The sequence below is a fragment of the Dendrobates tinctorius genome, unplaced genomic scaffold, assembly GCF_039654945.1.
Source record: "Dendrobates tinctorius isolate UK_male_01 unplaced genomic scaffold, ASM3965494v1 ptg000103l, whole genome shotgun sequence".
Taxonomy (NCBI): Eukaryota; Metazoa; Chordata; class Amphibia; order Anura; family Dendrobatidae; genus Dendrobates; species Dendrobates tinctorius.
The window spans coordinates 37,938,708-38,173,066 of NW_027361771.1; the positions used below are offsets into that span (position 1 = coordinate 37,938,708).

General features: G+C 44.9%; 3 protein-coding genes across 13 annotated transcripts; 1 reads left to right on the plus strand and 2 right to left on the minus strand.

Moving 5' to 3' along the window:
• Positions 1–17,371: 17,371 nt before the first annotated feature.
• On the minus strand, positions 17,372–96,027 carry LOC141100051 (glutathione S-transferase P 1-like). Its single transcript, XM_073588236.1, has 9 exons — positions 95,939–96,027; positions 23,476–23,603; positions 23,171–23,380; positions 22,163–22,198; positions 19,668–19,780; positions 18,908–18,995; positions 18,692–18,795; positions 18,130–18,237; positions 17,372–17,664 (listed from the first exon to the last, which is right to left on the minus strand). Coding segments are annotated over exons 3-9 (636 nt in total). The 5' UTR covers positions 23,172–23,380; positions 23,476–23,603; positions 95,939–96,027; the 3' UTR covers positions 17,372–17,478.
• On the plus strand, positions 82,374–227,182 carry LOC141100048 (calcium-binding protein 2-like). 11 transcript variants are annotated; one of them, XM_073588226.1, is made up of 8 exons: positions 82,376–82,458; positions 89,209–89,446; positions 161,809–161,967; positions 206,390–206,420; positions 208,175–208,309; positions 213,804–213,913; positions 220,958–221,105; positions 227,067–227,182. In XM_073588226.1, the coding sequence occupies exons 2-8, from the start codon at positions 89,288–89,290 to the stop codon at positions 227,090–227,092; spliced, it is 768 nt and encodes a 255-aa protein (XP_073444327.1). In that variant the 5' UTR covers positions 82,376–82,458; positions 89,209–89,287; the 3' UTR covers positions 227,093–227,182. The 11 variants fall into 11 exon arrangements, with proteins under 11 accessions (XP_073444331.1, XP_073444327.1, XP_073444326.1 ...); XM_073588225.1 differs by having other exon boundaries at positions 82,445–82,575; XM_073588227.1 differs by lacking the exon at positions 82,376–82,458 and adding an exon at positions 82,816–82,871.
• LOC141100047 (uncharacterized) lies at positions 190,903–193,071 on the minus strand. The gene is made up of 2 exons (XM_073588224.1): positions 192,532–193,071; positions 190,903–192,038 (listed from the first exon to the last, which is right to left on the minus strand). Exon 2 carries the CDS (start codon positions 192,024–192,026, stop codon positions 190,953–190,955), a length of 1,074 nt encoding a protein of 357 aa, XP_073444325.1. The 5' UTR covers positions 192,027–192,038; positions 192,532–193,071; the 3' UTR covers positions 190,903–190,952.
• Positions 227,183–234,359: the final 7,177 nt, after the last annotated feature.

Sequence of the window (234,359 nt, forward strand, 5' to 3'; positions counted from 1 at the left end):
CATACATACCACATACATACTACATACTACATATATACTACATGCATGCTACATACTACATGCTACATACATACCACATACATACTACATACATACTACATACTACATATATACTACATGCATGCTACATACATACTACATGCTACATACATACCACATACATACTACATACATACTACATGCTACATACATACTACATATATACTACATGCATGCTACATACATACTACATGCTACATACATACCACATACATACTACATACATGCTACATATATACTACATGCATGCTACATACATACTACATATATACTACATGCATGCTACATACATACTACATGCTACATGCATGCTACATACATACTACATACATACTACATGCTACATACATACCACATATATACTACATACATACAATACATTCATACAATACATACATAGACATACAGTACATATAACATAGAGTAACATACTTACCAATACTTGTCACATTGTTCCCCGAAGCCATTGTCTTTCCGGAATAAATATTAACATAACAAACCACAAAAATACTCACCCACGATCCGAAGCAGTCCACGAGTGTGTCCCACGACGATCTTGGGTAGAGAACTGCAGCATCAGATGATGCTGCCGTTCTCTACGGGCTGCAGGAATCCAATGACGGAAGGTAGGTATCCTTCCGCACTGTATTCCTCCGCCACTTAAAAAAAAAAAAGTCCCTAGTCTCACTTTATGCCATTGCTGCGTGGGAATTTCCCACACAGCAATGGCATAAAGTGAGACTAGGGACTTTTTTTTTTTTTAAGTGGCGGAGGAATACAGTGCGGAAGGATACCTACCTTCCGTCATTGGATTCCTGCAGCCCGTAGAGAACGGCAGCATCATCTGATGCTGCCGTTCTCTACCCAAGATCGTCGTGGGACACACTCGTGGACTGCTTCGGATCGTGGGTGAGTATTTTTGTGGTTTGTTATGTTAATATTTATTCCGGAAAGACAATGGCTTCGGGGAACAATGTGACAAGTATTGGTAAGTATGTTACTCTATGTTATATGTACTGTATGTCTATGTATGTATTGTATGAATGTATTGTATGTATGTAGTATATATGTGGTATGTATGTAGCATGTAGTATGTATGTAGTATGTATGTAGCATGCATGTAGCATGCAGTATGTATGTAGCATGCATGTAGTATATATGTAGTATGTATGTAGCATGTAGTATGTATGTAGCATGCATGTAGTATATATGTAGTATGTATGTAGCATGTAGTATGTATGTAGCATGCATGTAGTATATATGTAGTATGTATGTAGCATGTAGTATGTATGTAGCATGCATGTAGTATGTATGTAGCATGCATGTAGTATGTATATGGTATGTATGTAGCATGTAGTATGTATGTAGCATGCATGTAGTATATATGTGTTATGTATGTGGTATGTATGTAGCATGCATGTAGCATGCATGTAGTATGTATGTAGTATATATGTAGTATGTATGTAGCATGTAGTATGTATGTAGTATGTATGTAGCATGCATGTAGCATGCAGTATGTATGTAGCATGCATGTAGTATATATGTAGTATGTATGTAGCATGTAGTATGTAGCATGCATGTAGTATATATGTAGTATGTAGCATGTAGTATGTATGTAGCATGCATGTAGTATATATGTGTTATGTATGTAGCATGCATGTCACATGCATGTAGTATGTATGTAGTATATATGTGGTATGTATGTAGCATGCAGTATGTATGTAGCATGCATGTAGTATATATGTAGTATGTATGTTGCATGTATGTAGTATGTAGTATGAATGTAGCATGTATGTAGTATGTAGTATGAATGTAGCATGTATGTAGCATGCATGTTGTATGTATGTAGCATGTAATTTTTTTTTTATTTTTTTTTTTTACATTTAACACATTAGCCGGATGATGGGACTACTACTGTCCCATCATTGGCTAATGTGTCAATCACTGTCATGGTAGCAGGCATCGCCCGATGGGACTTGTAGTCCCATCGGACGATGCCTGCACAGACCCCCGGAGCCTGCACAGACCACCGGCAGGCCGGCACAGCCCCCCGGCAGGCCGGCACAGCCCCCCGGCAGGCCGGCACAGCCCCCCGGAGCCTGCACAGCCCCCCGGCAGGCCGGCACAGACCACCGGAGCCTGCACAGACCCCCTGGCAGGCCGGCACAGCCCCCCGAAAGGCCCGTACAGACCCCAGAGAGGCTGTACAAGGGCAGGAAAGGGTTTTTCTTATTCCGATACCGGAAGTCCCATAGACTTGAATGGGACTTCCGGTATCGGAATCGGCGATACCGATACTTTTTTTAAAGATCGGCCGATACCATCCGATACGATACTTTGAAGTATCGGACGGTATCGCTCAACTCTATTCACCACATCAGTGCCCTTTTTGGTCAGATCAGTCAGTGGTTTGACAATACCAGAAAAATTACCTATAAATTTAAGATAGAAATTAGCAAAACCCAAAAACTTCTGGAGAGCCTTCAAAGAAGTGGGCTGAACCCAATCATAAATGGCCTATACCTTGGCCGGGTCCATTTCAATAGCCGACGGGGACAAAATAAATCCCAAAAATGAAATCCTCTGTACACCAAAGAGGCATTTCTATCCCTTAACATACAGGGATTTTTCCCTCAAAATCCGGAACACAGTCCGGACATGTTCCACATGAGAATCCCAATCCCTGGAAAAGATCAAAATATCATCCAGATAAATGATCAAAAACTTATCCACAAAGTCCCGGAAAATATCGTTCATAAAAGATTGGAAGACAGAAGGGGCATTAGTGAGCCCAAAAGGCATCACCAGGTGCTCAAAATGTCCCTCCGGAGTATTAAACGCTGTCTTCCATTCATTCCCATGCTTGATGCGAATAAGATTATACGCCCCCCTGAGGTCAAGCTTGGTAAACCAGCAGGCACTTTTATCTCTGGAAAATAAATCAGAAATCAGGGGTAATGGGTACTGATATTTAACCGTGATTTTGTTAAGGGAACGATAGTCAATACAAGGCCTTAATGAACAATCTTTCTTGGCCACAAAAAAAAACAGCACCTAAGGGTGAAGAGGTTGGTCTAATATGACCCTTCTCCAATGACTCCTTGATATAAGATCACATAGCATCATGTTCGGGGACCGATAAGTTGAAAAGCCGACCCTTGGGAAATTTACACCTGGGCAGGGCCGCCATCAGGGCATGACAGCCCTTACTGCTGTATGGGGCCCGATGAACATCAGTACAGAAGGGGGCCCGCAGATCAGGGGCCCCGCTCCTGTGCTTCCAGTCATCGGGCCCCAAGTGCTGTGCATCATAGGGGCGCCGGGCAGGCCCCAAGTGTGCGCTGCGATCGGGCCTGCAGCGCACACATCAGCAGAGCCGCCACAGCGCCCGACATCCAAAAGATAGAGAAGAGCTGAAGGACCTGTGGTGACGTCATCATTATCACAGGCCTTCAGCATTGATCAGATCCACCCCCTGATCACATGACGATGACGTCACCACAGGTCCTTTCAGCTCACACAGCAGCAGCTCCATCTTCAGCGCAGGAGCGAGGTCAGGTAAGAAGAAAGTTTTTATTTTTGAAAGGGGCAATACGTATCCCTGGCAGAATGGAGACACGGGGTCAGGATTGGAGTCACACAGGGGCAAATATGGAGACAGGGGGCAGGATTGGAGTCACACAGGGGCAAATATGGAGACAGGGGCAGGATTGGAGACACAGGGGCAAATATGGAGACGGGGCAGGATTGGAGTCACACAGGGGCAAATATGGAGACAGGGGGCAGGGTTGGAGACACGGGCAAATATGGAGACGGGGCAGGATTGGAGTCACAGGGGCAAATATGGAGACAGGGGGCAGGATTGGAGACACAGGGGTAAATATGGAGACAAGGGGCAGGAATGGAGACACAGGGGTAAATATGGAGACAGGGGGTAGGATTGGAGACACACGGGGCAAATATGGAGACAGGGGCAGGATTGGAGACACAGGGGCAAATATGGAGACGGGGGCAAGATTGGAGTCACAGGGGCAAATATGGAGACAGGGGGCAGGATTAGAGTCACAGGGGCAAATATGGCGTCAGGGGGCAGGATTTGAAAACACAGGGGCAAACATGGAGACAGGGGGCAGGATTGGAGACACAGGGGCAAATATGGAGACAGGGGGCAGGATTGGAGTCACAGGGGAAAATATGGAGACAGGGGGCAGGATTGGAGTCACACAGGGGCAAATATGGAGACAGGGGGCAGGATTGGAGTCACACAGGGGCAAATATGGAGACGGGGCAGGATTGGAGACACAGGGGTAAATATGGAGACAGGGGGCAGGATTGGAGTCACAGGGGTAAATATGGAGACAGGGGGCAGGATTGGAGTCACAGGGGTAAATATGGAGACGGGGCAGGATTGGAGTCACACAGGGGCAAATATGGAGACAGGGGGCAGGATTGGAGACACAGGGGCAAATATGGAGACAGGGGGCAGGATTGGAGACACAGGGGTAAATATGGAGATAGGGGGCAGGATTGGAGACACAGGGGCAAATATGGAGACAGGGGGCAGGATTGGAGTCACACAGGGGCAAATATGGAGACAGCGGGCAGGATTGTAGTCACACAGGGGCAAATGTGGAGACAGGGGGCAGGATTGGAGTCACACAGGGGCAAATGTGGAGACGGGGCAGGATTGAAGTCACACAGGGGCCTGGAGACAGGGGGCAGGATTGGAGACACAGGGGCAAATATGGAGACGGGGCAGGATTGGAGTCACACAGGGGCAAATATGGAGACAGGGGGCAGGATTAGAGTCACACAGGGGCAAATATGGAGACAGGGGGCAGGATTGGAGACACAGGGGCAAATATGGAGACGGGGCAGGATTGGAGTCACACAGGGGCAAATATGGAGACAGGGGGCAGGATTGGAGACACGGGCAAATATGGAGACGGGGCAGGATTGGAGTCACAGGGGCAAATATGGAGACAGGGGGCAGGATTGGAGACACAGGGGTAAATATGGAGACAGGGGGCAGGATTGGAGACACAGGGGTAAATATGGAGACAGGGGGTAGGATTGGAGACACACGGGGCAAATATGGAGACAGGGGGCAGGATTGGAGACACAGGGGCAAATATGGAGACGGGGGCAAGATTGGAGTCACAGGGGCAAATATGGAGACAGGGGGCAGGATTGGAGTCACAGGGGCAAATATGGCGGCAGGGGGCAGGATTTGAAAACACAGGGGCAAACATGGAGACAGGGGGCAGGATTGGAGACACAGGGGCAAATATGGAGACAGGGGGCAGGATTGGAGTCACAGGGGCAAATATGGAGACAGGGGGCAGGATTGGAGACACAGGGGTAAATATGGAGACAGGGGGCAGGATTGGAGACACAGGGGCAAATATGGAGACAGGGGGCAGGATTGGAGTCACACAGGGGCAAATATGGAGACAGGGGGCAGGATTGGTGACACAGGGGTAAATATGGAGACAGGGGGCAGGATTGGAGTCACACAGGGGCAAATATGGAGACGGGGCAGGATTGGTGACACAGGGGTAAATATGGAGACAGGGGGCAGGATTGGAGTCACACAGGGGCAAATATGGAGACGGGGCAGGATTGGAGACACAGGGGTAAATATGGAGACAGGGGGCAGGATTGGAGTCACAGGGGTAAATATGGAGACAGGGGGCAGGATTGGAGTCACAGGGGTAAATATGGAGACGGGGCAGGATTGGAGTCACACAGGGGCAAATATGGAGACAGGGGGCAGGATTGGAGACACAGGGGCAAATATGGAGACAGGGGGCAGGATTGGAGACACAGGGGTAAATATGGAGATAGGGGGCAGGATTGGAGACACAGGGGCAAATATGGAGACAGGGGGCAGGATTGGAGTCACACAGGGGCAAATATGGAGACGGGGCAGGATTGGAGACACACAGGGGCAAATATGGAGACAGCGGGCAGGATTGTAGTCACACAGGGGCAAATGTGGAGACAGGGGGCAGGATTGGAGTCACACAGGGGCAAATGTGGAGACGGGGCAGGATTGAAGTCACACAGGGGCCTGGAGACAGGGGGCAGGATTGGAGACACAGGGGCAAATATGGAGACGGGGCAGGATTGGAGTCACACAGGGGCAAATATGGAGACGGGGCAGGATTGGAGACACACAGGGGCAAATATGGAGACAGCGGGCAGGATTGTAGTCACACAGGGGCAAATGTGGAGACAGGGGGCAGGATTGGAGACACGGGGCAAATATGGAGACAGGGGGCAGGATTGGAGTCACACAGGGGCAAATATGGAAACAGCGGGCAGGATTGTAGTCACACAGGGGCAAATGTGGAGACAGGGGGCAGGATTTGAGTCACACAGGGGCAAATGTGGAGACGGGGCAGGATTGAAGTCACACAGGGGCCTGGAGACAGGGGGCAGGATTGGAGTCACACAGGGGCAAATATGGAGACGGGGCAGGATTGGAGTCACACAGGGGCAAATATGGAGACGGGGCAGGATTGGAGACACACAGGGGTAAATATGGAGACAGCGGGCAGGATTGTAGTCACACAGGGGCAAATGTGGAGACAGGGGGCAGGATTGGAGACACAGGGGCAAATATGGAGACAGGGGGCAGGATTGGAGTCACACGGGCAAATGTGGAGACAGGGGGCAGGATTGGAGACACAGGGGCAAATATGGAGACAGGGGGCAGGATTGGAGTCACACGGGCAAATATGGAGACAGCGGGCAGGATTGGAGTCACACAGGGGCAAATATGGAGACAGGGGGCAGGATTGGAGACACAGGGGCAAATATGGAGACAGGGGGCAGGATAGGAGACACAGGGGCAAATATGGAGACAGGGGGCAGGATTAGAGACACACAGGGCCAAATCTGTAGACACGGGGCAAAATGCAATACATGGGGGTAGAATGCAAGACATGGAGGCAGAATGCAGACATGGGGGCAAAATGCAAGACATGAGGGCAGAATGCAGACATGGGGACAGAATGCAAGACATGGGGACAGAATGCAAGACATGGGGGCAGAATGCAGACATGGGGGCAGAATGCAGACATGGGGACAGAATGCAAGACATGGGGGCAGAATGCAAGACATGGCAGAATGCAGACATGGGTGCAGAATGCACACATGATGGGGGCAGAATGCAAGACATGGGGGCAGGCAGAATATGACAGTGAGACACAGGAGGGGGCTGAATGTGACAGTGAGACATGGGGCAGAAAGGACATGGGGCAGAATGTGAGACATGAGGGCAGAATGCAGAACGTGAGGGCAGAATGCAAGATATGGGGGCAGAATGCAGACATGGGGGCAGAATGTGACAGTAAGACACAGGGGGGGCAGAATGGGACATTGACATACAGGAGGGGGCAGAATGTGAGACATGGGGGCAGAATGTGACAGTGAGACACAGGAGGGGGCAGAATGTGAGACATGGGGCAGAATGTTACAGTGAGACACAGGAGGGGGCAGAATGTGACAGTGAGACACAGAAGGGGGCAGAATGCCCATGGGGGCAGAATGTGAGACACGGGGTCAGAATGGACATGGGGGCATAATGTGACAGTAAGACACAAGAGGGGGCAGAATGTGACAGTGAGACACAGGAGGGTGCAGAATGTGACAGTGAAACAGGAGGGGACAGAATGTGAGGCACGGGGGCAGAATGTGACAGAGAGACACAGGAGGGGGCAGAATGTGACAGTGAGACACAGGAGGGGGCAGAATGTGAGACACAGGGTACAGGATGGGAGACATATGGTGCAGGATCATGGGGCAGGATGGATACGATGTAGACAGATGGGGCAGGATCTGGAGATCATGTGGGGGCAGAATGGATACTCATGAGGGCAGGATGAGAGAAAATATGGCTGGAGCCAGGATGGGGGATATTATTACCATAGGGGCTAATTAAGGGATATTATTACTGCAGTGATGTATTTATTTTATTTTTTTGAGGATACTGGTTTAAATGGGGGGAGGTTCTGTTACTGTGCAGAGCGACACTATGTCGCCATTTTTTCTTCTTCATCTGGTGTAGTGTAGAAGTTGGGAAAAAAATTAAGTAATGTGTTCTGCAAGTGGAGCTCTAGATAACTGTGTTATTTCCTCCAGAGACCAGCCCTGGCTGGAAGACGTGATGGCGATCTGTGCTGGATGAAAGATGAAAAGCAAAGATGAAGGACTTCACCTAGAGACATCACTGGTGAGTTTGTGTTACCTGTACAATGACACTATACACTATATACAGAGTGCCTTTGTACAATGTCACCAGTGATCACTGTATTACCTGTACACTGACACTATATACAGAGGTCCTGTGCATAATGTCACCAGTGATCACTGTATTACCTGTACACTGACACTATATACAGAGTTCCTGTGTATAATGTCACTGGTGATCACTGTATTACCTGTACACACACTACATACTAAGTACAGATCTCCTGTGTATAATGGCACTTATGGTGATAGTAATATGTTTTTATTAATGATCAGTATTGTAGTATTCAGTCACAATGTGCTGGTAATATGTGGTCTGGTCATGGTGCGGTGGTATTTGTCCCTTGTATGTGCTATTATTCTGTCACTGGTGGTAATATGTGGCCTGGACATGGTATGGCTGTATTTGTTCCCTGTATGTGGTATTATTGGTCACCATGTGGTGGTAATATGGTGTCTGGGCATGGTGTGGTGGTATTTGTCCCTTTGGATGTGATATTATTGGTCATTTTAAAAATTGAAAAATAAATAAAAAAATATACCTAAATTGTATTGGATATTTTAGCAAATGTTTAATAGGTTAGAGTAGAATAGGGCTCAGCCAAAAGAGTCTACCTAGTGGTGGCAGATTTAAAAAATCTTTTGGTCATAACAAGAGCTGCTGGCTATGTGTGTGATCTGGAGATGGGAACTGTTAATGTGTGATTGGTGAGAAGTGGAATTTTTCTAAGAGAGAGCGGTGGGGCTGTGGACAGTTTGAGGGGTGGAGCCTGGGTGGAGTCTCAAGGGGGCCCAAAAAATTTTGCCAGTATGGGGCCCCAAAATTCCTAGTGGCAGCCCTGCACCCGGGCATTAACTCAATTGCACAGTCATAACTCCTGAGGAGGCAAAGATGCAGACTTACTCTCACTAAATGCATCAGAAAAATCAGCCAAATAATCAGGAATATCATGAGACTGCGGAGAGGTGGAGAAAACAGGAGTGTCACTAAGAACACTCTGACAACCCCAACTCACCACAGACACAGATTTCCAATCCAAAACAGGATTATGAGTTTGCAACCAGGGAAAACCCAGAACAATAGTATCATGCAAATTGTGCAGCACCAAAAATTTACAATTTTCTTGGTGGTCCGGGGCGACCCGCATTATCACTGGGGTTTATTCTCCGCCAAAGGAGTAGCATCAATACCCCTCAAAGGGATAGGAGTCCACAGGGGTATCATAGGAAAACCATAACGATTAGCAAAGTCTAAATCCATCAGATTCAAAGCTGCTCCTGAATCTACAAAAGCCTTAGCGGAAAATGTAGACAAGGAGCAGATCAGAGTAATTGCCAAAAGGAACTTAGGTTGTACACTGCCCACAGCAAATGTGTGCGCAAAACTTTTTTCTCGTTTAGGGCAGACAGAAATAGTATGAGAGGCGATTCCACAGAAAAAACACAGCTTATTACGCCTTCTAAACTCCTGACGTTGTGCCCTAGACAAAACCCTACCACATTGCATGGGTTCAGACGTTTGCTCAAAAGGTGGCAACGCCTCTCATGTAGTTTTACGTTCACGTAAATGCAGATCAACTTGAATGGCTAATGACATAGAATCATCAAGACCAGAGGGAACAGGAAATCCCACCATAACATCTTTTACGGTTTCTGCCAAACCCTTCCGAAAGAGCGCTGCTAAAGGGCCCGTCACACTAAGCGATATCGCTAGCAATATCTCTATAACGTCACTGGTTTTGTGACGCAGCAGCGATATTGCTAGCGATATCGCTATGTGTGATACTTACCTCCGACCGGCTCCCCCGCTGGCTATCGCTGATTGCGCGAGAACGGCCTGGGCCGTTTCTCATTGTCAGCTTCCTGCTGGGCTTCCTGCTGTGGCGACGAGCGACGCGTGGACGCGGGCGGGAGGACGTCTTCATCGCCTCGTCTGACAGGTAAGTAGCGACCACCGACCGCTGCTATGTCGCTGGTGAGATCTGCCTGTTTGGCAGCTCACTAGCGACCACTTAGCGATGCACCAGCGATCCTGACTGAGTCATATCGTTGTCAGGATCGCTGGTGCATCGCTAAGTGTGACAGTACCTTAAGGGACAGTCATTCCATGTAGTAAGGACCGCCCACTTTTGGAATTTTTGACAGTATAACTCTGCAGAATCCCGACCCTGGTTCAATGCCAATAGGGTTTTCTCAGCTTGATCAATAGCATTAGGTTCATCATACAACAACCCTAAGGCTTGAAAAAATGCATCCACATTAGTCAGAATAGGATCTCCAGGTGTCAGAGAAAATGCCCAATCCTGGGGATCGCCGCGCAGCAAGGAGATGACAATTTTAACCTGCTGCACAGAGCTCCCCGATGAGTTAGGCTTCAAGGCAAGAAATAGTTTACAATTATTCTTAAAATTCAAAAATTTAGACCGATCCCCAGAAAACACATCAGGAGTAGGGATTTTTGGTTCAACAGCAGATGATTGAGCGAGATAGGCGGAAAGTCCACGCACTTCAGCAGCGAGCTGCTCAACACGATCTGACAATTGCTTAATCTCCATTAAAGAAAAAATCCCCATACGGCCCCAGAAAAAAAGAGGAAAAAATATATATATAAAAAAAAAATTTTTTTTTTTACAATTCTCTCCTGCTTTTGAGTACCCTAGAATCTGCGGTTTAGGCTGGTGATTCTGTTATGATTGGGTCACAGAGGAGGAAAGCAAGACCAAGCTAAGCCACAGAAAACCAGAGAGGTTGGTAACTAAGCGGATTGCAGACCGCTGATCCTATCCACACAACTAGCAGTAGCCGTGGAGGGTACCTACGATGATCCTAGACGCCTCAACACAGCTAGAGAACTAAATAAGCCTAAAGCACGAAAGGGGAAATCTAAACTGCCCCAGAGCAGACCCCAAAGGAATAGATAGCCCCCAAACATATATTGTCGGAGAGACAAGATGAAAACACAAACGCAGGTAGGAAAATAGACTGAGCAAATGATGGGGCCCACACTAACTAGACAGGACAGGAAAGGAAAGACTGTGTCTGCAATCACACAAAAAACTCTGCAAAAAATGCCTAACACGTCTGATAGAAAAATACTGAAGTCACTAGACTTCGCCCACTATATCAGCACTCTGGTATATTCTGAAAGCAGAACAAAAAGAGGCCAATCTAATAAGGGACAAAAACAATCTGGCACAAACAGTAACATAAGGATGGAAATTCAGCACAGCCCCAGCCGCGGCTGGCTGACCACACAAAACTGAAATAGACAAAACCAAATCAAATGTGAACAATAGCAAAAAAAAAAACACTTAGCTTGAGCATGCAGGGACTGAGCTGGAAACTAAGACCTCAGGAGGCAGGAAAAAATCACCAGCAGGGATAGAGGGAGTTGACTGTCTTAAATCCAGTCAGAAACTCCAGATCTCCAGTCATCCTTCTCATTATCAGGTGGCAGGCCTCTGTTAATTAGATCAGCTCCATTACCTCCAGTAACCACCAGAGGGAGCCCGGGAAGAGAACTCACGACCCCTCTATCAATATAACCAGCTCCACTACCTTCACTAGTAACCCGAGGTAGGCCAGAAAGCTAATTCACAACACTCTCCCCCAGGAGCGGACATACCGCCGGTTCAGCTCCACCTCAGCCTGGAGGTGCAGGGGGGCACTTGCAGGGCGGCTAATAATGAGGGCAATCTGGCCTGTTTCTCGAAACATGAGGCTCCTGGGGGGTCCATAGGCAGATTGCTCTCATATGTGATGGCTCTGCGGCCTACAGAAGAAAATGGCAGTGGAGATGTAGGAATCTTTCCTTTGCTTCCTGCCCGGCGCTTTCTCTCTGACACAGGCTGGCGCAGCTGGATTACTTCAGCAAGCAGCGCTCGCCTGTGTCAGAAAATTGCCAGTGACAACGATGTTGCAGGAGAATGGACGGAGAGGTGAGTGGTGTTGGTGAGAGGTGAGTGGGGAAAACAATGATGAGGTGAGGGAGAACAATGATGGAGAATTGGGAGGACAATGATGAGAAGTGGGTGAGAGGACAATGATGAAATGTGGGGAGAGGACATTGATAGGATGTGGGGGACATAACATCAAATTGTCTTATTTTTTATGTTGTTAATATAAAAGGGAGTTTGTATCACTATGCAGCCACCACAAGATAAAGCATATACGCCAATGGTTCTCAATCTTCCTAATGCCGCAACCCTTTAAAGGGAATCTGTCACCCTTTTTTTGGCCTATGAGCTGCCGGCATCGACATCAGGGGCTTATCTACAGCATTCTGTAATGCTGTAGATAAGCCCCCGATGTAACCTGAAAGATAAGAAAAAAGAGTTAGATTGTACTCACCCCGACGTTCGGTCCGGTCCGATGGGTGTCGCCGTCCAGTCCGGCGCCTCCCATCTTCAAACGATGCCGTCCTCTTCTTCCCTTCCTGTCGTGGCTCCGGCGCAGGCGCACTGCTCTGCCCTGTTGAGGGCAGAGCAGAGTCCTGCAGTGCGCAGGTGCCGGGAGAGGTCCGGCGCCTGCGCACTGCAGTATTTTGCTCTGCCCTCAACAGAGCAGAGCAGTGCGCATGCGCTGAGCCACGACAGGAAGGGAAGAAGAGGACGACATCGTATGAAGATGGGAGGCGCCGGACCGCAACACCCATCGGACCAAGACCGGACCGCCCCCCCTGGTGAGTATAATCTAACTCGTTTTTCTTATCTTTCAGGTTACATCGGGGGCTTATCTACATCATTATAGAATGCTGTAGATAAGCCCCTGATGTCGATGTCGGCAGCTCATAGGCCAAAAAAAGGGTGACAGATTCCCTTTAATACAGTTCCTCATGTTGTGGTGACCCCAAACCATAAAATTATTTTCGTTTCTACTTCATAACTGTAATTTTGCTACTGTTATGAATCGTAATGTAAATATCTCATACGCAGGATGTATTTTTATTGTTACAAATTGAACATAATTAAAGCATAGCAGGGCCGGACTGGGACACAAGCTAAAGCAGCCCACATTCAAATCTATTAAATAGGAGTGTATCTTCTATGCAGCCTTTTCTGTACAGTTTATGGGTGAGAACACTAAGGGAGTTAAATAGGTGAAAAATTACGATATACATCCCTCCTTGTCTTTAAGAGTTGGGAGACACGGCATTGTGTGACTGCGCCTGTGCCCCAGGACCTTGCAGACATTTTTGGTTTTGAAAAGGGAAAAAAATTGCAGCACGCTGCGAGTGGCTCCCAAATTCAGATCACGCGCCCCCGTACAAGTCTATAGGTGCGTATAACACATTGGACTACAGTCTGATGTATGTGAGGGGACACAGAGAATGGAGAAGATGGAAAAATGTAGATTCTCAGTCTCCTCCGCACCTGTGATACCATTATCTCATGCAGGAGAATCAGATCACAGTAAACTAACACTCATTAAACAGAGTGTGATCAGTGTCATTACCATAATCTATCCGATTCTCTGGCAATAACCAATCGTGTGAACGAGCTCTTAATGTTATCACCACATAAAGAAAAAATTAAAGGGGTTGTCTCTCTACTAAAAATGGCCAGCCATCCAGCCAGTCATGCACCAGGAGCTTATTTGGCCAAGAAGATCTGATTTACAGTGGGTTCGGAAAGTATTCTGACCCCTTTAAATTTTTCACTCTTTGTTTCATTGCTGCCATTTGGTAAGTTCATTTTTTTCTCATTAATGTACACTCTACACTCCATCTTGACTGAAAAAAAACAGAAATGTAGAAATTTTTGAAAATCTCTTACCTACTTACCTACAAACCCATCTCATAACAGGGCTGATTAACTTCTTCAGCACATAGCATGCTGGAGAGAAACATGGGTTTCTAGATTGTGGAAGAAAGCAATCTCCATGACACATATCTCCCCTTGTATACTGTGCCAGTTATGTTGTCACACTGTATTTAGACTTAATAATGTCAGGAACACCGCACTGCACTTGCTCACTGAGCCAGTGCGTGTGTCCTGAGTACAAAAACAATGCTCAAAGATACCTGTGGAGCGGGACAGCAGCGGTGACGATGCGTGCTTCAGACTATCTGGACCTGAAGCACGTGACTGCTGGGAGCGTGACCTAAGCTCCACAGAGCTAGGAGCTGCAGGGAAACTCCTAGAAAGGTAACTACGTGACATGTTACCAAGGGGCATAGACAGGGAAGTAAATCAGATCAAGCCGAGGTCAAAGCACAAGATAGCAGGACAGTACCAAAGGGTTAACCAGAGCGGATAGTCAGGACGTAGCAATAGATCAGAAAACCAGAACGGGCAATAGACGGTACAAAAGGGGCAAACGGTAACGGAGTAACGATAGCCAAGCCAGGAGGTAAGAACCGGAGAAGACAATAGTACCAAAACGTGAGACAGAGTACAGAGTGAGGGGACAGACCGGGTCATACACGGGAAGCAAACAAGCAATGCAGTTTACAAGCACACCAGGGGTCAGACACACAGCCAGAATAACAGTATAGCTGACAGGGAATCCTAGTCTGGAGTGAGTATAAATACTCCTCCCAGATCCAAAGGGAGGCCAGCAAAATTAACCCTGAGAAACCACGACATTAACCATGTCCTTACCATGACAAATAACCAACAAACTGGGAAACCCTGTTTTACAAAGATATGTTGTTAGAAATGGAAGAAAAAGGTGCAGAACAGACAGAACAGGATATGGCTGCGAACACTTGATCCAGAATTTTGTAACTGCCGTTGTAGAGAAATCAGTTCTCGCTGCATCGCTGTTAATAAATTCAATGAACTCCTCTTGTGCATTCTCAGGAACATCTTCAGCTTTGACTGTGACTCTTTCAAGATGGTAAAGATGTCAGCCAAGTAAGCTATTTTCACATTTATCACCGAAAAGTCCTTCGAACTGCGGCTTTGCTTTTTGATTGAAAAAAGTTTTGAGTTCATTACGACGCTCAAAAACATTTTTGAAAATGTTTCCTCTTGACAACTATCTCACCTCAGTGTGAAATAGCAGAGCTTTGTCGGGTGCATCCAACTTGTTGCACAGTTGCGAAAACAACTGTTTAAAGTGCTCGCCTTTACAAAATTGACAGAACTTAAACGCTTTTCATGACTTCTTGTAACTCTTGTAGCAGCATCTTCGTTACTAATATTTGCCAATGAATCATACACGTTGGACATCCTAGCATAGCTTGAGCACCATTTGTGCCAACACCACAAATCTTTTCCGAAGACATCTTATGCTGTTTCAAAATGAACCCACTGTGTCAAATACATCACGTGCAGTAGTTTTCGTTTCAAAGTCACCATCACTAAGATACCTCATGTAAACCAGTAACTGGGAACAGTTTGCAACGTCTGTAGATTCATCAAGCTGGATACAAAATATTGGAAGTGGAGCAGATTTAATTTCCTGGATTACGTGATCTAGAATATCAGCAGACGTGCCATCTATTCTTCTGAGGACAGTGTCATTAGATAAGGAGATTGCACTCAATTTCATAACAAATTAGTCTCCGACCATAACTCGAACAATGTCTTTGGCATTACTGGCAACAGTAAATCCTCAGCAATGGTATGAGGTTTCATAGCTCTGGTGATCCTGAGTGCCACCAAATATGAAGCTTCAACGGCTGCTACGTTTTGTTTGTGGTACTTGCCACGAGTGTCAGATCTGGCTTTCTTGAGTCCACCAGCTTTGCTTCTAAAATAGTTGGTATCCTTGCCAGCAAAGCTCGGATGCTTGCTATCAAAATGGCGTTTCAGTTTGTTCGGCTTCATAGATTCAGCTGATAGAACTTCACAACAAATAACACATTGAAGTTTCTCAATGCCCGCTGTAATTATTGAGGTAAAACCATACTGTAAAAAATCCTCACTATATTTTCTTAACGTTCTTCTCTACACGATCCCTTGTCATGCGATGGTATGCTAATGAAAATAATATATAACAATAGCTTCAATAATACAAATGATGATACATGGCATAGTTCAGTCAATACAGTCAATCCTATAATATACCATTCTGTTGTTTTATTTTACATACATGTTTCTACCACAATGGGGCAGTGTTCACATCAACCACAGCTGAATATAAAAAGACTGATCAGCATCCAGATTAGGTTCCCGTGGTACAGATTTTTTTTTTTTTTGCAATAGTTGATAATTTTACAGTGCATGATTTTACATTTACCCAGTAATTATAATTTATGAAGTGTCGTTTCACCTTTAATACTGCTGCTTTCAACACAGCAGCTGCTCTCTACATGTGTGACTGGTCCGCATTAGTACATTTTGGCGCCAACCCTGTCACATACACCTTTATTTGTATGGGGTGTATGTGATAGGGTTGGCGCAATGATGCCATCACGACGGGTTCTCGTATGTGGGCATATCTGCATGTGGGACGGATAGAGGAGCGGTGTCTCAGTTCCTAAGACCATCAGAAATATGTGTTTTCCAATGGTCTTAGGCGACCCTTGTGAAAGGTTGTTCAACCCCCAAAGGGGTCGCTACCCACAGGTTGAGAACCACTGATATATGCGAAACATGTGAGGTTTTGGTGGCATCTGGGACTCACATTGCTATTCTGTAATATCCATTATTGTCTTATTTACATTTCTAGGTATATACATCTCTGTGCATAGAAGATTGAGTGGAACCAGCTCACTTGTTCGACTCATAAGCATGCAGGGGCACGGAAACGTGTTGCCAAATTCAAAGTTTATTCCAAGATCATAAAAACAATGGATCAAATCATGATCAGAGCAACACGCAGGTATTCTTTATTTGAGCTACCTCTCTGTATTTAATGTATATCACTACTTTCTGACTTTACTATTTATTACATTGTAATTGAATCATGGTCCAAGTAGCCTCCCTTTTTCCTGGTTACCCAGTTTTACCCCTTTTCTACAATTGTGTCTTTTTTTTAGTTTATTTATATACAATAATGCAGTTCATTATCATTACTTTTTGTCCTGCACCACTTCTGAATTGTACATAATAGGTGCCTGCATATGTTTAATCAATGCCGGATGATTAGCTGATTTCTCATTATAAAAAAAAAAAAAAGGCGACACTTTTTTCAACTTGAACACATAAAACATTTTAATTGAGTTTTATTAATACAAAAACATTACAGAGACGGTTACAGGAATGTGTATTCTACAGTTCTAAGAAGTGAGGCCTATTTGTGTTTCGGGGTGATGGGTCGCTTATTGCGCTCCTCAGATTTCAAGTATTGGCTGAGTTTTGGCCGGGAAGCAACTCGTTCTACATAGGCGGAGAGAAGAGGAAATGAGGCTAAACATTTTGGGTCAAGGTCAAGATGATTCTGAAGGATATCCAGGAGGTTGTAGTCAGCGTAGGAGATCTGTAATAAAAATGAGTGGTAACATTAATTCTGGTCGTTACAAGCTGAGACCTTCAGCTTCTTAGTCACCTTAGCCTTCACATCTTGACTGCTAAGCTATAAAAACATTACAAGGTAAGCTTAGTAATCATACCCAGCTGCCCCGCCTGTCTTTGCTATGATTATTAGGCAGGATCACTTTACATGCGCTATCAAGAAAACAGTGGGTAGGTAGGAATCTTGTTTCACACTGACAATAACATTAGCTCTACTGAGACCCTTCAATCACTGAGCCTAATTATGCTACCAGTATCCTACTATTGCTCCTCAACTAATCCCCGCTCTGTCCAGCGTCGCTATCCTTATGACTGTCACCATTTTACTCCTTATCTGCATAATTTTCCTTTCCATAAATCCTTGATCCCCAGTAAATACATAGGCTTATTGGAACAAGCTCAGTTCATTACCTCCTTTTAACATATTTACCTTATCGCCAACCACAAATTTGGTTCCATTGGAATTGTTAGAAAGTATCCTTTCGAATGCTGACAGGTGATTGGGCAGATCAGCTATGTATTTCTCCTTACACGTCTCCTGTAAAGTAAAGATCATTGGTTTTTGTATTTATGAAACACATGTTCAGCAGGATATGAGTACTTTATAGCAGCTGTCAAAAGCACTATTGGGAGTCCCATAGCTGTATCCAGCCCCAAGGGAAATACCAGAACATGACAACGGTAGCGATATGCAGCATTGAGCGTGTATGTAATCTCCCTTGTGATTTTGTCAACGTGGCAATCCTGAGTATAAAGTGCAACTAAACAGTTATCAGCCTGTTATGGCGACTCTAGTAGCAAATGAGATAATATTTTAGTTTTCTACTTATTTCAGATGTTGTCTTTGGATAGACATTGATGGCATATTGCTAGGGTAGTAAGCAATATTAGATGGGAGAAGGCTTGGCTGCTGGAAACCCTACCGATTACTCAAAGTGGCAGTAGTCCTAGGACAGACATTTCATTTTAAATAAATCCTATATTGCACGTACATATTCATAGAAAATCAGACGGCCGTATTTCAGTCTCAAGTCCTCCACGCCATCATTCACCATGTCGATAAGCGCACTCTCCTGATTGCTGCTGCCGCTGATCCCTTTGTGAATAATAAGAGCATGTTAGAAAGTTCACATGCAGCAACATATAACAGATATAATGCTCTGAAATACAATGTGTAAAGAACCCATAGTAAGGCACTGAAGTCTCACCATATACGCGGCCCAGGTATCTCAGGATGGAGTTGCTCTGATACAGAACAAAGTCTCCATGTTGAAATTGAGGTAGTTGTCCAAAAACCTGAAGGGCACAATGAGCATTTATAAATAAAATAAACAGGGTAAGTAACCACCACTACAACAGAAATAACAACCCTTTATACTACTAGTACAACAACTCATCATTATTTCCTTAAAGTGGACATTCTACTGATTCTTAAACAGTTTGTCTTTTTCTTCTGTGCCGTTCTGTTACAAGGTTATCCCCTAAAGTAATTCAGGGACAAATGTTTCCTTCAAAACAGTTAGGCTTAAGACACAGTACTTTGTGGGCGGGTCTGTGTTTTGGTTGGTTAGCATCACAGAACAAAAAACAAACGCCCACAGAGAAGTTCGGTGGTATACACCCAGTTGGACGAATGGAAAATGTACATCTTAATTTCGAGGATGTATATATTTGGAATGGAGGGGCACAGAAGAAAAAGAGAAACTGTTCCAGAATCAGTGGAGCAGCACCAATTGGAGGAGGTCATACTCTTGTAAATAAAAAATCCAGTAAAAGGTCCTCTTTAAATGCGACTGAAACTCAGTTCTATACACACCATCTGGACAGAATAAAATGTGCTAATCTGTATACACATATTAAACCCAATTAGAATAGTCTTATAACCAATTAAAAATGTTGACGCAGTCCCAAGAATTAAGTTACCACATAGGAAAGAAACAGTTTGGCAGACGATAGGAAACATCTCACCGCTTTCTTCTTTATGTCACTTTTTCCAGAAAACCAGTCTGCCATCTGGATTGCATTTTCAGTCCATGAAGCCCCCTGATCAGCTAGCAAGAGTCTGATAGATTCAGCCCTTCCTGGAAAAAAAGAAAAGCATAAAAAGATAACTTTTCAGTCCTACTTAGTGCAGTCATTAATGAAGTATTATCTGAGCAAAGACATGTTCTCTACTCTTTACAATCCCATGTTATTAAAAGAGACCAACTAAATAGGGGTCTTGCTGCTGAGATCTCAGATCAGTCGTGATTTCTGAATAAGTGCAAGATTCCAACAGTGCCAGAGGGCAAATGAAGCATTACATGGAGCTTACTGAAACCCAACAGGCTGGCCATCTAAAGCCATGTCCTCCACTGAACCAAAGTAAAGTCAACACAGAGTACATCCTATTTTTTCATATGCCACTAATTTCATATCGAGACATGGGACATAAATAAAAACAAATTGCACAGTTTTGATAGTATTCTTCCTTAGAACCACTTCCTCCATAATACAACGCCATACAAACCATAACACAATGTGGTATAGCATTTAATGTTCATGCCTCAGATATCAAGAGAGTAGTGGCTTGACTACCCTAACTCCACAAATAATGGAACTTTAGGGAGGTACTTTGTTGTTGTGTATCAATTTGACCAGTGACGGTCTAACTCCCCACCTCCCTGACAAGAAACTCAACGAGACCAAGCTGCATTATGAGACAGTCACAATCGCCTGTGGCTGAGTTAATAATGAAGGCCAACACTACTGCCTTGTTCCTATAGTTCATCATATGGGGTGCCAGGAGTCTCCCTCTTTATGATCAAACATTTGTGGTCTATTCAGATCACTATCACTAAGAGACTATGTTATCAGGTTTTACTGCCTCATCTGAGCGCAACGTAAAGAAAGGACATCTGATAATAGGGCTGGGTCACTGATTAAGCTTTGTGCTTTAGTTTTTTCTGCTGCAACTCTATTTTTCTCAATTATGAGATCCTGCTTTATAGTCCTTCATTTCTATGACCTCAGTCTATTAAAGCCCCCAACCACGAGTTGGCAGCTTACTGTCTTGTCTATTTATAATGCAGAAAAAAGTTTGTCAATCAATGGTGCTGTCAGAGATAGTGAGAGCCCAACCCTGGGAAGACTAGCACTTCATATAGAACTACTATGGAATCCCTCTTGTCCATGGTCTGGTTCTAGCACTTTAGTTGTAACTTAAATAAGGCTGATCTGCAATACTACGCACAGGCCATGGATATAGAGCAGTGATACCGTATATACTCATGTATAAGCCGACCCCCCTAATTTTGCCACAAAAAACTGGGAAAACCTATTGACTCATGTATAAGCCTAGGGTGGAAAATGCAGCAGCTACTGGTAAATTTCAAAAATAAAAAAGGATACGAATAAAAGTAAAATTAATTGAGACATCAGTAGGTTAAATGTTTTTGAATATCCATATTGAAACAGGAGCCCCATATAATGCTCCATACAAAATACACCCCATATAATGCTGCACAAAGGTTAATAATGGCCCCATAAGATGTTCCATAGAATAATATGCCCCATATAATGCTCCATAAAGGTTATGGCCCCATAAGATGCTCCATAGATTATGCCTCCATAAGATGCTCCATAGATTATGCCCCCATAAAATGCCCCATGGAATATGCCCCCATATGCTGCCCCATGGAATATGCCCCCATATGCTGCTCCATGGAATATGCCCCCATATGCTGCTCCATAGAATATGCCCCCATATGCTGCTTCATAGATTATGCCCCATATATTATGAACCCGGCACCTGTGATATTCACCTGTCCAGGGTCCATCGTTGCTCACCACAGTCTGCGTGTCCTCTGTCAGTGACTGTTCAGCCAGCAGAGGGCGCGGTGCGCACTAATCACGCCACCGCCCCCCTGCTGGCTAAACATCACGGACACAGAAGCAGCAGACGGCGGTGAGCAGCGTGGGAACGAGGACAGATGAATATCGCTATACTCACCCGTCCTGGAACGTGTCTGCAGCCTCGCTTCTCCACTGTCTCCCTTCCTGCCTTCAGCAGTCACGTGATACCGCTCATAACCACTCTGAACATGTGCATATTCATGCGTTTAATGAGCGGTACCACATGACTGCTGAAGACAGGAAGGGAGACAGTGGAGAAGCGAGGGGGCTGCAGAGAGTGCCAGGACGGGTGAGTATGATCTGTGACACCCCCGCCCTCCCCCGCTGACCCCCAGGTATATGACTCGTGTATAAGCCAAGAGGGGGACTTTCAGCCCAAAAAAATGGGCTCAAAATCTCGGCTTATACACGCGTATATACGGTATTTTGATTTCCTACAATTTCTATAACTTTCTATGGCAGAAAAAGCCCTTGTTGGCCAGATGAAAAGGATTTAATGTAATGATAGAATATTTTCCTATTAGAAGTTAGTAAAAAAAATTCATAAAATCAATTAAAGTGGTACTCACCTCTAACAGGGAAATAGGTCAGCGTGTATTCAGCCACTACAAAGAAAGAAAGATAAGAAATTAAGTTATCAAAGTATGACAGTTAATGTGCAGGATTTGTGCACAACCATGAGCAGCAATACCAAACACTGCCTATGCGGAGATTCCGTTATATCTTAGATTATCAGACTTTATAGATATTAATCTTACATCTAGGGATGGGCGGACCGGTGGAAGTTTGAATTCTGGCACCAGCCCAGTACAGTACCCAAACTTCCACCTGAACCCGAACCCCATTGAAAATAATGTATACCTGAACTGCTAAGAAAATAAATCTCTCTCCCTCTTCTCTGTCCCTCTTCTCTCTCACTGAGGACTTACCCCGAACACTGCATCAGACCTCAGCAGAAAGTCAGTGTTCGGGGTTCAGTCCTAATCAAAGACTGTCCTGTACGAATGCCGAACACTTCTCTTCGGGTTCGCCTATCTCTACTTACATCAAATAAATACAAAAAAAAATAACAAATATAAAATACCATTAAAAAAAAAAAAATATATATATATATATATATATATATATATACAGAAACCGAAGAGCTTCTAGTTATCAGTGTGAACTGTTTCAACTTCCTAGCACCATTTAATTGATGTCAGGACCAATTTATTGACTAGGATCCCAGCTGCAAACTGGTCATGGAGGAAAATATTAAAAACCTGTCTGCAATGGAAACATGTATGTAAAAGAAGCTATGTAGACGATGACCACAGCTCTAAAAATTCATTTTTCCAAAGACAGTCCATGCTCTGTAAATTGCATTGCAGCTACAATGAATAGGACTGATCTGCAATACCAGACACAGCCTTTAAAGGTAAGTGGCACTGTTTCTGGGAAAATTCAGATCCTGGATTCCCATCTGCAACTATAGAAAATTGCATGCCAATGTGCACTTAGCTGTTCTGTGTTTCTTCTGGACCTGTAAGCAGAAATGCTAGGAAACAAAAAGTCATTGACAACATTTCTTTTCTTACTTGTTATGTTGAGTGAATCTTCTTCTCACAGAGCTCGTCTGCCTTGTGCCCTTGAGCTTCTGGTTTATATAGGATGGGATGTGTGCTGAGTCACCATGATAGCTACACAGCATATAGGGGAGGGGGCATTCCAGCTGTAGGTATGAGAGACAGGTAACAGGTCCTATTGTCCTAGGTAATCGTCTGCTATAGTCCACAAAGCTCGTGTACCTAGAAAGAAAATGAGGTTATACGATATCACCATAGGGGAAAGAGCAGGAGAACAATAAGCAACCACTAACAGTACGTTAAGCTTTTTGCCACACCATAAAACATGTCGTCTACTGTATTTCTCCCTCCGTCATCCATATGGAAGGTGTCTTAGCAGGAGGCATCAATGATAGACGTCCACCTTTCGGCCTATGACCATGATGGCACCATTCCAGAAGTACAACTGCATAGAAAAAGAAAAGGGCATTAGATAGAACCTCGCCACTTCAAATTCCCAAGTGAGGTATACTTATAATGGGAGAGTACCCAAGAGGAAATTATTTGATCCTTTTGTGAAAAATTGCAGAAAAGCTCTCTCACATTTCAGAAAAATGTTTTTCCATTTGTTCATTGCCTATCTTTTTTTTTTGTAATTTGTGATGCCTTAAAAATAATCGTTATCTGTTTCACAATTGATAAATGTAATGCCACTTAGTGAAATTTATACTATTTACAAAGCAATGTACAGTAGGTGCACATTCACGCTCTGGCCATTTAGCAGAGATTTTTTCATTAGAAAAACTGGTTATGGCAGCATATTTTAAGTTTTGAAAGATGAAGTATCCATACAAACCACCAGCGTGTAGTCCAATATGGGGGCCTGTGAGTCTCCATTTTTCAGGCCGACACAGTGGACTGCACACTGGTGGTTTGTATGGATACTTCATCTTTCAAAACTATCTATATTCTTTAATAAATCACTATTTGTAGTGACAAGCTGGAGTCATACACAAGCTATAAAAAATCGGTCCGTTTTTCACGGACCACAATCGCACAAATGTTTCATGAACAGTGATCCGTATGTCATCCTATTAGAATGCAAGGATGCGATTTTCTCGCATCTAAGCATCCGTGTGACATCCGTATGGCATCCAATTTTCTCGCCGGCTTGCAGAATGGACATATAATGGAGCCCAATGACAGGTTAAAACACAAACAAAAGAATAGATATAGACACATAGAATGCATTATATATATATATATATATATACACATGTCACTGAGACACATATATATACATATATATATATTTCATAGAGTTCTACATAGCAGAATAGCCGCTAAATCAATTGCCGGCTTCTGTAAAATCAATACAAAACCCAACATGAAATGACACATGGTTTACATACAGTAAACCATTTCATTTCATTTAGTTTTTCATTTGTCTTTGACTAATAATTAAATTAGGATATGTGTGTAACATTAGGGACATGTAGGTGTTAAATTAAGGGGTTAATTCGTTGAAAAAAATTGCGTGGGCTCCCGCGGTAATTTTTCTCCACCAGAGAGGGAAAGCCAGTGAGTGAGGGCAGATTTTCATAGCCTAGAGAGGGACCATTGCTTTTTCCCCCCCCCCCAGCTAAAAAAATCTGCCCCCAGCCACCCCAGAAAAGGCGCATCTATAAGATGCGCCTTTTCTGGCACTTAGCCTCTCTATTCCCATTGCCTTTAGTTGTGGCTAATGTGTTAATAATAATGGATTAATGTCACCTTGCTACTGAAAGGTGACATTAAGCCGGGTTAATAACGGAGAGGTGTCAATAAGACACCTCTCCATTATTATCCCTAGAATAGTAAAGGGTTAAAAAAAGACACACACACATTAATTAAAAATTCTTTGAATGAAATAATTACACCAAGTTTTTGACCACATTTATTAATCTGCTAATCCAAAAGAATCCCTTGGCCTGTAAAAAAAACAAAATAAAAAAACAACACTATACATACCTCTCCACTGTTCAGTCAGGTCCCCCGCTGCAATCCATCACAAGGGGTTAACTAGTTTACAACGGGGACTGGTGCTAATGCAACTGGCCCCGCTGTAAATCACTGCTGAATGAATTCATTCATCTCTGCGCAGCCTCCCCGACTGACTGGAGATGAACCAATAAGCGGGGGACTCCTCGCAGCCTCAGTGACGTCAGCGGTAGTCAGTGAGGCTGTGCGGAGTCCCTGGCTGGCCTGAGGAGAACTGATGAGCGTGGGAAAAATCTCAGAAACTTTCCAACGCTTATTAGTTCATCTACAGTCAGCCAGGGAGGCTGCGCAAAGATGAATTCATTCATTCAGCAGTGGTTTACAGTGGCATTAGCACCTACATGTCCCTCATTTTACACACATACCCTAATCTATTTATTAGTCAAAGACATATAAAAACTACCATAAATGAAATGAAATGGTTTACTGTATGTAAACCATGTGTCATTCAATGTCAGGTTTTGTATTGATTTTACAGAAGCTGGCAATTGAATTAGCGGCTATTCTGCTATTGGTAAGCACAATACCCAAGCCCATTATCCTTTGAAGGAGCGGGCTACACAATGAGTACACAGATATATCACAAAGGTCATGTCACTATCAGGTGACCCAATAACCAAGAGCGTCACTCATTTCATAAAACAAACATTTTTTATTCAACATTAATAGACATACAACCATAAAACCATTGCCTCAAACCAACACATATAGGTAGGAGAAGCAACGAAAGGATACAATTCTTGTGTACATAATGTATCAAAAATTGGAAAAAATTACTACAGTATCCAAAAATAATATAAAATGCCCAACAGTATGCTTGGCATCTTTTGTTAACTACAAAAGGGCTGAATGGCTATAGGAAATACTTGCAAAAACTGCAATGATGTAACTAAAATTTGCTGCCTTAATTTGGATAAATAAGATCTTGCACATAATTCCCACCATGGAGGTTTATTGACTATTTCACCAATTGTAAATCAAATAGCATGCAGCTATTGCTGCTGCTACACCGCCATAGCCTTACATACACATGGATTCAAATCACCCACAGCATACGATATATGCAGCCATTGCTGCTACAGCGCTACCACAGCCTCTCATATATGCAGGTTATAATGACCCAAAAACATATATATAAATGTGAATAAATGAACCGCCAAATACGTATTACCTGAGCCGTGTGCACCATAAAGTTAGGCATGAAAGACACGCTGCTTCCCCGCATGACGTAAGACGGGTATATGGGCACGGGACTATGGTATGGCGGATATGTATATGGGCACGGGACTATGGGATGGAGGATGTGTATGATGGGTATATGGGCACGGGACTATGGGATGGAGGATGTGTGATGGGTATATGGGCACTCGACTATGGGATGGAGGATATGTATGACGGGTATATGGGCACGGGACTATGGGATGGAGGATATGTATATGGGCACGGGACTATGGTATGGCGGATATGTATATGGGCACGGGACTATGGGATGGAGGATGTGTGATGGGTATATGGGCACTCGACTATGGGATGGAGGATATGTATGATGGGTATATGGGCGCGGGACTATGGGATGGCGGATATGTATGATGGGTATATGGGGACGGGACTATGGGATGGCGGATATGTATGATGGGTATATGGGCACGGGACTATGGGATGGAGGATGTGTGATGGGTATATGGGCATGGGACTATGGGATGGAGGATATGTATGATGGGTATATGGGCACGGGACTATGGGATGGAGGATATGTATGATGGGTATATGGGCACGGGACTATGCGCATGGGACTATGAGATGAAGGATGTTTGATGGGTATATGGGCATGGGACTATGAGATGAAGGATGTGTGATGGGTATATGGGCACTCGACTATGGGATGGCGAATATGTATGATGGGTATATGGGCACGGGACTATGGGATGGAAGATATGTTTGATGGGTATATGGGCATGGGACTATGAGATGAAGGATGTGTGATGGGTATATGGGCACTCGACTATGGGATGTAGAATATGTATGATGGGTATATGGACACGGGACTATGGGATGAAGAATATGTATGATGGGTATATGGGCACGGGACTATGGGATGGAGGATAATTATAATTTGTTATAACTAACCACAGTTAGTTACTATGCCCGGGCAGCACCGGGCTCTTCAGCTAGTATGTATATATATACTGTATATATGTATTCTATGTGTCTATATCTATTCTTTCTATTCTTTATTAAACATGTCGGTGTGATTTTATTGTATCGCAAAATGAATTGCCGGCTTTTGTTAATGGACACCGGTGCGTATTTCTCGCAAGTCACACTTGTGGTCCGTGTGTAATCCTATTTTATTCTCGCACCCATACCGTAGACTTGAATTGACGAGTCTCGGACGATAATCTATGACAATCGTAGCATCCTGCGATTTTCTCAGCCCGATTAAAACGGCCGAGAAAAAAAAATCGGATAATGGGAGTTGCCCCATAGATTAACATTGGGACAAGTGCAATGCGATTTTTTATCGCATTGCACTCGTCCGTTTTTCTCGCTAGTGTGACTCCGGCCATAGATGGATCATCTGTACATATAAATTGATCTACAGGCCCTTATATTAATTTGATTCATCTCCATACTACACAGTTCATATTACCTATTGGGTGAGCTAGTCTGATGTCTTATACCCTGTGTATTATGGCATGATGATAAGGTCTTATTGTAAGGGGATAATCTTTCATATCTTGCTTGTTTTCTGTTTTTCTATATGCATACTAGTGTTTTTGTGCGGTATCAATAAAAGTATTTTTGCATACAATTTCTTTAGTTTATATTGGTATTTATTTTGTTATTGAGGATGTCTGGTGTTTATTATACACTGTTTCTTTCTTTTTCTTCATTTATTACCTTCTTAGTGTAACTGTTTAGATAAATTTTGAAGTGCCGGTTCAACCACAAAGCAGCTTTAGTTCAAACATGACAGACCAACAAAAGATAAAACCGTAGTGTTAAAAAAATAATAAAAACATTAAAAAAATGCTTGTTACTTAATAGATGTAGAAAACCTCAACATCAAAACATCATGAAATACTCATCGTGGGAACGTAGCCATAATCATTGAACTAGGCCATACACATTCAGTGACGAGGCGACAAACAAACAATATTTCTGGGATTATTCTTTCACCGAACAAACGATCATCTTAGTTAATCATTAATTTTTATAAACTTCAACCAGTTCAGGACTGGCCATTTTTCCTCGTTCCTGGCCAGGCACATTTAAGGGGTTTTATCACACATGCGCATTTAAGGGCTCTAAAATATTTTCTTGTTCAGATATTCAAATAATCTTTGCCTCCTTTTTTTCACGATACTTGGTGCTTACGGTAATTTTTATGTTATTCTTATATTCCTTTTTCTTACTGATATGAGGGGAAAATGTAAAAAAAAGTAAACTATGTATATTTTTTACATTTTTGTGTTTTTCTTTTTTTTACTACCACAAAGGACTGCTATAAATTATTTCAAATTGCATGCGTCTTTCTGCACAAATAATTTTTACATATTGGACACAAATCTTTTTCGATGAGGGCAGGGATAGAAACTACCATTTGGATTGGCGGTGTCTTAGGCTACTTTCACACTTCAGGTTTTCGGCGTCAGGCGCGATCCGGCGTCGTGCCGGAACGCCGGATCCGGCAAATGTTTAGTAAAACCGGATGTGACGGATCCGGTTTTCTGCCGGATCCGTCTTTTTCTTGACAGACAAAACCGGATCCGTCTCATCCGGTTCATCCGTTTTTCTATCCGTTTTTCGACGGATTACGCCGGATCCGGTTTTTAAAATTGACCCTTGTGGCCTTCCGAACGGGATTGGCTACTGGAAAACTATATATAGCATGTTCCTACAGCCCTTCTTTGACAGGTTGTAGAGGAGAAAGTGCAGGTTGGAGAGAAGAGCAAGTTACTGGCGAAGATGGATGTTGTCATTGGAAATATTTTGAAGAATTTGGCGGATTTTACAGCGGAGGCAAATCGTTTGAGGGTGATTGTTCTGGAGAAGGAGAGAGCGAGACAGCAGCGTATCAGGCATCGTAGACGACGTTTGTGGATCCACCCCATCACAGCCAAGAGAATGACGCGTGGGGTCTATTCTACACTCTGCATGGACCTTCGACGAAACCCGGATACATTTTTTGGATATGTTAGGATGAAAATGGAGAATTTTGATTACTTGGTGGAGCGCATTGCACACCTCATAAGAAAAGCGGACACCTATTGCCGCTTCTCTGTTTCACCCACAGAGCGTCTGATGGTGACTTTAAGGTAAGCCACATTTATTGGATGTGATCGCATCAGAGCACACTTTCACTGCAATCTTGTTGGTGGTAGTTTGTATCTCCAAGTGTTATAGCTCAGTTTTGGTATGTAATGCTGTGATTTAAAACTAATTTATTGTTTTTTAATTCCCCACAGATTTCTTGCAACTGGAGAATCCCTTTCGTCACTGCATTTCCAGTACAGACTCGGGATTTATCTGGAATAGTGAAGTACACATGCCGTGCACTGTGGGACTCCTTAGCTGAAGAGTTTTTACCAGAGCCCACAACAGAGAGGTGGATTGAAATTGCTGACAAGTTTCAACAGATATGTCAGTTTCCCAACTGCTTGGGCGCTGTGGACGGGAAACATATCCGCATTGTAAAGCCAGCTGGATCGGGATCGGAATATTTAAATTACAAGAAATATTTTTCAATTGTCCTCATGGCCATCGCTGACGCGGAATACAAATTTATTGCGGTTGATATTGGGGCCTATGGCCGCTCCAATGACTCTCAAGTTTTCAAACTGTCTGCCATGGGGCGTAAACTGTATGGAAACACCTTCCAGTTCCCACCACCTAGACCGCTGCCGCAAACATCTGGTCCACCTATGCCATTTGTCTGTGTAGGGGATGAAGCCTTCCAGCTGTCAGAACACCTTTTGAAACCGTACTCTAGCAGAGGATTGACAAGACCAAAACGCATTTTTAATTACCGCCTCACAAGAGCAAGAAGAATGGTTGAATGTACCTTTGGTATTCTGACAGCCAAATGGCGGGTCCTATTGACTGCGATCAACCTCAAGACAGAAACTGTGGACGAGGTGATCAAAGCGTGCGTGGTACTCCACAATTTTGTTATCTGCAAGGAACCCATTTCCATTGAGGACACCTCTGAAGAAACCACCTTGCAAGATTACCATGACATTACCACTAGAAGCTCTGTGACGGTTTCAGTAATGAGGGACAATTTTGCACTATACTTTATGTCACCTCAAGGCAGAGTACACTGGCAGGATGACAGAGTGTGAAAGATTTGTGCCCAACCAAACTTGTGTACCTTCTGTACCAACAGTATATACCTTTGCCAACCAAAGTTGGCTATCTTGTCATGGTCTCTATTTTTAGCTTTAGGCCACAGGTGTGTACCTGGTTGTGTTTTATGCAAAGTATTTCACCTTTTAACAAAAGTTGTGTACATTGTTATGAAATCACCAACAATAAACACAACTTTTTAGGTGAAATACTTTGCTTCAAACACAACCAGGAACACAACTGTGGCAAAAAGCTAAAATTTACCCACAGTTATATACCTAGTTTTGAATACCATTTCACCTTTTAAATACCCTGTATTTAACCTTTTTCGCCGCAGAAAGAAATGACAGACAACCAGTGTAAAATAATTTAACTTTTATTGAAAAATGTTTTTTTTAGTAAACTTTTTTAAAATTTTAATAAACTTGTTTAATAAAGCTTTGAAACCATAAAACTGGTCATTTTTATTTAAATACACACATTATAAATCTGTGTAGTGTGTGGTGGAAATACTGCTGTAGGGGCTGCGGGACACTTCGACACTGGGAGTGTGGAGAGAGGACTGGGATCGTGGTGGGGAAGGAACAGTTAGAGGTGAAGGTGTGGAAAAAACTACAGAATGGGTGGACATGTGGGAAGCAGAAGAGGTGGTGGGTGGTGGAGTGGAGGGTTGGGCAGGGACTGTAGGAGCAGATGATGTTGATGGCAAGTTGTATGGGGAAGGAGTTTGGTACGGGGCAGGTTGCTGGAAGTGGGGAGATGTCTGGTACGGGGCAGGTTGCTGGAAGTGGGGAGATGTCTGGTACGGGGCAGGTTGCTGGAAGTGGGGAGATGTCTGGTATGGGGCAGGTTGCTGGAAGTGGGGAGATGTCTGGTACTGGGGAGGTTGCTGGTACTGGGGAGTTTGCAGGTACTGGGGAGGTTGCTGGTACTGGGGAGGTTGCTGGTACTGGGGAGGTTGCTGGTACTGGGGAGGTTGCTGGTGCTGGGGAGGTTGCTGGTGCTGGGGAGGTTGCTGGTGCTGGGGAGGTTGATGGTGCTGGGGAGGTGGATGGTATGTAATAGGAGGGGGAGGATGGAAAGTGGCTGGAGGGGGTGTAGATGTAATAAGAGGGGGAGGATGGAAAGTGGCTGGAGGGGGTGTAGATGTAATAGGAGGGGGAGGATGGAAAGTGGCTGGAGGGGGTGTAGATGTAATAGGAGGGGGAGGATGGAAAGTGGCTGGAGGGGGTGCAGGTGGAGGAACTACTGTGGTGGGAGGAGGAGGTTGGGAGGTAACTTGCTGGAGAGCAGCGTGGCATGAATGCATTACATGCATCTGCTGGGCAGGAGAGAGCGTTTCCATGCGCTCCACAACAGACCTGAAAAAGGTGTGGTTTGGCGAAGATCTTGCTTCTGAATGCATGGTTTGCAGAAGTGTCTTCACCTCCAGAATGCTGGAGTTGATCTGCTGATAGCCTGCGGAGATTTGCTCTGACAAGACTTTTAGACAGTTCTGGAAAGATGCATTCAGATGCAAGAACTCTGGCGCATAAGTCTTTTCCTGACCCCTCTGCCGCTGCCGCCCAGTACCCGCAGGTGTACTAGAGGTGGCAGGGGCAGAAGGGTGGGGTAAAGGGAAAGCGATCTCCTCACCAGCAGCTTCATGTAATGTAGGCGGCCACGATGCTCCTGTGCTGGTGGATGGGACAGATGGGTCGAATGTGTGGGAAGGCTGGGAAGATGCAGATGTACCGGGGCGGTCGAAGTGTCCCTCGGTGCCGGTCTCCTCAGGGATCGCCTCAGAAGGGTCCAATCGTGCAGGCTCCCGAGTGCTGCTCACCGTGCTGTGGAATAAAGAGAAAAAAAAACAATTAAAATAGTGACATGGTATGGCCCTGGCTGAAAAAAAAAAGTTACATGTAAACATTTTTTTGTCACATGTGGTGTGTAATATTTACCTTCTGGTGAGCATTGTCTCCCGGAGGAACGACAGGGCTCGTGCGTACTTGTACTTGCTCCTGCGTCCTCCAGATCCACTCGGGGCCCGCATCTCTTTATTGAACTCCTTCTTGAAACGATCCCTCACAGACCGCCACCGCTTCACAATTCTCTCCCCTGAAACGAGAAAGGACAAAGTGGTTAGTATACAACATCAGTGTTTCCCAAACTCCAGTCCTCATGGTCCCCAGGGGTCATGTTTTCAGGATTTCCAAAGTAAATAGAAATCCTGAACACATGATCCGTGGGGACCACGAGGACTGGAGTTCGGGAAACACTGGTTTAAATCAAGCAACCGGTACTGTATATACTTACGCTCTTTAATCTGGGCCCGAGCTTCGAGGTCCTCCCAGCGGTCCACAAGGAGCGAACAGATTTCCTCCCAGAGTCGTCGGGTAACGATCAGGTCAGCGTGGCGGCGGTCAGCCATATTCCAGAGCGGCTCCCTTTCTCTGACGAGATCGATGAGGCGGTCCACATCAATCCCTCCATCCTCACCGTCAGAGTCGGGAGCACGCTGTGAAGGCTGTTAAAGAAAAAGACAAAAATAACATAATTAGCCTCCACAAAAGAAATGAAATAAAAAGTGCAAAAAAAACAAAGCAAAAATATTTATACTTACACGCTGGTGACCGCCGCGTTGCTGTCGCCGACGACCCTGGGAGGCACTGCGAGGACCTCTTGGCCGAGCACCAGATTGGGAAGACTAGAGAAGAAAACAAAAAATGTTATGTCTTTGGATGTAGGCATTTGTTTGCTGTGTGTGGTCTGCAGAACATTGTTTTCTATGTGTTGTGTGTAGTGTGATGTTGTGTTTCTGCGTTTGATGCAAAAAACTTACCAATTGTGAGCCCACTCCAAGTGTCTGTCCACCCCTTCCTTCTTCTTCTGTGAGCTCCTCTTCATCTTGTGATTCCTGTTTTGAAATAAAAGGCAATGAATACACATATATTACAGAGATGATGGATTTTGGAAATAAAAACTTACCGTCAAACGCTGACGATGCGAGGGAGGGCTCCCAGAAGATGATGTGCTGTCTTCCTGGTGGCCACACTCCATGCCTGTGGGTGGTGTTTCTGCTGCTGCCATTGCTGCTGCTGCTGCATCTATTGGGCGGCTGTTGAATAAAGAGAAACAAAGGGCCAATGAATATCTTGATATTCCATAGCCCTAGTTTGGAGGAATGGGGGATTTGATAATTACCGTCTCTCATCTGCTGCTGGACTCCCCTCCCGTTGTTCAGCATGCTGCTCCATTTGGGTTGGTGCTGATGGTGCTGCTGCTGCAGATGTCTGCTGCCTTCTCCTGCTCCTGGTTCTTGGCTTGGGTGGCATGTTGGGTGTGGCTGAGGGTCCCATTGTCTTGCTTTTATATATGTCCTGTGGGCAGAGCTACTGAGCATGCTCAGACCAAAGAAACCGGATCCGGCCGCCGGATCCGGCTGTCGCCGGATCCGGCGCATTGCGGCGCTCATAGGCTTTCATTGTATGAAAAAGCCGGACACGCCGGATCCGGCGTGTCCGGCTTTTTCGACGGATACAAAAAACGTTACAGTCACCGTTTTTTCCAGACGCCGGATCGCGTCACATTGCCGGATCCGGCGAAAATCGGATGAAACGCATGGCCATCCGGCTCGATCCGGCTCTAATGCAAGTCAATGGGGGGGAAACCAGATCCGGCATTGCATTTCGACGGATCCGGTTTTAGTCAAAAGCGCCGGATCGCGCCTGAAGCAGAAAACCTGATGTGTGAAAGAGGCCTTATCTGTTTTCCAGTTTGTTTGTTTTTTTATCTTTTCTTAATTTATTTTTTTATTTTTTTTTTCACACACTGTGCTCCCATAAGGTCCCTGGTGAGGAGATGGGCATTTTTACATATTAATATATTCTTTTTATTGATGATTTCTCTTCTGTAACTGGAGCTGATATATTAACCCCAGTTACAGGGAAAATTGAGCCTCCTGACTGCACAGCAGTGCTGTCTAGTTCTCCCAGGATTTAGTGGTTCATGCGCTCTACTTACACCAAGCTATCACGTGACCACAAGGTCCAGAGGAGACAGCACTGATGGTATTTCATTTCATGTCTACACAGTTCTTGTTCAGCACTGTGTATACAGTGACCAGGATGGCAGAGATGGTAATAAACCATCTCTTCCTTTGTCTATGGGAAGTCTGGCTATGTCTGACATGTCTGACAGCCAGCTCCATCCTACGGTAGGTGCACAATCTTGTGCAAGTAGTTTACTCTTATACTGTAAGATGTCAGCACAAAATAAATTGCGGACTGCCATGATGTTTAAAGTCTATGGGCGTTCCAGAATTTAGTGAATGTAATGTACCGTATATCTGGCCTTAAGATGTTGCTGCATAATTCAGTGTCTGACTTTGGAGTTCAGCGGTGTGGCCTGTGCTCCCCATGACTCATATGTTCTCATGGAAAATAAAAGGCACACTATACAGTATCAGAATCTGCATACATACTGTAGGTTAAGCATACCCTCAAATAATAACAAATATGCTGCCTACAAAACAGCATCATACAGATGGTAAGTAACACCCCCATAAAATTACTGGAAAACACCATCAAACAATAATTGAAAAATGCTGCAACAGTTAATAATACCACAATACCGTGACTGAATAATACCAGTTACTGATACTGGATCATACCACTATACCATAACAGAATAATATGACTATAACATGACTGTTAAACACCACAACACTGTGACCTGGTAACACCGCCATCATGTTTCATGCAATCCATGTGTGTGGAGTTCAGTCCTTAAGTTCAGTCCTTATACAATGCCACCAGACTGGTACTTTGAGAGTAATTATTGGTTGCAATTTGTGCCCCCTAGTTTAGTGTAATGATTTGGTGACACTTTTTGTCCCAATTTGAGGGGCCAGTCCCGGAAGATCATAGCGTGACCCGCCTTCTACTCACTCCATATAATATAACACAATAACCCCCTACTTACTGATTAGAGTACAAAGGCAAATAAGAGTATTTTATACCAAACAAGTAGATTTTATTAGACAGAATACATTAAATTAATATGCAAACAGGATAATGCTGCCAAAACAGGAAAAATTGGAGAGCCATAATAAAATTGTGCACACAGCAGTACTCATGAAAATGTCAAAATGAGAAAGAATGCATACTCCATGACTATATACACGTTATTGGAAAATAATTTGCTAGAAGTATACTAAACCACAGATAAAGTGCTATTTAAAACCTACACATTGCTCCATTGAGACTAAGGCAAGGCAATACTCTCATGTGAGGGAGCTAGTAGCAGCGCATAGCTGTATGTATGTGGCTGTGTACGAATAAAGAGCTCTAGGTGCAAAATAACAAGTTGGATAAAGTGTGTATAGTGAAAAAGTACTTACTGATTAATGTAGCCAAAAGGACCCCAGCCTGCCGCCCCTACGCGCGTTTCACCGTGTCTTCATCAGGAGATGTCTTTGCGGAGTATCGAATTTGAGTCGAACTTTCACACAAATTCTTACATTTGATTCACAGTACACAGAAAAATTGCCTGGTACCATTTTCCATATTTCTGATGCATCAGAGAGAGGGCTTACATAATTTTGTATGAAATATTAGCTTCCCCTAAAGAGTCTGCCTTGTTGTGGTTGATGCCTATGTGTGTGATATGGTGTTCGATGGGAACTGTTAATGTGTGATTAGTGAGGAAGTGGTGCAGAAGTGGATTTTTTCCAAGAGTGGGCGATGATATTGTGGAAGGTTCAAAGGGGGAGGCGGAGCTGGAGTAGAGCCTGGGCAGAGTCTTAAGGGGGCCCAAAAATTTTGCCAGTAAGAGGCCCTGAAATTCCTAGTGGCAGCCCTGGCTACAAATGACCAGATGCAACAGAGCATCACCTCTTTTCATTCAGGTCTTCCATAAACTGCCCTATAAAATTATTTAGCAAGTGAAAAATGTTTTTCCTTTTGCAGCTGAAGCAGAACCGTGACCTTGTAATATATCTGGGTAGTTAAAATCTCCCATTATCGTTACTGTGTCCTCAAATGCTGAGAAACACAGGTATAAAGTTACCCACCATGCAATACCATCAGGGAGGAGTCTGATTGGCCCCAAATTCATTATGCAACAGGGCAACAACCCCAAACATACAGCCAATGTCATTAAGAAATATCTTCAATGTAAAGAAGAACAAGGAGTACTGGAAGCGATGATATGGCCCCGCAGACTCTTGATCTCTAACATCATCCTGTCTGTGTGGGATTCCATGAAGAGACAGAACGACTTGCACAAATTTACATCCACAGTTCTGTGGTTAGTTCTCCAAGATGTTTGGAACAACATCCCTCCATAGTCCTTTCAAAAACTGTGCGCAAATGACTTCAAAACAAAGTCAAAGCATCAATTTTCACCAAATATTGATGTGATTTCAAATTCCCTTTGGTTCATTCACTTTGCATTTTGTCAATGATTTTTTTTGCCTAAAACTTTTGTACAGTACTGTATATAGATTTTATTTCTCATATTTATCTCTAAAGCAATTTGGTAGCCAGCGTTCAATTTGCAATTACTTTGATAGCCAGTGTTCAGTGTTCTTATGCTGACACATGAAGCAATAATGTGCCCATTGAAAAAAGTAATGTAGTGTGCTTGAATAGTCCATTATGGATAACATTATGAGGTGTATAATGTTTATCACTAGCCTTGTGATAAAGAAATGATTTGGTTTTGCAGATCAGGTTTCTGACCATGTCTATTGACAGTTGCTATACCAGCATTTCTATAAAAGGATTTTACACCCCTCGCTGTTAGTTTTTCTTCTGAGACGACGGAAACTGACGTTTAGCTCATTCTTCTGAATTTAGCTAACTCATCATGAGTTCAACAGACACTGAGCTACAGAGCAAAGGTATGAGGAGGAATGACAGAGCGTTAATATCCAGTGTAACCAGTTCAGGTTGTTGTGGTGTCATCCGCCATCAGCAGTACATTATTAAAGACTGTGAGAAACTCCAGTTAATAGTCCAAATCAAATTTAGGAGTACTTGCACAATGAAAGCTGCTTTTAAGGCCCCTATGAAGCTACAGGTTCCAGGTTAGATACATTCTGTCTTTTATTGCAGCAGTCCTATAGACAATGAATAGAATGGCAATGCATACGTGCAAATATGTCATTCTTGGCACGCTTTCATCTGCTTCACTAAGTTTCCCTGACTGAACACTGTGTCTACTTTACTCAATGCTGACGAATTCTTGGTCTCTTCACTGCTGAGAAATACAAGTACGGTAGATACTTAGACATCATGAAATACCATTTCGGAAACATCTGATTGGTTCCATATTTGTTCTTTAGCAGGATAATGACCTCAAACATACAGCCAATGTCATTAATTATCTTCAACGTAAAGAAAAACAAGTTCTCCTGGAAGAGATGAAATGGCCCCCACAGAGCACCAGAGCACTGAACTCAACATAATCGAGTCTGTCTGGGATTATGTGAAGAAACAGGAAGATTTGCATAAGCCTCCGTAAACAGTTTTTTGGTTACTTCTCTCATACTCCCTGCCAAGTTCCTTCAAAACCTGCGTTCAAGTGTACATAGAAGAATTGATGCGCCTTTTTCAGCTGGTTTGTGCGTTTGAGGACACACATTCAGCTGAGGTGTATTGCGGCACAGAGACCTGATGGCTCCCTGCACTGCAGTACACGCTGGTTGCCAATCAGAGGCCATCAGCTGACGTCGGCGTTTCCGTCGCAAACAGTGCATGGCACCCCTCAATCCCACCTCTAGCACTCATGGCCATGTTCCTATTGGCTTCTTTCTTGTAGAGACAAAATTACGGGTGTGCTATCATGAGTTATGACCTTTATACTGGAACAGTGTTGCGTTTTATGGTAACCATGTATGGGACAATTTCTATTTGTGGGGCTGTCATTAACTAGCTGGGCTTTAACTGTTTTTTTCTTAAATTTTAACCCCTTAATGGCAGGAGCTTTTTTCGATTTTTCGTTATTCGATCCCCTTTTTTCCAGAGCCATAACTTTTTTTATTTTTCCGTCAATATGGCCTTGTGAGGGCTTATTTTTTTGTGGGATGAGTTGTATTTTGGAAAGACACCATTGGTTTTACCATGTCGTGTACTCGCAAACAGGAAAAAAATTCCAAGAGCGGTGAAATTGCAAAAAAAGTACAGTCCCACGCTTGTTTTTTGTTTGGCTTTTTTGCTAGGTTCACTAGATCCTGAAACGGCCCTGTCAATAGGATTCCCCAGGTCATTACGAGTTCATAGACACCAAACATGTCTAGGTTCTCTTTTATCTATGTGGTGAAAAAAAATTCCAAAGTTTGCTAAAAAAAAAAGTGCAATTTTCCGAGAAACATAGCGTCTCCATTTTTCGTGATCTGGGGACGGGTGTGAGGCTATTTTTTGCGTGCCGGGCTGACGTTTTTAATGATACCATTTTTGTCCAGATATGTTCTTTTGATCTGGGGTTTTGATCTTTTTTCTCACTACGCCGTTTAGCGATCGGGTTAATCCTTTTTTTTATTGATAGATCGGGCGATTCTGAACGCGGCGTTACCAAATATATGTAGGTTTGATTTTTTTATTGTTTTATTTTGATTGGGGCGAAAGGGGGATGATTTAAACTTTTATTTTTTTTTATTTTTGAACACTTTTTTTTTTTTACTTTTGGCATTCTTCAACATGCCATACTTGATCGTCTCTGCTACATATAGGCAATGCTCAGATCGCCTATATGTAGCAGATTTACAGCATTGCTATGAGCGCCGACCACCAATCTGTCGGCAACAACCATAGAGGTCTCTATGACAGGGGTCAGTGATGCGCTCATTTCCAGCCGGGCATCAGAAGTGCTAGTTAAATGCTCGCTGTCAGCGTTTGACAGGTGGATTTAACTAGTTAATAGGCGTGGGCGGATCGCATGTTTATAACAGCTGACACGAAGCGGTTTTAAGGTGAGCTCACCGCCGGAGCCCACCCCAAAGCAAGCGACACCGACCGCTGACATACTATCCCGTCAGCGGTCGGAAAGGGGTTAAGGATTGATTAATCACAGATTTATTCCCAGCCCCATAGCTGATAGTGTCTCTGCTGAAGCAGAGTCAAGAGTGACTCTGCACGAAAAGTTCTATATACCCTATATATGTTTCAACACCCCTGAAGACTTCATAAAGGATAGAAACGCCTTAGGACACACACAGGAAGCGTGTAGGGCCTCCTTAGTAGGGCTAGTTGTGGACTGCCCTTATCAGGGTGAGAGCAATTGGGGACTATAGGATATTGTAGGCATTCTTAGGGATCTCCTTGTCACAGGAGTATATGTTTATTTTGTTTATTATGTTATTGATATGCTCGTGCTCCGGGGCGGGCCTGGGAGGGTATTTATGTGGTGCTCTGCTTAGCTATTCATACTGATGGTTTATGACAGGTCACTGATCCCTCCACCAAGAAGGCGCCGGCAGCGCCTGTGAAGTAGTATCTATCGGCTCGCCGATAGATGCTACTGCGCAGGCACCATTTTAGTGGAGACAATTTTTTTTCTCTAGCAAGATGGCACCGACGGAACCTGCACAGTAGCATCTATCGGATTGCTGATTGATGCTACTGTGCAGGTGCGGCCAGCGCCATTTTAAGACAGAATTTTTTTCTTAATTAATTTATATCAGCAAATAAAACACTTTAATGCATATTATACATGTGGTCATGCTGCAGAGCAGGCACCGCAACCTGCCTGCTGAATGTGATTTTTTTTTCAATACATATAATATTCAGTATGTAACATAGGGGGCAGGTCAGTGAGGTATCAGTCCAAGCATGAAAAGAGAGAAGCTAGACGCACGTTCTCAGTAAAAGGAACCCACTTGGAGAAGCACAGCAATCAAAAAAAGATGGGAACAGCATCCAGTCCAGGTGAAAAAAGAAAAAACTGATTTATTACGCCATGATACAACGTTTCAACCAGTTAACGTCTTTATCAAATATATCATACTTGATAAAGACCTTAACTGGTCAAACCATTGTATCATGGTGGAATAAAGCAGTTTTATCTTTTTTCATCTGGACCTTTTTTTGATTAGTGAGGGATCAGTGACCTGTCATAAGCCATCAGTATGAATATGTAAGCAGAGCACCTCATAAAGACCCTCCACAGGCCGCCCTGGAGAAAAAGCATATCATTAGCTTAAAAAAAGATTAAACACTAAGATATCATCAACGCAGGTATCATTTTAATCAGTATAGCGTCACCAACCTGACACTGTCTGTAGGTTACTGTGCACAATTCTGGTGACAGGTTCCCTTTGAGGTCATTATATCAGGAAAGGGACCAGGTTGGGGATCAATATACCAGGAATGGGACCAGGATGGGAGACATTATACCAGGGGGCCAGGATTTGAGGACATTGTTATAGAATGGGGACATTATACCAGGAAGGGGCCCATGATATGAGACATTTTACCAGGATGGGGGACATTATACAAAGAATGTGACCTGTACCAAGGACATTGTACCAGGAAGGAGCAAGGATGGAGGACATTGTTATAGAATGAGGGACATTATACAAGGAAGGGGCCCATGATGGGAAATATTATACTATGATGTGGATCATTATATCAGGAAGGTGGTCAATAAAACCAAGATGGGGGACATTATACCAGGAAGGATTCCAGGATGGGGGACATTATACAAGGAAGGGGACCAGGATGGAGGACATTGTTATAGGATTGGGGATGTTATACCAGTAAGGATCCCATGATGGGAAATATTATATCAGGATGAAAGGCATCATATTAGTATTGGAGTCATTATATCAGGAAGAGGACCAGGACGGGGGATATTATAACAGGAAAGGGGCCTGGATGGAGGACATTGTTATAGAATGATGGACATTTGTCATGATTCAGGATGGGATTTCCTCCCCCCCTCCTAGATCTGTTGGGGTTAACTTTGTAAGGCCTCTCTTTGGTTTGGGGAGGGCTATTTAAACCTACTTTGAGCAAAGCTCTTTGTCAGTGATACTTCCGTTGTTCGGCTGAGCAGATGACCCAAGTTATACTCTTGTATACCATTTGTTCCTGTGTGTGCTTGTACCGAGTATGATTCGGCTTGTCCCTCATTCTGTGTCTGTATCGTTATTCTGTACTACTGATATCTCTCCGGTCTCGACCTTTGGCTTGTTTCCTGACTTCCCCCTCGTCTGTGTCCCTGTTTACTGCGTCCCCATTCGACTTCTGACTTTGACTCATCTTGCACTATTCTCCTGTTTGATCCTTAGGCTCTTGTATTACCCTCCCGTTACTGACCTCGGCTTTCCTGACTATTCTCACTCTCCCTCTCGGACGGGGGTTGGCTCCACCTCCGGCCAATCCCTCGGTGGTCACGTGTCCCGCCAGTTCCTGCTTTGGTGTGGCTTCGCGCATAGCGGCGGCTGCATGCTCCTGTGCGAGGCTGTTGCCCCCTCTACAACTCTCCCTCTGGTGCGTACACTTAAAGACACGCAGTCAGTGTGGCTTTACACATTATACCAGGACTAGGGCCCATGATAGAGAATCATTATGCCAGGCATGGGTTTAGAAAGAAGGTCATTAAACTCATGTGAGGGACATTATACCTGGAATGGGCCCAGGATGGGGGACATTGTTATAGAATAGAGGCTATAATACTAGGAAGGGGCCCATGATGGGGGATCATTATACCAGGAAGGGGTTTAGAAAGAGGGTCATTAATCCTGTATTGGGGACATTATACCAGAAAGGGGCCCAGGATGGGTGACATTGTTATAGGATGGAGGTCATTATACCAAGAAGGCGAAAAGGATGGAGGACATTATACCAAGAAAGGGGTCCAGGATAGAGGAAATTGTTATAGAATGGAGAACATTATGCCAGGAAGGTGGAAATTATACCAGTATGATCTGTGTTCTGTTGTGAATAAAATATGGCTAGATGAGATTTCCAAATCATTACATTCTTGTTTTCATTACATTTTGCAAAGTAACCAAACTTGTCTGTTATTGAGGTTTAAGAAAAAAGACTATAATTCATAAGGCATATGACAAATAAAAGGCTCATTGTAAAATTCAAAGACAAGCATGTGCTATCCTGTCTGGAAAGCATGTGATAGCCATTACCAAAGAGGCTAAGCATTTGTATCTTCTCAACACAATAAAGAGCCAAGAGCCATAACCTTTTTATTTTTCCAGCCATATAGTCATATGAGGGCTTTTTTTTGTGGGATGAGTTGTACTTTTAAAGGACATCTTTCATTCTGCCATATAGTGTACTGGAACACTGGAAAGAGATTCAAAGTGTTGTTAAATTGCAAAATAAGTGCAATTCCAGAATGTTTTTTTTTTATTTACCATGTTCAATATATGGTAAAACTGACCTGCCAATATGATTCCCTAGGTCAGTACGAGTCCGTAGATACCAAACATATATTTTTTTCATTTGAGTAGTGAAAAAAATTCAGGAATTTGTAAAAAAATTTTTTAGCTTTTGTCACAATTTTTCTAGACCCATAATGTTCTCATTTTTCAGGATTTTTCTGTGTGAGGGATTTTTTTGCACCCTAAGCTGACGTTTTTACTGATACAATTTTGGGAAAGATATGATGTTTTGATCACCCCTTGTTGCAATGTTGCAGACCATTTCAGACTAATACCGACACTTAATATAGTTGAAAAAATAATAGTATAATTTAGCAATTTAAACAATAATCTTTATTACCTAAATCACACAGTGAAAGACAACAGTACAAAAAATAGCCCCTAAAAAACCCTAAAAACAGTTAGGGCAGCGTGGTTCATACACATGAAAAAGACAGGCATGTATAACATATTGTAAGACAGCAATGCCTCATATAATTGAACTATAGATGTTTGCCAATACGTTGATTACCCATTGTAAAAGTCAAGCTAATTTATTGAACTGCAAAACAGAGAAGAACGAAATATGCAGATTGATTAAATACTCAAACAATGCAAGGTAATCGCATCACACCTCCTCTTGACCACTGGATGATGACTTGAAGGACAACAGTTGTAAGCTATAGAAATTAAAATCAGAGACTCTTTTCAAAACCATAGCCAGGAACACTCTATAGGACAGCAGCCAGGACATCATGGCTTCATCACCAGAGACACAGATTTGACATTCAACAAGATGCCAGCTTAGGGAAAGTCAGGATTTGGACCCACCAATCACCTGAGCCCCATGGATACATTTGCACCATCTTGGGTATTTTGCTGGAATTGATCTATATGTTACTATCTGTTTGGCGGTAAAGTATTGCCATGCTGTTTTACCCTCACCCTGTGTTGTCTGAGTAGTATTATGCCCACGGGAAAGGACAGCGGGCGTTCAGTGGGATAAGCCCTGGTCCATGCGGTCTCAGGCCAGTGGACAAAACCACCCACTGACTCCTCCCCCCAATGTGTCCACAGTGGAGAAGCTGGTTTTGGAGGAGGAGGGCTAAGTAGTTAGGAGAAGAGGCCGTGGGAACTGTAGGCAAAGTCTTCAGCTAAGAGGAGAGGGTGGAGGTGCTGGGGATGGAGGAGAGAATTGAAAGTGTTGAATAGTTGCTTAGGGTTATGTGTCAGGGAGTATATGACAATGAAAAATAGTTTTTTTGCTGCAGTGACTGTGAATTTGAAAGTGGTGAAGAACTATTTTAATGTGATGAAGTGCTCGCTGGATTGGGATCTTTTCCATCTCCAATCAGCAACCCTGGAAGTCTGCCTCAGTTCTTTAGTCAGGCAGGTGTGCCAGGATTACCTGTTGATTGTGCGAGCTTTGGTATGTGTGAGTGGGGAGACAGATTCGAGATCTGTAGCTATTGTGGTGTTATATAAAGTGACAGCATCTGCGTCATGTAAAGAACCTATGTCTGCAAAAGGGATAAGGGCCTCAAAAAGTGAGTGTACATCAAGGAATTTGAGAATTCTGTGAGGGTGTGCAGGTTTGTGGAGTGGGGATTGTGCACCTGGAGAGGAGAGGGAAGAGAATGTAAGTAGATTGTACTCAGATAGAGGGAGAGGTGAGTTAGAGAGGCTATATAGGAACAGAGGTGGGTGAAGATGAGGTCCAGTGTGAGGCCATCATTGCGAGTGGCTGCAGAAAACCATTGAGCAAGGCCTAAGGAGGAAGTGAGAGTTAGAAGCTTAGAAACAGATGAGTGGGAAGTGTCAATGCGGATGTTGAAGTCTCCCATGATGATAGTGGGGATGTCAGTGGAAAGGACATGAAGTAGCCCGGTGGTGAAGTGGTAAAAAAGGTGGTGGTAGCTGGCCCTAGGGGGTGGTAAATGACAGCCAATTGGAGGGTGGAGGGGGAATCGATGCACACCTCAAAAGAAGAGAGCGTAAAGGAGGGTTTCAGTTCAAGGAGCAGCTATCTGACTGGAGAAAAACAACTCCTCCACCATGCTTGCTGCTGGGGGTGTGTGAGAAAAGTAGAACCCATCATTAGAAAGTGCAGCTGGAGAAGCTGTGCAGAGGGGGTGAACCAGGTTTTGGTGATTCAGAGGAAGGAAAGTTTGTTAGCAATGAAAAGATCATGGATGTGTGAAAGTTTGCTGCAGACAGAGCGAGTGTTCTATAGAGCTCCTGTTAGAGGAACTGGGGAAGCAGGGGTGGGAGGAATGGGTATAAGGTTAGAAAGGTTGTGTAAATTTGTGATAGATCGTGGGTGGGAGGTAGAAGTGACTGTGGGGATGTAGTGAGGAGGACCAGGATTTGGAGAGATATTACTGGCAGTGAGGAGGAGCAGAGAGAGTGTTAGTAGATGGGAGCAGGAGAGAGCTTGAGGTGGCAGTCTGTGTTTGGAGACACAGGATTTTATGCTGAGGAACAGTTCTGAGGAGGAGGTGAGATGGATGGGCAGAATAGAGAGAAAAATCAATAGTTCATTACTATATGTAGGGATTACTGGGGTTAGTAGGAAGTGAAGGACTATGGGAGTAAGAGTGGAAACAGACAGAAACATTGTTTACTGTGACTATGTATCTAGTACTATCCTACACCTTGAAGTTTGAGGGACTCCAGAGGCACCAGCAGCTTCAAATACCGGTTTGCTGAATTCTAATGGCATTTAAGTAGCTGTTCTCTTAATCCTATGAATTTGTATGGCAGAAACCTTCTTCATTATGCCTTTATCTGCACGAACATGCTCTGTATCAGCTACAAATCTCTTCATAGTACATTGATCACTCATACGTTTTTGTGAAATACCCAGTGTTTTCATACATTGTCCAAGGCATTGCGCTACTTACCTCTTTTCAGGAGCAGGGAGATCCGTTTTCTCTATGGCCTGCTTAAAAATGTGGAACATCCTTATTAAATAATTTTCCTTTAATTGGGCCCACCTGACAAACTATACATGTGCTTGAGATTGATTTCAGTGATCTAAAGAGCCCTGATACACAATATCATCCATGAGTTTATTTTGGAAACAAAAAATTACGGTACATCATTAAGACAAATCAAATTTGGAGAATAGTTTAGTGTATTGCATACAAATATATATGACATGAGGCATCTGACGTTCATTTTTTTTTCTCTCTTTTTCTTACACATACTTGTGTGCAGTCATCACAGATGCATGAAAGACCGTGCAGAGTCCTATGGCAAGATAAATAAAACAAAAAGGATTGACAACGACGGTGACTATTTTCCTATAACTACTTCACATATTCTGTTTTATCCTACAATAATTACTTAATGAAGACATTTCAATAAAGCACCTATTTTTATTGCGAATTGTGACTTTTATCATGAGACATCTTGATATACCTGATGGGAAATACAATGTATTATATTATATTTAACAGTGTACAAAGATGGTAAACCTAAATCCATTAGATGCTACAATCAATAGCAACTACAGCAAAGGGTCTCTGATTTTGGCGAATGAAGAAAGATGTTAGCTACACCTGCTATTGGTACATGTACAACAGGGATGGGGTTCAAGGTGATTGTCAAGGATGCCATTAGCTAGAATAATAGTTGAAAAATTCCATTCCCTGTGGACTGTTTACATTCCTCAGAGACTCCCTCAATAGCAGCTTTGAATACCCTATTCAGGAGTTTAACAATCGTGCCATCTGTCAGCACGTACATCCATCATCATTGATGCCCTGGAATTAAATATACTGCCATCAGATAAATATGGCTAGCAGTTGAAGCCATGCAAATAGTCCTATCACTTTCCCTTTTAGGCTTAAAGGGGTTGTCCGGGCTTTTCACATAATCTCAGTACATATCTGGGCTGCAGAATTAGGACAATAAGTAATTTACTTTCTGTCGCTAGTTTGCACGGTTTTCTAGATATTCTAAACAGAACGTCCAAGGGGGGTGTTATGGCATTGAAATGAGAACTGGTCGTAACCTCCTACTCTACTCCAAACATGCCCTCTATAGCAACAACCCCACCCTCCATAGCTACAGGCCCTCCCCATCCTCATGAAGAAGCCCTCATCACACAGTAGCAAATCCTTGTCCTAATTCTGCAGCCTAGATATGTACTGAGATTATGTGAAAAGCCCAGACAACCCCTTTAAGGATCCATGTTACACAGACCTACCGGCATCACAAAGAGGCCACCGATTGGTAAAAATTTACTGATCTTTTGACAACCTGTTTACACAGGCAGGCCGCAGGAAGCATTGCACACTGAGCAATCTTTAATAGATTGTTCAGTGCGAACAGGCTGCCACGGTTCTCAACAGTGCCGAGTCCCTGTTTACACAGGATGATGTGTGGTCGAGAACAATATTCTTCTGTGCTACACAAAAGATCATTTCAACAGATGAATGAGAAATTTTCTCACTCATTAAGTGATTGCCAATCTGATTACCTACTGATCTCCAATTAAACAGAAAAAACCTACTGATAGATTACCTTTAACCCCTTCATGACCCAGCCTATTTTGACCTTAATGACATGGCCATTTTTTGCAATTCTGACCAATGTCCCTTTATGAGGTAATAACTCTGGAATGCTTCAACGGATCCTAGCGATTCTGAGAACATTTTTTCATGACATATTGGGCTTTATGTTAGTGGTAAATTTAGGTTGATAATTTTTGTGTTTATTTGTGAAAAAAATGGAAATTTGGTGAAAATTTTGAAAATTTTGCAATTTTCAAAATTTAAGTTTTTATTCTGTTAAACCAGAGAGTAATATGACAAAAAATAGTTAATAAATAACATTTCCCACATGTCTACTTTACGTCAGCACAATTTTGGAAACAAAATTTTTTTTGTTAGGAAGTTATAAGGGTTAAAAGATGACCAGCGATTTCTCATTTTTACAATAAAATTTACAAAACCATTTTTTTAGGGACCACCTCACATTTGAAGTCACTTTGAGGGGTCTATATGGCAGAAAATACCCAAAAGTGACACCATTCTGAAAACTGCACCCCTCAAGCTACTCAAAACTACATTCAAGAAGATTATTAACCCTTGAGGTGCTTCACAGGAACTAAATCAAAGTGTAAGGAAAAAATGGACATTTTAATTTTTCCAACAAAAATTTTCTTTCAGTATGAATTTTTTTCATTTTCACATGGGCAACAGGATAAAATGGATCCTAAAATTTGTTGAGCAATGTCTGCTGAGTACACCTATACCTCATATGTGGTTATAAGCTACTGTTTGGGTGCACGGCAGGGCTCAGAAGGGAAGGAGCACCATTTGACTTTTTGAATGGAAAATATGCTGGAATATTTAGCGGTTGCCATGTCGTGTTTGGAGAGCCCCTGTGTGCCTAAACATTGGATCTCCCCCACAAGTGACCCCGTTTTGGAAACTAGACCCCCCCAAGGAACTTATCTAGATGAATAGGGAGCACTTTGAACCCCCAGGTGCTTCACAAATTGATCTGTAAGAAAAAAGTTCTTTTTTTTCACAAAAATTTTCTTTTAGCCTCAGTTTTTTCATTTTGACATGGGCAACAGAATAAAATGGATCCTAAAATTTTGTTGTGCAATTTCTCCTGAGTACACCGATACCTCATATGTGGTCATAAGCCACTGTTTGGGTGCACGGCAGGGCCCGAAAGGGAAGGAGCGCCATTTGACTTTTTAAATGGAAAATTAGCAGAGCGCCCCGCGCGCAGCGGCGAGAGAGCGCGCGGTGCAGGGCTGTGGGGTACTCGATACCAGGCTACAGGGCACTCTGTAGACGGGCCTGTTTTTCTGCCACGCCGGCGGCTTATTTTCAAGGCCTTTTTGGAGTAACTATTTACAAATACAGTTCTGACCACACATAGTCCTGTGGCTCAATTGTCCTTTAACTAGTTATTACGAATACTTTAAAACAGTTCATACAGTAAGTCTCTGTAGGCTCTCATGCTTAACGGTTAAAACTATACATTCTTCTTACTTTATTTACATTATGTAATCTCTGTAACGGGCAGGGATCTGACCTCTTGTACTACGAGTGGATCTACGCAGTATAGGTATTTCTGATGACCTGACCTGTTCTCTGATGTCTACTGTTGGTGTATTAGTCACTACGCTATAAGTAGACTTGTGTAAGATAGGTATTTGTTGTGAGTTCATTTTCCCCTTCACCATTGAGGTCTGATGAACTCCCTCTTCTGGTGAAGGAAGGTAGTGAGACTGATTACCAAGCACCTGAGCAGGATGATGATGACTGGGTGACGGGAATTGCTGACTGGATATAAGGAAGCCGACGCCCTTCTGCCTTGCTGGTGATTTCTCAGAGGGATTCTAGGAGACCAGTCTGATTCCTGCTCCTCAAAAGCTAAGTTTTCTGCTCTGCTTTTTGCATTTGTATGTTTTGGTTTTGTTTTGCCTTGTTTTTCTGGATTTCTGCCATTCCCTGCTGGGGTGAGCTGAATTCCTTTTTGCTCTGTCTTCAGAAAATACCTGAGTACTGATATAGTCTTTTTGAAGCCTACCGTCTTCAGGGCTTTTTTCCCTATCAGTCTGTTGGCTCTTGTTTTCAAAGGGTTTTGGAGGATTGCAGACAGCAGCTTTTCTATCCTGTCCTATTTAGTTAGCTTGGGCCTCATCATTTGCTCAGCCTATCTTTCTGTCTGTGTGAGTGTTTTTTCATCTTGCTTCACCGTCATTATATGTTGGGGGCTGCCTATTGCTTTGGGGTCTGCTCTGGGGCAGTTTAGATTTCCCTTTCTGTCTTTAGGCTATTTAGTTCTCCGGCTGTGATCGAGGGGTCTAGGGCACCGTAGGAACCCCCCACGGCTACTGCTAGTTGTTGTTGATAGGTTCAGGGGTCTGCAATCCGATAGCTGCCAACTTCTCTGGTTTTCTGGACTTAGCTAGTATTTCTGTTTTTGCCTCCTACGGTGACTCATTCATAAAAGAATCACCAGCCATACCGCAGATCCTAGGGTACTCAATAGCAGGAAAGAATTGTAAAAAAAAAAAAGTGTTTATATTTTTTCCTCTATATCTCTGAGGCCGTAGGGGGAATTTTTTTCTCTCAATGGAGATAAAGCAATTGTCTGATCGTGTGGAGAAGCTCGCTGCGGAAGTGCGGGGAATTTCCGCCTACCTTGCTCATTCACATGCTGCTGAACCAAAGATTCCTACACCTGATGTATTTTTTGGGGATCGGTCTAAATTTTTGAATTTCAAAAATAATTGTAAATTATTTTTTGCCTTGAAGCCTAACTCGTCAGGGAGCTCCGCGCAGCAGGTTAAAATTGTCATCTCTTTGCTGCGTGGCGATCCCCAGGATTGGGCGTTTTCTTTGAAACCAGATGATCCTATTCTGACTAATGTGAACGCATTCTTTCAAGCTTTGGGGTTGTTGTATGACGAACCTAATGCCATTGATCAGGCTGAAAAGACCCTGTTGGCATTAAGCCAGGGTCGAGATTCTGCAGAATTGTACTGTCAAAACTTCCGAAAGTGGGCGGTCCTTACTACCTGGAATGATAATGCCTCGGCAGCTCTCTTTCGGAAGGGTTTGTGAGAAGCCGTAAAAGATACTATGGTGGGATTTCCTGTTCCCTCTGGTCTTGACAATTCTATGTCATTAGCCATTCATGTTGATCGGCGTTTACGTGAACGCAGGACTGCACGAGAGGTGTTGCCACCTGTTGAACAAGTGTCTGAACCTATGCAATGTGATAGAGTTTTGTCCAGGGAGCAACGTCAGGAGTTCAGAAGGCGTAATAAGCTGTGTTTTTTTTGTGGAGATGCCTTGCATATTATTTCTGTCTGTCCTAAACGAGAGAAATGTTTTGCACACACGTTTTTTGTGGGTGGTGTTCAACCTAAGTTTCTTCTGGCAATTACTCTGATCTGCTCCCTGTCCACATTCTCCGCCAAGGCTTTTGTGGATTCGGGAGCAGCCCTGAACCTAATGGACTTGGATTTTGCTAAACGTTGTGGATTTCCGATGACACCTCTGCGGACGCCTATCCCTTTGAGGGGGATTGATGCTACTCCTTTGGCGAAATAAACCTCAGTTTTGGACCCAGGTGGTAATGCGGGTCGCCCCAGACCATCAAGAAAATTGCAGATTTTTGGTGTTGTATAATTTGCATAATGCCATTGTTCTTGGGCTTCCCTGGTTGCAAATTCATAATCCAGTTTTGGATTGGAAATCTGTGTCTGTGGTGAGTTGGGGTTGTCGGTGTGCCCTTAGTGAGGCTCCGGTTTTTTCCACCTCTCCTCAGTCGCATGATGTTCCTGACTATTTGGCGGACTTTTATGATGTATTTAGTGAGAATGAGTCTGCGTCTTTGCCTCCTCATAGGAGTTATGACTGTGCAATTGAACTGAGCCCGGGGTGTAAATTTCCCAAGGGTTGGCTCTTCAATATATCTGTACCCGAGCACGAGGCTATGTGATCCTATATTAAGGAGGCATTGGAGAAGGGTCATATTAGACCATCCTCTTCAACCTTAGGTGCCGTTTTTTTTTTCGTGGCCAAAAAGGATGGTTCATTAAGGCCTTGTATTGATTATCGTGCTCTCAACAAAATTACTATTAAATATCAGTATCCGTTACCCCTGATTTCGTATCTATTCTCCAGAGTTAAAGGTGCTTGCTGGTTTACCAAGCTTGACCTCAGGGGGGCGCATAATCTTATCCGCATTAAGCATGGGGATGAATGGAAGACGGCATTTAATACTCCGGAGGGACATTTTGAGTACCTGGTGATGCCTTTTGGGCTCACTAATGCCCCTTCTGTCTTCCAGTGCTTCATGAATGACATTTTCCGGGACTTTGTGAATAAATTTTTGATTATCTATCTGGATGATATTTTGATTTCTCCAAGGATTGGGATTCTCATGTGGAACATGTTCGGACTGTGTTCCGGATCTTGAGGGAGAATTCCCTGTATGTCAAAGGATCGAAATGCCTTTTTGGAGTACAGAGGATTTCATTTTTGGGATTTATTTTGTCTCCGGCAACTATTGAAATGGACCCGGCCAAGGTACAGGCCATTTATGATTGGGTTCAGCCCACTTCTTTGAAGGCCCTCCAGAAGTTTTTGGGTTTTGCTAATTTTTATCGGAAATTTATAGCAAAATTTTCTAGTATTGCCAAGTCATTGACTGATCTGACTAAGAAGGGTGCTGATGTGTTGAATTGGTCTCCGGAGGCTGTTTCTTCCTTTCAGTAGCTGAAGCGAAGATTCACTTCTGCCGTGCGCGCCAAAATCAAACTTTTCGGATTTTGGCGCGCACGGCGCACCGTCAAAAGTGCGCAGCGCAGGTCAAAGCGCAACTAGCGCACGGCCTGCGCACGATCTGCGCACCCTATGCTAAAGATAGGGTGCGCCGATCGCAGGCGCCGCTGTGCGCTAGGAGGCGGCGCTACAAGCAAGGGGCGGGCACGCCGGGCAGAGAGCCGGCTCGGGGGCGGAGCTACCCCCGGCCGTGCGTGCGCTTAAAAAGCGCTAATGTGAAACCACCCTAACATCTAAAATGAATCCCTGTGCTTTCTTTTCCCGAAAGTTCTCTCCATCTGAACGTAACTATGATGTGGGGAATCGGGAACTGTTAGCCATGAAATGGGCATTTGAGGAGTGGAGACATTGGTTGAAGGGAGCTAAACATCAAGTCGTGGTCCTCACTGACCACAAGAATTTGATTTACCTGGAGTTGGCCAAACGCTTGAACCCTAGACAGGCTAGGTGGGCCTTGTTTTTTACACGTTTTGATTTTGTGGTCTCTTTTCTTCCTGGCACTAAGAATGTCAAGGCTGACGCTCTCTCTAGGAGCTTCTTTGCTGATTCTCCTGTGGTGACCAAGCCTGCTACCATCTTAGGCAAAGGGGTAGTTCTTTCTGCCATCTCGCCCGATTTGAGACGTGCTCTGGAAGAGTTCCAGGAGGACAAACCTGAGCGTTGTCCCAGTGGAAAGTTGTATGTTCCTGACCAGTGGAAGAAGAGAGTGATGTCTGAAGTTCATTGCTCTGCATTGGCTGGTCATCCAGGTATTTTTGGTACTAGAGATCTGGTGAGTCGGTCTTTTTGGTGTCCCGCCTTGTCTTGTGATGTCAGGAATTTTGTGCAGTCCTGTGGGATTTGCTCCCGGTCTAAACCTTGTTCTCGCTCTAGTGGGTTGTTGATGCCTTTGCCGGTCCCCAGGAGGCCATGGACCCATATTTCAATGGATTTTATCTCTGATATGCCTGTCTCTCAGAGAATGACTGTTATTTGGGTGATTTGTGATAGATTCTCTAAGATGGTCCATCTTGTACCACTCCCTAAGTTGCCATCTTCCTCTGAGTTGGTGCCCTTGTTTTTGCAACAGGTGGTTCGCTTGCACGGGATTCCTGAGAATATTGTATCTGACAGAGGAGTTTAGTTTGAGTCTAGATTTTGGAGGACTTTCTGTTCCAAGCTGGGAATTCAGTTGTCCTTCTCCTCTGCGTTTCACCCTCAGACCAATGGGCAGACGGAGAGAACAAACCAGACCTTGGAGTCGTACTTGAGATGTTTTATTTCCGCTGATCAGGATGATTGGGTTTCATTTTTGCCCTTGGCCGAATTTGCTTTAAATAATAGAGCTAGTTTTGCCACTTTGATGTCACCTTTTTTTTGTAACTTTGGTTTTCACCCTCGATTTTCTTCAGGGCAGGTGGAGCCTTCTGCCTGCCCAGGTGTTGACACTGTGGTGGAGAGAATGCACCAGATCTGGGACCAAGTAGTGGATAAGTTGTCAACGTCACTTTGCCACCGATACGTTGTCCTGTCGTGTTGCGGTCGGGCTTGCCGAGTCTATGGTGCCTGCAGTTTTGGTGCTTCCTATGTGGGCTGCGGGTTCTGGTAATAAAGGCTGGTTCTGTAGTGCCAATAGGACAAGCACCCCCTGTTGGACTGTGGGTTTCGGAAACTGCGTCCTGCTCGCAGCCTTGCAACTTTGTTGATCATGGGTACCTTCTGCTACCCATCCGGGTTCCAGCACCGTCTGCTGGTTCCCGGCAGAGCCTTTGGCATTGTTGCCTCCTTGTCGATATCCGAGTTCCAGCAACGTCTGCTGGTTCTTGGTAGTGCTTTTTAGCACAGGTAACTCCTGCTTAGAAACCGTGTTCCAGCAACGTCAGCTGGTCCACGGTTGTGCCATTGGCTCTTGTTCCTTCTGCTGCCCCTCTGGGTTCCAGCACCGTCAGCTGGTTCTCGGTAGTTCCATTGACTCTTGTAGCTTCTGCTACCCATCCGGGTTCCAGCACCGTCAGCTGGTTCTCGGCAGTGTCTTTGGCACGGGTACTCCCTCCTGCCCAGCCTGGTTCCAGCACGCCTGCTGTTTCCGGGTAGTGTCAACGTCACTTTGCCACCGATACGTTGTCCTGTCGTGTTGCGGTCGGGTTTGCTGAGTCTATGGTGCCTGCAGTTTTGGTGCTTCCTATGTGGGCTGCGGGTTCTGGTAATAAAGGCTGGTTCTGTAGTGCCAATAGGACAAGCACCCCCTGTTGGACTGTGGGTTTCGGAAACTGCGTCCTGCTCGCAGCCTTGCAACTTTGTTGATCATGGGTACCTTCTGCTACCCATCCGGGTTCCAGCACCGTCTGCTGGTTCCCGGCAGAGCCTTTGGCATTGTTGCCTCCTTGTCGGTATCCGAGTTCCAGCAAAGTCTGCTGGTTCTTGGTAGTGCTTCTTAGCACAGGTAACTCCTGCTTAGAAACCGTGTTCCAGCACCGTCAGCTGGTCCACGGTTGTGCCATTGGCTCTTGTTCCTTCTGCTGCCCCTCCGGGTTCCAGCACCGTGAGCTGGTTCTCGGTAGTTCCATTGAGTATTGTAGCTTCTGCTACCCATCCGGGTTCCAGCACTGTCAGCTGGTTCTCGGCAGTGTCTTTGGCACGGGTACTCCCTCCTGCCCAGCCTTGTTACAGCACGCCTGCTGTTTCCGGGTAGTGTCAACGTCACTTTGCCACCGATACGTTGTCCTGTCATGTTGCGGTAGGGTTAGCCGAGTCTATGGTGCCTGCAGTTTCCGTGCTTCCTATGTGGGCTGCGGGTTCTGGTAAAAAAGGCTGGTTCCATAGTGCCAATAGGACAAGCACCCCCTGTAGGACTGTGGGTTTCGGTAACTGCGGCCTGCTCGCGGACGCAAAACTTTGTTAATCATGGGTACCTTCTGCTACCCATCCGGGTTCCAGCAACGTCAGCTGGTTCCCGGCAGAGCCTTTGGCCTAGGTGTCTTCTTGTCGGTATCCGAGTTCCAGCAATGTCTGCTGGTCCTTGGTAGTGCTTTGGAGCACAGGTACCTCCTGCTTAGTAACCGTGTTTCAGCACCGTCAGCTGTTCCACGGTTGTCCCATTGGCTCTTGTTCCTTCTGCTGCCCCTCCGGGTTTCAGCACCGTCAGCTGGTTCTCGGTAGTTCCATTGAGTATTGTAGCTTCTGCTACCCATCCGGGTTCCAGCACCGTCAGCTGGTTCTCGGCAGTGCCTTTGGCCTAGGTGCCTCCTTCTTGGTATCCAAGTTCCAGCAACGTCTGCTGGTCCTTGGTAGTGCTTTGGAGCACAGGTACCTCCTGCTTAGTAACCGTGTTCCAGCACCGTCAGCTGGTCCACGGTTGTGCCATTGGCTCTTGTTCATTCTGCTGCCACTCCGGGTTCCAGTACCGTCAGCTGGTTCTCGCCAGTTCCTCAGCCTTCTTGTAACTTCTGCTACTTTTCTAAGTGCAAGCTTGTGGAAATGGTTTTTGATTCTCACTCTGGATCTCCATGACAATGACCCTGAAGACGACGACCCTGAAGACCACACAGAAGAATACCTAAAAGGTGACCCTGAAGAAGATGACCAAGAGGACAAAGAACAGGAAGACAACCACCAAGATGCAGAACAACAAGAGACAGAAGACCAAGAAGCATAAAAAACAAAAGCAGAAGAACATTAAGCATAAGACTAAAAATCTGAGCAAATGATATTATCAAATTTATTAGCAGAAGAAGACTAAGCAGTGTATGGGGGTGAGTCCGTTCCTCCTCGTGGTGCCCCTGGAAAAGGCCTGCTGCTGCAGGCCAAACTGAACGTGGACAAATCCTGTTGTAAATCTTTTGTGACAGGCTGAACAGAAGGTGTAATCTTCAAACTTTTATAGATAACAACTACAGGAATGCCTGACACAAATAAGAATATGATGAAGAAGAATAGGAAGAAGATGAAGAAGTAGAATATGAAGAAGAATAATAGTTGAATAAGAAGAATATGAAGAATGTAAAAAAAAAAAAAAGAAGAAGAAGAAGAAGTTGATGAAAAAGATGCTGCTGAGGATCATGAAGGAGAAAGTGTGGGAGAAGTAAAAAAGAAGGTGAAGAGCATGGAAGTAGTGAAACACACATATCTGACAAAAAATTAAAGACTTTAACATAGTCAATAGCTTTGTAACTACGAACGTCTTTAAAAAAAAAAAATCCTGCTATTCCATTTGATTGGGCTAAACCTCTATGGCTTTAATGTCTCCTACACCTCCCACAATACATTCTACATTATTATTAGTTGTTTTTCTTCATGTAGAATTAACCTACAGGGAAAGAAAGGGGTTTTTTTTAATTCCGATATTTCTGTTCCATTGACTTGAATGGGACTTCCGGGATCGGAATCGGCGATACCCGATACTTTTTTTTAGATCAGCCGATCCATTCCTATACGATATTTTTCAGTATCGGGTGGTATCGCTCAACACTACTGTTTGGTCTTTAACAGGCACGAGAACCTTGAGTAATGGTCCACAATGGTCAAAGCATAGGTGTAGCCATTCCTACCCGGAGTTAACTTCACGTAATCCAAGGCTACCAGTTCAAGCGGCTGTTTTGTGATGATCGGCTGTAATGGGGCAGGGATCAGAAGGGAAGGAGCGCCATTTGACTTTTTTTGAATGGAAAATTAGCTCCAATCATGTCGCATATGGAGAGCCCCTGTGTGCCTAAACATTGGAGCTCCCACACAACTGACCCCATTTTGGAAACTAGACCCCCCCAAGGAACTTATCTAGATGTGTGGTGAGCACTTCGAACCCCCAAGTGCTTCACAGAAGATTATAACGCAGAGCCGTGAAAATAAAAAATCATTTTTTTCCACAAAAATAATTTTTTAGCCCCCAATTTTTCATTTTCTTAAGAGTAACAGGAGACATTAGACCCCCAAAGTTGTTGTGCAATTTTTCCTGAGTACGCTGATACCCCATATGTTGGGGTAAACCACTGTTTGGGCGCACATCGGGGCTCGGAAGGGAGAGAGCACTGTTTGACTTTTTGACCGCAAAATTGGCTAGAATCAATGGTGGCGCCATGTCGTGTTTGGAGACCCCTGATGTGCCTAAATAGTTCAAACCCCTCAATTCTAACTCAACCTTAACCCTAACACACCCCTAACCACAACCCTAACCCTAACACACCCCTATCCCTAATCCCAACTCTAACCACAAGCCTAACCCTGATCCCAACCCTAACCCCAACACACGCTAACCCTAATCTTAACCCTAATTCCAACCCTAACCCTAATTCCAACCTTAACCCTAATTCCAACCCTTAGGGTCTGTGCACTTGTTGTTCATCTGGTTGTGGATCCGCAGAGGATTTGGCCCTGCGGATCCACAGCAGATTCTCCTGCGGTGTACAGTACCATTCTAATCAATGTAAAACCAAAAACGCTGTGCACATGCTGTGGATTTTTCCACGCAGATTTGCTGAGGATTTGAATCCGCAGCATGTCAATTCTTTGTACGAAATCCACAGCGTTTTTACACCTGCTCCATTATAGGAATCTGCAGGGGAAATCTGCACAAAAGCTGCAGAAAATCCATAGGAAATCTGCACTAAATCCGCAGGTAAAACACAGGTCATTTTACCTGTGGATTTAGGAAAATCCACAGCAGAATCCGCAACGTGTGCACATACCCTAATTCCAACCCTAACCCTAATTCCAACCTTAACCCTAATTCTTATGCTAACCCCAATTCCAACTCTAACCCTAATTCCAACCCTAACCCTAATTCCAACCCTAACCCTAATTCTAACCGCAATTCCAACCCTAACCCTAATTCCAATCCTAGCCCTAATTGTAACCCTAATTCTAACCCTAACCCTAATTCTAACCCGAACCCTAATGGAAAAATAAAAATAAATATATTTTATTTATTTTATTATTTCTCCCTACCTATGGGGATGTTAAAGGGGGGGGGTTAATTCACTTATTTTTATTTTGATCACTGTGATAGGGTTTATCACAGTGATCAAAATGTACCTGGAGGGAATGAATGAATCTGCCAGGCAGCAGATTCGGCGGGCGCACTGCGCATGGATGAAGAATGGAGGGACACCGGGAGGTATCGGGACTCAGGAGGTACTGGGGGGGAGGGGGGGTGATCGGAAAGCAGGGAGAATCAGTCACAATCTGTCGAAATTTGAAAAAAAGGATCCGGCAAATGATGCCGCTGGATCTATTTTTTTCTCATCGACTTGTATTAGCGACGGATGGCCTCACGCTTCATCCGTCGTTCGCTGGATCCGTCAAAAATTGTTTGTCCGTCGGCCAGAGACGACGGACAAAGTAATGTTTTTTGTCTATGTCGAAAAATCGGACAGTGACGGATCCGTTGCCATCTGTCGTTTGCTAGAATGGAAGCCTGTGGGCACAGGATCCATCGTAATCCGTCAAATGACGGCATTCGGCGACGGATTCCGTTTTTTTTAACTGAGCATGCTCCAGTTTATTATTACCTGTACTCCCTGCCCAACCTGTACTCCCTGCCCATTACCACCAGTCTCCTTCCACACCCATCATGCCCCAAATACAACCCTCTTCTTCACCCACCACCTCTTCCGTCTCCCAATCCCTCCACTCCACACCTCAAACATTACCAAATCCCATCCCTACTCCCGTTTTCTTTTCCACCCATCCTCTTGGTTTCTCCACCCCTTCACCTTTACCTTCCAATCCGTCACCACCACAATCTGCTCTCCATACTCACACTGTCGAAGTGGTCCCATCTGTCAGCCCCTCCAGTACTATCTAAACCCCAAACTATCTTAATTTATAATTCTTTCATAAATAAAATTTGTTTTTGATAAAAAGCTTTATTGTCTTTCATTTATTTAATGCTAAGGTACAATAATTTGGGTAAAGTCCAATACTTTGGGTAACAAGGTCCAACACTTTGGGTAACAAGGTCCAATACTTTGGGTAACAAGGTACAATACTTGAGGTAACAAGGTCCAATACTTGGGGTAACAAGGTACAAAACTTTGGTTAAAATAGAAAAAATTAATGGTTTAAAAAAAGGATCAGTCGAAAAACGGACGAAACGGATGAAAAAACTGATGCGACGGATCCGTTTTTTCACAGGATCCGCTAGTTGGATTCGTTGAAAAAACGGATCCGTCGCATCAGTTTTTCACAATCTGCGATGGATCCGCTGAGCCAACGTATTGTGACAGACGGCAAAATACTGATGTGTAAAAGGGGCCTAAGACGACTCCTGTTCTGTCCAATTTGACTTTGATATGATGTCTCCTCCACACCTGTGACATGATTCTCTCATGTCAGAGAATAGGATCACACTCAGATGACACTTAACTCAAACTCTGATAGAGTTTGATCTGAGTAATGTGTATCATTAGCATAATCATCCCACTTCTCTTGCATGAGAGAATATACGGCAGTGTGAGCAAGCCCTAAAAATACAGTACAACCCAGGGCCGGACTGGGACTAAAATTCAGTCCTGGCATTTGAAGTTACACAGGGCCACTAGTCACATGGTGACTATATAATATCTTTGTACACTTGTAGGTTACAAGAAGTGAGAGGAGATTAACACGACTATATAACATGTAGTCACAGCTGTGCCCAGGATTTCAGCTCAGTCCTATTTACTGCTTTTAGGTACAGTACTCCTCTCAAAGCTCTGTCCCCTTTTGTACGCATGGTGACAGAATTCCTGGCAGAACTGCTATCCATTGGGCAACCAGACCCCCTGGTCATAGCTGCCCCTATCATACCTCCCAACTTTTGAAGAGGGGAAAGAGGGACAAGGACTGCGGCACGCGCAGCGCGCCGCTGCAAATTTCAGGCCACGCCCGGCCACACCCATTTCACAACTAGTCACACCCATGTCCACGCCTAATCGCACCCATTTAGCACAGCTGATCACACTGACTGGTACTGAGGGCACAGTGGCTGGCATTATGGGCACACTGACTGGCACTAAGGAAGAGAGAAAACAGAGAGAGAGAGAAAAAAGAAAAAAGAGAGAGAAAGAAAGGAGAGCAAGAAAGAAAGAACAGAGAGAGAAAGAAGAAAGGACAGAGAGAGAAAGAAAGAGGGGAAAGAAAGAAATAACAGAGAGAGACAGAGAAAGAACAGAGAGAGAAAGAAAGAAGTAAAGAAAAGAAAGAAAGAACAGAGAGAAAGAAAGAGGAAAGAAAAAGAAAGAGGGGAAAGAAAGAACAGAGAGAGAGAGGGAGAAAGAAAAAAGAAAGATTAGAGAGAGAGAAAGAAAGAACAGAGAGTGAAAGAAAATGAGGGAAAGACAGAACAGACAGAACAGAGAATGAGAAAGAAAGAACAGAGAAACAAAGAAAAAGAGAGAAAGAAATAAAGAAAGATTCTATAAAGATACTATAGCAGCCCGGCTCCCATTGTAGTGCCCACCTGAGCCTCCCCGTACAGGACATATCATGATCCGCTCACATGGCTGGCATCCCCGATTCCAAGGCGATCCTGCTGTCTGCGCTGTCAGATGGATCTGAAGCATTCCTGGTTCCGTCACAATCTCCTCAAGAAATTATTTCATTTCTGGTCAGCTTCCAGCACATCACTTCAGGTGGAATGTAATGTGTGTGTTTTAAAATGCTCCCTGGGGCTTGGCCATGTACTCTTGTGTCCGTGGGAAAAGCCCGCTTTGTATGCTTCGTACACACTTGGCTCCGCTCCGTACACATATGGCTCCACTCCGTACACACACGGCTCTGCTCCGTATACCCCATACACACGCAGCTCCACTCTGTACACCTCGTACACGCGCGGCCCGCTCCGTACACCTTGTACTCGCGCAGCTCCGCTCCGTACACCTTGTACTCGCGCAGCTCCGCTCCGTACACCTCGTACTCGCGCAGCTCCGCTCAGTACACCTCGTACATGCGCGGCTCCGCTCAGTACACCTCGTACATGCGCGGCTCCGCTCCGTACACCTCGTAGACGCGGCTCTGTTCCGTACACCTCACACACGCGTGGCTCCGCTCCGTACTCCTCATACACACGCGGCTCCTCTCCATACACCTCGTACACACACGGCTCCGCTCCGTACACGCGGCTCTGTTCCATACACCTCGTACAGGCGCGGCTCCGCTCCGTACACCTCGTGCACGCAGCTCTGTTCTGTACACCTCATACACACACGGCTCCTCTCCATACACCTCGGACACACACGGCTCCGCTCCGTACACCTCGTATACGGGGCTCTGTTCCGTACACCTCGTACAGACGTGGCTCCGCTCCGTACACCTCGTACACATGGCTCTGTTCCATACACCTCATACACACACGGCTCCTCTCCATACACCTCGTACACACACAGCTCCGCTCCGTACACCTCGTACACGCGGCTCTGTTCCGTACACCTCGTACACACGGCTCTGTTCCGTACACTTCATACACACACGGCTCCTCTCCATACACCTCGTACACACACGGCTCCGCTTCGTACACCTCGTACACGCGGCTCTGTTCCGTACACCTCGTACAGGCGTGTCTCCGCTCCGTACACCTTGTACAGGCGCGGCTCCGCTCCGTACACCACGTACACACGGCTCTGTTCTGTACACCTCATACACACACGGCTCCGCTCCGTACACCTCGTACACGCGGCTCTATTCCGTACACCTCGTACAGGCGCGACTCCGCTCCGTACACCTCGTACACGCGGCTCTGTTCCGTACACCTCGTGCACACACGGCTCCGCTCCGTACATCTCGTACACACATGGCTCCACTCCGTACACCTCATACACACACAGCTCTGCTACATCTACCCTGTAAACCCCTCCTGACCCCACACATACTTACCTCATCCAGCACCATGACAACAGCACAGCAGAGTCTTGCAGACACCAAGAGGCAAGGCTGAGGGCACAGGACCTGTGATGAGGTCACAGGAGGGGCGGAGTCAGGGGTGACATGATCAGGGGTCTGGACAAAGGCTCCTGATCATGTGACCCCTGACTCCTCCCCTCCTTTGACCTCATCACCGGTCCTGTGAACAGAGAAGAGAGCAGGCAAGCGATGCTGTGAGTGGCTGCGGGGGGAGGTCTCATGCTAAGGCGAGGATGGGGTGCGTGGGAGGGGGTGTGGCGGCTTATCTCCCTGCAGTACTGGAGGGTTGGAAACTATAATGGCGGCAGGAGCAACAGCCAGGCCAGTGGCCGCATCAGCTGGCAAGCGGCCAGATGATCAGGTGCTGCTGCCCGAGGCCCACATCACAGTGGCCCAGCGGGAAAATGCCCGGTTGGTTATATTACCAATCCGGGCCATCCCCTCTAAGGGCTCATGCAGACGTGCATCAAACCCAAAATGAATATGGACCACAAAGCACGGGCTGTCCAGGGGTCCCCTGATCTGAGCTTGACAGCTTCATAGGCATATATAGAGGCTGTTAATTTTGGACAGTCCGTGCATTGTGGTCTGTGCTCAGACTATTAGTACATCATTGGGCAGGAGCAGTTATAGGGTTATTCCCAACAATGCAAGTAATCACCTTGCTATCCCATGGACAGGTGATAACCTGCTAATCGATTGGGTCCCAGTGGTCAGAAACTGAAAATAGCACTTGAAAAAGCTCCTCCATTCATATAGGGCATTTTAGAATCTGTTTTTGGGATTGGTAGAGGAGTTCAGTGGTTGGAACCCTGGTAATCAGCAAGTTGTCACCTGTCCTTTGAATAGGTGATAATTTGTAACGCTGGGAAAAAACCTGTTGTGGGGAAAAAGGGTGAAATCAGTCTGAGTTGCTGCTGTCTGGGGGTGATGAGAGGTAGGCACATCTTTACAGTACAGTGCTCAGCTGCTCCTGACCCCACTGGTGGTTTCTCCCTGGTGTCCTCTCTGATTCAGCTTCTGACAGTAGGACTTCACTTTGTAGCTCATTCTCCCTTCTTCTCCTTGCACTTGTCCAACGGAATTCTTTCTTTTTTCCCAGCTGCTCTGAATAGGCTCTGCCTGTCTCTCTCTCTCTCGCTCTCTCTGTCTCGCTCTTTCTCTCTCTCTCTCTCTCCATTATCAGCGGCAACCTGAAATGCTAATTTATGTAGCCCACAAGTATTTCAAAAGTGGTAAAAGTCCCCAAAGCTCTTGACTATAAAGCTATTGGATAACTAAGCATCATGTAATTTTCATGAGTACAGAGTGTGTTCATGTGAATGTCCCATGATCTGCTATATGTGTAAGGCCTCTTTCACACATCCGTATATTTCCAGTACCGGAAAAACCGTTACCAGAGATATCTGTGTCCGTGTGTGTGCTAGGTGTCGCACACGTGTGGCAACCTTGTGCCGCATCAATACCACACCGACAGCCGCCGGGGAAGAAGGTCTACTGTAAGCGCTGTTCCCCGATGGCAGGTGCTGAAGCCGGCTGTCTTCATTCTCCCTTGCTCTGCCAGCGAACAGGGGAGAATGATGAGCATTATATTAAAGTCAGCAAGTGGGGGCTGTGGAATACTCTGATCATCTGCACCTTCTGTCACTTCTGGGCTCTCCAGGAAAGTTGGAGTTCTGGGATATGACGAAACTGGAGGATAATGGATTCCTGATTGCTTTGCATTTGATTCTTCCCAAATCTTTGGTAGTTATTGTGCAGACCTTTTTGCAACTGAGGATTTGTTACAATTAGTGATGAGCGAGTCTGCTTGTTGTGTAAAGAAACTGGAAGTGAAGTTCGTTGTATGCAGTGAAGAGCAGGAGGCAGAGAAGGAGTTAACAGAGTTTACTTTAAAGTAAACAGGTTAATAATATACAAGAAATACTCCGCACAAGGCGATGAAATCAACAATGAAATGAATGGCACAGGAACACTGAGTGCAATAACAGAAACTGCACAAAAACACAATATTTGGGAGAGAAGGAGGTGTAAGAAAAAGGTAACTTATTGCTTAAAGTTCTGGTTGGGGAGAGGCTGGAATATCTCCCGCCGGGGTCGCAGTCTATGGACAATGTCTCTGGCTCTGTTGCGGATGAACAAAATGCACTGTCTCCCGACCATGCCAATGTATCCGGGCTTGCTTGGCTTGAGTACATTGGTATGTGAGAACCGTCTCTTTTGTGGATTCCTCTGGAATATCGCAGAACACGAACAACGTGCAGGCCCGCAGGCCGTGGTAGTGTGCGAACCTCTGACGGGCTCGCTACGATCATAGCGAGTAGAATTATCTTTCACTCTAGCGATAAGGACCAGACCGGTACGGGAACATAAGGGGGTGGCTCAGTCAGGATGCTCTCTGCTGGTAAGTCAATCAGCAGGGAACTCGAGTATGTGGCATTCACAGTCGGAGCAGAGGGGTGGGAGTCAACCTTCACCTTGTTCTCGTGTTGCCTTTCCACCAAATCTCTCCTGTTCCCGCGCTCAGTCCCTTTTATCTCCCCTAAGCCTCCTACTGTCCAGTGCAAAGGTCCTCTCCACTCAGATAAATCATCCCCCAGCAACAGTGGTGACAGTCCTGATAGTTCCAGCTCTAAAGTGCACAGAGAACCGCTGACTCTGCTCTGGCTCATCTTCTTACACTCTCCCCTTCTTTTCATTCATCATTCCACAGGCAAGGAATCTTGAGAAATGCTAGACCATTGCTTGTCTCTCTTAGCGAACTGTTGCCAAATGAACTGATCCTGATTGTAACGATTGGGGGGTTGTCCAGCCATTGTATGTTCGGAGCGACGAAGATCGGAAGGAATAGTGGAGTCTTCTAGTGTGATCACACCGGGTTGTCCTAGTGAAGGCAAAGTTGGTTCTGTACCCGCCGTAGCATTTTCTCCCGGGATCTCAGGGCCCCGACTAACGGGCGCATCCTCAAGCTGCTGCTCGGGACTTTTTTCCTCTTCATCTTCCTCTGTCATGTGAGGCACCGACTCAGTTATCTCAGGTGTTTCTTCCTCCTGTATGGGGTCTTCTGAGAGACATGGCAGGAGCATACTTCGGTGTACTACCTGAGTGGGAGCATTCTCTTCTCCTTCTGGTTGAATCTCATATATGGGTCCTTCTGTACCAACCCGACGCTTCACTCTGTATGGCCTACTTTCCCAAGGGTTCTACAGCTTGTCTCGTGGATGTTTTTCCCGCACCAACACTCAATCACCAACCTGAAGATCTGTCCCCCGCAGAGGGAGCATCTCAGGGTGCTCCAACTTCCTGAGCCGAGTCTGTACTAGACGATGTAAGGTCTGCAAACGATGTCGATATTGTCAGGCCCAGGTAGAATCCCTCGTTCATGGGTAGTCCTCCCCTGGGTCCAACTCCAGTTCCGTGACTTCTTTCCCTGTTCAGCCGAACAACAAGGCGTAGGGCGTGTGACCGGTGGTTTGGTGGACTCGATTATTGTAGATCCACACGAGCTCAGACACTTACTCATGCCATCGAGCCTTCCGATCCTCTTCCAAGGTCCTCAACATTTGGATCAGAGTACGGTTACATTGCTTGCAGGCCCTGTTTCCCTGAGGGTGGTACGGTGTGGTATGAGACCTGTAAAACTGATATATCTGTTGTAGTCATTGGACAGTTTTTTCAATACCGAAGTGAGCTCCTCTTTCATGAGCCTCAATGGCTACTGTAGATAGCACCGCTTCTGGAATCAGCACCTGTCAGGAGGCTCCCAACTCTTTTTGTAGTTGGACCTTCTGATATAACAGTTCGTTTCTCATCTGGAAGCGCTCCCACTGCCGTATCTTCAGCGCCTCTGGAGTCAGAGTACTCCTCTGTTCTTGACTGGGCAGTTTCTTCAGGGTCACCCACTGTCTAAATCTCCTCCTCCAGCATCTCATCTTTAATCTTTCCCAGTGTCGCATGTCTTGCTTTGGACAAGGCGTTGGCATGGGTATTCTCAGTCCCCCTCCTGTAGGTGATTCTTTATAGAAACTTCACCATCCAGGCCACCCAGTGCTGTTCCAGGTCCCCTAATTTAGCGTTCTCCAGATGTGCTAACGGATTGTTATCGGTGCATACCAATACTTCCGAGCCAGACAGGTATTCTGTGAATCTCTCCGTCATAGCCCACACCAACGCCAGCAATTCCAGCTTGAAGGAACTGTAGTTGTCTGGGTTGCGCTCGGAATCATGAAGGGACCGACTAGCATAAGCAATCACCCTCTCCTTCCTGTCCTGCACCCGAGACAACACGGCCCCAAGTCTGTGCAAGCTTCCGTCAATGTGGAAAATAAATGGTACAGAGAAGTCTGCATAGGCCAGCAGCGGGGCTTCTGTCAACGCCTTTGTAGTAATCGCAGGTTTGCGGGATGCAGTGACGAGGCGGGAGATGGGAGGAACTTTAAGATGTATCTCGCGGGGTGGAGTCGGGCGGTGTCTCTCCGTTGGACGGCTCGGTGCCGTCTCCCTTCTGTTAGCGGTGAGTCTCCCTTCAGTCTCTCCCGTTGCGGCTCTACTCTCCTTGCTATGGTTCTGGCTCTCCCTCTGGCTCTCAGGCACCCTCTAGCTTCCTCTCTTCTCCTCTCCTGCTGCGTGGACTGACTCCTCCTGGTGTCCTCAGCCCCTTTTATTGTAGCTCCTCCCCCAATCTTTCTAGAAGTCTCTGCGGTCCGTCCCCCAATTTTGTCCCCCGGAAACAGTCTCCCTAGGAACCTTGGTGAGGGCCCCCTTGGTTCCGGCCTGGATACACAGCAGGGACTCCTCCCACACTCCCCCATCCTGTATGCTTGCCAGTCCTCGGGCGAGGGCTTGGGGAGGCCTGGGTCGGTGTCTTGTGATGAAAGTTTCCTTTGCCATACGAACTGATCCTGTTCGTAGCGTTCGGGGGGTTTGCCAGCTGTTGACTGCTCGGAGCATCTTGGTTCGACTGTGGTGGAGTCTTCTAGGGTGGTGGAAGGTGGTGGGTCGGTCAGGCCTGTTGGGTCGACTGGGTCCACTGGGATATTATTCCTTGAACTGTCCGTTTGTGCTGCTGGGAGGTCTTCCTCGTCGTCCTCATCTCATACTGCTGGCAGAGGTTCTGAGACCTGAGGCATGGTCTTGGGTCGTGTGGGGTCGGTGGAAGTACAGGGCCGTAACATATTACGGTGCACAGTACGGGTAGGGAGATCCCTGTCTTTCTCAGGTTGTATTTTGTACACTGGCCCGTCTGGGCTTACTCGGCGCAACATTCAATATGGACTCTCTTCCCAGCGGGGTTCCAGCTTGTTCTGAGGGCACTGATCTCGTATGAGTACCCGATTCCCGGCCCGGAGGTCGATGGGTTGAGGCAACGTCCCCCTGGATGTTCCAGGTCCTGGAGTTTTGTGTTGACAATTCGGTGCAGGGTTTTTAGCTGATGTCGGTGGTTCCGGACCCACGACGAGACCCCTGTCCACAGTTGTTGCTCTTCCGGATTTAATTACACCTCCGTGATCCCCTTGCCTTCCCGGCCAAATAGCAGCGAGTAAGGGGTGTAACCGGTGACTCGGTGTACCTGGTTGTTATAAACCCACACCAGTTCAGGGATGTACTCAGGCCAGCGGGCATTCCAGTTGCTCTCCAGAGTGCGTAACATTTGAATTAGAGTTCGATTAAATCGTTTGCAGGCCCCATTCCCCTGCGGGTGGTACGGAGTGGTCCGGGACTTATCGATACCATATAGACGGTGTAGCTCTTCCATGACCTTTCCCAGGAAACACGCCCCCTGATCTGAATGTATTCGTTGGGGGCAGCCGTATACTTGGATAAAGTTTTTGCAAATCACGTAGGCGGCTTGACTGTGCAGTTTGATCTTGGGTAGGGGTTACCACGGCGAATTTGGTGAAATGGTCCACCATGACGTGACAATGTTCATACCCCTGGTGCACGGGGCCAATGGTCAAATAGTCAATCATCAAGAGTTCGAGGGGTGCTGATGTTACTATTGATTGTACTGGGGCCCGCTGTGCGGGTGGTTTAGCTAGCTCGCATAGGTCGGTATGCCCGGCAAGCCTCTTCCACTGCAGTTTGTAAGCAAGGATGGTACGCCATTTGCTGTAACCACTGAAAAGTCTTTTGAGCCCCGAAATGAGCCCCTTTTTCATGTGCCTCTTGAGCTAGTTCACCAAGTTGGGCTCCCGGCACGACTACCTGCCAAGCTGTTGCTGATGTCGTCCGCGATACTGCCTTGCGGTACAATATTCCCTTTCTGATCACTAATTTCTCCCATTGGCACAGCATTAACAAAGTGACCTGAGTCAAGGTCTGCCTCTGGGAGTCGTTTGGTATTTTGCCGGTGGCCACCCATTGACGCAGGGGTCCAATTTCTCCATCTTCTTGCTTTTGCTGGATCCACTTACCACGGGGTTGTTCTAGCATGCCTCTTGGGGGCTCCATATGGGATTGTCCTCGCGTGGTGGCCGTGAGTCCAGTGGGGAACGGCGTTTCCTCTCCTTCCAGTTCGTCATCTCGACTTTGCCCTGGGGTTGTACGCCGGATCCTGGAGAGGGTGACGGCATGCACATTCTCCGCTCCCCTTTTATAGATGATTTTGTACTTGAATTTGGCCATCCGGGCCACCCATCGCTGCTCCAGAGACCCTAATTTGGCATTTTTGAGGTGGGCCAGTGGGTTATTGTCAGTTCGTACCACCACCTCGGTGCCCGCCAGGTACTCTGCGAACTACTCCATCATAGACCACACTACTGCGAGGAGATAGAGCTTAAAGGAGCTGTAATTGTCAGGATTACGTTCGGAGTTGTGGAGTGATCGACTGCCGTAAGCGATCACTCTTTCCCAGCTGTCTTGGACTTGGGACAATACAGCTCCTAGCCCATGTAGGCTCCCGTCAGTGTGCAGTATGAACGGCTGCGAGAAATCGCATACGCTAACACCAGGGAGTCTGAGAAGGCGGCTTTGAGATCTCGGAAGGCCTCTTCTTGCGGTTTGCGCCACTGAATCTTCCATCCATTCGCTCCGGCAGGGGCCCCTTTCAGCAGGTCTTGCAGGGCTCGAGCGCGTTGTGCAAAGTTCTTTACGAAGCGATTGTAATATCCGGTCAGCCCCAGGAAGGCTCGTACATCTTTTACCGTCTCGGGAGTAAGCCACCCTTGGATCGCGGCGACCTTTTCCATGGATGGTCGAATGCCTTCGGCGGAGACGGTATGCCCCAGGTATTCGATCTGTGTACAAAACAAGTGGCATTTCTGGGGCTTTACCTTCAGCCCGTACTTCTGCAGCCGCCCGAGCATCTGCCCCAACCGCCGCAGGTGGTCCTCAAATGTGGCGGCATAGATGATGATGTCGTCCAGGTATATCAATGTGGTCTCGAAGTTGAGATCTCCCAGACACCGCTCCATCAGCCGTTGGAAGGTTCCGGGGGCGTTGGCCAGCCCGAATGGCATACGATTAAATTCGAACAGTCCCAAGGGGAGAATGAACGCGGTCTTAGCACGGTCTTCCTCTGACATTGGCACCTGCCAGTACCCGCTGGCCAGATCTAAAGTCGAGAAGTATGTCGCCTTCCCCAGGTTGGATAGGGACTCCTCTATCCGACACAGCGGGTATGAGTCTTTGATGGTACAAGCGTTCAATTTCCGATAGTCCACACAGAACCGCAAGGTGCCATCCTTCTTGCGGACTAACACGATGGGGGCCGCCCAGGGACTCTGGCTTTCTCGGATAACTCCTTTCCGCAGCATTTGGCCCAGTAAAGTTTTCACCTCCTGATATAGTTGCGGGGGGAATCTGCCGATACCGCTCTCTGATGGGAGCCGTTCCTGCCATGGGAATGCCGTGCGTAATGGCTGTAGTACATCCAAAATCATCCTCATGGTTGGCGAATACCTCCTGGTACTGGCCCAAAAGCGTTTCTACCTGGAAAATTTGGGCCGGGGTAAGGCCAGAGAGTTCTGCTCGCATTCTCTCCAGGATGGCTCGGCCCTTTTCTTTGGTCGAGGTCCCGGTGGTCTGAAGAGACCGGATAGACACCGCCCAAGGATCCCCGGCCTGCACTTTTAGTTGGAACGCAGGGGTTGGAAGCACCTCTTCCAAAGGTCTCACCAGCTTCGCCATTTTGGCTTGTGGCTTCAGGACGATGTCTTGGTCTTCTAGGTTGATGCAGCGCACCAGCACGGTCCCTTTCTGCACAGTGGCTATGGTGCGGGCCACCAGGACTCCAGAGGGTAGGCGTTCCGAGAAGCACGGATCCACCTGCATCTCTACTCCCTCCAGGGGCACAGGGGCCTGGATAGGCAAGGACACTACTGTCTGGCCAGGTGGCAGCACGAGTGGAGGCGCCGCCAGCGCAATCACCTTCTCCAGTACCTCGCCCTCCTGGCAGTCCTGGAGGACTCGCGCTCCACGCACCAACTGCTGGAAGACCAGCCCTTGGGGCATGCGGGAGCCCCACTGGCTCAGAGTCTCTTGCGTGGGCTGATTGAGGAGGAGGTTGCCGAACTCCCGCAGTATGTTCATACCAAGGGTAACCGGATGTTTGTTGTTTGCGTCTCCCTGGGTCAGGACCACTCCCCGGCGGCCGAGTGATTTGCCGCTTAACGAAATCTGCATCCAGATTACTCCGACAACAGGAACCGGTAGCTTGTTGGCGGCTACCAACTTTATCACGGAACCCCACTGAGGTCTCACTGCTTTGGGAAAATGCTGCCGAAAATAAGTCTCTGGCATGGTCATTACTTGCGACCCCGTATCTACTAGACATCGTACGGCACGGCCTTCGACTTCTGCCCATACCACTGGACACTGCGCGACCAGGTCTTCGTGACTACCACCACCCCATGTGGTGTGCTCTGGCCCCAAGCGGAGTTCCCCCAGCTCAGGGTCCTCTGATTTTATTGGCCAGTGGGGCAGGATCTTCCTGCAACATGGGCACTCTCGGGCGGAGTGTCCCAATCCTCCACAACCGTAACAGGTGAGTGGTTGTGGGAACCGACTCTGGTAAGGGCCGCGATGGTTCATGCCTTCTCTGCCCGGCCCTAGCTGACTTCTTGTGGCCTCTTTTTTCGCTTCGGCCAATTCACCTTTAATACATTGTATCTCTTGTTTCATCTCTTGTACCCAGTGGGGTTCACCCAGGGCGCTTACGGATGCTTCGATACTCTGAGCCATCCCCACAGGGACCGTCACCACTTGCTCCTGTTCCCGAACACGTGCCTCCTTTCCTATCTCTGAAAAGGTCAGATGCGGGTCCACTCGCACCCGCTCTCGCAGAGCCTGTTTTGTCAGGGTGTCTCTTAGCCCGGTCACTAAAAGGTCACGTAATGTTACGTCCACGGTCCCCATCCTTCCTTTCAATGGCTACAATAATTCCTGCAAAACATTCATATATTGTGTCACTGTTTCCCCCTCTTTCTGCATGCGACTAAACATCCGGGTTCTCAGTTCTCCCACATCAGTCAGGTCCCCATGGGTCTCCTCTAAGATCTGTAACACCCTGAAGAAGGTGTTTCGCTTCCCCGGGGGCCTCAACATTATGGAATCCAGGGCCTCCCCATCCAACGCCGTAAGGGCCACTTCTGCCTCTAGGTCAGGGGTCAGCGGATGCATCCTAAATAGCCCACGCATTCGCTCCGTCCAGTTCCACAGCATAGTATTGCTGCTCGAGAACCTGGGTAGATTGCTCAGCATAGACCCCAAGGATAGGCTGGGCCGGTGCCCACTGTTGCCCCCCTGGCCCACACCATCTCCGCTCGGAGACTGCATCCTGCCGACTACGCCAAATGTAGTAATCGCAGGTACGCGGGATGTAGTGACGAGGCAGGAGACGGGAGGAACTTTAAGATGTATCTTTTATATATATATATGCCTATAGGGGCTATCTCGAGCAACCAAACAAGTTAACAGCAGTTATCCTCACAGGGATCAACACAAGAATACACTGGTAACACAAACACGTCTAACTCGGCAAAGACTGGTCACTATAGGACCGTGGTATGGCCGACTACGGGTCCAGAATGTTAACTACAATGTGTCACTTATCCTCTCTGACGTCCGGCAGAGTGATGGTCGATCATGCTTCAGCGTATCAGCCGCTGGGCCCAGCCGACGAGGATTTGGCAGAGACTTCGGGCGTTCCTACACCCCGGCGAAGTGGGGGCACAGCAGGCCCCTGAAGAGTTCCTCTGTGTCGCACCTCCCGGCGGAGGTGGGACGGCGTTGCCCGGGGTCTGGACGGCATAGGCCACAGCCACAGGCCGGAGCCGAGCTGCAGGGGCTGCAGGCGGCAGCAGACAGGCCGCAACTGCGGGCTGGAGTGGAGTGGCGGCGGCCGTGGGCGGCAGCAGATGGGCCGCACCCACGATGTGGAGTCGGGCGTTGGCTGCCGCGGGCGGGAGAGGTCGGGCCGCACACGCGGGGTGGAGTCGGGCGGTGTCTCTCCGTTGGACGGCTCAGTGCTGTGTCCCTTCTGTTAGCGGTGAGTCTCCCTTCAGTCTCTCCCATTGCTGCTCTGCTCTCCTTGCTCTGGTTCTGGCTCTCGCTCTGGCTCTCAGGCGCCCTCTAGCTTCCTCTCTTCTCCTCTCCTGCTGCGTGGACTGACTCCTGCTGGTGTCCTCAGCCCCTTTTATAGTAGCTCCTCCCCCAACCTTTCTAGAAGTCTCTGCGGTCCGTCTCCCAATTGTGTTCCCCAGAAACAGTCTCCCTAGGAACCTTGGTGACGGCCCCCTTGGTTCCGACCCGGATACACAGCGGGGACTCCTCCTCCCACACCTTCATCAAGTCACAGAAAGCTTTCTCCTGCCTTTCCTCCCAATGGATGGACTGGCCCTTTGCATTCGGGGGTACCCCTTTCAGGAGCTTGAGCAGAGGTTTCACCACACAGACAAAGTTCTTCACAAAACGACGATAGTACACCGTCTGTCCCAGGAACGCTCAGACATCTTTTACAGTCTCAGGGGTCGGCCAATCCTGAATCACTGTGATTTTCTCCCGTGACAGTTTCCCTCCTTCAGCTGAAACAACTTGGCCTAGATGCTCGATCTGGGTCCTGAACAAGTGGCACTTCTCTGGGTTCACCTTCAGCTCATATTTCTGTTGACGGCTCAGCACTTGCTCTAATCTCTGCAGGTGATCTTCAAGCGAGGCAGCATATACTATGATGTCATCCAAGTAAATGAGTGTGGCCTCAAAGTTCAAATCACCTAAGCACCTCTCCATCAATCGTTGGAACGCACCGGGGGCATTGGCCAGCCTAAATGGCATCCTATTGAATTTGAAGAGGCTCATAGGTAATATAAATGCCATCTTTGCCCTGTCCTTCTCCGACATGGGCACTTGCCAGTAGCCACTGGCAAGATCCAGCGTCGAGAAAAATTTTTTTTTCCCAATGCAAACAAGGACTCCTCAATCCGGGGAAGAAGGTATGGGTCCCTCACGGTGCAGGCGTTGAGTTTGCGGTAATCTACACAGAACCTCAGTGTTCCGTCTTTCTTTCGTCCAGCACAATGGGGGCTGCCCATGGACTTTGGCTCTCCCTGATGATGCCCGCCTATAGCATCTGTCCAAGAATCTCTCTTACTTCCTGATATAAGTGAGGTGCCATATACCCCGTTGGTATTTTGTGAGTAATAGCCATAGTACAGCCAAAGTCATCCTCATGATTCGTAAACACGGACTTGTATCGCCCCAGTAACGCTTCCACTTGTTGTACTTGGGCAGGCATGAGTTCAGATAGTTCGGCGTACATCTGATCTAGTATGCATCGCCCCTCCTGGATGTATTGAGGTTCTGTTCAAGTCGGAGAAGTGGTGACCTTCACCTATCACGGGTCTTCTGGATTAACTGACAACTGTATGGCCTGGTGCGATATGATTTCCTTGGGGATGCCCATAATCCGTGCCACTTCTCTCCTGGGTGGACCACAACTTCCTGATCTGTCAAATTAACGCAACGTACAAGCCCCGTCCCTTCACGTATAATAGCCAGTGTCCATGCCACTAAGAGTCCTGCAGGCAACTGTTCAGTCAAGGAGGATTCCAGCTGTACTTCTACTCCCTCCAATGGGGCATGTGCTCGGACTGGACGAGTCAGTACGGTCTGTCCCGGTGGTAGGGTGAGCTTAGTGGAGGCGGCACAATCACTTTTCCCAACATTTCTCCATGACTAGATGCCTCCTGGGATCGAGCTGTACGTATTAGCCGTTAAAACACTTGTCGCTGGGGGGTATGCGGACTCCACTGTTTCAGGGACAAATGAGAAGGTTCAACAATGAGTAGTTTTCTGAACTCTTTCAGGATGTTCATCCCCAGGGTGACAGTATGATTGTGACCGGCTTCCCACAGGGTTAGCACTACACCCTTCCATCTAAGGTCTTTCCCGCACAGGGAGACCTGCATCCACACCACCCCTGCGACCAGGATGGGCAAGTGATTCAACGCCATCAGCTTTACTACCGGGCCCCATTTAGGCATTCAGCTTCGGGCATCGTGGTCACTTGAGACCCAGTATCCACCAGGCAACGCACGGCCCATCCAGCAAACTCAGCCCAGACCAGCGGGCACATAGACACCAGATTTACGGGACTTTCACTACTCCTTCCATTCCATTCTGGCTCCGGGTGACTTCCCCCAGGCTCGGAGCTTTGTAGATTAATGGACAATGCGGCTGAGGCCTGTTCCGGCGTGGACATTCCCTAGCCATATGTCCTATTTCCTCGCAGTTATAGCAAGCGAAGGGCCTCTGTCGGCGGAACCTTCTGGCATCTTTACAGGCATCTGCATCACTTTGGCCCCCTGCTGCGTTCTGGCCGGTTTCAACTTTCTCCTTCACCCGAGCAAATTCCCCTTGAATATTCATCAGCTCCTTTCTCATCTCTTCAACCCATTGGGGTTCAGCAACTGTATTCACTGCTGCTTCACCACTCTGGACCTTCCCTACCGGGATCATCACCCTCTGATACTGTTCACGTAATCGGGCCTCCCTTCATATGTCAGCAAAAGTGATGCGAGGGTCTGCCCGCTCCCGCTCTGTCAGGGTCTGCTTGGTCAGGGCGAAAATATTAAATTGGCGCACTGCTAATCATACAGAGTAATTACGTGGGTGCAATTCAATGGTCAAACGTAGTAACAAACAGAACAAGGAAAAAGAAGACCACTATAATGAATGCACACCACAATTGTAATTTGTGATAGAAAAAGCTTTATTGACAACACTGCATAAAAACATCTAAAAACAGTGGTAAGGAACAAACCGCATGTGCCCTGCTCCTACATACAATAGATAATATACCAAGTATGCAGCAGCCCTATATTGACCAGCAAGATGCAAGAAAACAACATGTGCTAGAAGTTAATATATATACCCACAATAGGAATAGGGTCTAAACCAGAGAAACCATGTGATAACCTGAATATACAAAAAATTGTATATGTAAGTACAATAGTTAAGCAAAATTAATTACATTGCAGCAGACCCAAGAATACAATATACCGCACATGCTGTCTGCAGTAATTGAGCGCTCCTGAAAGAACCAACACAGCCTCATAGTGTGGCAAGAAGTGCCATGTATACAGAAAATATGTGCACTAAATAGGGCCAATAATACCCATGTAGTACCATGTCAAGAGTATACTAACATGGTGACAACAGCACAAGGGGAAAAAAAAAAAGTGCTGAACATATAAGACATGATACAGCCCGCATGCATCAAGGGTAATATGGTAGACAAAGCTGGAAAGTAAAAGCACAGCAGTGCTTATGGAGATGATGCAAGGTAGTCTGTGGGGCTCATGAGGAATGCACCTCACATGTAAAGGAGCGAGTCACCAAGGTTCCATGCTGGAGTGCCCAGATGAAGGAGTCAGAGCACAGAGGCGGAAGGACCCAACGCGTGTCGCCGTAACACGGAAGGCTTCGTCAGGGGAAGTGTGCAAAGGCAATCTCACTAGTTTCAGATTCTGTGGAATTGAAAGGGTTTATAAACCTCCTAGAGGTGGGGATTTACAACAAAAATTACTTAACCATGAAACATACTGGATGTTTATGCTTGACACCCGTATTCCTCATGGTCTTAATGCCAGACAGGATTTAATAAAACAATACTGAATATTATTTAGGCAATATTATACAAGAGAATTTATTATGTTGTTCCACTATTTTTATGATAGTTTTCCAATAGTGTTTTGTAAGGTCTTTTTCTGAATATATATATGCTTTTTTGCATTTTTAATTGTCTGTCCAATGAGTGTAATATGCCTCTTTTCCATTTTTATATCTCCAATGTATTGTGAGGTAGATCATGAGTAAGACTGTTTAGTTGAAACGCGTAGATCGTTCCTACTGGTGTGCTCTGTGTTTGCTAGGCACATATTTTTTTAAAGCACTTATATATTTTCAAGTTGTCCAATAAAATTTTGTAAGTTGTAGCCGCCTTTGTCCTGAGCTGGATCAGTTTTTTTTTTTTGTTTTTTTTCCCTTGTCCCATAAACTGGATCCAAATCTGCACAAGACGATGTTATTTTACGGCAATTATGGACAGGACTGGAAGAAGTTTAAAAGGGTACCAGCCAATTTAAAAAATGGCAACTGATCAGTTTGATAGACATTTTTGTGTAAAAATTGTCCATAAAACATGTATTTTAATTATTAAAATCTCTAGTGACTATAAGTCCAGTGGGCCGTCCTATTCAGTGATCAACAGTCTTCCCTGTATGACTGTGCATTCAGAGATAACTGTCATTCACTTGTAGGACCGCCCACTTATCTCATATAACATAGAACATAGAACATGACACAAAGCTAGGAAGGATAGCTAATACTAGAGAAGAGAGATAGAGGATTCAAAAAGATATAAATAAACTGGAGAAGTGGGCAGCAACTAGCAGAATGGTTTTTAACAGGGAAAAATGCAAAGTACTACATCTGGGCAATAAAAATGAAAAAAGCATATACAGAATGGGAGGAATAGGCCTAAGCAACAGCACATGTGAAAAAGATTTGGGTATATTAATAGATCACAGACTGAATATGAGTCCACAGTGTGATGCAGCAGCAAAAAAGGCAAATGCAATTCTAGGATGTATTAACAGAAGCATACAGTCTAGATCACGTGAAGTCATTATTTCCCTCTACTCCTCTTTTGTCAGACCTCATCTGGAATATTGTGTCCAGTTTTGGGCACCACATTTTAAAAAAGACATCAACAAACTGGAGCAAGTTCAGAAAAGAGCAACCAGAATGGTGACCGGTCTGCAAACCCTGTCTTATGAGGAAAGGTTGCAGGATTTGGGATTGTTTAGTTTGCAAAAGAGAAGACTGAGAGGAGACTTAATAGCTGTCTACAAATATCTAAAGGGCTGTCACATTGTAGAAGGATCAACTTTATTCTCATTTGCACAAGGAAAGACTAGAAGCAATGGGATGAAACTGAATGGGAGGAGACACAGATTAGATATTAGAAAAAACTTTTTGACAGTTAGAGTGATCAATGAGTGGAACAAGCTGCCACGAGAAGTGGTGAGTTCTCCTTCAATGGAAGTCTTCAAACAGAGGCTGGACAGACATCTGACTGGGATGATTTAGCAAATCCTGCTTTGAGCAGCGGGTTGGACCAGATGGCCCAGGAGGTCCCTTCCAACTCTACGATTCTATGATTGATCTATGATTGATCTATGATTGATATACTGTATATATAAAAACAGGGTTTTCAATTTATAAAATACAAGTCAAATCCCACCAAGGACAAAATCTGCAAGGAGTTTATATATTCTCCTCGTGTTTGTGTGGGTTTCCTCCAGGTTCTCCAGTTTCCTCCCACACTCCAAAAGACATATTGATAGGGAACCTAGATTGTGAGTCCCAATGGGGACAGTGATGATGAGGTCTGTACAGTGCTGTACAATTAATGGTGCTATATAAGTGAATAAAATGAATTAATAAAGTTATACTGAATTCTTTCTAACAAACCTATATAACTGCTGTAACATGAAAGTGTTGAGACCAGTATATTACTTCAATATTGGAAGCTAGCAAGTCCAAAAACACAGAAGAGGCGCAAATCTCGTTTATACTGTGTCTCTGACCAATTTACAGTGTGAACGTGGCCATAGTCTAAGTTCACATCTTGTCGAATCAGTCACACAGTGGACACCAATGGGGCACAACAGACCCTCCCATGGATTTGGCCATAGTGTCTGCTGATTTGAATAGCAGGAGAGTGATATGATAATTGTTAATGAGTTGATAATGGGTTGCGTGTTAAGGGCCCGCTACACTAAACGATATCGCTAGCAATATCGCTATAACGTCACTGGTTTTGTGACGCAGCAGCGATATCACTAGCGATATCGCTATGTATGACACTCACCTCCGACCGCTCCCCCGCAGTCCATCGCTGATCGCGCGAGAACGTCCTGGGCCGCTTTTCATCGTCAGCTTCCTGCTGGGCTTTCTGCTGTGGAGACGAGCGACGCGTGGACACGGGCGGGAGGACGTCTTCATCGCCTCGTCTGACAGGTAAGTAGCGACCCCCGACCCCTGCGATGTCACTGGTGAGATCTGCCTGTGTGGCAGCTCACTAGCGACCACTTAGCGATGCACCAGCGATCTTGACCGCGTCATATCGTTGTCGGGATCGCTGGTGCATCGCTAAATGTAACGGTACCCTTAGTTGTAATGTCGGGCTCAACACACTTGACTTCACTGCATAATTGTCAGAGAAAACAGAACTTAAGTCCGCAAGGACAGGGTCCTCTCCCCTCTGTACCAGTCTGTCCTTGTAAATCTGTTTACTGTTAACGATCTCTATAACTTTGTATGTAACCCATTCTCATGTACAGTACCATGGAATTACGGTAATGGTGCTATATAAATAAATAATAATAATAACATGATCACTACTACAGTTTTCCATTGGACGGACAGGAATGAGGGGTGGTCTTCCAGCAGTTTGGGCTCACTTGGCTAATGGAGGTGGACCTCAAAGCAGACCGGCCCAACTGCAGATGATGGGGCAGGAAGAGAGGGAGTAAATTTGATACATTGCAAAAAAAGACATTATAAAAAGAGATACCCAGGCGTGCCAAGGCATACAACATGTTAACACTGCATAATGAAGTCTCAAGAGTATTTATTCCGTTGGGTAATGATTACAGTCTACTAAAAGATCAGGAAAACTAAGCAATGAGGCAACAGTAACGTCTTGTTTCATCATCTAAGCTAAACTGATCCACATCTGTCTATAACAACGCTACAATCCTTGCTGGGTCACAGTTCTCAGCTCGTGAAGGTGTAGATGGACACTTCCAGACAATAATAATTGATTATGATTTCCACAATAGTTTCTCTATTATCATAGTCATAACTTGTCAAAAGGGTCCTTGCTCATGGGCGTACTGTCCACAGTGGCACCGGACCCCCTACTCATCATTACATTTTCAACAGTATTTGCGTTGGCTTCCTGCTGTGCCATTCAGGTGGAGCATCTGTGACTCCGCGGCAGCAGGGATGATGACGTCACTAGATCGTGCCTGCTGAGCATAACTTTATCAACACGCTGCACACACCGGAAAGGTCTAAATGTGGTTAAAGGGCAAGTATGTATGTACTTCTGGGGGCTGTGGAGGACATGATACTATGTGAGAGTGCTTTGATGGCTTCATACTGTGTAAGGACATCACACTGTGGTGGACATCATACTGCATGATGGAAGGGGTTGTGTGGCATCAAATTGTGTGGTGGGGGCTATCATGCTGTGTGTGAGGGGTGGGGGCTGTAAAAGGGAATCCTGTCGCCAGGTTTTTACTACCCCTTCTGATAGCATAATTTAGGGGCAGTGACCCTGACCCCAGTGATGTGTCTGTTGCTGTTATTTTGATAAAATCAGTTTTCTCTGCTTTAGATCTACCAGTTCTATGAATGCTGAGCTCTGTATAGCCCCGCCCACACCACTGATTGGCGGCTATCTGCCCTTGTATAGTGTACACAGAAAGCTGCCAATCAGTGGTGGAGTGGGGTTATACAGAGTTCATGAATACGTTTGACTACCTGGCAGCAGGGTTACTAGTACTCTAGTGATAATCTGCTGCTGATAAAACTGTGATGGTATCAAAACTACATAAAACAGCCCAGTAAGTGACACATCACTGCATACCTCCCAACTTTTGAAGGGAAAGAGGGGCAAATTTTAGGCCATGCCCCTGACCACACCCATTTCACAACTGGACACCCCCATGGCCACGCCCAACCACACCATTTAGCACTGCTGATCACACTGACTGGTACTGAGGGCACAGTGGCTGGCATTATGGGCACAGTGGCTGGTACTGTGGGCATACTGACAGGTACTGAGGAAAAGAAAGAAAGAAAACAGAGAGCGCGAGAAAGAAAGAACAGAGAGAGGAAGAACAGAGAGTGAAGAATGGACAGAGAGAGAAAGAAGAAAGAACAGAGAGAAAGAAAGAGGGGAAAGAAAGAACAGAGAAAGAAAGAGGGGACTGAAAAAACAGAGAGAGACAAAGAACAAAGAGAGAGTAAGAAAGAAAGAAGTAAAGAAAGAATGTAAAAGAACAGAGAGAGGAAAGAAAAAGAAAGAGGGGAAAGAAAGAACAGAGAGAAAGAACAGAGAGAGAGGAAAAAAAAGGATTAGAGAGAGAAAGAACAGAGAAAGAAAGAAACAGAGAGAGAGAAAGAGAGAACAGAGAGAGAAAGAAAGAAATAAAGAAAGATTCTATAAAGATACTATAGTAGCCCAGCTCCAATTGTAATGCCCACCTGAGCCTCCCGCTGCAGGACATATCATGGTCCGCTTACATAGCCGGCATCCCCGATTCAAAGGCGATCCTGCTGTCCGCGCTGTCGGAGGAGGACATGGTGATGGATCTGAAGCAATCCCTGAAGTCCCTCCATGGTTCCGTCACAATCTCCTCATGAAATTGTCTCATTTTCCAGTCAGCTTCCAGCACATCACTTCCGGTGGAACGTCATGTGCGAGTTTTAAAGTGCTCCTCAGGGCTCCGACGTGTACTCTTGTGTACGTGGGAAAAGCCTGCTTTGTATGTCTCATACACACTTGGCTCCGCTCCGTACATCCCGTACACACATGGCTCCACTCCGTACACACACGGCTCCGCTCCACACATGCCATACACACATAGCTCCGCTCCGCATACCCCATACACATGCAGCTCCGCTCCGTACACCAAATACACACACGACTCTGCTCCACACACCTCGTACACACACGGCTCCGCTCCGTACACCTCATACACACATGGCTCTGTACACATCGTACACACGCGGCTCCACTCTGTACACCTCGTACACGTGCGGTTCCACTGCGTACACCTCGTTTACATGCGGCTCCGTTCTGTACACCTCGTACACACGCGGATCCGCTTCGTACACCAAGTACACACGCGGCTCCGCTCTGTACACCTCGTACACGCGTGGCTCCGCTCCGCACACATCGTACACGCGTGGCTCCGCACACCTCGTACACACGTGACTCCGTACACCTCGTACACATGTGGCGCCGTACACCTCATACACACACAGCTCCGCTCCGTACACCTCGTGCACACACAACTCCGCTCCGTACACCTCGTACACACTTGGCTCCGTACACCTTGTAGACACGTGGCTCCGTACACCTTGTACACATGCGACTCCGCTCCGCACACCTCGTACACGCGCGGCTCTGCACCATACACCTCAAACACATTTGGCTCCGTACACCTCATACACACACAGCTCCGCTCCGTACACCTCGTGCATACACAACTCTGCTCCGTACACCTCGTACACACTTGGCTCCGTACACCTTGTAGACACGTGGCTCCGTACACCTTGTACACAAGGACTCCGCTCCGTACACCTCGTACACACGCGGCTCTGCTCCGTACACCTCGTACACACGTGGCTCCACTCCGTACACCTCGTACACACGGGCTCCGCTCCGTACACCTCGTACAGATGCAGCTCCGCTCTGTACACCTCGTACACACGTGGCTCCGCTCTGTACACCTCGTACACAAACAGCTTCACTCCGTACACCTCGTACACACGTGGCTCCGCTCCGTACACACGCGGCTCCGCTCCGTACACCTCGTACACACGCCGCTCCGCTCCGTACACCTCGTACACACGCAGCTCCACTCCGTACACCTCATACACATGCGGCTCCACTCCGTACACCTCGTACACACGCCGCTCCGCTCCACACACCTCGTACACACGCGGCTCCGCTCCTCACTCCTCGTATACGCACAGCTCCGCTCCGTACACCTCGTACACATGGCTCCGCTCATTTCCTGCCAGGCTTTAACTTCCTGACTGATGTCTTGAGATGTTGCTTCAGTATTACCACATAGTCTTCTTTTCTGATGGTATGTTGGGAAGGGGGAAGCTCCATCTTTTTGTGTGTACTTCCTGGGACACTCATGTTTATTTGCCCTCCTGCAACTGCTCCAACTTGTGTTTGCTTACCTGGTAATGCATATCTGGTACGATTAATATATCTGTTCTTGCAATACAGTATTGTACAGAAATGTGATTAAGTGTATAGCAGCCAGTACATAGGAGATGTGATTATTAGATATCTGTGCATTTCCATGTTCAAGTTTGAATCACACTGTATACTTTCCTGTTAATTGTAAAGTACCAGCTGTGTGATTATTTGCCCAGTACTTACCTATGTTGTTTGTATTGCTATGCAGTGACCCATGTGACAGCTAGGGGGCGCTGTATGGGCTTTCCAGTACATGCATGCAGGCGTTTCCTTTATTGTGATGGGGAAATGGTGAGCGGCAGGATTGTAAATGGCCAATATGTATCACAAGGGTGGGTGCCTTGTGATGGAAGCTGGAACGTGTATTGATCAGCAGAGGTACTGCTGAGGGTTTGTTACTGTGTATAAGAGAAGCTTCCAGGTGACTTGGTGAGATGGGTGTTGGACGGTCTCAGGAGGGACGTACATCTTGAATAGCACCCGCTGAGGCCCTGGACCTGGTGTGTTAGGAGACCGTGGGAGGAGGGTTGGATCCCTGAATAGCACACGGTGAGGCCTGTGTGTTGGATGGTTCCAAAGTGGGGACGGACATCCTGAATAGCACACTGACAGGCCAGGTGTGTTTGCAGAGTCATTGACAGCACTGCATTGGGGGAGCTACTGTCCGTCTGTGGATCTGGACTGTCAGGTGGCCTGGTGAGCAAGGCATTGTCTGGGATGGTGATCCCAGTTCGGCAGCTTCCCTGAGAGAGAGGACTACCAAAGAGTCGGCATCTGGAGCAGGAGTTCCTGCGAGGTAACCCCCGACATGGGGATATAACTGTTGGTGCTTGTGAGGTTCTATGAACGTTAATGAACTGTTTGGCGTGCGGTCGCCCACAGTCACTGGACAGAGAGGACCAGCGTGTTTAGGGACTGCAAGGAAAAGCCATAACCTGTAAATGTCCAGCACAATGTGTTAAGCCTGTGAAGTGTAACATGGCCTACAGCGGTTTATGATGTTTGAAAAAACCAAAATGTATTTTTTATGTGAAAAAACCTGTGCCTGACCCTGTTAATCTGCTGCCAAGTGAGTGTCCCCCAACACTAACAATAAGCGCTACCTTACAGTATTCTTATAGTTTTATGTTCTATACCTGATGTAGACAAGTTAGTCTACAGAGAACGGTCTGCTTATTTGGAAGACAGAAGTGGTTTATGCTTTATGTCAGATTGCACACTGTATTGTGTATGAAGACAGAACAGTAAAACAGATGCTAGACACCAGCGATAGAAAATATGACTTATGGAGCCGCTTGTACCCACACCGCATTGCCTGAGGGTACTGCAGCGGCTGCCATACAGTCACAATTACCGAGAGCGCAGCCCTCCAACAAGTCTGACATATCTCAGACCATGCTGAAGTTTGTTTATACCCACTCTGAGACTCCCTGCACTCTACAAACAGACACACTATGTCCACAAGCCTGTCACCTTCACTCAGAACGAGGTCCTAAACAAGCCACTCTAGCAAGTCTTCATCAAAAAATTCTGCTGTTCTCGCCCATGCAGAAGCTGAGGCGGCAAAAGTAAGATCCTCCTTCGCTGTGCAAGAGATGCAGTTAAAGGGAACCTGTCAGCAGGATTGTGCATAGTAACCTACACACAGTGTCAGGTCGGCACCGTTATACTGAATAAAGTGATACCTTGGTTGATGAAATCCATCTGGTGGTTGTTTCTTAATCTTTATTTTCAGTTTTGTGTTAATGAGATTCTCCTGTCCTAAGGTGGGGCTGGGGTATATGGTATTCATAATGACGACCCAGATAACCGTGTGGCCACTGGACTTGGGTAGGCCCACCACAAAGTCCATGCCGACCATTTCCCAGGGCCTGTCTGCCACCGGCAGAGGGTAAAGCAACCCAGCGGGTCTTTGCCGAGAGGGTCTGTTCTGGGCGCAGGAGATGCATGCCCGAATGTAGTCTCCAACGTCCCGGGCCATATGCGGCCACCAATATGTCCTCGCCAGTAGCTCAGAGGTCCACTTCACCCCAAAGTATCCACCCACCCTGGATGCGTGAACCCAAGAGAGGACCTCCGGTCACAAACGGGCAGGGACAAATGTCTTCCCCGGAGGCACCGACTCAAGGGCGAATGGACCACCAGTCCTCAGACTCTCAGAAGGGACAATTAGCCGAGGCTCCTCATCCTCCTCCTCCGCTGACACCACGGTGCGAGAGAGAGCATCGGCCCAGACGTTCTCACCGAAAAGGAAATGAAGGGTGAAGTGGAACCAGGAGAAGAAAAGGGACCATCTGGCCTGGCGAGAATTCAGCCGCTGGGCTGTCTGTAGGTAGAACAAGTTCTTATGGTTGGTGAACACCTGGAAAGGGAACCGAGCCCCTTCCAGGAGGTGTCTCCCCTCCGAGAATGCCAATTTCATTGCTAGCAACTCCCTGTCCCCGATGGAATAGTTCCTCTCCGCCGGTGAAAAGGTCTTGGAATAGAAGTGGTTCCGACCCTAAGCGTCCTTCTGAAAGAGGAATGCTCCAGCACCGACGGAAGAGGCATCCACCTCCAAGATGAATGGCCTAGCTACATCGGGACGATGTAGAATAGGAGCGCTAGCAAAGTGGGACTTGATTGAGAAAAAGGCCTTGGATACCTGTTCTGACCATAACTTGGGGTTTGCTCCCTTCTTGGTGAGGGCAACCAAGGGCGCTACCAAGGTGGAGAAGTGGGGAATGAAGTGGCGGTAGTAGTTCACGAACCCTAGAAAGCACTGCACCACTTTGAGGGACTGGGGTTCCAGCCAGTCCATTACCGCCTGCAGTTTGGCAGGATCCATAACCAAACCCTGGGCAGAGATAATATAGCCCAGGAAAGGCAAGGACTCCTGCTCAAACAGGCACTTTTCCAACTTGGCGTAGAGGGAGTTAGCTCGCAAGCGAGCGAAGACTTTGCCAACCTCTCTCCGGTGGGAGTCCATATCTGGAGAGAAGATGAGGATGTCATCCAGATAGACAACCACCGAAGTGGAGAGCATATCCCGAAAGATATCATTGACAAAGTCCTGGAAGACAGCCAATGCATTACAAAGACCAAAAGGCATAACCAGATACTCATAATGGCCATCTCTGGTGTTAAGCGCTGTCTTCCATTCGTCCCCCTCACGGATGCGTATCAGGTTATAGGCCCCCCGCAGATATAATTTGGTGAAAACTCTCTCTCCTCGTAATCTATTGAACAGTTCCTATATCAAGGGCAGAGGATACTTGTTCTTAACGGTAATAGCGTTAAGACCCCTGTAATCGATGCATTGTCGCAGTTCTCCATTCTTCTTCTGGACGAAGAAGAATCCCGCTCCCGCTGGTGACACTGATTTCCTAATGAATCCTTTTGACAGATTTTCCCTGATGTATTGAGACATGGCCTCTGTCTCCGGGAGAGATAATGGGTAGCCTTGACCCCGGGGAGGCTCAGCACCCGGCAAGAGGTCAATAGAACAGTCATAGGGGCGATGCAGTGGAAGGGTTTCCGCCGCCTTTTTGGAGAACACATCTGCATACTGACGATAGTGTTTGGGGAGTGAGGAAAGATCTGCGGGGACCTCGGTAGAGGCAACCTGAAGGACTTCACATAGAGACGTCACTGGTAAGTCAGTATGTTTCCTGTACACTGATACTATACACCAGTGATCCCCAACTATTCTTACCTAGAGAGCCACATTCAGCTCTGAGAGAAAGTCGTGAGATACATCCAGCTCCACTCACAGTAATCGCAACCAAAGTCACCATTACGGGTATAACGATAACCAAAGCTTTTCCACAGAAATCACCCCAAAGCAGTATACCAAGATCCAGAGGTCGCTACAGTATTTTCCCATCCAGCACTCCCAACGCACTGTATCATCCAGCTTCAAGCACCTCCTCTGACATGTAGTATTATCCTGTCTGCAGCGTATCATACTTAAATTGTCTCTAAACCCCCAAGACCAGTATATGTGCTTCCAGATCTGCTCTTCTGTGCAGGGCAACTCACAAAATTCACCATTTTGAGATGTGCTCCTCATACCTGTTTGCTAGACCTGGAGCTAATGCACCAAGCTGGCAGACACCCACGAGCCACAATTCATGTGGCTCCCGAGCTACAGGTTAAGGACCCCTGCTATACACTATATACAGATCTTCTGTGTATAATGTCACTGGTGATCACTGTATTACCTGTACTCTGACACTACATACTGAGCTCCTGTGAATAATGTCACTGGTGATCACTGTATTACCTGTGCACTGACACTATATACAGAGCTCCTGTGTATAATGTCTCTAGTGATCACTGTATTACCTATACACTGACACTATATACAGAGCTCCTGTGTATAATATCACTGCTGATCACTGTATTACCTGTACACTTACACTATATACAGAGCTCCTGTGTATAGTGTCACTGATGATCCATGTATTACCTGTTCACTGACACTATATACAGAGCTCCTGTGTATAATGTCACCGATAATCACTGTATTACCTGTACACAGACAACAGACACTGCATACTAAGTACAGATCTCCTCTGTATAATGGCACTTATGGTAATAGTATTGCTTTTGTTTTTTTTATTAATGATCACATTGCAGTATTCAGTCACCATGTGGTGGTAATATGTGGTCTGGTCATGGTGTGGTAGTATTTGTCCCTTGTATGTGATATTATTCTGTCACTGTGGTGGTAATATGTGGTCTGGTCATGGTGTGGCTGTATTTGTTCCTTGTATGTGGTATTATTTGTCACCATGTGGTGGTAATATGTGGTTTGGACATGGTGCGGTGGTATTTGTCCCTTGTATGTGATATTATTTGGTCACTGTGGTGGCAATATGTTGTCTGGACATGGTGCAGTGGTATTTGTTCCTTGTATGTGGTATTATAGGGCACTGTGTGGTGGTAATATGTGTTCTGGACATGGTTCGGTGGTATTTGTCCCTTTGGATGTGATATTATTGGTCATTTTAAAAATTGAAAAATAAATAAAAATATATGTAAAAAAAAAGTACTGGATATTTTAACAAATGTTTAATAGGTTAGAGTAGAGTAGGGCCTGGCCAAAAGAGTCTACTTATCATGGTGGCAGATTTAAAAAATCTTTTGGCCAGAACAAGAGCTGCTGTGATCTGGAGATGGGAACTGTTAATGTGTGATTGGTGAGAAGTGGAGTTTTTCCAAGAGAGAGCGGCGTGATTGTGGACAGTTTGAGGGGTGGAGGCGGGGCAGGGGTGGAGCCTGGGTAGAGTCTCAAGGGGGCCCCGAAAATTTTGCCAGTATGGGGCCCAGAAATTCCTAGTGGCAGCCCTGGCTCCAAATGCCACAAATGTGAATATCTCAGCAATTGAACAACACAGAGCATAATGGAAAAGAAGGGCAGAATCAGGGGAGCTCAGGGATTTTTACAAGTCATTTAATAAAGAAAATTTTTTGAGCAAGTGACATGTCTTCTCTAAAACTACATGCCCATAAAGAAAAAAGTTTTAGATGTTATTTGTGGCTAGCCTGTTTTTGCTTTTTATAGGGAATCAAACTGTGTCCATCTGATTATGCTATTTTCACATTTCTATAATAGTTTGTGTTTTTCAGCAATTTATGCTACAGTAGCTCATCTGCGGGATGGGACCTGAAAGTTAGCCCCTTGGATGGCATGATCCTGGCACTGGTTGTTCTTTCTTAGATCACTTTCACCAGGAACAGTAGACAGGCCCAGTCATTTTAAAACTACTCTTACCCAGTGCCTAGCTATCACAGTTTGGCCCCTATTAACCTCTTGAAGACCTATATTTACGTCTTGTGTTGTATCCCTGACTTTGAGGCGGGCTCATATGCTGAGCTCACATCTATATTGACATATGATTGTTCACTTGCTGCCTAATATATTGCAGAAATTGACCAATGTAATCAATGTTGTTCACGTTGTGGTTTTAATGTTAAGACTGATCTGTCTACATACCGAATCAGTTCCACATAGTTGACCTCAATAGTGTATTTCACTTCTTTGTGTATACATGAACAGATGATGTTTGGAATAATAATTGGTTGATTAATATTTTATTACAATAGCTGGCACTTTACCATACAACGCTGTGAGCATATTGTGCCCCACAAAAACATTTTGAGGATCAGATGTCAGTTGACTCTTTGACGAAGCCCGGTAATGATTTCTCATCTACCCTTCTTATCTGTTCCTTGTCAGAAGCTGAGGCTTGTGACTTGTTCATAATTAAAGATACACCTGATCCTTTAACTACAATGGTTACGCTATAATTAAAGAAACCATGGCTAAAGGGTTTTTACCATACAGACTTGGTTACAGATTAGGATTAACAATTTCAATTTCATGTCAATAGTTGATTTTGGTGTGTACCACTGCTTGAAAGCAGGCCACTAAACTGATGTAGAGTCTAATATTGGGACAATTGATCGTTGATGACTTGGTAATTACTATGTGATATACATAATAGATGTGGAGGTTTCATGTTCTGAAATGTAATACTATTGGAAGGGAATATGAAGTGTGGACAGGTCTTCCAGTGAATGTGTAGAACAAGGACAACTAGTACAAGGAGTGAGACAGCAAAGTAATGTTCTTCTTCCTAAGAGAAACCCAGCGTTCTCTAAATGAGAACAATGAGAGCGGAGCTGGAAGATCAAATTCAACAGTTTCACGAAAGAAATTCATGAAATCAAGGGCTAAAATCAAATCTGGAGAAGATGTATCAGAGACTCCAACAGAAAAAGAAGACACGGTCCCAGCAAGAGAGCAGAGGATTCCTATTGCTGAAACCCCTGTGCTACGGTCCCTACGAGAGCGACTAAAGTGCGGCAATGGATTACAGGTAGGAGAATTACAATGTACCCCCAAGCTATTTATAAGTCCATGCATGTAGCTCCTTCAATGACAAGTCCTCAAATCTTTTGCATGGCCAGTCCGTTCTTCCATTACTGAGAAATCAACATTTTTTATTAATATGCAAATTAGGCCAAATACCCGAATATACCCGTGTATAAGCCGACCCCCCCTAATTTTGCCACAAAAAACTGGGAAAACTTATTGACTCGCGTCTAAGCCTAGGGTTAATGGTGGTCTAAGAAGATGCTCCATAGATAAACCCCCATATGCTGCTGCACAAGGGTTAATGCTGGCCCAAGAATATGCTCCATAAATACCCCCATATGCTGCTGCACAATGGTTAATGCTGCCCCATAAGATGCTCCATAAATACCCCCATATGCTGCTGCACAAGGGTTAATGCTGCCCCATAAGATGCTCCACAAATAGCCCCCATATGCTGCTGTACAAGGGTCAATGCTGCCTCATAAGATGCTCTATAAATACCCCCCATATGCTGCTGCACAAGGGTTAATGCTGCCCCATAAGGTGCTCCATAAATAGCCCCCATATGCTGCTGTACAAGGGTCAATGCTGCCTCATAAGATGCTGCATAAATACCCCCCATATATTGCTGCACAAGGGTTAATGCTGCCCCATAAGATGCTCCACAAATAGCCCCCATATGCTGCTGTACAAGGGTCAATGCTGCCTCATAAGATGCTCTATAAATACCCCCATATGCTGCTGCACAAGGGTTAATGCTGCCCCATAAGATGCTCCACAAATAGCCCCCATATGCTGCTGTACAAGGGTCAATGCTGCCTCATAAGATGCTCTATAAATACCCCCCATATGCTGCTGCACAAGGGTTAATGCTGCCCCATAAGATGCTGCATAAATACCCCCCATATATTGCTGCACAAGGGTTAATGCTGCCCCATAAGATGCTGCATAAATACCCCCCATATATTGCTGCACAAGGGTTAATGCTGCCCCATAAGATGCTGCATAAATACCCCCCATATATTGCTGCACAAGGGTTAATGCTGCCCCATAAGATGCATAAATACCCCTTATTAACTGCTGCTGCAATTAAAAAAAAATGACATTCACCTCTCCGTCGCTGGGGGCCTGGTGCCGGTGTACTGAGCCCCCGACACCGGCGATATTTACCGGTCCCTGTTCCATCACCATCCACCGCTGTGTCTCCCTGGTCTCTGCAGTGATGTTCAGCAGAGGGCGCGCACTGACTACGTCATCCTGCCCTCTGACCTGAAAGTCACAGCAGGAGGACCCGGAGACACAGCGGTGCACGGCGATGGAACGGGGACAGGTGAATATTGCTCTGCCCCATCATACTCACCCCTTCCTGGCGCACAGTCTTCTCTGCAGCCCCTGCTTCTCCATCGGTCATCTGCTTCCTGCATTCAGCGGTCACGTGGTACCGCTCATTAAACTCATAAATATGCACATATTCATTAGTTTAATGAGCGGTACCACGTGACCGCTGAACTCAGGAAGCAGACGACCGAGGGAGAAGCAGGGGCTGCAGAGAATTGCCAGGAGGGGGTAAGTATGGTCTCTGACACCCCCGCTCCCCCTCCCCAGCCCCCCCTATATATGACTCGTGTATAAGCCGAGAGGGGGACATTCAGCCCAAAAAAATGAGCTGAAAATCTCGGCTTATACACGAGTATATACGGTAAGTATTTGTATATCTGAAAAGGGAAGTGAGGAGTTTGACAAAGGAAAATCGTTCCCTTTGTAATCCTATTGACACCCCCACAGAATGATAAAGGGGTGTCGACAACTTGCTCTTGCAACGGGAGGCCTGACAATGGTTATATCACTAACCCAACTAGATCCTGCCAGGGGCAAGACCTGATAGGCTAGCTGTCAGTCAAACACTAAGAGGTTAGATAATACAATGTGCAACATAAGTAGCACACTGTATGATCAATACAATCTAAGGATTACATGATCAAGTGCCTTTGTGAGACTAGTGGGTCAAAATTTAGAAAGAAAAACATGTTTTAAAGATTTAAAAATAAACATGTAAAGATCCCTCGGACGTAGCATGTTTATCAAGCTACAGACGGCACCAACAGTCCTTAGGATATTTCCTCAAATCCAGACAACATACGATCGTAGCACTTGTATCCAGGCCATCCATATGTGGGCACAAGGATCTCGGCGACATATCCTCAGCCCTCGATGTCACTATATCAACCATTCAGTAAACATGTGGCTTTTTGTTCTCCCTCTCCCGGGATCAGCCCTCTGGATGGGCAGAAGTGTTCTTAAGCCCCCGTTACACACTGCGATATCGCTAGCAATATCGCTGTAATGTCACTGGTTTTGTGACGTAGCAGCGATACTGCTAGCGATATCGCTACATGTGATACTTACCTCCGACCGGCTCCCCCGCTGGTTATCGCTGGTCGCGCGAGAAGGTCCTGGATCATTTCTCGTCGGGCGCTTCCTGCTGGGCTTCCTATGGCGCCGACGAGCGACGCGTGGACGCGGGCGGGAGAACGTCAGGATCGCCACGTCTGACAAGTAAGTAGCGACCCCCGACCCCAGCGATGTCGCTGGTGAGATCTGCCTGTGTGGCAGCTCACTAGCGACCACTTAGCAATGCACCAGCGATCCATATCGTTGTCGGGATCGCTGGTGCATCGCTAAGTGTAACGGTACCTTTACCTTCCCTCTTAAATATTTGCTGAAGAAAGTTCCAGAAGCCCAGTCTCCACCCTATCTGCAGCTTGTGTATTAGGGATTCCCCCTGCAGAGAGGAACAAAAACACACATGTCTTCACCAGATGAAGGACAGAAATGCTAAAGTAGGCCTTATGTATATATGAGATCCTGCCCACACTTCTTCTTCTGCTTTCTGTCACTGAATAGAAACATTGATTTGTGAGGCTGAACACTTTCCAGGAGAGATTTGTGCACCTTAAATTGACAAGCTAGCAAATCTCTAATAAAATGAAACAAAAAGATCAATGTACTGGTGCTCCATGCTGGAAAAGTCTGTATCCATTAGAGCCATAAACTCCACTCTACATCCTTTGGTCCAATAGTCTTTAGTCTGTGGCCAGCTCCTCACACTAGGTATCAGAATACAGTGTTCCAAAAATATATGTTTTTTTCCAGTCAGTTCTTGTAAAAAGAGGCAAAACATAAAACATCCCATACAAATTTGGTATTGGCATGATCATATCAAGCCGTAGAATACTAAAGATAGCATGACAATTATAAATATATGTGAATAATGTATGTAAAAAATAAACAAAATATAAAATTGGTGTTTTTCTTACCTTTTTACCTACAAAAAGTTAATAAAAGTGACCAAAAAGTCACACACAGCATAAAATGCCACTAATGAAAACTACATCTTGTCACACAAAAAAAAAGTTCTTGTACAGTTCCACTGATGGAAAATTTTAAAAAGAATGGTGACCCCTACAAAACAAATTATATTTTTTCAGAGTGTATTAATTATACAAAAATAATGAAAAAAATTATATAAATTTGACATCGCCATATTCTTGCTGACCTACAAAATAGTCAAAACTTTCCTTATGCTTCAATGGACTGCTGAAGGCTCCCGTCGCCGCCATCTTGGTCCTCTTATGAAGCCCAGCCTGTGGGTGAGCGTCATAGGAGAACATCTTTTACAATAAATACTGCAATACTATGGTTATACAGTATATAGCATAAATGATGACAAGTGCAAGTCTCCAAAAGGGGATTTAGAAAAATAGAGAAAAAACTAACCACTTTACAACCATGGACATATCTATACGTCCAACGTCCAGGTTAGCTGGTACTTACTGACCTTGAACGTACGGATACATCATGGCTATTTTGCTCGTACAGAGCCTGAGCGTGCGATTGGTGCCAGGTGTTAGCTTATTCTGACAGCCAACACCTGACACTCCAATCAGTGCCGTCATTGCGAGGGACCGTTCGTTGCCATTGTGACCAGATGTCATCATGACGACATCCAGGTCACCAGAGCTACAAGACTTGCTACACCATGCTCAGAGCATACTGTAGCAAGTTTCTCTGTCACTGCAGTGCTGATTTTTTCATTTTCACATCTCTATATTATAAAAATTCTGTGAAGCACCTGGGGGTTCAAGGTTCTCACCACACATTTAGATAAGTTCCCTGAGTGGTCTAGTCAAAATGGTGTCACATATGGGCGGTTTCCACTGTTTACGCATATCAGGGGCTCTCCAAACGTGACATGGCGTCCGCTAATACTTCCAGCAAATTTTACCTTCAAAAAGTCAAATGGTGCTTCATCTCTTTTGAGCGCTGCCGTGCGCCCAAACAGTGGTTTTCCTCAACATATTGGATATCGGCATGCTCAGAAGAAATTGTACAATAAATTTTAGATTCATTTTTTCATGTTACCCTTGTAAAAATAAAAAGATTTGGGTGTAAAGTAAAATTTTTGTGAAAAAAATGTTAAATGTTCATTTTTTTTCCACATTCAAAAGATTCCCGTGAAGCATATGAAGGGTTAATAAAACTTCTTGAATGTGGTTTTGAGTACATTGTAGGGTGCAGTTTTTAGAACAGTGTCACTTTTGGGTATATTCTGTCATATAGACCCCTCAAAGTCACTTCAAATTTTCCTTTCAAAGGAAAACTGAGAAATCTCTGGTTAATTTATCACCCATATAACTTCCTAACAAAAAAAATTGTTTCAAAAATTGTGCTAATGCAAAGTAGACATGTGGGAAATTAACTATTTTGTGTGACATAGCTTTCTGTTTTAAGGGCATAAAAATTAAAAGTTTGAAGATTTCAACGCAAGTCGTATTGAAGAAATGTTACCACTATCATAAAGTACAATATGTCACAAAAACTCCTCTCAAAATCAGTGGGATGCAATGAAGCGTTCTAGAGTTATTACCTCTTAAAATTACACTAGTCAGAAATGTAAAATTTGGCGTGGTCATGAAAGTGAAAACAGGCTTGGGGCTAAAGGGGTTAAAAGCTGTGAAATAACTGTGGGCAAAGCATAAAATCATTATTGCGCATACGCCATTACGTTCTATGGCCCAGAAGTATTGCGATACTTCCGAGCCATAGAACATAATGGCGTATGCCGGCACATGCGCAATAATGATTTTATGCTTTGCCCACAGTTGGGCAAAGCATACTGCGCAAGCGCGGGAGGACATTTCAATGTGCACGCGCTGCAAGTCTATGGGATCTGTGATATTCACAGAACACAATATGTACAGCAAGCCGAGGAGGGGGGGAGAATAAGCACCGTCCATCGGACTGGACCGCAGTGATTTACATACACCGCAGGAGAGCTAAAATTGGCATTTATGCATCAAAGGTGGGGAGTCAGGGGATATCAAAAGTACTGCTATAATGCTTATGTGACACTAAATTGAATGATATCTTTACATCATATCACAAAAAATGGGTGACAGATTCCCTTTAATGAATAATTAGACTATACCTTTTTCTGCAAATTGTAAATCAAGTGCAATAGCACTACTCATAAGTACTACTTCCTAGGGGCCTACGAGAGGATTCGCCTGTGCTCTAGCAGGCCAGTCCGAGTCTGCGGCCACCAGTCATTGATTGACAACATTCTCCCTATTACTGTGGAGTAGCAGCAGGGGGACAAGGGAGCCTGCACATCATGTTCATATGGGACTCATTGGCGACAGCGCTGGCAGCTCACTGCAAGCATTAACCCCATATTCATAAATATTGCACTTCTGAATGCTACTTTCATAGCAGAGATGAAGCAGTAGACAGGCTTCCCTTTAGAAAAGAATTGTAATGATGCTCTGTGCCGCCAACGCTTTAATGTTAGAATCATTTATAATTAGCCAGGCTTTGTTCCCGCTTGTGTAAACTGACCTGATTTTGCAGGCTCAGCAATTGTGGGGTTAATCCAAGTATTAAAGTCATACATACACAAATTTATCTTCTAAAGGAATACGGAGTGACACAGAACAAAAGAAGAAAGCGGACTCCAAAGTTCATAAATCAAGTAAATAAAATATGAATAACCTTCATTACATATCAAAATGCATAACATCACGGGAATGCAGTGAAAAATGGGGGCACAAAACCCAAAGGAGGAGAAAAATACACCACAATGTCATATGTGCAACAAGATATATAGTGATGGTGTTACAATCTTGTGACGGTACAGATGTATCATTGCAGTCACAAAAGAATCATGTCATTAACTACCGTATATGCCATAGGGACAGACCATAAGAGGGTTAAAACAATGTACATGTCAATAATAATCTTTATTTATATAGCGCCAACATATTCCGCAGCGCTTTACAGCGCTGTCACAATATAATCATAGGTAGCTGTGCACCCATATGGTCAATTATAGATCCTAATGTGAAATGGACATAAGTGAACCTATGAGGCATAGTGCACAAAATGTGTGGCATACATACTGGTAGCGTGGTTACCCTGTCTGGATGGCACTCACCCCGATGCGCGTTCAGCTCTAGCCTTCGTTTTAGCCTTATCACGGCAATGTTTTATCCACACATCTCCGTTCCTCTCTCCTGCATCCATTTTTTGAATGTGTATGAAGAAGGTGGATAAATTTTTTTCTCTCGCCACTTCCGAGAAAATCATATCCCACTCTGATTACTGTCTAATTAACATAACTGCACCTGCCCTTAGCATCATTTTTTTTATTTGTAAAAGACGGCAGTTCAGCATTGAAACACGTAGTTGAATAAATAACTTGTATGCTACTACTAAAGGAGCAAGAACTGTTTTTCCATCTATACAGCCTATCTTTAGAGTGATTTTTTTCCTACTGGTGAGCTCTTTGGTTAGAGTCAAAGGGCAGTATAGCATTTATTAGGCTCTTTGGTTAGGGTCACAGAGCAGTATAGCATGTATTAGGCTCTGGTTAGGGTTACAGGGCAGTATAGCATGTATTAGGCTCTGGTTAGGGTTACAGGGCAGTATAGCATGTATTAGGCTTTTGGTTAGGGTCACAAGGCAGTATAGTATGTATTAGGCTCTTTGGTTAGGGTCACAGGGCAGTATAGCTTGTATTAGGCTCTTGGTTAGAGTCACAGGGCAGTAAAGTATGTATTAGGCTCTTGGTTAGGGTCACAGGGCAGTATAGCATGTATAAGGCTCTTTGGTTAGAGTCACAGGGCAGTATAGCATTTATTAGGCTCTTTGGTTAGGGTCACAGAGCAGTATAGCATGTATTAGGCTCTGGTTAGGGTTACAGGGCAGTATAGCATGTATTAGGCTCTTTGGTTAGGGTCAGAGGGCTGTATAGCATGTATTAGGCTCTTTGGTTAGGGTCACAGGGCTGTATAGCATGTATTAGGCTCTTTGGTTAAGGTCACAGGGTAGTGTAGTATGCATTAGGCTTAGTTTGGGGTTAGGGCAGTATAGTATGTATTAGGCTCTTGGTTAGGGTCACAGGGCAGAATAGCACGTATTAGGCTCTTAGTTTGGGGTTAGGGCAGTATAGTTGGGTATTAGGCTCTTGATTCGGGTCACAGGGCAGTATAGCATGTATTAGGCTCTTTGATTAGGGTCAAAGGGCAGTATAGCATGTATTAGGTTATTGGTTACAGTCACAGGGCAGTATAGCATGTATTAGGCTCCTTGGTTAAGGTCACAGGGCAGTATAGCTTGTATTAGGCTCTTTGGTTAAGTTCACAGGGCAGTATAGCATGTATTCGGCTCTTGGTTAGGGTTCACAGGGCAGTATAGCATGTATTAGGCTCTTGGTTAGGGTCACAGGGCAGTATAGCATGTATTAGGCTCTTTGGTTATGGTCACAGGGCAGTATAGTATGTAATAGGCTCTTTGGTTAGGGTCACAGAGCAGTATAGCATGTATTAGGCTCTGGTTAGGGTTACAGGGCAGTATAGCATGTATTAGGCTCTGGTTAGGGTTACACGGCAGTATAGCATGTATTAGGCTTTTGGTTAGGGTCACAAGGCAGTATAGTATGTATAGGCTCTTTGGTTAGGGTCACAGGGCAGTATAGCATGTATTAGGTTATTGGTTACAGTCACAGGGCGATATAGCATGTATTAGGCTCTTTGGTTGAGGTCACAGGGTAGTATAGCATGAATTAGGCTCTTTGGTTAGGGTCACAGGGCAGTATAGCATGTATTAGGCTCTTGGTTAGGGTTCACAGGGCAGTATAGCATGTATTAGGCTCTTGGTTAGGGTCACAGGGCAGTATAGCATGTATTAGGCTCTTTGGTTATGGTCACAGGGCAGTATAGTATGTAATAGGCTCTTTGGTTAGGGTCACAGAGCAGTATAGCATGTATTAGGCTCTGGTTAGGGTTACAGGGCAGTATAGCATGTATTAGGCTCTGGTTAGGGTTACACGGCAGTATAGCATGTATTAGGCTTTTGGTTAGGGTCACAAGGCAGTATAGTATGTATAGGCTCTTTGGTTAGGGTCACAGGGCAGTATAGCATGTATTAGGTTATTGGTTACAGTCACAGGACAGTATAGCATGTATTAGGCTCCTTGGTTAAGGTCACAGGGCAGTATAGCTTGTATTAGGCTCTTTGGTTAAGTTCACAGGGAAGTATAGCATGTATTCGGCTCTTTGGTTGAGGTCACAGGGCGATATAGCATGTATTAGGCTCTTTGGTTGAGGTCACAGGGTAGTATAGCATGAATTAGGCTCTTTGGTTAGGGTCACAGGGCAGTATAGCATGTATTAGGCTCTTGGTTAGGGTTCACAGGGCAGTATAGCATGTATTAGGCTCTTGGTTAGGGTCACAGGGCAGTATAGCATGTATTAGGCTCTTTGGTTATGGTCACAGGGCAGTATAGTATGTAATAGGCTCTTTGGTTGAGGTCACAGGGTAGTATAGCATGAATTAGGCTCTTTGGTTAGGGTCACAGGGCAGTATAGCATGTATTAGGCTCTTGGTTAGGGTTCACAGGGCAGTATAGCATGTATTAGGCTCTTGGTTAGGGTCACAGGGCAGTATAGCATGTATTAGGCTCTTTGATTATGGTCACAGGGCAGTATAGTATGTAATAGGCTCTTTGGTTAGGGTCACAGAGCAGTATAGCATGTATTAGGCTCTGGTTAGGGTTACAGGGCAGTATAGCATGTATTAGGCTCTGGTTAGGGTTACAGGGCAGTATAGCATGTATTAGGCTTTTGGTTAGGGTCACAAGGCAGTATAGTATGTATTAGGCTCTTTGGTTAGGGTCACAGGGCAGTATAGCATGTATTAGGCTCTTGGTTAGGGTCACAGGGCAGTATAGCTTGTATTAGGCTCTTGGTTAGAGTCACAGGGCAGTAAAGTATGTATTAGGCTCTTGTTAGGGTCACAGGGCAGTATAGCATGTATTAGGCTCTTTGGTTAGAGTCACAGGGCAGTATAGCATTTATTAGGCTCTTTGGTTAGGGTCACAGAGCAGTATAGCATGTATTAGGCTCTGGTTAGGGTTACAGGGCAGTATAGCATGTATTAGGCTCTTTGGTTAGGGTCACAGGGCTGTATAGCATGCATTAGGCTCTTTGGTTAAGGTCACAGGGTAGTGTAGTATGCATTAGGCTTAGTTTGGGGTTAGGGCAGTATAGTATGTATTAGGCTCTTGGTTAGGGTCACAGGGCAGAATAGCACGTATTAGGCTCTTAGTTTGGGGTTAGGGCAGTATAGTTGGGTATTAGGCTCTTGATTCGGGTCACAGGGCAGTATAGCATGTATTAGGCTCTTTGATTAGGGTCAAAGGGCAGTATAGCATGTATTAGGTTATTGGTTACAGTCACAGGGCAGTATAGCATGTATTAGGCTCCTTGGTTAAGGTCACAGGGCAGTATAGCTTGTATTAGGCTCTTTGGTTAAGTTCACAGGGCAGTATAGCATGTATTAGGCTCTTGGTTAGGGTTCACAGGGCAGTATAGCATGTATTAGGCTCTTGGTTAGGGTCACAGGGCAGTATAGCATGTATTAGGCTCTTTGGTTATGGTCACAGGGCAGTATAGTATGTAATAGGCTCTTTGGTTAGGGTCACAGAGCAGTATAGCATGTATTAGGCTCTGGTTAGGGTTACAGGGCAGTATAGCATGTATTAGGCTCTGGTTAGGGTTACACGGCAGTATAGCATGTATTAGGCTTTTGGTTAGGGTCACAAGGCAGTATAGTATGTATAGGCTCTTTGGTTAGGGTCACAGGGCAGTATAGCATGTATTAGGTTATTGGTTACAGTCACAGGGCGATATAGCATGTATTAGGCTCTTTGGTTGAGGTCACAGGGTAGTATAGCATGAATTAGGCTCTTTGGTTAGGGTCACAGGGCAGTATAGCATGTATTAGGCTCTTGGTTAGGGTTCACAGGGCAGTATAGCATGTATTAGGCTCTTGGTTAGGGTCACAGGGCAGTATAGCATGTATTAGGCTCTTTGGTTATGGTCACAGGGCAGTATAGTATGTAATAGGCTCTTTGGTTAGGGTCACAGAGCAGTATAGCATGTATTAGGCTCTGGTTAGGGTTACAGGGCAGTATAGCATGTATTAGGCTCTGGTTAGGGTTACACGGCAGTATAGCATGTATTAGGCTTTTGGTTAGGGTCACAAGGCAGTATAGTATGTATAGGCTCTTTGGTTAGGGTCACAGGGCAGTATAGCATGTATTAGGTTATTGGTTACAGTCACAGGGCAGTATAGCATGTATTAGGCTCCTTGGTTAAGGTCACAGGGCAGTATAGCTTGTATTAGGCTCTTTGGTTAAGTTCACAGGGCAGTATAGCATGTATTCGGCTCTTTGGTTGAGGTCACAGGGCGATATAGCATGTATTAGGCTCTTTGGTTGAGGTCACAGGGTAGTATAGCATGAATTAGGCTCTTTGGTTAGGGTCACAGGGCAGTATAGCATGTATTAGGCTCTTGGTTAGGGTTCACAGGGCAGTATAGCATGTATTAGGCTCTTGGTTAGGGTCACAGGGCAGTATAGCATGTATTAGGCTCTTTGGTTATGGTCACAGGGCAGTATAGTATGTAATAGGCTCTTTGGTTGAGGTCACAGGGTAGTATAGCATGAATTAGGCTCTTTGGTTAGGGTCACAGGGCAGTATAGCATGTATTAGGCTCTTGGTTAGGGTTCACAGGGCAGTATAGCATGTATTAGGCTCTTGGTTAGGGTCACAGGGCAGTATAGCATGTATTAGGCTCTTTGATTATGGTCACAGGGCAGTATAGTATGTAATAGGCTCTTTGGTTAGGGTCACAGAGCAGTATAGCATGTATTAGGCTCTGGTTAGGGTTACAGGGCAGTATAGCATGTATTAGGCTCTGGTTAGGGTTACAGGGCAGTATAGCATGTATTAGGCTTTTGGTTAGGGTCACAAGGCAGTATAGTATGTATTAGGCTCTTTGGTTAGGGTCACAGGGCAGTATAGCATGTATTAGGCTCTTGGTTAGGGTCACAGGGCAGTATAGCTTGTATTAGGCTCTTGGTTAGAGTCACAGGGCAGTAAAGTATGTATTAGGCTCTTGTTAGGGTCACAGGGCAGTATAGCATGTATTAGGCTCTTTGGTTAGAGTCACAGGGCAGTATAGCATTTATTAGGCTCTTTGGTTAGGGTCACAGAGCAGTATAGCATGTATTAGGCTCTGGTTAGGGTTACAGGGCAGTATAGCATGTATTAGGCTTTTGGTTAGGGTCACAAGGCAGTATAGTATGTATTAGGCTCTTTGGTTAGGGTCACAGGGCAGTATAGCATGTATTAGGCTCTTGGTTAGGGTCACAGGGCAGTATAGCTTGTATTAGGCTCTTGGTTAGAGTCACAGGGCAGTAAAGTATGTATTAGGCTCTTGGTTAGGGTCACAGGGCAGTATAGCATGTATTAGGCTCTTTGGTTAGGGTCACAGGGCTGTATAGCATGTATTATGCTCTTTGGTTTAGGGTCACAGGGCTGTATAGCATGTATTAGGCTCTTTGGTTAAGGTCACAGGGCAGTGTAGTATGTATTAGGCTCTTAGTTTGGGGTTAGGGCAGTATAGTATGTATTAGGCTCTTGGTTAGGGTCACAGGGCAGAATAGCATGTATTAGGCTCTTAGTTTGGGGTTAGGGCAGTATAGTATGTATTAGGCTCTTGGTTAGGGTCACAGGGCAGAATAGCACGTATTAGGCTCTTAGTTTGGGGTTAGGGCAGTATAGTATGTATTAGGCTCTTGATTAGGGTCAAAGGGCAGTATAGCATGTATTAGGTTCTTGGTTACAGTCACAGGGCAGTATAGCATGTATTAGGCTTTTTGGTTAAGGTCACAGGGCAGTATAGCATGTATTAGGCTCTTTGGTTGAGGTCACAGGGTAGTATAGCATGAATTAGGCTCTTTGGTTAGGGTCACAGGGCAGTATAGCATGTATTAGGTTATTGGTTACAGTCACAGGGCGATATAGCATGTATTAGGCTCTTTGGTTGAGGTCACAGGGTAGTATAGCATGAATTAGGCTCTTTGGTTAGGGTCACAGGGCAGTATAGCATGTATTAGGCTCTTGGTTAGGGTTCACAGGGCAGTATAGCATGTATTAGGCTCTTGGTTAGGGTCACAGGGCAGTATAGTATGTATTAGGCTCTTTGGTTATGGTCACAGGGCAGTATAGTATGTAATAGGCTCTTTGGTTAGGGTCACAGAGCAGTATAGCATGTATTAGGCTCTGGTTAGGGTTACAGGGCAGTATAGCATGTATTAGGCTCTGGTTAGGGTTACACGGCAGTATAGCATGTATTAGGCTTTTGGTTAGGGTCACAAGGCAGTATAGTATGTATAGGCTCTTTGGTTAGGGTCACAGGGCAGTATAGCATGTATTAGGTTATTGGTTACAGTCACAGGGCAGTATAGCATGTATTAGGCTCCTTGGTTAAGGTCACAGGGCAGTATAGCTTGTATTAGGCTCTTTGGTTAAGTTCACAGGGCAGTATAGCATGTATTCGGCTCTTTGGTTGAGGTCACAGGGCGATATAGCATGTATTAGGCTCTTTGGTTGAGGTCACAGGGTAGTATAGCATGAATTAGGCTCTTTGGTTAGGGTCACAGGGCAGTATAGCATGTATTAGGCTCTTGGTTAGGGTTCACAGGGCAGTATAGCATGTATTAGGCTCTTGGTTAGGGTCACAGGGCAGTATAGCATGTATTAGGCTCTTTGGTTATGGTCACAGGGCAGTATAGTATGTAATAGGCTCTTTGGTTGAGGTCACAGGGTAGTATAGCATGAATTAGGCTCTTTGGTTAGGGTCACAGGGCAGTATAGCATGTATTAGGCTCTTGGTTAGGGTTCACAGGGCAGTATAGCATGTATTAGGGTCTTGGTTAGGGTCACAGGGCAGTATAGCATGTATTAGGCTCTTTGATTATGGTCACAGGGCAGTATAGTATGTAATAGGCTCTTTGGTTAGGGTCACAGAGCAGTATAGCATGTATTAGGCTCTGGTTAGGGTTACAGGGCAGTATAGCATGTATTAGGCTCTGGTTAGGGTTACAGGGCAGTATAGCATGTATTAGGCTTTTGGTTAGGGTCACAAGGCAGTATAGTATGTATTAGGCTCTTTGGTTAGGGTCACAGGGCAGTATAGCATGTATTAGGCTCTTGGTTAGGGTCACAGGGCAGTATAGCTTGTATTAGGCTCTTGGTTAGAGTCACAGGGCAGTAAAGTATGTATTAGGCTCTTGTTAGGGTCACAGGGCAGTATAGCATGTATTAGGCTCTTTGGTTAGAGTCACAGGGCAGTATAGCATTTATTAGGCTCTTTGGTTAGGGTCACAGAGCAGTATAGCATGTATTAGGCTCTGGTTAGGGTTACAGGGCAGTATAGCATGTATTAGGCTTTTGGTTAGGGTCACAAGGCAGTATAGTATGTATTAGGCTCTTTGGTTAGGGTCACAGGGCAGTATAGCATGTATTAGGCTCTTGGTTAGGGTCACAGGGCAGTATAGCTTGTATTAGGCTCTTGGTTAGAGTCACAGGGCAGTAAAGTATGTATTAGGCTCTTGGTTAGGGTCACAGGGCAGTATAGCATGTATTAGGCTCTTTGGTTAGGGTCACAGGGCTGTATAGCATGTATTATGCTCTTTGGTTTAGGGTCACAGGGCTGTATAGCATGTATTAGGCTCTTTGGTTAAGGTCACAGGGCAGTGTAGTATGTATTAGGCTCTTGGTTAGGGTCACAGGGCAGAATAGCACGTATTAGGCTCTTAGTTTGCGGTTAGGGCAGTATAGTATGTATTAGGCTCTTGATTAGGGTCAAAGGGCAGTATAGCATGTATTAGGTTCTTGGTTACAGTCACAGGGCAGTATAGCATGTATTAGGCTCTTTGGTTAAGGTCACAGGGCAGTATAGCATGTATTAGGCTCTTTGGTTGAGGTCACAGGGTAGTATAGCATGAATTAGGCTCTTTGGTTAGGGTCACAGGGCAGTATAGCATGTATTAGGCTCTTGGTTAGGGTCACAGGGCTGTATAGCATGTATTAGGCTCTTTGGTTAAGGTCACAGGGCAGTGTAGTATGCATTAGGCTTAGTTTGGGGTTAGGGCAGTATAGTATGTATTAGGCTCTTGGTTAGGGTCACAGGGCAGAATAGCACGTATTAGGCTCTTAGTTTGGGGTTAGGGCAGTATAGTATGTATTAGGCTCTTGATTCGGGTCACAGGGCAGTATAGCATGTATTAGGCTCTTTGATTAGGGTCAAAGGGCAGTATAGCATGTATTAGGTTATTGGTTACAGTCACAGGGCAGTATAGCATGTATTAGGCTCCTTGGTTAAGGTCACAGGGCAGTATAGCTTGTATTAGGCTCTTTGGTTGAGGTCACAGGGCAGTATAGTATGTAATAGGCTCTTTGGTTGAGGTCACAGGGCAGTATAGCATGAATTAGGCTCTTTGGTTAGGGTCACAGGGCAGTATAGCATGTATTAGGCTCTTGGTTAGGGTTCACAGGGCAGTATAGCATGTATTAGGCTCTTGGTTAGGGTCACCGGGCAGTATAGCATGTATTAGGCTCTTTGGTTATGGTCACAGGGCAGTATAGTATGTAATAGGCTCTTTGGTTAGGGTCACAGAGCAGTATAGCATGTATTAGGCTCTGGTTAGGGTTACAGGGCAGTATAGCATGTATTAGGCTCTGGTTAGGGTTAAAGGGCAGTATAGCATGTATTAGGCTTTTGGTTAGGGTCACAAGGCAGTATAGTATGTATTAGGCTCTTTGGTTAGGGTCACAGGGCAGTATAGCATGTATTAGGCTCTTGGTTAGGGTCACAGGGCAGTATAGCTTGTATTAGGCTCTTGGTTAGAGTCACAGGGCAGTAAAGTATGTATTAGGCTCTTGGTTAGGGTCACAGGGCAGTATAGCATGTATTAGGCTCTTTGGTTAGAGTCACAGGGCAGTATTGCATTTATTAGGCTCTTTGGTTAGGGTCACAGAGCAGTATAGCATGTATTAGGCTCTGGTTAGGGTTACAGGGCAGTATAGCTTGTATTAGGCTTTTGGTTAGGGTCACAAGGCAGTATAGTATGTATTAGGCTTTTGGTTAGGGTCACAAGGCAGTATAGTATGTATTAGGCTCTTTGGTTAGGGTCACAGGGCAGTATAGCATGTATTAGGCTCTTGGTTAGGGTCACAGGGCAGTATAGCATGTATTAGGCTCTTGGTTAGGGTCACAGGGCAGTATAGCTTGTATTAGGCTCTTTGGTTAAGGTCACAGGGCAGTAAAGTATGTATTAGGCTCTTGGTTAGGGTCACAGGGCAGTATAGCTTGTATTAGGCTCTTGGTTAGGGTCACAGGGCAGTATAGCATGTATTAGGCTCTTTGGTTAAGGTCACAGGGCAGTAAAGTATGTATTAGGCTCTTGGTTAGGGTCACAGGGCAGTATAGCTTGTATTAGGCTCTTGGTTAGGGTCACAGGGCAGTATAGCATGTATTAGGCTCTTTGGTTAAGGTCACAGGGCAGTAAAGTATGTATTAGGCTCTTGGTTAGGGTCACAGGGCAGTATAGCATGTATTAGGCTCTTTGGTTAGGGTCACAGGGCTGTATAGCATGTATTATGCTCTTTGGTTTAGGGTCACAGGGCTGTATAGCATGTATTAGGCTCTTTGGTTAAGGTCACAGGGCAGTGTAGTATGTATTAGGCTCTTAGTTTGGGGTTAGGGCAGTATAGTATGTATTAGGCTCTTGGTTAGGGTCACAGGGCAGAATAGCACGTATTAGGCTCTTAGTTTGGGGTTAGGGCAGTATAGTATGTATTAGGCTCTTGGTTAGGGTCACAGGGCAGAATAGCACGTATTAGGCTCTTAGTTTGGGGTTAGGGCAGTATAGTATGTATTAGGCTCTTGGTTAGGGTCACAGGGCAGTATAGCATGTATTAGGCTCTTTGGTTAAGGTCACAGGGCAGTAAAGTATGTATTAGGCTCTTGGTTAGGGTCACAGGGCAGTATAGCATGTATTAGGCTCTTTGGTTAGGGTCACAGGGCTGTATAGCATGTATTATGCTCTTTGGTTTAGGGTCACAGGGCTGTATAGCATGTATTAGGCTCTTTGGTTAAGGTCACAGGGCAGTGTAGTATGTATTAGGCTCTTAGTTTGGGGTTAGGGCAGTATAGTATGTATTAGGCTCTTGGTTAGGGTCACAGGGCAGAATAGCACGTATTAGGCTCTTAGTTTGGGGTTAGGGCAGTATAGTATGTATTAGGCTCTTGGTTAGGGTCACAGGGCAGAATAGCACGTATTAGGCTCTTAGTTTGGGGTTAGGGCAGTATAGTATGTATTAGGCTCTTGATTAGGGTCAAAGGGCAGTATAGCATGTATTAGGTTCTTGGTTACAGTCACAGGGCAGTATAGCATGTATTAGGCTCTTTGGTTAAGTTCACAGGGCAGTATAGCATGTATTAGGCTCTTTGGTTGAGGTCACAGGGTAGTATAGCATGAATTAGGCTCTTTGGTTAGGGTCACAGGGCAGTATAGCATGTATTAGGCTCTTGGTTAGGGTTCACAGGGCAGTATAGCATGTTTTAGGCTCTTGGTTAGGGTCACAGGGCAGTATAGCATGTATTAGGCTCTTTGGTTATGGTCACAGGGCAGTATAGTATGTAATAGGCTCTTTGGTTAGGGTGACAGAGCGGTATAACATGTATTAGCCTCTTGGTTAGGGTCACAGGGCAGTATAGTATGTAATAGGCTCTTAGGCTCTTTGGTTAGGGTGACAGAGCAGTATAACAAGTATTAGCCTCTTGGTTAGGGTTTACAGGGCAGTATAGCATGTATTAGGCTCTTGTTTAGGGTCACAGGGCAGTATAGCATGTATTAGGCTCTTGGTTAGGGTCACAGGGCAGTATAGCATGTATTAGGCTCTTTGGTTAGGGTTCACAGGGCAGTATAGCATGTTTTAGGCTCTTGGTTAGGGTCACAGGGCAGTATAGCATGTATTAGGCTCTTTGGTTATGGTCACAGGGCAGTATAGTATGTAATAGGCTCTTTGGTTAGGGTGACAGAGCGGTATAACATGTATTAGCCTCTTGGTTAGGGTCACAGGGCAGTATAGTATGTAATAGGCTCTTAGGCTCTTTGGTTAGGGTGACAGAGCAGTATAACAAGTATTAGCCTCTTGGTTAGGGTTCACAGGGCAGTATAGCATGTATTAGGCTCTTGTTTAGGGTCACAGGGCAGTATAGCATGTATTAGGCTCTTGTTTAGGGTCACAGGGCAGTATAGCATGTATTAGGCTCTTTGGTTAAGGTCACAGGGCAGTATAGCATGTATTAGGCTCTTGTTTAGGGTCACAGGGCAGTATAGCATGTATTAGGCTCTTGTTTAGGGTCACAGGGCAGTATAGCATGTATTAGGCTCTTGTTTAGGGTCACAGGGCAGTATAGCATGTATTAGGCTCTTTGGTTAAGGTGACAGGGCAGTATAGCATGTATTAGGGTATGTTCCCACGTTCAGTATTTGCTTCTGATTGGACGCTGCTTACAGCTGCAGTGTCAAATCCACAGCGTCCAGATGTCACAGCATAGTGGAGGGGATTTTATGAAATCCCATCTCCACTATACGTGCAGGGACGCCTTTGGCTTCCCTGCGTATACGCACATGTGGCACATCTTTATAGACCGCAGCATGTCTATTTATCTTGCGGAGACGCTCAGTCTCCGTAAGATAAATATCACAGTCATATGTACAGGATGCTGTGATTCCGCATGAGCTCAGTGAACACATACGGAATCACTGTGTGTACAAAAGCCGGTAGCGCTTTGGACGGAGCCGTGTCCAAAGCGCTGCCTATACGCCCCGTGGAGACCTACCCTTACTGGTCTGGACTTTAGACTAGCACTGCTTGACTACCCATTTTTTGTTACACGGTCATTTTGTGTTTGGTTATTTTATTTGTATTCATTTGTAAATGTAGCTAAAAAGCAATGGAGACCTCTGAACTAGGGATCTGTAGTCACTTTCGGCTTGCAAATGGTGAATTCACTGATGGGTACCATAATCCTAGCAGCCAGCTGCTACTTTAAAAACACTGAGTTAATCCGTTCATTCTTTCAAGCTATAATGATGCATTACACTGAGTACTCCGAAATAATGGGTTTGTGGGCAATGGTATTTCTTATACACAGATACACTTTGCAGGGGAAATGCAGCATTAAAGAGAATCTTTACAAAGTTTTCAACTAAGAGTGGCATCATGTAGGGGCAGAGATCCTAATTGCAGTGCTCGGTCAGTTACGAGCCTGTGCTTCTTGCTGTATTTTTTGTATATTCTGATATATAGTCCTCCAGATACAAGAGCTCTGCCTTGCCCAGCTGCACCATTAATTGACATTTTCCCGCATAGACAGAAATCTGTTATTGTAATTATCGAGGACTACATTGTAGGAGTTTATGACTGCGAGGACTAGCAGAGCTGCAGCAGATAAATGTTTTTTTAACTGCTTTAACTTTGCTGGTCCTTTTAGTTATACACTGCTGCCATATAGTTGTTGATAATCATGAGTTCTGGCTAACCAGTGCTCATGATGAGTTGAATGGCAGCTTTCTGTCTATTCGCAGTTTAGGCAGGAAGATGTCAATCAGTGGTGCAGACAGGTTAGTCGGAACTCATATATAAGGTTCGGCCAGGACCGTAGTCATAGCCGAGGACACCTGAGCTTTAGTGTCCTGACCTCCCCTCACAGAAAACAATGTCCACTGGTCAGCATACCTGTGCCTCCTGGTCCGGCTCCTTCTGGATATTCCCTACGTCGAGGAGAACCCTCTCCAGGCTGATTTACATTAACTGAGACACAGTCCGTTTCAAATTTAACAAGAACGTCTTTACTGGGTTCGTTACACAGTACATCCAGAGTCTCCACTGCTTTTACAACAGGCTTCACAAAACAATTTTCCTTTTCTTCCCCTGCGCCACTGTCACAAGGTGCGAGCCCGGGTTGGACCGTCCCTGACGATTCCTCAGCATCCTCTCTACACAACTCTGCTACGGATATGCTTCCCTTGGTCTGTTTCGCCCGAGACGCAAGATAATTATTTCTCGCAGTCAGTAGCCACTGGGAGAGCACCTGCCCTTCTGTGCTGTTCCCTGCACTTGCACCACATCCTTTCTGTCCAAACTCACTGCATCTGTAGGTTCCACTGGCAATTTGGCCCTGGCCTTGATGGTGTCTGCCCATGCGATGAGTGGCACATACTGGAACCACTATTGGCTCCCCAACTGTATCTGCCCGCTGCTGAGATGTCCTGAGATGTACTGAAACTGTGGATGACTGGGCTTTACTCCTTCAAAGTTGTGTGGCTGTTATGGTGTCCGGGGCCTATAGCCCATGTGGACGGTTCGGGCGTCCCTTGCCCTCTGGCTCAATCTAACTCTTAGGCTGTGTTCACACACAGAGTTTTTTTAGCGGGTTTTTTAGCGGTTTCCCCAATAAAACCGCTAAAAATAAGCTTCCCATTCATTTCTATGCATTTTGCAATTTTTGTGCATATTGATGCGTTTTTTACCGCGAAAAAACGCTTCGCGGTAAAAAAAACGCAGCATGCGCCATTAATTTCGCGGATTTTTCCGCATTTCTGGCTATGTCTATGCGTCTTGAAAACGCGCAAAAAAAGCGCATAAAAACCGCGCATTTTTTGCGCAAAAAACACGCTGGAAAACGTGCAGAAAAAAACGCTCGGTTTCTGGGAAAGGAGTCAGGTTTTCCAGCAGAAATTTTCTGCTACGAGTGCTCTTAGCCTAACACTGGCTTATTACACAGCAGCCCCTCCTATGTTTAACTGTTTCTTATACTAGTTCCTAAGTTACCACTGTACCCACTAGAATGCCCCTCATCTAGTGGCCAAAAGCGAGCACTAAACTCTCCCTTATATGAATACAATACAGTATAAAGAAACATAATATGATATGTACATTTTACAGGGAATGGTAATACACGTAATCGTGTAGCAGTACTATTACTTATAGGCGGTAATACATTTACTCATGTAGCAATGCCACAATATATCAACAAACATGAGTCCACTTTATATTACACTAAAACATGCGGTACTGGGGCCACCTGAGAAGGAAATTGAAAGCAGTAACATTCTTCAATCCCCTTACACATATATATGGAGGGCTGTGTAGCCCTCTATATGCCAGTGCCACTTCCCAAGGTCTAGAAACTGCTACCATTCTCAATTCTTTCTTTTTTGGTGGACTTTGATGCAGGGAAGGCTGCCATTGTTACAAGATGCACATCTGAATAACCGTCTCCTGGATTTATCAACCTATGCCAACCTGCAGCTTTGGTTATTGTGTGTTAGGACACACCTAGTGAGGTGGATTCACAAAGCCGCAGCTTAGTCTGAACACACGAACCAAAGATAATGACACAACAGGCAGAAGTTGCCATATGGTACATGGTAAAGCAACGACCAGAGCCAGGGTAAACCAGACAGCAGGCAGGTAAGCAGAGCACGACATACCAGAAGAATAAAGGGGGTTTCACACAAAGCGAGATCGCTAGCGATATCGCTCGAGCGTCACCGATATTGTGACGCAACAGCGATATCGCTAGCGATCTCGCTAAGTGTGAAATGTAGTGGCGACCGGACCCCCCGCTGGCTATCGCTGATCGAGCTAGAATGAGCAGGTCCATTTTTCCATCATTGGCGTCCCGCTGGCCAGCACTCATCGCTGAGTTTGAAGCTTAAAAACGACGAGCGACGTCGTTAGCGACGCAGAGCTCAGCGATACAGGTCTGAATCGGTTACAATTAAGTTGTGTGAAAGGTACTCAACGACCAACGAAGTCGTTATGCAGATTGCTGATCTGTCTTGCGTCGTTGATGAGATTGGACTGTTTGAAAGCTATCTAGCGATCATGTGACAACGCACCAGCTATCTTTGCCAGGTTGGATCGTTATCGTTATCGCTGGTGCATCGCTATGTGTGAAGGGGCCTTAAGAACCAGAGGTGTAGACAAACATATGTACTAAAAAAGTATTGCAAGTTCAGGAACTTCCGCTGAGTAATGTGAAAAATTTCAGAGAAGTACGGTATTTATGCTTACTGCAAACAGAGGGTATATCAGCAACCAAATGGATAGCCACTGGCCGAAGAAATGAAGAGGCATAACTTGTCTAAAGAAAGATACATTCAGATGCAGCAGAGTTTGAAGTATGAATGAGTCCATAGAGAAGTTTGTTATGGTTACATCAAACAAAGGGTTGATCAACAGGTTTGAGGCAGGAAGCAGACACCGGCTATGGAAACCACAAGCATTTGCAGGGATCTTCTGGGAGAACTGATGAGGCAACATAGTAACATAGTTTTGAAGGCTGAAGGAAGACCTTATGTCCATCTAGTTCAGCCTATTTTTAGTGCAGCTGTTCTGCATTGTTGATCCTGGGGAAGGCAAAAAACCCACAGAGTAGAAGCCAATTTTCTCCATAGGGAAAAAAATTCCTTCCCCTAAGTTGGGTCAACCATCTACCTATAATATTCTGTTATTCGTAACCTTCTATACTGTTACTCACAAGAAAAGCATCCATTCCTTTCTTAAATTCATTCAGTGAGTTGGCCATCACCACTTCCTCAGGAAGAGAATTCCAGAGCCTCACTGCTCTTACCGTGAAGAACCCTCTTCTATGCTGGTGCAGAAATTGTCTTTCCTCCAAACGAAGAGAATGCCCCCTTGTTCTTGTCACAGTCCTTGGTACAAACAGTTCATTGGAGAGATCTCTGTATTGCCCTCTGATATACTTGTACATATATATTAGGTCTCCCTAAAGCACTTGGGTAATCGAATACTAACTTATGTAATACTCCGACACACGTGAGTGAAAAAGTCAGCCTTAAAGGGCCTTAAGTGATGACATCACTAGAGTTTGACATGCAACCTGTAAACTCCAGAGAGGACTATAGCAACGGAAGACAGCCATGCCATGTGTTTATCTGCTGCTTTCTTATACCTTTCGTGAGCCAATTCCAGATTTTCCTTTAGAAGATCAATATTCTTTTGTAAAGACGTGATTCTTTCAGCCACTGCCGGAAAGGGCGTATCTATGGGAAATCGAGGAAGAATCTTAGGATGATAACCTAGATTGGCGTTAAAAGGAGACTGCTTAGTGGAGGCGCTCTGAGAGTTATTATAGGAGAACTCAGCCAGTGGAAGTAGATCCACCCAGTCATCCTGTAGGTGGCAGATAAAGCAGTGGAGATGCTGCTCCAGGGTCTGATTGGTCCGTTCTGTCTGTCCATTTGTCTGGTGATGAAAAGCAGAAGAAAAGTTTACTTTAATGTCCAATGCAGCACAGAAATTCTGCCAAAACCTTGAAGTGAATTGCACCCCTTGATCCGAAATGACCTCATCCGGTACTCCATGCAAGCGAAACACATTCTGAATCATCAAATCTGATGTCTGTTTTGCAGTGGGTAAGCTGACACAGGGAATAAAATGAGCTGCCTTTGTTAACCGATCCACCACCACTAGAATGGTTGGTAACTCCACAATGAAATCCATAGAAATGGATCCCCCCGGGTGGGATGGTGTGGGAAGGGGTTGTAATAGACCCGTTGGCGAGGAGCGTGGTGTTTTTCATCTTGCACAGACTTCACATGAAGTGACATAGTTTAAAACATCCTTTCTGTAAGTTGGCCACCAAAAGAAACGAGAAAGAAATTCTTGTGTCTTTAGAACTCATCTATGCCCAGCTATCTTAGAATCGTGGATGAGTTGCAATAGTCTCAATCTGACCGTTTCGGGTATATTCAAGCGTTGTCCCTGTATCCACACACCATTCTTAAAGACAAGACTTACGTCCCTTGGAGGTTGTGCCAACAAAGAATCCAAATGGTATGCTTCCTTGATGTCCTTAAATAGGTCTTGATTATGAATCACTCCCAGGAATCTAGAGTCAGGAAGAATAGTCTTAGGAGGAGTTAGTGGACGAGTCTCTGTTGAATGAATCCTAGAGAGTGCATCAGCCTTTCCATTGCGCGATCCTGGCCTATAAGAAATTACAAAATTAAATTGGTTTAGGAAAAGATTCCAACAAGCCTGGCGAGGAGTCAGGCACTTAGCCGACCTGATAAATGCAAGGTAGCGATGGTCGGTAAAGACGACTGTTTGCTGTGCAGCTCCCTGAAGAAGATGTCTCCATTCCTTGAAGGCGGCAATAATGGCCAACAATTCTCTATTGCCCACATCGTAGTTCCTCTCAACCGAAGACAACCGCTGGGAAAAGAAAGCACAAGGGTGCAAGACATTCTTCTCACCTGTTCTCTGAGACAGTATAGCTCCGATGGCACAGTCTGAAGTATCCACCTCTATTATGAAGGCAAGTTCGGGGTTGGAATGCACTGCGGTGCGGTGGTAAATTTATCCTTAAGACGGGAAAATGCTTCTTGGGCTTGAGGGGTCCAGGAGAACCTAGACTCTTTCCAGGTAAGTTGTGTGATAGGTGACACTACCTCAGAGAAATTAAATAAAACGTCTAAAGAAATTGGCAAACCCGATGAAGCGCTGCACCTCCTTCACATTCCTAGGAACTCGCCAATCTTTTATGGCTTGGGTCTTGCTTCCATCCATACTAATTCCTTGTGTAGACATTACATACCCCAGAAATTGAATTTTGGTCCTATGGAATTTACACTTTTGAAGTTTGATGTAAAGATGGTTCTGTCTTAGGCGTTCTAAGACCATTCTCACATGTCCATGATGTTCCTCTGTGGAGTTAGAAAAAAATTAAAATATCATCCAGATAAATCACCACAAATGTGTCTAGGAGATCGCTGAAGATGTCATTCACCAAGTGTTGGAAAGTGACTGGGGCGTTACACAGACCAAATGGTATGACTAGATATTCAAAGTGTCCGTTGCGTGACCTGAACGCAGTTTTCCATTCAGGTCTAGTACGGACCAAGTTATAGGCCCCACAGAGATCTAGTTTAGAGAAAATTTTGGCATGCCTCACTCTCTCCGATAACTCCGGGATCAAAGGCAATGGATAACGGTTTCTAACAGTAACCTTATTGAGTTCCTGATAGTCTATGCAGGGGCTCAGAGAACCATCCTTGTTCACAAAGAAGATGGGTGCACCTGCAAGAGATTAAGAGTGGCATATGAAGCCCTTGGCTAGATTTTCATCTATGTATATAGTCCTTCAAAGCTTTTAGCTTGGGCCCCGCCAGGGGGTAGATCTTACCAAATGGTATCTCTGCTCCAGGCAATAATTGGACAACCATATGGATGGTGAGGGGGAAGCAGGTCAGCGTTCTTCTTGTCACACACATCCGCATAGTCCTGGTATACAGCTGGTAGTTCCGGGACTGACATGGTTCCTTTAGGAACAGAGCAAGCTGAAACTTCTGGACTCATCTGTTTCTCTGGAAAGTGTAATTCCTTGGTCTCCCAGTTAATTGTAGGGTTCTGAGCCTGCAGCCATGGTAGCCCTAGAATAATGGGAAAGTGGGGAGAAGAGATAAGCATAAAAGACAGTTTTTCCTGATGATCTTTACCCATAAGGACCTTCAAAGGCTCCGTTTCCTGATCCACTGGTCCAGAGGTCAGCAGGGAACCATCCACGATCTCCATCTGTACTGGAGTAGCCTTCTTCACTGAACGTATCCCATGTTATAGAGCAAAGGAGATATCCATAAAATTGCCGCTTGCCCCTGAGTCGATCATAGCAGAGCTAGACACCCAAACAGCGTCAACCCAGAGTTTGATGGAAAGGAAGCAATGAGAATTGTTCTTCCTACAACTCAGCTGGGACACCGCTGAGGAAACTTGAAAAATGTCATGCTCCATATATCAATAGCATGTCCCGTGTGGTGGATACACGTCCGCTCCAACCGTGTCCCGTGTGGTGGCTACACGTCGCCCCCAGCATGTTCCGTGTGGTGGATACACATCGGCCCCAGCGTATCTCGTATAGTGGATACATGACAACTCCAGCACATCTGGTGTGGTGGCTACACATCAGCCCCAGCGTGTCCCTTGTGTTAGATCACATCGGCCCCAGCGTGTTCCATGTGGTGGATACACGTTGCCCCCAGCGTGTTCCATGTGGTGGATACACATCAGCCCCAGTGCTTCTCGTATGGTGGATACACGTCAGTCACAGCGTGTCTTGTGTGGTAGATAAACGTTCGTCCTAACATGTCCCGTGTGGTGGATACAAGTCGGCCCCAGCGTGTCCTGTGTGGTAGATTAACGTCCATCCTAACATGTCCCGTGTGGTGGATAGTGATACAGACAAGGCGTGCACTCTGTGGATATGAGGTAGGTGCAAGCTGAACCTGGAACTTAGTCCAGACAGTCATCCAGTGAAGAGAAAACAGCTGCACTCTGGGAAATTTTGATTTTCAATGCAAAAAATTTTTTTTATTATTGAAGACACCACAGGGGAATAGTAGTCTACACCACAGACGGCGCTAGCTGCCCCACGCTTCCAGCTCATCTTAGGACCTCTTCCTGGTCCCTGCCAGATCGGACTTCAACATATGGCACTTTAGCCCCTCCTGCAAATGTATACTGCCGCGATTGCTTCTTTTTCTCTTGTGCTTTAAGTGAGGTTTGAAAAAGACCCGACATAGGGTCGAAACGTTACCTCAACACACTATTCCCCTGTGGTGTCTTCAATAATAAAAATGTTTTTGCATTGAAAATCAAAATTTGTCAGAGTGCAGCTGTTTTCTCTTCACCGTGTGGTGGATACACGTCGGCCTCATCGGGTCCTGTTTGGTGACCTGCTCGCAGCTCTAGTGTTAAAGGAGCGGCGCGGAGGTCATTTCTCAATACAAGTCTATGAGAGGCTCGTTTTGGCCTTGTCCTGGCCTCGTTCTGGCTCTCATAACCTTGTATTGAGAGCTTGTGATGTAACTTCTGGCTTACAGCTGTTAGGACGGCGGAACGCACCAAATATAAAATAACAGGAGGTGCGTTCGCCGCCCGGAGTCCACCGTGCGGTAGGTGACAAGACCGCTGCTGAACAATGGCAGATGCACCTAAACAATGAGGTACTGTGCTCGGGTTAACGTCACCCGAATGCTAAGGACGGCTCTGTTCTGGCACAGAGTCGCAAGAGGCAATGTGATGCCGAGACGCGGCTCTGTTAATGTCACAGGGCCTGCGTGTGGCGTTGCAACAGCGACCAAGAGTAGCTGCGGTTAGTGCAGCGCAGCGGCAGGTAAAGCCGCAGACGTCGGTGCTGAGACACGGCGCCGACGGACGCTAGTGTAGGCGAGGATCACGTGGCGTGTAGCTTGCCACAAGCTGAGACTGACTATCCAACTCTGTCACCATTCGTAATATCCAAGGGAAGGGGTTTCATAATGCGTCAGTCACCAGTCCACACATCCATCACCATACACACACAGCATAATATGCTACGCTAGCGCATCGCCGAGCCGCCATGCGGGCTTTTTATAGCGATGCGCTTTCGGGACCTTCCATTAGCTTGGGAAGGACCAATCAGATCCGACGTAAGACCTGAGCATGTGACCCCTGCTCTCCAGTGAGAGGTCAAGTTGCGGGCATGCCCAGTAGCACGGCATGAGGACTTAGCCTCAGGAGCAGTTCCCTGCAGAGCAGGTTGCGCTGCTATTGCAGCACCAGAGGTGACAGCAACATCCAGGCTGTCAGAGCGAGTCTGAGCAGCAAGCCTGGATTGCCGTGTTTGCTGAGCAACACCTGGAGCGGTCGAGGAAGAATGGGAGACCGCAGGATGTCTGGCTCTGGACTCCCACTGAGCAGTGCCAGGAATCCGACGCCTAACATTACCCGCCACTAGGGTCCCCGCCTCACTGCGCTCAAAAGCTGCGACCAGGAGCGGTGCATGAATATTCTCCACCGGCTCCCAGGTCCGAGCCTCGGGACCATGACCCTTCCAGTCCACCAAATAGAACATTTTGCCACGGACAAACCTGCGCCCCACGATGGCGTTAACCTCATACTCGTCAGACGATAAGTCTGATGACCCGGTGGATGGCTCAGAAAACCGGACCATGTGAACTGGTTTGAGGAGGGACACATGAAACACGTCCGATATGGCCAAATGTGGAGGAACAGCCAGGCGGTAGACCACCGAGCTAAGTCGCTCGAGGACCTTGAACGGTCCAATGTATCGTGGTGCGAACTTGGGAGACTCGACCCGCAATTTAATGTTCCGGGTGGAGAGCCACACCATGTCGCCAGGGGAGAAGCTTGGCTCGGGTCGCCGGTGCGTGTTGGAGGACGCCCTCATCCTTTCTTTAGATGCCCGGATAGCATCCTGAGTGTGATCCCAAATGTCCCAGGCCTCCACTGCCCAGTCTGCCACCCTGGAGTCAGTGGAGGACACCGGCATTGGGACAGGGACGCGTGGGTGTTGACCATAATTTAGGAGAAAAGGCGTCTGACCAGTGGAATCGGCCACCGCATTGTTTAGGGCAAATTCAGCCCAAGGCAGCAAGGATGCCCAGTCATCCTGCCTGGCAGAGACAAAATGTCGTAGATAGGTGACCAAGGTCTGATTGGCCCTTTCGACCAAGCCATTCGTCTCGGGATAGTAGGCGGAAGACAGATTTAGCTCGATGCTGAGTAAGCTGCAGAGCTCCCTCCAAAAACGAGACGCAAACTGGGGACCTCGGTCGCTTACGATTTTGTCCAGCATACCATGTAAACAGAATACATGCTTAATGAACAGGACAGCCAGACCTCGGGCGGAAGGTAGGCGTGCGAGTGGCACCAGATGTACCATTTTGGACTGCCACTGGACTTGGGCAGACCAACTATAAAGTCCATGCCCACCATTTCCCATGGTCTATCCGCTACTGGCAGGGGAAACAAGAGCCCCGCCGGCCTCTGTCTAGAGGGCCTGTTCCGGGCACACGAGACGCATGCTTTCACGTATGCCTTGACGTCTCGAGCCATATGTGGCCACCAATATGACCTTGCCAGGAGTTCGGTGGTCCGTTTATTACCAAAATGGCCACCTAGCCTGGAGGCATGTGCCCAGGCAAGAACCTCCGGCCGTAGCCGAGGGGGCACCAAGGTCTTGCCTGGCGCTACCGACTCGAGAGCGATAGGAGCCACGGTCGTAAAACTCTCCGGAGGGAGAATTAACCGGGGCTCAGCCTCTCCTTCTTTCGCTGAGACCACCGAGCGCGAGAGGGCATCTGCTCGGATGTTCTTCTCCCCGGAGAGGTAGTGCAGGGTGAAGCGGAAGCGAGAGAAGAGCGACCTCCTGGCCTGACGGGAATTCAGGCGTTGGGCCGTCTGAAGATAGACCAGGTTTTTGTGGTCCGTAAACACCTGAAAGGGGAACCGGGCTCCCTCCAGGAGATGTCTACACTCGGAGAAAGCCAATTTCATGGCCAGCAGCTCCCTGTCGCCGATGGAGTAATTTTTCTCCGCCGGTGAAAAGGTTTTGCAATAGAAGAAGCAGGGATGCTTTTTGTAAAGGACTGCTCCTGCACCCACGGAAGAAGCGTCTACCTCAAGGATAAACGGCTTATCCACATCGGGACGGTGTAGGATGGGAGCGCCTGCAAAGTGGGACTTTATGGAGGAAAAAGCCTTAGAAACCTGTTCGGTCCACGCCTTAGGATTAGCTCCTTTTTTCATGAGAGCAACCAAAAGAGCTACCAGAGTGGAGAAGTGAAGTATAAACTGACGGTAATAATTAACGAACCCCAAAAAGCGCTGCACCGCTTTAAGGAAATGGGGTTCCTGCCAGTCCATAACCGCTTGCAGTTTGGCCGGATCCATAGCCAACCCCTGGGCCGAGATGACGTAGCCCAGAAATGGCAAGGACTCCTGCTCAAACTGACACTTCTCCAGCTTGGCGAACAGGGAATTCGCCCGCAGGCGGTCGAATACCCTGCAGACATCTTTCCGGTGGGTGGGCAAATCTGGCGAAAAGATGAGGCTGTCATCCAGATAGACCACCACCGAGGTAGAAAGGATGTCACGGAAGACGTCATTGACAAAGTCCTGGAAGACAGTGGGTGCATTACAAAGGCCGAAGGGCATGACCAGATAGTCATAATGGCCATCCCGAGTATTAAAAGCTGTCTTCCATTCGTCTCCCTCGCGAATACGGATCAGGTTATATGCCCCTCGTAGGTCTAGCTTTGTGAAGAGCCGCGCCCCACGCAACCTGTCGAATAACTCGGAGATCAACGGGAGAGGATACTTATTCTTTACCGTGATGGCATTGAGACCCCGGTAGTCGATGCAGGGGCGTAACTCTCCGCTCTTCTTCTGAACGAAGAAGAAGCCTGCCCCAGCCGGTGACACCGACTTCCTGATAAAGCCCCGCGCCAGGTTCTCACGGATATATTGGGACATTGCCTCTGTGTCCGGGAGAGACAATGGGTAGACACAACCTCGAGGAGGTTCTGTGCCCGGCAGGAGGTCAATCGGGCAATCATAGGGACGGTGCGGCGGGAGTGTCTCCGCAGACTTCTTAGAGAAGACGTCCGCATACTGATGGTAATGTTCAGGAAGCATGGAGAGATCTGTAGGCAGCTCTGTAGACGCTACCTGAAGACTGTCCCTTAGACACCTTCCCTCGCAGTCCTTGCTCCAGCCCAGTATTCTCCCCGACGCCCAATCAATGTGAGGGGAGTGACAACGAAGCCAAGGAACCCCGAGGAGTACCTTATCGATGCCATGAGGCATAATAAGCAAGGACAGGGTCTCCCGATGTGAGGGGGACATGGCGAGACCGAGTAGGACCGTCTGATGGGTCACTTGAGACGGCAATGGTGCCCCATCCACCACCCTGATGGTCAGAGGTTGTGGGAGTAATACCAGGGGGATAGAGTGACTCTGGGCAAAACTCGAGGACATAAAGTTCCCCTCGGCCCCGGAGTCCAGAGTAACCTCTGCCTCCCAGGTGGAGGAACCATTATCCAGAGTACCCCGGAATACCGGCTTAGGCGAAAAGGGCTCCATCTGGGACTGGCCACCACCTACAGCCATGGAATGGGGTCGTCCCTTTGGTTGCTGAGGACATGTGCCAGCCGAGTGGCCATAGTGTCGGCAGTAATAACAGCGCACAGAGCCCCGCACCTGACGTGGCTTAGTACCGGTGCGAGATACCTCCATGGGCTCGATGGAGGGAGGCTCCTGTGCGGAATGACTCAGCGGTTCGGTAAAGGTGGGAGCCAGGTTAATCTTACGTCTGGATTTAGTCCTCTCCAGCCCGCGCTCCGTGAACCGGAGATCAATACGAGTGGAGACGGAGATCAATTCCTCCAGAGTTGTGGGAATATCTCGGGTGGCTAGAGCATCCTTGACGTGCTCAACTAGGCTTCTCCAGAACACTGGGATTAACACTTTGTCCGGCCACTCCAGTTCGGAAGCCAATGTCCGAAACCGGACAGCATAATGGCTAACCGAGAGTGACCCTTGTGTTAACGCTAACAGTTGGAGAGCCGTATCGTGCGTGACCCGTGGTCCCAAGAAGACCTGCTTCAGAGCCGCGAGGAACTGAGCAGGCCCCTGAACCACGGGATCATCACGTTCCCACAATGGTGTGGCCCACTGCAATGCCCGGCCAGCTAACAAGGAGACAATAAAGCCCACCTTAGCCCGCTCTGTAGGAAACCATGCAGCCAGCAACTCCAGGTGAATGGAGCACTGACTGACGAATCCCCTACAGGTGGCGCTAGTGTAATGTTAGGATGGTGGAACGCACCAAATATAAAATAACAGGAGGTGTGTTCGCCGCCCGGAGTCCACCGTGCGGTAGGTGACAAGACCGCTGCTGAACAATGGCAGATGCACCTAAACAATGAGGTACTGCGCTCGGGTTAACGTCACCCGAACGCTAAGGACGGCTCTGTTCTGGCACAGAGTCGCAAGAGGCAATGTGATGCCGAGACGCGGCTCTGTTAATGTCACAGGGCCTGCGTGTGGCGTCGCAACAGCGACCAAGAGTAGCTGCGGTTAGTGCAGCGCAGCGGCGGGTAAAGTCGCAGACGTCGGCGCTGAGACACGGGTGCTGACGGACGCTAGTGTAGGCGAGGATCACGTGGCGTGTAGCTTGCCACAAGCTGAGACTGACTATCCAACTCTCTGTCACCATTCGTAATATCCGAGGGAAGGGGTTTCATAATGAGTCAGTCACCAGTCCATGCATCCATCACCACACACACACAGCATAATATGCTACGCTAGCGCATCGCCGAGCCGCCATGCGGGCTTTTTATAGCGATGCACTTCCGGGACCTTCCATTAGCTTGGGAAGGACCAATCAGATCCGATGTAGGAACTGAGCATGTGACCCCTGCTCTCCAGTGAGAGGTCAAGTTGCGGGCATGCCCAGTAGCACGGCATGAGGACTTAGCCTCAGGAGCAGTTCCCTGCAGAGCAGGTTGCGCTGCTATTGCTGCACCAGAGGTGACAGCAACATCCAGGCTGTCAGAGTGAGTCTGAGCAGCAAGCCTGGCTCGCTGTGTTTGCTGAGCAACACCTGGAGCGGTTGAGGAAGCATGGGAGACCGCAGGATGTCTGGCTCTGGACTCCTGCTGTGCAGTGCCAGGAATCTGACGCCTAACAACAGCTGTCAGAAGCTGAGTTTACAAAATGGTGCTATGGGCTGGAGTGGTGCAGGGAAGATGCTGGAGAGTGAGTACATCACTGGGGCTAGGGGGTTTACACTTAAAATCATCACTCTAGTGCTGAAAAAAATCAAACCACTGGAGTGAATAAATAAAAAAATCACTCATCTGGGTGAGATCTGTTATAGCATGTGGGCTGGTGCAATTTAAGTGGCAGGGCTGCTTTTTTGTCTCAGTCTGGCCCTGATCACTATAAATCTTATCAAAAATCCTCTCCATTCTGAAGAACAGAGGGATTTTTAATTGTATAGTTCACTGCTTGTTACCTAGGTTACCGACCAACTCTGCATCTTTCAGATATGGCCGATGAGCTGACCAGCTTCAATGTCCCTGCACTGCTACCATACTGCAGGGTGTCTCTGCTAGGAGCATGGGAGAACGCACAGTTCAGACCACTGGGGGGAACATGTCGTTGGTCCAAACTATCAATCTTCAGGACTGCAGTGACCCTAGAAAAAAAAGAAAACTCCTTTAAAGGAGTCAGTACATAACTGAAAGTATGAAAATTACATATGAGAATTCACATGGGCAACAGCCTGGAATCCTGACAGTGCGCATATTGCTGTGAGATAGAGGCGATGCGCAATATGAATGCTTAGCCCAGAACACCCTTTTAATGGAGTTGTTTAATTGCAAGCATATGGTTTCCTACTACCCTGTTCAGATTAATAAGACAGATGAATCTGGCCACATTGGTACACTTTGGTGCCAATTACAGGAGATCCTGTATGTTTAAATGAAAGTGTGAACTTAAAGGGAAACTCCAGGCAAACAATTGCGTTTTTGGCCTGTCCCATTTAGCTGTAAGGCTATGTGAACACACGTCCAGAATTCCAGCATATTTCCCACGTTTTAACTAGCAATTTGCAAGCGTAATTAGCTTGCAGAATGCTAGTGTTTTCCAAGCGATCTGTAGCATCGCTTGGAAAGTGATTGACAGGTTTTTCACACTCGTCAATCATAGTGTTTGACAAGTGTGACCACATTTTTACTATGAGGCTGCCTCTGCAGCATCAGTAGTAAAAAGATCTAATGTTAAAAATAATTAAAAAAATTTAAAGTGTTATTCTCACCTTCCGGCGTCCCGTGCAGCCTTCCCGGGCCTCAGCGATGCTCCCAGCAAGTCCCGTTCCCAGCAATGCCTTGCGACAATGACCTCTGATGTAGCGGTCTCGCGAGACCACTACAGTATCGTGAGACCGCTACGTCATCACAGGTCATTGTCGCAAGGCATCACTGGGAAGGGGAGTTAGCGGGAGCATCGCTGAGGCCTGGGGACACTGCGTGGGACGCCGGAAGGAGAGAAAAACACGATTTTTTATTTTAATTTAATTTTTTACAGGGATATGGTACCCAGGGCCTGGAGGACAGTCTCCTCTCCTCCAGACCTTGGGTACCATCTGCACATTTTCCGCTTACTTTTCGCATGGTGGCCATAGCCACATGCGGAAAGTAAGCGGAACAATACATTCCTAGGTGGGTGGAATTCCCGCGATTCCGCAAAAAGAATGAGCATGCTGCGTATTTTTCCGCGATGCAATTTTGCCGCGGAAAAATATGCAGCATTAGCACAGCATGTGCGGCATGCTATTGAATACAATGGGCTGCTTATTTTATGCGTTTTTGCAGCGTTTATGAAAAAACGCGGCAAAAACACATAAAATCCGCCGGAATTCCGGACGTGTGCACACAGCCTAAAAGTGAACTGCAGGATGAGGGTGAAGTTGTAGATTCTGCTCCGCACACTGGAGATTGCGTGTCTGCAGACATCAATTTGTCAGGTTTCGGTGACCTCTAGTGGTCGATCCACGTCTTACCTTCCAGCCTTACATCCCTTTACATTGGCATACATACCATTTCATGCCAGCTTTTTTTTAAATAATGTGCAATGACAACTTTGGCAATGGATCCCATGATTTTCTATGTGACTGATTCTACATTTCCTCAATATGCTTTTGATGTCATCAGATCAGTGATGTTCAGTTTTTTGCAGGCTCTATTGTGATATGGTGAATGGGGTAAAAAAGGTGATGAAATGTGATGAACGCTTGGTATTAGGCTTCGTTCACATCTGTGCAAATTATTTCCTTATTTCTGCTCCATTACCAGAACAAGACAGAAACCGACAGAGCCCAATAGACGCTACTGACTATAATGGGATCCATCATTTTGCGAATAGAGGGCGGGCGCTGAGAAAAAACAGCAATTTTGCACTAATTATGCAGAATACTTAGCATGTCAAGTTTATTCTGCAGTTTAATCCGATTATGTTGATATTAAGTTTACTCTCTTTTTACGTTTTACTAATTGGGTAAAGTCCATGCAATACTCCTGGGACCTTTGAACATGAAAAATCCCATGAAAGGTGTTGTAGAAACGGTAAAGAGAGGGGCGCAATTATCAAACTAACAATTAGTTTACTGTAAGGTAACATTCTCGCCTTTACACGTTGTGAGTATGCACAACTCATATAGTAAGTATGATAGGGGGGCTGCAGATGGCACCAGACCCACGAAGGATCTATGTAACCGAGGAAGTGGACAGGACGTCCACGAAATGCGTAGTTTTATAGCCTTGAATAAAGTATGCAACTTCTCTGAACTCTGTTATTCCCTTGCCTGATTTTGGAGGAGCACGGAATTGTGAATATCCTGTCCAGAATTTCATGAAAGGGGTTGTGGAATTTGGGAGACTTATGGATTATCAACTGGATATGGCATGAATGTCCAATGGAAGCACGTTCCACAGAAGCATGGTCGGCAATTTTTAGAGCTTCTGCAGAAATGAGTGAAGCGAGCCATGCATGCACGGCCAACTCTCTATTTCTGACAAGGCATTTCTGAACCCTGCTCTCTAGATCATTGTCCAGGATAGGAGCACCACTTTAAGGGAAAAGGTGCAAATCGAAATATTAGCAAAATTAGGAAAATTTTGCTCAGAAGGTAGAGAAGTTTGATTGTTTTCTCTTCCTAAATTCTTGGGGTCTAAATTAATTTTGGGGTGTGAGGGGCTTATAAAGGGGTGAGGAGTCAGGTTAGTGGGTGTTTTGGTGAATAAACTACACAAAGAGGAGGTGTAAATGCAGGGCTGGCATTAGGGGCAAGCAGAATATGCTGCTGCCTAGGGCCCCCTCTCCCCAGGGGGCCCCAGTCAGTGGCGTGCCACTATGGTGCACCCCCCCCTCCAAAAATGCATTCAAATGTTTGAAAGCAATAATGAAGGGGAGGTCCTCAGATGACTCCCACTTCTTTCCCCCTCTGCCTTTGACAGTGGGTGCGCAATGATGTCACTTCATCGCACAACATGCTGTGTACCAGGCAATGGAGCTGCTGAGACACTTTTCAGAGTCTGGAGCAGTAGGGGAACGAGAGTATTGTATTTTTTTATATACAGTATATCAGTGAGTGAGTGGGTACGTGGTGGCCATAATGCTGTAGGGCTGCATTATATTCTATCGGGGGGCTACATTATATTCTAAGAGGGGGGCAGTATTATATTCTATGGGGTGGCTGCATTATATTCTATGGGGGGACTGCATTATACTATATGGAGGTTTCATAATATTCTATGGGGGGAAGCATTATATTCTATGGGGTGACTGCATTATATTCTTTTGGGGGACTGCATTATACTATACAGAGGCTGCATTATACTATATGCAGGCTGCATTATATTCTTTAGGGGGCTGCATTATACTATATGGAGGCTGCATTATATTCTGTGGGGGGCTGCATTAAACTATATGGAGGCTGCATAATATTCTATGGGGGGCTGCATTATATTCTATGGGGTGGCTGCATTATATTCTATGGGGAACTGCATTATACTATATGGAGGCTACATTATACTATATGGAGGCTGCATTCTATTGTATGGGGGCTGCATTATACTATATGGAGGTTTCATAATATTCTATGGGGGAAGCATTATATTCTATTAGGTGGCTGCATTATATTCTATGGGGGACTGCATTATACTATACAGAGGCTGCATTATACTATATGGAGGTTGCATTATATTCCTTAGGGGGCTGCATTATACTATATGGGGGCTGCATAATATTCTATGGGGCTGCATTATATTCTATAGGGGGCTCCGTTATACTGTATGGAGGCTGCATTATATTCTATGGGGGACTGCATTATACTATATGGAGGTTGCATTATATTCTATGGGGGGCTGCATTATACTCTGTGAGGGGGGTGGCATTATATTGTATGAGGGGGCAGCATTATATTCCAAGGGGGTCTGAATTGTATTCTATGGAGTAGCTGCATTATACTCTGAGGAGTTCTGTATTATAATCTATGGAGTGGCTGCATTATACTCTGAGTGAGGCTACATTACAGTCTATTGAGGACTATGGGGTGCATTTTACTATATGGGGGCTGCATTCTACTTTATCAGACTATGGGCAGTGCATTATACTATATGTACTATATGGGACCTGCATTATACTGTATCGAGCACTATGGGTAATACATTATACTATATGAAGAACCATGAGAAGTGTATTATACTATATGGAGGACTGAGGAGTGTATTATACTATATGGAGGACTGAGGAGTGTATTTTAATATACAGAGGACTATGAATTGCATTATACTATGGGGAGTGCATTGTACTACATGGAGGACTATGGGGGTTCATTATACTGTATGGAGGACTATGGGGGTGCATTATACTATATGGAGGACTATGTGAAGTGTACTGTACTATATGGAGGATTTTGGGGAGTGTACTATACAATATGGAGGACTATGGGGAGTGTATTATACTATATGGAGGACTATTGGGTGTGCATTATACTGTATAGAAGACTGTGGTGCACATTATACTATATGGAGGCCTATGGGGTGCATTATACTATGTGGAGGACTACAGGGTGCATTATACTATGTGGAGGACTATGGGATGTATTATACCAAACAAGCAAAATGCTGCCTATTCATCGATTGATTGAATTGGTTATGCCAGAACAAAGATCATTGTTCTCAGGAGCACATCACCCGGTGAAAACTGCAGATAACATGGTACTGGATGGGGACAGTTTGATCTATTAATGATCGCTGTTTCCCCATCATTGTTCATCAGCCGGTGTAAAGAGGCTAGGAAACAAGTGTCGAACAACTTGGGGCCGCATTTTAAACTTTTGCACAGGGCCCCACTTTGCCTGAAATCAGCCCTGTGTATATGCCAGTAAAAAGTTTTCAGGATGGAGATGTTATTGAATGCGCTGCTGATGAAAGCTCGGTAACAGAAAAAAAAAATCGAGGGAATTCTATTGTACAGGTTTATGGGTCAATACGTTTCAAGGTCCCAAAAGCCCTCTTCATCAGGACAAAAACTTGAACCTCAACTTCTATGGAGCTTTTTTTGGACTTCGTGCGCTGCTTGACACAATACACGATTACCAGTGCATTAAAAGATCAATATTTTATTCTTTTTCCCAATGCGTTTCGAAGTATAGACTACTTCATTCTCAGGGGATGACATACATGAAAAAGTAGAGTTGGTTCCAGATTAAATACAATTCACATTTGAAAATTGGCGCCAATAGTCAAGTTTTTTGAAAGAAAGTCAAAGTTCACACTGTGACGTGCGAATCTATCACATGATAAAACTCGATCATTGATTTCTATATAAAATAACAGTATTTCTTTATTAAATTCACAGATAAAATGTATAAGAAAAAGAAGAAACGAAAAAAAGAAAAAAATAGAAAAAATCATATCAGAAAAAATCACGAACCAGTCTGAGAAAGTTCAAAAAAGGGGGAATACTGTTATTTTATATAGAAATCAATGATCGAGTTTTATCATGTGATAGATTCGCACGTCACAGTGTGAACTTTGACTTTCTTTCAAAAAACATGTGACTATTGGCGCCAATTTTCAAATGTGAAATGTATTTAATCTGGAAGCAACGCTACTTTTTCATGTATGTCATCCTCTGAGGAAGAAGTAGTCTAAACTTCGAAACGCGTTGGGAAAAAAAGAATAAAATATCGATCTTTTAATGCACTAGTAATCGTGTATTGTGTCAAGCAGCGCACGAAGTCCAAAAAAAGCCCCATAGAAGTTGATGTTTCGACGGTCACTTGTCTGACCATTGGACGTGCAGCAGCTGATTAATAACTCTATGCGCTATACCTCTCCTATAGCAGGTGAGTAGATCCTTAATATGGTTTTATTGTTATCAACGGATAAGACCCTATTTGCGCTTTTCCGTTCCTACAGTGCAATATATATAAAAACTTGAACCTGTAATACGTGCCTACCAAATGTTGCTATATAGCAACTTCGTCATGCGAGTTGTTTCACTTTTCTTATTTTCTGTCATCATTGGATAAGACCCTATTGTGCTCTTCTGTCTCCTAGTTTTCTCACCGGCAGTAAAAAGTTTTCGTCTCACTCGATACGTCTGAGCTGACAACATTGTGACCAGCAGAGATGACGTATCCATAGCTGAATGTCACAGTTTGATGACCTGCTGATCAGAGGGGGAACGGCTGAGGGTACTGCAGTAGGGTCCCTAGTTGGTGGGGGTTCACTGGCCGGAAACACTGAAGAGACCACTGACCGAGCACACTAGCAATGTCATCTCTGGGATAAAACCTGTGAATTGTATCCCTGTCTTATAGCAGTGGTGCGGCACATTGAGTACATTACATGGCTCGTCTGAGTATTGCTCTAATCTGTTATGGTTGGAACCAGAAATCAGACTATTTCCACATACTGTACTCTCCCCGTCAGTGATCTCTGCCCGCACTGTCCCCTCCCCAGTCCCCTCACACACAGTGCTTTAGATCGGATTAGATTGCAAAGGATTAGTAGATTAGAAAATAGAAATATTTCTTTAATTCCCTCAGAAATCACTTAGTTTTTTTGCTGTCTTTCCAACTGCATGTTGTCATTCATGTGATACCATCTTCTCATGCAATACAGTGATTTACACTTCTATCTATCTACTTGTCTGTCTGTCTATCTAAATCAACTATCGAAAATAGAGCATGAGCACGACCCCAACAATTTATTAACTATGTGCAATGTAAAAAAGGCCTACGCCCAAACAGCCGGTGTCCAACCTCATTTAGAAATTGGGTTTCAGCAGAAATACATCTTGCATGTCCCTTATCTCAGATGTTGCCTGACCACTTGCCTGACTATCTCAGAGGTTGGCACTCTAGGTAACGCAAACAGTGCCCCAGTTCAGCTCATATCTATCTACAGCATATTGAGCAGAATATCTGTCATGTTTGTTTTATCAAATATCTATCTGTTTATTATCTATGTATCTATCAAACTATCTATCATCTGTCTATGTATCTATCTAATTGTGATATTTTACATCTATCTAATAAATACCTGTTCCATCTTTTCTACATCTTTCTGTTTTATATCTACCAACTGATTTCATAGCTCTCCAGCAGTCTCATAGCTATCTAATATGTGCATACATACATTACACAAAAGAACACAGCACTCCAATATTATGTGAAGCAAAAAGCGAGCTATTTGCAGCAACGTTTCTACTTCATACAATGAGCTTTTCTGAACCATGTAAATGTTCAGTATGTATTGAGCCGAAACATCTCTGCAAATGGGAAAATAAATAGTCTGTTTTTTAGCTTCACACAGTTTGGAGTGCTGCTGTCACGATTCCTCTGCTTAGTGAGTGACTATTTTGCTGCCCTATGGAATCTGGGTCAGGCTGAGTTGTTGGTGTTTTGATTGACAGCTCAGCGGTCAAGTCTTGTGATTGGCTGAGCTGTCGGTACTTTGAGAGACAGCTCAGCCATCCAACCTGTGACTGGGAGGTGCTGCGTTTTTTCCAGGTGTTCTCTGTTCTGGAGATTGCCCAGCTACTTAACTGAGCTTTCTCTCTGATCTCTGCCAGACGTAGTTTGTGCTTCCTAGTGAGTGTGCCTGAATCTGTTGTGCCGAGTTCTGATCTTCTGCTGCCTGACCCTTTGGACCGTGTTCTGACTTTCCCTTTGTCTTATCCTTTTGCTTTGATCCACTATCTCAGCGTAATTTGACCCCAGACCATGATCTGACTTACGCCTTTGTCTTTCCTGTTAGTTTTCTTGGTACTGACCCAGGAAACATCTGACTCCTCTGCCTCATTGTCTATCCATGAGTAGTGACTAGCATCAAATTAATATAGGTGTGCCAGTCAGTTTTTTTTTATTTCTAGCGTCAAATTAAGTCTGGCCCTCACAACGTCTAGTTAACACTTTTGTTTTGAAGGGTAGCCTCCCCAGAGTTTACAGAGCAATTATTTACCGACACCACCTAAAAGGAGGTCTGGGAGTCCCTAACCTTTCCAAATATTACCAGGCAGCCCAGTTAGCCCAGTTAACTTAATACCATGCTTATTCAGAACCCCAACAATGGGTTTCCGAGGAAGCCACCAAGTGTCATCCAGTGTCCCTTGACGCTTTATTATGGATCCTCCCAGCACAACGCAAATAAATTATAAATCCAATTCTATCACATTCACTCAAAATATGGTATTCTCTAAAATATTCCTCAATCTTAATTTCCTCTTTCCAGCCTCTCGCGTCACTATGGGGCAATTCGCAGTTCCCCCCAGGAAATGAGTCTTTCTGGAGCTTTAGTCTTTGTATTGCTGCAGGGATTACGAGAGTCCACCATCTATTTAACGTTGATGGTATTATTCCATTCTCAGCCCTCCAAGAAAAGTACAAACTCCCTCCTAGAGAAATATTCCGCTATTTAAAAACAGAAGAACTTTATTACTACACGTCTGAGAAACTCCACCCCACCTTACACGTTCATTCCTTTCGAACAAAGGTGTCGCCAGAATCCACACGCCCCAGGTATCATCTCACTCCTCTACTCACATATCAACTACACCACACACACACAGGTGTAATTTAACCTCTTTCTGACATCGGACGTAATGATCCGTCCATGTGACCTGGGCCAGTTTGACTATGGACGGATCATTATGTCATCGCCATTGCCCCACGCACATGGGTAGAGTGCGGGCGATCACACTAGACCTTGGAAATGAAGGTCCCAGAGTCTGGAGGAAGAGTGGAGAGGCACACAATCCAAGCTGCTTGAGGTCTAGTGTGAAGTTTCCACAATCAGTGATGGTTTGGGGAGCCATGTCATCTGCTGGTATAGGTACACTTTTTGTTTTATCATGACCAAAGTCAGCACAGCCGTCTACCAGGAAATTTTAGAGCACTTCATGCTTCCATCTGCCGACAAGCTTTTTGGAGATGGAAATTTCATTCCCCATCAGGACTTGGCACCTGTCCACACTGCCAAAAGTACCAATACCTGGTTTAAACACAACAGTATCACTGTGCTTGATTGGTCAGTAAATTCGCCTGACCTTAACCACATAGAGAATCTATGGGGTACTGTATAGAGGAAGATGAGAGACACCAGACCCCACAATGTAGACAAGCTGAAGGCTGCTATCAAAGCAACCTGGGCTTCCATAACACCTCAGCAGTGCCACAGGCTGATTGTCTCCATGCCACGCTGCATTGATTCAGTAATTGATGCAAAAGGAGCCCCGACCAAGTATTGAGTGCATTTACTGAACATACATTTCAGTAGGCCAACATTTTGGATTTTAAAATCATTTTTTCAAGCTAGTGTTATAAAGTAAGTTTTCTAATTTACTGAGATAATGACTTTTGGGTTTTCATTGACTGTAAGCCATAATCATCAACATTAACAGAAATAAACACTTGAAATACATTACTATGTTTGTAATGACTCTATATAATATGAGTTTCACTTTTTGTATTGAAGAACTGAAATAAATGAACTTTTTGATGATATTCTAATTTTGTGAGATGCACCTGTAAGTGACAGCAGGAACGGCTGATGGGGGTAGTCATCAGCTGCCGCCTGTGCTGTAAAAAAAAAAAAAAAATAAAATGTTGTGTGTTCACCTGTATTTTCTATAACCAGCCAGGCAAAACTCACAGCTGGGGGCTGCAACCCTCAGCTGTCATCTTCAGCAAGGTTGGTTATCAAGAATAGAGGGGTCCCCACTCTGTTTTTTTTAGCGGGGTCTCACCAAAGTCACTGTAGTTCAGCAGAGCTGGGAACGGAGCCTCAGTGACCGGAGGTTACCCCTGTGACGTCATACCCGGTCACTGACGCTGCGTTCTCAGCAGCTCAATCACTAGTGGTTCTCACCCTGGACGGTCCCATCTTGGCACCGTCCAGGATGAAAACTAATTATCCCCCAGACATGGATTACGAAGTGGGACAGAACAACAGACAGGTATGGTATATTGTTGTTTTTTTATTTTAGTTTTATTACAGGAGAACGAGAGCTTCGGTGGAATAGGCGTTTGGTGAGTATAACTGTGTTTGTTATTTTTAAATAAAAAAATTAAACTGTTTTGTTTTATTTCTAATAAAATACTTTTTTCTGGCTGTGTCTTTATTTACCATGTAACTATAGGATTAGTAATGGATAGGTGCCTTGTAGACTCCGCTCCATTTCTAAGCCATGGGCTTGATGTCACATGACATTACAAAGGTGACATCAACCCCACAAATATGAACCCCACTTGACACCGCTACAGGGCAAGTGGGAAGAGCCAGGCAAAGCACCAGAATTGGCGCATCTAATACATGTGCCTTTTCTGAGCATGTGCGGGCGGCTATTTTTAGGTTGGGGGGGTCAATATCCATGGCCCTTACCAGCCTGAGAATACCAGGAACCAGCTGTGAGCTTTAGCAAGGCTGGTTGTCAAAAATGGGGGGACTCCACGCCATTTTTTTAAATACATAATTTTAAAAGAAAACAGCATGGGGGCCCATTTTTGATAACCAACCTTGCTGAAGATGACAGCTGAGGGTTGCTGTCCCCAGCTGTGAGTTTTGCCTGGCTGGTTATAGAAAATACAGGGGAGACCACACCGTTTTTTTCATTTATTTATAGCACAGGCGGTGGCCAATGAATATCCCCATCAGCTGCTCCTGCTGTCACTGTTATTACCAGCAGCAGGGGTAGGCCAATGGGAGTAATAGTCCAATCAGTCACCACCTGCTGTCTCTTTTATAACTTAAATGTAAGGGCCTGTGGTGTAGTAACCACTATGTCCACTAGGGGGCGCTGTGTGGAGGTTCCAAGAGAGAGGATGAGTGGCAGAATCCTGAAGGATGGTTATGTATCTCAAAGTGGGTGGCTTTGAGATGGAGACTTAGTTATGTGTATTGATCAGTAATGATATTGCTGAAGTGTTATTTCAAGATATAAAGGAAAAGTCTCCAGGTAACTCGGGAGTTGGGTGGGCCAGTTACCTACAAACCCACCCAGGGGTGTGTCTGAAAACGCCTGTAGTAAAAGACTATATGAGTGTGTGAAGGACCTTTGATGAGGTCATAGTCTCGTCGTGACCCGATGGGTGTGGCTATAGACCATATAATGTGGCCAGGGTAGGTCACATGGGGTGAATGCTGGGAACTGGTTGATCCAGTGTGGAAGGTCCTGCAGAGATGGAACTTCCTGCCTGACAGCACGTGTGAAGTCGCTGTGAGCAATGGCGATGTGTGCCTGAGAGTTCCCTGGAGGGAATGAACGTGTGTGGAATGCTGAAGCCGTATGAGGAGCCCTGACATGGGTGAGATAATTGTGAGGCTAAGAGAGCCTGCGTACTGGATATTGGTAACCAGAGTGAAGCATTATAATGGACGCTATGCTGGTAATGCTGTTAAGTGAACTTTCTGTTGCTGCTGTGGTTTATGAGGCGTGAATAAACCGCAAGGACTGTATAATTTGTTGGAAAATCCTGTGCCGGAACTGTTTTTTGCTCGCTGCAAGCGAGAACCCCCTAAGTAAATGACAGCGCTACCTCACAGGCCCCATTACATTTAGCGATGCACCAGCGATCCCGACCACGATACGACCTAGTAAGGATCGCTGGTGCATCGCTAAATGGTCGCTAGTGAGCTGCCAAACAGGCAGATCTTAGCAGCGACGCAGCAGCGGTCGTTACTTACCTGTCAGACGCGGCGATGGTGATGTCCTCTGCCCGCGTCCACGCGTCACTCGTCGGCGCCAGCAGGAAGCCGCCGATGAGAAACGGCCCAGGACGTTCTTGCGCGATCAGCGATAGCCAGCGGGGGAGCCGGTCGGAGGTAAGTGTCACATGTAGTGATATCGCTAGCAATATCGCTGCTGTGTCACAAAATCGGTGACGCTTTAGCGATATTGCTAGCGATATCGCCATGTGTATAGCCCCCTTAACTCTCAGCATTCTACCCTGCTCTTGCCGATTGCCGGAGGAGCAGGGGAGAATGATGAGAGCCGTGTTCAGCACCTGGCGCCTGCTTCTTCCCTCGTGCCGATGCGTGTCACTTGGATGACATCCATGTGTGTTATGCGTATGCACATGTGCGGGTCGTATTGTGGACTGTGCTGACATTTAAAAGCGGACATGTCAACGTGTTTTGCCCACGGACACATGGTCTGTGGAAACACACTGACATGTGCACAGACCCATTTACTTGGATAGGCAAATAGTGCTCCATTCCTCCCGAGTCTCTCTGTATGGCTTAGTAGTACTGTACAGCCACATATGAGGCATTGCCACATTCAGTATATATTATGGGACAAATTTTGGTGCCATTTTTACGCACTTCTTGTGTGAAAATAGAAAATCTGGCGCTAAAACAAAATTTTGGTGGTAAAAATGTAGTTATTTTGTCTTCACTGCCCAATGGTATAAAATTTTGCAACAAACCCATGTGTCAATATGATCACTGAATTCATTGAGAGGTGTAGTTCGTAAAATGGGGTCACTTATGAGGGGTTCTGCTGTTCTGGCACCTCATGGGCTCTCCCTGTGGGTCATGGCACCTGCAAATCATAACAGTAAAATCTGGCGCACTTTGCCTTCTGAGCTCTGCACTGTGCCTAAAAAATATTTCCCGATAACATGCAGGGTATTGGCACACTCAAGAAAAAATGAAACTCAGTTTGTTGTAAAAAAAATTCCTATTAGCCCTTAGGCCAGGTTCATATTGCGTTAACCCAGCCCGTTCAACGCATACTGGGTTAACAGTATAGCATAACGTGATCGCGTTATGCTATACCCGCTAGCGCAGATGATTCATCTGCGCTAGCGGTGACGGAGTCTCAGGCGCTGCAGTCCGAGTCCGAGGCTCCGTCACTGAATGATGGCACGTCGCGAACACATGCCATTTTACGGCATGCGTCGCGATGCGCCCGAGAATGGAGGTCAATGGCAGCGTTAACGGACTGCGTTACACTGCGTTATGCCGCGTTGTAACGTAGTCCGTCTAACGGACTGCCAAAACGCAGTGTGACCCCGGCCTTAGAAGAATTAAGAATTTGGGGATAAAACAACATTTTAGTGATAAAAATGTAATTTATTCTTTCTTTACTGCTCAGTGGTGTAAAATTCTGTGAGGCACATGTAGTGTTAATATGATCACTGCACCCCTAGATGAATTCATTGGACAGTGTAGTTTGTAAAATGAGTTCACATATAGGGGGATTCTGTTGTTCTGGCACCTCAGGGGCTCTGCCAATGTGACATGGCACCCTCAAACCATTCCAGCAAAATCTGAACTCCAATACGGCGCCTCTTCCCTTCGGAGCTTTGCACTGTGCATCAAAAGTAGTATTCCCCTAAATATGGGGTATCACCGTACTCAAGATAAATTGCACAACAAATTTGGGGGTCCAATTTCTCCTGTTACCCTTGGTAAAATAAAAAATTGGGGGGGCGGAGAGATCATTTTTGTGGAAAAAATATGATTTTTATGGCTCTATGTTTTAAACTTCTGTGAAGCACTTGGGGGTTCAAAGTGCTCACCACGCATCTAGTTAAGTTCCTTGGGGAGTCTAGTTTCCAAAATGGTGTCACTTTTGGGGGTTTCCACTGTTTAGGCACGTCAGGGGCTCTCCAAACGCGACATGGCATCTGATCTCAATTCCAGCCAATTTTGCGCTGAAAAAGTCAAACAGCACTCCTTCCCTTCCGAGCTCGGCCATGCGCCCAAACAGTGGTTTACTTGCACATATGGAGTATCAGCATACTCAGGACAAATTGCAGAACTTTTTGGGTCCAATTTCTGCCTTTACCTTTGGTAAAATAAAAAAATTGGATCTGAAGTGAATTTTGGGGGAAAAAAGTTAAATGTTAATTTTTTTTTTAAACATTCCAAAAATTCCTGTGAAGAACCTGAAGGGTTAATAAACTTCTTTTTAGAATGGTGTCACTTTTGGGTATATTCTATCATATACACCCCTCAAAGTGACTTCAAATGTGATGTGGTCCCTAAAGAAAAAATGGTGTTGTAAAAATGAGAAATCGCTGGTCAACTTTTAACCTTTATAACTTCCTAACAAAAAAAATTTGGTTCCAAAATTGTGCTGATGTAAAGTAGACATGTGAGAAATGTTACTTATTAAGTTTTTTGTGTGACATATCATATCCCTGTGATTTACTGGCATGAAAATTCAAACTTAGAAAATTGCTAAATTTTAAAAATTTTCGCCAAATTTCCATTTTTTTTCACAAATAAATGTAAGTCATATCAAGGAAATTTTACCACTAACATGAAGTACAATATGTCACAAGAACATTCTCAGAATCACCGGGATCCATTGAAGCATTCCAGAGTTATTACCGCATAAAGGGACAGTGGTCACAATTGTAAAAATTGGCCCAGTCATTAACATGCAAACCACCCTCGGGGGTAAAGGGGTTAACTTATACCTTTCGCAGGGAGTCTGATATTGGCCCTGCCCTTACTGACTCAGAATGGTTTCAGATTTGGTCCCCTTCAACCAGCGGAGTTCTAAATACCTTAATGATATAGACAAACTATAAGGTGTTAACTAGATGGTACTTAACCCCAGCTACAGCTGCCAACACGTTCCCGGCTACTCTCCCAAGTATTTTAGAAGTTGTGATTCTGACGGAGATATGTACCATATTTGGTGGCTGTGCCCCATGGTACGGAGATTTTGGACTAGGGTATATCACCTTATTCTCACAGTCACAAACACTAACCTTAAAAACAAACCTTGGGAAGCCTTATTTAGCAAACGTATCCCTACCATCCCTAAACACACCCAAATTCTAATCTAATTTATATTCCTTGCAGCCAAGCAAACTATAGCATTGGCGTGGAAAAAAAATCAGACTTAGATTTATCAAAGGTCAAGAGACGCCTTTTTTGGTATATGATCAATGAAAATTATCTGCCATACTTATGGATAAATTTGAGAAAAATTGGCTTCCCTCGGCAGAATACGCCAACTACACTCCCTTCACCACACCGTTGCTTCGCTTACATGTTCCTGACTCCCCAGATTCGTCCTAATAATTAATATTAAATTTAGACTCGAATACCCACCCCGGGCTCCTTTTCCCCCTCCATTATCCTGTACTCCTTCCCGTCAGTTACGTTAGCCCTCCCCTTGTACTCCACCCAACTAAATGTTCACTTTCTTTTTGGTCACTGCAATGTATCTGTTTGTTATTTGAATAATTCTTTAATAAAAATCTAGTGTTGAAATTATGTCTGGTTCTATACTTTTTCTCTCACCAATGGATCCAATTCGCACACTCTGCTAGAATCATAACAGTCCCAGCCACAGGCTCAGTTAAGTACTCTGGCTGCTTCCCAAAGTTCTCTGCTATCGACAGTACTTATGACTTCTGGATCCTCTGACATGCAGTTAAACACCCCCGAGCCAGTTGTGGCACTTCCTGAGAGATTTTCCTGGGAGAGGGATCAGTTTAGAGTATCCAGGGAGAGCTGGAAACTATTTTTTACTTTACGACCACAGTTTTCTGGGGATGAGTCCCAGCAGGTGGGAATAATCATGTCCCTATTGTGTGGGAGTCCTCAGAATTGGGTATTTTCTTTGTCCCCACTAGCACAGAACAGTCTTCTGTTGACAACTTTTTTTTTATACGCCTTAAGGATGATTTGTGACAAACCTGACAAGGTCCAGGTAGCGGAGGCTAAGATCATGAACCTGACACAGGAGGGCCACACTGCTAAGAAGTTCGGAGTTTCGGCAATTGTCCTCTGAGGTTCCGTGGAATGATGCTGCTCTCAGGTGTAAGTTTCGCCATGGCCTTATTGATACTCTTAAGGACGCTCTGGCTTTTCATACTCGACCCTGTTCTTTGGGGGAGGCCATGATTCAGCCCATTAGTATGGATCGTAGAGTTCGGTAAAGATGTGATGAGTGACAGGGGGATTTCCTGTCTGTTTCCTTACCTGAGATGGAACCAATGGAGGTTGGAACAGCTCTCGGACGATGGAGAGGAAACGGCGCAATATCGGACTCTGCCTCTACTGTCATTCTGGGTATTATCTCAAGGACTCCTCGATATACCCTCAAGCAAACAAGCGGCCGGGAAATGCCTAAGTCTCTGAGTGATTATCGAGGAGGTTTTCAGAACCTGTGGTTACATGCACTTGCTTTCATTAACTTTGCTGTGAACTTTGTTTCTGGGTGGGTTCATAAATTAGGATAAGATACATTTTGATTGGAAAGAACCATTCAAGTTGTCACCATTGACAAGACACTGTTACTCCAGAACGTTGTCCAGCTGGTAATGTTGGAATTCACACTAAGAATGGGAACACTTCACTCTAAGTCCATCTCCTGTTATGTCTTGGATAATTTACCTGCTGGGATGGTGTTGGGGTTTCTATGGCTGCATAGTCACAATCCTATTATTGATTGGTGTCAAAAGTATATTGAGTGAAGATCCAACTACCATAAGAAAAGTTTTCATTCTGTACAAATTTGCTCTGCTAGTCTGGAGGATTTGCTGGGGTACCTGATGGACTTCGGACATCTGTTCTTGGGAAAAAAAGGCAGAAATATTACCTCCCCATAGTCCTTATGATTGTGCGATTAATTTTATTTCTAATGCCATATTGCCTAAAGCTCACCTGTACAATTTGTCAGGACCTGAATAGACCGCTATGAAAGAATATGTAAACAAAAGTTTATGGAAAGGTCATATCCGTCATTCCTTCTCTCCTGTGGCTGCTAGTTTCTTCTTTGTGAAAAATAAAGATTGGAGCTCTCTGCCCTTGCCTCAATTTCCCTGAAATAATCAAAATTATGGTTAAGAATATTTACCGACTTTTACTCGTCCCTGATCTTAGAGGGGGCTTATAATCTGATATGCATCCAGACGGGTGATGAGTGGAAGACAGTGTTTTTAACACCGAGGGTCTATTTGAGAATCCGGTCAAGCATTTTGGTTTAACCAATGCACCTGCTGTCTTTCATACATTTATGCATGACATTTTTTATTATATTATCGGATTTTTTTTGTGGTATACCTCGATGACATTCTAATTTTTTCATCTGATCTGGATTCGCACTATGAGCATTTTCATTGTGTTTTACAAAAACTTAGGGAAAATTCGTTAAACCTCTTACTTATCTCACACATAAGAAGGTGGATCTTAAAGTTTGGTTGTCAGAAGCCATTGGGGCCTTTAATAAATTAAGAGTCCTTCATGTCTGCTCCAGTTTTGTTTCAAGATCCGATCTTCAGAAACCTTTCATTGTGGAGGTGTATACCTCACAGGTTGGGGTGGGCGCTGTTTCGTCTCAAGGTCCTAAAACTCTGACTAATTTACAGCCATGCACATTTTTTTCTAGGAAATTTTTGTCTGCTGGGAGAAATTATGATGTTGCAAATTGCGAGCTGTCAAGTTAGCTTTTGAAGAATGGAGGCATTTTTTTGAAGGAGTTATTTATCAGGTCACGGTTATGATGGATCATAAAAATTTAGCTTATATTGAATCTGCGAAACATTATACTCCAAAACAAGCCCGATGGTCCTTTTTACTAGATTTAATTTTTATATTGGGTTCTGGCTGGGGTCTAAGAATGTTAGGGCTGCCGCTTTGTAATGCAGCCTTGATTCAGTTTCTCCTCCAGAACATCCATCTTCCATTCTTCCTTAGGGTATAGTAATTTATATGGTATCCTCAGAATTGGAGGCCGAAACTCATGAAGTCCATTCGTTGGCTCCTTGTTCTACTTCTGGATTTAAATTATTTGTGCCCATGTATCTAAGATTACGTCTGTTGCAAGAATTTCATTTCCGTCCTCCATTGCCTGTTCCAGAAAGACGTCTTGCATTTGTCCATGGATTTCATTGCCGATTTTCCTTTGTCTAGTGGGAAAACTGTTTAAGTAAACAAGATCACTTTTTTCCGTTATTGGGGTTACCTAATGCGGAGACGCTTTCCATGTTATTTATCAATCATGTAGTGAGATTGCATGACATTCCTTTGGTCATTCCAATGGTCAAACAGAGAGGACAAATCAGTTGTTGGAACAAATTCTAAGGTGTTTTGTTGTGGTTCAGCAAGAGGACTGGTCCTCATTCTTAACTCTTGCTGAGTTCGCCTTTAACAGTTGAGGTAACCAGTCTACTGGAAATTTGCATTATTTTGTCATATTTTTTATAATTAAGGTTTTCATCCTTATTTTGGTGAATTATAGAGGAGAATTTCTGGTTGTCCTGGAGAAAAGGTTGCTCTACTGTACCTTGGGGATGTCAGGAGGGAGGTTCCGGAGGAGAGATCCCGGGTCCCTGCTCGAGCCATAACCACGATCGTCTGATCAGGTCCTTCCATCGCAGGTTTTCTGGGAAACCTGGGGGTCCAGTGGACCCTCCTAGAAGAATGGTTACTGTCCGATTCCTTTTCTCATTAAGTGACTGTTTTTCTGCCCTATGGAATCTGGGTCAGGCTGAGATGTCAGCATTCTTGTGATGGGTATGCAAAGGTTTCAGTGCTATGACAGATCTGCCGTTCAATTTGTGACTAGGAGGTGCTGGGTTTTCTCCAGGTGTTCTCGTTTTGGAGTTTGCACAGCTACTTAAGTGAGCTGTCTGCTTTTGGTCTGAGCCAGATGTAGTTTGTACTTCCTGTTGAGTGTTTGCTAGATTCTGTTGTGCTGAGTTCTGATCGCCTGACCCTTTGGACCGTGTTCTATCCTTTCATCTTGTTCTTTAGCTTTGATCCACTATCTCCTGGTATTTTGACTCCAGAATATGACCTGACTTATGCCTTTGTCTTCCCCCTTGGTATTCTACGTGCTCTCTTGGTACTGACCCCAGAAACCTCTGACTTCTCTGCCTCATGGTCTATCCATGAGTAGTTACTAGCATCACTGCTGCCTTCCCTTTTTGGATATATTATCTGTCCTATTTATTTCCTATCTATTTTCTATCTGTTTCCTTTCATATATCTTTTACCATCTAACCAGTTTTTTACTTTTCTCTTTTTACAGTATATATTTCGCCCTTTTCACATTGCCTGACTAGAATGTATCAAAACCACCATGTTACCTTCTCCTTTGCCTTTTCAATCTTTTATTTTTTGTCAAACTGCCTACACATATTAGAAAGCTATCTCCTTCAACATTTGCAGGTGCCTTTCTTCTGGAGGAACATGCTGGAAGAAAACAGGGGAAAGTCATATTAGGCATGTGCACACACTGCGGATTCACCTGCAGGTTTTTTCGTGCGCAACTGCAGGTAAAGTGACCTGCTGTTTTCCCCTGCGGTTTCACACCTCTACTATGTTAAAGGTGTGAAACTGCAGCGGAATCCGCAGAAACAATTGACATGCTGCAATTTATAAACCGCAGCAAAACCGCGCTGAAAAAACCGCAGCGTGAGCACAGCGGTTTTTAAAACCCATAGGCCGGGGTCACACTGGCGAGGAATACGGCCGAGTGAGAGGTGCTAAAAGCACACATTAGACACGGACCAATGATTCTCTATGGGGTCCCTCGCACCAGCCGTATATTTCTCATCCGTATTCTACGGTCCGTGCCAATCGCAGCATGCTGCGAATGTCAGCGTACTACAGCCGTAGTACGCCAATGCAAGTCTATGGGTGCGCACAAAATACGGATTACACACGGACCACACATGTGACTTGCGAGAAATACGCACCAGGTGTCTTTTAGCAAAGCCGGCAATTCAGTGCGCGATACAGTAATCTCACACTGACAGGTTTAATAAAGAAATGAAAGATATAGACACATAGAATACATATATATATACACTCACTGGCCACTTTATTAGGTACACCTGTCCAACTGTGTGTTAAGACTTAATTTCTAATCAGCCAATCACATGGCGGCAACTCAGTGCATTTAGGCATGTAGACATGGTCAAGACAATCTCCTGCAGTTCAAACCGAGCATCAGTATGGGGAAGAAAGGTGATTTGAGTGCCTTTGAACGTGGCATGATTGTTGGTGCCAGAAGGGCTGGTCTGAGAATTTCAGAAACTGCTGATCTACTGGGATTTTCACACACAACCATCTCTAGGGTTTACAGAGAATGGTCCGAAAAAGAAAAAAAATCCAGTGAGCGGCAGTTCTGTGGCCGGAAATGCCATGTTGATGCCAGAGGTAAGAGGAGAATGGGCAGACTGGTTCGAGCTGATAGAAAGGCAACAGTGACTCAAATTGCCACCCGTTACAACCAAGGTAGGCAGAAGAGCATCTCTGAACGCACAGTGCGTCGAACTTTGAGGCAGATGGGCTACAGCAGCAGAAGACCACACTGGGTACCACTCCTCTCAGCTAAGAACAGGAAACTGAGGCTACAATTTGCACAAGCTCATCGAAATTGGACAGTAGAAGATTGGAAAAACGTTGCCTGGTCTGATGAGTCTCGATTTCTGCTGTGACATTCGGATGGTAGGGTCAGAATTTGGCGTAAACAACATGAAAGCATGGATCCATCCTGCCTTGTATCAACGGTTCAGGCTGGTGGTGGTGGTGTCATGGTGTGGGGAATTTTTTCTGGGCACTCTTTGGGCCCCTTGGTACCAATTGAGCATCGTTGCAACGCCACAGCCTACCTGAGTATTGTTGCTGACCATGTCCATCCCTTTATGACCACAATGTACCCAACATCTGATGGCTACTTTCAGCAGGATAATGCGCCATGTCATAAAGCTCGAATCATCTCAGATTGGTTTCTTGAACATGACAATGAGTTTACTGTACTCAAATGGCCTCCTCAGTCACCAGATCTCAATCCAATAGAGCATCTTTGGGATGTGGTGGAACGGGAGATTCGCATCAGGGATGTGCAGCCGACAAATCTGCGCCAACTGTGTGATGCCATCATGTCAATATGGTCCAAAATCTCTGAGGAATGCTTCCAGCACCTTGTTGAATCTCTGCCACGAAGAATTGAGGCAGTTCTGAAGGCAAAAGGGGGTCCAACCCCTTACTAGCATGGTGTACCTAATAAAGTGGCCAGTGAGTGTATATATATACAGTGTGTGTGTGTGTATGTATATATATATATATATATATATATATATATATATATATATATATATATATATATATATATATATATATGCATTCTATGTGTCTATATCTATTCTTTGGTTTCTGTTAGAAACCCTGTCATAGGGCTCCATTATATGTCCATTTTGCAAGCCTGCGAGAAAATCTCGCTATACGGATGCCATACGTATTACATACGGATGCTTACATGCGCAAAATACGCGACCACACCTTGATTACGGATGACATACGGAGCACTGTTTAGAGGCCAATCATCTGTATTACGCATGTAAAATACTGACCGTATTTTGCGTCGGTTAGTGTGACCCCGGCCATAGGGTTACATGGTACTGTACCATGTCTGCGTAACTGCTGCAGTTCCGCAGGGCCAAAAACGCTGCGGAACCGCAGCAGAATCCGCAGCGTGTGCACATAGCTTAATTGACTATGGATTTGCCAATTAACATTTGGGTCTTATATGTACATGTATTTGGACTTATAAAGCAAAGATGGGTGCATCATTAACAATCAATATTTTCTTGACAGTTTGAGATAAAACTATGAATATCTGCACTGAAATATGCCAGCTGTTCTCTATCATAGTTAGTGTTGAGCTTTCCGATACCGCAAGTATCGGGTATCGGCCAATATTAGCTGTATCGGAATTCCGATACTGACTTCCGATACTTTTTTCATATCGGATACCGGAATCGGAAGTTCCCATAATGCTATCAGCCCGCTCGCTTTGATTCAGCCAATGGGAATCCTCAGAAGTGTGGGCACATCCTGTTAGGTATGTAGGCATGTTAACTATTGGGATGGCTGTGATTGGCTGCTGAAATGATGTCATGATGCACTATAAAAGCCACTGCCGCCGCCATTTCTGGTCACTCTGCTGTGAATTCAGTTAGGGACAGGCTGCTGTTGAAGACTGTGAGGGACAGTTAGAAATAGCGATTCTCAAAACAATATTGTGCTTTACCCAGGCTACATAAACCACCACTGTAGCTTTCTTTTCCCTAGCAGCAGTGTTCACAGCTGTCTGCAAGGGCTGTGTGAGTGCAGCTCACGCTGTGGAGTGGGTCCTGCAGCCACGTCTGGTTGTAGGCCGCCCAGCGTGCCTCACTGCTGCCTCGTACATATTTTTCTTTTTGAGCTGCTTATTTTTTAAAAATTCTATCTACTGTGCTTCCATCCGTATCCATATACGTTGGTTGCAAACACTAGTAGTAGACAGTGGAGCCTTTCTGCAGCCTGTCAGTGCTAGTGCCCACTTAGCTGCACTGGTCACGGCTGTCTGAGAGGTCTCTGTGTGTGAGTGCAGCTCACGCTGAGTAGTGTGTCCTGCAGCTATGTCTGGTTGTAGGCCGCCCAGCGTGTCACTGCCTCACACATATTTTTCTTTAATTGCAGCTCATTTTTTCTTCTCCTATTAGTGTGCATCCATCCATATCCATCTACATTGGTTGGTTGCAAACACTATATAGGAGTAGATAGAGGAGCCTTTTTTCTGGCTTGTGCCCTTCAGCTGCAGCCAGATTAGTATTACTCAATTTTTTTGGAGCCTCATATTTTGCATTGTAGGTTACCTGCCTGCATTGTAATAGCTCCAGAAAGTTGGTGATACTCTCACTTTCAAATCTTTGGTCACATCATTTTAGTTTTTTAGTCCCAAAAAAAAAAACAACAAAGTTCACCAAACACTACATTTGAAAGTTGTGTAGGCCACATTAGCTCCCATTAAAGTGTAGTCGACACACACACTTCATAAAATTAGTGTTTCTTATATCTGTAACCAGTTGTTCAGGAATAAGCACACTAAGGCCCCCCTTTGTACTTTTCTGCCTATCTTTCTCAGTCTAGCAAGATGAAGAAGGCAGGGAGTAAGGCACGTGGGCGTGGGTGTGGAGTTTCTGCAGGGAGAGGACGTGAGGATTCTGCAGGGAGAGGACGTGGGGATTCTGCAGGGAGAGTACGTGGGGATTCTGTGCCTGCTGTTGGCACCAGTGAGTCAGCATCCCCCAGTTTTAGCAGGCAACAGTCCTTTATGCGCAGCTTTGTAGGACCTCACCATACCCCACTGCTGCGGGAGGAACAAATTGAAGCCGTTGTGGGATGGATGGCAGCTAATGCATCGACTTCAATTACTTCCACATCCTCTCAGGGCCAGAGCACCGAAGAGCAAACATCTGTCTCTTCACCACCTGCCAAAGTGCCCAGGCAGTCAGAGAGCACTGGACAGGAGCCATCACAGTCTCTACTTCTGTTCTCGGAATCTGTTGGTTTGGAAAGAGGGGGCCAGCCAAGCAGCATTCCAGAATGTGAAGAAGAGGGAGTATGCAGCGATGCACAACTTCTTTCTCCCTCTGAATCTGAAGAGGCGGGTGGGCCAGTGCCTATGGTCAGCACACCTCAGTACGCATCAGATGATGACGAGACACAGTTGCCACTTTCTGTTGGGTACGGTGCTGGCGAGACAACCCAGGAGAAGCAGGTGTTTGAAGAGGGGAGTGTAGATGATGAGGTCCTTGACCCATCATGGCGTGAGGAACAGGAAGGTGGTGGGAGCAGCTCTGAGGAAGAGATTCCCCGAACGGCCAAAACCGGAGGGAGAGGGAGGGGGCAGACTTGGTTGCCTGTAGCCTCCACTTCGGCACCAGTTAGGAGCATTCCACTTTCAAAAGGCAAAACGGGCGCTCCCAAGACTTGCAGTGCGTGGTCCTTTTTTGACACAGTTGCAGATGACATTTGCTTTGTCAAATGCAAGCTGTGTCATCAGAGAGTCAAAAGAGGGAAAAATATCAGCAACCTCAATACCACTAATATGTGCAAACATGTGCGAACCAAGCACGAGGTGGAGTTACACAGACACACTGAAGATGTAGGCCAACGTATAGCACCACCTACCACCTCTTCAGCTTGTGTTGGGGCCTCTTCCTCCAGCTCACACACAGCTGGTTCGGCTTCCTCACAGGATTGCCAAGGAAGAACCTCTGGCACTGTTGTCCGGAGCACCACGTTCCAAGTCATCCTCACACTCCCAGGCCACTCGACAGCAATCGGTAGCACAGGCATGGGAGAAAAGGCGGCCATACTCGGCAAACCATCCCCGAGCACAGGCTCTGAATGCTGGCATTGCCAAACTACTGGCAGTTGAAATGCTGTCATTCAGGCTGGTGGAGACTGACACCTTCCGGGACTTCATGGCATTGGCAGTCCCACAATACACCGTGCCCAGCCGCTTTTATTTCAGCAGGCAAGCCGTCCCTGCCCTGCAGAAACATGTGGAGACAAACATAAAACATGCGCTACTAAACGCCGTCAGTAGCAAGGTCCACCTGACCACCGATGCGTGGACCAGTAACCATGGACAGGGACGATACCTTTCCCTCACTGCCCATTGGGTCAATGTTGTGGAGCCGGGTACAGATCTGGAGTGGCGCTCTGCGTGTTCTGCCAACTCCAAGGATTGCAGGAATCCAGTCTGTACACATTGACTCCTCCTCCTACTCAAGTTCCTCTGAAACAGCGCAGCAGAAGCCTGTTATGACCGATATGAGCACAGCCGTGGCCAAACGTCAACAGGCCAAACTGAAATTAATTGATTTGGGGAATCGAAGCCACACAGCGCAGGAGCTCTGGAATGCCATCAAGCAGGAGAGCGACGTGTGGTTTCTGCCAGCGAATCTCCAGCCGGGCTTGGTAGTGTGTGACAATGGCCGAAATCTGGTGGCAGCTCTTGGCCTTGGCAACCTCACTCACATCCCATGTCTGGCACATGTGCTCAACTTGGTCGTGCAGAGCTTTCTGAGGGACTATCCGGATCTTGATGCACTGCTGCACAAGGTCCGCATAGAATAAATAGGCAGAAGACATAATAATGTGGAGGCCGGGTAATCAATGATTACACGGCCATAGAAAATGATCACTAATATATATATTATATCATGATCCACATATTAAGACTGACCAATAGAGGAAAAACTGCACATTTAATAGAAGCTACCCAAAGAAAAAGCAGTCAAAATTCCATAAAATGTAAATTTTATTAGAAGATATTAAAAAAATTATATAAGGACATACAGTGCATGGTGGGGAAGAGCAGGAAATATAACGTCATCATGGTCAGAAAGGAATAACCACACTGCACACATCACACCAGGATATAGAGTAGTATTAGATGTACGTAGACTACTAGTAATTTGACCAGGGAAGAAATGGCAAGGAGCGTATAGAACATCACCATATGGCCAGTTAGGAAAATATCCTTAAATTGAAAAACTTCCCTGTCATAAAGAACACACTACATACAACCAAATGCTATGTAAGGTATCAAAATAAAAATAAAAGCTGATAGCTATGTTACAGTACCTGGAAACAGTGGTTGCAGTGGGGTCAACCCGGTCCCCGATGCGCATTTCGGAGCCAAAAGGACTCCTTCCTCAGGGGGCACATGGCACATGTGCTCAACTTGGTCGTGCAGAGCTTTCTGAGGGACTATCCGGATCTTGATGCACTGCTGCACAAGGTCCGCATAGAGTGCGCTCACTTGCGGCGTTCCAGCACGGCAAGGTCGCGACTTGCTGCTCTGCAGCGCCGATTACGCCTTCCGGAACATCGCATCAAATGTGACCTACCCACCAGGTGGAATTCTACGTTACATATGTTGGAGCGGTTGTGTGAGCAGCAGGCAGCAGTCATGGAGTACCAGCTGCATCAGGCGCAAACAAGTCGCACTGTGCGCCGGTCACACTTCAGCACCACTGAGTGGGCCTATATGAAGGACATCTGCCTCGTTTTGCGTGCCTTCGATGATTCCACGCGGATGGCGAGTGCAGATGATGCACTAGTCAGCATGACTGTCCCCCTTATCTGCCTGCTTCAAAAAACATTGCAAGCGCTAAGGGATGAGGTTTTGGAAGAGGTGGAGGATGAGGAGTCCCAAATGCCATCTGCTTCTGGACAGTCTGCGCTACGTGCTTCCTCACAAAGGCCTAGGCAGTGGACACTTTGTGAGGAGGATGAGGAGGAGTTGATGGAGGAGGAAGACATCTCTCCAGAGGAGGGAGGTACACAAAGCTCTAGTCAGTATGTACAGCGAGGGTGGGGTGATGCAGAGCAGGCAGAGATCACGCCTCAAGCAGGGGACAGCGGTTCTTTGGCAGTTGGGAGTCTGCAGCACATGGTTGCCTGAGAAACGACTGCCGCATCGCCCACATTCTCTATACAGCTGATTATTGGGTGAACACCCTCCTAGATCCTCGCTACCGGGACAACTTGCAAACCCTCATACCAACGTTGAACCGAGAGCGTAAACTGCGGGAGTCCCAAGACACACTGGTGCAGTCCATCATGTTTTCCATTCCACCCGACAGCAGTGGTGCTAGTGCTTTACAAAGCACCTCTGTGCGTCGAGCCAGTGGAGGAAACTAGGCACAAAGAGGGAGCAGAGGCAGCGCCTCAGCACAAGGCAAGACCACTATGGCCCAAATGTGGCAACGTTTTGTGTGTCCGCCACAATTGTCTACACCATCACTGACGGCTCCAGTCAGCAGGAGGCAACGTTTCCGTCAGATGGTGACAGACTACATGTCTTGCCCTGTGACTGTACTCCCAGATGGCTCTTCCCCCTTCAAGTTTAGGGTCTCTATGCTGGATACATGGCCAGAGCTTAGCCAGTATGCATTGGAGGTGCTGGCTTGCCCTGCTGCCAGTGTATTATCGGAACGCATCTTTAGTGCCGCAGGTGGTGTACTAACAGACCGTCGCACGCGACTTTCTTCCGATAACGTTGACCGGCTTACTTTTCTGAAAATGAACAAGGCCTGGATCTCCCCATAATTTGCCAGTCCTCTTCCCGACTAAATAATTGGTTGACAACTGTATCCAGGTCTCCTGTTGTGTTCATGTTTCTACCACCTGAACTATAATCCCTGGGCTTCAACACAGCCAGTTGTCGCTCAGATGTGTCGTCTGCACAGAGAAAAACACTAGCTCCTGTGTTATTGGGGTTCAGTAATGCCAGCTGCTCCCCTGCTGTGTGGACTGCAAAGTCTCCTGCTCCATCTACATTCAAACTACTACTGATTTTTAACCGTGCTCCACTTAGGCCTCTGGCTCCACTGTCTCTAGTATTTCCCCTGGCCTCCAACCCCGCCAGTTGCTGCTCTGAAGTGGCGTCTGCACAATCCACACTTGTTCCTGAGTTACTGGGGCTCAGTCACGTCAGTTGATCCCCTGATGTGTGTCCGGCAAGGTCTCCTGGTCTGCTCACATTCCCATTACTAGTAGTGTGAATGAGGACAGAGCAGGAGACCTTGCCGGACACACATCAGGGGATCAACTGACGGGACTGAGCCCAAGTAACACAGGAACAAGTGTGGATTGTGCTGACACCACTTCAGAGCTGTCACTGGCGGGGTTGGAGGCTAGGGGAAATACTAGAGACAGTGGAGCCTGAGGCCTAAATGGAGCACGGTTACAATCAGTAGTAGTCTACAACCTCTATAAAATGTGCTGTAAGTTGGCCTCAGCCTGCTCCATGCTTCATCCTGGGCTCCAACAACGCCAGTTGGTGTTCAGAAGTGCCGTCTTCACAGAGCAAAACACACTAGCTCCTGTGTTAGTGGGGTTCAGTAATGCCAGCTGTTCCCCTGCTGTGTAGACGGCAAAGTCTCCTGCTCCATCCACATGCCAACAACATCAGACCTCAGCCTGCTCCATGCCTCAACCTGGGCTCCAAAGACGCTAGTTGGTGTTCAGATGTGCCGTCTTCACAGAGCAAAACACACTAGCTTCTGTGTTAGTGGGGCTCAGTAATGCCAGCTGTTCCCCTGCTGTGTAGACGGCAAAGTCTAGTGCTGCCTCCACATGCCAACAACATCAGACCTCAGCCTGCTCCATGCCTCAACCTGGGCTCCAAAGACGCTAGTTGGTGTTCAGAAGTGCCGTCTTCGCAGAGACAAACACACACTAGCTCCTGTGTTAGTGGGGTTCAGTAATGCCAGCTGTTCCCCTGCTGTGTAGATGGCAATGTCTCCTGCTGCCTCCACATGCCAAAACAATCAGGCCTCAGCCTGCTCCATGCTTCATCCTGGGCTCCAACAACGTCAGTTGGTGTTTAGAAGTGCTGTCTTCGCAGAGACCAACACACACTAGCTCCTGTGTTAGTGGGGTTCAGTAATGCCAGCTGTTCCCCTGCTGTGTAGATGGCAATGTCTCCTGCTGCCTCCACATGCCAAAACAATCAGGCCTCAGCCTGCTCCATGCTTGATCCTGGGCTCCAACAACACCAGTTGGTGTTCAGAAGTGCCGTCTTCACAGAGCAAAACACACAAGCTCCTGTGTTAGTGGGGTTGATTAATGCCAGCTGTTCCCCTGCTGTGTAGACGGCAATGTATCCTGCTCCATCCACATGCCAACACCATCAGGCCTCAGCCTGCTCCATGCTTCATCCTGGGCTCCAACAACGCCAGTTGGTGTTCAGAAGTGCCGTCTTCGCAGAGACAAACACACACTAGCTCCTGTTTTAGTGGGGTTCAGTAATGCCAGCTGTTCCCCTGCTGTGTAGATGGCAATGTCTCCTGCTGCCTACACATGCCAAAACAATCAGGCCTCAGCCTGCTCCATGCTTCATCCTGGGCTCCAACAACGCCAGTTGGTGTTCAGAAGTGCCATCTTCGCAGAGACAAACACACACTAGCTCCTGTGTTAGTGGGGTACAGTAATGCCAGCTGTTCCCCTGCTGTGTAGACGGCAAAGTCTAGTGCTGCCTCCACATGCCAACAACATCAGGCCTCAGCCTGCTCCATGCTTGATCCTGGGCTCCAACAATGCCAGTTGGTGTTCAGAAGTGCCGTCTTCACAGAGCAAAACACACTAGCTCCTGTGTTAGTGGGGTTCAGTAATGCCAGCTGTTCTCCTGCTGTGTAGACGGCAGTCTCCTGCTCCATCCACATACCAACAACATCAGACCTCTGCCTGCTCCATGCCTCAACCTGGGCTCCAACAACGCCAGTTGGTGTTCAGAAGTGCCGTCTTCACAGAGCAAAACACACTAGCTCCTGTGTTAGTGGGGTTCAGTAATGCCAGCTGTTCCCCTGCTGTGTAGACGGCAAAGTCTAGTGCCGCCTCCACATGCCAACATCAGGCCTGAGCCTGCTCCATGCCTCATCCTGGGCTCCAGCAACGCCAGTTGGTGTTCAGAAGTGCCGTCTTCACAGAGCAAAACACACTAGCTCCTGTGTTAGTGGGGTTCAGTAATGCCAGCTGTTCCCCTGCTGTGTAGACAGCAATGTCTCCTGATGCCTCCACATGCAAACTACTACTGATTTTTAACCGTGCTCCACTTAGGCCTCCGGCTCCACTGTCTCTAGTTTTTCCCCTGGCCTCCAACCCCGCCAGTTGCTGCTCTGTAGTGGCGTCTGCACAATCCACACTTGTTCCTGAGTTACTGGGGCTCAGTGACGTCAGTTGATCCCCTGATGTGTGTCCGGCAAGGTCTCCTGCTCTGTCCACATTCCCATTACTAGTAGTGTGAATGAGGACAGAGCAGGAGACCTTGCCAGACACGCATCAGGGGATCAACTGACGTGACTGAGCCACAGTTACACAGGAACAAGTGTGGATTGTGCAGACGCCACTTCAGAGCAGCAACTGGCGGCGTTGGAGGCCAGGGGAAATACTAGAGACAGTGGAGCCGGAGGCCATAGTGGAGCACAGTTACAATCAGTAGTAGTCTACAACCTCTATAAAACCAGCTGCAAGTTGGCCTCCGCCTGCTGCATGCTTCATCCTGGGCAACAACACAGCCAGTTGTAGCCTGGAAGTGCCGTCCGCACAGATTGAAACACTCGCTCCGGTGTCTGTGGGGTTCAGTAACGCCAGCTGTTCCCCTGCTGTGTGGATGGCAAAGTCTCCTGCTGCCTCCAAACTCGCACTACTACTGATATTTAACCGTGCTCCACTTAGGCCTCTGACTCCACTGTCTCTAGTTTTTCCCCTGGCCTCCAACCCCGCCAGTCGCTGCTCTGAAGTGGCGTCTGCACAATCCACACTTGTTCCTGAGTTACTGTGGCTCAGTCACGTCAGTTGATTCCCTGATGTGCGTCCGGCAAGGTCTCCCGCTCTGCCCCATTCCCATTACTAGTAGTGGGAATGTGGACAGAGTAGGAGACCTTGCCGGACACACATCAGTGGATCAAATGACGTAAATGAGCCCCAGTCACACAGGAACAAGTGTGGATTGTGCACACGCCACTTCAGAGCAGCGACTGGCGGGGTTGGAGGCCAGGGGAAATACTAGAGACAGTAGAGCAAGAGGCCTAAGTGGAGCCCGGTTAAAATCAGTAGTTGTGTACAACCAATATAAAACTCGCTCCAAGTAGGCCTCAGCCTGCTGCATGATTGACCCCTGAGCTCCAACATCGCCAGTTGCAGCTCAGAAGTGTCTTTGGCACGGGCACTCCCTCCTGCCCAGCCTGGTTCCAGCATGCCTGCTGTTTCCGGGTAGTGTCAACGTCACTTTGCCACCGATACGTTGTCCTGTCGTGTTGCGGTCGGGTTAGTCAAGTCTATGGTGCCTGCAGTTTTGGTGCTTCCTATGTGGGCTGCGGGTTCTGGTAATAAAGGCTGGTTCCGTAGTGCCAATAGGACAAGCACCCCCTGTAGGACTGTGGGTTTCGGTAACTGCGGCCGGCTCACGGCCTTGCAACTTTGTTTTTTCCTGGGTACATTGTGCTACCCATCCGGGTTCCAGCACCTTCAGCTGGCTCTCGGCAGAGCCTTTGGCATAGGTGCCTCCTTCTCGGTATCCGAGTTCCAGCAGCGTCTGCTGGTCCTTGGTAGTGCTTTTTTGCACAGGTACCTCCTGCTTAGAAACCGTGTTCCAGCACCGTCAGCTGGTCCATGGTTGTGCCATTGGCTGTTGTTCCTTCTGCTGCCACTCTGGGTTCCAGCACTGTCAGCTGGTCCTCGCTAGGAGCACAGGTACCTCCTGCTTAGAAACCTTGTTCTAGCACCGTCAGCTGGTCCACAGTTGTCCCATTGGCTCTTGTTCCTTCTGCTGCCCCTCGGGGTACCAGCACCGTCAGCTGGCTCTCGGCAGAGCCTTTGGCCTAGGTGTCTCCTTCTCGGTATCCGAGTTCCAGCAACATCTGCTGGTCCTTGGTAGTGCTTTTTTGCACAGGTACCTCCTGCTTAGAAACCGTGTTCCAGCACCGTCAGCTGGTCCATGGTTGTGCCATTGGCTGTTGTTCCTTCTGCTGCCACTCTGGGTTCCAGCACTGTCAGCTGGTCCTCGCTAGTGTCATTTGCTCTTGCAGCTTCTGCTACCCGTCCGGGCTCCAGCACCGTCAGCTGGTTCTCGGCAGTGCCTTTGGCCTAGGTGCCTCCTTATTGGTATCCGAGTTCCAGCAACGTCTGCTGGTCCTTGGTAGTGCTTTGGAGCACAGGTACCTCCTGCTTTGTAACCGTGTTCCAGCAATGTAAGATGGTCCACGGTTGTGCCATTGGCTCTTGTTCCTTCTGCTGCCCCTCCGGGTTCCAGTACCGTCAGCTGGTTCTCGGCAGTTCCTCAGCCTTCTTGTACCTTCTGCTACTTTTCCAAGTTCAAGCTTGTGGAAATGGTTTTTGATTCTCACTCTGGATCTCCCTGGCAATGACCCTGAAGACGACAACCCTGAAGATCACACAGAAGAATACCTAAAAGATGACCCTGAAGAAGATGACCAAGAGGACAAAGAACAGGAAGACAACCACCAAGATGCAGAACAACAAGAGACAGAAGACCAAGAAGCATAAAAATCAAAAGAAGAACATTAAGCATAAGACTAAAAATCAGAGCAAATGATATTATCTAATTTATAAGCAGAAGAAGACTAAGCAGTGTATGGGGGTGAGTCCGTTCCTCCTCGTGGTGCCCCTGGAAAAGGCCTGCTGCTGCAGGCCAAACTGAACGCGGACAAATCCTGTTGTAAATCTGTTGTCACAGGCTGAACGGAAGGTGTAATCTTCAAACTTTTATAGATTACAACTACAGGAATGCCTGACACAAATAAGAATATGATGAAGAAGAATAGGAAGAAGATGAAGAAGTAGAATATGAAGAAGAATAATAGTTGAATAAGAAGAATATATGAAGAATGTAAAAAAAAAAAAAAAAAAAAAAAAAAAAGAAGGTGAAGAAGAAAAAGAAGAAGAGGAAGAATATGAATAAGGTGAAGAAGAAGTTGATGAAAAAGATGCTGCTGAGGATGATGAAGGAGAAAGTGTGGGAGAAGTAAAAAAGAAAGTGAAGAGCATGGAAGTAGTGAAACATACATATCTGACAAAATATAAAAGAGGTTAACATAGTAAATATCTTTGTAACTCCAAACGTCTTTAAAAAAAAAAAAAAATGTAATTCATGCTATTCCATTTGATTGGGCTAAACCTCTCTGGCTTTAATGTCTCCTACACCTCCCACAATACATTCTACATTATTATTAGTTGTGTTTCTTCATGTAGAATTAACCTACAGGGAAAGAAAGGGGTTTTTTTAATTCCGATATTTCAGTTCCATTGACTTGAATGGGACTTCCGGGATCGGAATCGGCGATACCCGATACTTTTTCTAGATCGGCCGATCCATTCCGATACGATATTTTTCAGTATCGGGTGGTACCGCTCAACACTAAACATAGTCATTCTCTTATACATGGTCATCTAGTTTACCACTTTTGCCATCTTCTCCTGTGCATTTTAATATAACCTGTTCTCTTTCAAGCAGATATTCTTTTAAGGATTGGACTGGCCTTGCCAGAATGGCTGATGGTCAACAGGTGGGCCTAGGCGCTAAAGGGGGTTTTACACATAGCGATATCGCTAGCAATATCGCTATAACGTCACCGATTTTGTGACGTTATAGCGATATCACTAGCGATATCGCGATGTGTGATACTTACCTCCGACCAGCTCCCCCACTGTCTGTCACTGATCGCGCAAGATCGGCCGGCTCCATTTCTCGTCGGGCGCTTCCTGCTCGACTTCCTGCTGGCGCCGACGAGCGACGTGTGAAGGCGGGCGGGAGGACGTCAGGATCGCCGCGTCTGAAAGGTAAGTATCGTCCGCTGTATCGCTGCTGCATCGCTGTGAGATCTGCCTGTGTGGCAGCTCACTAGCGATCATTTAGCGATGCACCAGCGATCCTGACCGGGTCATATCATGGTCGGGATCGCTGGTGCATCGCTAAATGTAAAAGGGCCTTTACATTTAGCGATGCACCAGCGATCCCGACCACGATATGACCCGGTTAGGATCACTGGTGCATCGCTAAATGATCGCTAGTGAGCTGCCACACAGGCAGATCTCACAGCGATGCAGCAGCGATACAGCGGACGATACTTACCTTTCAGACGCGGCGATCCTGACGTCCTCCCGCCCGCCTCCACACGTCGCTCGTCGGCGCCAGCCGAGCAGGAAGCGCCTGACGAGAAATAGAGCCAGCCTATCTCACGCGATCAGCGACAGACAGCGGGGGAGCCGGTCGGAGGTAAGTATCACACATAGCGATATCGCTAGCGATATCGCTATAATGTCACAAAATCGGTGACGTTATAGCGATATTGCTAGCGATATCGCTATGTGTAAAACCCCCTTAAAATGGCCTTAACACAATAATGGCCCCTAATACAACAGAGCCCCAATAATCCTATAGAAGACAATTCCATTTGCAACTATCTGTGATATATTCTGTATAGATGGATAGAAGCAACTCAGAGCCATTATTTCTGACAAATCAAAAGGGCCTTTAGTCCTACCATAATTTTTCTACTGTTTGGCTCAAACTTGCATTTTTTTTGCCATTTCTCAAATTCTGCCTAAATATTTTGCTCTCTCCATTTCTATCCTACCCTCCTCTCACATGGATTTCTCTCTCATTGAAATCTTTAATCCCCTGGCAGCAGGTTTATCCTCCTCATAACTCATCAGAGACAGAAACACAGCCTGATATATCCACATACATATATTTTCTCTGGGATGTTTTCACTTTGCTATTGATTATATATATGCATCCATGGCTTGAGGCACAGTGAAAACAACTAATGCAGAGAATGAAACCAAGGAAATCACAGACGAGAGATGGGAAACTGCACTAAAAGTCAACGGAAGAAAACAAGCAAGGTATGAGAGGACATGCGAGGAGAAGAATGGAGAGGGGTTTGAGAGAGACCAAGTGTAGACCACGAGGTTAATGTAGTTGATGAGGCACTTTACTGTAAATGTAGGACTGTATATTTGTTATGCACAGGTACTACAGATAGAATTGTCTGCACCACTGTAAGGTGACAGAGAAGCAGTAGTGAAATGTTATCACTCCTGAAAGGTTTTCACACCATGGACATTAATAGAGGAACTCATGTAGATACAAAGCTTCCTCATCATTCAATCTCCATCTGGAATGGTGGCCACCTCACCTGGTAATGACCATGTAACCTCAGCTATGCCAAGAGGTTGGGTATCAGAGTAGGGCCCAATATATAGGACATTTATGACAAATCCTGTGAGAAAGCCATACATGTTAGTGGTCAGAAAATACCTTTAACACTAAGGCTGTGTGCCCATGTAAACGTTTTTTTTGCATTTTTTGAAGTGTTTTAACCGGCAAAAACACTTTAAAATCGCTTAAAAGAAGCATCCCATTCATTTTAATGCATTTTGCACTTTCTGTGCCTATTGATGCGTTTTTTTCTGGAAAAAAAACGCTTTGCAGTAAAAAACGCAGCATGCTCATTAATTTTGCAGAAAAGTCGCGTTTTTAGCTATTTTCTATGTGTCTGGGGACGCGCGGAAAAAAACGCATCAAAAACGCACTTTTTTGCACAGAAAACGCGCAAAAAACGCTAGGGGAAAAAAACTCACGTTTTCTGGGAAGGAGTCCAGTTTTCATGCAGAAATTTTCTGCATACGTGGGCACGTAGCCTAAATCTACATTGTTGCTACTTTAGTAATTTGCATGATAAAGTAAGAATAGAACAAAGAAACTCCTTTTAGAATGTGAGATTTGTGAATAATTCTGTTTGGCACCGCGGAGGCTCGGTTCACACCATGTTTGGGGTCAACATGAGGACAACTGGAAATTCTGCAGATTTCAATTGCACTTTTTGTGGCAGATTATCTGCAGATCTCCAGCAAAATGCACAAGTCCAGAAGAAATGAAATTTAGATAGAATTAAAAGAGAATCTGTATACGTCCCTCCTATGGCACTCCCATGATAACACTAAGGTGATCTTTCACTGGCCTCTGTATCCATGGCTTCTAGCGGTGACGTCTTATGTCATCTGCATTAAATCACAGACTGCAGCAAGATGTCATTGCAGGAGGCCAGGATAAAGTGGGGATTTGATGTCAGAACATGGACATCAATATGGTGGGATTTGGCCCGTCTAGGCACAGCTGATTTCAAAACATAACAATGGGGTACATGGGAGTCAAGGTGAACCGGACTGGAAGTCTCTTTACAGAGGCACTGGCTTCTTTAACGGTTTCTTAATTAAGAATGGAGCAGTGGCTAGATGACAGAAAATTTGGGCAGAAGTCATTATTTGGAGGTTATATGGAAAAGTCTGCTTTTGGGAACAGGTGATTTCCATCAACCAATACCAACCGCAAAATAAAAAGGGAGACTCACTCTCCTCACATGTGGATGTGACTGGAGAGACACCATGCACACAGCTGACTTTGGCTTCTTCCATATTCTCCTCTACAGTTGTGTCCTGTAACACACTTTGACAGCATTAATTTCTATGTGCTGCCTATTGTGGGAACCCTGCCCTTTTATATAGTAGTGTGCAAAATGTTTCACCCTATTGGCATTTTTGGGGTTTTGCTACCTTACAACCTGGAATTTCACTGTATTTTAAGGTTTGCATCAGTTCATATAAAAAACATGCCTACAACTATGAACATTTGGTTTTCTTTTTTTTGTGAAGCAAACAACAAATAGGACAAAATAGCTGAAGACAGACAGAAACAAGATTTTCTCAAGAATATTCCTGTATTTCCCACCATCCATCTTCCCCTCAACTTGGAACATTTTCTCTATCCCTGCTGCCAAAAATATCACCACAGCAAGATGCTGCCATCACCATGTTTCACTGTAAGGATGGTGTTCTTGAGGTGATGTGTTGGTTAGGCACCAGACATAGCGTTCACCTTGGTGGTGAAAAAGTTTAATTTTGATCTTATCTGACCACAGCACCTTCCTACATTTGGAAAGTCTCCAACATGTCTTTTGGCAAACTCAAAACAACCCTTATAATTACTGTGTGAAAGTAAAGGCTTTTTCTGCCCACTTTCATAAAGGCCACCTCTATGAAGTGTACGGATTATTATGGTCATATGGACAGATATTCCAGTCTCTGCTTGGGAACTCGGCAGCTCCTTCAGGGTTCACTTTGGTCTCTATGCTGCCTCTCTGATTAATGCCCTCCTTGCCTGGGCTGAGAGATTTGGTGGACGGTCCTCTCTTGGCAGGTTTGTTGCGGTGCCATGTTCTTTCCATTTGATGATAATGGATTTGATGGTGTTCCAGAAGATCATGAGAGATTGGGATATTTTTTATAACCCAACCATGACTTGTACTTCTCAACAACTTTTTCACTGAATTGTTTGGAGATCTCCTTGGTCTTCATGGTGTTGTATGGTTAGTTTTACCTCTTGCTTAATGGTGTCATGGCCTTTCAGAAAAGGTGTGTATATACTGACAGACCATATGACACTTAGATTGCACACAGGTCGACTGCCTTTCACTAACCATGTGACTTTTGAATGTAATTGCTTGCCCCAGAAATTTTTAGGGGCTTCATTGCAAAAGGGGTGAATACATATGCACATGTCAATTTTTAGTTATTCGATCCATAAATTTCATTTATGTCTACATTTTTCTCACTTCACCAACTTAGACTATTTAGTGCTGATGCATCACACACAAATTGATTACAAAAATATTTAAACACAGATTGTGTAGTACATGCTACACAGGAATATAAAGGGACACATGATATGCAGACATTCTTCCCCATCATGGTGCAGTAGAAGCTATCCTTTTATTATGGGGCCATACCAACAAATATATAGTATAAGGCGAACTATAATGTCATGTGGCCAAGTTGGCCATGTCATGTGGTCAAGTTCACCATAATATGTAACATAATTGTACTTACTTAGGAAACATGTAAAACAGTTTTATGCATAGGAATTCTCATTTACTATATTTTTTAATTAATTTAATATACGGTAATTAACTATAATAGAATTTTGCAAAGAGCATCAACCTTTGCATCGCAAATTATATAAATCATATTGAAGAAGTTATTTAATATTCCAACTGAATAAAATGTTAACAAATTTCATTTCTTGAAAATTAACATTTTTGCCTATGTGTCCAGACTTTAGAGACACCCTGTATAGTGATAGTGGTCCCCAGAACAATTTTGGTGGACCAATCACAAATGCATGCTCAAAAGTCCTCCACTACTTGCAACTTTTCACCAGGTTTTTGAATGCCATCCTAGTTATGCCAATACTGAAACTAGATCACCATTATAATAAAAATGAAGAAAAACATAAAAGAATCAACAGCAATAACATCACAATACAATCTCTTAAACAAAAGTACTGTCAGCATCACACTATGCACAAATCTTTTTCCATGTTAATATTTGGATCAAGGGGTGTGCATTCTTTGAAGGGCTAGAAAGCCGCATCCGCAAATTATGCTGATGATAGGTTTGTAGCATATGTTGCTGTTGGATGCTAGAAATATAATCATCCCTCCACTCCTTAGAGCAGTGTTCCCCAACTCCAGTCCTCAGGAGCCTCCAACAGGACGTGTATTCTGGATTTCCTTAGTATTGCCCAGGTGATGCAATTCTTGCCCATGAAGAATGTAATTATCACCTGGCAATGCTAAGGAAATCCTGAAAACATGACCTGTTGGTGGATCTTGAGGACCGGAGTTGGGGAACACTGCCTTAGAGGATTGAGGAGGGGTAACCCACCCATGTCTAATAGAATTAGCAGGGTACTAAGTTTTTTCGATCACTTCAAGGTCACTGTTATTGCTTCTTCCTCCAACACTATAAGTATCTTTAATCCTGCTATTTAGGACGTGGCTTATTTTGCTGCAGCCTCCACGTTCCAAGGCTAGGAAAACTCCACCAGCACCACTCCATCACATGTGCTGAAGAGGTATCCTACTTCTTAATGTCCAAAAGGTTGGTTTTGCTCCTCAAAATCCTGTGGTGACAACTCTTCCCAGTTTCTTGACTTAACCAACATTGCAGATTTTATGATGGCATCAAACCATCATATACAAGACCCTACATCCATAACATAATGAATCTCTTGACCATCCAGAAGGTTGTTTCTCAATCCAGCCTCCTTGCTGACTCTCACCAAGAGTCAGTGGAATTGGGTAAAGTATTTTGTAGTCTCTGACTAGATTGATACCTTTTCTATTTTAAAGATTAACACAATCAATGCCTTTTTTGAAGCAACTCAACCCTACTCCACATCGAGCGATTTCTAATACTTTCTCCCCCACTCTTCTGTGTCATTGCACAAATCCAATGTCTGCTGTTTGGCTGATGTTTTGGCCAATGCCAGCTGTAGTTATTACATGAGCCTTCACATTTATGGCTTGTTACCCCCAAAACACTGATAACACTCCTGCTATGGTGACCCATATCTTACTTATTGACAAGCATCTCCCCCAACTCCATACAGGTCCATCCTGCAAACTATGCCAAGTGTAAGAACATGGACCGGCACTAATGATGTTATGTGGCACTTGCGAGAGCCAGCTGAATTCAAAGCGTAACAGGGTGTAGGTTGATGTATTTCAAGTGTTGAAGTTTATTCCGCCATCACGTAACACAACACTTCGACCTGTCATAGGTCTTTATCAAGTATACAAAGAAACATGCAGCGCAGATTTATAAAGTGTGGCTGGCACACATGCACCTATCACCACAAAAACCAAACCCACTCATTTAAGACCCAATATACAGTATACAAAAAAATCAATGAAGGGTATATAGCCCATCACAGCAATACGCATTAACATTATATTATACAATAAGATGGAAAATAATCCCCATATCCAGTGTTTTATCCAGTGACCAACCCATCCAGGTCCTAGTGCAGGCAAGTGATATATATGCATTGTGTTATAACCCATGGCAACCCAATCAATATCTAAAGGGATTTGCACACAAAACATGAAACGAGAAAAGGTAAGGGGAGGAGCCAGAATCTAGACATAGGAACAATCATCAAATTTGCATTTGTATTTTTTTCCTGCAGCAAATCCACTATATGTAAACATACCCTAAGTCAGTAGGGTCTGTCTCGATTTACTAATATTAATTTGCAACTAATTATTCATATCTGTCATGTCCTGAAGAAATTTCATGGTGCGAGCCTTTGAGGTCAGATTTCAACATTTTGGAAATACACAGTACCAATAAATAGTGAAAGACCATACATTGTGTTTATAGCTTTAGCGTTGTATTAACTAGATTAAAGGGAACCTGACAGCTGTTACATGCTGCCCGATCCATGGGCAGTATGTATGAGGCAATGACTGTATGATATCAGCCAGGTATGTTTGACTCTGAAATGCCGCAATGTAGATTAGTTGGACAAGCAGGACACCGATGGCTTCTCCCCCCCCACTGCCCTTGATTAACAGGTCGAGAATTGTCAGCCATGGGTAGCGGGCGGGGAGCATCGGGCAGCGGGCGGGGAGGATCAGGCAGCGGGCGAGGAGGATCAGGCAGCATGTGTTAGCTGTCAGGTTCTCTTTAAGGTGCTTCAAGTAAGTGATATAGTGAATGTCATTTGCTTTCTCTCCCATCAGGATGGGAAACATTCCCACTTGCAGCTTCCTTCTCCCTGTGAGATGGGTTCAGGGATTGTCGACAGCTGGCAACGGCCCCTGCAGAGCTTTGCGGCACTGCAGAGCCTCGCTGGAACAGCCTGCATCTTTCTGCGGCACAGCATCGCCATCACCCAGATCGTATGTATGAATAAGCAGTAGAGTTGTGTTTCTTTTGCAAATCGAGATAGAAATTCCCATCCTACAGACATAAAGTTTAATGATACAATGATGTCTTCCTAGGGGGCATCAGTGCATGAGGACTTACGCAGCTAGTTTTGGACTCAAGCTGTAATAATATGTATGCAGTGACCACCACTTAAACTGTGCAGTGAGAAGACATGTGTCTACAGAAGATGTAAAAATAAAGGGTACTCCATAAAGCACAATCGTTGGATAAGGTTTAGATAGCAGTTAGGCACAAACAGTTGCGAAGGGGTGTTCAACTGTTATATAGATGACCTATCCTAATAACTATCAGATTGTGGGGGGCCGACACAAGGAACCCCCAACAATCACCTACTCTGCCTTATGGTAGGTGCGCTACTCAACACTTTACAAAATAAAAGACTAAATTGTCTTCATGGACTAAGACATTGGTAAATCTTCAAATTTAGCAAATAAGGAGTCATCATTATCTTCAAATTTCTCTCCATGAGACGTCTGCAAAGTCATGAAGTAATATAATACAAAGAAGAGGTTCTGATACATGGGGTTCACCAATGAGTACCAGTGTCCCAATCTGAATATGTTCCAAATCTATCCACTCTCTGTTTTCTATTACTACGACAGATACCCAATTACATACAGATTCCCCCCCAATCTAACCATTTCTTTATGAACCAACTTCCTAAGTGGAACAGTATCAAATGATTTAGTAAAATCAGGATTTATGACATACATTGACTTTCCATGGTTCACGCTAGAAGATATTTACTTATAGAAGCAGAACAGATTAGTTCGACAGGACCGATCCCTTAGAAATCCATGCTAATATTGAGTGATAACGGTATACCCACTGACAACAAATTTATCACAGACATTTCTGTGACTAAAATACTCTAAATGTGGCTTTCAAAAATCCACTTGCTTGCCAACAAAATAACCATTCGGATTAGGCGACGTATATTGATGGAAATTTCGGCAAGAAATCCGCCATGTGTAAATATACCCTAAGATTAATTTCATTGATATACTACGGCATAGTATCTTTGTAACTTTCAAACTACTTTCCAAAATGGAGGTTAGATTTCAGGTCCAATTCTAGATGCAGAAAAGAGTGTCCATAACAATACTAACCCAATCGGCCATGCAGTCGATCAGCAAATATCTCATTTCTCTGCTGATTGGGCTATTTACGTATGTAAGCCATTAAACTATCGTTGTCAGCAGCACAATATGACAACATATTAACGATTACTCTGCCACCAGTTTTGTTGGCCACAGTGAACAGGGCCATAACCTTATAGATCTTCAATCGGTGCTTCTTTATGGGCAGAAATTGGCCTGTGTAAATCAGACTTTAAGGCTGCGTTCACACGTTCAGGTTTTTTGCGTTTTCGCGGCGTTTTTTACCACGCAATTTTGCAGCGAAAACGCAAAAAAAAAGCATCCCATGCAATCCTATGGGATTCCGCAATGCTGTGCTAATGCTGCGGATTTTCCCGCTGCAGAATCCGCAGCATGCTCATTAATTTGCGGAATCGCGGCAATTCCGCCCACATAGGAATGCATTGTTCTGCTTACTTTCCGCATGTGGCTGTGCACACCATGCGAAAAGTAAGCAGAACATTTGCGGATGGTACTCACTGTCCGGTGGAGAGGAGACTGTCCTCCGGGCTTTGGGTACAATATCCCTGTAAAAAATAGAATTAAAATAAAAAGATCGGGTTATATTCACCTTCCGACGTCCCGCAGCGTTCCCAGGCTTCAGTGATACACGCGGCAGGTCCCGTTCCCAGTAATGCATTGTGGTGACCTTTGCTGACGTCGTGTCTCGCGATGCTGTAGCGGTCTCGCGAGACCGCGACCTCATCAAAGGTCATTGCCGCAATGCATCACTGGGAATGGGACCTGCCGGAGCATTGCGGAAGCCAGGGTACGATGCGCGGGACGTCGGAAGGTGAATAGAACACGATTTTTAATTTTATTATTTTTAACATTAGATCTTTTTACTACTGATGCCGCATAGGCAGCCTCAATAGTAAAAAGTTGGTCACACTAGTCAAACACTATGTATGACGAGTATGACCAACCTGTCAATCAGTTCTCCAAGCGATGCTACAGATTGCTTGGAAAACGCTAGCATTCTGCAAGCTAATTACGCTTGCAAATCGCTAGTTTTTCTGTGGGAAAATCATGGGAATTTAAAATGTGATTTTCCCGCGGAATGGAATTCCGGAATTCTCGCGGTAACTTCCGCAGGAATTCCGCTACGTGTGAACCCAGCCACTATAAAGGTAGGTTTCTGACCTTTTTAAATATTGGTACCACATTTTGACACACAGTATTACCCAGACCATGAAACTGACTTTGTCATTATAGAAGGTTAACGATTAAAAAAATGATGTTCTATGTATCACATTACTAAGCTCTCTCAGAACACAGGGGTGTATGCTAACCAGACTAGACAGAAGTAATATTTTCTTTTTGCTATAAGTAATTATACTGAATGAATAGATTTGTGCTTTGATACAAAATGTATAGAACAATATGTGTCATAGTTTTTATTATCTCCTCGCCCCTGTGCTCAAATTCAACCATTGGAAGAAATTGCCTTTCATACGAAGCCATGTATCATCTTATATTCATTCAGCGCAAACATTTATTCCACTAGTAGAGAGCAGCTCTGTTTACATCCCCTATTTTGTCTACTCTGAATTGTTCCATAAGGGTTAGTTTCTAATACTTGCAAACAGCTGATAATTATTGCTTTATCTTCCATTTTATTTTCCTTTGTAAATACAGTAGAAAAGAAGAGGTTTTTCCTCCTAGTTTTTTTGTAAGCAGTCACATATTTACAGTTTTTGTACAATTGTGCACTAATTTTGAGCCTAACACAAATTTTGGTTTTCACAAAGTGTGGTACTTCAGTAACTTTAGATCTCTAAGGCTGGTTTCACACTTGCATTGGGCAGAGCTGCGGAGGGCTGCGTAGTTCCTCCGTGAAGCTCCGCCCACTGCTGCACCTCTTCCATTCAGCTCCACCTACGTCGGCATGAGTCCAGCGTACCTACCTACCTTTAACATCGGGTACGCAGGCCATGCGAATGTATGCGGATGCCTTCACATGCGTTGTTTTGACGCTGCACCAAACTGCGTTGAATGCAACAAGTTGTGTTTTGTTGCGGTCGGCACAGCGTCAAAACGACGCATGCGGAGGCATTCGCATACATTCGCATGGCCTGCGTACCTGATGTTAAAGGTAGGTACGCAGGCCGACATAAGTGGAGCTGAATGGAAGAGGTGCGTCAGTGGGCGGGGCTTAACGGAGGAACTACGCAGCCCTCCGCAGCTCTGCCCAACGCTAGTGTGAAACCAGCATTAGACAGATATTTTTATGGTTACTGAAGTACAGTTATCAGCATTTCATATGTTTTTAAACTTTTATTGATAAATACATCATGCTTATGCAAAAAGTCGATATTGATAATGCTGACCCTTATTTTTATAGACTTCCTGGCATGCTGGATATCATCTTCTGAAACAACTCCAGACTGATGGCAAACCATTCTTGTCTAATCAGTACTTGGAGTTTATCACAATTTCTGTGTTTTTGTTTATGTCTACTTTTTGAGGACTGTCCACAAGTTCTCAATGGGAATCAGATCTGAGGAGTTTCTTGGCCATGGACACAAAATATCAATGTTGTGATCACTGAGCCACCTAGTTATTACTTTTACCTTGTAACATGGTCCTCCATCATGCTAGAATAGCATTGATCATAATTAAATTTTTCTCAGAACAATCATTCTGTCCAGATGTCCCAAACAGTGGGAAGGAGGCTTTATCTGGGGAAATAACTTGACCCCTGTCCTCTGCAGTACAATCTCTGTAATTACTGCAGAATGTCAGTCTGTAAAAAGTATGGGGATTGGACTGCAGAGGACTGGAAGAATGATTGTCCAGAGAAGAAAAGGTGAGCACTTCCATGAGTCTGGACAGACATCTGTCTGGGATGGTTTAGTGAATCCTGCTTTGAGCAGGGGGTTGGACCAGATGACCCAGGAGGTCCCTTCCAACTCTACCATTCTATGATTCTATGAGTCCTGCCAACAGTAAAGCATCTTGAGACCATTCATGTGTGGGGTTGCCTTTCATCCAAGTGAGTGGGCTCCCTCATTTTGCCTAAGACACTGCCATAAATAAAGAATGGAAACTTGGAACTCCTAAGATTTCAATCCCATTGAGAAACTCAAAAAGTGAAAATAAACAAAAACACAGAAAGTGTGATAAACCCAAAGCAATGATTAGACAAGAATTGGTTGTCTTCAGTCCAATTTGGCCCAAAAGATGATATCCAGAATGCCAGGGCGAATTATAGAAGTCTTGAAAAATAAGGATCAACACTGTGAATATTGAGTATTTGTATAAACTTCATGTATATGTCAATGAAAGTGTAAAAACGTATGAAATTCTTACAAACGTACTTCAGTCAATACAGAAACATCTGACTAAACTATCTAAAGACACTGAAACATCAAACGTTGGGAAAAACAAAGTTTGTAACAGTCTCAAAACTTTTGGCCATAAGTGTATGTTTTGTTGTATGATGCAATAATTTAGGAACACTATTGTGTAATTATGAGATATGCATATTTGGCAATCCCTATAGTTTTATTATGAATGTGTTTCCTGACCTGACCTTCAAATGTCTACTTGCTCTGCATATATATAGATTTTACAGGGACATTGTGCAGATAACTAAATATGTTTTGTGTTCAATATAATACCAAGGAAAATTACTTTATATTCCATGTTATTCCTACTGAAAGAGATGGAGGATACCTCTAGTATATGTATTAGGTGCTCATTATGTCCAACAGCAGGAATTTTTCAGTTGCGATATTCTTTAAAGCCAGTGGAGTCAAAATGAAAATATTACATTTTTGCCACAAAAATGTTGCTTTAGCCCCATATTTTTTAATTTCACAAGGGTAAGAGGAGAAAATGGACACCAAAATTTGTTATGTAATTTCTCCTGAGTATGTTGATACCCCAGATGAGGTGAAAAACTTCTGTTTGGGCACACAGCAGGGCTCGTAAGGGAAGGAGCACTATTTGACGTTTGAAGAGTATAATTGGCAGAAACAGAAAGCCATGTTGCGTTTACAGTGCCCCTGATGTGTCTAAACAGTTAAAACCCCAACAAATGACCCCATTTTGGAAACTAAATGTCTCAAGGAATTTGTGCTTCACAGAATATGATAACATTCAGTCGTGAAAATTAAAAAAATACATTTTTCCCAAAAAATGTTGCTTTAACCCCAAATTTTTATTTTTTACAAGAGGAAACGTGAGACAATGAATGGTACAGCATGTTACACATTTTTTTCTGTGTACGCTAATACCCCATATGAGGTCAATAATTACTTTTGAAGCACAGAAGAAAATGGACAGTACAATTTGTTGTACAATTTCTCCTAAGTACACCGATACCCCATATGTGGTGGAAAACTACTGTTTGGGCACACGACAGGGCTCGGAAGCTTACAAAGTGGAATCCTCCAAGTGACACCATTTTGGAAACAACCCCCCTCATAGGCGTATCACAAAATTTTATAACACTGAGTAGTGAAAATAAAAAAAATACATTTTTACCACAAAATGTTGCTTTAGCCCTAAATTTTTTAATTTTTACAAGAGGAAACGTGAGAAAATGAATGGTTCACTTTGGTGCGCAATTTCTTCTGTGTACACTGATACCCCATATGAGGTCAAAAACTACTTTTGAAGCACAGTGCAAAACTCAGAAGAGAAGGAACACCATCTTATACTGCAGATTTTGCCGTTATGGTTTGTGGGTGCCATGTCACATTGGCAGAGCTCCATCTTTTCATAGGACAAAACTGAAGATCTGACTCTTTGATACAATGTAAAGTAGTCAGTGTACAGTGTAAATTTGGTGTGCCCTCTAAATAACTCAACACAGCCATTAATGTATGAACCGCTGGCAATAAATATGAGTACGCCTCTAAGTGAAGATGGCCAAATTGTGCCCAAAGTATCAATATTTTGTGTGACCACCATTATTTTCAAGCACTGCCTTAATTCTCTTGGGCATGGAGTTGACTAGAGCTTCACAGGTTGCCACTGGAATTCTCTTCCACAACTTCATGACGACAGCTGGTGGATGTTAGAGATCTTGTGCTCTTCCAGCTTCCATTTGAGGATGCCCAACGGGGTTTAGGTCTGGATCCATGCTTAGCCTATCCAGAACCTTCACCCTCAGTTTCTTTAGCAAGACAGTCATCGTGGAGGTGTGTTTGATCGTTATCATGATGGAATGAATACTGCACTGTGTCGCTGTTTCCGAAGGCAGAGGATCTGCTTCAGTATGTCACAGTACATGTTGGCATTTATGGTTCCCTCAATTAACTGTTGATCTGTTGATCCCAACAGTACTTATGCAGCCCCAAACTATGACACTCCCATCACTATGCTTCACTGTAGGCAAGACACACTTGTCTTTGTACTCTTCCCCTGGTTGCCACCATACAGGCTTGACATCATCTGAACTACCGTATATACTAGTGTATAAGCAAACACAAGTCATATACCTGGGGGTCGGCGGGGGAGCTTGGGTGTCAGAGATCATACTTACCCCCCGGCACGGTCTCTGCTGCCCCCCCCCCGCTTCTCCACGGTCTTCCTTCCTGCCTTCAGTGGTCACGTGGTACCGCTCATTAAACTCAAGAATATGCGCATATTCATGAGTGTAATCAGCGGTATCACGTGACCGCTGAAGGCAGGAAAGGACACCGTGGAGAAGCGGGGCTGCAGAGACCGCGCCAGGAGGGTTAAGTATAGCGATATTCACCTGTCCAGGGTCCATCGCTGCTCATCGCTGTCTGCTGCTTCATGTATCAGTGATGTTTAGGTAGCAGAGGGCGCTGTGACGTGGTTAGTGCGTGCTGCGCCCTCTGCTGGCCGAACAGTCACTGACATAGGAAGGGCAGACAGCGGTGAGCAGCAATGGACCCCGGACAGGTGAATATCTCAGGGGCCGGGTCCTGAGCAGGAGAGGTGAGTATGGCATTTTTTTGCAGCATATGGGGGTATAATATATGGGGCATCTTATGAGGGCAGCATATGGGGGCATATTCTATGGAGCAGCATTTGGGGGCATATTCTATGGGGCAGGATATGGGGGCATAATCTATGGGGCAGCATATGGGGGCATAATCTATGGGGCAGCATATGGGGGCATATTCTATGGGGCAGCATATGGGGGCATAGTCTATGGGGCAGCATATGGGGGCATAGTCTATGGGGCAGCATATGGGGGCATAGTCTATGGAGCAGCATATGGGGGCATAGTCTATGGAGCAGCATATGGGGGCATAGTCTATGGAGCAGCATATGGGGCATATTCTATGGGGCAGCATATGGGGGCATAGTCTATGGAGCAGCATATGGGGCATAGTCTATGGGGCAGCATATGGGGGCATATTCTATGGGGCAGCATATGGGGGCATAGTCTATGGAGCAGCATACGGGGCATATTCTATGGGGCAGCATATGGGGGCATAGTCTATGGAGCAGCACATGGGGCATAATATTCTATGGGGCAGCATATGGGGGCATAGTCTATGGGGCAGCATATGGGGGCATAGTCTATGGGGCAGCATATGGGGGCATAGTCTATGGGGCAGCATATGGGGGCATAGTCTATGAGGCAGCATATGGGGCATAGTCTATGGAGCAGCATATGGGGCATAGTCTATGGGGCAGCATATGGGGGCATATTCTATGGAGCAGCATATGGGGGCATATACTATGGGGCAGCATATAGGGGCATAATCTATGGAGCAGCATATGGGTGCATATTCTATGGAGCATTTTATGAGGGCATAATCCATGGAGCATCTTATGGGGGAATAATCTATGGAGCATCTTATGGGGGCATAATCTAGGGAGCATCTTATGGGTTGAACCTATCTTGTTAAACCACTGTATGGTCTTGGCCACCATGCTGCAGCTCAGTTTCATGGTGTTGGCAATCATCTTATAGCCTAGGCCATCTTTATCTAGAGCAAAAATTCTTTTTTTCAGAACCTCAGAGAGATCTTTTCCATGAGGTGCCATGTTGAACTTCCAGTGACCAGTGTGAAAGAGTGTTAAAGCGAAAACACCAAATATAACACACCTGCTCACCATTCACACCTGAGACCTTGTAACACTAATGAGTCACATGACAGTGGGGAAGGAAAATGGCTAATTTGTTGCCAGCGGTTTAGACATTAATGGTTGTGTTGAGTTATTTAGAAGGCACACCAAATTTACACTGTTATATAATCTGTACACTGACTTTACATTGTATGAAACCTGGATCCAGCAGTCAGACACTACCGCTGCTGCTGCTCTTTCATATGGGGGATTACACTACTCTCATACCCCAAGATCAGACAAAAGAGCAGGTGGAGGCGTTGGTCTGCTTCTATCACCAAAATGTACCTTTCAGGTTATCCCTCAAGTATCCTCACTAGTCTTCCCTTCTTTTGAGGTCCATGCTGTCAGACTCTACACCCCCTTCTCCATGCAAGTGGCGGTAGTGTATCGTCCTCCCAGCCCCTCCCATCAGTTCCTGGCTCATTTTGCCACTTGGCTTCCACATTTTCTCTGTGACATCCCTACCCTCATCATGGGCGATTTCAAAATCCCCATTGCTCTTCCCCTCTCCCCATCTGCTACTCACCTTTTATCTCTAACCTCCTCGTTTGGCCTTTCGCAGCTTACTAATTCTCCAACACATGAAGATGGAAACTCCCTTGACTTGGTCTTCTCTCAGCTTTGTGCAGTGGATGATTTCACAAACTCCCCTCTCCCGCTCTCTGATCACAACCTTCTTTCATTCTCTATCAAGAACTGCCAGGCCGCTCAGGTCACCCCCACTGTCCATACTTATAGAAACATACAGGCCATTAACACCCAGAAACTTACGATGAACTTGCGGTCTTCATTGGCCCCTATCTCCTCTCTCTGATGCACTGAAGCATTACAATGAAACACTTCAAACTTCCCTGGATGATTTTGCACCTCCTATACATAGAACAATACGACAAAGACAGCGACAACCCTGGCACACCCTGCAAACATGTTTCCTGCAGCGGTGCTCCAGGTGTGCTGAACGTCTATGGAGAAAATCCAATTTATACGAAGATTTCATCCATTATAAGTTCATGCTTAGAACATACAACACTGCCCTTCACCTCTCCAAACAAACCTATTTCAACACCCTCATCACCTCACTGTCCAATAACCCAAAACGTCTCTTTGACACTTTTCATTCCCTGCTCAACCCAAGAGTGCAGGCCCCAACCACAGAGCTTCGAGCTGACGATCTGGCCAATTACTTCAAAGAAAAAATTGATCATATCCGACAGGAAATTATCTCCCAATCATCTCATACCATGCACTGTCCTCCCTCCCCCACTGCATTTAGCTCACTCTCTGAGTTTGAACCAGTCACAGAAGAAGAAGTAAGCAGGCTCCTTGCATCTTCTCGCCCAACCACTTGCATCAGTGACCCATTTCCATCACATCTGCTCCAGTCCCTTTCCCCTGCTGTCACCCCTCACCTAAATAAAATATTTAACCTCTCTCTCTCTTCTGGTATCTTTCCCTCCTTATTTAAGCATGCCATCATACATCCACTACTTAAAAAACCATCCCTCGACCAAGACTGTGCCGCTAACTATAGACCTGTCTCTAATCTTCCCTTCATCTCTAAACTCGTGAAACGCATGGTCCACTCCCGTCTTATCCGCTATCTCTCTGATAACTCTCTTCCCGACCCTCTCCACTCTACTGAAACTGCCCTCACTAAAGTCTCTAATGATCAACTAACAGCTAAATCTAACGGTCACTACTCCATGCTAATTCTCTTGGATCTCTCTGCAGCATTCGACACGGTGGATCATCAGCTCCTCCTCACTATGCTGCGCTCTATCGGCATCAAGGACACCGTTCTCTCCTGGTTTTCCTCCTATCTCTCTGACCGCTCCTTTACTGTATCTTTTGCCGGCTCCTCCTCCTCTCATCTTCCCCTTACTGTTCGGGTTCCTCAAGGATCGGTTCTAGGCCCCCTCCTCTTCTCCTTGTACACTGCCCCTATTGGTAAAACAATCAGTAGATTTGGTTTCCAGTACCATCTCTATGCTGATGACACCCAATTATACGCTTCTTCTCCTGACATCACGCCAACCTTTCTAGAAAACACCGGTGATTGTCTAAATGCTGTGTCTTACATCATGTCCTCACTATATCTGAAACTGAACCTGTCAAAGACTGAACTTCTTGTGTTTCCTCCCTCTACTAATGCACCTATACCCGACACTGCCATTTCCGTGTGTGGTTCCACTATTACTCCCCAGCAACATGCCCACTGTCTTGGGGTCATACTTGACTCCGAGATTTCATTCACCCCCCACATCCAATCACTGGCTCGCTCTTGTTATCTGCATCTCAAAAACATTTCTAGAATTCGACCTTTTCTTACCTTTGACTCAGGCAGCCAGGATCATATTCCTCGCCAATCGTTACACCGATGCCTCTACCTTGTGCCAGTCCTTACACTGGCTACCCATCCACTCCAGAATCCAGTACAAACTTATTGCCCTCACCCACAAAGCACTCCATGGCTCAGCATCACCCTACATTTCCTCCCTTGTTTCAGTCTACCACCCTACCGTGCCCTCCATTCTGCTGATGACCTGAGGTTAGCATCCTCGATAATCAGAACCTCCCAATCCTGTCTCCAAGACTATACACATGCTGCGCCAATTCTTTGGAATGCACTTCCCAGGTCAATACGAGTAGTCCCCAATCCCTACAATTTTAAGTATGCCTTGAAAACTCATTTATTCAGACTGGCCTACCGCCTCAACACATTAACCTAACTATCCTTGTGTGGCACAGTCAAAAGTTTTACCATAACCAGGTTCCCTGTATCATGTTCCCACATGCTTTATGCATCTATTAGCCCTCTGTGTCCGTACTGTTACATACTTAACATTATGGCTGGTCCAAACAATCAGGGCAATTGTTACTACCCACCTTTCGTGTCTCCCCTTTTTCCCTCATAGACTGTAAACTTGCGAGCAGGGCCCTCATTCCTCTTGGTATCTGTTATGATCTATGTGATTATTGTTATGCTGTAATGTCTATCGTCTGTACAAGTCCCCTCTGAAATGTAAAGTGCTGCGGAATATGTCGGCGCTATAGAAATAAAATTTATTATTATTATTATATCAAAGTGTCATAGCTTAATTTTTTTCCAATGAAAAGCTATAATAGAATATTTCCAAAAACGTGAGGGGTGTACTCACTTTTGTGATATACTACATGTGTACTTTATGTTTTGTGGCTTTTACACAATAAAAACAATTTTTTAGAAAAAAATAATTGTTTTGCTTCACTATATTTTGAGATTTACACCTTTCTTTAATTTTTTTAGCTTTTGGAACTCTATGGTAGTTTGTTTTTTGCGGGCCAAGATGACGTTTTCAGAGATACCATTTTTAGTTACATTCGTCTTTTTGATCGTGTTTTATTCCACTTTTTGTTCAGCGGTATGATGAAAAAGCATCATTTTTGGACACTTTTTAATTTTTTTTACGATGTTCACTAAAGGGGTTAATTAGTGTGACAATTTTAAACGTCAGGTCATTCAGAACGCGGCAATATTAAATGTGTACTTTGTTTCTGTTTTTACATTAAATATATATATTTATTGGTATAATATTTTATAATAATAATATTTTAATTTTTTGTTCTTTATCTTGTAATTAAAAAAAAAAAAAAAAATTTGCAATTTTTTTTTAAACTTTATTTTTCCTTTTTTCCTTGTTCCTGGATGGGACATTAACTTTCTTGCCCTGATCACTAATCTAATGTTTTTCATCGCAGGGCATTAAATCTAGGCAGGAGGCATATCGGCTCTTACTCTCAGCAGCAACTTAGGCCTCTTTCACACATCAGGCTTTCGCCGTCAGGCGCGATCCGGCTCTTTTGACAAAAACCGGATCTGGCGAAATGCAATGCCGGATCCGGTTTCCCCCCCATTGACTTGCATTAGCGCCGGATGGCTATGCGTTTCGTCCGGTTTTCGCCGGATCCAGCAATGTGTCGCAATCCGGCGTCTAGAAAAAACGGCTACTGTAACGTTTTTTGCCTCCGGCGAAAAAGCCAGACCCTCCGGATCCGGCGCGTCCGGCTTTTTCACACAATGAAAGTCTATGAGCGCCGCAATGTGCCGGATCCGTTTTTTGGGTCTGAGCATGCTCAGTAGCTCTGTCCACAGCACACATATATAAAACCATGACAGTGGGACCCTCAGCCACACCCAACATGCCACCCAAGACAGGAACCAGCCGCAGGAGAAGGCAGGAGACAACTGCACCACCACCAGCACCACCACCCCAAATGGAGCAAAGCGACCATGCAGAACAACCAGAGGGGAGTCCACCAGCAGATGACAGACGGTAATTATCAAATCCCCCATTCCTCAAAACTAGGGCCATGGAATATCAAGATATTCATTGACTCTTTGTTTCTCTTTATTCAACAGCCACCCAAGAGATGCAGCAGCAGCGCTGGCAGCAGCAGCAGCACCACCCACAGGAGTGGAGTCTGGCCAGCAGGAGGACACCACATCTTCTTCTGGGAGCCCTCCCTCGCATCGTCAGCGTTTGACGGTAAGTTTTTATTTCCAAAATCCATCATCTCTGTAATATATGTCTATTCATTGGCTTTTATTTCAAAACAGGAATCACAAGATGAAGAGGAGCTCCCAAAGAAGGAAGGGGTGGACAGACACCTGGAGTGGACTCACAATTGGTAAGTTTTTTTCAGCAAACGCAGAAACACAACATCACACTACACACAACACATAGAAAACAATGTACCGCAGACATCACACAGCAAACAAACATGCCAACATCCAAACACATAAATTTTTTTCTTTTCTTCTCTAGTCTTCCCAATCTGGTGCTCGGCCAAGAGGTCCTCGCAGTGCCTCCCAGGGTTGCCGGCGACAGCAACGCGTCGGTCACCAGCGTGTAAGTATAATATTTAAGTTAAATTTTGGTACACTTTTTATTTCATGTCTTAATGTGTGGTGCCTAATTTTGCTATTTTTCTCTTTTACTTTAACAGCCTTCACAGCGTGCTCCCAACTCTGACGGTGAGGATGGAGGAATAGATGTGGACCACCTCATCGATCTCGTCAGAGAAAGGGAGCCGCTATGGAATATGGCTGACCGCCGCCATGCTGACCTGATCGTTACCCGACGACTCTGGGAGGAAATCTGTTCGCTCCTTGTGGACCGCTGGGAGGACCTCGAAGCTCGGGCCCAGATTAAAGAGCGTAAGTATATACAGTACCGGTTGCTTGATGTAAACCAGTGTTTCCCGAACTCCAGTCCTCGTGGTCCCCACGGATCATGTGTTCAGGATTTCTATTTACTATGGAAATCATGAAAACATGACCCCTGGGGACCACGAGGACTGGAGTTTGGGAAACACTGATGTTGTATACTAACCACTTTGTCCTTTCTCGTTTCAGGGGAGAGAATTGTGAAGCGGTGGCGGTCTGTGAGGGATCGTTTCAAGAAGGAGTTCAATAAAGAGATGCGGGCCCCGAGTGGATCTGGAGGACGCAGGAGCAAGTACAAGTACGCATGAGCCCTGTCGTTCCTCCGGGATACAATGGTCACCAGAAGGTAAATATTACACACCACATGTAAAAAAAAAAATGTTTAGATGTAAATTTTTTTCTTTCAGCCAGGGCCATGCCATGTCACTATTTTAACGTTTTTTTTTTCTCTTTATTCCACAGCACGGTGAGCAGCACTAGGGAGCCTGCATGGTTGGACCCTTCTGAGATGATCCCTGAGGAGACCGGCACCGAGGGACACTTCGACCTCCCCGGTACATCTGCACCTTCCCAGCCTTCCCACACATTAGACCCATCTGTCCCATCCACCAGCGCAGGAGCATCGTGGCCGACAACATTACATGGAGCTGCTGGTGAGGAGATCGCTTTCCCTTTACCCCACCCTTCTGCCCCTGCCACCTCTAGTACACCTGCGGGTACTGGGCGGCAGCGGCAGACGGGTCAGGAAAAGACTTATGCGCCAGAGTTCTTGCATCTGAATGCATCTTTCCAGAACTGTCTAAAAGTCTTGTCAGAGCAAATCTCCGCAGGCTTTCAGCAGATCAACTCCAGCATTCTGGAGGTGAAGACACTTCTGCAAACCATGCATTCAGAAGCAAGATCTTCGCCAAACCACACCTTTTTCAGGTCTGTTGAGGAGCGTATGGAAACGCTCTCTCCTAGCCAGCAGATGCATGTAATGCATTCGTGCCACGGTGCTCTCCAGCACGTTACCTCCCAACCTCCTCCTCCCACCCCAGTAGTTCCTCCACCTGCACCCCCTCCAGCCACTTTCCCTCCTCCCCCTCCTATTACATACCAGCAACCTCCCCATTACCAGACATCTCCCCACTTCCAGCAACCTGCCCTGTACCAAACTCCTTCCCCGTACCAAACTCATTCCCCATACCACTTTCCATCCACATCATCTGCTCCTACAGTCCCTGCCCAACCCTCCACTCCACCACCCACCACCTCTTCTGCCTCCCGCTTGTCCACCCATTCTCTAGCTTTTTCCACACCTTCACCTCTAACTGTTCCTTCCCCACCACGATCCCAGTCCTCTCTCCACACTCCCAGTGTCGAAGTGTTCCGCAGCCCCGCCGGCAGTATTTCCACCCCACACTACACAAATTTATAAAAATGTGTGTATTTAAATAAATGACCAATTTTATGGCTTCAAAGCTTTATTAAAAAAGTTTATTTAAATTTCAAAAAAGTTTTATAAAAAAAAATTTTTCAATAAAAGTTTAATTATTGTTTTACACTGGTTGTCTGTCATTTCTAACTGCGGCGAAATATGGTAAAAAAAGGTTAAATACAGGGAATTTAAAAGGTAAAAAGGTTTTCAAAACCAGGTATATAACTGTGGGTAAAAGGTAAATAAATTTTACCTTTTTGCCACAGTTGTGTTCCTGGTTGTGTTTGAAGCAAAGTATTTCACCTAAAAAGTTGTGTATCTTGTTGGTGATTTCCTAACAATGTACACAACTTTTGTTAAAATGTGAAATACTTTGCATAAAACACAACCAGGTACACACCTGTGGCCTAAAGGTAAAAATAGTAAGACCATGACAAGATAGCCAACTTTGGTTGGCAAAGGTATATACTGTTGGTACAGAAGGTACACAAGTTTGGTTAGGGCACAAATCTTTCACACTCTGTCATCCTGCCAGTGTATTCTGCCTTGAGGTGACATAAAGTATTGTGCAAAATTGTCCCTCATTACTGAAACCGTCACAGAACTTCTAGTGGTAATGTTCTGGTAATCTTGCAAGGTGGTTTCTTCAGAGGTGTCCTCAATGGAAATGGGTTCCTTGCAGATAACAAAATTGTGGAGTACCACGCAAGCTTTGATCACCTCGTCAACAGTTTCTAACTTGAGGTTGATCGCAGTCAATAGGACCCGCCATTTGGCTGTCAGAATACCAAAGGTACATTCAACCATTCTTCTTGCTCTTGTGAGGCGGTAATTAAAAATGTGTTTTGTTCTTGACAATCCTCTGCTACCGTACGGTTTCAAAAGGTGTTCTGACAGCTGGAAGGCTTCATCCCCTACACAGACAAATGGCATAGGTGGACCAGATGTTTGCGGCAGTGGTCTAGGGGATGGGAACTGGAAGGTGTTTCCATACAGTTTACGCCCCATGGCAGACAGTTTGAAAACTTGAGAGTCATTTGAGCGGCCATATGCCCCAATATCAACAGCAATAAATTTGTATTCCGCGTCAGCGATGGCCATGAGGACAATTGAAAAATATTTCTTGTAATTGAAATATTCCGATCCCGATCCGGCTGGCTTTACAATGCGGATATGTTTCCCGTCCACAGCGCCCAAGCAGTTCGGAAACTGACATATCTGTAGAAACTTTTCAGAAATTTCAATCCACCTCTCTGTTGTGGGCTCTGGTAAAAACTCTTCAGCTAAGGAGTCCCACAGTGCACGGCATGTGTGCTTCACTATTCCAGATATGGTGGAAATCCCGAGTCTGTACTGGAAATGCAGTGACGAAAGGGATTCTCCAGTTGCAAGAAATCTGTGGGGAATTAAAGAACAATCAATTAGTTTAAAATAACAGCATTACATACCAAAACTCAGCTATAACACTTGGAGATACAAACTACCACCAACAAGATTGCAGTGAAAGTGTGCTCTGATGCGATCACATCCAATAAATGTGGCTTACCTTAAAGTCACCATCAGACGCTCTGCGGGTGAAACAGAGAAGCGGCAATAGGTGTCCGATTTTCTTATGAGGTGTGCAATGCGCTCCACCAAGTAATCAAAATTCTCCATTTTATCCGAACATATCCAAAAAATGTCTCAGGGTTTCGTCTAAGGTCCATGCAGAGTGTAGAATAGACCCCACGCGTCATTCTCTTGGCTGTGATGGGGTGGATCCACAAACGTCGTCTACGATGCCTGATGCGCTGCTGTCTCGCTCTCTCCTTCTCCAGAACAATCACCCTCAAACGATTCGCCTGTGCTGTAAAATCCGCCAAATTCTTCAAAATATTTCCAATCACAACATCCATCTTCGCCAGTCACTTGCTCTTCTCTCCAACCTGCACTTTCTCCTCTACAACCTGTCAAAGAAGGGCTGTAGGAACACGGTATATATAGTTTTTCAGTAGCCAATCCCGTTCGGAAGGCCACAAGGGGCGTTTTGAAAAACGGATCAAAAAACGGATGAACAGGATGAGACAGATCCGGTTTTGACTGTCATGCGCAAGACGGATCCGGCAGAAAACCGGATCCGTCACATCCGGCTTTACAAAACATTTGCCGAATCCGGCGCTCCGGCACGACGCTGGAACGCGACTGATGGTGAAAACCTGATGTGTGAAAGTAGCCTTACAGGCCACTATACCTGGGTAACCCCCGCAGCCATCCTTCGGCCCGGGGTCACCATGGAGACCATCGTCACAATGCGATCGCAATTGTGTTGTGCTGATCGGAGCAGAGAGGGAGCGTCATCCCTCTGCTATACCGATCAATGTCGCTATCACTATTGACAGCATCATCAGGGGTGTTAAACACCCGTGATCAGCTCTAGCACCAATCGTAGACATCTCTGCTGGCTGTCAACTATAATATACAGTCATGGCTAGAGTTGAGCATTCCGATACCGCAAGTATCGGGTATCGGCCGATACTTGCTGTATCGGAATTCCGATACCGACATCCGATATTTTTTCAATATCGGGCACGGGCATCGGAATCGGAAGTTCAAAGTTGATTGACAGCCGAAATGACGTCATCATGATGCGCGGTGTGTGCGCATCATGATGCGCCGTCATTTCGGGCCTTCCGGGGGTCTCTGCCGGCCTGCCGGGGGGCTGTGCCGGCCTGCCGGGGGGCTGTGTGGACTGCCCGGGGTCTGTACCGGCCTGCCGGGGGTCTGTGCCGGCCTGCCGGTGGTCTGTGCACCCTGTGGGGGTCTGTACCGGCCTGCTGGGGGGCTGTGCCGGCCTGCCGGGGGGCTGTGCACCCTGTGGGGGTCTGTACCGGCCTGCCGGTGGGCTGTGCAGGCTCCGGGGGGGCTGTGCCGGCCTGCCGGGGGGTTTGTGCAGGCTCCGGTAGTCTGTGCAGGCATCGTCCGATGGGACTACAAGTCCCATCGGGCGATGCCTGCTACCATGACAGTGATTGACACATTAGCCAATGATGGGACAGTAGTAGTCCCATCATCCGGCTAATGTGTTAAATGTTAAAAAAAAAAAAAAAACTACATACATACATACTACATGCATGCTACATACATACTACATATATACTACATGCATGCTACATGCATGCTACATACATACCACATATATACTACATGCATGCTACATACATACTACATGCTACATACATACCACATATATACTACATGCATGCTACATACATACTACATGCTACATACATACTACATACATACTACATGCATGCTACATACTACATGCTACATGCATGCCACATACATACTACATGCTACATGCATGCTACATACATACTACATACATACGACATGCATGCTACATACTACATGCATGCCACATACATACTACATGCTACATACATACTACATACATACTACATATATACTACATGCATGCTACATACATACTACATGCTACATGCATACTACATGCTACATACATACTACATACATACTACATGCATGCTACATACTACATGCTACATGCATGCCACATACATACTACATGCTACATACATACTACATACATACTACATACATATAAATATTAACATAACAAACCACAAAAATACTCACCCATGATCCGAAGCAGTCCACGAGTGTGTCCCACGACGATCTTGGGTAGAGAACTGCAGCATCAGCTGATGCTGCCGCTCTCTACGGGCTGCAGGAATCCAATGACGGAAGGTAGGTATCCTTCCGCACTGTATTCCTCCGCCACTTAAAAAAAAAAAAAGTCCCTAGTCTCACTTAATATTTATTCCGTAAAAGACAATGGCTTCGGGGAACAATGTGACAAGTATTGGTAAGTATGTTACTCTATGTTATATGTACTGTATGTCTATGTATGTATTGTATGAATGTATTGTATGTAGCATGTATGTAGCATGTATGTAGCATGTATGTAGTATGTATGTAGTATGTATGTAGCATGCATGTAGTACATATGTAGTATGTATGTAGTATGTAGCATGCATGTAGTATATATGTAGTATGTATGTAGCATGCATGTAGTATGTATGTAGCATGCATGTAGTATGTATGTAGTATGTATATAGTATGTAGCATGTATGTAGTATATATGTAGCATGCATGTAGTATGTATGTAGTATGTATGTAGCATGTATGTATGTATGTAGCATGCATGCAGTATGTATGTAGCATGCATGTAGTATGCATATAGTATGTATGTAGTATGTATGTAGCATGTAGTATGTATGTAGCATGCATGTAGTATATATAGTATGTATGTAGTATGTATGATGCATATATGTAGTATGTATGATGCATATATGTAGTATGTATGTAGCATGCATGTAGTATATATGTAGTATGTATGTAGCATGTATGTAGCATGCATGTAGTATATATGTAGCATGTAGTATGTATGTAGCATGCATGTAGTATGTATGTAGTATGTATGTAGCATGCATGTAGTATATATGTACTATGTATGTAGCATGTAGTATGTATGTAGCATGCATGTAGTATGTATGTATGTAGTATTTTTTTTTTTTTTTTTTACATTTAACACATTAGCCGGATGATGGGACTACTACTGTCCCATCATTGGCTAATGTGTCAATCACTGTCATGGTAGCAGGCATCGCCCGATGGGACTTGTAGTCCCATCGGACGATGCCTGCACAGACTACCGGAGCCTGCACAAACCCCCCGGCAGGCCGGCATAGCCCCCCCGGAGCCTGCACAGCCCCCCGGCAGGCCGGTACAGACCCCCACAGGGTGCACAGCCCCCCGGCAGGCCGGCACAGCCCCCCGGCAGGCCGGTACAGACCCCCACAGGGTGCACAGACCACCGGCAGGCCGGCACAGCCCCCGGCAGGCCGGTACAGACCCCGGGCAGTCCACACAGCCCCCCGGCAGGCCGGCAGAGACCCCCGGAAGGCCCGTACAGACCCCCGAGAGGCTGTACAAGGGCAGGAAAGGGTTTTTCCAATTCCGATACCGGAAGTCTCATAGACTTGAATGGGACTTCCGGTATCGGCATCGGCGAAACCGATACTTTTTTTAAAGATCGGCCGATCCATTCCGATCCGATATTTTGAAGTATCGGACGGTATCGCTCAACTCTAGTCATGGCTGAAAGTGTTGGCACCTTTGAATTTGTTCCAGAAATTGAAATATTTCTCCCAGAAAATTATTGCAATTACACGTTATGTAATACAAATGTTTATTTACTTTTTGTGTATTGGAACAACAGAAAAAAAACTGAGAAAAAAGGCAAATTGGACATAATTTCACATAAAACCCCAAAAATGGTCCAGACAAAATTGTTGGCACCATTCTAAAATTGTGGGTAATCAACTTTGATTCAAGCATGTAACAAGTAACAGGTGTAGGCAATATGAAAATCACACCTCAACTCAGATAAAATGGGAGAAGTTGAGTCAGTTTTTGAATTGTGTGTCTGCGTGTGCCACACTTAGCATGGAGAACAAAAAGAGGAGAAGAGAACTGTCTGAGAACTTGAAAACCAAAATTGTTGAAAAATATCAACAATCTCAAGTCCATCTCCAGAGATCTTGATATTCCTTTGTCCACAGTGCACAACATAATCAAAAAGTTTACAACCCAGTGCTTGATGGTTGCCGACCCTTTACTTCACTACTGAATGCTGGGTGTGCGTGCAATGGAAGATAACGTCCGGACACTAGCCAGTGTTTGGACGTTGTTTGTGGGCAGAATTTGTGCGCAATTCGTACCACAGAAGAAAAGATCAGTGGCAGACCCATGTCTCCCGTGATGTCTATGCCTCATTTCCATGTCTCCTGTGTAGTCTATCCTGAGCCCCATGCCTTCTGTGAAGTATATAACGCTGCCCCATGCCTCCTGTGATGTATATTCCCCAGCCTCATGCCTCCTGTGATGTATATACCACAACCCTATGTATCCTGTGACATTTGTACCGCAGCCCTATGTCTCCTGTGACATCTATGCACCAGACCCATGTCTAAGAGCTACAGTTAAGACTCTAAAGTCCTCAGTTAATGTGTTCAATGTTCACATTCACAACAGTACAATTAGCAAAAGACTGAACAAGTATGGTTTGCTTGGAGGGGTATACAGTATAGTTGAAGCCCTCTTCCTTACAAAAAGAACATCGCAGCAAGGCTAAAGATTGAAAATCTGCATCTGAACAAACTACAAGACTTTTGGAACAATGTCCATTGGACACACTAAACCAAAGTGTAGATGTTTGGCCACATTTGGTGAAAACCATACTGTAACAATTATGTAGGTATTAAAGAATCCGATAGCGCGGGATAAAACCAGTCTGAGAACAAAGCTGCAGCAAAAAGATGTATTTAAACAAAACAGAAATGCAAACAGAACTATGGGCCTAACGTGGCTCCTCAACTATTTCCACTAGTGACATACGGTCAAAAATGTCAGGGCAACTATGTACTGAATCAGTGAGGGCGCAAGTGTCAGTCTGGTATACGGTCTCTCTTGTGCAACACGTGTGCGGTGCTCACGGTCACGTAAGGCACAGCACCCGGTTCCCTGGCAGTCACTGGTCACAAACTGTACGTCCGGCTCTCCCTGGTCTCCACTGATGGCAGCGGGTGACGGCGTACACATGGCACTGCTCCGTGTGCATGACTCTGCACAGCTCCACCCTCTCTGGCTCGGCTTTACACGGCTCTGCACTCTCTGGCTCGGCTTTACACGGCTCTGCTCTCTCTGGCTCGGCTTCACACGACTCTGCACTCTCTGGCTCGGCTTTACATGGCTCTGCACTCTCTGGCTCAGCTTCATGCGGCTCTGCACAGCGGTCTCTGTCTCTGTCTCTCTCGGGTGCAGCACTGCCTGTCACTGCCCCGGAACTCTCTTGGGGGAAAGGCAGGGCGCACTGCTCACCATTCTCCCGGCTGCTCTCAGCGCAGCCCTCTGCACTCCAGTCTGCCGACGCCAGCGTCTGCTGCTTAGTGCGCTTTTCCCTTTTATCCTGCCAAGACTGAGCGCTTTTTTCAGCTTCCTCGTGTCACTCCTTCTCCCTCAAGCTTCCCCCAGACTGCAGGGGAAGCTCCGCCTCCCTAATCCTTCCTCCCGGGGTCAGAGGATGCAGCCTCTCAAGTTCCGGACCCAGCATGCAGGTACCTGTGGTCTGGTCCACCTCCTTACACTAGCACAAAAGTACGGAATCCTTACACATACACAACATGATCAGCATCAACACATCATACCAACTGTCAAGCACGGTGGTAGAGGGATGATGATTTTAGCTTGTTTTGCAGCCACAGAACCAGAACACCTTTCAGTCATTGAGTTAATCTTGAACTTCTCTGTATGCCAAAGTATTCTAGTCAAATGTGAGGTCATCTATCCAAGAGTTAAAGCTTCCCTGAAACAAGGTCATGCAACAGGACATTGCTCCCAAGCGCACCTGCAAATCTACATCAGAATGGCTGAAAAAGAAGATAATAAAGGTGTTGCAACCCAGTCACAGTCCAGACTCAACTGAAGTACTATGATGAAACTGTAAGGGTGCTGTGCATAAAAAATTGTTCACAAACCTCAATAAACATACAAAACATTATAAAAAAGAGTGGACCAAAATATTTCCTGGACGATGAGAGAAATAAATTCATACAGAAAATGATTACTTCAAGTTTTTTCTGCTAAAGATAGTTCTATAATTCATTGAGTGTACTTAATTTTTTACATACCACTGCATTTAGGCCAAGATTTTATTCAATAAATAAATGACAAGGTGTAATTTGTCATGTGTTGTTGGCCATCAAAGGCTATACTTACCTAAATACAAGAACATATGATTTTTTTCTTAATATTCTGAGATGTAAAAACCATAGAATTTGAAGAGGGTGTACACACATGGTCAAAATTGCTGGTACCTCTCGTTTAATGACAGAAAAACCCACAATGGTCACAGAAATAACTTGAATCTGACAAAAGTAATAATAAATAAAAAAAATCTATGAAAATGGACAAAGGAAAGTCAGACATTGCTTTTCAACCATGCTTCCACAGAATTTTAAAAAAAAATAAAACTCATGAAATAGGCCTGGACAGAAATGATGGTACCCCTGAAAATAATGTGACAAAAGGGACATGTTAAATCATGGTGTGTCCACTAATTAGCATCACAGGTGTTTACAATTTTGGAATCAGTGAGTGGGCCTGTATAGAGGGCTACAGATACTCACTGTGCTGTTTGGTGACATGGTGTGTATCACACTCAACATGGACCAGAGGAAGCGAAGGAAAGAGTTGTCTCAGGAGATTAGAAAGAAAATTATAGACAAACATGTGAAAGGTAAAAGTTATAAGACAATCTCCAAGCAGCTTGATGTTCCTGTGACTACAGTTGCACATATTCAGAAATTTAAGCTCCTTGGAACTGTAGCCAACCTCCCTGGACGTGGCCGCAAGAGGAAAATTGATGACAAATCAAAGAGACGGAGTATACAAATAGTAACAAAAGAGCCCAGAAAAACTTCTAAACAGATTAAAGGTGAACTACAAGCTCAAGGAACGTCAGTGTCAGATCGCACCATTCATCATTGTGTGAGACAAAGTGGACTTCATGGGAGACGACCAAGAAGGACACCATTGCTGAAAAAAAATCATAAAAAAAGCCAGACAGGAAATTTCCAGACTACATGTTGACAAGCCACAAAGCTTCTGGGAAAATGTCCTATGGGCAGATGAGACAAAAATTGAACTTTTTGGCAAAGCACATCAGCTCTATGTTCACAGACGGAAAAGTGAAGCATATCAAGAAAAGTACACTGTCCCTACTGTGAAACATGAAGGAAGCTCTGTCATGTTTTGTGGCTGCTTTGCTACATCTGGCACATCACAAGACTATCAAGGAATTCTAGAGAGAAATGTGCTGCCCAGTGTAAGAAAGCTTGTTCTCAGTCGCAGGTCATTTTTCTTGCAACAGGATAATGACCCAAAACACATAGCTAAAAACACCCAAGAATGGCTAAGAGGAAAACATTGGACTATTCTGAAGTGGCCTTCTAAGAGCCCTGCCCTAAGTCCTATTGAGCATCTTTGGAAAGCGCTGAAACATACCTTCTGGAAAAGGCAGCCTTCAAACATGAGACAAATGGAGCAGTTTGCTCTTGAGGAGTAGGCAAAAATACCTGTCGATAGGTGCAGAAGTCTCATTGACAGTTACAGGAATCGTTTGATTGCAGTGATTGCCTCAAAAGGTTGTGCTACAAAATATTAAGTTAAGGGTACCATCATTTCTGTTGTTTGTTTTAATGTTTTATTTATTGAAATCTGCAAGTTACATTCGAAAGAAAGCAATCAACAGGGTAGCTTACAAAATTATTATATAACCTACAAATTCCACTTTTCGGGAGATAAACAGATAGTTTGAAATATCAATTCATGGCAAAAACTATTGATATATAGAGGTTTAAGGACACCAACAACCTTAAAGGAACTTCCAGCAGCAGGATTATCTGGGTTCAAATCTGGGTTCTTCCCATCCACACGCCCCTGCTACATCACATATGCCATGATTTCAAACAAAGATGAAGAAGAACAAAAAAGAAGAAAAGAGAAGAGAAAAAAAAACAGTATAGGGAGTAAAGGGACAGGAGGTCAAGTAATTAGAGGAAGAAGTTGGGATATAGGGGTGGAATATAAGGGAGATAAGGGGAGGGGGGGGGAACACCAGGCAACAAGGATTTCGTCCACTCTGATAAAGCCAAGCAAGGAGGCCACCATAGCCTTATCAACTTCTACTAATGGATCTGAATCGGGTCCATGGGTGCCATACTCTTTCAAAAGCTGAAAGTGAGCCATTCACCAAGGCAGCCAGTTTGGCTACTTGATATAGCATATCTACCTTCTCTTGCAATTGGGATATAGATGGAATGGTAGTTGACTTCCAGTTCATAGGTATCAAAAGTTTCGCTGCTGAAAGAATGTGTTGAGTCAACAGAGCAGTATTTTTATGTCCAGTCGGTGACAGAAAATTTAAAAGCACTATCTCCGGTGTCAAAGTAAGCTTTTTGCCCACAATTTCCCCGATATAATCCTCTACTAGTCGCCAGAACTGCAGCAGGGGTGGACAGGACCACCACATATGTAAGTATGTTCCCTCCGAATCACAGCATCTCCAGCATTTAGCAGAAGACCCCGTCCGCCAATAAGTGTTCTGCTGTGGTGTAATATACCATCTGGCGACTATTTTAAAGGAATTCTCTTGTGCTCTAACACATTGTGATGGGCCATGAGATGAATTATAAATGTGTGATATTTGATTTGGGGTAAACTTGAATCCCAAATCCTTTTCCCAATGTGTTATATAAGCTCTTTTGAGACAACAGTCAGTTATATTTAAAATCTGGTAAATAGACGACATTATCTTTTTGGGTTTATCCTTTGTTGCACAGAGAGTCTCAAATGCAGTCAGTGGGCGGGTAACGTCTGCTCCTAAAAGATACCGTGCCAAGGAGTCTCTTATAGAGCCGAATTGTATAAAGGTCAAGTTGGAAAGCCCTGGTTGCTTCTTCAGTTCCTGAAAGGAGGGGAGTGCCCCGTCCGCCAAGAGGTCATCAACCGCTACATTTGCCAGGGAACCGGGTTTGATTACATCATTGTCTCGGGAATAAGATGCATGTGGCATTATATCTGCCAACTTGAGTAAGGGGGACAAAGGGGGAACTAGAGTTTTCACCAATCCCTTCCATAATTTTAAGGTAGCTTTGGTGTGTATATTAGGTAGATTTTTGTTTATGTTTTTACAAGGATATGCCAAAAGGATGGATCTCAGGGGATAAGGTGCTAGGGCTTCCTCCACCTCAATCCACTGCTTATTGTTAGGAGACCGCAACAGGTCTACCACTCTGGTAAGCATTGTCGCTTGGTAGTACCTCATTATGTCTGGTGCACCCATCCCACCCCTTGATTTGTTTAATGTTAATGTCCTGTATGCTAATCGGGGCTTTTGCTTTTTCCAAACATATCTGCGGAATAATGTATTAATTTTAAAAAGATACGATTTGGGGATGGTTATAGGGAGCATTTGGAAAATATATATAAACTTGGGTAAGATTAGGCTCTTCAGTAAATTTTTCCTTCCCATCCACGACACATACGAGTCCCTCCATGATTTCATGATGGTTTCTACTGAGGCAATTAGGGGGGGAATATTCTGTTGAAAAAGGTCTCTATCCGATCTTCCTATTTTTACACCTAAATATTTGATATATTGTTTTGGCCAGGTGAATGGGTATGTACTTTTTAGTTTAGCTAAGGTATTCGGGGATATATGTATGTCTAGCGCTTCCGACTTAGACATATTTACTTTAAAATTGGAAATTTTGCTATATTGATCTATAAGAGCCATCAATGTTGGGAGTCCCAGCAAAGGATTAGTCATCAAGACTAAAAGATCGTCCGCAAATGCCGCTATTTTATAGTGTGTCTTATTGATGCGAATACCCTCTATTCCCTCATGTACTTGTATGGCCTTTAAGAGAGGTTCCATTGCTAGCACAAATAACAACGGGGATAGGGGACAGCCCTGTCTTGTTCCGTTCTTTATAGTAAATGCATCTGTTGTAAAATCGTTAATCCTAATATGTGCTGTGGGCTTATCGTACATTGCCATTACGGCTGCTATAAACGCTTCGGGTATCTCAAACTTGATCAGCACTTCCCGTAGGTATACCCAGTCCACCCTGTCAAAGGCCTTCTCTGCATCTGTTCCAAGAAGCATCAATGGTAGTTTACGATTTTTTGCGTATTGAAGAAGGTGCAATACTTTATGGACATTATCCCTTCCCTCCCTTCCACCCACAAACCCGGTCTGATTTAAGGAAATCAAATTTGGCAATGACTTGGCCATTCTTTTTGCCATCAGCCCTGCTAGGATTTTTAGGTCCACATTAAGGAGAGAGATTGGCCTATAGCTACTACATTGTTCAGGATCCTTCCCCTCTTTGTGTATTAGGGATATTCTGGCTGTAAGCATTTGGTTTGGCAATGGGTGGCCTTGTAAAACTGCGTTGCAAACGTTCAATAAATGTGGGAGTAGGAGGCCAGAGAAGGATTTATAGTAAAGTGCTGAGAATCCATCTGGACCGGGCGCTTTCCCCTTCGGGCACTTTGACAGGGCGGACTGCAACTCCCCCAGTGAAAAAGGTCTAGTAAGATATTGTTTTTGGGAATCAGACAAGACAGGCAGATCTAAAGTGCTTAGGAAGGACCTAGTGTCCATGCTTCTTTTAAGTGCGGAATCGGCGTTATCTTCCGGACGGAGATTATATAATTTCTTATAGTAGTCAAGGAATGCCCGCTCCATGTGCTCAGGAGCTTGCGAGCTGAACCCTTGTTCATTCTTAATTGAGTTAATCAGCGTACGTGACTGCCGCTTCCTTAGTTGCGATAACATTAATTTGGATGCTTTGTCTCCATGGACGTACATTCTGTTTTTCCATGTTGCATATAGCTTAGCAGATCTCGAGTTTAATATGTCTTTAAGTTGCTGTCTTTTTTGTTGCAGCTTCTCTAAGCTATGTTGATCTATTTTATGTTTATGTGTAAGCTCCAGCTGTGATATACTATCATAAAGATCCTGGATTTCTTTTTGTTGCAGTTTATTTAGAAAGGAAGTGATAGATATCAACTCCCCTCTGACAACTGACTTATGTGCTTCCCATAGTATCTGTGAGGAAATTTCTGGTGAAGCATTTTGCTCAAAATATTGGGAGAGCACTTTGTTTATACGTGTCTGTACCTCGGTACTTCCAAGTACTGACTCATTGAGCCGCCATACTCTATGTCGGGGAAAGGCTTTAGATAATGAGAATTTTAACAAAACCGAAGAGTGATCGGAATAAATATTCGGAATTATTTTCGCCTGTTGTATATTGGCAAGCATTTTACTGGATATAAAAATATAGTCTAAACGGTGGTAAGATTTATGAGGGTGGGAGTAGAAGGTGTAGTCTCGGTCAGAGGGGTTTAGATATCTCCATGTGTCAATCAATTGTAGAGATCCCAGTTGTGACTTTATTCTGTAAAGATCTTTAGGTGAGAGCGAACTTTTCTGTTTAGTCGTGTCTAGCAAAGGCTCTAATGCAACATTCAAGTCCCCACCCACTATCAATGCACCCTCTCTAAAGCCATCAATTTTTTTCAGTGTTGAGAGTACCCATCTCAATAGTTTTTTATTTGGTGCGTATAGACTGCACAATGTTACCAGGGCACCGTTTAGTAGACCTTTGACAAAGATGTAACGACCCTGAGGGTCCGCCATAGTTTCTCTTAGCTGGAAGGGCACTCCCCTTGCCACTGCTATTGACACTCCTCTGGAACCGGACTGGGTGGTTGTCGCATGAAACCATTTATCATAAATCGAGCTTTCAAAGGAGGGCAATTTATCCGGTTTGAAGTGCGTTTCCTGAATAAGCAATACTGCTGCCTGCTGTTTTTTGAATAGTTGTAATGTGTGGCGTCTAGTGTTTGGAGAGTTCAGCCCATGTGCGTTAAAAGAGATGAATGTGTGTACCTTATCCGAATCCATCATGTTTCTGTACACAGCAGCATCCTTGCAGCTCACGACGGGGACGAACCCTTGTGCCTATAGGTGTGGGGAGGGGGTCTAGGACAAGTAGACCAGACGAAAGAAAGAAAAGGGTAGAGAAAACAGAAAGGTAAAGAGGGGGAGAACACAATATTAACATTATCCATGTTATTAAGTTGCACAATATCATTGACCAATATGCCAACGTACCATAGTTACCTACTGACATTGTTTCATAGAATGCCAGCTTGAGGAAAATTCCAATCAGCCTATAAACTAAATATGAAATATGAAATGCTCCATTCTAGGAGAATGCCCAGTTTGGGCTGTAACTAAATCTAGGTTGAAACCTTACAACGAATTATTGGATAGATGTGGCAGCAGTGCTTACCCATATTTGGAAAAGCACGCCAACCCCATCAGATTTGCTTCAACCACATTCAATACCCCAACTGGGGTAGACACCAAGAAAAACTTAACTGCAAAATCTGGGTCTAACCCAAAGATCAAGTATTGTCTCTGGAGTCCTTAAGAAGCGAGGTCTTTGTCAGCTTCCTTTTCAGCCTTTGTGATTTTGGCGTCAGGGCTATCTGCCACGCCGGGTCATCTGGCAGCGGATGCAATAGGGTCGCCGAATGGAAGGACTCCAGATCCGGGTAGGCCTCCAGCTCAATCCCCAAGGACTCACATGCCTCTTTGATGTCTTGTGATGTTCTTGCTGAGATACCTTTTTCTCCATTTGTGATATGTACTCCAAACGGGAACAACCATCTAAAACGGACACCTTTTTTTATCAATGCTTCAGTGAACGGTTTCAAGATCCTCCGCTTCCTGAGAGTGCTGGCCGATAAATCCTGGAAAAGTTTAATTTGTGAGCCTTCATACGAGATCTCCTGCGCCTCCCGCGCTCTGCGAAGAACTAAGTCTTTTGCTCGATAATCGAGGAAGCGACAGATCACATCTCGTGGAGTTTCCCCTTGAGAAGGCCTCGGACGCAATGCTCTGTGTACTCTCACCAGTTCGATTTCCTGCGGATCTGATTCATTAAGTAGTTCTTTGAATATCTCTTGTGTTGCTTTCCATAACGCCTCAACGGCCACCGTTTCAGAAAGGCCTTTAACTCTTATGTTGTTACGACGTTCTCTGTTCTCATGATCTTCTAGCACCGTGTGAATTGTATGTAGTTGGATTTCATGGACTTTTAAAGAGTCTAGTACAGCGTTCGAACTTTGCGTCATGGCAACTTGCGAATTTTCCAATGTCTCAAGTCTGTGGCCTTGAAGTTTTAGGTCGTGTTTTATCTCTGCAAGTTCTTGTCCTATTGGCTCAAGAGCTTTAGACAATATACGTTTGATGAACGAACGAGTAACTAAGGCCTCTCTCGCTGTGCTGCCCGTGTCAGAGTCACTCTCCGGTTCAGAATCTGAATCTCCTAATGAGGTCAAATCACGAAGCTTGGATGGTTTAAGAGAATCTGACGGAACCGTTTGTTTTTTAAGAAAGTCATCCATGTCTGTTTGCGTAGTGGACCTTGTAGGTCTGGGCATGCTTTTTTGCGTTTTTACGCTGGATCTCCCCATTTTTGCAGTTATCTAAAGCAGAGAAGAATAGAGCAGTTTGAAGATTAGAATTCCTCTCGCTGGCTATGAATTTAGCTAATGTTCCATTTTATGCCCAATCTTATAAGTGATAAACAGTGGAAAGAGATGTCGTTCTGGCTCTGGTCACTAGATGGCAGTCTATAACCACTTTCTGCTGGTTTTCCAGAGAATCCTCTCTTATATTCGTACAGCTAGGTATAACATGGGTCAATTAGAAAGCAAATAAGGGGGGGATGAAAGATGTAGGGACAGCACTGGTGGGGGGGGAGCGCTTAATACAGATCTGAGGCTCCTTATATTACTCCCTTCTCTCCTCGCACCCCTCGGGTCAGACAGTCTCAGGCCCCCACTTGATTAATTGATTATCTCCTTTATTGCTACGGAGTTAGGGAGAATGACCATGCTCTCCTGGTCCTCTGTCCCCTGAATCAGACCCCTCTGCTTAAGACACTCCGTCACCTTGCTTCTGTTATTTCAATGTTACCTCAGCTCCAGGAGACGCTTGAATTCCTCAGATCTCTCTCACTGACTGCAGAGAGGGGAGGAGGCTGAAGCGTGCCGCTGCACGTCTATTCTAGGTCCCGGGCCGCGTGTCTTCTGCAAGCCCGACGGGACTATTTTCAATGCTGCGGCGTGATACACACTCTCTGTAGCCGTCCCCCAGCTATGAGAATAGTAGCGATTTTATGTGTCCTGGTCAGGGGGTTTCGCAATGGTACCTTATTTGCAGGGGAGGGTTAGCTCCGGGGTCTCTCTTATCTGACAGCCTTGGGTCAGGGGTGAAGTCCTCTACCCGAGGCGATGGTGCTGTTAGCAGTATATCCTTCCGCCACTCCGGCAATCTCCCGCCTGCAGGGCCACAGTTATATGAATCCCTTCTTTATCCCGAACGTGACTTGCCACCCAGGGTCTATGCGATCCAGTGGGGTCCTGGTTTGGGTTGTAATGCGGGGATGGTATAAAAAGAAGGCTCTGGTGATATTAGAGCCCCTTTTGGTGCATTTGTCCGGGAGCTCAGGTTTCCTGCTTCTTAGGGTACCATCATTTCTGTCCAGGCCTATTTCATGAGTTTTATTTTCTTTTAAATTCTGTGGAAGCATGGTTGAAAAGCAATGTCTGACTTTCGTATGTTCATTTTCATAGATTTCTGTTATTACTTTTGTCAGATTCAAGCTATTTCTGTGACCATTGTGGGTTTTGCTGTCATTAAACGAGTGGTATCAACAATTTAACCCCCAAAATGCTGCAATCGAATGAGATCACAGCATTCTGGGAGTCAACAGAGGGCTGACAGTGCCTCTGCCTTTGGATCGGAGACCCCGCGGCGTGACGCCGGGTCCCGATCATTGCAATGGTGACCCAATGTCGTCATGACGACATCCGGGTTACCAGATCTAGGAAACTTGCTGATCATGTGCAGTGCATGCTGCTGCATCCCCATGCAGTAGAAGCAGTTAGCCTCCAAAAAATGATGGTCTCATAGTGGGACTAAGTAAAAAAGTAAAATAAATAAATAATTGTAAAATAATCAAATCAAAAGACATTGTATCCATAAATAAATATTTGAATGAAAGAAAAATATAAACAATAAAACTACACATACAGTATCTGATATCAGCGCTTCTGCAACAACTTGACCTATAAAATTTTCTCACTAGTTAACCCCTTTAGTGAACACCAGAAAAAGTAAATAAAAAACAAGGCAAAAAACAATGCTTTATCATCATATGCAATGGAATAAAACGCAATAAAAAAAGAATATAAATAACCATGGTACCGCTGAAAACATCATCTTGTCCCGCAAAAAACAAGCCGCCATAGTGTCATCATCAAAAAAATTAAAAAGTTATAGCTCTCAGAATAAAGCAATGAAAAAATAATTATTTTGTCTATAAAATAGTTTTTATTGTGTAAAAGCGTCAAAACATAAAAAATATATAAATGAGGTATCTCTGTAATCGTACTAACTCGAAGACTAAGGGCTCATACTCACTGGCGATAAAATCGGATGATTGCAATCCGATTTTTAATCGGATTGCACTCTGACCCATGTTAGTCACTGGGTGACATCTCACTTGCGATTTTTTTCTCAGCCAAAATCGGTCTGAGAAAAAAATCGCAGCATGCTGCGATTTGCAGCGATTTTCGCCAATAGAAGTCAATGGGTGCGATTAAAAAAAGGACCAAAAACGGACCATCCGCTTTCCATCCGTTTTTAACGGATACCTCACCATTCTGTGGTATAGAACACTGTAAATGGTCCTGTAAGTGACTGTAGAAAAAGAGTGGCTGGGAAAAAAAACGGATGAAAAACGGATGGAAAATTGCTGGAAAAATAAAAAATCGCATAGAAATTGCATGACACTGGCATAACACTCCACCCTTTTTTCCAGTCCAGAAATCGGACCATTTTTTTATCAATTTTACCACACACAGAATGGCTTAAACCCCCCTCCCCACCAAAAAAAATTCCTGAATTGATGGGTTTTGTTCATTCTGCCTCCCAAAAATCGAAGTGATCAAAAAATGTCATGTGCCCAAAAATGGTACCAATAAAAACGTAAACTCGTCCCGCAAGAAACAAGACCACACATGACTATGTGGGCCAAAATATGGAAAAATTATAGCTCTCAAATTATGGTGATGCGAAAACTATTTTTTGCTATAAAAAGCGTCTTTTAGTGTGTGACAGCAGCCAAGTATAAAGACCCGATATAAATCTGGCATCGCTGTAATCGCACCGACCCGAAGCATAAAGTCACGTAATCACCTATACTGCACAAGAAATGGTGTAAACAATAAATAAAACCAATTTTTTATATGCTGTTCATTTTTTCATTCTTCCTCTGTCACGCCGCTGCTATGCAGGTAGATGCAGCTCCACTAGATGGCAGTATAGTGGAGGGAGGACTGCACATAGCAGGAACAGACCTGCAGTGCAACAGCGAGGCTACCAGCAGGTGGCAGAGGGATAGTAAAGCAAGCCGGGTCGATATTAGTCTGTAGCGCAGTACCAAAAGAATAAACAAGCACAGTCAGAAACAAGTCAAAATGGGTCAATATCGGTCAGGAGCAGATATGCCAAATACAAGAGACAAACAGCAGATCAGGATCCAAGCCAAGTCAAATACCAGGGAGTCAAAACATGAGAAGGGGAACAAAGAGTCGAGACGGGAAGAGAGGAATAAACAGACACGGATACAGTCAGCAAAAGCAGCAGGACAAATCAGGGTAAGCAGAGGTAGCTACACACGCCGTAGGCAGAAACTATAACTGACACCACCTGCAGGATGCAGTGGAGAGAAATAGCCAGCCTGAATGAGGCAGAGAAATGTTAACCCTTGACATGATCAGACCGGGAAAGAGACAGGAACCAAAACCCGGCCTGGATAATGACAGCCTCCCAAAGATTGCAGTAAGGCTCGGTGCACATTTATCTTGCGCTCTGCGCTGAGCGCTTGCATCAGAGTTGCTGTGTAAATCTCTGAAATACGTTATTCAGACAGATCCTCTGGCAGAAGTTTCCCCATAATGAGGCAGATGGAGGGAATGTGGACACTGTCTAACTTGTGATCCGGCTGTGTCCGTCCTTTCAGGATTGCATAAAAGTGCCGTCGGCCACAGTTTTGTGCACTTCTGAAAAGAAGGACACTGCTGAACAGAGACCAGACAGAGTTGAGAGTAACTCTGCTACCTCATTATAGTGAATGGATCCCTCGGAGGTTTCATCTGAATCATGTCACTCAGAGATTTAGATGGAAATCCCAAAGTAAGTGATCAGTGTAGAGCGCTGGAGAAATGTGATCACAACTCAGTCCACAAAATAAAGAAAGTCCCCACTCAGGTCTGTCATCTGTTAACAGAAATATAGGGGGATGTCATGTTACTGGTAGTACAAAGGCTCTGGAAAATCGAAATGGCTTCTCACCCGCCAAAAGAAATTCAGCAAGTTTTCCGCTCTCAAATCCAAATGCCCCCTCCCTTATGAGCCCCACAGTGTACCTAAACCACATATTGCATCCACGTTTGGTATTTCTGAAGTGATAAGAGTCCGCCTAACTTACGGGCGGATGCTTCCAGAAGCTGGGCATAACGTACTGGTGACTACAATGTACTGGTCACTGCAGAGTACTGGTCACTACAATGGCAGTTTGTGCAATTTTCACTCGGCAACATCCCCTGCTGCTTGTTTCTGGAAAATACCCATGGAGTCAAAATAGTCACTACACCTGTAGATAAATTCCCCAAAGGGTATAGTTTCCAAAATGGGGTCACTAGAGGGGGGATTCTGCTCTTCCAGCAATTAGGGGCTCTGTATATGGAGTCCACAAAGTGTTCTACGAATATCTGCGCTCCAGGAGGCAAATAGCACTCCATTCCTACAAAGTCTTTCCGTATGGCTAAGTACTGTACAACCACATATGGGGTATTGCCATGTCTAATAGAAATTGTGGGACAAATTTTGATGCAATTTTTACCCACTTCTTGTGTGAAAATTTTGGTGGTAAAAATGTAGTTATTTTTTCTTCACTGCCCAATGGTATAAAATTCTGTGACACACCTGTTTTGTCAATATGAACACTGCACCCCTAGATAAATTCATTGAGAGGTGTAGTTTGTAAAATGGAGTCACTTATAGGGAATTCTGTTGTTCTGGCACTTCATGGGCTCTCCCAGTGCGTCATGGCACCTGCAAACCATAACAGTAAAATCTGGCGCTCCTTGCCTTCTGAGTTTTGCACTGTGCCTGAAAAATATTTCCCGATTACATGTAAGGTATTAGCACACTCAAGAAAAAATGGACCTCAGTTTGTTGTAAAAAAAAAAATTCTATTAGCCCTTAGAAAAATTAAAAACTTGGGGCTAAAACAACATTTTAGTGGTAAAAATGTAATTTATTCTTTCTTCACCGCTCAGTGGTATACAATTCTGTGAGGCACATGTGTCAATATGATCACTACACCACTAGATGAATTCATTGGGGAGTGCAGTTTGTAAAATGAGTTCACAATTTTGGGGGTTTCTGTTGTTCTGGCACCTCAGGGGCTCTGCCAATGTGACATGGCACCCTCAAACCATTCTAGCAAAATCTGAATTTCAATATGGCACCTCTTCCCTTCTGAGCTTTGCACTGTGCCTCAAAGTAGTATTTTCCTAAATATGGGCTATCAGCGTACTCAATAGAAGTTGCACTAATAGAAGTTGCACTATAAACTATATGGTGCAATTTCTCCTGTTACCCTTATGAAAATGCAAAATTTGGGACCAAAATCACATTTTTGTGGGGAAAATGTGATTTTTTTTTTTATTTTCACGCCTCAATGTTATAAACTTCTGTGAAGCACCTGGGGGTTCAAGGTGCTCACCACTCATCTACTGTATATACTCGTGTATAAGACGAGATTTTCAGTCCATTTTTTTTGGTTGAAAGTCCCCCTCTCAGCTTATACATGAGTCATATACTTGAGGGTCGGAGGGGGAGGGGGAGCGGGGGTGTCAGAGATCATACTTACCCCCTCCTGGCACGGTCTTTGCAGCCCGCCCCCCCGCTTCTCCACGGTCTCCCTTCCTGCCTTCAGCGATCACGTGGTACCTTTCATTAAACTCATGAATATACGCATATTCATGAGTGCAATGAGCGGTATAACGTGACCGCTGAAGGCAGGAAGGGAGACCGTCGAGAAGCGGGGCTGCAGAAGAAGCGGGGGGTAAGTAAAGCGATATTCACCTGTCCGGAGGTTCATCGCTGCTCACCGCTGTCTTGCTGCATCCTGTGTTAGTGACGTTTAGGCAGCAGAGGGCACGATGATGTGGATAGTGCGCACTGTGCCCTCAGCTGGCTGAACAGTCACTGACACAGGAAGGGTAGACAGCGGTGAGCAGCAATGGAACCCGTACAGGTGAATATCTCAGGTGCCGGGTCCTGAGCAGGAGAGGTGAGTATGGTATTTTTTGCAGCAGCATATGGGGGCATAATATATGGAGCATCTTATGGGGGCAGCACATGGGGGCATATTCTATGGAGCAGCATATGGGGGCATTATATATGGAGCATCTTATGGGGCAGCATATGGGGGCATATTCTATGGGGCAGCATATGGGGGCATAGTCTATGGAGAAGCATATGGGGCATATTCTATGGAGCAGCATATGGGTGCATAATCTATGGGGAAGCATATGGGGGCATAATCTATGGAGCAGCATATGGGAGCATAATCTATAGAGCACTTTATGGGGGCATAATCTATGGAGCATCTTATTGGGGCATAATCTATGGAGCATCTTATGGGGGCATAGTCTATGGAGCATTTTATGGGGCATAATCTATAGAGCATCTTATAGGGCATAATCTATGGAGCATTTTATGGGGGGAATAATCTAGGGAGCATCTTATGGAGCACAATCTATGGAGCATCTTATGGGGGCATAATCTATGAAGCATCTTATGGGGCCATAACCTTTATGGGGCAGCATATGGGGCATATTATTCTATAGAGCATCTTATGGGGCCATTATTAACCTTTGTGCAGCATTATATGGGGTGTATTTTGTATGGCGCATCTTATGGGGCCCATCATGAACTGTATGGAGCATTATAGGGGCTCCTGATTCAATATGGATATTCAAAAACATTTAACCTACTGATGTCTCAATTAATTTTACTTTTATTGGTATCTATTTTTATTTTTTAAATTTACCAGTAGCTGCTGCATTTTCCACCCTAGGCTTATACGTGAGTCAATAAGTTTTCCCAGTTTTTTGTGACAAAATTAGGTGGGTCGGCTTATACAAGAGTATATACGGTAAATGCATTCCTTGAGGGGGTCTAGATTCCAAAATGGGGTCACTTGTTGGGGTTTCCACTGTTTATGCACATCAGGGGCTCTCCAAATGGGACATGACGTCCGCTAATGATTCTAGGAAATTTTACATTCAAACAGTCAAATGGCGCTCCTTCCCTTCTGAGCCCTGCCGTGCCGTGCGCCCTGTGGTTTTCTCCCTCATATGGGGTATCAGCGTACTCAGGAGAAATTGCACTACAAATTGTATGGTGTAATTTCTCCTTTTATGAAAATGCAAAATTTGGGGTTAAAATATCATTTTTGTGAGGAAAATGTGATTTAATTATTTTTACGGCTCAATGTTATAAACTTCTGTGAAGTACCTGGGGGTTCAAGTTGCTCACCACGCATCATAATACATTCCTTGAGGGGTCCAGTTTACAAAATGGGGTCACTTGTGGGGGTTTTCTACTGCTTATGCACATCAGTTTTCTCCTTCATGTTGAGCATCGGCGTACTCAGGAGAAATTGCACAAATTTTATGGTGCAATTTCTCCTGTTACCCTTATGAAAATGCAATATTTTGTGCTAAAAACATATTTGTGGGATTTTTTTTTTTCACGGCTCAACGTTATAAACATCTGTGAAGCACCTGGGGGTTAAGTGTGCTCACCACACATCTAGATCAGTTCCCTGAGGGGCATAGTTTCCAAAATGGTGTCATTTGTGAGGTATTTTTATTGTTTAGGACCATCAGAGGCTCTCCAAACACGACATGGCATCTTCCAACTGTTCCTAGCAATTTTTGCATTCAAAAAGTCAAATGGCACTCCTTCCTTTCCAAGTTCTGTTGTGCGCCCAAACAGTGGTTTTCTCCCTCATATGGGATATCGGTGTGCTCAGGAGAAATTACACAACAAATTTTGGGGTCCATTTTTTTCTGTTAGGCTAGTTTCACACTAGCGTTTTTGAGCGCAGCGACGGCCTGCGCACGGCCGCCGCTAAGCCCCGCCCCTTGCCACGCCTCTGCCGGTAGCTCCGCCTACCGGCGCATGACGCTGCATGCGCCCTGCGTCCCCTAGCTTTATCACTGGGGGCGCAGGCCGTGCGCAGTATGCGTTTGGCGGCGCATGCGTCCTTTTGACTGTGCGCTGACCTGCGCCAAACGCAACCTGCTGCAGTTTGGTTGCGCATGGTTTTGTAGATTTTGTTGGAAAAATGAAAAATCGCTGGACAACTTTTAACCCTAATAACTTCCTAACAAAAAAATTGGTTCCAAAATTGTGCTGATGTAAAGTAGACATGTGAGAAATGTTATGTACTAACTGTTTTGTGTGACATATGTCTGAGATTTAAGGTCATGAAAATTCAAAGTTGGAAAATTGCAAAATTTTCCAAATGCTCGCCAAATTTAATTTTTTTTCACAAATGAGCGCAAGTCAAACTGAAGAAATTTTACTACTAACATGAAGTACAATATGTCCCCATTGGTGGAGGATGGGGTCATCGGCTCAGTCTTCCACCAATCAGCATGTGAGACAGCGATTGTGATGACATCAATCCATCACGCTGCTGCTGAGACTCAGTGAACAGGAGACAAGAGCAGAGAGACGGGGAAACGAGAGCAATGAGAGGATGAATTGTTTTTTTTTTTCATGGTTATGGGATGTTTCTATGTATATAGGAGGATATGTGGGACTCACAGTGTATATATGGAGGCTATATGGGGCTCAGTGTATATATGAAAGCTATGTGGGGCTGAGACTGTATATATGGAGGCTATGTGGGGATTATAGTGTATATATGGAGGCTATGTGGGGCTCATACTGTATATATGGGGTCTATGTGAGGGCTCACACTATATATACAGTATATATGGAGGCTATGAAGTATTTCTCCCAGAAAATAATTGCAATTACACATGTTTTGTTATACTCATGTGTATTTCCTTTTGTGTGTATTGGAACAACATTAAAATTGAGAAATAAAGACAAATTGGACATAATTTCACATAACCCCAAAACTGGGCCAGACAAACTTCTCATGACCTTTCCAAAATTGTGGCTGAACAACTTTATTTCAAGCATGTAAAGCTTGTTAAACTCACATGTGGCAAGTATCAGGTGTTGGCAATATGAAAATCACACCTGAAACCAGATAAAGAGGGAAGAAGTTGACTCAATCTTTGCATTATGTGTCTCTGTGGGCCACACTAAGCATGGAGAATAGAAAGAGGAGGAGAGAACTGTCTGACAAATTGAGGACCAAAATTGATGAACAATATCAACAATCCCAAGGTTACAAGTCCATCTCCAGAGATCTTGATGTTCCTTTGTCCACAATGAGCAACATAATCAAGAAGTTTACAACCCATGACATTGTACCTAATCTCCCTGGACGTGGACAACAGAGAAAAATTGATGTAAGGTGGAAAGTGCAGGATAGTCGAGATGGTGGATAAGCAGCCCCATTCAAGTTCCAAAGAAATTCAAGCTGTCCTGCAGGCTCAGGGTGCATCAGTGTCAGCACAATCTATCCATCAACATTTGAATAAAATGAAACGCTATGGCAGGAGACCCAGGAGGACTCCACTGATGACACAGAGACATAAAAAAGCTAGACTGCAATTTGCCAAAATGTACATAAATAAGCCAAAATCCTTCTGGGAAAGCGTGTTGTGGACAGATGAAACCAAGTCAGAGCTTTTTCTTAAAGCACATCATTCTACGGTTTACTGAAAATGGAATGAGAAAGGAACACAGTACCTACAGTCCAATATGGTGGAGATTCAAAGACATTTTGGGGTTGTTTTGCTGCCTCTGTCACTGGGTGCCTTGACTATGTGCAAGCCATCAAGAAATCTGAGGATTATCAAAGGATTTTTGGGTTGCAGTGTAGTACCCAGTGTCAGAAACCTGGGTTTGCGTCCTTGGTCACAGATCTTCCAGCAGGACAATGACACCAAACATACTTCAAGAAATACCCAGAAATGGATGAAAATAAAGAGCTGAAATAGTTCTGAAGCAGCCAGCAACAAGTCCAGATCTAAATCCGATTGAACAACTGTGGAGACATAGTAAAATTGCTGTTGGGAGAAGACACCCTTCAAATATGAGAGACCTGGAGCAGTTTGCAAAAGAACAGTTCTCCAAAATTCCAACTGAGAGATGTAAGAATCTTGTTGATGGTTATAGCAAGCGATTGATTGCAGTTACTTATTCCAAAGGGTGTGCAGCCAAATATTAAGTTGAGGGTCTCACCAATTTTATCCAGCCCATATTTGGAGTTTTGTATGAAATTATTTCCAATTTCCTTTTTCGCTCTTTTTTTGTGTTGTTCCAATACACATGAAGTAAATAATCGCGTAATTGCAATAATTTTCTGAGAGAAATGCTTTATTTTCTAGAACAATTTCAAAGGTGTCAACACTTTCAGCCATGACTGTACGAGGCTATATGGGCTCTCATACTGAATGTAGGAGGCTATGTGGGGGCTCATACTGAACGTAGCAGTCTATGTGGGGCTCATATAGTATATAGTAGGCTATATGGGGCCTCATACTGTATTTGGGAGCTATGTTAGAGGGGGTTATGTTAGAGCTCATATAGTATATAGGAGGCTATGTGAGGGCTCATACTGTATATAGGGGGCTGTGTGTGGACCCATACAATATATAGGGCTTATAGAGGCATTTTGGAATACTTAAAGGGAACCTGTCACCTCCTCCAGGCGATTTTAAGTAAAAGAGCCACCTTGTGCAACACTAATGCTGCATTCTGTCAAGGTGGCTCTTTTATTTAGCGTACCTTCCACCGCAGAAACAATCTTTTTTAAAATTGATCAGACATACCTGATATTTGACAGGGGGGCAGGTCTTTCCCCATCTGACCGAGACGTCTCACATCCATCACTCATGTCTTCCTGCGTTGTTTTCTCCGCCTCTTCATTTTTCTTTTCAAATCCTGGCGCCTGCACTGTAGTATGTATTCTGGGGCATGCGCAGTAGTTATCTCCGGCTCTCATGCCCAAGATTCCCAGCCCCGCAGTGTGATAAAATCATAAGCGACTGCGGGGCGGGATCTCTGGCCGCGCGTCCATGCAGGCGCGATAGGAAGGCCAGGAAGTCATGAGAGGACAGGCAGCGGTCACTGCGCATGCCCCAGAATACATACTACAGTGCAGGCACCAGGATTTGAAAAGAAAAATGAAGAGGTGGAGCAAACAACGCAGGAAGACATGAGTGATGGATGTGAGGCGTCTCGGTCAGATGGGGAAAGACCTGCCCCCTGTCAAATATCAGGTATGTCTGACCAATTTTAAAAAAGATTATTTCTGCGGTGGAAGGTACCCTAAATAAAAGAGCCACCTTGACAGAATGCAGCATTAGTGTTGCACAAGGTGACTCTTTTACTTAAAATCGCCTGGAGGGGGGGTGACAGGTTCCCTTTAATTCTGCGCAATATTAAGTCATACAAATAATAATAATATAAATAATAATTATAATTAATATGTTAGTATTAATATTGAGCAGAATTAATTTCAGCCCATTGGGTCAGCCCTCAATAAAAGTCATTGTCTCTCATGTGTTCCCTCTGGAAATGTAATTGCCCACCCCTGACTGTTACCACCACTGGCCTCTCTCCCCCTGCGGCTGGTCGCGCCACTGTTACCTCTGTGCCTGCTGCTGTCCGCTCCTCCGTTCCTGTCCTTTGGTCCCGCCGTGCTCCCCGCACTGCTGGAGGCTCCAGGACTCGGCACTTGCGCTCTGGCACTCTTGGAGGGTGGTCACGCCTCCTCCAAGGTCCTGTAGCTTCTCTGATGTCCTGACCCGGGTGGCCACGTCCCCTCCCAGGTCCTTTATACACTTGGATATCCTGACCCGGAAATCCCAGCAGCCAATCCGGGTAAGGTGGGGGTTATTTGAACCTGCTTCCTCTTTCCTCTGGCGCCTGGTTATTGTTTAAGCTCCTGCTTCTGTGACCCAGGCCCGTGTCTATATTCTATGTGCACTATCTGCACGTCCGTGTCCTTGATCTCTGCCTGTTGCTCTGTTGTGCCTCCTGGCACAAGCTCAATCCTTGTACTCTGCCTGTTACTCTGTTGTGTCTCCTGGCACAAGCTCAATCCCTGTACTCTGCCTTGTGCTCTGTTGCGCCTCCGGGCACAAGCTCAATCCCTGTACTCTGCCTTGTGCTCTGTTGTGCCTCCTGGCACAAGCTCAATCCCTGTACTCTGCCTTGTACTCTGTTGTGTCTCCTGGCACAAGCTCAATCCCTGTACTCTGCCTGTTGCTCTGTTGTACCTCCTGTCACAAGCTCAATCCCTGTACTCTGCCTGTTGCTCTGTTGTGCCTCCTGGCACAAGCTCAGTCCCTGTACTCTGCCTGATGCTCTGTTGTGCCTCCTGGCACAAGCTCTGTCCCTGTACTTTGCCTGGTGCTCTGTTGTGCCTCCTGGCACATGCTTTGCTAAACTCCTGTGCTCTGCTCCGTATGTCCGTTCCTAGTGCCCCGGTGTTTGTCAGTCTCCTCAGTTATCCTTCTGTTCCATGTCTCTCCCGCTATCTGAGCAGTCCCTCTTGGTACCGGCTACCGTGGTTTTAGAGAGCCCTAGGCCTGTCCCTGACGATCCCTGTATAGGGGTCGGTCTTCACTAGGTTGGCTCGCCCTGGGCAATCTGCTCCACGGTCCAGAGGGTCCACTCTTATAGCTCGCCTCACTGAGGCATTACACTGACATAGACCACCTTTTCAGTTAGTCATTAAAAGGTATAAACTTTCAAATTTTAATATTTTTCTATCAAAATTCATAGGCACTGGTAGATATAACTATACAAGTGACTGATCGTATGTAGAATAAATTCCTGGTAGTTGATTTCATAGAGGTGTAGGAATTTAGTGTTTTGGATCATAGGTGCACTGGCATACTTGTATGGGCACTGTTTGAAATGTACTGTAGTCTGTGACCACTTCTATTTGGTTTTACAGAATGCGTATACACGTTCCCATTTTCTATTCAGGAACAGGCAGGAACACTGAATTGAAAATGTCAGAACTGTTGGATTCATCACATGACGGACAACAATGGCACCGGTCTATAATGGGCTCCATCAAGTTTCCATCATAGTTTTCATCCTTTTAAGGGAAAAAATAACTGCTAGAGGTGCTGTTTTTCCTTCATTTGTAATGTAGATATGAACCCAGCCTAAGTCCACACTTAGCTGTAGGGTGTATTATTTGCATTGTATGATGCGTATTTATACATTAATCTGGATGCTGATGAGATTTTGACAACTTTGTGCTCATGTTCTGTACATGTTTTGCATTGCACACGTTCACACCCCAATTCTGATTTTGCTCTTTCTTAACACTATATAGTGCACACTTGTGCGAGAATTTCTGCAATAAAACTATTGTGATGACTCTAGTATTTGGACTAAATGTCCTCCTTGGCACGACAGTGAGGAATAACTGTGAGGTGACTTTGGTGTTAAAAGAAACTGTTTGGAGCATAACTCTAAATCAATTTAAAGAAGCGCTCCTCCCATCATAATGTTATCCTCAATATATTGCATTCATCATATTATTTAGCAAGGTGTACTTACAACTGATAATTTTACCTTTCTACTAAGTTAATTCTTCTCTTTTCCATTAGGTCTATGACATTACATGTTTAAAAACTGACTAGGAGACTCCTTCAAAGCTCTATGTAGAAATAGATCAATTTTCCCTGCATGGCTCTTGAGTCACTGTAAAAGTTCCTGGCAGGGGGGAGGTGAGAAAAGCTGGGTGTCACAGGTGTGTCAGAGGCTGCAGACAGTCACTCTGCATCTGACTGCAGAAGGTCTCAGCAGTTTGCTTTGCAAACTTCTGCCTGGTCCTTCTGACTCTAGGACCCAGTGGCAACCTTCCCCCAGCTCTAGTTAACACACTTGGACCAGGTGTTTATAACTTTCAGCTTGCTGCTGGGAGTTGCCGGTGATATTTCCATTTACTGTTGAGGCTTGGAGCTATAGCAGTTGGCTCTCTTCTGATTTGGTGTTTGGAGGATGTCTGTGTTTCGCTAAGTTTTCCCCTTGTTTGTCTACCCCATCTGTTTTTTGTGGTAGTGGGGATTGACTAGTGTCATCCTGTCCTTCCCTATGCAGGGCTTATCTCCAGGGTCAGGTACGCATGCTATATAATATGATGATGGCAATAAAAACTTTGATGGGAGGAGGAGTGATTCTTTAAGGTCATCATAGGAGTCACTGGCACTCAGGCTAAGAGTGCAGATCATGAAGGTCTAACTAGGTTTCAGGTGTAGAGCGGAACTACACAGCTCCATTAACTGTATAATGGCCGTGGCCGAGCACTGCACATTCACCTGCTTTTCATTTAAATAGGAATGGATCTGCAATAATATGAAAATACTGATTTTGTTGGCAAGGAGATCCACGAGTGTCTTCTGGTATCTTCAGACTGTCTATACTCTCAGATCACAGGCAGTGGCTTACTGCAAAGTAAATGATTTGTACAACAACATTTCAGCATTTCAGATGTATATCTTTCCTTTTATTTCAGGACCGAGAGCTGAGACCAGAGGAAATCGAAGGTAGGAGGTCTATTACTTTTCTGTAAATATCTGTATCAAATACCGTATATACTTTGTGTCCCGACTAATATTGTAAATTCTTTGGCAAGCCTTGCTCTCCATTCTTGCAATCTACATTCACACTGTAATACATAATTTTGCAATGAACATCTTCTACTATAACTTATAACTTCTGAAGAACATCAAAATTATGCGCCAAGTTCCTTCTAGTGATGAGCGAGTATACTCGTTGCTCGAGTGATCTCCGAGTATTTGGATGTGCTCGGAGATTTAGTGTTTGTTGACACAGCTGCATGATTTGCGGCTACTAGACAGCCTGAATACATGTGTGGAATTCCTAACAAACAGGCAATCCCCACATGTATTCAGCCTGTCTAGCAGCCGGAAATCATGCAACTGCGTCGACAAATCTCCAGGCACGCCAAAATACCCGGAGATCACCCGATCATGCTCGGGAAAACCCGAGCAACGAGTATACTCGCTCATCACTAGTTCCTTCTTCTTGTGCATTTACCAGATAGGCTAACATAGGTATACTGAGGATTCTAGACACTATGGCTGAAAGCTAATTTATACATCCATCCGCTAAATGCTCCCATATTAGACTAAGGGTACTTTCACACATCCGTCGGGAAGAGTCCGGCGGCGTGCGGCCAAAAGCTGGACGCCTGGAATCGGCCATTAACGGAGGGACCAGAAGCAGAAGCAGTGCCACTTACGGCGCACATGGCTTTTATGAAATTTAGACGGCGCTCCCGGCTTTGATGAAAAGAATGTGCTGCGGTAAGGAGTGAGAGAGAGAGAGAGAGACAGAGATCGATCTACAACTCCGGGCATGCGTAGAGGGGGAAACTGAATGCGGTGGCCGGATGAGGGGAAAGACTGATCCGGTAGCCGGATTTTGCCATTCACCTTCATTGTCCCACAGAGCCGGGAGAGCCGCATCCGTCCTTGTCCGGTTTATTTCGCCGGACAAAAAAACGTTGCAGCACGCGTTCAGTACGGCCGCCGGAAGCGAGATTTGAGCCGGATCCGGTAAAAACCGGAACAAACGCAAACACATGCGGCGCGATCCGGCGCATGTGATAGTCAATGAGAAAAAACGCATCCGGCGGAAGAAAAAGCCGGATCCGTTTTTTTAAACACATGCCGGATCGCGCCTGACGGCAAAAACCGGATGTGTGAAAGAGGCAAAATATCAGCTGAACCCACCAATGTTGTAGTCTAATGTTTATAGGTGAGCCGGCTGACTGATAGTCAGGAGAGATGTCAGTTTTTCATGCCTGATTTCGGACTGCCAATAACATTGTTCTTCTGGAGATAGACCACCGGTGTAATCCATTGGCCTTCTCATAGAGAATACATGAGTGCTTAGCCGAATTAGTGCTCCTGTGCATGGGAGAGTCGCTATGATGGCTTTCAGCTGAGCCATCATTCGGACAACAGCCATCTAATGTGTGTAGACAGCTTTGCACTCTCTAGATGTGTGATGTGCTCAATCAGTAGATACCTATGACATATTGGGACAAGTATTTTTGGGGCTTTCATTAATATTAAAGTGATTGTTCAGCACTGAAAACATTATAGACAACACATAGGTTGTAGATACTTTCACACAACTACATATTATTTTCAAATGTAGTAGATGCATTTCAGGATGGTCTCCTTTAGGTACCATTTCAAAATTGAAGTTCTGAGAAAATGTACTTCCCTTTTATGCTTAAATGTAATAATCATATGTGTTTTCTTCTCAGAACTGAGAGAAGCATTTAAGGAATTTGATCGTGACAAAGATGGTTTCATTGGATACAAAGAGTTGGGCGAGTGCATGAGAACCATGGGATATATGCCTACAGAAATGGAGCTCATTGAACTCTCCCAGAAAATCAGTTAGTAGTACCTTTTTTTACTTTACGCTTTCTCTGACTGCCGGCCCTCTGTAAATGTCCAGAAACCTCCCAAATCTTCAACAAAAATTGCAAATACTAAATCCAGGGGGGGAGGGAAACGTAGCTGCAGTCTCGGCATAAAGGTGGAAATTCACAAAGACAGGGTCCTCTTGCTTCTCCCCACGACAAATGAATCAGGATCGAGCTGTGTGAATTCAAATATTTGGACCTTTGGTTCTCTCGATAGATGAGACACTGTCAGATTCTCCTTCTCTCAACTGAGTGTTCATGTAAATGGGAATCAGATTAAATAGATCATAGTTAAACAGCCATCTCAGCACTGAGTCAACAGCCATCTCAGGTCTATAATCACCTTAGAGACAAAACCTAAGATAAAAACAAAATGAGCAAATACCCTGCAGTAAGTAATGAAATAACAAGTAATAGGGAAAGTAAAAAAACAACAGGTACTTAGTTGACACCGTTTTGATCAAAACATTGTTAACTAAAGTTGTGTACAAGCAGATGCGAGGTTCCCCCCCCATACTTTTTGGGCTTGATATTTTGTCCTCCTGCTCAGCCCCATCTACATGAGGTTTGGTGACACTTGGTGTGGCTTAATATTAGAGATAGGAGCATCCCGATTGGGTACACCTTGTCTTGGTGGGTTGGCTTTTACGCTTTTTTTTATTAAAAAGTAGTGTCAACTAAGTCAGATATGTTATTTACAGATACCACTAACATTTATTTATTTACCTATTGCGGGGTATTTGCTCATTTGGTTTATATCTTAGGTTTTGTCTGTTAGGTGTACCTAGGCTTTGCAATTATACCTACAGTGCCCTGCAAAAGTATTCGGCCCCCTGGAACTTTTCAACCTTTTCCCACATATCATGCTTCAAATATGAAGATGCAAAATGTACATTTTTGGTGAAGAATCAACAACAAGTGGGACACAAATGTGAAGTTGATCAAAATTTATTGATTAATTTAAATTTTTGTGGAAATTCAAAAACTGAAAAGTGGGGTGTGCAACATTAATTGGCCCCTTTAACTTAATACTTTGTTGCACCACCTTTTGCTGCGATTACAGCTGCAAGTCGCTTGGGGTATGTCTCTATCAGTTTTGTACATTGAGAGACTGAAATTCTTGCCCATTCTTCCTTGGCAAACAGCTCGAGCTCAGTGAGGTTTGAAGGAGATCGTTTGTGAACAGCAGTTTTCAGCTCTTTCCACAGATTCTCGATTGGATTCAGGTCTGGACTTTGACTTGGCCATTCTAACACCTGGATACGTTTATTTGTGAACCATTCCGTTGTAGATTTAGCTTTATGTTTGGGATCATTGTCTTGTTGGAAGACAAATCTCTGTCCCAGTCTCAGGTCTTTTGCAGACTCCAACAGGTTTTCTTCAAGAATAGTCCTGTATTTGGCTCCATCCATATTCCCATCAATTTTAACCATCTTCTCTGTCCCTGCTGAAGAATATCAGGCCCAAACCATGATGCTGACACCACCATGTTTGACAGTGGGGATGGTGTGTTCAGGGTGATGAGCTGTGTTGCCTTTAAGCCAAACATATTGTTTGGCATTGTTGCCAAAAAGTTCGATTTTGGTTTCATCTGACCAGAGCACCTTCTTCCACATGATTGGTGTGTCTCCCAGGTGGATTGTTGCAAACTTTAAACGACACTTTTTATGGATATCTTTGAGAAATGGCTTTCTTCTTGCCACTCTTCCATAAAGGCCAGATTTGTGCAGTGTATGACTGATTGTTGTCCTATGGACAGACTGTCCCACCTCAGCTGTAGATCTCTGCAGTTCATCCAGAGTGATCATGGGCATCTTGGCTGCATCTCTGATCAGTCTTCTCTTTGTTTGAGATGAAAGTTTAGAGGGACGACCGGGTCTTGGTAGATTTGCAGTGGTATGATACTCCTTCCATTTCAATATGATCACTTGCACAGTGCTCCTTGGGATGTTTAAAGCTTTGGAAATCATTTTGTATCCAAATCCGGCTTTAAACTTCTCCACAACAGTATCACGGACCTGCCTGTTGTGTTCCTTGGTCTTCATGATGCTCTCTGTGCTTCAAACAAAACCCTGAGACTATCATAGAGCAGATGCATTTATACAGAGACTTGATTACACACAGGTAGATTATATATATCATCATTAGTCATTTAGGACAACATTGGATCATTCAGAGATCCACAATGAACTTCTGGAGTGAGTTTGCTGCACTGAAAGTAAAGGGGCCGAATAATATTGCACGCCCCACTTTTAAGTTTTTGAATTTCCACAAAAATTTAAAATAACCAACAAATTTCATTCAACTTCACAATTGTGTTCCACTTGTTGTTAATTCTTCACCAAAAATTTACATTTGGTATCTTTATGTTTGAAGCATGATATGTGGGAAAAGGTTGAAACATTCCAGGGGGCTAACTTCTTTTGTTTAATCACCTTGATGTGTTATTCCCAAAATATAAATGTTATGGGCTCACCTGGTGAGGTGGATTTTATAAGCCATAAGTTAAGATGAGCAGCACAGACAAAAGGCAACGATCTAGTGGAAAAGGACAGCAAGATATATAAAACAGAAACATATATGCAATCAGGAACTTGAAATAGTGACATGGGTCATAGCGAGATGTATAGAAATCAGAAACTTGCAGCAGGGATAGGGGTAATAGCAGAGACATATCTGCAATTATGCACCTTTGTAGCAAAAATGAGGTACATGCAGTTTGAGCTTGCAGAGAGCAAGAGCAACAGGGTTTACTGGGTTGTGTTCAGAAGTAGGTGGCTGCTGGAAAACAGACAAAAGTTTGCAATGAAAATGATTAGACACTTGGCTGGAGCTGTTAAATAGTTGATGAGGTAAACTCCTGAGAAGTCCATGGTAGCGGGGAGCTATATTTCATGAATACTCAGGCACACATCGCTATCTAATGTAGCCTTAAAATGCCTTGGGTGATGAGATCAGAGATGCTTGCTGGGTTTCCAGAGTAAGATGTCACGGTCTAGTGCAGATGGAACCGGCCATAATAGAACGTAGCATGGCACAGCCCAGGAGCCATGACAGGTGAGTAAGAGGACCCCTTTTTTAAAGCTCCTCTCATGTCTACAACACAGAATGCTTAGCATGAAATCTCTTTAATAAGATTTTAGTATTAATATATTAATATTCTGCTTAGGAACCAAGCATCTTTCATTGGAACTCTATCCCTTCCAGACTATCAAATAGAAAAGATTCTAACAGAATTTGTTTTGCCTCATACTGCGTGACAAAAAGAAACAGGAGCTGTCTTGGCTGTTTTAACTGTAGAAAATGTGTTGAGGACCAGACTACCTACTAAGACTATATGAAAAGCATTAGAAATTTTTAACGTGGAAGACAGAAAGTGACTGCTGCTGCCAAACTGGATTGCATCTCAGTCCTAGAGGTCATGAATGTCCTGACAGACACTGTTTATATCAGGGAGTTTACTTTCTGATGCAATTGGCAGAGTAAGATGAGGTTCTCGACCATACACGGTGACAACGTGATATTTCCCAGAAGACTCAGAAACTGAATTGTTATTCTTTTTGGAAATTGGAGAAGAATTGTACCTATTTGTGCCATAAACGTATTGATTTGCTTAGTTTGACCATTACTTTGGGGGAGATATGCAGTGGAGAGGTGTAGGATTAAAAAAATTAGATTCTTGCAGACTACATTCCAGAACTTGGAAACAAATTGTATACCATACCCTACACCAGGGGTCCCCAACCTGTAGTTCTGGAGCCACATGTGGCTCGCAGTCCCATGAATTGTGGCTTGCGGCTGTTTGCCAGCTTGGTGCATTAGCTCCAGAAGTGCAGATCTGGATGCACATATACTGGTCTTAGGACTTTAGAGATAATTTAAGTGAGGTAGGCTGGAGACAGGATGATACTACCTGTGAGAGGAGGTGTCTAAAGCTGGATGAGACAGTGTGTTGGGAGTGCTGGATGGGAGAATACTGAATGGGGGGATTGTGGGGACCGCTGTATCTTGGTATACTGCTTCAGGGTGAATTCTGTGGGAAAGCTTTGGTTATCATTATATCTGTAATGGGGGCTGTGAGGGGGAGGGAGTTGGATGTAGATCGTGACCCTCTCTCAGAGCTGAGTGTGACTCTCTAGGTCAGAAAGGTTGGGAACCACTGCCCTACACGAACTGTAAGACTGTGGAACTGGAAAATTAATTTGAAGAAAACTTGGGCTGTGAAGCAGATGGAAGACTAGATAATGGAACAAAATGAGACATCTTGGAGAAATGATCTACCAAGACCCTGATAGTAGTGAATCCTTGCGCCTCAGAAAGATCTGATCCATTGAAATTTCAGCTCAAGGTTCTTGTGAAATAGGTAGAGGTTCCAGAAGAGGTATTACAAGAGTCAAAAGACCTGGAAATGGAAAGCACTGCTTTTTATCTTAGTGATAGGCAAGGATGAAGTCAAACCACAAGAAGAAGAGTGACTATCAAGTTTAACAGTGACTCAGCTTACGGGTTGCCTGAAGACACTCCATATGTTTGATTTGTATATATGTGATATGAAATGGGTTAAATTTATACGAGTTAGCTAAGAGTTCTCAATCATCAATGCAGTAATTCCATTCATTGGGAGATAATTTCTTGGAGAAAGAAAAAGGGATACTTTCTAGATTCAGAAGAATTTTGTGAAAGTACTGCTACAACACTAATAGCAGAGACATCCACATCAAGGAAGAATGGCCTGACAACATCAGAGTGGTGTTGACCTGGAGATGTGGGAAAAACAGGACTTAAGTGAATAGTGGAATCAGACCGGTCCGACAACTAGCCCCCTTTCAAGTGAGGCCCTTAAAAGGAGCTTCCATTTGAGAATAATTTTTTATCAACTTTCGGAAATAGTTAGCAAAGCCTAGGAATCTTTGGGGAGCTTTACAGGGGTATTTCATTAAAAGTGAATCCCCAAATATAAAAAACAAAAAAAGCGCTGTGTTCACATTCACCCGGGCCCACCACCAGTGAGTTTTGCCACTGCTGCTGCTACATACACAGAAGATGTGTGGTTAGTTTTCCAAGATGTTGGAACAACCTCCCAGCTGAGTTCCTCCAAAAATATGTGCAAGTGTATCTAGAAGAATTGATGTTGTTTTGAAGGCTAAGAATGGTCACTCCAATTTTTGATTTTATACAGGTTTCTCTTTTGTTCATTCTCTTTTCAAATGATTGACAAAAATAAACTATAAACCCTTTTATATATGAAAGCTTTCTAACTTTTGCACAGTATTGTATATATTTAAACAGCTTGATCTTTTACATTTTCACTATTCTATGTTTTAATGTCCTGTCTGTAGGGCTACACTTCTGTTTATCTGGGAATAGGGATTTTGGAACTCCATGTAAGATCAGCGATGCAGTTTAGATGAGATTTCCTACTGTATACAATTCTCTTTAAACTAAATTGTTCTTTTGCCCATAGCAGGGGGTAAAGTTGACTTTGAAGACTTTGTAGAGCTGATGGGACCTAAACTTCTTGCAGAGACAGCTGACATGATTGGAGTGAAGGAGCTGAGAGATGCTTTTAAAGAGGTATGATATAAGGACTGCTATATCCAGATGAGAATTTGAAAACCACGTCTTCATGAACTTTACATGCATTGTATTGTATACAGTTAGGTCCATATATATTTGGATAGACAACATTTTTCTAATTTTGGTTCTAGACATTACCACAATGAATTTTAAACAAAACAATTCAGATGCAGTTGAAGTTCAGACTTTCAGCTTTCATTTGAGGGTAACCACATTAAAATTGGATGAAGGGTTTAGGAGTTTCAGCTCCTTAACATGTGCCACCCTGTTTTTAAAGGGATCAAAAGTAATTGGACAATTGACTCCAAGGCTATTTCATGGACAGGTGTGGGCAATCCCTTCATTATGTCATTCTCAGTTAAGCAGATAAAAGGCCTGGAGTTGATTTGAGGTGTGGTGCTTGCATTTGGAAGGTTTTGCTGTGAAGGAAACATGCAGTCACAGGAGCTCTCCATGCAGGTGAAACAAGCCATCCTTAAGCTGCAAAAACAGAAAAAACCCATCCGAGAAATTGCTACAACATTAGGAGGGGCAAAATCTACAGTTTGGTACATCCTGAGAAAGAAAGAAAGCACTGGTGAACTCATCAATGCAAAAAGACCTGGGCACCCACGGAAGACAACAGTGGTGGATGATCGCAGAATAGTCTCCATGGTGAAGAGAAACCCCTTCACAACAGCCAACCAAGTGAGCAACACTCTTCAGGAGGTAGGCGTATCAATATCCAAATCTACCATGAAGAGAAGACTGCATGAAAGTAAATACAGAGGGCTCACTGCACGGTGCAAGCCACTCATAAGCATCAAGAATCAAAAGGCTAGACTGGACTTTGCTAAAAAACATCTAAAAAAGCCAGCACCGTTCTGGAAGAACATTCTTTGGACAGATGAAACCAAGAGGTTTGCCTCTCTATCTGGACACCTCACATCCATGAATTGGCTGGTTCCTTATTGTGCCTCCTGATGAACCGTGTGGACGGGGAAACGCGTCGAGGCTGGAAGCTAAGTTTGGGTTAACCCCCAGCTGTTTCTTTGATTTTTTTTTTTTCTGGCAATTGATATCATCCATTGCCTTCTATGGGAACCAATATAGATATAATTCTGATGGTCCTTTATTGAACCACGCTATTTTTTACCTCTTGTCTGTGCTTGTCTGATTTTACTGCAGAGATTTTTTTTGGCTTTATTTGATAATGCATATGGAATCTATGTTTTCTGTAGTCTATTAATACCCCAAAAGACAAGATTGCCACTATCTACTGCTAGCTTATGGAATCTATATTTTCTGTGGTCGATTAATACCCAAAAAGACAAGACTTGCTGCTATCTATTGGTTATACAAGAGGTTTCTCTATGTTTACATGTAATAGCCTGTCTTTTACTTATTGTACATTACTAGCCTGTGTATTATATTAAGCACTATCTATTTCATCTCTTTTATTTGCTTATTGTTTTCCCACCTGTAGTTTATAAGGGTCATTTAGGGCGAGTCTGGGACAGCCACTGTGGAGTGGGGGCGCCAAATCGTATCTTTTAGGGTGCCAACCTCCACTGACAGGAAGGGATAGCAGGCTAGTGTAGGGCTATCGTAGGTTATTATTGTATAGAGTTTGATAATTGTGTTATTGCACTAGGGGGGTGTTTTTTACCTCAATTTATTAAAGTTTCATGTTTTTAAAGGGATTATATGATTGCACTTTTGATATTTCTTCCCTGGTCCTTTGGACATTTTTTTGATTACATAGGTGAAAGAGGATGGATAGGTAAAGGTAAGGTAATCATAAACTATCTCCTTAAAGTTTTTGACTAATAAAAAATGGTGTAATGATAGAAATTGCTAAAAAAAATAACAAAAAAGCATAAACTACCCTTAGATGCTGGCCTCAGTAGTCTTATGCTGTCTACCTTGGCATGAACACAAGGGCCACTAATTGGCTGCTTTAGTGATGTGTTGAAGACATAAAATCACCCCTGCTGACCTGCGTTTGCTTTCCCATCACTGCAATGAGATTGTGAGATGCCAATGGCTACCATGGCTGTGTACTAAAGTATTGCAATGTATTGTACTAGTGATCAAACGATTTCAGATTCAAGTCTCCTAGAGTTTTTAAAAAATATAAAAAAAAAAAAATTCAAAACACTCACCTTTTCGCAATCTATAAATTAAGAAATTAAACTAGAAAATAATCAGATTTGATATTGTTGCATCTGTAAATGTCTGCTATTTCAACACAGTAAATTTAATAAAAAGAAAAGAAAAAAAAACAAAGAAAAAAAGTAATTTTTTTTTTCGTTATCTAGCCTCCTGAAAAAGGAGAATAACATTTGATCAAAAAGTCATATTTAGCACATAACGGTACAAATACAAAAATTCCAGCTCGGTGCGTAATAAAAACATAAATTATCTGTAATTTATCATATCTTTGGGAATCTGATCTCAAATTATCTAGAAAGAAATCACTTACAGTGCCTTGCGAAAGTGTCTGGCTCCCTGGAACTTTTCAACCTTTTCCCACATATCATGCTTCAAACATAAAGATACCAAATGTAAATTTTTGGTGAAGAATCAACAAGTGGGACACAATTGTGACGTTGTGGAAATTCAAAAACTGAAAAGTGGGGCGTGCAATATTATTCGGCCCCTTTACTTTCAGTGCAGCAAACTCACTCCAGAAGTTCATTGTGGATCTCTGAATGATCCAATGTTGTCCTAAATGACTAATGATGATAAATATAATCCAACTGTATGTTATCAAGTCTCCGTATAAATGCACCTGCTCTGTGATAGTCTCAGGGTTCTGTTTGAAGCACAGAGACAATCATGAAGACCAAGAAACACAACAAGCAGGTCCATGATACTGTTGTGGAGAAGTTTAAAGCTAAATTTGGATACAAAATGATTTCCAAAACTTTAAACATCCCAATGAGTACTGTGCAAGCGATCATATTGAAATGGAAAGAGTATCATACCACTGCCAATCTACCAAGACCCGGACGTCCCTCTAAACTTTCATCTCAAACAAGGAGAAGACTGATCAGAGATGCAGCCAAGAGGCCCATGATCACTCTGGATGAACTGCAGAGATCTACAGCTGAGGTGGGACAGTCTGTCCATAGAACAACAGTCAGTCGTACTCTGCACAAATCTGGCCTTTATGGAAGAGTGGCAAGAAGAAAGCCATTTCTCAAAGATATCCATAAAAGTGTCATTTAAAGTTTGCAACAAGCCACCTGGGAGACACACCAAACATGTGGAAGACGGTGCTCTGGTCAGATGAAACCAAAATCAAACTTTTTGGCAACAATGCCAAACGATATGTTTGGCGTAAAGGCAACACAGCTCATCACCCTGAACACACCATCCCCACTGTCAAACATGGTGGTGGCAACATCATGGTTTGGGTCTGCTTTTCTTCAGCAGGGACAGGGAACATGGTTAAAATTGATGGGAAGATGGATGGACCTAAATACAGGACCATTCTTGAAGAAAACCTGTTGGAGTCTGCAAAAGACCTGAGACTGGGACAGATTTGTCTTCCAACAAGACAATGATCCCAAACATAAAGCTAAATCTACAATAGAATGGTTCACAAATAAACATATCCAGGTGTTAGAATGGCCAAGTCAAAGTCCAGACCTGAATCCAATCGAGAATCTGTGAAAAGAGCTGAAAACTGCTGTTCACAAACGATCTCCTTCAAACCTCACTGAGCTCGAGCTGTTTGCCAAGGAACAATGGGCAAGAATTTCAGTCTCTCAATGTACAAAACTGATAGAGACATACCCCAAGCGACTTGCTGCTGTAATCACAGAAAAAGGTGGTGCAACAAAGTATTAAGTTAAAGGGGCCAAATAAAATTGCACGCCCCACTTTTCAGTTTTTGAATTTCCACAAAAATTTAAAATAACCAATAAATTTCGTTCAACTTCACAATTGTGTCCCACTTGTTGATTCTTCACCAAAAATTTACATTTGGTATCTTTATGTTTGAAGCATGAAATGTGGGAAAAGGTTGAAAAGTTCCAGGAAGCCGAATACTTTCGCAAGGCACTGTAAATAGGACCTGCCTGACAAAGTGAAGTAGGCCAAAAGCCCCTCAAAAGCTAGAGATTATGCCGCCATCCAAAGAAATTCTGGAACAAATGAAAAACAAAGTAATTGAGAGCTATCAGTCTGGAAAAGGTTATAAAGCCATTTCTCAAGTTTTGGAACACCAGTGAACCACAGGGAGAGCCATTATCCACAAATGGGGAAAACATGATTATCCACAAATGGGGAAAACATGAAACAATTGTGAACCTTCCCAGGAGTGACCGGCTGACCAAAATTACCCCAAGAGAGCAGCAATGACTCATCCAAGAGGTACAAAAGACCCCACAACAACATCCAAAGAATTGCAGGCCTTACTTGCCTCAGTTAAGGTCAGTGTTCATGACTCCACCATAAGAAAGAGGCTGGGCAAAAATGGCCTGCATGGCAGAGTTCCAAGATGAAAATCACTGCTGAGCAATAAGAACATAAAGGCTTGTCTCAGTTTTGCCACAAAACATCTTCATGATTCCCAAGACTATTGGGAGAATATTCTGTGGACTGATGAGATAAAAGTTGAACTTTTTGGAAGGTGAATGTCCCATTACATACAATAGTAAAATATGGTGGCAGTAGTGTGATGGTCTCGGGCTGTTTTTCTGCTTCAGGACCTGGAAGACTTGCTGTGGTAAAATGGAACCATAAATTCTGCTGTCTCCCAAAAAATCCTGAAGGAGAATGTAAGGCCATTTGTTCATGACCTCAAGGTGAAGCACACTTGGGTTATACAGCAAGACAATGATCCAAAACACACCAGCAAGTCCATCTCTGAATGACTTAAGAAGCACTAAATTAATACTTTGGAGTGGCCTAGTCAAAGTCCTGACCTTAATCTGATTGAGGTGCTGTGGCATGACATTAAAAAGGCGGTTCATGCTAGGAAACGGATTTCTTTTTCCCTTAATAATAATAAAGACCTTCATTTAAAAACTGTATTTTGTGGTTACTTGTGTTATCTTTGTCTAATATTTCCATTTATTTGGTGAGCTGAAACATTTAAAGCGAACCTGTCAACAGGTTTGGCCGATATAAGATACAGCCACTGCCTTTCAGAGTTTATCTACAGCATTCTAGAATGCTGTAGATAAGCCCCGGCTCTGACCTGAAAGACAAGAAAAATAAGTTTTATTATACTCACCTGCGGGGCGGTCCGGTCCGATGGGTGTTGCGGATCCAGGTCCGACGCCTCCCATCCTCTTGCGCCGCCACACTTCTGCTTGCTTCATATTCAAAATTAGGTAGTCCACAAGGTTTACATTCTAGTGTGTAACGTTTCGGTCACTATCTGGACCTTCTTCAGACTATACATACACAATATAACAGAAAAAAACAAACAGTCAGAAAAATACAGCCATATGTTTTGATCCATATTTAAACAACTGGTCACATATCAATTGAAACAATATAGCCCAAAGCAAAGATAAAGCGAAGCTAAGTCTAGTGCCAAGTACCACAAGAGCGATTCATGTATACAGTTAAGGGATATACATCCCAATAGAAATGTACCAAAAATGTTTACATACAGAATCATCCCAGAAAGAAACTTCTTTCACAAATAATATTGAAAACATATCATTTAAATAGAGAACATTGGTTATCTCAGTATGAGGATTCCATAAGGGATTACATGTATAATTATATCCTGAACTGAAAAAGAATCCCTCTCAAAAGACAATGCCAGAGATATCTCACATGGAAAGGTTTATGAGGGGTATGGTAAGGGCTTATTGTAGCAACAATTTAATAGTACCATACCAAAGATGGATAATATATTGTCTCAAAAAATAAAAATTGACAACCGAAAAGTATATAGCCAAATGGCAAATGAAATGGCATAAATCTTACCAATGTAAACACTTGGAATCTCTCAAATGCATAGGCTAGTAAATGATCAAAAGGCAGCCCTGCTAAAAAGACAACAGATAGAGCCGGTGAGAACTGTATAATGTAATAGGGGCACATAGTGAATGGAGAAACACCAAGCTTACCATAAACAGCCGTAGTTCCCGTGCTGGGTGAAAGTCATGCGCTAAAAGAAGTACGCAGGTAAGCTATTTATATTATATGTTTTTAATATTAAGAAGTTTATGGATCAAAACATATGGATCTATTTTTCTGACTGGTTTTTTTTTTTTTTCTGTTATGTTTATGTATAGTCTGAAGAAGGTCCGGATAGTGACAGAAACGTTACACACTAGAATGTATACCTTGTGGACTATCTAATTGTGAATAAAAACAAATTAATTTTTCTGCATTTGGGAGTGCTGGATTTTTTTCTGCATTTGATCTGGACTGGTATCCTTTTCTGTGCACCACACACTATTATTACAGAGTGACGTGTTTTTTTTGCTTTTGTTCCTGCTTGCTTCATGGCCCCCTAGCATTGCGCTCCTGCGCAAGTGTATTTATCTGCCCTGTTGAGGCCAGAGCAAAGTACTGCAGTTCGCAGGCACCGGGAAAGGTCAGAGAGGCCCAGCGCCTGCTCACCGTAGAAATTTGTTCTGCCCTCAACAGGGGAGATAAGTACGCCTGCGCAGGAACGCAATGCCGGGGAGCATGTGAAGCAAGCAGGAGGGGGGGCATCACAAGAAGATAGGAGGCGACGGACCAAGACCCACCACACCCATCGGACCGCCCCCGGGTGAGTGTAATAAAACTTATTTTTCTTATCTTTCAGGTCGGATCGGGGGCTTATCTACAGCATTATAGAATGCTGTAGATAAACTCTGAAAGGCAGTGGCTGTATCTTATATCGGCCAAAAGTGCTGATACGTTCCCTTTAAGTGTGACAGACATGCAAAAGAATAGAAAATTAAGAAGGGGCAAACACTTTTTCACACAACTGTATGTATTCTGTTTGATTCTTTAATCCTTCAGCAGGCATAGTATTATGTTTTCTGTTCTATTATGATTTATGGCACAGCTAATAACACATTTTTATTAAAACCACAGTTTGACTCCAATGGTGATGGCAGAATCAGCACTCGGGAACTACGTGAGGCTATGAAGAAACTCCTTGGTCAACAACTGGGCCCCCGCGAAGTTGATGAAATCCTGAGAGATGTGGATGTGAATGGGGATGGACTTGTAGACTTTGAAGGTAGGATGATCTACGGTATCTACTTAATCTGAAGATAGATTCTAATATTAAGGTAATTTTTGTCCCTTGTGGTACAATCCTTGGAATATCAAGATCATCAAATTTGAGTAGTCATTATATTAACAGGAAGTGATAAATGTGTTACGTTTTGAAGTCAACCTGGCATCACCAGGCTGCATACTGATGTTGAGCAGAGAATACACCCGATCCACATAACACAAGGGGGGGACCAGAACTGCCAAACTCAAGAGATCCAATGCCATTCATAATAACTAGTATTGCAGGTGTGTGCTATCAGATTCACTATATCTTAACTATGGCTAAGATATTTGGTTGCTTAACAAGAACCCTCCACTTTCCTAAAGAGGGATATAACATTTACGCATAAAATATAATGTTTTTCTAAACTAGACAACACTTCCCTACAATTTTTAATCTCTGTATTTTAAGAGGATCAGTCACCAGGTCAAAAATGCCCAGTTTTTGCTCCACTATTTTTTTTTTTTTAGTTTTGTCATACGGTTACAGGGGTATGGACCTTTTTGCTGACGGTTATTTTTTGTGGTCTTTATCAAGGGGTGTGGCTCATGGGATTTTCTGGGGGAATGTCTTAAATCTGCTGTCCATTATCACCGTGTGGCCAGGTTCACATTTCATCCAGAAAACGTAGATGATTTGTTTCTTACTTGTCATCGCTCTGCAATCTATTTTTCATTTTGTAATTAGAAATGGGATTTTTTTTAATTAAATAATTGCCCCTTTTTGTCCTGATTTATACATCGCAAAAAGTGGTACCGTTTCCTAAGTAAATGCTCAGTCTCAACACTGCTTCAACTGACAGACAACTGGGATAAATACTGATATGTCTGCCCTATACAGCTCCAAGTGGCTGATTCTCTTCAGTTGTCCGGCAGCAGTTGACTTCTGTGATACATGGGAATGGGAAATTGATTTCAGGTTCCCAAAATTTTCTTGGCATGGGGACAGACAAAGCTGAATAAAGACCTAATACATGTTCACACGACTATTCTTTTTGGTAGTGATGTCTGATATTATTCATGGCAAAAATGAGAGCAGTCCGAAAATAAGTCAATGAGATCTTTGAAGCTTCTTTTAAAAGGAAACTGTCTGCCCAAAAAAATAGTAGTCACCATAATGGTAATCTGCATGGAAACACCATTTTAAACATGTGTAGCAGCCTATTTGGAAGTGAGGGGGAAAAAAGTCATATTCTCCCAATAGTTGTCGGGGTAAGGAACAGTCAGAGCTCAGTGTACAGTGAGTAATCTATAGTCACTCTTACTGTACCTTAACTGACATCCTGCTCTGCAGCGGGTATTATGGCTGCCTGTCATTCAAAGTTCAGGGGGAGTGATTATCACGCACTTGTGTGGCGCACCTGAGGCTTCAGTCGCCACAGAGGTACTGCACCTCCTCCTGAGGTGTGGTGCCCCACCATTCAGGTAAGGTGGAGACACCTGACCACACTCCAACACCTGCATCCCACACAACACAGTAGTGTAGCAAAGCACCCTTTGGTTGCTCCCTGCTTGGAACATGAAGCGTGCTGGGAGGTGGGTGGAGTTTAGTGAGCATTAAAAGAGCGGGAAGAGTATAGGATTTGGTCAGTCAGTCAGTCAGTCAGTCTGACAGAGTCAGAGGAGGAGTGAAGATCCCCTGAGTGGGATGGATGAAAGAAGTGCTGCAGCCAACCTCAGTGACCTGGGTCCGCTGGCACAGGAAAGGAACATTGATAGAAAGCCTGACTCTCTCCATAAGAAAGCAGGATTAGTACGGAACGTGAGGAGAGGAGGACTAAGGATTAAAGGATTAGGGTTAGAGCAGAACCCTTCCCAAGTTCACAGCGCAAGGCCGGGGTCCTGTCCCCGAGGTTGTATGAATACTAATGGTCCTGCAGCAGACACTGGAGGAATAGAAGTTGTCACTGGGTCTCCCCCGTCCCAGGGCTGTGGGGTACTCGGTACCGGGTTGGTGTCCGGGGGATGCGCTGCTGTGGCGGTGACCCGGTCCGTGGCCCTTCTGCGCCCAATGAAATGGCGGTTCTTTGTGATAGTTTGTAGAAATGGTTCGTGACGCCACCTGTGGTGTTTGGCAAGTGTGATGTTAAGCTAACGCTGCGTGCAGATCCGCTGGGACCAGCGTCGGACTGGAGCACCTTGGGCCCACCAGAGAAAATCATTCTTGGGGCCCACTATGTAGCTACATAGAAATAAATACAAGACCACCAATTGTGTGGTAAAACACACTAATATCAGGGTATAATATAAAGTAGTACAAATCTTAATTATGTAGCAGGAGTTGGGGTAGCCTCCCTCATAGAATATAAAGCAGCCCCCTCATATAGTATAATGCAGCCCCCTCATAGAATATAATGCAGCCATCTCATAGAATATAGCCCTCTCATAGGGTATAATGCTGCCCCCTCATAGGGTATAATGCTATATAGATATAGAGTTAGATAGATATAGATAGAAAGATAGATGTAGAAATATATAGATATAGAGATAGATAGTAGATAATGGATAGATAGAGATAGATAATAGATAGAGATCGATAGAGATAGATATAAAGATAGATATAGATGGAAATATAGATATAGAGATAGATAGATTGATAGAGATAGATAGAAAATAGATGATAGATAGATAGAGATAGATAGCTATAGATAGAAAGATAGAGAGATAGATAGCTATAGATAGAAAGATAGATAGATAGATAATAGATAGAGATAGATAATAGATAGAAATATAGAGATATAGTAATAATAATATAGAGATATATAGATAGATATAGAGATAGATAGCTACAGATATAGATAGATAGATAGATAGATATAGAGATAATAGATATAGAGTTAGATAGAAATAGTTAGATAGATATAGATAGAGCGATAGATAGAGATAGAGATATAGAGATAATAGATAGATATAAAGATAGATATAGAGATAGATATAGAGATAGATAGATATAGTGATAATAGATAGCTATAGAGATAGAGCGATAGATACATAGCATTAGATATAGAGATAGATAGATATAGGGAGAGATAGATATATAGATAGATAGATAGATAGATATAGAGATAGATAGATATAGATAGGTAGAGAGATAAATATAGAGATAAATAATGGATAGATAGATAGAGATAGATAGATATAGAGACAGATAGATAGATAGACAGATATAGATAATAGAGAAAGAGATATATATAGAGAGATATATAGAGATAGATATAGAGATAGATATCTAGATAGATAGAGAGAGAGACAGATAGAGAGAGAGATAGAGATATAAAAAAACAAACCACGATACTCACCTCTCCTCCTCGCTCCCACGCTGATCCCGGCTTCAGTGTCAGGAGCTACCCCCTCTGCCAGACACACAGCGGGTGCGCGATGTAGTGACGTCATCGTGCACTGGCTGTGAGTCAGGAGCAGAGGGGACTGAGGGCGGCACCGGCCCTGATTTACAGATGCAGAGCGGCTTACTGGGCTGGGGGCGGGGCCTCTGGGGGTGGAGACTGTGAAATGATATTCACTGCTTTGCAGTGAATATTCATTTCTCTTTAGCAGCGGGGACAGGGACTTCTGTCTCCTGTCACCCGCTGCTGCTCCACTGGCAGGGGCCCCCATAGCAGCTGCATGGTGTGCGACACACCACTGGCTGGGGGCCCCTGGAGCAGCAGGGGCCCTAGGCAACTGCTGGCCCTATATGCCAGCAGGTGCCAGAGCCCACCAGATGCCAGGGCCCACCGGAGAATCCACCGGTTCTCCGGTGGGCCAGTCCGACGCTGGCTGGGACTGATGGTGTATGCAGCATAGATGGTAAAGCTCCCCACAGGTGGAGCTGTAGTCCTAGGGCAGTGTAGATATAGTTATGGAGGAGAGGCTCAGATGGCGTGGTTGCTGGTACCCAAGTGTAGCGGCGCTCGAATAACTGGAGGACACCAAAGTGTGTGGTTCCAAAGCTTTACTCACAGTCTGCAGTTCACACAGGTGCTTGCCTCCGTGCTGTGTTCTCCAGGTCAGGGCCCCAGCCAACCTCCAGGCAAGATAGGATTCTCCCTTCCAACACTCCGCCAACTTGTACCTTCCTGAACGTCTCCTCTAATGCGCCTTTAAGTGTGAAGCACCTCAGTACCGTGGTTCCCTGGAGTACCTCTTGTCTCGGGTTCCTATGACCCTTACTTGTATGACAGTCAGCTGTAGCTTCTTTCGGGGACTCCTCACTCAGGAGTCCTGGCTCACTATCCAAGTGCTGTTGTGTCCCAAGTCTATGATGGGAGTAAGGCGTTAGGGGCTCACTACTCCACCGGTGTCTGTTGCTGGATATTAAGGATCTGATCAACCTCGGGGACCGGGCCCCGGCCTTGCGCTTTGGACTGTAAGGGTTGTCTATCTCTCTAACCCACTTCCCACCGTCCTTCTGTTCTCCTTCTTTCCCATCTGTTCTGTCTTTCTATGGAAGCTGTAGTTTCAGGTCTACGTCTCTTCTCCTTTCCTTCCTTTCCGTGCCAGCTGGCCCAGATCACTGGGGCAGCTGCAGCACTCCTTCCTCCATCCCTTCTTCCAGGGATCCTCACTCCTCACTGAGTGACTGTCCTTTCCCTCTCCGCCTGCTCTCTCTGCAGACTAACCTTCAACTCATCTCAGACTAATCTGATCTAATCTGATCTGAATCCTACACTTTCCCCTTCCTTTATACTAACTCCACCCACCTCCCAGCACATCTCGTGTTACGAAGCAGGGTTCCACGAAGGGTGCTCTGCTACCCCCAGCCTGAAGCTGCAATGTGGCCCTACTGAACTATCCTGTGTGTGGGATGCAGGTGTTGGAGTGTGGTCAGGAGTTCTCACCTTACCTGGATGGTGGGGCACTACACCTTAGGAGAAGGTGCAGTACCTCTGTGGCGACTGAAGCCTCAGGGGCGCCACATCACCACTTTAATCCCACAAAAGACTTGGGGGCACAACAGCAACGTGAGTGAGCCGGGACTTAGTAACAAGGAGTCCCCGAAGTAGGTTACAGCTGTCTGCCGTACAAGTAGAGTTCATAGGAACATCTGACAGGAGGAACTCCAGTGTAACTCAGTACTGTGAGTACTTCACTATAGGCGCAAAAGGGAGACGTTCAGAAAAGGCACATATGTTGGCGGAGTGTTGGAAAGGAGTACTTCATCTTGTCTGGAAGTTGGCTGAGCTCCTGACCCGGAGGACACGGCACCGAGGCGGGCACATGTACCTGGAACAGACTGTGAGTACAGCTTTGGAACTACATGCCCTGGTGTCCTCCACTTATTCCTGCGTCAACACACCCAGCACTGCTACATCCTTGTGCCTAGCCCTGCACCATCCACGTCTCTCTCCTATCTCTTCATCTACACTGCCCTGGGACTACAGCCCTGCCTGTGGAGGGCTACACCATCATTGCTGCACCACACCATCTGTCCCAGAGGATCTGTCTGCAGCATCGGCTTAACATCTTCATTGCCGAACACCACAGGTGGCGTCACAAAACATTCATTAATAAACTTTATTCCATCACTCAACATTCCCCTTTTACAATGGACGCCCAGGGCAACGGACCGGGTCACAGCTACCGTGACAAGTCCCATTGAAATCATCGGGCCCGGTACCGAGTACCCCACGGCCCTGGGTGAGGGCGATCCACTTGCGGTACACTGAGTGATGACTGTTCACGGCACCCCGATGGGAAGAGCACCTCTAATGTTTAGAATGGTGTATACTAGCAGATTACCAAAATGGCTGCAGGTAAATATCATTATTTTTTGACAGGGTGCCTTTAAGAACCCTTTAGGGAAAAAAACCCAACAGATTTAATAAAACCATCATGGTGCCAGTGCGATGCTTCACCTCTAGCTTTAAATCCAATGTTATTTCCAGGTCTTTCATCTGATCTCCTTCTTTTGCTTCTCTTACAGAGTTTGTACATATGATGTCTCGCTGATGACCTGAAGTGAAGTCTGGAGTAGTCCTGTAGAAGCCATTGTGTGTTTGAACTTGAATATACCAAATAAATGTATATTATTGTAATGAACTGTACATGCATTCTTGCTATTCTTACCAACATTCCCACAAAGGCTGGGATGCTCCTGGAAAAATGGAACTTCCAGGAATAGTTGGCAAATCTATGAGCCACCACCCAAACCTCCCAGATACCCCTGAATAACAACGCTTCTGTAAGGCTCGAAGCACATTTATCCTGTGCTCTGCACTTACATTGGGGTTTCCATGTAAATCTCTGAAATACGTGATTCAGACCAAAACCTAGCGGAAGATTCCCAATACTGAGGCATGTAGAGGCACTGTGTTCACTCTCTGACCTGTGATCTGGCGGTGTCCGTATTTTTAGGCATGCATAAAAAGGCGGTCTGCCACAGTTTTGTGCACTTCTGAAAAGATGGACACCGCTGAACAGAGGCCAGACTCAATCCAGAGTAATTCTGCTGCCTCATTATGGTGAAAGGATGCCTTGAGGGTTTCATCTGAATAACGTCATTCAGAGATTTAGATGCAAACCCCAAAGTAAGTGCTCAGTGTAAAGCTCCGGCTCCCAAACGTTATGCAAAATATTCCCATCTGTTAGTGGAAATATAGGGGGCTTCCACATTACTGGTAGCACAAAGGCTCTGGAAAAGTGAAGTGACTCCTCGCCCCGCCCACGACCCTCCTCAAAAGAAATTCAGCAAATTCTTTGATCCCAAATCCAATTGCCATTCTCCCTTCTGAGCCCAGTGTGCCTATACCACATTTATCGCCCACATGTTTGGCATTTCTGTAGTGAGGAGAGCCCACCTAAATTACTGGTGTTTCTCCAGAAGAAGCATGAGCCGGACATAATGTACTGGCCACTACAACATATTGGACACTACAGCGTACTGGTTACTACAACGAGATAAAACCTACAAAAAAAGTGTGCAAAAAAGACAAAAGTATTAAAAAAAATATATATGAACAAATTTGTATTGAATATTTATTATTGAATAAAAATGTTTTTTTATACTTTTTTGCACACTTTTTTGTAGGTTTTATTTCATAATTGTGCTTGACAATCTATTTTTGTACAATTGGTTTCAATTCTGGTAATGGTTACTACAACGGCAGTTTGCAATTTACAATCAGCAACATCCACTACAGCTTGTTTCTGAAAAACCCATGGAGTCAAAATCGTTTCCAAAATGGGGTCACTTGAGGGGGGATTGTGCTTTTCTAGCACTTAGGAGCTCTGCAGATGGAGTCCGCACACAATTCTAGGACAATCTGCGCAGTGTAGAGTCACAAATGGGGTATTTCTACATTCCGCAGAATTGGTGGGACAAATTTTGGTGCCGTTTTTACCCATTTTTCCTGTGTAAAAATGTAAAATCTGGCGCTAAAACAAAATTTTGATGGTAAAAATGTAATTATTTTTTCTTCACTGCCCAATGGTATAAAATTATGTGACACACCAGTGGTGTCAATATGATCACTGTACCCTTAGATAAATTCATTGAGAGGTGTAGTTTGTAAAATGGGGTCACTTATGGGGGGGTCTGTTGTTCTGGCACCTCATTGTCTCTCCTAGTGGGTCACGGTACCTGCAAACCATAACAGTAAAATCTGAATTCCAATATCTGCCCTTCTGAGCTTTACACTGTGCCTCAAAAGTACCATAGTTTTCGATCACATATGGGGTATCGGTATACTCAGGAGAAAATAGACTCCAAAATTTGTTGTGCAATTTCTCCTGTTACCCTTGCGAAAATGATATTTGAGTCTATAACAACATTTTTGTGGGAAAAATATTTTTTCTTCAGTTTCACAGATCAACGTTGTAAAATTCTGTTTAATCACCTGTGGGTTCAAAGTGTTCACCATACATCTAGATAAATTCCTTGAGGGGTCTAGTTTCCTAAATGGGGGTCACTTGTGAGGGGGTTTCCACTGTTTTGGCACATCAGGAGCTCTCCAAATGCAACATGGCGTCCAGCCAATTTTGCAGTCCAATGGCGCTCCTTGCCTTCCGAGCCCTGCTGGATGCCCAAACAATAGTTTTGTTTTCCCACATATGGGGTAATGGCATGCTCAAGAGAAATTGCACAACATATTTTGGGGTCCATTTTCTTCTGTTACCCTTGTGAAAATAAATAAATTGGGGCTAAAAGAACATTTTTTGGGGAAAAATGTGATTTTTTTTTTTATATTCACACCTCTATGTTATAAACTACTATGAAGCACCTGGGGTTTAAAATGCTCAGCACACATCTAGAAAAAATTGGGGTCTAAAGTAAAATTTTGTGAAAAAATGTTAAAGCGGACCTGTAACCAGGTTTGTCTCGCGTTCCTGCGCAGGCTTACTTCTCTGCACTGATTAGGGCAGAGTAAAGTACTGCAGCACGCATGCGCTGAGAAAGGTGAAAGAGCCACGGCACATGCGCACTGCAGCACTTTACTCTGTCCTAGTGAGGGCAGAGAAGTGCACCTGCACAGGATCGCAATGCCAGGGACCCTGTGTGGATGACATAGGGACTCGTCATCCACACGAAGCAAGAACGAGGACAGCATCGCAAGAAGGAAGGCACCGGACCAAGACCAATGACACCCCTCAGACCAGACCGCACTACAGGAGAGTATAATAAAAGGTCTTTTTGTCTTGCAGGTCATAATAGAAAGCTGTATATCAGGTGGGGGCCATATATCATATCAGTCAAACCTGGTGACAGGTTCGGCTTAACTGTTCATTTTTTTGTTGGAAAAATTAGAAATTGATGGTCAACTTTTAACCTTTCCAAAATCCTAACCAAAAAAAAAATGTTTCAAAAATTGTGCTGATGTAAAGTAGACATGTGGGAAATGTTATTTATTAACTATTTTGTGTGACATAACTCTCTAGTTTAAGGGTACAAAAATTAAAAGTTTGGAAATTGCAAAGCTTTTCTACTTTTTGCCACATTTCCAATTTTTCACAAATAAATGCAAGCCATAATGAGAAAATTATACCACTATCATGAAGTACAATACGTCACGAAAAAATATTCTCAGAATCCGTGTGATCCGTCGAAGCTTTCCAGAGTTATAACCACATAAATTGACAGTGGTCAGAATTGTAAAATTTGGCCTAGTCATGAAGGAGAAAACAGGCTTGGGGGGAGGGGTGAAAGGGTTAAGTTGAGGGTGCCAAAAATTTTACCCTGGCCATTTTTAGGGTTTTGTGTGAAATTGTGCCCAATTTGCCTTTTTTCTATTTTTTTTGTGTTGGTCCAATACACACAAAGGAAATAAACAAGTGTATAACAAAACGTGTAATTGTGATGATTTTATGGGAGAAATACTTCATTTCTGAAACAATTTTAAGGGTGCCAACTCTTTTGGCCATAAATGTAATATGATGATTGTAATATATCAAGAGGATACAACCTTTGATTGGAGTGCTTCTTTTAACCCCTTCCTGACATCAGACGTACTATCCCGTCCATGGGACCCGGGCCCCTATGCCCATGGACGGGATAGTACGTCTACCGCGATCAGCGGCGCCCACGTGGTGAGCGCCGCTGATCGCGGCCGGGTGTCAGCTGATTATCACAGCTGACACCCGGCACAATGTGTCAGACACGTTAACCCCTTGCACACCAAGTTCTCCTGTTACCCTTGGGAAAATGAACAAATTGGGGACTAATTGATCATGTTTGTGGAAAAAATATGATTTTTTTATTTTCATGCCCGGGCATTATAAACTTCTGTGAAGCCCTTGGGGGTTCAGAGTGCTCAGCACACATCTAGTTAAGTTCCTTAGGGGGTCTCGTTTCCAAAATGTGGTCATTTGTGGGGGGTTTCCACTGTTTAGGTACATTAGGGGCTCTCCAAAGGCAACATGACACCCGCAGACCATTCCATCAAAGTCTGCATTCCAAAACGTCACTACTTCCCTTCCGAGCCCCGACGTGTGCCCATACAGCAGTTTTCTCCCACATATGGGGTATCAGCATACTCAGGACAAATTGGACAACTTTTGGGGTCCAATTTCTCCTGGTACCCTTGGGAAAATAAAAAAATGGTGACTAAGGCCGGTTTCACATTAGCGCTTTTTCAGCGCGCGCACGGCCGGGGGTAGCTCCGCCCCCGAGCCGGCTCTCTGCCCGGCGTGCCCGCCCCTTCCTTGTAGCGCCGCCTCCTAGCGGACAGCGGCGCCTGCGATCGGCGCACCCTATCTTTAGCATAGGGTGCGCCGATCATGCGCAGGCCGTGCGCTAGTTGCGCTTTGACCTGCGCTGCGCACTTTTGACGGTGCGCCGTGCGCGCCAAAATCAAACTTTTCGGATTTTGGCGCGCACGGCGCACCGTCAAAAGTGCGCAGCGCAGGTCAAAGCGCAACTAGCGCACGGCCTGCGCACGATCGGCGCACCCTATGCTAAAGATAGGGTGCGCCGATCGCAGGCGCCGCTGTCCGCTAGGAGGCGGCGCTACAAGGAAGGGGCGGGCACGCCGGGCAGAGAGCCGGCTCGGGGGCGGAGCTACCCCCGGCCGTGCGCGCGCTGAAAAAGCGCTAATGTGAAACCGGCCTAAAAGATCATGTTTGTGGAAAAAATACGAATTTTTTATTTTCACGCCCAGGCGTTATAAACTTCTGTGAAGCACTGGGGGGTTCAAAGTGCTCACCACACATCTAGATAAGTTCCTTGGGGGGTCTAGTTTACAAAATGGTGTCATTTGTGGGGGGTTTCCACTGTTTTGGTACATCAGGGGTTTTCCAATCGCGACATGGTGTCCGATCTCAATTCCAGCCAAAAACGTCAAATGGCGCTGCTTCCCTTCCGAGCTCTGCCATGCGCCCAAATAGTGGTTTACCCCCACATGTGGGGTATCAGCGTACTCAGGACAAATTGCACAATAACTTTTAGGGTCCTGTTACCCTTGGAAAAATAAGAATTGAGGGTGAAACGATCATTTTTGTGGAAAAAATATGTTTTTTTAATTGTACGGCTTTATGTTATAAACTTCTGTGAAGCCCTTGGGGGTTCAAAGTTCTCACCACACATCTAGATAAGTTCCTTAGGGGGTCTAGTTTCCAAAATGGTGTCATTTGTGGGGGGTTTCCACTGTTTTGGTACATCAGGGGTTTTCCAATCGCGACATGGTGTCCGATCTCAATTCCAGCCAAAAACGTCAAATGGCGCTGCTTCCCTTCCGAGCTCTGCCATGCGCCCAAATAGTGGTTTACCCCCACATGTGGGGTATCAGCGTACTCAGGACAAATTGCACAATAACTTTTAGGGTCCTGTTACCCTTGGAAAAATAAGAATTGAGGGTGAAACGATCATTTTTGTGGAAAAAATATGATTTTTTAATTGTACGGCTTTATGTTATAAACTTCTGTGAAGCCCTTGGGGGTTCAAAGTTCTCACCACATATCTAGATAAGTTCCTTGGGGGGTCTAGTTTCCAAAATGGGGTCACTTGTAGGGGCTTTCCACTGTTTAAGTACATCAGGGACTCTCCAAACGTGACATGGCGTCCGATCTGAATTCCAGACAATTTTGCATTGAAAAAGTCAAACGGCGCTCCTTCCATTCTGAGCTCTGCCATGCGCCGAAACAGTCGTTCCCCCCACATATCAGGTATCAGCGTACTCAGGACAAATTGCACAATAACTTTTGCAGTCCAATTTCTCCTGTTACCCTTGGTAAAATAAAAAAAATTGAACCTGAAGTATTTTTTTTGTGAAAAAAAGTTAGATGTTCATTTTTTTTAAAATATTCAAAAAAATTCCTGTGACGCACCTAAAGAGTTAATAAACTTCTTGAATGTGGTTTTGAGCACCTTAAGGGGTGCAATTTTTAGAATGGTGTCACTTTTGGGTATTTTCTATCATATAGATCCCTCAAAGTGGCTTCAAATGTGATGTGGTCCGTAAAAATAAAATGGTGTTGTAAAAATGAGAAATCGCTGGTCAACTTTTAACCCTTATAACGTCCTAACAAAAAAAAATGTTGGTTCCAAAATTGTGCTGATGTAAAGTAAACATGTGGGAATGTTAGTTATCAAGTTTTTTGGGTGCCATATCTCTGTGATTTAAGGGCATAAAAATTCAAAGTTGGAAAATTGCAAAATTTTCAAAATTTTCGCCAAATTTCCGTTTTTCTCACAAATAAACGCAAGTTATTTTAATGAAATTTTACCACTAACATGAAGTACAATATGTCACGAGAAAACAATGTCAGAATCACCGGGATCCATGGAAGCGTTCCAGAGTTATGACCTCATAAAGGTACAGTGGTCAGAATTGTAAAAATTGGCCCGGTCATGAACGTGCAAACCACCCTTGGGGGTGAAGGGGTTAAGCAGGCAAGGTTTCGCATTCTGAGCAAAGGGTATAGATCAGGGGTCTCAAACTCGGCAGAGTAAATGGGCAGCACATAAAAAAAATCTAAGGGGGGGTATCTAAGGGGTTAAACGGCCGCGATCAGTGCTAATACCGATCGTGGTCGTTCAAATAGGTTGTCAGCTGCGATGTACAGCTTACCTCAGTGGATGATAGTGTCAGCTCTGCATGTGAGCCGGCGCTATAATCTCGCTGTACTCGCACAGCCACAGTCACCTGCAAAATCCAGCAATGGGGGGAAAGTCACGCCTCCGCTCTCTGCGCACTGGCGTGATGTCATTACACAGCGCCAGAGGATTGTCATCACTCAGAGCCACAGCCACTACGGAGCGGCGCACTCCTCCTCTCTTCTAGCGTGAGCAGTGGCGTATCTACAAAGTTATGGGCCCTGGTGCGAAGTTTCAAATAGGGCCCCCCATGTCAAAATACACGCACATCTCCACTCAGCACACCTCGTACACACGCGGCTCCGCTCCCTACACCTCGTACACACGCGGCTCCGCTCCCTACACCTCGTACGCACGCGGCTCCGCTCCCTACACCTCGTACGCACACGGCTCCGCTCTGTACACCTCGTACGTACACGGCTCCGCTCCCTACACCTCGTACGCGCGCGGCTCTGCTCCCTACACCTCGTACGCACGCGGCTACGCTCCCTACACCTCGTACGCACGCGGCTCCGCTCTGTACACCTCGTACGCACATGGCTCCGCTCTGTACACCTCGTACGCACATGGCTCCGCTCCGTACACCTCCTACACACACGGCTCCGCTCCGTACACCTCGTACACATGTGGCTCCGCTCTGTACACCTCGTACATACACGCGGCTCCGCTCTGTACACACACGGCTCTGCT

What these genes read in the sequence shown, in the direction of transcription:
- LOC141100048 (XM_073588226.1), top strand. Translation starts at nt 89,288, where the DNA reads ATGAAATCAAGGGCTAAAATCAAATCTGGAGAAGATGTATCAGAGACT. An exon ending in AGTGCGGCAATGGATTACAG is followed by an intron (nt 89,447 to 161,808) that starts GTAGGAGAATTA and finishes CTCTCCCATCAG; the next exon opens with GATGGGAAACATTCCCACTT. An exon ending in GCATCGCCATCACCCAGATC is followed by an intron (nt 161,968 to 206,389) that starts GTATGTATGAAT and finishes CTTTTATTTCAG; the next exon opens with GACCGAGAGCTGAGACCAGA.
- LOC141100047 (XM_073588224.1), bottom strand. Translation starts at nt 192,026, where the DNA reads ATGGGGAGATCCAGCGTAAAAACGCAAAAAAGCATGCCCAGACCTACA.
- LOC141100051 (XM_073588236.1), bottom strand. An exon ending in ATACCTGGGCCGCGTATATG is followed by an intron (nt 18,796 to 18,907) that starts GTGAGACTTCAG and finishes TTATTCACAAAG; the next exon opens with GGATCAGCGGCAGCAGCAAT. An exon ending in AATTTGTGGTTGGCGATAAG is followed by an intron (nt 17,665 to 18,129) that starts GTAAATATGTTA and finishes TTTTTATTACAG; the next exon opens with ATCTCCTACGCTGACTACAA.